This window comes from Moschus berezovskii, chromosome Y, assembly GCF_049115385.1.
Source record: "Moschus berezovskii isolate FMDL1 chromosome Y, NW_MosBer_1.0, whole genome shotgun sequence".
NCBI lineage: Eukaryota > Metazoa > Chordata > Mammalia > Artiodactyla > Moschidae > Moschus > Moschus berezovskii.
The window spans coordinates 11,835,174-12,123,531 of NC_142489.1; the positions used below are offsets into that span (position 1 = coordinate 11,835,174).

A 288,358-nucleotide genomic window follows, 5' to 3' on the forward strand; every position below is an offset into this window, starting at 1 on the left:
TGGGGAAGCTCTAGCAACAGCCCTCCTCTTCTTCCCATCGGATGCTACCAAGTGCCAAATCCTGCAATATGTGGATGACTTACTCCTCACGGCAGAATCTCATACTCAGTGCTGGGTAAGAACTAAGACTTTCCAGGACCAGTTAGAACAGGCCAGATATAAGGTGTCAAGAAAAAAGGCCCAAATCTGCCAGACTGAGGTAAAGTACTCAGGATTTATTATAAGGGAGGGGAGGCATGCTCTCAGCTTAGAACTAAAACAAGTAATCAATCGGATAAGCGAGAAAATACATGGGAGCCAAGGGGTTCTGCCAGATTTGGATACCTGGCTTTTTACAAATAGCTAAACCCTTATATGCTGCCACTATGGGCCCTGGAAATGACTCTCTAACTTGGAGACCAGAACAGAATCATGCTTTTGAACAATTAAAGAGAGCCATGACAGAGGCCCCTTCATTAGTTCTCCTTGCTTTGACCAAACCATTCACTCTGTATGTCCATAAGAAAGAGTAAGTAGCACTGGGGGTGCTGGGACAAAGAGTAGGCTCATGTGACCTGTGGCACATTACCCAAGAGGCTGGATCCTGTAGCCTCTGGATGGCCTCCATGTCTGACAGCAATGGCAGCTGTCACCATTTTAACAAGAGAGGCTGACAAACTATGGGACAGACTATTAGCGTAAAAGTACTATGTGCCATCATCACTCTTCTAATAGGGGTTGGGGCAAAATGGCTTTCCCCTTCTCAGATGTTAACAGTAGCAAGGACTTTTATGTGAAAATCCCTGAATAAAGGTGGGGTCCTGTCAGGCTCCCAGTGACTTATTTGCTGGTGAGTCAAGGCCCTCCCAGCCATGACTGTGAGGAGATGCAACTGCTGCTGCTGCTGCTAAATTGCTTCAGTTGTGTCCAACTCTGTGCGACTGCATAGGTGGCAGCCCACCAGGCTCCCCTGTCCCTGGAATCCTCCAGGCAAGAATACTGGAGTGGGTTGCCATTTCCTTCTCCAACGCATGAAAGTGAAAAGTGAAAGTGAAGTCGCTCGTGACCCCATGGACTGCAGCCCACCAGGCTCTTCCCTCCATGGGATTTTCCAGGCAAAAGTACTGGAGTGGGGTGCCTCTGGACCTTAGACATGTGTCCTTAAGTCACCCAGATAACACTTACTACACAGATGGGACTAGCTACCTGAAACAGAAAAACTGAATACACGATAACCACAATAGATACAACCGTCAAGGCAGGACAGCTCCCCACACATTGGTCAGATCAACATGCAGAGCTCTGGGAACTTATACAAGCCCTAAAATTGGCTAAAGGAAAGAGGGTAAATATACTGATTCATGGTATGTCTTTGCTACCTTACATGTACATGGGGCCATATATAAAGAAAGGGGGCTGTTAACTGCAAATGGCAAAGAAGTACAAAATAAAGAAGAAATTCTGCTGCTGTTGGAAGCAGCATGGGAACCTGCTGCAGTGGTGGTAATGCACTGTAGGGGCCACCAGAGGGTGGACACACCTCAGGCGAAAGGGAACTGTCTGGCTGACCAAGCAGCTGCCCAACATAATATAGCAACCAAACGTATGGTAACACCTGTGGTGTCTAGCCTACTAACCACCCAAGTGGCCCCAGTCTATGACAAAGAAGAACTTGAACTCAGCAAGGAACACTGTGGGAGGATGGATGATGTGAACTCTCAGATGGGAGACTTTGTCTCCTGTAGCTTGGCATTTCAGCTGGTTACATATTTCCATCAATCCACCCATTTAGGGAAAACAAAGACTTGTGGAGATTTTCACCCACTATTCTGTCACACCAGGTCTAACAGCCTTGTGTGCAGATGCAAGTCACCAATGTGTAACCTGTGCCAAGAATAACCAAGCCCCAAAGGAGACAGTACCTCCTGTAATACAATTTAAGGGTGCTGCTCCATTTGAACATCTAGAAGTGGACTCAGTGAGGTATGCTGAGGATACAAATACTTGCTGGTGATGGAATGTACTTTTACAGGATAGGTAGAAGCTTACCCCACCAAGACTAAAAAAGTGAAGGAAGTGGACTGATTCTTGCTGAGAGATGGTATTCCTAGGTTTGCGTTCCCTCTGAGTGTAGGATCACATAATGGGTCTGCATTTGTGGCTGAATCACTCCAACTGGCCTACTAAGCAGTAAATATTAAATGGAAACTACATACAGTGAATAGGCCACAAAGTTCAGGAATGGCTGAGAGAATGAACCAGACCATCAAAGTGACTTTGGCAAAATGGGTGTAAGAAACTGGCACCCCCTGGATGGACATGCTGTCATTAGTGTTAATCAGGATCAGAATGACCACCTTTCTATCCCCCTCACCCCTAGTTGCATGGGTATTCTCCCTCCCTATGAGATAATGTTCGAGAGGCCTCCCCCTCTTATTCAGGAAGTAAAGGATCCTGGGTGTTCATTGGAAGGACTGATGCTAAAGCTGAAACTCCAATATTTTGGCCACCTCATGTGAAGAGTTGACTCACTGGAAAAGACTCTGATGCTGGGAAGGATTGCGGGCGGGAGGAGAAGGGGATGACAAAGAATGAGATGGCTGGATGGCATCACCGACTCGATGGACATGAGTTTGAGTGAACTCCGGGTGTTGGTGATGGACAGGGAGGCCTGGCATGCTGTGATTCATGGGGTCACAAAGAGTTGGTCACGACTGAGGGACTGAACTGAACTGAACTGAACTGAAAGTTAAATATATTACAAAGAGGAGGGATGGAGGTGTTGCAGCAGCTGAAGAGTTGGAGAAGGTAATCCATGATATCACCACTTATGTTCAGGAATTCCCTTTTCTTTAGGTACTACTATACACCCATACTCCCCAGTAGATTTAGTATGAATAAAGGATTGGAAACAGCACATGTTACCCCCACCTGGGAAGGGCCACACACTATTGTACTAGCCACTACCACTGTCTTCAGCGTTCTCCGAGGTGTGTTTTGTGACTCCAGATTTCACAACAGTAGCAGTGCCACATGAGGGAGTACTTTGCTTAAATAATTAATTTTAACCAGAGATGTCTGGTTAAAAATCAACAGGAGAGTAGAGGATGCTTAAAACCCCATTATGATCAAAGGAAATTTGGAGGATGACTTGGACCTCTTCATGTTAAACATCTCTGGAATGTCAAAAACCATTTCTGGGAGAACTATTTTATTCTTAGTTGTAGGTTGGTCAACATGGAAGACTCCTCTTTTTAGCCAGAAAAAACAGAAAAACAAAAAGCTTCTGAAGTATATACTTAAAAACAGGAAATTTGAAAAAAAAAATAGATGGCCTGAAAAAGGAAGAAGTTAAATTTTATTGTAACATGGTCTGGCTGTTATATAACTTGGTGGTGGGATAACGAAAATGGCCTGAAAATGGATCCTTCTGACTGATCCCTAACTCCATCTCCCTGTGTCCACTTGTACCCTCTGATGTGCAAGAAAAGGCAGAGGATACAAGTACCTCATAGTGGAACTTCCTATCACCTAGGATCAGGAAAAATGTGCCCTGTTAGGGAAGCGCCAAAAGGTAAAGGGACAATCAGAGTACGTGTGCCCTTCACTTAAAACAGTTTAGCGCAGTGGAAACAGAGACTGGGCTTCCTTGGTGCCTCGGAGGCAAAAAATCTGTCAGCCATTGTAGGAGACGTGGGTTCAATCCTTGGGTCGGGAAGATACCCTGGAGAAGGGAGGGGCAACCCATTCCAGTATTCTTGCCTGGGAAATCCCATGGACAGAGGAACCTGGCAGGCGACAGTCCACGGGGTTTCAAAGAGTCAAACATAACTGAGCAACAGAACAGGCATACGGTCAGCTGAAAAACAGGACTTGCTCAAAAGCTAGGAAATGTTCCTTATCCTACAGACTGTTTTCCACTACTAGATTCTGGGACTCATAGGTCATCTTCCTGCCTACAGTCAATAGCTGCCACAGCTTTATTGGTAGAAGTTAAAAAACTTACCTTTGGGCAGCCACTGGAATTCCAGACCCTTCATCAAGTAGGAGATCAGAGGCTACCATTGGATAGCTCTGAAGTACCAAGCTTTGATCTTTGACTCCACAGAGCTTTCCATACCCTCAAAACTTACCTTATCCTCACCTTGACTATACTTTATTGTAGTTCAGTTTCTCAGTCCTGTCTGAGGCTTTGCGACCGCATAAACCGCAGCACTCCAGGCTTGCCTGTCCTCTACAACACTAAGTCCTTCTTTAAAATCTTCCAGCAATTTCAGTGCCTACAGAAGATAATTAAACCATGTTATTGTGACTTGACAGTTCCTCCTCTGCAATCCAGTGCAGCGAAAATCTATTACTATGTTACCTCACATTCTGCAATAACATTTTAATTGTAAGGGCAAAATCTGTGTGCTCAGTGCCACCTAATTCCTCAGGGGCCCATGCCGCCTCTGTCCACTGCGAGCCTCATCTGTCCAAGGGATTTCACAGGCAAGAATATAGGAGTGGGTTGCTGCTTCCTACTCCAGGGAACTGTCCCAACCCAGGGATGGAACCCTCATCTCCTGAACGTCCTGCATTGGCAGGCGGATTCTTTACGTCTATGTCACCTGGGAAAGGTGAACTGTACGTATTTCAGCCGTGCAGTGTCTTGGGTTATAATGACCTATGACTCTCAATCTTCTCTACCTGGATAACTCTTCTATTCCTCCAAAACTCAACTAGGAGATTTTTAAAAAGGTACTGTCAACAAGTAACAAATTAAAAAGTTCTAGAAATCTAGTTTACAGTATAATATGGACAGTTTTGTATTGGCAGTCATCAAAGTTCCCAAGGGAATATTTAATTAGAACGAATTACCTAAGCGAAGAGGTACTACTTGTTGCTACAACTACAATAATTTCACAATACTTAATTCAGTAAAATGTTGCACCGTTTAATTTTACACGTTATAGGTCAAAGTTATTAAAAATTTTTAAAAAGACCTTTATTTCTTTTTCTTTATTTTGTCTTTATTTTCTCAGACGAAAAAGTGTTCTACTCAGGCAGATACTCATACTACCTAAACATTTTTGTATGTATCAATATCTTATAACATTACGTAGATATTTTTCGTTCTGAAATCATAAACACAACCACAAGCCGAGTTTGCATTTCCTGAACAAAGAATTACGTTCCTTTTGTAACGGGTTGAACCGAATGAGACGGAATCTGAAGCTTTATATGATGCGCTGATAGGTGGAGCTGCGGAAGGGTGTTGAGGCTCAAGAAACAGTGGAGGCTGAAGTAATACTGCGTAGTAAGGGTGAACCGGCTCTCGACTGATCATTTTCGGATGGTGGCCACAAGATACCCATGATAGCATCAGAACAAGTCACCAGTGAAGTGCTTAGTAGAGACATATTAATTCCAGAGTGTGGAAACAGCCGCACAGTAAATTTCAGGGAATACTCGTTCCATAGTCCAGAAAGTGAACTGAGAGAAGAAAGCTTCAGACTTCCGCATTTGCCTGCGCTTGCGCATGGTCGTTTCCGCAGTTAGGCCCGCCTCTCGGTTTTAGTGGTGCGGACGGAGGGGCCGGGGTAAGGTGGTGCCCTCGGGAATGTTTCCCAGGATACAGGGGTAAACTGACTAGGAGAAGTGATTGACAAGAAAAAACCAACCAACCAACCAACCAGGAAGAGCCTAGGATGTTGCGCATACAGCCTGGGACAAACAAGCGGGCGCCTTCCTGGCACTATTACTGGCGTCTATGGGCTCAGGAAGGCGACAATCAAAACTGCGGAAACGGAGACTTAATAGCTAAGGGTAGAAAGGAGAGACGGTTTTGTTACCAAAATATAAAAACCCAGATTTCATTACCTAGTACTAGAGAGACTTTCCTACACTTAATGCAGTGGAAAGCCTGCCTCCAGACATTATTGCAGGTGTGACTAATAATGGTGTATATTTCGCTTTCCCAGCCACAAAAAATACAGAGCCGCCTTGAAGAAGGAAGAAGGAAAGAAACGTCGCCGGCAACTGGCTAGACTGAGAGACCCAGGTAATGGACTCATCTTATTTTCTTTGTGTAAACTTGTTGCCCGTACTGCGGCCAAAAATTGAGGCCCCAGCGTCAAAAAAAAAGGTGTGTATCTGACGAAGTGCAGGGTCTCGTTCTCTCGAAATTAAGTTATAACCATGTTATAATCATGTTGGGGAAAATACTGACGTTTTAAATAAGACAGAGAAAGGCATGGTGAATCACTACTATTTGTAAATATTCGTAAAGAACGTGATGTCAAGGGTGTAATTGTGAATTTCAGCAGCTACTAAGTACTCAGTCGATGTTTTCCCATGTACTGGTCGAGTATATTAATTAGACGTTCAAATTTTTCTCAAACTGGAATAGAATAAGGTGCCTGTATTCAGTCAAATGATAATTGAAACTTGTTTTTCTTTAACTATTTACAAGCATAAAACTAGTCGAACTTAACTGTAGACATACATACTTAAAACCAGATAAAATCACACAATGCGTTCACGTCTACATGAATGTAAGACTAGGGATTATATGGAACAAACTGTTAAAAAATATTTGCACTCACACCTGTTACTGGGTTATCTGGTGTTCTTACTGCCTTATTATTGTTGCCTTATAGTTGTTAAACACTTATTTTCTGTTGGGAAAAATAGTGGAACCTTAGGCTAAACCCTTTGACTGTGTTCAGTTCAGTTTAGTTCAGTTGTTCAGTCGTGTCCAACTCTCCGCAACCCCATGAATCACAGCACGCCAGGCCTCCCTGTCCATCACCAACTCCCGGAGTTCACTCAAACTCATGTCCACAGAGTCGGTGATGCCATCCAGCCATCTCATTCTCGGTCGTCCCCTTCTCCTCCCGCCCCCAACCTTTCCCAGCATCAGAGTCTTTTCCAGTGAGTCAGCTTGTCGCATGAGGTGGCCAAAGTATTGCACTTTCAGCTTTAGCATCAGTCCTTCCAATGAACACCCAGGATCGATCTCCTTTAGAATGGACTGGTTGAATCTCCTTCTGAAAGAAATGGGAATACCAGACCACCTGACCTGCCTCTTGAGAAACCTGTATGCAGGTCAGGAAGCAACAGTCAGAACTGTTCATGGAACAACAGACTGGTTCCAAATAGGAAAAGGAGTACATCAAGGCTGTATATTGTCACCTTGCTTATTTAACTTATATGCAGAGTATATCATGAGGATCGCTGGGCTGGAAGAAGCACAAGCTGGAATCAAGATTGCTGGGAGAAATATCAATAACCTCAGATATGCAGATGACACTACCCTTATGGCAGAAAGTGAAGAGGAACTCAAAAGCCTCTTGATGAAAGTGAAAGAGGAGAGTGAAAAGGCTGGCTTGAAGCTCAACATTCAGAAAACAAAGATCATGGCATCTGGTCCCATCACTTCATGGGAAATAGATGGAAAAACAGTGGAAACAGGGTCAGACTTTATTTTTGGGGGCTCCAAAATCACTGCTGATGCTGATTGCAGCCATGAATTTAAAAGACGCTTCCTTGGAAGGAAAGTTATGTCCAACCTTGATAGTATATTAAAAAGCAGAGACATTACTTTGCCAACAAAGGTTCGTCTAGTCAAGGCTATGGTTTTTCCCGTGATCATGTATGGATGTAAGAGTTGGACTGTGAAGAAGGCTGATCGCCGAAGAATTGATGCTTTTGAACTGTGATGTTGGAGAAGACTCTTGAGAGTCCCTTGGACTGCAAGGAGATCCAACCAGTCCATTCTAGAGGTGATCAATCCTGGGTATTCATTGGAAGGACTGATGCTAAAGCTGAAACTCCAATCCTTTGCCCAGCTTATGCGATGAGTTGACTCACTGGAAAAGACTCTGATGCTGAGAAATGTTGGGGGTGGGAGGAGAAGGGGATGACAGAGAATGAGATGGCTAGATGGCATCACTGACTCTGTTGACATGAGTTTGAGTGAACTCCGGGAGTTGGTGATGGACCAACCAGGGAGGCCTGGTGTGCTGTGATTCAGGGAGACGCTGAGAGTCGGACACAACTGAGTGACTGAACTGAACTGAACTGAATTTGTGCAATGATAATATGTATTTGCCTTAAAAATGGCAGAACCTAATATTTTCCCATAAACTTGTGTGTGTAATGCAGTAAACTTAGTATTGCTTAGCCAACATGCTTATAAATTCAGATGGATGCACTGCTATCACACAACAGTATCAGCTTTTAATATTTGTCATCTACATTTTCCAGAACTTGCTTATTAAGTTGTCCAAGACAGTTCTTGGACTGTAGAGACTGTGGCCTCAAGTAAACAGGAATTTTGGACTTGGGAAATGGCCATAGAGCTTTCGTTTACCATTGATGTTCCCAGGCAATGATTCTAGTAGCAATACGTGGCATATTTGGCATGGAAAAATCATTGTATTCACACATAACAGGTAATGAATCGTTTATATTATTAATTGGAAATTAGTCCATTAGAGGCAGAAGAAAATGTCAGGAAAAGTACCTAGGATAGAATGGAGTTACTTATTCCTTCTCACTTTACAAAATACACTCATAGGAAATCTTGGTAGGTAGTCATTTGAAATTTTCCTTGGTAGATTTACATGTTTATAGGTAGGTCATTGCTTTGCTTTCTATTATATAGCTAGTGTCATATCCCAGACTAAGTAGTTGTCTGTCAGTTAACAGCTTTGCTCCTAGTTCTGCCTATTTTGACTCACAGTTCTTTATTTAGAGAGACTTAACGACTGTATAGAATAAAAACTACTTCTGTTCATTCATTGTAGTACACACTGAATGAGCAAACATATTTTCTAAAATATAGGAAGTATTACTATATTTTGGCTAATGATTTGTAGAAATTTCTCGAACATTGATCTTGCTGTTGTAGGTAATCTTTTCGGCATCTAGTTTAATCCTGGATAGCATGAAATAAACTCTTTTGTCACAAATTAAGGTAAAATGTAAAAGCATGATTCTGTTGTTGTTTGAAAGAATTACATGTGTAATACAATTAAATATTTGCTACTTTAACGTATGCTGGCAAATATTTGATTATACTTACAGAGAAGATACCTCACTTGAATTGTTCACAATTATTTTTTTGGACTTTGTGAACTTGGTTTTGGAGGGGTTAGAGGTTTAAGTGAGTAAGCAGGTATTTTTGAGTATTAGTAGGTGCAGGCAATGTCTGCTTAGTGGAAATACCTCTATAAGTAATTCAGAATCATATCCTCTGCCAGGTAAGTCATTTATTTATCTGATAATTGTATCAGAATTTACCACCCTTTGGTGTGCATATGTGGACCTATTTTCTTTTAATTTAGAATTCTGAAATAATAAAGTTTACTTGGTTAGAAAGGCAGTTTAATATAGAACTGGGTAAGCCTTTGTTTAGACTTATAATACATATGTGACTATTAAAAATCTTTTTTTCTTTTAACTTTGAATGTTGGAAAGCTTCTGTTCCATTTCCTTAAGTGGCCTCAATTTTTCCTGTGTGTTCCCATCTCTTGTTGCATTTTTCTCTCAAATTTAAATTTTAAATTGAAGAGAATATAGTTTATATTATAGGAAAAAATATATTCTCATATTTTTAATTTGAAAAGTATTCCACTATACAGAAAATTGGAAAGAAATAGTACAGTAAGCATCTATGAACTCAGTACCTAATGAACATTTTTGTCTCCTCTTTCTTTTCGCTTTATATATGTATAGTTCTATGCGTATTAATGTATGAATGTATATATACTCTGGAGAAGGAAATGGCAACCCACTCCAGGACTCTTGCCTGGAGAATCCCATGGACAGAGGAGCCTGGTAGGCTACAGTCCATGGGGTCGTGAACAGTTGGACACTGCTGAGCAACTTCACTTTCACTTTTCACTTTTATACATTGGAAAAGAAAATGGCAACCCACTCCAGTATTCTAGCCTGGAGAATCCCAGGGATGGAAGAGCCTGGTGGGCTGCTGTCTCTGGGTTCATACAGAATCAGACATGACTGAAGCGACTTAGCAGCAGCATATATATATACACAGATAGATACACATTCATGTGTAGAATTTTTTTTACCCTGATAATTGATATATAAGTTGCAGATATCTGGTGCGTCACACCTAAATATTTCAGTTTGCATCTCTAAAGTATACGGACAGTTTTCTACAGAGCATATAGACTTTGTACTTTTGTAAATGAGAGGAATTCAGTTTTATGATACACAAATTGCTGTATATATTATCCAGGATTAAGTTTGTATATAATCAGATGTACATGTTAAATATACATAAGATCTATATATATATGTACTACAGCTAGTATTGATTGTTTTTTAAAAAATGAGATCTTGTGGAATGTTCTAAAATGCCATATCTATGGCTTAGTCTCATGTTAGTTTGCTTATTGCAAAATACTAGATAGAAAATATTATATGGTTTTACTGCACATATCAGGGCGTCTGTAGCATCAGGTTGCTACACTCTTTGTCATAGAAGTGTGCTTAGAGTTGCTGTGATCTGAATGTTTGATTGATTCCAGTTTGTACTTTATCCAGCCCAGCATTTTGCATGATGTGCTCAGCATAAAAGTTAAGTAAACAGGGTGACAGTATACAGCTTGATGTACTCTTTTCCCAACTTTGAATCAGTTTGTTGTTCCATGTCTGGTTCTAAATGTTGCTTCTTAACCTGCATACAGGTTTCTCAGGAAACAGGTAATGTCGTCTGGTATTTCCATCTCTTTTAAGAGTTTTCTACAGTTTGTTGTGATCCACACAGTCAAAGATTTTAGTGTGGGCACTAAAATCCATTTGTATGAGATCTCAGATGGAAATGAAGGATATGTTATTTTACAATAGAAGAAGGGCAGTCTTTGTTAAAAAATGTTTAAAGGCTTGTCTATTGTGTTTAGGTTCCAATGTTTACTTGTATGTAGAACTTCTGAACCATAAATTTGAAAGTTTGGGTGAAGAAATAGCTAAAGAAAATATTGAAGTAAGTAATTTTTCCTAAATAGGTGTGTCATTGTCAATGAAAAGTCAGTTAACAGCCGAGCTAAAGAGAAAAAATTTTATTCAAACCAGAATTAGGATATAAACTAGGAGACATGTTCTCAAAAGCTTTGAGGACTGTCCCACCTGTTAGAAGATGAAGACACAGTGATATTTTCATGATGAAAGACTGTACATCAAAATGACATACTGACATTTTACATAAAATTGACCAAGGATGCATAGTCCAAGTAAGCACATCCAAAGCAGCAAGTCACCATGACTGCTACAGAGTTGAGGAAGAATACTATTTAATAACTTCATTGCTGGTGTCACAGAAAAGGAAATTATGATTTTTGTGATGAAGCAAGCATTTCCATGTATAATGCATATGCATGGTGTACATTCCGGGGGAACGGGGTGCTAAGTGGACAAAGATTTTTATGTTTATGTTTCCTTTTTAAAAAAGTTTTTTAATTGGAAGAAATTTGCTTTACAATGTTGTATTGATTTCTACCATAAAATAACACAAATCAGCTATAAGTATACATATATTCCCTCACTGTTAAACATCCCTCCCCTCCTGCTGCCCCACCTAACTCCCTGTGCTATATATAGCAGCTTCCCTCTAGCTGTTTTACACAGAGTAGTGGATATATGTTGATGTTATTAATGATTTCTCTGTTCATCCCACTTTCTCCTTTCCCCACTGTGTCCACAAGTCCATTCTCATTTCTCTACGTCAGCATCTCCCTTCCGTCCCTGCAAATAGGTTCATGAGTACCATTTTCCTGGATTCCACATATATGTGTTCGTATACAATTATTTTTTTCAGACTTAGTTCACTCTGTGTAAGAGGCTGTAGGTTCATCTCCTCACTGGAACTGACTGAAATTCATTTTTCTTTATGTCTAAGTAATGATCCATTGTCTGTATGGACCACATGTTGTTTATTAATTCCTCGACTGATGGATGTTTAGGTTGCTTCCATGTCCTGGCTATTGTGGATAGTGCTGCAGTGAACATTGGGGTACCTATGTCTTTTAGAATTGTGGTTTTCTCAGAATATATGCCTAGTAGTGAGATTGCTGGGTCATGTGGCAGTTTTATTCCTAGTTTTTAAGGAATCTCCATACTGACTGTATCAGTTTACATTTTCACTAACAGTGCAAGAGGGTTCCCCTTTCTCCATGTCTTCTCCAACATTTGTTAGTAGACTTTTTGATGATGGTCATTCTGACCCGTGTAAGATGATACCTCATTGTAGTTTTTATTTGCATTTTTTCTGATAATTAGTGATGTTGAACACTTTTTCATGTGTTTGTTGGCCATCGCTGTTTTCTTTGGAGAGATGTCTGCTTAGGTCTTTTGACCAGTTTTTGATTGGGCTGTCTTGTTTTCCTGATACATGACCTACATGAGCTTCTTATATGTTTTGGAGATTAATCCTTTGTCAGTTGATTCATTTTCAGTTATTTTCTGTCATTCTCACAGTTGTCTTTTCACTTTGTTTATAGTATCCTCTATAAGGATACTATAGAGCTTTTGTGCAAAGCTTTAAGTTAGGCCCTACTTATGTTTTCTTGTTATTATTGTTTTTATTTCCTTTACACTGGGAAGTGGGTCATAGAGGATCTTGTTATAATTTATCTCAGGGAATATGCTGCCTATGTTTTCCTCTGAGCGTTTTATAGTGTCTGGCCTTAAATTTAGATCTTTAATCCATTTTGAGTTTATTTTTGTGTATGCTATTAGAAAGTGTTCTAGTTTCATTCTTTAACATGTAGCTATCCAGTTTTCCAGTAACAATTATTGAAATGGCTGTCTTTTTTCCATTATATATTCTTGCCTTCTTTCTCAAAGAGAAGGTGCTCATAGATGTGTGGGTTTACCTCTGAACTCTCTATCATGTTTTTGTGCCAGTATCAGACTGTCTTGGTAACCCTAGCTTTGTAGTCTGAAGTCTGGTACGTTGATTTCTCCAGCTCCATTCTTCTTTCTCAAGATAGCTTTGGCTATTTGGGATCTTTTATTTTTCTGTACGGATTGTGCAATTGTCTTGTTCTGGTTTTATGAGAACTACCATTGGTAGCTTGATATGAATTATGTTGAATCTGTAGGTTGTCTTGGATAGTAGAGTCATTTTCATAATACTGATTCTTTCAATCCAAGAACATGGTATATCTGTCCGTCTGTTTATATCATTTTTTATTTCCTTCATCAGTGTCTTACAGTTTTATGCATACAGGCTTTTTGACTCTTTAGTAGATTTATTACTAGGCATTGTATTATTTTTCATTTTTGTTGCAGTATTGAATGGGATGATTTCCTTAATTTCTCTTTCCAGTTTTCATTGTTGGTGTATTGCAAGGCAAGGCATTTCTGTGTGTTTTATATTGTGTGAATTTACTACATGCATTGATTAGCTCTAGTAATTTCCTGATGGCATCTTTAGGCTTTTCTGTGTATAGTATCATGTCATGTGCAAACAGTGAAAATTTTACTTCTTTTCCAATCTAGATTCCTTTTGTTTATTTTTCTTCTGATTGCTGTGACTAGGACTTTCAAAACAGTGTTGAATAATAGTGGTGAGATTGGGCACCCTTGTCTTTTTCTTGATGGATTTTTATCTTGGTTCTTCATCTATAACTTATTTTTTGTTATTTCTTGTTTTTTAGATGGGAGGGACTATGTTCAGTTTACTGAACAAACTTTCTTACTAGTTGTTTGGCCTGAGGTTTTCAGCAATGGAGTTTGTAGACTGTTGGTTAGACTGTTGGTGTTGAGATGTGGACCTCTGGGAGAGGTCACTTCAATTAATATTCCTTGAGGACTGAGGAATTTTTGTTATTCCAGCATTTCAGACTCAGCGCTTACACCTCAGGGGCTTGGGCCAGGTCCAAGGCATGTGAAGCTGGATCCTACAAGCCATGGGATGCAAAAAAAGAAAAAAAAGAGAGAAAAATGAAGAGATAGGAAAAAGAAAAAGCAGAACAATTATAATGAATAAAAGATAACAACTCTTGAAAGGTAACACCAGACTCAGTAGCAAAGAGAGAGAAAAAAAATGTAAAATAAAAATGAGTAAGAGTTGCTCAGTTGTGTCGGACCCTTTGTGACCCCATGAACTATACAGTCCATGGAATTCTCCAGGTCAGAACACTGGAATGGGTATTCTCTGGGGGATCTTCCCAACCCAGTGGTGGAACCCAGGGATCTCCCACATTGAATGTGGATTCTTTACCAGCTGAGCCACCAAGGAAGCCCAGGAATATTGGAATGCGTAGCCTATCCCTTCTCCAGGGATCTTCCCAACCCAGGGATTGAACTGGGGTCTCCTGCATTGCAGGCAGATTCTTTACCAGCTGAGCTATGAAGAAGCAGAATAATAATGAAGTTTAAAAAATAACAGAATAATTTTAGAAAACTAACAGAAATAGTACAAAAAGTAAGAATATGTATGAAACAACTTCTGGAGGGAAATGGAACTCCACTAGTAGTAAAAACTCTGAAAGGAAGCTGAAAAAATTAGGCTATGAAGGGCAGGGTTTAGGTGGGAAATGATTTAGGTGGTAGAGGTGTTTAGGTAGGGGTGGGTTTCTGACCCAGGACCCAAGCCTTCACAGAGGACCCTGGGTGGGGGTGGGGGCAAGCCAGGGTCCATCCAACTAAGAGGTTCTCTGCAGTGCCTCCGGCTTTGGGGTTTGAGGATAAGGCCAGACCCCCAGGAGGCTCCTCTGGTCTCTGGATGAAAGACACCAGAAGGATTCCCCACTCCTCCGCACCTGGAGGAACTCCTCCCTGAACAGCCCTGCTCTGTCTGCCCTCCCTCCTGCATTTACAGGACCTGCATGGGCTCTGGAGGGCAGGAGGAGTTGCTGGTGGGTAGAGAGGGTAGAGGGGGCTCCTGAATCCCAGAGAGCCAGGTCCAGAGGTCAGAGCCCATGGAAGTGTGAGGGGGCATGTATAAGATGTGGACCCTGGAGGGAGGAGGAAATGAGAGAGTGTAAGAGAACCCTGGAAGTTAGAAGGGGGCTCTGGGATGGCAGAGGCTTCAGCCTGGAGGGAGTAGCAGGGAGTGGGGCTTAGATTGGTGCCTTTGAGGGTGAAAGGGGTCCCAAAGGTAGAAGTGTTCCTTAAGGGTGGAGGGCTTAGCCTGAGCACCTTAGGAGGATCCCCAGAGCCGAGTGGGGATAAGAAGGGGACAGTAGGCAGTGCCTTGTTCTTGGAAGCCTGCTGCTGCTGCTGCTGCTAACTCACTTTAGTCGTGTCCGACTCTGTGTGACCCCATAGACAGAAGCCCGGAAGCCTACAGGTGCCTCCTAAAGCCCAGCTGGCTTCTTTCTTTCCCAGCAGGAGCCTTCCCTGCCTCTCTCATCTACAGGATCCTCTCAGAGGGATCCCTGAAGAGCTAGGGTGCCCCAGAGGGAGGAGAGACCCAGAGAGCAGAGGCCCAGGGGCCCTGGGGCCCAGAAGGCTCCCCAGGATCAAGTGAAGGCAGACCCCAGGGGATTCCCCAGTGGATCGTTCTATCTCCTCAGAGATCCCTCCTGTTACTGATGGAGCAAGTACTGCTGCTCCCAGCACAAAGGCTTCCAAACAGCTCTCTTTGTTCAGGAACCCTCAGATGATGGTCCCCAGGCTTTGAGCTTTCTCCACACCCCTCTGTCTGATACCTGGTCACCTCTGGGGCTCCTCCCATTAGCCTGTCCTCAGGAGGTCCCTGACCAGCACCTGGTAGGCATCCTAGGCATGGGGAGACATGGACTCTGTGTCTTCCCTCACTGTCATTTTGCATACACCTCTTATACCTGATCTTAGAGGAAATGCTTTCAGTTTTTCTCAGTTGAGAGTAATGTTTGCTGTGGGTTTGTTGTTCAGTTCAGTTCAGTCACTCAGTCATGTCCGACTCTTTGCGACCCCATGAATTACAGCATGCTAGGCCTCCCTGTCCATCACCAGCTCCCAGAGTTCACTCAAACTCATGTCCATCAAGTCGGTGATGCCATCCAGCCATCTCATTCTCTGTCATACCCTTCTTGTCCCGCCCCCAATCCTTCCCAGCATCAGTCTTTTCCAGTGAGTCAACTCGTCGCATGAGGTGGCCAGAGTATTGGTGTTTCAACTTTAGCATCAGTCCCTCCAATGAACACCCAGGACTGATCTCCTTTAGGATGGACTGTTTGGTTCTCCTTGCAGTCCAAGGGACTCTCAAGAGTCTTCTCCAACACCACAGTTCAAAAGCGTCAATTCTTCGATGATCAGCTTGCTTCACAGTCCAACTCTCACATCCATACATGACCACGGGAAAAACCATAGCCTTGACTAGACGGACCTTTGTTGGCAAAGTAATGTCTCTGCTTTTTAATATGCTATCTAGGTTGGTCATAACTTTCCTTCCAAGGAGTAAGCGTCTTTTAATTTCATGGCTGCAGTCAGCACTCGCAGTGGTTTTGGAGCCCCCCAAAATATAGTCTGACACTGTTTCCACTGTTTCCCCATTTATTTCCCATGAAGTGATGGGACCAGATGCCATGATCTTAGTTTTCTGAATGTTGAAGTCTAATGTGATTAAAACATATTCAAATGTCAGTTACCTAGAAATATATTAAAGTTTTGGAGAACTTACTTTCCCTTATCAAAAAGTTTGAAGTCTTTCATACATCTGCAATGCTACTTTTCATATAATAGTTTTAGCTTTTATCAAATGTTATGAGGTAGTGTTTAGCATTGTATTTTATAATACTCATTGGTCAGTCAGTCAGTCAGTTCAGTCGCTCAGTCATGTCCGACTCTCCGTGACCCCATGAATCACAGCACGCCAGGCCCCCCTGTCCATCACCAACTCCCGGAGTACACTCAAACTCATGTCCATCGAGTCGGTGATGCCATCCAGCCATCTCACTCTCTGTCATCCCCGTCTCCTCCCGCCCCCAATCCCTCCTACCTCATGTTAAAAACCAGTATGTGGTATGTATGAGTAAACATACTAACTATTGTTTCTGAAATTTATAGGGCTATTTTTTAAGTACTTCTCTAATTTTTTATTCCTTTTTCTATTTAAATAAAATTTTTCACCTATATTCTTTTGAAAGATATTCAGAAGTTCTATGCTGTAGAAGACAAATAAGAACCTGAAGCCTTGCATGCATAGGGTTGTTTAAATCTTAAACTGAGGTTTCTAACCACAAAAACTAGTTGTGACTTACTGGATTTTCAGATTTTTATTCATCCTATGTTTGCATTTGTAGGAAGCTGTGAAGAAGATGCTGAAACAGGCTGAAAATGAGGTATTTTTTTAAACTTTCATTAAAATTTTGAGACCAACGAACACTTCTCTAAAAACAATCCTGCCAGTAATGCTAATTTTGTGGTTAAGTTTCTTAGATCCTGTCTGAATGTGGGATTCACATCTGAGGCTCTGTCATTTATCCAACAGCAAAAATGAATTGATGAACAAAAGCAAAAATCACCCCCGTGGACTGGACTTGTTTATAGTCCTTAAAGTATGTGTAGCCAGCCTCATACATTTTTACACCCAGATGGATGCTTTAATCAGAGTAAATCAAAAGGGTGGTTCCCTAACAAATCCTTAGACCCTTTATGGAATAGATGGACAGAAGGGAAACCTAGGTGACAGCTCCAGGGCAGTGCCTGATGATGGACAGTGCCAAGGAGCCATGAGAGGCACACAGCCTCTGTCTCATGACAGTTTTGTAGAGTGTCAGTGTGTGGTATAACTTATATGTATATTCTTACAGAATTCTTTTTAAACAAAATATTTTAGATTTAATATTTTAAATCTTTAATTCTGATGGATTTTTAAAACCACCAGTAAAGTCATGATTATTTTCAACAGTTGGAAAGTGGTGCCACATGGCAAAATCCAGAACCACCCATGGAAATAAGAATAATGGAGAAAGATCAAGCTACTTGTCCATTCTACAGTAAAACGGGAGCTTACAGATTTTGAGATAGGTGAATAAATTTGTTTTATTGAGTCAAAACATTGAAATTCTTGAGTTCTCTTGGGAGAGCACATCTTTAAATTATAAATCACATGGCATCTATTTTTTTCTTGGTGCTTTTCCAGTTCACTGTACGCTACTGTTTGTTAGACTTAACGTACTTCTCAGTTGGTGCTTCCTTTACCTTCCTCTCATCCCTTAAAAAGATCTTTTTTTTTGTTTCCTACCCTGTGCTTCCATTTGTCCATATGGACACATAAAGGGCAAAATAGAACATTTGCACTCTTTCAAGGAACCGTAGAACCCTGGCTTTGTTTTTCCAGTGGAAATCACTTCTACACGGTGAGCTTTTAAAATCTGCTTTGCTTTAAATGAGTGTGCAGGACAAAATCACAGTAAATAAAGATAGAGTAGACTCATTAACAACTCTTATTATAGTCAGCCTTAGGAATAGAGCTCTGGGTTGAAAAACTGGCTTCAGTGGTTGACATTTTGGGGAAATTAAGCTTTCTATGCCTTAGCTTCCTTATCTATAAAATAGAGATTAAAAACAGTATCACTCTTATAAGGGGGTTGTGAGGCTGATGTGAGTGAATACATGGAAAGCACAAAGAAGAGTGCAGGCACAGGTCAAGTTGTCAGTGTCTGGTTATATTTTCATTGTGATCAATGTTCCCATTGTTCTCTGAGGCATTCTTGTTCCATATTTCTTTGGGGTCAGTGTTTCTGAGTCAAAGCATGTGGAAATCTAAGTGTTGATCTCTTCACCCAGTTAACAAATATTTGAACATTTGTATTCCATGCCCTTGTGATTTTTATGATTTGACTCATTTATCAATAAACAGCCCAAAGTAGATACGGTTATTCACTGCTGTCCATAGAGAATGTGTTTCAAGCACCTTCCATGCCTGAGCCACCAAATTCACTGTATACCATTTTGTCCTAAACATACATAACCTATAGCAGATAAATTTTAAAATAGGCACAGTAAGAGTATAGTGAATGGTTCATGGGTGGGGTATGTATGGCCAAATAAAATCCAGTGCATAAAGAATTTTGGTGGATTGTTCTCCTAAATACATACTAGGGATATTTTCTCACAGACCTACGAGGGGCCATGGAGAAGGATTTTTATCACAGTAGTGTCTTATTCTGGAGAAGGAAATGGCAACCCACTCCAGTGTTCTTACCTGGAGAATCCCAGGGATGGGGGAGCCTGGTGGGCTTCCGTCTAAGGGGTCACACAGAGTCGGACATGACTGAAGTGACTCAGCGGCAGCAGCAGCAGCAGTGTCTTATTCACTGTTATGTCTCATGTGCCTGAAATAGTCCCTGGTGCATTGTAGAGACCCATCACATTTGTGAATAAATACATTGCTTGAAACATATGGAGTTGGGGGCAGCCTGAATGTCTATCACCAAGAGAGCCAAGGGACAGATAATAGTTGTATGCTGTTTTATAGCAAATAGAATCAATGGATTCCATGTACAATAGTAACATAGTGAAGTTGTGAAGTTGTGTCCAATTCTTTGCGACCCCATGGACTGTTGCCTACCAGGCTCCCCTGTCCATGGGATTTTCCCGGCAAGAGTACTGGAGTGGGGTGCCATTTCCTTCTCCAGGGGATCTTCCTGACCCAGGGATCAAAGCCGGGTCTCCCGCATTATGGGCAGACACTTTACTGTCTGAGCCACCAAGGAAGCCACACAAATAGTAACATAATTGGAACCTAAAAACACTGCTTAGTGAAACAGTAGGATACATAACATCCATCTCATTATGTTAAAGTACAATTACACAAAATAAGAAACATTTTTCAAAAACACAGTAAGACAAAAAGACAATAAAGAAATTGTTTTCATAGGGAAAGCAAAATTGGATTGGCACATGGTGATAGAAATACATAGAAAAATACATAAACATATACTGAAAGCATGATATTTTGTAAGGACCTGTTGCAAGAAGATGTGTTATAAACTGAAAGAAAGCAATCCATTCAACTCTGGGCACCTGATTTAAGAAGGAAAATTGCTGGAAATTCTGAGAAAGTGATTCTACTTTTTGTTCTATATTGAATCCAGGTAAGATCAAGCCCTGGGAACTGTATGGAAAAAGAAAAACTGGAACCTGACTACATGATTAAAATTCTCTGGATCTAGCCTTGCCTGAACTTTGTCCACAAGCCAGATATAATCAATTACTACTCCTTACCCCACCTCCAATTTTTTCTTTTATTGTGGTCAGTTAACGTGTTTGACAATATACAGCCTTGACACACTCCTTTTCCTATTTGGAACCTGTCGGTTGTTCCATGTACAGTTCTGACTGTTGCTTCCTGACCTGCATACAGGTTTCTCAAGAGGCAGGTCAGGTGGTCTGGTATTCCCATCTCTTTCAGAATTTTCCACAGTTTATTGTGATCCACACAGTCAAAGGCTTTGGCATAGTCAATGAAGAAGAAATAGATGTTTTTCTGGAACTCTCTTGCTTTCTCCATGATGCTTGAAGCTCAACATTCAGAAAACAAAGATCATGGCATCTGGTCCCATCACTTCATGGGAAATAGATGGAAAAACAGTGGAAGCACTGTCAGACTTTATTTTTTTGGGCTCCAAAATCACTGCAGATGCTGATTGCAGCCGTGAAATTAAAAGACGCTTACTCCTTGGAAGGAAAGTTATGACCAACCTTGATAATATATTAAAAAGCAGAGACATTACTTTGCCAACAAAGGTCCATCTAGTCAAGGCTATGGTTTTTCCTGAGGTCATGTATGGATGTGAGATGCAGTGCAGCCAACAATACATACGTTTTTAAAATTAAAATTATCCTTGGGACTCCAGTGATGATTCACTTATTAGGACAGTGTGTTTTCCCTGCCAAGGACCCAGGTTCAGTTCCTGATCAGGGAACTCAGATCCCACAAGCTTTGAGGTACAGCAAAAAAGAAAAAGATTATTCTTTTATTTGGTTCGTGTGAGAAAAGGAGAGATTCAGAAAGTCGCTCGTGAGAGTTGTTCCACGAGATATCCACAGTGGTCAGAGTAGTTTGTCCTGTGCCTAGTCACTCAGTTATGTCCAACTCTTTGTGACTCCATGGACTGAATATAGTCTGCCAGGCTACTCTGTCCATGGGGTTTTCTAGGCAAAAATGCTGGGGTGGGTTGCCATGCCCTTTTGCAGGGGGTCTTCCGAACTCAGGGATCAAACCCAGGTCTCTCTCACTGCAGGCGAATCTTTTACCATCTGAGCCACTAGGGAAGCCCTAGTGAAAGTGAATTTAAAAGTCTACACAGTGTCATTAGGAACTGATTATTTGTATCACTTCTTAATACTCAGACAGGAATATGAAGTTCTCATTGAAAATGTCCAAACACTGTGTGTGTATTTCTGAGAGTGAGTCAGGAATTTTCATTTGTGAGATCATCGGAGAGATATGCCAATAACCTAAGCATTTCTTTGGTTGCTTGTTTTTATAAATAGTAAGTTTGAATCTTTCTGGAGTTAGCGTTTGTTGAAGTCACAGCTTTAACAGTTCTATCCACCAACTCTCCAAAGAAAGATAACTACTAGTGAAGAGTATGCAATATCAGTCGTGACTATTCTTTTATACCTTCAGTTCAGTTCAATCACTCAGTCGTGTCCGACTCTCTGCGACCCCATGAATCACAGCATACCAGGCCTCCCTGTCCATCACCAACTCCCGGAGTTCACTCAAACTCATGTCCACAGAGTCGGTGATGCCATCCAGCCATCTCATTCTCTGTCGTCCCCTTCTCCTCCTTCCCCAATCCCTCCGAGCATCAGAGTCTTTTCCAGTGAGTCAACTCCTCATGTGAGGTGGGCAAAGTATTGGAGTTTCAGCCTTAATCTCTAAATTTGGTGAAGAGATCTCTAGTCTTTCCTATTTTGTTGTTTTCCTCTATTTCTCTACTTCCAAAAGTGAATTTAAAAAGCTACAAACTAAGTTAAATAAAATGAAAATAGGAAGCAAGGTGGAAAGAAGAAAACAAATTGTTATGAATATGCAATATATTTGACTGCATTTTAATGCCTTCCAGTTCTTTTTTTTTTTTTTTCTTTTTTTCTTCCAGTTCTTTTGTAGTGTTTTTGGGAATCGCAGAGGATTGCCTTCTCTTAGCTAACTTCATTTTTTCCTACACTCAAGCTTGTATGGATGCTTCCCGGTTCAGTCCCTAAACCGAGTGACATGACTTGGTTCTAAAATTCATACATGCGTATTTGACACTCTGGGAACTAGAACTAAATTGCAGCCTGTGAACAGAATTTTAAATTCGTTAATTAAGGTCCTTGTTTACTGCTATATTTACTTAAAGCAATAATATTTCAGTTTAGAGTTAACAATGCCAGCTGAGGTGAATCGTTTGAATTCTATTAGTAGCTACTTCAGACTATACCAGACTGCAAGCTGAATAATCTAGGAGGTCATTTGGAAAGTAACATTCAACATCTCAGAGGTATGCATGATAAGTAAGGGCATTCTGTATGCATTGTATTGGTAGGTACATAAATGTATAATCTCTATATACTTTTTCATCTTCCAATACTGAATCCATGAAGCAACTTGCTATTCTCTCTCCTAGAACTGCTGGCACCTACTGCTGACCGGTTTTTAACTAGATTTGTTAATATTTAATTAGTTGGAACTTTGTGCTAAAAGAAGTTTTCCTCATTTTATCTTAGGACATGAAAGATTATATAATAAAGGTCATATTTTATTGACTATGGAAGTATATTTGAGTCCATTCAGCCTTGATCCAGTGTTAATTGCCGAAAGTATCCTTGTATGTGTGTGTTTGTATGTATGTATAATGCCATATAACAAACACATACTAGACTATAAGGTAGGTCGGATCTCCTTGATGATTTCTCAACTGAGCTTCTCTAGGTGTGTGGTCCTTTCTTTACAAAATGAAGGAAATACGGATATGATTGTCCTTGTGCATTAGAAGGATCAGGTGAAAAAATAAATGCCATGAAAACTATGAAGCTTTTTGCATACAATAAGACTGAAATATATCATTGTGGGGAAACTAACAAGATGGTGCAAGTCAAGCATACTTACCCACACTTCACTCCTTTTCCCCCCATGTACTGTAAGCAGTGACTTTGCAGAATCATGTTAACAGCTGAGCTCATTTGTAGCACTGTGCATGGACATTGGGAAGCTTATGTAACAGTTGAGGTCACTTGTAACATTGTGTATTTGAATTGGGAGATAGTCGCTTGGTCACAGGTTACTTTGTGCAGTATGCCTCTGAGCTTCACCATGAAAGCCCTTGCTCCTGCTGCATCAGGGCTACATTGGAAGAACATCATAGTTATGTTTTATGAGGTTAGGTTATAGCTACATTGTGTCTGCTATATCAACCAGGAGAGAGGTTCTGTTATGGCTACTTGAGTCTCTTTCCATCCTCTCAGTCACACTTTGACTGTGCTGGGTTGAGCCCACGGTGTGAACATCAAGATAGTTGGCACCATGAACATTATAAGCAATATACAGCCGTTAACTGGAAACTTGTTTTCGGTTATGCAGCATTCAGGGTGTTAGGTCCCCAGACAGGGATCAGAACTGCTCCACTCAGAATCCTAATCACTGGACCACTAGGATATTGGACCCTGGAAACGCTTAAATTACACTATTATGTAAGCATTGGTTTAATCGAAGATTGTATAAAACCCTTCTCAGCTTTCTCCTGAGCGTCTCATATGGTACATTTGTGTCACATTGTCACAGTGACCTGTCATGCAAGCAGACCATCTTTTTCTATATGCTTTTACATAACAGGCTTCCTGAACTTGAGTAAAAAGCAAGTGCATGGCATTTAAACTTGGAAATAATTCCCACCTTTACATTTCAGTGAGATTCAGTTTATTGGTCAGGCTTTAATAGTTTTGTTGTCTTGAAATTTAAAGTTTGAGTGACGTTTGTCATCTTACGGTTCCCTTGATACAGCTAAGTTGTCTGAGCCTTTAACTCATATTTTAAATCAAGTATCTCTATGTGTAATTTCTCACTACTGGACTACTGAACTTTTTCCTTCATGTGCAGGTGTTCACCTAAACATAATTTGCCAACATCAAGTCCCACACTGCTTGTTAAAAGCATGTTTACAACATTTGGGATGGAGCAGTGTGGAAGAGATGACTATGACCCTGACACAAACCTAGAATACAGTGAAGAAGAAGTCTACCAGCAGTTCCTGGACTTTTATGATGATGTGCTCCCTGAGTTCAAGAACCTGGGGAAAGTGATCCAGTTTAAGGTGGGCACAAGCAGTGTGTCTAGAGGAGGAACAGGTCTGCCTCCCTCTGAAGTGCCAGCTGGGATGGTAAAGTGAGAGCATAGGCTGTTTACATAGGTGGTATCTGTGCCGTGCTGTAGGTCCTGTCTCATGTTGCAAAGAAATGTTAATTCCTTCTCTCTCTCTCTCCACTGAGCTTTGTTGCCAATAAAGTAGAGGTACTACGTGCAATTGTAAATAAGTACTGGCATGGCGCTAGGTTCTAAGCTTTTGATGAAAAGAGATCTTTTCATCCATTCAGTAACTTTGTGGACCAACTCTTTTCCAGCTTTTGAGTTCTCTGCATAAGGTCTTCTGCACATAGGTGTCTTAAGAGTTTGCTTATGGACTACACATAATGGGGAATGCATCTCCGTACTTGTAACACAGCTTTCTGGTTGTTGAATTGTAGTGATGGTTCCAGCTTGCAATTTCTGCCCAAAGTATACATTATAGTGTTCTTTTTTGGAACTACCAAAGACCATAAGACAACTTTTTCAGGGACAGGAAAAGCTGTGCTGGTCTTCGTTACTGTGTGCAGGCTTTTCTCTAATTGTGGTGAGCAGGAACTTCCTTTCCAGTTGCAATGTGTGGCCTTCTCATTGCAGTGGCTTCTCCTTTTGAGCATGGGCTCCATAGTTGCAGCTTGTTATCTCAGTAGTTGTGGCACACAGCCTTAGTTACCCTGAAGCATGTGGGATTTTCCTGGATCAGGGATCGGGAACTTCCTGGATCAATGCCATGAGCCACCAGGGAAGTCCAGACTTTCACTTTTCTTTTGTTGTTGAGTCACTCAGTTGTATCTGATTCCTTGCTACCACATAGACTACAGCATTCCAGGCTTCCCTGTCCATCACCATCGCCTGAAGCTTGCTCATACTCAAGTCCATTGAGTTGGTGATGTGATTCAACATCTCATCCTCTGTCATTGTCTTCTCCTCCTGCCGTCATCTTTCTCAGCATCAGGGTCTTTTCAAATGAGTCAGCTCTTCTCATCAGGTGGCTGAAGTATTAGAGCTTCATATCAGTGCTTCCAGTGATCATTCACAGTTGATTTCCTTTCGCGTGGACTGGTTGGATGTCCTTGCAGTCCACAGGACTCTCACGAGTCTTCTCCAACACCACAGTTCAGAAGAGTCAGTTTTTTAGTGTTCAGCCTTCTTTATCATCCAACTCTTACATCCATTCATGACTACTGGAAAAACCTAGGTTTGACTACATGGACCTTTGGAACCCACGTCTCCTGCATTACAGGCAGGTTCTTTACCATTGAATCACCACAGAAGCCCTGACTACTTTATGCACATACTTGTATTGAAATTCATAGATAAAACTGAGGGTTTTGTACAAATTGAAGGTAAATAGCAGTTCTATATTGAGCAGATCTACTGGCATCATTTTTGCAGCTGCATTTTTGTAGTTCTTGCAGAATTTCAACGTTTTTTCATTTATTGTATTTCTTATGATTTCCCTGATCTGTGACCTTTGATGTTAACTAATCCAAAAACATTTTGACTTGCTGAAGGTGCAGATGATAGCACATGCTTTTAGCATGAAGTATTTTAAGGTATATACATTTGTTTTTTGTTTTTTTAGATACAATGCTTTTGCATCCACCCTTAATAAATTTCAGTATAGTGTAAACATTATTATTACATGTTTTGAGAAACCAAAAAATTTGGGTAACACATTTTTTTTGTGATATTTTACTGAAATTGTCTAGAAGCAAACCAAGATATCTCTTGAGATATGTGTATGTTATTTGCTGAGCTTATATTTATAAGGCTGGTAATTCATAAATGGAAAGCAATTAGTAAGTTTTTAGTATGAAAGACTTTTAAACATTTGTTATGAAAATTTTAAAAAGATTTTTGAGATAACTGGTTCAATTACCTTTGTGTTTTCATGGGAAATAGATGGGAAAACAATGGAAACAGTGTCAGACTATTTTTTTGGGCTCCAAAATCACTGCAGATGCTGATTGCAGCCATGAAATTAAAAGACGCTTACTCCTTGGAAGGAAAGTTATGACCAACCTAGATAGTATATTAAAAAGCAGAGACATTACTTTGCCAACCAAGGTCCATCTAGTCAAGGCTATGGTTTTTCCCGTGGTCATATATGGATGTGAGAGTTGGAATGTGAAGAAAGCTGATGGCCGAAGAATTGATGCTTTTGAACTGTGGTGCTGGAGAAGACTCTTGAGAGTCCCTTGGACTGCAAGGAGATCCAACCAGTCCATTCTAAAGGAGATGAGTCCTTGGTGTTCATTGGAAGGACTGATGCTAAAGCTGAAACTGCAATTCTTTGGCCACCTCATGCGACGAGTTGACTCACTGGAAAAGATTCTGATGCTGGGAAGGATTGGGGTTGGGAGGAGAAGGGGACGACAGAGAATGAGATGGCTGGATGGCATCACCGACTCGATGGACATGAGTTTGAGTGAACTCCAGGAGTTGGTGATGGATAGGGAGGCCTGGCATGCTGTGATTCATGGGGTTGCAAAGAGCCGGATACGACTGAGCGACTGAACTGAACTGAACTGATGTTTTCTTGATCAGTGTTTTAAGGCCTTTCACTCTTCCTCTAGGAGTACTAGTATATTTAGTGTAATTCATTACTGATGTTGCCCCCCCTTTTTGGGGAGGGGTGTGCCCTAATAAATGCTAAAAACTGGTTAAGTTTGAAAATTATTTAGGGGAAAAAATCTAAACTTTACTATGAGTGTTTGAAAATTTTTCTACTGTTATATAAATAAATGTATATATGCATCTGTGTCTGGAATTCCAAGATATGAGCAAGAGAGTAAAGAAAAGAAAGAAATGGCTTCAACATTTCAACAAAGTAAAACTAACATTCTACTTTATTTTACAGTGTTAGTCAAAATGAAAATTTGAATTTTATGGCTTACGTTACAACTGATTTACCTTTCCTATAGTCTCATGCATATGGAAATATTTTATATTTATTTACTAATGAATCTGATCTACAGAGATCTAATAATGGAGGCCTGCAGTGCTACTCTATGATGAAGATGCCTTTGGGACATTCTGGTGGTTGGGTTGTTAAGACTCGGAGTTTCCGCTGCAGGAGGTAGAAGTTCGATCCCTGGTTGTGGAAGTTTCACATGTTTGGATGGTGCAGCAAAAAAAAATTAATTTTTACGAAGCCTTTAATAAAACTAAGAGTATTATCTGAGTTTGGAAATGTTTTGTTGGTAAGCACATTGCGTAATACTAATGTATTTGTGTATTTGATAGCTGTTAGACAAAGTGTATTTGATAGCTGAATTTTTTTTCCTGATTTTCTATAATAGACTTTATAAGTTAGTTGCAACCTGGAACCTCATTTGAGGGGCACTGTATATGTTCAGTATCAATCGTAAGTATTCTGAACATAAATATATATGTATTTCCTGGTACATCTGTTTTGTTTATGTTGACTTCTGGGATTGTCCCACTGACTGTATCATTTTTATATACATTTAAACTGTACATATCAATAGCTGATACAGTAAATGTATTACATTCTTTGTATATGTATATGGTTTTCAATTTTTTTCAGTAGCTATATTATTATTTTTTTAATTTAGTAATTAAAACACAACACTTGGAAACAAGCATAACTAGAATGGAGAATTTAGAAGTATAAATTGCAATTAAAGCCAATACAGATCTTAAGTATATTTTACCAGCCAAGAAAAAATTAACGTATCATTGTTTTGACTTGATATTTGCTTTAGCCATTACATATCTAACTGGTTACATGAACCACTGTAGAGCAATAGAAATTCTAGCTGAAAAAGAACATTTTCTAACAATGAAAACACTTTGCATTTTTAATAGTCAGCTCTGTTGGATTAAGACATGGTTTGCATCCTTCTGAACATTTTGGAGGGATAGTAAAAAGGATTCCTAGTAAATGTTGAGTTTTAGAAGCTCTAATAAAGACTCTGTCAGTAGTAACTTTAGGGCTTCCCTGGTGACTCAGATGGTAAAGCGTCAGCCTACAGTCTGGGAGACCTGGGTTCGAACCCTTTTGTCAGGAAAATCCCCTGGAGAAGGAAATGTCAACCCACTCAGTACTCTTGCCTGGAAAATCCCATGGACGGAGTAGTGTTGTAGGTGACAGTCCGTGGGGGTCACAAAGAGTCAGACACGACTGAGTGACTTCACTTCATGGTAAATTAACAAAGGGTTTTTTAATAGATGATAGAGTTATATGTATATATTAGAACATTAAGGTGCATCTGTTAATTTGTGGTTTAAAGGGAAGAAGAATGCCAGGCAGCCCTTTCTCTGTTTAATGGACGATGGTATGCAGGACAAGAGTTTCAGTGTGAATTCTGCCTAGTGAGCCAATGGAAAATGGCAATTTGTGGTAAAAAACAACATCATGATATTTTTTCCCCTTGACTGTTCCAGTTATATAAAAGGAGATTCTTAGCAGGAAAAAAGAAGCAAGCTCTAAAGAGAGTTTTTAAAAAACTGAATCACAATTTCCACACTTTTTATCTTTCCACACATGAGAATTGTATAAAGGACATAACATTTTAGATCTGTAATAAGCCGTGTGGGTCATGTTATGCCATGAAAAATGAGTTCACAGTGCTTTGGTGGCAGAGTCAGGTTATCTAATCTTTGATTCTGCATATTTTGTACAATGTTAAGAAGTTGCATTTTACTTTCTACAGTTTTAGAGGTGTTTTCTGTTCTTTGGCTCTTCTCATTTGAGTGGTTTTTTTCTCCCAGTCTTTTATCCTTAATGAATTTTCTGTTGTTTTCTGTCTTGTCATCCTGTCATATTTTCTGCCTTCAATGAAACATAGTTTTGTAAATTAGAGATTGATAATAGCTGTGTGGAGTCTATAAGGGTCCAGTCAGACTAATTCATGGACACTTGAGACTAATTCATGGATACATGGACTTTGCTGAGACTATCTAGCAGTTCTTTGGCCTTATTTTAAAATTTCTTTCTGTCAAATGGGCTTAGCCAAAGTGTTAGTACCTCAGGATGAAAAAAGATGCTGTTAATGCCTTTGGTGAACACTTCGCTTTTCCATTACTCTTCTTTGTTTGCTTTGTATTCACTTCTTAAAATCTCTTATTTAAAAAATAATCTGAATCACAGTAGGGGTTTGTCAGCTTGCTCTTCATTGATGCTGCTAGTTTTAAAGCTTATTAAAGTGGGGTAGGGGTAGCATTTAGAAGGCAAACTAAAAGACCAAATTCAGCATAAGTTTAAGACTTGTAACATGAAAGGGTAAAAATTGTTTTCTCTCTAAAGTTCAGTAGTTTTCTCGTTCCTAGATACCCCATTTGACTTCCCATGAAACAGGAAGCTATTCTGCCTTTAAAAAAATAACAACAGTGTAGAGGAAAACAAAAAGTTTATCAAAATGTACCCTTTTAAAGTGCACAGTTCAGTGTTTTTTTTTATCATGTTCACAGCTTCATGATGATCACCTCTAATTCTGGAACATTTTCTTCACTTTCAAAGAAATCCAACCAGTCCATCCTAAAGGAGATCAGTCCTGGTTGTTCACTGGAAGGACTGATGCTAAAGCTGAAACTCCAATACTTCGGCCACCTCATGTGAAGAGTTGACTTACTGGAAAAGACTCTGATGCTGGGAGGGATTGGGGGCAGGAGGAGAAGGGGACAACAGAGAATGAGGTGGCTGGATGGCATCACTGACTTGATGTACAGAATTTGAGTTGCCTCTGGGAGTTGGTGATGGACAGGGAGGCCTGGCATGCTGTGATTCATGGGGTTGTAAAGAGTCGGACACGACTGAGCGATTGAATTGAACTGAACTGAAAGAAATCTGACATCTGTTAACAGCCACTTGTCATTCTCTGCTTCCCTATATCTTCTCTATAGATTTGCCTATTCTGGACATTTCACATAAATAGAATCATAGAACATTGACCTTTTGTGTCGTAACTTCTTTGGCTTAACACATTTGCAAGATACAGCCATATTGTATCAACAGAATGTATGAGAACTCCATCCTTTTTACATATGAATTATACTGCTTTCTATGGTGTACTGTTGATTTGTTATTCTTTTCAGTCACCAACTTGTGTCTTGACTCTTTTGACCCCATGGACTGTAGCATGCCAAGCTTCCCTGTCCTTCAGCATCTCCCAGAGTTTACTCAAACTCATGTCTGTTGTGTCAGTGATGTCATCCAACCATCTCATTCTCTGTCGTCCCCTTCTCTTTCCTTCAGTCGTTCCCAGCATCAATTTTTTTCAGTGGGTTGGCTCTACACATCAGGTGGCCAGAGTCTTGGAGCTAAACTTCAACATTAGTCCTACCAGTGAATATTCAGGATTGATTTTCTTTAAAATGAACTGGTTTGATCTCTTTCCTTTCCAAGGGACTGTCAAGAGTTTTCTCCAGTACTGCAGTTCAGAAGCAATAGTGTTGATAACATTTTATTTTTTTGTTAGTTGATCGACTCTTAGGTTGTTTCCACCTTTTGGCTATTATATATAATGCTACTGTGAAAGTTCACCCACAGATTTTTATGTATGTTTCTCTTGTGCACATGATTCATAGCATAATTGCAAGATCATATGGTAATTCTTTGGGAGAAGGAAATGGCAGCCCACTCCAGTACTCTTGCCTGGAGAATCCCATGGGTGGAGGAGCCTGGTAGGCTGCAGTCCATGGATTCGCTGGGAGTCAGACACAACTGAGTGACTTCACTTTCACTTTCATGGTAATTCTAGGTTTACTGTTTTGAATAACTGCTTAACAGTTTTCTAAAGCAACCGAATTATTGTATAATTACACCAGCAGGGTATGATTACTGGTTTTCCATATACCCATCAGTTCAGTTCAATCACTCAGTTGTGTCCGACTCTGCAACGCCATGAATCACAGCACGCCAGGCCTCCCTGTCCATCACCAACTCCTGGAGTTCACTCAAACTCATGTCTATCGAGTTGGTGATGCTATCCAGCCATCTTATTCTCTGTCGTCCCCTTCTCCTCCCACCCCCATTCTCTCCCATCATCAGAGTCTTTTCCAGTGAGTCAGCTCTTCACATGAGGTGGCCAAAGTATTGGAGTTTCAGTCTCAGCATCAGTCTTTCCAATGAACACCCAGGATTGATCTCCTTTAGAAGGGACTGTTTGGATCTCCTTGCAGTCCAAGGGACTCTCAAGAGTCTTCTCCAACACCACAGTTCAAAAGCATCAGTTCTTTGGCGATCAGCTAGTGCTTCACAGTCCAACTCTCACATCCATACATGACCACTGGAGAAACCATAGTGTTGATTAGACGGATCTTGGTTGGCAAGGTAATGTCTCTGCTTTTTAATATGCTGTCTAGGTTGATCATAACTTTCCTTCCAAGGTGTAAGCGTCTTTTAATTTCATGGCTGCAGTCAGCATCCGCAGTGATTTTGGAGCCCCCAAAAATAAAGTCTGACACTGTTTCCACTGTTTCCCCATCTACTTCCCATGAAGTGATGGGACCAGATGCCGTGATCTTTGTTTTCTGAATGTTGAGCTTCAAGCCAACCTTTTCACTCTCCTCTTTCACTTTCATCAAGAGGCTTTTGAGTTCCTCTTCACTTTCTGCCATAAGGGTAGTGTCATCTGCATATCTGAGGTCATTGATATTTCTCCCAGGAATCTTGATTCCAGCTTGTGCTTCTTCCAGCCCAGCGTTCCTCATGATATACTCTGCATATAAGTTAAATAAGCAGGGTGACAATATAAAACCTTGATGTACTCCTTTTCCTATTCGGAACAGTTAATTTTCTCAATATTTTACCCATCCTGTCAAGTGTGAAATACTATCTCATTGTGGTTTTCATTTGCATTTCTGTAATGGCCAGTTATGTTGAACATCTTTTTATGAACTTTCTGGTCATATTTATAATCTTCTGAAGGAATGAGAAAGCAGTTGTCTGTTTTTTACTGGGTTAATTGTTTTATTATTGAGTTTGTAAGTATTCCTTAGATAATGTAGATAGAGGCCCTGTATTACCCATGTATGCTGTGCAAATAAATTTTATAGTGCACTTTTTTGCTGGTGTACTTTGAGACACAGTTAATTTTGATGAAATTTACTTCATTTATTTTAAAAGAATTTTATAATTTAAGTCTAGGGTCTATCTTAACTGTCATATATAGTGTCCTGGAGGATGGTATCTGTTTCACTTTTAACTATTTTACATATTTGAGGAAGTTACTGCTATTTTACTAAGTTCAAAAGCCCTAGTGATATTATTAATATAGATTTCAGTTTGACAGGAATGTTTTGTATTAAGAGACCTTGGTAAATTTGAAATAGTATGCTGATATTTATCATCTTATTTTAAAATACAAGGAAAATATATGTTCTTGTACCTACAGAGAGTGCTGCCTTTTCATTAGTAATTGTCTTACTACCACTCTGCTCTCAAATCACACTGCCACCTAGACTCCAAGGAGTGTGTTCTTCCCTATTACCTTGGGATCTTCACTGTTACTATCTGGGATGGTGAAACCCTAGATAAGTGTGGTCACAATTTGTTTGGTTGTGTAGTCCGGTGGGGAAATGGGATGTTCTTACTTAGTTGTGAAACTTTACCTTTTGTAATGCCAATTTGTTAGAACATTTGAATGTTATTGAAATCTGTGAGTCTGAACTGTGAAATCAGTTTGCACAAGCTATTTTAAATATGTGGGAGAAAATAGCTTTATCACACTGGTACACCATCACTGTACCTTGTGAAAGGATGAAGTGCAAGCAGTAAATGCTGTTTCCTTACTGTGCCATTGCAGGTTTATTTGAATTAGAGCAATGTCCCAGAGGGAAACACTGCAACTTCCTTCACGTGTTCAGAAAGCCAAATGATGAGTTTTGTGAAGCAAATGGAGCCATCTAACTATCTCCAGTTTGGACTGGCTCCTCCTTTGGGAAGAGCTCAGTGAGGAGGGTGAGGCTGGACCACTGTGATGACTACTATAACCGGCAAAGGAGAAGGAGGAGCCCTGTGCGGGTGCACTCCTACAAGAGGAAAGAGGAGGCTGACAGGAAGAGGAGGAGTAGTCATGAGGTCAAGAAATCTCACAAACACAGGTTTAGGAGCTGCGGAAGTCACAGTTCCTGAAGCAGCAAAAGAAAAAGGGACCACAGCATCAGGAGTGGCAGCCAGAGCTCCTCCAGGTCCATAAGCCATGGTGGGAGGACATCAGGGAGCAGAGACTGAACTTTTCAGATCCCCAAATCCAAATAAACTTCATACTTTAACTTACTTCGTCACTGTGTTCTTCAGTGATTGTATACCTTATTATGTTGTTCAGTAGCTCAGTTGTGTCTGACTCTTTCTGACCCCCTGGACTGCAGCATGCCACGCTTCGCTGTCTGTCCTTCACTGTCTCCCGAAGCTTGCTCAAATTCTTGTCCATCGAGTCAGTGATGCCATCCAGCCATCTCATCCTCTGTTATCCCCTTCTCCTGCCCTCAGTGTTTCCCAGCATCAGGGTCTTTTCCAATGAGTCAGTTCTTTGCATCAGGTGGCCAAAGTAGGAGTTTCAGCTTCAGCATCAGTCCTTCCAATGAATATCCAGGACAGATCTCCTTTCGGATAGACTGGTTGGATCTCCTTGCTGTCCAAGGGACTCCCAAGAGTCTTCTCCAGCACCGCATTTTGAAAACGTCAATTCTTTGGTGCTCAGCCTTCTTTTTGTTTTTAATTACAATTTTTTTTTTGCTCAACGTTCTTTATAGTCCAGCTCTTTCATCCGTACATGATGCTGGGAAAACCATAGCTTTGACTATATGGATCTTTGTTGGCAAAGTGATGTCTTTGCTTTTAATACACTGTCTAGGTTTGTCCTAGCTTTCCTTTCTAAGAGCAGATGCTTTAGTGCTTTAATGAACTGCTTTAGTGAACTCTATTATTCTTTCATTCTGCATCCTTTCTGGTGGAGATTTGTTTTCCAACCCACACAGTGCCCACAACAGGGAGCATGCAGGTGCATCTTCCCCTCCCCTCCACTGTCTTCTCTAATTTCTTTTTCCTTGAACTGTAGTGAACAAGTAGCTGTAGAATCAGTTGATCTCTGGCCAAGGTTATGCTCTGCTGTGTTCCAGAGGCACCATAGTCCACAGCACTCTAGTAGTTGCCACCCAAACTGATGAGGCCTCTCCTTTCCTCTTTTTCCTCTTCTCCCTTCAGGTGGGGATTGGGCCAGTTTAAGTTGTGTGAGCACAGCTCATGCACTTAAAAAGCCATTAGAGCACCTGCCTCTTGAGGAATCCCATGAAAGGATAAGCAGATTGCAAAACAGAACATACTCCTAGAACATTCACACCCAGCAAGACAGTTCCGGTTATGTGAGGCACATATTGGTTCAAAGAAAACACTGAACCCACTCCTCTGTGGCCTCTGCCTTCCAGGCAAATCCTTGACTTGTCTTTTCTGCTACTTTTCATCTTTCTTGTCTCGGTCTAGATTGCTTTACAAGAGTCTAGGAGTTACTTCTGAACCATCCTAAAGAAAGCCTGCCTTATTGAGGGAGTTTTCAAAAGATAAGTCATTGGTTGGCCACAGGAATCTTTTTTTCTGTTTTTCCCTGCATAGGCCTCATGGTGCTTTAGTGATAGGCTGTCTTAATTACAGTGCATACCCTCAAATATAGGTGTTTATATAGGGCAGTGAATGGCCTTGAGGGAGTGTACTTGGAACTATATTTAAAAGAATAAATGGGCATGTTATCTTGGAAATACTTATTGTAAATCACCTCACTTATAATAACTATTTATAAGTTAGAAATTCCATTTGCAAATGGGACTAATGGCTGTTTTCAATGAACAGTTCATGGGCTCTGTAATCTTACAATTTTCAGTGGAATTTTAACTTAATATAATGGTCTTTCATCCTTACAAAACTCAGTATACAGTATTTTGTATTTGTAATACCTGTACTAATAGGTATCATGAATACCTAGGTTTTGGCTTTATATAAACGAGGCAGTAAGTTTTGCAAATACAGTTCATTTTAGTGATTGTGCCCGCACTTAAACTAGAAAAAATTGCAGAAGGTGGAAAAGTGGATAGAAGGAATCAATTTTTATATATATATATATATATATATTTCATATTCACTGTTTTAATTGTTTCAGCAGACAATGTACATACCTCTCCACCCCTTCCTTTAAGTTAGCGTTGACAACTTTCCCTAATAAACTACTTAAAGAGAAGCTTTTCTCAAGAATGGAATGAAATTGCAAAACAAAACAACCCCCAAAAGAAAACCCAAATCACTGCTGCTTTTAAAGAACCAACACTTTTCCCAATTATATTCAAACAAAATACACAGTGTGCATCTTCAGTTTCCAAGTACTGACTCTCCTTTGCATGCTGAGCGTGGACCTGCCCTGGCGCAGCCTGTCCCTGCTCACTCTGGGTTTGGAGCCTCGCTCAGCTTCACATTATCTGAAGACGCTGGATGGAAGACTCGAACATCTTGAAATCCCAAATGGTCACGCTTCTGTTGGTGTTAGTAGTGCAAAATTTGCTACAGTCTGCTTTGTCCACCTCATAGACACTTGAGATATGCTCTTCTGTTAGACCTCTCCACCATGACCCGTCCGTCTTGGGTGGCCCCACGCGGCACGGCTTAGTTTCATTGAGTTAGAAAGGGCTGTGGTCCATATGATCAGATCAACTAGTTTTATGGGATTATGATTTCAGTGTGTCTGCCCCCAAATGCCCCCTCACAATACCTACCGTCTTATTTGGGTTTCTCTTACCTCGGTCGTGGAATATCTCTTCACAGCTGCTCCACCAAAGCGCAGCCGCTCTACCTTACCTTGGATGTGGGGTAGCTCCTCTCAGCCACGCTTCTGCGTGTGGTCAGTTGTGCCACCGGAGCCGGTGTATCCCACGTCAGAATGTGGTCCACTGGAGAAGGGAATGGCAAACCACTTCAGTATGTTTGCCTTGAGAACCCCATGAACAGTATCAAAAGGAAAAATGATAGGATACGGAATGAGGAATTCCCCAGGTCGGTAGGTGCCCAGTATGCTACTGGAGATCAGTGGAGAAATAACTCTAGAAGGAATGAACGGAGGGAGCCAAAGCAAAACCAATACCCAGTTGTGGATGTGACCGATGATAGAAGCAAGGTCCGGTGCTGTAAAGAGCAATATTGCATAGGAACCTGGAATGTTAGGTCCATGAATCAGGACAAATTGGAAGTGGTCAAACAGGAGATGGCAAGAGTGAACGTAGACATTCTAGGAATCAGTGAATTAAAATGGACTGGAATGGGTGAATTTAACTCAGATGACCATTATATTTACTACTGTGGGCAGGAATCCCTTAGAAGAAATGGAGTAGCCATCATGGTCAACAAAAGAGTCCGAAATGCAGTTCTTGGATGCAATCTTATAAACGACAGAATGATTTCTGTTCGTTTCCAAAGCAAATCATTCAATATTACAGTAATCCAGGCCTATGCCCCAACCAGTAACGCTGAAGAAGCCAAACTTGAACGGTTCTATGAAGACCTACAAGACCTTTTAGAACTAACACCCAAAAAAGATGTCCCTTCCATTCTAGGGGACTGGAATGCAAAAGTAGGAAGTCAAGAAAGACCTGGAGTAACAGGCAAATTTGGCCTTGGAGCACGGAATGAAGCAGGGCAAAGGCTAATAGAGTTTTGCCAAGAGAATGCACTGGTCATAGCAAACACCCTTTTCCAACAACACAAGAGAAGACGCTACACATGGACGTCACCAGATGGTCAACACCAAAATCAGATTGATTATATTCTTTGCAGCCAAAGAAGGAGAAGCTCTATACAGTTAGCAAAAACAAGGTCAGGAGCTGACTGTGGCTCAGATCATGAACTCCTTATCGCCAAATTCAGACTTAAATTGAAGTAAGTAGGGAAAACCACTAGACCATTCAGATATGACCTAAACCAAATTCCTTATGATTATACAGTGGAATTAAGAAATAGATTTAAGGGTCTAGATCTGATAGAGTGCCTGATGAACACTGGACGGAGGTTCGTGACATTGTACAGGAGACAGGGCCCAAGACCATCCCCATGGAAAAGAAATGCAAAAAAGGAAAATGGCTGTCTGAGGAGGCCTTACAAATAGCTGTGAAAAGAAGAGAAGCGAAAAGCAAAGGAGAAAAGGAAAGATAGAAGCATCTGAATGCAGAGTTCCAAAGAATAGCAAGGAGAGATAAGAAAGCCTTCCTCAGTGATCAATGCAAAGAAATGGAGGAAAACAACAGAATAGGAAAAACAGATCTTTTCAAGAAAATTAGAGATAGCAAGGGAACATTTCGTGCAAAGAAGGGCTCGATAAAGGACAGAAATGGTATGGACCTAACAGAAGCAGAAGATATTAAGAAGAGGTGGCAAGAATACACAGAAGAACTGTACAAAAAAGATCTTCATGACGAAGATAATCACGATGGCGTGATCACTCACCTGGAGCCAGACATCTTGGAATGTGAAGTCAAGTGGGCCTTAGAGAGCATCACTACGAACAAAGCTAGTGGAGGTGATGGAATTCCAATAGAGCTATTTCAAATCCTGACAAATGATGCTGTGAAAGTGCTGCACTCAATATGCCAGCAAATTTGGACAACTCATCAGTGGCCACAGGACTGGAAAAGGTCAGTCTTCATTCCAATCCCAAAGAAAGGGAATGCCAAAGAATTCTCAAATGACCGCACAATTGCACTCATCTCACACACTAGTAAAGTAATGCTCAAAATTCTCCAAGCCAGGCTTCAGCAGTATGTGAACCATGAACTTCCAGATGTTCAGTCTCATTTTAGAAAAGGTAGAGGCACCAGAGATCAAATTTCCAACATCTGCAGGATCATGGACAAAAGAACAGAGTTCCAGAAAAACATCTATTTCTGCTTCATTGACTATTCCAAAACCTTTGACTGTGTGGATCACAATAAACTGTGGAAAATTCTGAAAGAGGTGGGAATAGCAGACCACCTGACTTGCCTCTTGAGAAACCTGTATGCAGTTCAGGAAGCAACAGTCAGAACTGGACATGGAACAACAAACTGGTTCCAAATAGGAAAAGGAGTACGTTAAGGTTGTATATTGTCACCCTGCTTATTTAACTGATATGCAGAGTACATCATGAGGAACGCTGGGCTGGATCTTGAGGAATGCTGGGCTAGAAGAAGCACAAGCTGGAATCAAGATTGCTGGGAGAAATATCAATAACCTCAGATATGCAGATGACACCACCCTTATGGCAGAAAGTGAAGAGGAACTCAAAAGCCTCTTGATGAAAGTGAAAGAGGAGAGTGAAAAGGTTGGCTTGAAGCTCAACATTCAGAAAACAAAGATCATGGCATCTGGTCCCATCACTTCATGGGAAATAGATGGAAAAACAGTGGAAACAGTGTCAGACTTTATTTTTTGGGGCTCCAAAATCACTGCAGATGCTGATTGCAGGCAGGAAATTAAAAGATGCTTACTCCTTGGAAGGAAAGTTATGACCAACCTAGACAGCATATTAAAAAGCAGAGATATTACTTTGCCAACAAAGGTGTGTCTAGTCAAGGCTATGGTTTTTCCCTTGGTCATGTATGGATGTGAGAGTTGGACTGTGAAGCAAGCTGATCGCTGATGAATTGATGCTTTTGAACTACGGTGCTGGCGAAGACTCTTGAGAGTCCCTTGGACTGCAAGGAGATCCAACCATTCCATTCTAAAGGAGATCAATCCTGGGTGTTCATTGGAAGGACTGATGCCTAACTGAAACTCCAATACTTTGGCCACCTCATACGACGAGTTGACTCACTGAAAAAGAGTCTGATGGTAGGAAGGATTGGGGGTGGGAGGAGACGGGGACGACAGAGAATGAGATGGCTGGATGGCATGACTCAATGGACATGAGTTTGAGTGAACTCCGGGAGTTGGTGATGGACAGCAGGCCTGGCAGGCTGTGATTCATGGGGTCGCGGAGAGTCAGACATGACTGAGCGACTGAACTGAACTGAACTGAATGCTGTTCTGTTGCAGCATTTTCAGGGCTGTGTTATAGTCCTCATTAGTGACCCACTTCTTCATGTCGTGGAAGCGCTCCATGGCCGACATGTTACTCTGGATGCTCTGATGGGGTGGTCTAGCTTGGAGACAAATGTGAAGCAGCCACATCATTGTAGTTAAAGAGCATAGGGCAGGAATTGTTACCGGAAGCCACGACGTTGTTCTCTGAGACGAGTGACACCATCTGGAGGGATTCAGAGTTGAGACCTGCATGCTTTTTGTTGTGGACCTTTGTGGTGGTAGCTGATCCAGGCCAGGCGGCTGCCACTGGCTAAGAAGCTGACTCTGTGTACCCAGCTGCTGGTGCCACTGCGAGTGATCTCTGACATCAGCTGACTGAAAGGCATCTTGCCACCCCAGAATGTACTGGCTGGCTTCTTATCCACTTCTTTAATATAGGCAGAAAACACCCTGCATTTGGATTCACAGGATCCCCTGCCAGCAAGACGTTGTTGGGATTTGAATCCAATTTGAGGACTGTGGAGTGAATCGGCTTTTCAACGTGCTTGATTAGCCACCAGTCATTTTCAGACTTGAAGCAACAAATGGAGATGAGTTGTGTTCCGCTGCCCATGGGAAATTTGTTCTCTAGCGAGGACCACTTGACGAAAGTGGCAGCCTGATTAATTCTCAGGATCACAATGATTAGCTTCTCGACATCATCCTTCTGACTGCAGACTTAGGCATTGCAGTCAGCCCGCAAGTGATGATGCGGTCACTCTTGGGAGCCCAGTTGAAACCTGTGATGTGTCCATTGTGTTCCTTGAGCTCATGAAGTTTCACCCGCTGTCTCCCATTCTTTTTATAGATGTGGACTTCATGATTATTGGTGCTAAGGGTGATCTGGGTATGATCCCTGTTCCAGGCATGACAGGTGATTAGCTCCAGTAAAAATTGATGCAGTGACATTGTTAGTGTTTTCAAAGGATAGAAAGCTGGGGTTGGGCTGTCTGGACTGACTCAAAGCATTGAAGTCACAGGCTCTGGTCAGTCAATGGAAACAGGCTCCCTTGGACATGGGCAGAGGGCCCTCAAGTTATATTTTTTAATACCTGTAATGTTAATTGTTCACTAGAAAATATTCAAGAGTCAACTGCAGCAAAGTTCTAAAAGTGGCATTTATTGAAAATAGATAAAAGTCTTGAGTAACACAGGATCCACTTTCTTTGTTTAATAAGTATATGAAAACTAAATCTCCATTTTTGTCCTTACAGCAAACAACTATATTTAAATGAAAATGAATATTTAACAATTTACTGAAAACGGAAAAATTTTCAGCAATTCTCCGTAGTTTGACTAAGCTTTTGGAAAGAAATAAAAACACTACATTTGTAGGGTAAAGGACTTAGAGAAGGCGAGATTCGGGAAAAGAATGAGACTGGCACTTTAAAGAAACAAATCACCTTTAATGAGGTGAGAATGGGCGGCAATCAGATTGGTGAACTGCTGCACTAACCGAAGAAGAGAGTTAGTATATATAGGCATATATGTGGAAATCTACCATCTTAAGGGGGTCAGTTCTTCCCCAAGGTTGTTCGAATTAGTTAAACGGCTGGTGCAAGGAACTCCGGAGATCAGCCAGAGGCTGGGACCGGCTGGAAGCTGGGCATAATCAACCTTAATGTCCATTTTTCTTTGGGTGAGAGAGTTCTTTGTTTTGCATAGAATGCTGGGGAGAACCTGGAGGGGAGTTTTAACTCCAGGCTGTTTTGAGCTGTGTAACTTTCCTTCATTCCAGACTCTAAGGAATATATATAAAAAGAGAAAACAGAGGTGGGTGTCTTAATGTTCAGGGCTTGTTTGTGCTGATAAATGAGGGTCAGGGGTTTGTGGTCTGGGAGGAAGGAAGTCTAAGGCCCGTAGTTGATTTTCTATTCTAGCCATCAGGGTCTTAAGCAAAAGAACAGTCTTGACTTGGTCTCAGGAAATGGCTTGGATTTGGTCTTGGAATCCCTGGAAAAGATTAAGCAGACAAGGCCCAAAGGTGAGTAGCAAGATGATAAAAATGCATGGTCTGAGAAGGGGTGAAACCCAAGGCAACCAGTTCCAGTCTGTTAACCATGACTGCCAGGTGTTGCTTCATCTCTGGAGGATTCATGAGGCTTGATCTGTAAGGTTTTTTGCGGCTCCTTGGATGATACCCGACTGGTTGGCATAGAAACAGCAGGATTCGTCTAGAAAAAGGCACAGACCACTTCTCTGCAGTGAGTAGATCTAATTCCCTTCTGTTTTGTAATACTATAGCTGCCAAGGAATCGAGTTAATTTTGGATAGTTATTAGGCTTTGAGCTATTTCATGGAGGCTGTCTGATAGGTCTTTAGATAGTGTCTGACAGTTTTGAATGGAGGTGGTTAAGCTGGTGGTGTCTGTTTCAATTCCAGCCACTATTCTTAGTCCTACTAAGAGGGGAATGAAATGAATGGCTCGTTTATTTGCTTGTGGTTGAGAGGAATAGACAAGGGTTGATCATTGAGGGCTGTTAAAATGTTTGGACTGGAGTGTATGAGGATACAGGTTCTGGTCCAGTTAGTAGGTAGACAGGTATGTAGATGTCCCACACAGGAAAAATAGGCCAGGTGTCCTAATACAACAGCTGAAGTCAATGGCGCAGAGGAATTGGTGCGGAGGGTTTTGATCATTTGTTCAAGGATGCTCAGAGACCCCACTAAGCTGGCTCCAACAATGGGAGAGGTGGAGAAATATGTTGAGTGAAACTGTCCTGTAAAGGTTAAAGAGTGTCTTGCAGAACCAGAAACATTATATATAGCCTTTTCAGTGGCAAAGAGTAAGGTGGAGGTATGGTTGCACCTAGAGTTAGGGATTGTGCCCACGGGTTGGTCATATGAACTGTTTTGGGAATTTCTGGATATGCAAAAAGGAGCTCTTTGTAACGGTGTTACTCTTGGGCGATAGGACCTCCTATTGGAGGCTTTTTGTTGAAGGAGGAAAGTTTGGTGAGTAAAGATTTTAAGAGTGTATATGACTTTCTGATTTGGTCACTAGTGTGAAGATATTTGGAGAAGGCAATGGCAACCCACTCCAGTGTTGTTGCCTGGAAAATCCAATGGACGGAGGAGCCTGGTGGGCTACAGTCCATGGGGTCACGAGGAGTTGGACACGACTGATGTGACTTAGCAACAGCAGCAGCAGCTATTTAAGACATGAGACAAATAAAGGCTCCCCACAGTATGAGGATGTAGGGACATGTTACCTGTGGTCCAGTTGAGGATGGATGTGGGGAGGGCTGAATCTCCCAGAAGAGTTATGGATAAACATATCTAGCAGTCTTAAGCCAATTATAGGCTAGAAGCATATAGAAGGGTATGGGTTAAATTAGGGGTGCAGAATAGATAGTTGAGGTAAGGAATTTGAAGGAGTTTATGGGTCAGAGGAAGAAGGGAGGATAAGAAGATCCTGACATTTGGGGATGTGAGTATAAGAGAGATACTATGGAACAGAATTGGATTTCAAAGGTGGAAGCAATTTGTGTTTTGGAGAGCGAGCCTCTGTAACCCCAGTTGCCTAGGGCATTTCATACTGTCTTAGTGTGGACTAGGCAGTTATGGTGAGAGGAACTACATAATAATAAATCACCTACATATTGGAGTAAGGTAGTAGAGCCTATGTCTAAAGTTTGCAGGTCCCTTTGGAGGACTTGACGAAAAAAATGAGGGCTATCTGTAAACCCTTGTGGTAAAATGGTCCAAGTTAATTGTTGAGATTGATATGTTTCTGGATCTATCCAGGTGAGGGCAAATAGGGGCTGTGAGGAGTGGTTTACAGGTATAGTAAAGAAAGCATCTTTGAGGTCTAATAGAATGTGTCAGGGGGAATATGTGAGAGAAGGGTGTAGGGATTACTGACCACAGGTTGTACAGGTATTATGGTCTCATTGATCTTGCAGAGATCTTGGACTGGACACCAGGAGTGCGGTCCCTTTTTGACTGGCAATATAGGGGTATTATAACGAGAACAGATAGGCCACACAAGGCTGGTTTTGAGCAGTCAGGAGATTATTGGTTTAAGTCCTTGTCTGGATTCTGTGGTCAGGGTATATTGAGTTTCGGTTATTACTTGCGAGGGGTTTTTAAGAAAGAACTGTACGGGAGAATGGTGTCGCTACTGATGGGGCTTCGGTGTCCCAGACCTGAGGATCTACTGGGGGAAGGTCGGGGAGCAGGTTTTGGGAGTGAGGGCTGGCCACGGGTTCAGGTGCCATTTGGATGCAAAGAATTGATATGGAATCTAAGAAGGGGAGGTTTATAGAAGTTTGTGGCTTAGCCAGATGATCACGTCCCATCAGTGCCATTGGGCATCAAGGAGCTACTATAAAAGAATGTATTACTGTTGTTTTGCAGAGGAACAAAGGAGAGGAGGGGTTATTTGGGGATAAAAAAGGATGTCTGAAGCCACTTCTAAAAGTTGGAGAGGGCCCTTAAAGGAGGTTAAAAGTGAAAACGCTGCTCCAGTTCTTATTAGGAACGGGACTTTGTGTCCAGCCACCATGCCAATTACCCGAAGCTCTGGGTCCGTCTGTATGGGGCAGACTTGGAGTCTGGAACTTGGGCTCCATCACTGGAATAACTCAGGCACAATTGGATCATCTTTCACCTCATCCGAGGAACCATGGTCTGGGGTGCCAGGGTGCGCCTGAGTCTGGTTTCCGGCCCATAGTTGTTGGGCCTGGGTTGGGCCCCAAGATTTGGTGGGTAGTGTCTGAGGACAGTCCATTTTACAGTGGCCCCATTGTTTGCAGGTGGGGCAGGGTTTGGTGGGTGGCCGGGGGTTTGGGCAGGACTTAGCTCAGTGTCCCCTTTTGTTACATCTTAAGGAGGGGCCAGAAGGGATAGCACCCATACAGGTGGGCTGAAGTTGATGGACCAAAGGGGTTGAATTTTTTCTTTGGATAGCTGCAGCGAATAAACCGGATTTCACCTTTCTTTCCTTTTCTTTTTCCACTTCTTGCTCCCTATTGTTGAAAACTTTAAAGGCTGTTTCTAGGAGATCTCGCTGAGAGGTTTCGGGGTCCTTCTCTAACTGGCGTAGTTTTTGGCAATTATCAGGGGCTGACTGGCTTATGAACTGGACGTGTAGGTACAGAAATCCAGCAGGGGATGGAAATATCTAGATTAGTGTATTTTTGGACTGCCTTAGTAAGCTGGGAAAGAAAAAGGGCAGGATTTTCATCTTTTTCTTGACTTACTTCCCTAATCTTATTGTAGTTAACATGAATGTGAGAGCTTTATAGCATTCCTTCTAGTAAACAGGTGATCATACGATGCAGGTCTAGGATGTCGCCATCTCCTGCTTGATATGTCCACTGTGGCTCAGTTAAAGGGACTGAATCATCAGCCACCAGATCAGACTTATCTTGGTTATGGAGCTGATGGGCATGAGTCCGGGCTGTCTGCCACATCCGTTCCTTTTCATCAGGGGTTAAATTGGCATTTAGGATGTAATAAAGATCATTTCAGGTTAAATGATATTGTGTAAGGTGGAGGAATTCTTTTCCGTATCTAGTAGAATTTTCTGAAAAGGATCCCAAATTTTCTTCAGTTTCTCTTATATCAGAAATTGACAAAGGCACATGAACCCATGTAGGGCCCTCCAGTCCCACTACCTCTCTGATAAGAAATGTGTTTGCTTCCGGTCCTGGCCGATGGGTGGTGGTGGGGGCGGGGGTTGGAAATCTCTTTAGGGGTTTCAGAGTCATCATTTCCTGTTTTGGAGGAAGAAGGGCTGAGGAAGGGGTCTCATCTCTGGAAGATTTGTCTCCAGGATGGTAGGGAGGAGGCTTATCTGCTGGGTCAGAATTGGGGGCTGAGGGTTTAGGGGGCCTTTTAGGGGCTTTAGATTTGGATTCTTTTGTCATGGAGGTGGAGAGGGAGCAGAGGAATGTTTTATAGGTAGAACAGTCCTTGCAGAGAGGAGGACAGCTTCTAAGGTCCCAGAAGGCTTGAATGTAGGGGACCTGCAACCATTTACCATTCCGTTTGAGGAAATTAGTGAGATCTGATAAAATACTGAATGTTGAGCATCTTTGAATTTTCTGTTTGATGTTAGTTTATTTAATTCAGACTTAAGTTTAAAGTCTAGACATAAACATGGATTATATAGTACTTTTCCATTCATAATAAAATATGATTCATGCTTCATTATAAAGTGCACATACAACTTTTGGACTTCCCTGGTGGATAAGAATCTGCCTGCTGATGCAGGAGACAGGTTTGATCCCTGATCTGAGATGATCCCACGTGCCTCAGGGCAACTAAGCCTGTGTGCCCCAGCTACTGAGCCCCTATGATGAAACCACTGAAAGCCTGTGAGCCCTAGAGATGGAGCTCCACACAAGAAATGCCACCACAATAGAAGCCTGTGTACTGCAGTGAAGAGTAACCTCTGGCTACTAGAGAAAGCCCATGCACAGTAACCAAGAATCAGCACAACAAAAAGTAAATGCTGAAAAAATTTTTTTAAGTATATACTTTGAAAAACTTCAATATTTTATGAACCAAAATTGAACTGTGGTGTTGGAGAAGACTCTTGAGAGTCCCTGTATTGCAAGGAGATCCAACCAGTCCATTCTAAAGGAGAGCAATCCTGGGTGTTCATTGAAAGGACTGATGCTAAGCTGAAACTCCAATACTTTGGCCACCTCATGCGATGAGTTGACTCACTGGAAAAGACTCTGATGCTGGGAAAGGTTGGGGGCGGGAGGAGAAGGGGACGACCGAGAATGAAATGGCTGGATGGCATCACTGACTCTGTGGACATGAGTTTGAGTGAACTCTGGGAGTTGGTGATGGACAGGGAGGCCTGGCGTGCTGTGATTCATGGGGTCGTGGATAGTCGGACACGACTGAGTGACTGAACTGAACTGAAAATACAATAAGCTGAAATATACTGAAAGCATATTACCAAACCGTAACACATTGCCAAACCAAGACAAAATATTTAGGTATAAACCAATGAAGTTTTTTAATATTTAAAATGAGCATTAACACCTCTAAAGGGTTACTTACTGAACAACAAGTAATGTACAAAGTATTTTTCTCACATAGTTTTCACATCTTAAAGAGACATTGATACTAGATACATAGCACAACATGACTCAATAACAAGACATAATTCTTCAATTCCTTAATTCTCATAATTCTTCAATTCCTTAACTGTTCAACCTGAAAGGTTATGTAATGGCACAAATTAATTTTACATATATATTATTTCCACATACACTTTAGTGACAAAAGTAGGTTATTCATTATAACACATATATAAAACATAATCATACTATGTTTTAATTTTCTTGAATGTATCAGCATTTGTAGACAAAACCAGTTGGCTGATAACAACACTGCTTCCACTAAGGCCTTATTTCAGCTTTATTTTCTTTAGTAATCATTTTAACAACTGCAGGTTTTATGCTTGATAAGATTCATCACACTTCATTGATGATGAAACTAATCCTTCTGCTTCTTAAAGGTACATGTACTTAAGATGAACTATTTCTCAAAAGTTCATAGGTCTAATTTTTTTTAAGTGGGAGGATTAAGCTATATCATCATGTATAGGACTCCCTTGATGGTCAACTGCAGGGAAGCAGATTCTGTCTTTGCTCTTGGAAGTTTGTCATGCCACAGGGATGGCCAAAAATAATCACATACAGAACAAAAATTGTTTAATGGGATTAAAGCTGCAGACTGGAAAATAAACAACTGTAAGAGTCCTGGTTTTTCACCAAGCTGAGAAGGTTTTTGTGTGTTTTTTCTAATTAATGTATCAGGTCTTTATTTTTTCTGTTATGCGAGTTTCATAGTACTCAAGGATATTAAAGTATTCATAACATGGAAATAATATAAACAGATGCAAAGATTTCTACATTTTGTTGACAGTGAAATAAAAACTTAAATTTTCAGGTTTCTTACAAGATTAAATACTACTCACCTTTAAAAATGGAGAAGGAAATGGCAACCCACTCCAGTGTTCTTGCCTGGAGAATCCCAGGGATGGGGGAGCCTGGTGGGCTGCCGTTTATAGGGTCACACAGAGTCGGACATGACTGAAGTGACTTAGCAGCAGCAGCAGCAGCACCTTTAAAAGAATGCCCAGGAGTTGAGAGTCACCTCTTATAATTCTACTTTATTGTGTGTAATGGTAACAATCATTATTCTAAATGATAATTCTACATCTTATAAAATCCTAAAGACAGTATTTATTAATACTCTGAAAGATTTTCAGTATACATTACCTGGTGAATACTGAGTTTCACAGAAACTTAAATGGAATAGTACATCCTGCCCATTCAGAAGGATTAAACTCATGACAATCTTATTACAAGAATTAAAGAAATTCAGTCCCTTCATGAAAATTATTATAGCCTGAAGTAAATTAAAATCTTCCATTTACAAATCACAGAGGAAATCTCTCCCAAGAAAAAGTGGAAAAATAAACCCCTCCCAAAAAAGAAAAAGTGTTAAAAGAAAAAAAAATTTTTAATGGGGGAAAAAATGCCAAATAATGTCATGTGGCATTTTATATAGATAAAAAATTATGAATTATTTGTTGTTGCTGTTCAAACACTAAGTTGTGTCTGACTCTGTGACACCATGGACTGCAGATGCCAGGCTTTCCTGTCCTTCACTGTCTCCTGAAGTTTGCTCAAACTCACATTCTTTGTCGGTGATGCCATCCAACCATCTCACCCTCTGTTGATCCCTGCTTTCAGTCTTTCCCAACATCAGGGTCTTTTCTAATGAGTTGTCTCTTCATATCAGGTGGCCAAAATGATTGCTACTTCAACTTCACCATCTGTCCTTTCAATCAGTGGAAACTAAACTGAAGTCGCTCAATCGTGCCTGACTCTTTGTGACCTATGGACTATAGTCTACCAGGGTCCTCTGTCCATGGGATTCTCCAGGCAAGAATACTGGAGTGGGTTGCCATTGCCTTCGCAGTCTATCTTCCCAACCCAGGGATCAAACCCAGGTCTCCCACATTGCAGGCAGATGCTTTACCATCTGAGTCACCAGGGAAGCCCTCAGTATTCAGATATTCAGTATTCCAAACAGAATGTGGGGTTAGTTTCTTTTAGGAGTGACTGGTTTGATTTCCTTGCTGTCCAGAGGACTCCCAAGAGTCTTCTCCAACACCACAGTTCAAAAGCATCAATTCTGCACTCAGCCTTTATTGTCCAATTCTCACATCCATATATGACTACTGGAAAAACCGTACATTTGAAGATACGGACATTTGTTGCTGAGGTGATATCTCTGCTTTTTCATATGATGTCTAGGTTTGTCATAGCTTTTCTCTCAAGGAGCAAACTTCTTTTAATTTCAGGACTGCAGTCACCATCCACAGTAATTTTGGAGCCCAAAAATATAAAATCTGTCACTGTTTCACTTTTTTCCCAACTATTTGCCATGAATTGATGGGACTGGCTGCCGTGATCTAAATTTTTTAAATATTGAACTTGAAGCCAGCTTTTTCATTGTCCTCTTTCACCTTCACCAAGAGGCTCTTTGGTTCCTCTTTGCTTTCTGCCATTATGGTGGTGTCACCTGCACATCTGAGGTTATTGGTATTCTCCGGCAATCTTGATTCCAGCTGCTATTTATCCACCCTGACGTTTCCCACGATATACTCTACATATAAGTTAAATAAGCAGGGTGACAATACACAGCCTTGAAATTCTCTTTTTCCAATTCTGAACCAGTCTTTTCTTCTATGTCCAGTTTTAAGTATTGCTTCTTGACCTGCATACAGGTTTCTCAGGAGGCAGATTAGGTGTCTGGTATTCCCATCTCTCTAAGAATTTCCCATAGTTTGTTGGAATTCACATAATCAAATGCTTTAGTGTAGTCAATGAAGCAGATATTTTTCTGGAATTCCCTTGTTTTTTTTTTGATTATACAGTGGATGTTGGAAATTTGATCTCTGGTTCTTCTTCTTTTTCTAAATTCAACTTGACATCTGGAAGTTCTAAGTTCACATACTGTCAAAGCCTAGCTTGAAAGATTTTCAGCATTATCTTGCTAACATAAAAATGAGAACAACTGTACTATAGTTTGAGCATTCTTTCAGTTCAGTTACTTAGTCATGTCTGACTGTTTGCGACCCCATGGACTGCAGCATGTCAGGCCTCCCTGTCTATCACCAACTCCCGGAGTTTACCCAAACTCATGTCCATGGAGTTGGTGATACCATCCAAACATGTCATCCTCTGTCATCCCCTTCTCCTCCCGCCTTCAATCTTTCCCAGCATCAGCATCTTCTCCAATGAGTCAGCTTTTCCCATCAGGTGGCCAAAGTATTGGAGTTTCAACTTCAACATCAGTCCTTCCAATGAACTCCCAGGACTGATCTCCTTTAGAATGGACTGGTTGGATCTCCTTGTAGTCCAAGGGACTCTCAAGAGTCTTCTCCAGCACCACAGTTCAAAAGCATCAATTCTTTGGCAATGAGCTTGCTTTATACACTCTCACATCCATACATGACCACTGGAAAAACCATAGCCTTGACGAGATGGACCTTGGTTGGCAAAGTAATGTCTATGCTTTTTAATATGCTATCTAGGTTGGTCATAACTTTCCTTCCAAGGAGTAAGCGACTTTTAATTTATGGCTGCAGTCACCATCTGCAGTGATTTTGGAGCCCCCAAAAGTAAAGTCAGCCACTATTTCCACTGTTTCCCCATCTATTGCTGTGAAGTGATCGGACCGGATGCCATGATCTTAGTTTTCTGAATGTTGAGCTTTAAGCCAATTTTTTCACTCTCCTCCTTCACTTTCATCAAGAGGCTCTTTAGTTCTTTTTCACTTTCTGCCATAAGGGTGGTGTCATCTGCATATCTGAGGTTATTGATATTTCTCCCGGCAATCTTGATTCCAGCTTGTGCTTCATCCAGCACAGCTTTCCTCATGATGTACTCTACATATAAGTTAAATAAGCAGGGTGACAATATATAGCCTTGACTTACTCCTTTTCCTATTTGGAACTAGTCTGTCCCATATCCAGTTCTAACTGTTGCTTCCTGACCTGCGTACAAATTTCTGAAGAGGCAGGTCAGGTGGTCTGGTATTCCCATCTCTTTCAGAATTTTCCATAGTTTATTGTGATCCACAGAGTCAAAGACTTTGGCATAGTCAATAAAGCAGAAATAGATGTTTATCTGGAACTCTCTTGCTTTTTACATGATCCACTGGATGTTGGCAATTTGATCTCTGGTTTCTCTGCCTTTTATAAAACCAGCTTGAACGTATGGAAGTTCACGGGTCATGTATCACTGAAGCCTGGCGTGGAGAATTTTGAGCATGACTTTACTTCACATGCTAGTGTGAGATGAGTGCAATTGTGTGGTAGTTTGAACATTCTTTGGATTCCCTTTCTTTGATATTGGAATGAAAATGCATTTTTTCCAATCTGGCCACTGCTTAATTTTCCAAATTTGCTAGTATATTGAGTACAGTACATTAACAGCAGTATCTTTTAGGATTTGAAATAGGTAAGCTGGAATTTCACTAGCTTTTTTCATAGTAATGCTTCCTAAGGCCCACATGACTTCACACTCCAGAGGATCTGGCTGTAGGGTAGTAACGTGCCATACTAGTTATCAAATCATTAATACTTTTCTTGTATAGTTATTCTATGTATTCTTGCCACCTCTAGGAATCTCCTGCTTCTGTTAGGCCCTTGTTGTTTCTGTACTTCATTGTGCATGAAATATTTCCTTGCTATCTCTGAAGCTTCTTGAATAGACCTCTAATCTTTCCTGTTCCATGGTTTTCGTCTATTTCTTTGTAGTGTTCATTTAAAAAAGGCTTTCTTATCTGTCCTTGCTATTTTCTTGAACTGTAATCAGTTATGTGTATCTTTCTCTTTCTTCCTTGCCTTTTGATTCTCTTCTTTCCAAAGCTATTTGTAAGGCCTCCTCAGACAACCATGTTTTCTTCTTGCATTTTTTTTTCTTTGGCATGGTTTTTTTCACTGCCTTTTGTACAATGTTTTGAATGTCTTTCCATAGTTCTTCAGGTGCTCTGTTTACCAGATCTAATACTTCAAATGTATTTGTCACCTCTACTGTAGAATCTTAAGGGATTTGATTTAGTTTGTATCTGAAGCTCCAGGTCTTGTTTTTGTACATCTTTGGCTGCCAAGAGTATAATCAATCTGATTTCAGTTTTAATTTTAGGAAAGATTTATATCCAGTAATCTATCTTACTGTATTTAAACAAGAAATTGACATTAATCAATTCTGAAGATCACTCTTAGAGAAAATCCCTCGTCATTGGACTGTTGTTGCCAAGTCCTGTCTTTGTGACCCCATGGACTGCAGCACTCCAGGCTTCTCTGTTCCTCATCATCTCATGTCCACTGAAACAGTGATGCCATCCAACCATCTCATCTTCTGTCCCACCCTTCTTCTTCTACCTTCAGTCTTTCCCAGCATCAGGGTCTTTTCCAGTGAGTTAGCTGTTTGCATCACATGGCCAAATGATTGGAGCTTAAGCTTCAGCATCAGTCCTTGCAAACATTATTCGGGTCTGTTTCCTTTAAGATGACTGGTTTGATCTCCTTGCTATGCAAGGGACTTTTAAGAGTCCAACACTGCAGTTAGAAAGCATCAGTTCTTTGGTGCTCTGCCTTCTTTATTTTCCAACTCTCAAATCTTCTGGAAAGACTGTAGCCTTGATTGTATGCACTGTTGCTGACAAAGTGATGTCTTTGCTTTTTTAACACACTGTCTAGGTTTGTCATAGCTTTTCTTTCTAGAAGCAGTTGTCTTCTAATGCCTTGGCTGTAGTCACTGTCTTAGTCTTTCCAAGAAGAAGAAATCTATCACAGCTTCCACTTTTTCCCCGTCTATTTGCCATGAAGTGATGGGACCGGATACTGGATACTATGATCTTAGTTTTCTGAATGTTGAATTTTAAGCCAGCTTTTTTACTCTCCCCCTTCACCCTTATCAAGATACTGTTTAGTTCATCTTTGCTTTCTATCATTAGAGTGGTTTCATCTTCATATCTGAAGCAGTTGATATTTCTCCAAGCAATCTTATTTCCAGTTTATAACTCATTGAGCCCCACATTTCACATGATGTACTCTGCGTGTAATTTAAATTAACAGGGTGACAATAAACAGCCTTCTCATAGTTATTTCTCAGTAAGAAATAACTCAGTCTATTATGCCATGTTAGGTTTGAACCTTTGTGTCTTGACCCACATACAGGTTTCTCATTAGACAGGTAAGATGGTCTGGTATTTCCATCTCTAAGAATTTTCCACTGTTATGACCCACACAGATAAAGGCTTTAGCATAGTCAATGAAACAGAGGTACGTATTTTTCAGTAATTCCCTTGCTTTCTCTGTGATCCAGAAAATGTTGGAAATTTGATCTTTGGTTCCTTTACCTTTTCTAAACCCAGTTTGTACATCTGGACGTTCTTGGTTAACATAATGCTGAAGCCTAACTTGGAGGATTTTGAGCATTATCTTACTAGTATAGGAAATTAGTACAATAGTCCTGTGGTTTGAACATTCTTTCAAATGCCCCTTTTGGGAATTGGGATGAAAACTGATCTTTTCCATTCCTCTGGCCACTGCTAGGTCTTCCAGATTTGCTGACATATTGCGTTCAGCACTTTAATAGCATCATCTTTTAGGATTTTAAATAGCTCTGCTGGATTCTATCACCTCCACTAGATTTATTGATAGGAACACTTTCTAAGGCCCACTTAACTTCACACTCCAGAATGTCTGGCTCTGAGTGAGAGACTATACCATCATAGTTATCCAGGTCATTAACATCTTTTTTGTAGAATTGTTCTGTGTATTCTTGCCATCTCTTCTTGATCTCTTCTGCTTGTTCTAACATTCCTATGTTTTCTTCTCTGTCTTTGCATTGTTCACTTAAAAAGGCTTTCTTAACTCTCCTTGCTATTCTTTGGAACTCTGCATTCAGATAGGTATATCTTTCCTTTCCTCCTTTGCCTTTCACTTTTCTTCTTTTCTCAGCTATTTGTAAGGCCTCCTCAGCAACCATGTTGCCTATTTGCATTTCTTTTAATTGGAGTCGCTTTTGATCCCCACCTCCTGCACAGTGTTATGAACCTCCATCCATAGTTCTTCAGGCACTCTGTCTGTCAGATCTAACCCCTTGAATCTGTTTGTCACTCCCTGTATAATCTTAAGGGATTTAATTTAGGTCATACCTGAATGGCCGAGTGTTATTCCCTATTTTCTTCAATTTAAGTCTGAATTTGGCAGTAAGGAGTTCATCATCTGAGCCACAGTCAGCTCCCATTGTTGTTTTTGCTGACAGTATAGAACTTCTCCATCTTTGGCTGCAAAGAATATAATCAATCTGGTTTTGGTGTTGGCATCTGGTGACGTCCATGTATAGAGTGTTGTGTTGTTGGAAGAAGGTGTTTGCTATGACCAGTGCGTTCTCTTGAGAAAACTCTGTTAGTCTTTGCCCTGCCTCAGTTTGTACTCCAAGGCCAAACTTGCCTGCTAACTCCTGATTTGGGTGTCTCCTAACTTTGTACTTCTGCATTCCAGTCCCCTGTGATGAAAAGGACATCTTTTTTTTGGTGTTAGTTCTTGAAGGTCTTCATAGAACTGGTCAGTTTCAGCTTTTTTGGCATTAGTGTTTGGGTGTAGACTTGGATTACTATGATTTTGAATTGTTTGCCTTGGAAACGGACAAAGATCATTCTGTCATTTTTGAGATTGCATCCAAGTACTGCATTTAGGACTCTTGTTGACTGTGAGTGTTACTCCATTTTTTCTAAGAAATTTTTGCCCACAGTAGATCTGAATTAAATTCACCCATTCCCAACCATTTTAGTTCACTGATTCCTAAAATATCAGTGTTTACTCTTGCCATTTCCTGCTTGTATACAGCTAATATACTGGAGTGGCTTGCCATTTCCTTTGGAGGACCATGTTTTGTCAGAACTTTCCACTATGACGCCTCCAGGCAATCCTAGACAACCATGGCTCATAGCATGATTGAGTTATATAGCCCCTTCTTCATGACAAGGCAGTGATCCACAAAGGGACTTTATTGGGGAGAAACCTTAAAAAAGAGATCTGGAAATCTACTAAAATAAATGTATTCTTTCACCAATTTTAAGCTGCTTCCAAGGTTTTAAATAATTAGATGACTCTAGTATGAAAGAGTTAGGCTATGCATATATAGCTTAATGATATTTTATATTTAAGACTAATGTTTGAAAGTTTCAGACTGATGTTAATTATAGAAGCCCATACTAAATGATCTTACTTTGTTCTTTCAGAATTATAACAAATTATATATGTATTCAGTATTCACAAAATCAGTACAGCTTGTAAATTACAAAGAATCAGGAAGTGATACACGCAAAATGGCAGAGTATACATCATCAAAATCTCATTTATCCACAAACACAAAATGCAGAATTGTCAAAATCAATTCTGTCAGGACTCTAGAAACCTGTTATGCTCAGGAATTAAGAAAAATGTATGAAGAGACAACTTGAATATACTACAGAAGCTTTGTAGTATCTTACATGCTCTTTACCCACCCATTCGATGGCACACAGCTGAGTTCTTAGTGTAGGATGCTGATCTGATTCTGGAAGGAGGAAAGCAGAACTTGTTTGTAAATTATTGTGTATATTTGTTGTAAACTGCAGGTTATCTGAGGAACTGATGGAGGGCAATTATCTTTGTTTCATGTGGGTTAATGGGGGAGGGCCCTGGGCAAAAATAATATAAAGCAAGTGTAGGTTACTTAGGAGAAAGTTTGACCTATAGGTCACTGCTGCTGCTGCTAAGTCACTTCAGTCGTGTCCGACTCTGTGTGAGCCCCATAGACGGAAGCCCACCAGGCTCCCCCGTCCCTGGGATTCTCCAGGCAAGAACACTGGAGTGGGTTGCCATTTCCTTCTCCAATGTGTGAAAGTGAAAAGTGAAAGTGAAGGCGGTCAGTCGTGTCCGACCCTTAGCGACTAGGAAGTAAAACCTACAGAAGATTTCTTTGGAAATTAGGACTTTTGCAAAAATGGAAGAGAATAGAACATTTCTTCACTCGTATTATGAAGCCAGCATTATTCTGATCCAAACTAGATAAAGACATCACAAGAGAAGGTCAAAGAAAGATAAAAACAACAAATCTCCAAGTACTTGTTCTCCCATGAATATGTCAATTACTACAGACCAGGTTAGCACTGAAACCTATTAAAAACAGCAATTAGGAAGATGCAACAACTAACTAAACAAGAAAAACCTGGATTCAAATAGTAGGAATAGGAAATTCCACGGTATCTTTGCTTACCCTTCCCAAGCAAAACTAGTAACAGTAGGATGGAAGCCAACCAATTGCTGGCTCCTGCCCTGGAGAGAGAGAGAGAAAAAAGGATGGAACTTTCCTGCAACATCCTGACTTCTCTAGGGCTGCCCAAGGCAATGGTATCTATTTATACAAATATACAGAACTTGGAATGCTGATGATAATAAAATTTGGATATCAGGCTGGAAGTTGCTGAAAGTAGTGCCAGGTGCCAGAGTTTGTGAAGGCGCTTCAGGGGGCACTGCAAACTCCATGAATGCCTGGAGACCATAGATTACATGCAAAAACAAACAAAAGACCAGAATAGAATAGCTAACTTCAATACAGAACTGCAGGTAAAACTTCCTGAGGAAACTAAAACATTTAAAATCAGCAATGCATATGTGGTTTCAAGTTACTGTCTGTACTATTTATTTTGTTTGTTGTTCCAACTTGTATACCTCTCTGTAGTATTTTACAGGGTGAGGTGTAGCTAATGCACTCCCTTGCTTTTGGTGTTCTGTGTTAATTATTCCCTCATTTACAAAAACTGTGTTGTTAGATATAGGCTGGATCCTGAGCCATTACACCAATTAACTGGTAGAGTCAGTTCATGAAAAGTAGGAGAGAAGGCTTTTTATCAGATGCCAAGTTTTGAACAAAAGATTGTCAACAGACAGGAAAACATGACAAAGTCAAAGCAACAAAATACATTTCTAGAAACTGGCCAAAAGAAACAGTGCTCTATCTTAAATGTAGACTTTAAAACAACTGTTTTAAATATGCTTGGAGACCTAAATGAGAACACAGACGAGTAAAAAACTCAAGAAATGATCTGTAACAAAATGAGAATATCAACAGACACATAAAATTGATATAAGAAAATAATAACTATGGGATCTGAAAATACAAGTGAATTGAAAAATTTACTTCTGTGTTCAAGTGCAAATTAAACAGCTAAAGAGCGAGGCAAATCATAATGGCTGGCCAAAGGAAAAACCAAAAGAAATGCCACTTTTAAATGATTTAACCTGCCATGCTGATGCAAATCAGGGACTTACCATCTGAATCTGCCCATATGCTGCTTGTGTGCATGTACTATACTCTTTTTCCTCCTAATAAATACTTTACTTGCTTCTTTACAGTCTGTCTTAATGGAAATTCTTTTCTGCAAAGTGAAAGGGCTGGGACCCTTGTCATTGACCACTGATATAGTGCTTAGGATCTAGTGCTTTCACTGCTATGACCTAACCTCAGTCTCTGGCTAGGAACCAAGCCCCACTCAAGCCTTTGCTGGCCAAGGCCACCAGAGATCAGTCATAAGTAGCCCAGTAACTAGGTCCATTTGTGTTTGGTTTATTGTACTGCAGCCTTCTTTCTGAAATTATAATAAATTACAAGGACTGGCTGCAAAGGCAACTTAGTAAAGTTGAATGCCAGGTACAGGAAGTAACTAGCATAGAGTTAAAGGATAGTAGGTGTAGAGTGTAGCTCATACAGAGTTAGAAGGTAAAAGATGCTGGATGTAAATTATCTAGTGTCAGATTAGTTTTGAGAAAAGTAAACTTAAAGATGTGTTGTTTAATTGCTAAGTTGTGTCTATCTCTGCAATCCCATGGCCTGCAGCATTCTAAATCTCTATTTTCTACTGTGTTCTGGAGTTTGCTCAAATTCATGTCCTTTGAGTCAGTGATGGTATCTGTTTTATCCTCTGCCACCCTTTTCTACCCCTAAAAAAATATATAAGCTTTATAAACATTTTTATATGTTAAATTTTAAAATTGATTTTAATTGGAAGATAATTGCTTTTCAAAGTATGTTGGTTTGTGTCATATGTCCATATTAATCTGCCATGTTGATTGAATAAATCAGGCAGGAGTTATACATGCATCCTCTCCTCTTTGAATCTCCCTCCTTCCTTTCACCTCTCTGCCCATCCCACTCTTTACTTTGTGACAGAGCATCAGGTTTGAGCTCCCTGCGTCATATAGCACATTCCCACTAGCTATCTGTTTTACACATGATACTGTATATTTCTATATTTTTCTCTCCATTTATCCCACTCTCTGCTTCTCCTGTGTCCACAAGTGTGTTCTGTATGTCTGCATTTCCATTGCTGCCCTGTAGACAGGTTCATAAGTACCATCTTTTTAGATTTCACACATATGTGCTAATATACGATATTTGTTTTTCTCCTTCTGACTTCTGTGTAATAGGCTCTAGGTTTGTCCATCTTTTTAGAACTGAGTCAAATGTGTCCATTTTATATATGTACCACAACTTCTATATCCATTCATTTGTCAGTGGACATCTAGGTTGCTTCCTTGTCCTGGCTGTTGTAAATAGTGCTGCAGTGAACGTTGGGGTACATGTATCTTTTTCAATTTATGGTTTCCTTAGGTATATGGCCAGTAGTGGGACAACCCTCAGAATGGGAGAAAAGAATAGCAAACAAAATAACTGATTAAGGATTAATCTCCAAAATATACAAGCAGCTCATTGAGCTCAATACCAGAAAAACAACAACCCAATGAAAAATTGGACAGAAGACCCAAACATACATTTTTCCAAAGAAGATGTACAAATGTATAATAAACACATGAAAAGATGCTTTCCATTGTTCATTATTCAGTTCAGTTCAGTTCAGTCGCTCAGTCGTGTCCGACTCTCTGCGACCCCATGAATCACAGCACACCAGGCCTCCCTGTCCATCACCAACTCCCGGAGTTCACTCAGACTCATGAGTTGGTGATGCCATCCAGCCATCTCATCCTCTGTCGTCTCCTTCTCCTCCTGCCCCCAATCCCTGCCACCATCAGGGTCTTTTCCAGTGAGTCAACTCTTTGCATGAGGTGGCCGAAGTATTGAAGTTTCATCTTCAGCATCAGTCCTTCCAATGAACACCCAGGACTGATCTGCTTTATGATGGGCTTAAGGCTCAACATTCAGAAAACTAAGATCGTGGCATCTGGTCCCATCACTTCATGGGAAATAGATGGGGAAGCAGTGGAAACAGTGTCAGACTTTATTTTTTGGGGCTCCAAAATTACTGCAGATGCTGACTGCAGCCATGAAATTCAAAGATGCTTACTCCTTGGAAGGAAAATTTTGACCAACCTAGATAGCATATTAAAAAGCAGAGACATTACTTTGCCAACAAAGGTCCGTCTAGTCAAGGCTATGGTTTTCCAGTGGTCATGTATGGATGTGAGAGTTGGACTGTGAAGAAGGCTGATCGCCGAAGAATCGATGCTTTTGAACTGTGGTGCTGGAGAAGACTCTTGAGAGTCCCTTGGACTGCAAGGAGATCCAACAAGTACTCCAATACCAAATAAAAAGTTTAAAATTTGAAAAAAAAGAAAAGCTATAATAAAAAAAGCACTTCAAAATAATGATTATGAAGATGTTCAGTGAACTTAGGAGAAGGGTGGGAAGACACAATGAGAACTGTAGTAGAGAGACAGAAACTACAAGAAAGGAAAGTACCAACAGAGCTTCCCTGGTAGCTCAGTGAGAAAGAGTCTGTCTGCTGATGCAGGAGACACAGGATCTATCCCTGGTCCAGGAAGATTCAACATTCCTCAGGGAGCAACTAAACAAGTATACCACAGCTGTCAAACCAGTGCACCCAGAGCCCATCTCGGCAAAAGGAGAAGCCCAGTGGCATTAGGAAAAAGAATTATGTAGTTCCTTCACTATTTCACCTTTTATAAAAGTCTCCTAGAGTCCTGTGAGTCTGCTTTATGAAAAAGATGTTTATTGCAGCTTTTCATATAGTTGTCGAAAGTGCCTTGTTTCGTTTTATAGTATGAAGTTACTCATCTTATTTTTTATTACTATTGTTATGCATATTGCTGTCAATAAGCATTGTAATCATTCTAGCATTCTGAAGTCCCAGATGGTATATTGAACTGCATATGCTTTCTAAAAACCGAAGGAAACTTATTGGGGAATTAGAATAACAATCTCCATTTTTTCCCTTCTCTATCTAAAAGTTTATCAGCATATTAAGATATGGTTGTTTAAAATTATACTTACATAGATAAATAGATACAATGGCTGTTAATCTTTGACCTAAAAAGGAGACTGCCTTTTACCAGAGTGCCAAAACTTTTTTAAAGTTTTCATCAGATGTAAATCATAGCAGGATCATCCATGACTCACCTCCCAGAATATTGGAAATAAAAGCAAAAATAAACAAATCAGGCCTAATTAAAATTAAAATCTTCTGCACAGCAAAGGAAACTATAAGCAAGATGAAAAGATATCTTTCAGAATGGGAGAAAGTAATAGCAAATGAAGCAAATGACAAAGAATAAATCTCAAAAATATACAAGCAACTCCTGCAGCTCAATTCCAGAAAAAAGAAATGACCCAATGAAAAAATAGGTCAAAGAACTAAACAGACATTTCTCCAAAGAAGACATACAGATGGCTAACAAACACATGAAAAGATGCTCAACATCGCTCATAATCAGAGAAATGCAAATCAAAACCACAATGAGGTACCCTTTCACACCAGCCAAAATGGCTGATATCCAAGTCTACAAGCAATAAATGCTGGAGAGGGTGTGGAGAAAAGGGAACCCTCTTACACTGTTGATGGGAATGCAAACTAGTACAGCCACTATGGAGAACAGTGTGGAGATTCCTTGAAAAACTGGAAATAAAACTGCCATACGACCCAGCAATCCCACTCCTGGGCATTTACACTGAGGAAACCAGAATTGAAAGAGACACATGTACTCCAGTGTTCATCGCAGCACTGTTTATAATAGCCAGGACATGGAAGCAACCTAGATGTCCATGTGCAGACGAATGGATAAGAAAGTTTTGGTACATATACACAATGGAGTATTACTCAACAATTAAAAAGAATACATTTGAATCAGTTCTGATGAGGTGGATGAAACTGGAGCCTATCATACAGAGTGAAGTAAACCAGAAAGAAAAACACCAATACAGTGTACTAACACGTATATATGGAATTTAAAAAGACGGTAATGCTAACCCTGTATACGAGAAAACTAATCTTTGAATGTATAAGCATAAAGTTGTTTCTGTTTATATTCTTAATGCTTTTATGAGTAATTCCCATTTTGAGTATTGTTTATTTGCAAGATTTTTCTTGTTGATTATTGTTACCTGATGTTTCTCTTTTTAGAGAAGCTTTTTAAGGCAGCTTTGACTCTGTTGAGCCTCTCAATTTTATGTTTAGTTTTATTGCATTAATACTTGGTATGTATTAGTTGCTTTCTTTTCTTTATGATTATTCTGTTTATTTTGCTAACTTCTTAATCTGACTTGTATACTCATTGCTTTTCCTTTTTATGTAAAGTCTACTACGTTTAAGGCCTCAGTGGATAATGTTTTCCATATTCCACAGGTTTTAAGACTTTGTATTTTTTTATCTTTCTGTTATGATGTTGGTTTTAAATGCCATGTACTCAGTGAGTGATATAAACACATTGTAACTTTCAGTTTTCTAATAAAAATTTTTGAAAATTAAAAAAGTTTTCATCAAAATAGACAGGTAAGCTTTATCCTAGAATATTTCCACAAATTGTATTAGAAATATGCTTGCTATCCTGGGAAACTGAAAGAGTATAATAAAATGGTCTATTTATTCATTTCAAAATGTTTAAAAAGGCTTAAAGAAAACAATCATTTAAATTAATATCATATTTAGGCTAATAAAACACGATAATTAAAAAAAAGAATCCCACACACCACGACTTGAGAGTAGACCCCACCACTGCAGCTAGAATTGCATTGCAATGAATACCCAGCATAGCCAAAAATAAATAAATAAAAATTTATATAAAAAACAGAAATCACTGAGTTGAAGAATGTAAGAATTGAACTAAAAAATACACTTGACAGATTCAAAGCAGATAAGTGGAAGAAATAATCAATACCTCGAAGACAGTGTTACAGGAAAAAAATGCAAAGAATGAGTTAGCTTATGGACTGACGGCACAATATCAATCAAGTACACCAATATTCAAATCACAGGAGACTCATAGTAGAAGAAAAGAAGCATGGAACAGAAAGATTATTCGAAGAAATAGTGGTTAAAAACCTGGGGAGGAAGAAAATCACCCGGACTCAGGAGGCCCAGAGTTGCAAATGAAGTAAATCCTTTTTATTTTAATTTCTTCAGTAACTTGTTTCTATTTAGAAACATATTGTTTCAGCTCCATATGTTTGAATTTGTTACATTTTTTCCCCTGTAATTGATATCTACTCTCATAGCATTCTGGTCAAAAAAGATGCTTGATATGATTTCAGTGTTCTTAAATTTACTAAGACTTGATTTGTAACCCAAGATATGTCTGTTGTGCAGAATGTTGCACATGTACCTGGGAAGAAAGTATATTCTTTTGTATTTGGACAGATTGTCCTAAAAATATCAGTTAGGTTCATTGGCCTAATGTGTCACTTTACACATTAAAGCTTTTATTTTTTTTGGCTGTGCTTGGTGTTTGTTGTTGTGATTGATTTTCTGTAGTTTCAGCAAGTAGGGACTACTCGTTTCAGTGTGTGGGCTTCTCATTGTGGTGGCTTCTCTTGTTGTGGAGCATAGGCTCTAGGTATGACAGCTTCTGTAGTTGTGATTTCTGGACCCTAGATCACAGAGTCAATTGTTGTGGTGCATGGGCTTAATTGCCCCCAAGTCATTAGGATCCTGGGTTCCCTGCATTGGCAGACAGAATCTTAACTACTGGATCAGCAGGGAAGACGACTAGTCCATTGCGGGGCGGGTGTGTGTGTGTGTGTGTGTGTGTGTGTGTGTGTGTGTGTGTGTGTGTGTGTGTGTGTGTGTGTGTGTGTGTGTGTGTGTGTGTGTGTGTGTGTCGGGTGTGTGTGTGTGTGTGTGTCAATTGTTGTGGTGCATGGGCTTAATTGTGTGTGTGTGTGTGTGTGTGTGTCGGGTGTGTGTGTGTGTGTCAATTGTTGTGGTGCATGGGCTTAATTGTGTGTGTGTGTGTGTGTGTGTCGGGTGTGTGTGTGTGTGTGTGTCGGGTGTGTGTGTGTGTGTCAATTGTTGTGGTGCATGGGCTTAATTGCCCCCAAGTCATTAGGATCCTGGGTTCCCTGCATTGGCAGACAGAATCTTAACTACTGGATCAGCAGGGAAGACGACTAGTCCATTGCGGGGCGTGTGTGTGTGTGTGTGTGTGTGTGTGTGTGTGTGTGTGTTGCGCAGTCGTGTCCAATTGTTTGTGTGTGTGTGTGTGTGTTGCGCAGTCGTGTGTGTGTGTGTTGCGCAGTCGTGTGTGTGTGTGTTGCGCAGTCGTGTCCAATTGTTTGTGTGTGTGTGTGTGTGTGTGTGTTGCGCAGTCGTGTGTGTGTGTGTTGCGCAGTCGTGTCCAATTGTTTGTGTGTGTGTGTGTGTGTGTTGCGCAGTCGTGTGTGTGTGTGTGTGTGTGTTGCGCAGTCGTGTCCAATTGTTTGTGTGTGTGTGTGTTGCGCAGTCGTGTGTGTGTGTGTGTGTGTGTGTGTGTTGCGCAGTCGTGTCCAATTGTTTGTGACCGTATGGTGGTGTGTGTGTTTGTGTGTGTGTTGCGCAGTCATGTCCAATTATTCGTGACAGTATGGGCTGTATTGTGTGTGTGTGTGTGTGTGTTGCGCAGTCGTGTCCAGTTGTTTGTGACCGTATGGGCTGTAGCCCACCAGGCTCCTCTGCTTATGGGATTCTCCAGGCAAGATTATTGGAGTGGGTAGCCATTCCTTGCTCCAGGGGATTTTCTTGACCCAGGAATCGAGCCGGGTCTCCTGCATTGCAGACAGATTGTTTAACTTCTGAGCCACCACAGAAGTCTCGTAGTGTTTTTGTTTTGCTTTTTTTAATGTTTGCCTGCTGACAATTTATAGACTTATCTCTCCTTTGTGTGTCTTCTGGCTACAGCCATTTACTCCAGCAATTTACTATCTCCTTTGATATCAGCAAATCCCTACCATTCAAATCCCATCAGCCTCACTACCTAAACATAGTAAAACCCCATCCAGTGTCCTTTCCTTGGGTCCTGGACATATTTTTTAACCAAATTCAGAAGACTCTACCCCCAAAATTTCATTATGCAAGTGTAAATCTTGGGTACTTTTGTGGTAACATCAGTATCAATATGTACTGCATTTTGGAGTTCTGCCTCTTTCAGCATGAAAAAACACAACAACCTTTTGAAAAGCTAATAAATCCTCTGGTGATAACACTTTTGAAGGATGCTCCACTTTAATATCCATGAGACTTGGAAAATAAGAGGAAATACAAAGATTTTCTTGCCTGTCTGATGTGAGTAGGCAAAAAAATCTTTTTGAATAGTTAAGTGCTCCATGTGTGTCCCGGAAGTCTCATCTCTTTATCTGAGATTCATGCAACAGTACTAAGTGAATTTCTTGGGTTGCAGAAAGCATAAAATTTCAGTCTTGAGAGTTTTTGATAATGATGATAGAACAAGGTTTCTGCTCTCATGGAGTTTACGCTGTAGTACTGGTGTAGGTGGAATCACTGGTGTAGATGGTACAGGTGTACACTGTAGGTTGTACAGTTATGAAAAGGGATTGTGATTATGGGGCACTTTAGATTTTATTGTTAGAAATAAATCTCTTGAAACAGTGATGAATGAACAGATAATTCAGTTATAATAAGGATAGTACCACCAATGGAAATATTGGTGGAAATACATCCAGTATTGAGAGTACTTGAATCAAAAGGCCTAAAATAGAACTGGTGATCTTTGAGAAACGTAATGGAAGCAAACAAAGGTTGATATAACTTGAGTCTGGTAACATGATCTTAAATGAGATAATAGATCATATGAGACACTGTAGGCCTCATTTGAGAGTTTGGGTTTTATTATGGTGACAATAGAAATTTCCTGGAGAGTGCAGCTGTTCATGAGTATAACATTATCTGATTTACATTTTAAAAGTTAACAGAGTTTGCTTCATGAAGGATAAGTACATAAAGTACTTCGAAAAACAAATAAACCTGTAATGCACTTTGATGTAGATGCAAACTAAGGTGAAGTTTTAGAATTTAAGAGGACAGACACAGCTCAAACATGAAATTTACAATACAGTTTCTGCAATGGAGTGGGAACAGGACAGAAAATAACTCTGAAGTATTACAAGCTTCATGCATGTTGCTTGACTGAAAAAAAACTTAAAGAAGATAAAGCAGAATTAATATGTAATCTTTATATTTCAACAATATAATTTATTTGCTTGGGAGAGGATTTATGAAACTCCTCTTGCTATCAAGTCCTGCTTGCATTGATTTTATAAGGTTAGTTTCATAATTGTACTTATGAGTGTTTCTGGGGAAAATAGTGCAATGGGAAGTTCTGATTAGAAATACAATGTAGTACCACTTTTTCTCTAATAAGGGAGAGCAAAGTAATAAGACTGTGTTGCTGCTGATGCTGCTAAGTTGCTTCAGTCATTTGCGACTCTCTGTGACCCCATAGATGGCAGCCCACCAGGTTCCTTTGTCCCTGGGATTCTCCAGGCAAGAACACTGGAGTGGGTTGCCATTTCCTTCTCCAATAAGACTGTACTATTTAATATTATAGCTAAAGACAGAGAAACCAAAACAAGGGAACTGGGAAGAAGTCCTTGTGCTTATAAACTTTAATTGATGAAATTTAATATAGTTTCAGTTATTACTTTAATCTAGAACTATTATTTCCCTGTGGCATTAAGTGTATAGAAAATGTGAAAATTGGAAAGCTATATTTTCCAGACTCATTCTGGAGCCAAGGTGCTTAAAGGTGCCCTGGAGCATAGGAAGAATGTTGTTTGTGATCTCAATTTGATTTGATACAGGTGTAGGGGACTGCTAGTGGGAATATCGTTTATAGATTCCACCACAGAAACTGTCAACATGTGACATTATTTGGTTCCTTTTGACATTCAAAAATGGCAAGTTTATATTTGAATAAACACAATTACTTAGATAAATTTTTGGCACTTTTCATTAAAGATAAACACAAAAATACTCAAAAAAGCCAAGCATCCCACTTATAGATCTGTACCTAAGTAAAGCAATGAAACACATACCCCAAAAGATAGGGCTTAAAACTTACTCATTCATAGCAAGTTTATCTATAAAAGTTCCAACCTGGAGATGACTAACATACATTGTTAACACTAATAAGAGATATTTGTGTAATGTTATAACACTGCAACACAAATTAAGCTCTTAGACACAATGTTGACCAAAAAAGCCAAAAATAAAAGTTTACGTTTTGTATGATTCCATTTATATAAAGCTCTGAATCAGGTAAAACAAGTAGGCCAATGCAAGTCAGAATAGTTACTTTAGAGGATGGAGGGTGCACAATGATGTGAAAAGTACTATTTGTTGGGACAGATGCTCTATCATCCATTTTGCACTATATGCCAAAAATGCATCTATGTCGTTTACCTATGCCCATGACCTAAGTAATTTCTGTTAGGAATCCTGAGATAGGAATCTCCAAATCACAAGTGTTAACAATCACCATAATTGGCACAGCTGCAATTGTACATGGATGGATGCTTGCAGACAGATTCAGAAGAGGAACAAATAAACTGAATTCAGTACTACATTTAAAAATATTCTATATCAAAACTAAGTGGGAGTTATCCCATGAAAACTGTTTTTAACATACAAAAATCGATTAACAAAATACATACTGTTAATAAAGGACACATTTTACAGGGTCACCTTAATATATTTCTCAAGAGGTAACCAACAGGCTTTCATATCAGTCGCTCAAAGAGGTATTTCGCTCAGGGGATCCTGCCAAATTGACAATTCTTTCTGCCTCTGTGACACCGACTCTATAGTGGGCTTAGTTTCGCAGAGCTAGGAGGTCGAAACAAGTGGCCAAAATGAAGCCCCGGAGACTGTGTAGGCAAGGAACGTAAATCATTGAGCATTCTCAGTATTTCATTTAAGTCCACCAACTCTCTCGCATTTCGAGTCTGAGAAAAAAAAAGTGAGACTTAATAATGCATTCATCCGGGTTTGTTGGAAGAGGAGAAATTCACGATGCAACAAAACCTAGCGATAGAAGTGTGAATGTTATGGGTCACCACAGGCGGTAAATCTCTGGAATTAACACCTTCTTCGAATTCTTTCGGAGTCATTGCCTTTCCTGTTCAGGCTACACACCTTGGGGTTTGACTCCTAGTGTCAATACTGTATTTTTTTAATTCTGGCCGCTTACCGATTCCGCTTTTCTGTTAAGACGCTCCAGAACCCAAAGGTTTGGGATACGTGAGACCAATCGCGATCCCTGGAAGGGTAGGTCGCACAGTCAATAACCAGGCAGACCGTGTTTAATGAGTGAGTTTTACCATCACTATTAAGTTCAGCACAGGACTAGGATGTCCTGTGATCAAACTGATTGACTTCCTGCTCGGGGTAGCACTTCTTTCCAGTTCCAGTGGAATAAAGCCGTTGCTGGAGTTCAGTTAGTTGAGTTGCTCAGTCGTGTCCGACTCTCCGCGACCCCATGAATCGCAGCACGCCAGGCCTCCCTGTCCATCACCAACTCCCGGAGTTCACTCAAACTCATGTCCACAGAGTCGGTGATGGACAGGGAGGCCTGGCGTGCTGTGATTCATAGGGTCGCGGAGAGTCGCACACGACTGAGCGACTGAACTGAACTGAACTGACCTGAAGCAAACATAGGGGGCGGGGTTGAGTAGGGGGACTCGAGGGGGCGGGGCGACGCGGCGTGGCGTCATCCTGGAGGCTCCGACTGGCGCTGAGGCTGGTGGGAGTTTGCGCCGCCGCGGTTGCCGCTGGTTCGGCTTTTTTTTTTTGGCTTGCCGTATCCGCCATATTGAAAAGGGCCGGGGCAGGGGACTTCTGCAGCTCCAGCGGCCCCGTATCCCGCCCTTAAGCGGTTCTTTAGAGCCCAGCCCCTTCAAGCGTCACTCAGCTCCCCGGCCTTTCAAGAGCTTGACTGCTTGTGTTGCCCTCTCCTTTACGGGAGACTGTCGCCTTAACGGCTCGTTTTAGTGTTGGCGTTGGCAGCTAGGACTGAGTCGGAGTGAAGAGACCAGGCCCTAAAAGGTGAAACCGCAGCTGCGGGAGCACTAAGCGGAAGTTAAACAGGACAAACGGTCCAGCTGGAGCCCATCTAAGGACAGAGAAACGCTACCGCGAGGAAAAAAGAGGTAAGAGGGCCTCAAAGTGTGGAGTAGGGAGTACGGCCTTTTTCCTCAGGCTACGATCAGGAGCTCGGCCATGGCAGTTTTTTCTTTCCGCTGTCCCGAGGTTTGTTTTTGAGGTAAAAGGCCCTGCATTAAACACTGGGTAGCCACTCCTCCGCACCTCCTCGGGGATTCGGCGGCTGGAGCTTGTTAAGTATTTCTTCTTTCTCTTGTTGGGGTGGGGGCTGTTAGGCCCTTTTTTGTCCGCCCCCACCCGCGTAGAGTGTCCCTAACCACGCTAATGGGTGCGGATCCGGCGCTCTGGAAGAGTGCCTGTGTTTTGAATTGCAAGGGAATATGGCTGTTGGCTCTGTCTCCCCTCGCCCTCAGCCGCCTTTTTTTCCCTCCGTTAAGCCTTTTTTTCTGTGCCAGTGGCTAACCGCCCCACCTTCGGGACTTGTGGAACAATCTTCAGAAGAGACTGGTCTTCTCGTTGCACTTAACGGCAAACGCCATCACTGAGACAGAGCGATTTGAAGTGGAGTTGGGCTCCAGCTCCGCCTGTCAGCTTTTGACGTTTGTCCACTTCCCCAGATAGCCTGAGAAACCATTAGCGGAAAATACTACACCAAAGTGATGATGGCTGAGGGATGATGGAAGATGTGGTGATGAAGATTATCTATTTCACATTTGCTTTTATCTTTTTCTCTCTTTGATACAGAAATATTAGCTTCACTCAGTTTCTTTAGTAAATTTTCATTTTTGTTACGTAACGCATTATGTTTCAAATATATTTTTTCGTTATTATGAAATATTACAGTTCTGTAGCACATGCTTATGAAATTCTGCTAAAATGACTTGAATATGCCACTGCACATTCTCCTACAAGTTTTTTTAAATAATGTAAGAGCTTTTTTACCCTTTCTGAGCTTTAGCTTTTAGATGTGGGTTAAATTTGCATCCTGTATTTCTTAAATGGTATATGCCTTGTAACATTTTCTTACCAGGGAAGGCAGGCATTCGTTCGTTAAAGCTGCATAACATTTGGGTACATAAAAAACAGTTTTGTATGCTCTTCTTAGGAAATATTTTTTTTTCTAGTCTTATTAAAGATTACATCCAATAAGTAAGATTGTATCCTGACAGTAACCTTCGGTGCCTAGCTTAAACATAAATTTTAGTTCTGCTCTTTCAGAAATTAAACCTTGCAGCTCTAAGTGTCTTTTAATATTTAGGAGCTATTTGCAATTATTATTTCAAAGAACACCTTTTTATAAATCATGTTTCATAGATGTCAAGGTACAATACGTAGATTGTAACTATTTTTCTTACATTTTCCCCATATATAAAAGTTGAACCTATGTCATCTTGATAGTTTAAATGTTATTCCTTTTTTTCGTTGCAGTTAATAATATTGAATGTTTCTTATGAATTTGGAGAGAATTTCTGTGGCGACTACATAACAGCAAAACATTGATTACATTTAAGTTCCAAAGTAGTTTTTAAGAGCAGATTTTTACTGTAAATCATATTAGTGGGTAGAAGTGGGTCTTTTTCCTGGTTACCTTAAAATGCATTTTCAACATTAAAGTAAGATAAAGCAGTTCCCATGGATAATTTTTCTTTGATGCAGCTTACTGTGTTTGAAATTGGGTATTTCTCAAGTGTTGGTGTGGGAACAATATGGTTTTGGGTTGGCTGGTACCTAGGAGCAGAATTACTCGATTGTATTTTCAATTTAAGATTACTTTAAACTGTACAATCTTGTTCTCCACAAGATTCCCCCATTTTACATTCCTACTAAACAGTTTATGAGATTTCCCATCCATTTTGACTAATTTTGATTTTCTGATTATACTGATTCTAGTTGATTTGTAGTGCTATCTTCCTGTGGTTAATTTCATTTCTCTACTGACTAGTCATATTGAGCATATTCTTGTCTGCTAATTGGCTGTTTGTAGGTCTCCACTGGGAGAAATACCTATTAAACTCTCATTTCTTGTTTTTGTATTTTTAAAAAACTTTTGTTTATATTGTATCTTTTCTCTGGTATATGACTTGCAGTATTATTCTTAATCTATATTTTCTCCTTTCACTTTCTTTTTGGTGTCTTTGGAAATGCAGTAGTTTCTAATTTTCATTAAGTTCAGTTTATTAGTGTTTTTCTTTTTATCACTTTTCATGTTTAGCCACGAAATCTTGGCCTAGTTGAAGGTCATAAAGATTCATATTTCTTATGGATTTTATGAAGTACTTATGTCTTGGTCTGCCGTCCTTGTTAACTTTTGTGTATTCTGTAGTTTGGGAATCCAGATTCATCTTTTGCAGGTGGATATCCAGTTGGTTCAGGGAAGGTTGTTCAGAATGTTTTTCTTTCACCCTACAGTAGTCTTGGCATCTTTGTTGAAAATGATTTGACGTGTTTAAAAAGATTTTTATAAATAAAGGCTTATTTCTGAACTACACTTGATGTGTTGATGTGTCTTGTGTATCCTCACAGTAGCATTGCATAAGTTATATTCTAATGACAATGACAGTTAAATTGTTAAAAAAAAAATTCTGGTGGTGATGGCAGTTTAGTTGCCGTCATGTCTGACTCTTTTGTGACCCCATTGACTGTATCCCACCAGGCTCTTCTGTCTATGGGATTCCCCAGGTTTCCTTCTCCAGGGGTTCTTCCCAGCCCAGGAATTGAAGCTGCATTTCCTGCTTGACAGGCAGATTTTTACTCCTGGGTCATCTGAAAACCTCCAGTGGTATTAAGTACAGTTATTGGGCAGCTATCGTGAGAGTGACACTTTTATGTTGCCTTTGCATTTTTACTTTTATCTTATTTTCCCTGAAACTTGTTGTATTACCTTACTTCAGTACTCAAGAAATAAATTTTTAGTTTCCATTTTGCTCTGTTAGAAGTTATGTCCTTAACAACATTGATTATCATTAAGTAGTCTTATTTGAATGTAGAATCTGATAATATTTGGGAAAGCGTTAGCAGAGTTTTTTTTGCTCTACCCTGATACGTTAAAGCAAAACCAATACCCAGTTGTGGATGTGACCGATGATAGAAGCAAGGTCTTGTGCTGTAAAGAGCAATATTGCATAGGAACCTGGAATGTTAGGTCGACGAATCAAGGCAAATTGGAAGTGGTCAGACAGGAGATGGCAAGAGTGAACATTGACATTCTAGGAATCAGTGAACTAAAATGGACTGGAATGGGTGAATTTAACTCAGATGACCATTACATCTACTACTGTGGGCAGGAATCCCTTAGAAGAAATGGAGTAGCCATCATGGTCAACAAAAGAGTCCGAAATGGAGTACTTGGATGCAGTCTTAAAAACGACAGAATGATTTCTGTTTGTTTCCAAGGCAAACCATTCAATATTACATAATCCAGGCCTATGCCCCAACCAGTAATGCTGAAGAAGCCGAAGTTGAATGGTTCTATGAAGACCTACAAGACCTTTTAGAACTAACACCCAAAAAAGATGTCCTTTTCATTATAGGGGACTGGAATGCAAAAGTAGGAAGTCAAGAAACACCTGGAGTAACAGGCAAATTTGGCCTTGGAACACGGAATGAAGCAGGGCAAAGGCTAATAGAGTTTCGTCAAGAAAACGCACTGGTCATAGCAAACACCCTCTTCCAGCAACACAAGAGAAGACTCTACACATGGACATAACCAGATGGTCAACACTGAAATCATATTGATTATATTCTTTGCAGCCAAAGATGGAGAAGCTGTATACAGTTAGCAAAAACAAGACCAGGAGCTGACTGTGGCTCAGATCATGAACTCCTTATTGCCAAATTCAGACTTAAATTGAAGAAAGTAGGGAAAACCACTAGACCATTCAGATATGACCTAAATCAAATCCCTTATGATTATACAGTGGAAGAAAGAAATAGATTTAAGGGACTAGATCTGATTGATAGAGTGCCTGATGAACTCTGGACGGAGGTTCGTGACGTTGTACAGGAGACAGGGCCCAAGACCATCCCCATGGAAAAGAAATGCAAAAAAGGAAAATGACTGTCTGAGGAGGCCTTACAAATAGCTGTGAAAAGAAGAGAAGCGAAAAGGAAAGATAGAAGCATCTGAATGCAGAGTTCCAAAGAATAGCAAGGAGAGATAAGAAAGCCTTTCTCAGTGATCAATGCAAAGAAATAGAGGAAAACAACAGAATAGGAAAGACAAGAGATCTCTTCAAGGAAATTAGAGATTCCAAGGGAACATTTCATGCAAAGATGGGCTTGATAAAGGACAGAAGTGGTATGGACCTAACAGAAGCAGAAGATACTAAGAAGAGGTGGCAAGAATACACAGAAGAACTGTACAAAAAAGATCTTCACGAGCAAGATAGTCACGATAACGTGATCACTGACCTAGAGCCAGACATCTTGGAATGTGAAGTCAAGTGTGCCTTTCACTACGAAGAAAGCTAGTGGAGGTGATGGAATTCCAGTTGAGCTATTTCAAATCTTGAAAGATGATGCTGTGAAAGTGCTGCAGTCAATATGCCAGCAAATTTGGACAACTCAGCAGTGGCCACAGGAATGGAAAAGGTCAGTCTTCATTCCAGTCTCAAAGAAAGGCAATGCCAAAGAATGCTCAAACGACTGCACAGTTGCACTCATCTCACACGCTAGTAAAGTCATGCTCAAAATCCTCCAAGCCAGGCTTCAGCAATATGTGAACCGTGAACTCCCAGATGTTCAAGCAGGTTTTAGAAAAGGCAGAGGCACCAGACATCAAATTGCCAACATCCACTGGATCATGGAGAAAGCAAGAGAGTTCCAGAAGAGCATCTATTTCTGCTTCATTGACTAGGCCAAAGCCTTTGACTGTGTGGATCACAATAAACTGTGGAAAATTCTGAAAGAGATTGGAATACCAGACCACCTGACCTGCCTCTTGAGAAACCTGTATGCAGGTCAGGAAGCAACAGAACTGGACATGGAACAACAGACTGGTTCCAGATAGGAAAAGGAGTGCATCAAGGCTGTATATTGTCACCTTGCTTATTTAACTTGTATGCAGAGTACATCATGAGGAATGCTGGGCTGGAAGAAGCACAAGCTGGAATCAAGATTACTGGGAGAAATATCAATAATCTCAGATATGCAGATGACACTACCCTTATGGCAGAAAGTGAAGAGGAACTCAAAAGCCTCTTGATGAAAGTGAAAGAGGAGAGTGAAAAGGTTGGCTTGAAGCTCAACATTCAGAAAACAAAGATCGTGGCATCTGGTCCCATCACTTCATGGGAAATAGATGGAAAAACAGTGGAAACAGTGTCAGACTTTATTTTTGGGGGCTCCAAAATCACTGCAGATGCTGATTGCAGCCATGAAATTAAAAGACGCTTACTCCTTGGAAGGAAAGTTATGACCTACCTTGATAATATATTAAAAAGCAGAGACATTACTTTGCCAACCAAGGTCCGTCTAGTCAAGGCAATGGTTTTTCCCATGGTCATGTATGGATGTGAGAGTTGGACTGTGAAGAAAGCTGAGTGCTGAAGAATTGATGCTTTTGAACTGTGGTGTTGAAGAAGACTTGAGAGTCCCTGTACTTCAAGGAGATCCAACCAGTCCATTCTAAGGGAGAATCGATCCTGGGTGTTCACTGGAAGGACTGATGCTTAAGCTGAAACTGCAATACTTTGGCCACCTCATGCGACGAGTTGACTCACTGGAAAAGACTCTGATGCTGGGAAAGGTTGGTGGAGGGAGGAGAAGGGGACGATAGAGAATGAGATGGCTGGATGGCATCACCGACTCTGTGGACATGAGTTTGAGTGAACTCCGGGAGTTGGTGATGGACAGGGAGGCCTGGCGTTCTTTGATTCATGGGGTCGCGGAGAGTCGGACATGACTGAGCGACTGAAGTCAACTGATACGTTAAAAGCACTTGCGGAGCTTTTAAAATATCCTGGGAATTATTTTTACACTCTCCTACCAACTCCCCAGCACCTCCTCCCACTTAATTTGTTTAATATGAAGCCCTTAAGTGACCTTTGAGAATACTATGGGCAATAATCACTTAGTTACTGTTTCTAAGCATGTACTTTTTTAGTGTGTTAGGTACTCAATGTCTGGCTCTTAGGTTCCTCTGTCCATCGGTTTTCAAGGCAAGAATACTGAAATGGAGTGCCATTTTCTTCTCTTCTGATCCAGGGATTGAACCTGGCTCTTGTGCATTGCAATCAGATTCTTTACCATTGAGGCACAAACCGTCATTTTTAAAGTTGTGTTTTGCATTGTAGGGCTTTCTTTGAGACTCAGCTGGTAAAGAATCCGCCTGCAGTGCTGGAGACCTGGGTTAGATTTCTGGGTTGGGAAGATTCCCTGGGGAAGGAAATGGCTACCCACTTCAGTATTCTGGCTTGGTGAATTCCATGGATTGTAGTTGGTCCATGGAGTCGAAAAGAGACAGGACTGATTGTCTTTCACTTTTGCATTTTAATTATGTTAGTGCTGTTTAGCACTTAGCAAGATTATTAAATTATTTCAGTACTGAGAACTAGTCACAGAAATGTATATTCAACAGAGTTAAAGTTCTCTTTTTCTGTGGCTTCCAACATATACAGAATATTTTAATTGGTGAGTTTATTTTTTAAAAAGTTTGCGTAACTTTATTTGTAAAGTCGCTCAGTTGTGTCCGACTTTTTGTGACCCCGTGGACTGTAGCCTACCAGACTCCTCCATCCATGGGATATTTCAGGCAAGAATATTGGAGTGGGTTGCCATTTCCTTCTCCAGGAGATCTTCCCGACCCTGGGATTGAACCCGGGTCTCCTGCATTGTAGGCAGACGCTTTACCGTCTGAGCCACCAGGGAAGTCCCAATACATATATATATTTTAGTATTTTATTTGTATGGCTGTGACAAGCCCTAGTTATGGGGTCTAGTTCTCTGACCAGGGATCAAGCCCAGGCTTCCTGTATTGAGAGCACAGTCTTAGTCACTGGATCATCAGGGAAGTCCAGAGTATGTTTTTATTGTTAAGAAATTTTGCCATTTTTGACGTAGTTCTTCAGGAATTTAAAATAGTAGTCCTTTGTGTTCCAGGAAATATGTAGAAAAATTTATCTGTAAAAATACACAGTTGTACTCTGTCCTTAGATTTTTAGATGACAGCTCAGTTGTAAAGAATCTGCAGAAGACCCTGGTTTGATTCCTGAGTTGGGAAGATCCTCTGGAGAATGGATAGGCTCCCCACTAGTGTTCTTGGGCTCCCCTTGTGGCTTAGCTGGTAGAGAATCCCCTTGCAATGTGGAAAATTGGGTTGGAAGGATACCTTGGAGAAGGGAAAGGCTACCCATTTCAGTGTTCTGGCCTGGAGAATTCCATGGACTGTATGAATTCCATGGAGTCTCAAAGAGTTGGACTTGACTCAGTGACTCATTTTAGCCTAGAGTGGTACTTGAGATTCTGCATTTCTGATAAGTTCTCAGGTGGCGCTGAAGCTTCTGGTCTTAAAGGGTATGCAGAGAGCCCTTGACTTTATTTCCAGTGTAGCCTACATTTTATTCTAAGCACTTACTTACAACGTGTATATTTGGGGTGTATGTGTCTTGAAAGTTATGTTTATTGTTGACGGGTGAAAAGTTTTGGGCCCCATAAAAGAGAAATAGAAGACAAAAACAGTTGTGTGCAAATATTTTATCTCTGATAGCACCATGTAGAAACGATCATATAGTTAAGTATTTTTTCAAGTTCACTTTTTAATTTTAAAAATAAGTGAAAATACTGTAGGTACAAGTTAGTACTTATTTTGTCATTTAGAAAGTTATCTGTAAGTAGGGTTATTTAGGCCTGTTAATACTCCATCTTATAAATGTATTGTGATGTAGTTAATCTTCCACTTGATGCCCTTTTTAGATTGTCTGCAGATTTTGTTGTATATGCTGTGATCATCATATTTGTTTTGAAATACTTGAATATTACCTTGAATCAAAGTTTTTGTTAGTTGCTGTGTATTTCAGTTTAATAAAAATTTCCCATTTGCCTCTATTTCCTTAAGGTTTTAGTGTTTAGATATGTACTATCTGTTCATTCCACCTGGAAGATTCATAATCCTTGTCTCTATGTCATAATGCTGCTGCTTCCTCCCCCAGACTTCTCACTGTACTGCTTAAAACACCCATGATGAAGTTAGTTTTAACAGAACTTTGTTTCCAGCTCTTAAAAGCCTCACACATAACCAAAATATTTTTTCCTATATTCGATTTACTTTAACTCAGGTGTTTCCATGTAAACTTGAGGTTTATAGTTTTACAACTTCATTCTGTTCTTTTGGGGAGGATTTTTCTTGTTCTTAGTGCTAGTTATTTTTTATCTTCTGTGGCTGAGGTTTATAGAATGGTTCACATATAACTAAAATAGCCTTCGATTCTCTTTTTTTCAATATTTGCTTATTTGAGTCTGTTAGTTCTTTGTTGCAGCATGTGGAATCTTCAGTTGTGCCATGCCAACTCTTTATTTTATTTTTTTATTTTATTGGAGGCAGATTACCTTATATCAATATATTGGTTGGTTTTGCCATACATTGACACAAATCCGCCCCGGGTGTACATGTGTTCCCTTTCTTGAACCCCCCTCCCACCTCCCTCTTCCCCATATCCTCCCTCCAGGTCATCCTCGTGCACCAGCCCCAAGCATCCTGTATCATGCGTTGAACCTGGACTGGTGATTCATTTCACATATGATAATATACATGCTACAGTGCCATTCTCCCAAATCATCTCACCTTCACCCTCTCCCACAGAGTCCCAAAGACTGTTCTATATACCTGTGTCTCTTTTGCAGTCTCATATACAGCGTTAAGGTTACCATCTTTCTAAATTCCATATATATGCGTTAGTATACTGTATTGATGTTTTTCTTTCTGGCTTACTTCACTCTGGATAATAGGCTCCAATTTCATCCACCTCATTAGAACTGATTCAAATGCATTTTTTTTGATGGCTGAAAAATACTCCATTGTGTATATGTACCAAAGCTTTCTTATCCATTCATCTGCAGATGGACATCTAGGTTGCTTCCATGTCCTGGCTATTATAAACAGTGCTGCAATGAACATTGGCGTACATGTGTCTCTTTCAGTTCAGGTTTCCTTGGTGTGTATGCCCTGGAGTGCGATTGCTGGATCATATAGCAGTTCTATTTCCAGTTTTTTGAGGCATCTCCACACTGTTCTCCATAGTGGCTGTACTAGTTTGCATTCCCACCAACAGTGTAAGAGGGTTCCCTTTTCTTATGACAGCTCTTAGTTGCAACATGTAAGATCTATTTCCCTGACTAGGAATCAAACCAAAGAATTCGTTGGGACCAACGAATCTTAGCCCCTAAACCACCAGGGAAGTGCTCATCTCAGTTTTTTTAAAATAGCTCTCTCTCTTCTTAATATTTTATTTCTCTGTCAGAGAGGTTTTCCCACTGTGAGTTTAGTATCTGTTTCCACCTTTGACATGACATTGATTTATTTTATTTGAATGTAGTGTTCTCTTTTTACTTGAGGTAGTTGCCCAGACCTTTCTGTAACTAATTATAATCTCTTATATGCGATTGATATGTTTGTTATTCATAGCATATATAAGAATTGATTGAAACAGGATAAAAATAACTGATTATCTAAATCCTTTATGTAATTGAGGACTTCCCTGGTGGCTCAGACAGTAAAGTGTCTGCTTACAATATGGGAGACCCAGGGACTGAACCTGGGTCTCGACAATCTCCTGAGGAAGGAAATGGCAACCCACTCCAGTATTCTTGCCTGGAAGATCCCATGGATGGAGAAGCCTGGTAGGCTACAGTCCATGGGGTCCCAAGAGTGGGACACAACTGAGCGACTTCACTTTCGCTTTTCACTTTTAAGTAATTTAGTACAGCAGTAGTTTTCACTTTGGGCTAATTTTGGCTTTTTGTTAGGAAAAAGAAATTGTCTAGAAATACTTGAAAAAAATTATTTCATCGTTTTTGACTGTCCTGGGTCTTTGTTGCATGTGGGTGTTCTCTGGTTGTGGTGAGCAGGGGACTACTCTCTGGTTGTGGTGCATAGGCTTTTCATTAAGGTGGCTTCTCTAGTGGCACTCGGGCTTAGTTGCTTTGCAGCTTGTGGGATCTTCCCAGACCAGGGATAGAACTACTGTCCCCTGCATTACAAAGTGGATTCTTAACCCCTAGACCAACAGGGAGGCCATGGTAGTACTAGCTCTTGATTTTTAAGCTTTGGGTGGTGGGAGGAATTTGCTTGGACTGGTTGGCAAGTTCAGTGGTTAGAGAACAGAAATGTTGCTAAGCATCTTGCAGTTCACAAATTATTCCCCCACCCCCAGAATTATTTGGTATTTATAGTGCCGAGATGCCTTGGTCTGCAGAGTTGTTTGGAATCATAATTCTATTAAGTTTGCATCCCCATAGCTTGAGGGCTGTTAGAGTTGTTGACTTGTACCTTGTGAGGTGGAGGTAGAGGGGCTGAGAGTTAGAGGAGACTAATGTAGTAGTGTCCACAGGTTTATCCATTCTTTGTTAGGAGACAGTGTTATCTGAGCCATAGAAACTGCTTTAAATTGAATTATTGTTGGTAAAGGATTAGTTTAGCAATCCTCAGTGCTGGCTCTGTGGAAATTATGTTAGCAGAAAGAGAATCATGGGAGGCTTTCCTGGCTTCCTTTCAGCTAATGGTGATACAGATAGCACCATTCGATAGAACCCTGTTTTATCTTCGTTTTCTCCCCTGCCCCCAATCCCTCCCAGCATCAGAGTCTTTTCCAGTGAGTCAGCTCTTTGCATGAGGGGGCCAAAATATTGGAGTTTCAGTTTCAGCATCAGTCCTTCCAGTGAACACCCAGGACTGATCTCCTTTAGAATGGACTGGTTGGATCTCCTTGCCGTCCAAGGGACTCTCAAGAGTCTTCTCCAACACCACAGTTCAAAAGCATCAGTTCTTCGGCACTCATCTTTCTTCACAGTCCAACTCTCACATCCATACATGACCACTGGAAAACCCATAGCCTTGACTAGATGGACCTTTGTTGGGAAAGTAATGTCTCTGCTTTTTAATATGCTATCTAGATTGGTCGTAACTTTCCTTTCAAGGAGTAAGCGTCTTTTAATTTCATTGCTGCAATCACCATCTGTAGTGATTTTGGAGCCCAAAAGAATAAAGTCTGACACTGTTTCCACTGTTTCTCCATTTATTTGCCATGAGGTGATGGGACCAGATGCCATGATCTTAGTTTTCTGAATGTTCAGCTTTAAGCCAACTTTATCACTCTTCTTTCACTTTCATCAAGAGGCTTTTGAGTTCCTCTTCACTTTCTGCCATAAGGGTAGTGTCATCTGCATATCTGAGGTTATTGATATTTCTCCCGGCAATCTTGATTCAAGCTTGTGCTTCATCCAGCCCAGCTTTCCTCATGATGTACTCTGCATATAAGTTAAATGAGCAGGGTGACAATATACAGCCTTGATGTACTCCTTTTCCTATTTGGAACCAGTCTGTTGTTCCATGTCCAGTTCTAACTGTTGCTTCCTGACCTGTATGTAGGTTTCTCAACAGGCAGGTCAGGTGGTCTGGTATTCCCATCTCTTTCAGAATGTTCCACGGTTTATTGTGATCTACACAGTCAAAGGCTTTGGCATAGTCAATGAAGCAGAAATAGATGTTTTTCTAGAACTCTGTTGGTTTTTTCATGATACAATGAATGTTGGCAATTTGATCTCTGGTTCGTCTGCCTTTTCTAAAATCGGCTTGAAGATCTGGAAGTTCACAGTTCACGTATTGCTGAAGCCTGGCTTGGAGAATTTTGAGCATGACTTTACCAGCGTGTGAGATGAGTGCAATTGTGTGGTCGTTTGAGCATTCTTTGGCATTCCCTTTCTTTGGGATTGGAATGAAGACTGACCTTTTCCATTCCTGTGGCCACTGCTGAGTTTTCCAAATTTGCTGGCATATTGAGTGCAGCCCTTTTACAGCATCATCTTTCAGGCTTTGAAATAGCTCAACTGGAATTCCATCACCTCCACTAGCTTTATTCGTAGTGATGCATTCTAAGGCCCACTTGACTTCACATTCCAAGATGTCTGGCTCTAGGTCAGTGATCACACCATCGTGTGTCTTGGTCATGAAGATCTTGTTTGTACAGTTCTGTGTATTCGTGCCACCTCCTCTTAATATCTCCTGCTTCTGTTAGGTCAATACCATTTCTGTCCTTTATCGAGCCCATTTTTGCATGAAGCGTTCCCTTGGTATCTCTAATTTTATTGAAGAGATCTCTAGTCTTTCCTATTCTGTTGTTTTTTTTTTTTTTTACTGGTTATTAAAGAATCTAAAGAAACAGTGCTGTAGTATATGCCATTAAGAAATTTTTCTGTAGTGTCTCTTGAGCAAAGTTCTTGGTTTCTGAAGTGAAATTATCCATTTTGAGATCAGCATATGTGACTAGTTGAGGGGGAGTTTGGTAGTTAATGTAAGTATCCTTTTTTCTGTTAAGAGTAGCAGTAATAGGGCTTCAACCAGTTTATGAGTTATTTAACCTTAAAATGAGACTTGAGACTTCTCTGGTGATCTAGTGTTTAAGTCTCTGAGCTTCCACTGCAGGAACATGGGTTTTCGGTTCCTTATCTGGAAACTAAGATCCCAAATGCTTTGAGGTATGGCTAAGTACAATAGAGAGATTTAGACTCACTGTTTGCTATCTTGAAAGTGAAGTGTCAGTAAATCAGTTGTTTCTGACTCTTTGTGACCTCATGGAGTATCCATTCCTGGAATTCTCCAGGCCAGAATACTGGAGTGGGATCTCCAGTAGATCTCCCAGGAGATCTTCCCAACCCAGGGATTGAACCCAGGTCTCCTGTATTCCTAGCAGATTCTTTACCAGCTGAGCTATGATGGTTTGCTATCTTAACTCTTGAGTTATATTTATTCCTTTAACACCATTGATATTTCTGGTTCAGGCTCTCTCTAGACATTCTACTCAGGGTGTCAGCTGTGTCAGTCTTCTACCTGAAGGCTTGACAGTTGGACTGATGACTTACTCATAGGACTGACTATTGGTAGGGGCCATCAAATTCTTGCCTTGAGGATCTCTCTAGTGCTACTTCCTGTTCTGGAGCAAATGAAATGTTGGCTGCCTTGCTGAGAATAAGTTACGTGTGAAGAATATTAATGGTGCTAAAAAGTAATCTGTCCAGGAAAGTAACATTAAGAGAAATCTTAGTTTTTTCTCATAAAAAGAGTAGAGACATGCAGTGATTAGATTTTGGTGTAGATAGCTGCATGTAAAATTTTATGTTGATTGTTTTTTATCACTAAAAGAGAATTAGCAGAAGCAGGAAATGGCAACCCACTCTAGTGTTCTTGCCTGGAGAATCCCAGGGACGGGGGAGCCTGGTGGGCTTCCGTCTATGGGGTCACACAGAGTCGGACACGACTGAAGTGACTTAGCAGCAGCAGCAGCTTATTTTGTATGCTGGATTTCTTAACAGGTTAGCAGTTACCACTTTTTTGGTTTCATGCCCTTAACATTGTAAGAGGTTTTGAGAACCTTATGAAGTTTTAGTTTCTCTGTGTTATCTGCTAATATTTACCATGTTTTAAAATTTAAGTTGTAGATTAAATTTTTTTCAGCGTTCCATTTGAAACCCAGTTACTTGCTGCTGCTGCTGCTAAGTCACTTCAGTCGTGTTCGACTCTGTGTGACCCCATAGACGGCAGCCCACCTAGTGAACATGATTTTGAAAGTGGAAATATATTATTTTTAAAGTGGAAAAAAATTTTAATAGCTATTTTGTAAGGGAGTTTTAGGTTTGCAGGAAAATTACATAGAAAATAGTTCCTATTCCCCCTCTTCTGTTGTTTACAACTTACTGTAGTATGTTTGTTGCAATGAATAAATCTATACTGATACATCAGTATTAACAAGGGGCCAGAGTTTACGTTAGGGTTCACTCTGTATTGTACAGCTCTATGGGTTAGGACAAATATATGATGTCATGCCTTCATCATTATGTCATACGGGAAAATTCCAGTTCCTTAAAATGTGCTGTGCTCTACTCATTCATCTCTTCTTCCCTCTCTCTGAATACTTAGCAGCTGCTGTCAATTTTGCTGTCTCTGTAGTATTTCGTTTTCCAGAATGTTACTTAGAATGTTCCAGAATGTTATCTTTTCAAACTGATTAAAGAAACCACTTTACAACAGCATGGATTTGAGATTTCGCCATGTCTTTTTGTTGCTTAGTGTACCATTTCTTCACTGACTTGATGGAGGTGAGTTTGAGTGAACTCCAGGAATTGGTGATGGACAGGGAGGCTTGGTGTGCTGTGATTCATGGGGTCACAAAGAGTTGGACACAACTGAGTGACTGAACGGAACTGAACGTTCTACTGTTTTTTGGTGCTGCAGTAGTTAACTTTTTGAACGACATTTTTTTGCTTCCAGTTTTTGACAAATGGGAATAGAACTGCTTGAAATATTTATGTGCAGGTTTTTGTTAGGAGGTAAGTTTTTGTTTGGCTGAATAACCAAGAGTATAATTGCTGGGTTGTATGGCAAACCTATTTTTACTTTAGTAAGAAACTGTGAAATTGTCTTAATGATAGACTACCATTTTTTCATTCTCACCAGTAGTGTGTGATAAGTAGTAAGGAGAATAAAGCTATCATTTTGGTATTCTGTGTATGGGGACTAAATAAATAAGGGTTCTGTTTTGGTAGCCATTACAGATCCCAAAGTTTCTAGATTTTGAGGGAAGAAATGAGTGAAAACTGATCAGAGGTGGTTTTTAATTAATATATGAGAATAAGATTCTGGATTTGTGGTGAGGAATTTCTTAGCATCAGTTAGTGGATACAGTTGCAAAGGACATATAAAGATTGGGAGTCAGTGATTTTCAGCGTTTCTTTGTGAAATTTTGATAGTGGTTGCTAGATTGGTGGAACATTTGACATAGCTTACAGGCTTCTTGGGGTTCACGCTGAACAAAATAAAGCCACTGTCATCATTATGTAGTTTGTCCTATCATCTTACAGAGTGATAGTCATATAGATGCCAAAACAGGAAGTGCAACGCAACCGGCTTTGAGAGTTGAATATAAAGGGACTTGATGAGACTTGTGAAGGATACCTCTCACAAAGCACCCATTTGAGTTTAAAGATGGAGAAAGAGAGTGAGACAAATTGAGAGAGTAGCATTGCAATATATACAGTGTATATATTTGTAAAATAGATAACTATTTGTAAAATAGATAACTAGTGGGAAGCTACTGTAAACAGGGAGCTCAACCAGTTGCACTGTGGTGACCTAGAGAAGTAGTATGGTGGGAGGGGAGGAAGATTCATGAGGGAGGGGATATATGTATAAAATCACTGACTCAATGGATATGAATTTAAGCAAACTCCAGAGATAGTGAAGGACAAGGAAGCCTGGCATACTACAGTCCATGAGGTTCCAGAGAGTCAGGCATGACTTAGTGGCTGAACAGCAACATGGCTGATTCACATTGTTGTAACCAGCACAACATTGTAAAAAATGAATTAAAGGGGTTAAAAAAGAATGAGTACAGATTAAAAGTTCCAGAAATAACATCAGGAGTGAAACTTAAAGAAACATGATGAGAAAAATGTTATGTAAAAGTTACATTCAAATCCTTTCTACTGGAAATAGGATTCTCATTTATATTTTTGTTTTTATGAGAGGAGGAGAAACTCTTAAATTCACTTCTGTGTGGTTAATTAATTGTCCACTGTTAGCAGCTAGCCTTATAACCATCTTGAGAAACCATTTATTTGTATGTAATGTTCAATATAAACTGCACTTCTTTTTCTTTGTAAAGGTTTGCATTTTAGCATTGCATGTCTATCACTATAGCCATGGTAGTAATCCTGTACATTGTATATGAGGCTTATCATACATGGCAGGAGAAAAAAAAACAGTTAAGGAATTGGTACTTTGTTAAAGATCTTCTTCCAGACTACATGTCTTACAGATACGCCTTTAATCTTACTGAATATGCTGTAACCATTCATTTTAATTTTAAATACCTTTATTAAAATTTATATAGTAATTTAGAAATAAGTGTTATTGTACTTTCTTTTAATTGGCATAGGGTTTACAATGCTACTATAGCACAGAGTAAACTAATTTTTTATATGCGCTTAAACATTTAACTCACTAATGTTTTATATTAGTTCAAGATAGTTGATATTAATGCTTATGGTTGCAAAATGATGTGCAAGAGGAGTAAGATTTAGGTAGCATTATGAAGGATAAATATAGCTTGAGCTTTTCTGTTTCATACTGCTTGCATCTGGTAAATCCAGATTATGTGTCTATTATTTAAATTAAAATAAAACATGCAGAAGAAAATTAACCATTTTCCTGTTTCATTTATGCAGTTTAGTAACATTATTCCACAAAGCTACAGTAATCAAGACAGTATGGTTCAGTTCAGTTAAGTTCAGTTCAGTCGCTCAGTCGTGTCCGACTCTCCGCGACCCGATGAATCACAGCACGCCAGGCCTCCCTGTCCATCACCAACTCCCGGAGTTCACTCAAACTCATGTCCACAGAGTCGGTGATGCCATCCAGCCATCTCATTCTCCGTCGTCCCCTTCTGCTCCCGCCCCCAACCTTTCCCAGCATCAGAGTCTTTTCCAGTGAGTCAACCGTCGCATGAGGTGGCCAAAGTATTGCAGTTTCAGCTTCAGCATCAGTCCCTCCAATGAACATCCAGGATTGATCTCCTCTAGAATGGACTGGTTGGATCTCCTTGCAGTATAAGGGACTCTCAAGAGTCTTCTCCAACACCACAGTTGAAAAGCATCGATTCTTCGGCGGTCAGCCTTCTTCACAGTCCAACTCTCACATCCATACATGACCATGGGAAAAACCATTGCCTTGACTAGACGGACCTTGGTTGGCAAAGTAATGTCTCTGCTTTTTAATATACTATCAAGGTTGGTCATAACTTTCCTTCCAAGGAGCTAGCGTCTTTTAATTTCATGGCTGCAATCAGCATCTGCAGTGATTTTGGAGCCCAAAAAAACAAAGTCTGACACTGTTTCCACTGTTTTTCCATCTATTTCCCATGAAGTGATGGGACCAGATGCCATGATCTTTGTTTTCTGAATGTTGAGCTTCAAGCCAACCTTTTCACTCTCCTCTTTCACTTTCATCAAGAGGCTTTTGAGTTCCTCTTCACTTTCTGCCGTAAGGGTAGTGTCATCTGCATATCTGAGGTTATTGATATTTCTCCCGGCAATCTTGATTCCAGCTTGTGCTTCTTCCAGCCCAGCGTTCCTCATGATGTACTCTGCATATAAGTTAAATAAGCAAGGTGACAATATACAACCTTGACGTACACCTTTTCCTATTTGGAACCAGTCTGTTGTTCCATGTCCAGTTCTAACAGTTGCTTCCTGACCTGCATACAGGTTTCTCAAGAGGCAGGTCAGGTGGTCTGGGATTCCCATCTCTTTCAGAATGTTCCACAGTTTATTGTGATCGACACAACTGGCACCAAAATAGAAATACAGATGAATGGTACTGGATAGAAAGCCCAGAGATAAATCCTCGCACCATTGCTTACCTAATCTATAGCAAGGAGACAAGAATATACAATGAAGACAAGACAGTCTCTTCAGTAAGTGGTGCTTAGAAAACTGGACAGCTACATGTAAAATAATGAAATTAGAACACTCGCCAGCCACACAAAAATAAACTGGATTAAAGACCTAAATGTAAGGCTGGTGTAAAATTCTTAGAGGCAAACATAGGAAAAACACTATGACTCAAACCTCAGCCAGATCTTTTTTGACCCACCTCCTAGAGTAATGAAGATAAAAACATAAACAAATGGGACCTAATTAAACTTAAAAGCTTCTACACAGAAAAGAAACCATAAACAATATGAAAAGACAACCCTCAGAATGGGAAAAAGACCCATTTACAAATACTTGAAAATATGTGCAAACAAAGCAACTGACAAAGATTTCTCTCCAAAATACAAGCAGCTCATGCAGCTCAATATTAAACAACCTATTCAAAAAGTAGGTGGAAGATCTAAATAGACATTTCTCCTGAGAAGACATTCAGACAGCCAAGAGGCACATGGAAAGATACTCAGCATCACTTATTTTCAGGGAAATGCAAATGTTAAGTGCAATGAAGTGTCACATCACAGAGGTCAGAATAAGTCCGTTTACATTGTTATGCAACTAACACCATTCATTTCCAGAACTTTATTCATCCTTTAAAACTGAAATAAAACTCATTAAACAGTATTCATTGCCCTCTTCTCCCAGCTGCTTGCAACTAATTTTCTACTTTCTGTCTCTATGAATTTGATTATATACTTCAAGTGGAATCCTACATTATTCATCCTTTTGTGATTGGCTTATTCCATTTGACATATGTCCTCAGGGCTTATCTGTGTTGCCACATATGCCAGAATTTACTTTTTCTCAGGCTGAATAGAATTCCACTGTGTAAATCAGTTCAGTTGCTCAGTCATATTCAGCTCTTTGTGACCCCATGGATTGCAACATGCCAGGCTTCCCTGTCTGTCATCAATTCCTGGAACTTGCTCAAACTCAGGTTCATTGAGTTGGTGATGCCATACAACCATCTTATCCTCTGTTGTCTGCATCTCCTCCTGTCTTCAGTCTTTCACAGCATTCAGGGTCCTTTCTGTTGAGTCAGTTCTTCCCATCAGGTGACCAAAGTTGGAGTTTCAGCTTTAGCATCCATCTTTCCAATGAATATCCAGGACTGATTTCCTTTAGGATGGACAGGTTTGATCTCCTTGCAGTCCAAGGGACTCTCAAGAATCTTTTCCAACACCACAGTTCAAAAGCATCAATTCTTCTGCTCTTCGCTTTTCTGTAGTCCAGCTCTCACATCTGTGCTTGACTACTGGAAAGACCATAGCTTTGTCTAGATGGACCTTTGTTGGCAAAGTAATGTCTCTGCTTTTTAAAATGCTGTCTCGGTTGGTCATAGCTTTTCTTCTAAGGAGCAGGTGTCTTTTAATTTCATGGCTGCAGTCACCATCTGCAGTGATTTTAGAGCCCAAGAAAATAAAGTCTCTTACTGTTTCCATTGTTTCTCTATCTGTTTGCCATGAAATGATGAGACTCGATGCCATGATCTTCGTTTTTTCAGTGTTGAGTTTTAACTCAACTTTTTCACTCTCCTCTTTCCCTTTCATCAAGAGGCTCTTTAGGTCATCTTTGCTTTCTGCCATACGGGTGGTGTCATCTGTGTGTATGAGGTTATTGACATTTCTCCTATCAGTCTTAATTTCAGCTTGTGTTTCATCCAGCCTGGCATTTCACATGATGTACTGTGCATATAAGTTACATAAGCAGGATGAGAATACAGCCTTGATGTACTCCTTTTCCAGTTTCAAACCAGTCCGTTGTTCCATGTCTGGTTCTAACTGTTGCTTCTTCACCTGCATACAGATTTCTCAGGAGGTAGGTAAGCTGGTCTAGTATTTCAATTTCTTTAAAAATGTTCCACAGTTTGTTGTGATCCACATAGTCAGAGGCTTTGGTGTAGCCAATAAAGGAGAAGTAGATGTTTTTCTGGAACTCTCTTGCTTTTTCGATGATCCAGAGGATGTTGGCAATTTGATCTTTGATCCCTCTACCTTTTCTAAATCCAGCTTGAACATCTGGAATTTCTCGACTCATGTACTGTTGAAGCCTGGCTTGGAGAGTTTGGAGCATTACTTTGCTAGCGTGAGAGATGAATCCAGTTGTGCCATAGTTTGAACATTCTTTGGCCTTGCCGTTCTTTGGAATTGGAACGAAAACTGACCTTTTCCAGTCCTTTGGCCCTGCTGAGTTTTCAAATTTGTTGGTATGCTGAGTGCAGCACTTTAACAGCATCATCTTTTAGGACCTGAAATAGGTCAACTGGAATTCCATCACCTTCACTAGCTCTATTTGTAGTGATGCTTCCTATGGCCCACTTGACTTTACATTCCAGGATGTCTGGCTCTAAGTGAGTGATCATACATACCATTATGGTTATCTGGGTTGTTAAGATATTTTTTGTATAGTTCTGTGTATTTTTGCTACCTCTTTTTAATATCTTCTGCTTCTGTTTAGGTCCATGCTGTTTCTGTCTTTTATTGTGCCCATCTTTGCATGAAATGTTCCTTTGGTATCTCTCAGTTTCTTGGAGAAGTCTTCTCTTATTTTCCTCAATTTCTTTGCATTGATCACTGAAGAAGGCTTTCTGATCTCTCCTTGCTGTTCTCTGGAACTCTGCATTCAGATGGGTATATCTTTCCTTTTCTTCTTTGGCGTTAACTTTTCTTCTTCTCTTAGCTATTTGTTAAGGCCTTCTCAGACAAGCATTTTGCATTGTTCCTTTTCTTTTCCTTGGGGATGGTCTTGATCATTGCCTCTTCTACAGTGTCACGAACCTCTGTCTGTAGTGCTTCATACACTCTTAATCTGTCAGATCTAATCTATTGAATCTATTTGTCCCTTCTACTGTATAGGTCATACCTGATTGGTCTACTGAATTTAGTAGTAAGGAGTTGATGATCTGAGCCACAGTCAGCTCCTGGTCTTGTTTTTGCTGACTGTATACAGCTTCTTCATCTTTGGCTGCAAAGAATATAATCAGTATGATTTTGGTATTGACCATATGGTGATGTCCATGTGTAGAGTTTTCTCTTGGTATGTTGGAAGAGGGTATCAGTGTGTTCTCTTGGCTAACTCTGTTAACCTTTGCCCTATTTCATTTTGTACTGCAAGGCTAAACTTGCCTGTTACTCCAGATAGCTCTTGACTTCCTACTTTTGTGTTCCAGTCTCCAGTGATGAAAAGGACAGGACAGTTTTGGGGGGTGTTAGTTCTAGAAGGTCTTGTAGGAGTTTCCTAGAACTGTTCACCTTCAGCTTCTTCAGCATTAATGCTTGGTGCATAGACTTGGATTACTGTACTATTGAATGTGAGTTGAATTACATTTAATTTAGAAATGAATAGTGATCATTGTTTCATTTTGAGATTTCACCCTAGTACTGCTTTTCGAACTCATTTGTTGGCTATGAAGACTGCCATTTCTTCTAAGGGATTCCTGCCCACATAATAGATGTAATGGTCATCTGAATTACATTTTCCCATTCTGGTCCATTTTAGTTCACTGATTCCTAAATGAGAGGGACTGGTGGTGTGAAAATCTGGGTCTTGGTCTTGTGGGAGGGCCTTGCTCACTAAAGCCTCAGTCCCGTTATCTACTGATGGGTGAGGTTGCACTCCCTCCCTGCTAGTTGTTTGGGCTGAGGTGACCCAGCCCTGGGTACTGGGAGCTCTGTGGTAGGGTTAGTGATGAACTCCAAGTGGGTTTATGCCAAGGGGTAGCTTCCTTCCTTGCCGTCCCGGTGTGAGCCCCTGCTGATCCTTGCCTTCTCCGGAGTTTTTGCAACAATTTTGGTTCAGTCTCCTGTGGAGTCACTGCTCCTTTTCTCTGGGTCTTGGTGCACTCAAGATTTTGTTTGTATCCTCCAAGATTGGAGTCTATGGTTGCCCCAGTCTTGTGGAAATCTTTTAATCAAATCCCACTGGCCTTAAAGGTCAGATTCCCTGGGAATTGCAAGTCCTTTTGTCAGGTCCCAGGCTGGGAAGCCTGATGTGGAGTTCAGAACTTTCATGACACTGGGAGAACTTTTTTTGGTATTATTGCTCTCCAGTTTTTGAGTCACCCACCTGGTGGGATGGTATTTGAATTTACCATAAATGTGCCTCTCCTGCTGTCTCACTGTGGCTTCTTTGTCTTTGGACATTGGGTATCTTTTTTGGTGGGTTCCAGTGTCCTTCTGTCCATGTTGTTAAACAATTGATTGTGATATTCTTGTTCCTGCAGGAGGAGATGTGTGCCCTTGCTTCTGTTCCACCATCTTGAACCATAAGCCCTGTAGTTTGCTTTGAATCAGGAAGTTTGACACCTTCAGCTTTGTTCTTTTTCAAAATTATTTTAACTGAGTTGACTTGAAATTACATTTGAGTTTTATGATGAATGTTTACGTACAAAAAATGTTGGTATATTAATTTGGATTGCATTGATTCTACAGATTGACATCTTCTAAATTTTTTAAACAATTTAAAATAATTTTGTTGGCTGATATGGCTCTTAGTTGCAGCATATTGGTAGCTTTTTTTAGTTGTAGCCTGCAAACTCTTAGTTGGCGCATGGGGGATCTAGCACCCTGACCAGGGAAAGAACCTGGGACCCTGCATTGGGAACACAGAGTCTTGCCACTGGACCACCAAGGAAGTCCCTAGATTGACATTGTTTTTTATTATTTACTTATATTTGGCTGCATTGAGTCTTTGTTGCTGTGCTCAAGCTTTCTCTAGTTGACTCAAGACAGGGGCTGCTCTTCACTGTGGTTGTGGACATATCATTGTGGTGGCTTATCTGTTTTGGAGCATGGGCTCTGGGTGCACAGACTTCAGTAGTTGGAGCACGAAGACTGTAAAACACGGACTCAGAATATGTGCACAGGCTTAGTAGCTCCGTAACTGACATGTGAAATCTTCCTAGGCCAGGGATCAAACCCATGTCCAGTGAGGTGGTAGTCAAATTCTTATCTGCTGTACCTAGATTTGATATTTTATTAATAAGTCCTCTAATCTGTGATATGGGTTATCTTTCCATTTATTATAGTTTCTTTGATTTCTTTCAGAAATGTAGTTTTTCAGGGTACGTGGAACCTTTTTTCTTAAGTTTGTTCTTAAGTATTTTGTTCTTTTTTAATGTTCAAATATAACTATTTTCTTAAATTTCCTTTTTGGATTTTTTTACTGTTAGTGAACTGGTTTTTAGGGTGTTGACTTTTGTACCTTGAAACTTTAGTGAAACTATTAATGCTAATAGTTTTTATATTATGGAAGCTTTAGTGTTATGCATATGGTTCAGTAGTAGCAATGTTTATGCATGAGATTATGTAATTTCCTGCCGGCATAATTTATCTTCCTTTTTTGATTGTGATGCCTTTTGTTTTTTCTTACCTAAATGCCCTGACTCCGTTACAAACCTATACTAAATAGGAGTGGTGAAATAGCATTGCCTATTACTAATCTTAGAAAGCTTTCAGTATTATGATTTTTGCTGTGGATTTTTCATATTTGGCTTCTTATGGTGGGTTTCCTTCTCTGTATTATTTATCATAAGAGGATCTTTCAGTTCAGTTCAGTTCAGTCGCTCAGTCGTGTCCGACTCTCTGCGACCCCGTGAATCACAGCACGCCAGGCCTCCCTGTCCATCACCAACTCCCGGAGTACACTCAAACTCATGTCCACAGAATCGGTGATGCCATCTAGCCATCTCATTCTCCGTCGTCCCCTTCTTCTCCCGCCCCCAACCTTTCCCAGCATCAGAGTCTTTTCCAGTGAGTCAACTCGTCTCATGAGGTGGCCAAAGTATTGGAGTTTCAGCTTTAGCATCAGTCCCTCCAATGAACATCCAGGATTGATCTCCTTTAGAATGGACTGGTTGGATCTCCTTGCAGTATAAGGGACTCTCAAGAGTCTTCTCCAACACCACAGTTCAAAAGCATCGATTCTTCGGCGATCAGCTTTCTTCACAGTCCAACTCTCACATCCATACATGACCACGGGAAAAACCATTGCCTTGACTAGACGGACCTTGGTCGGCAAAGTAATGTCTCTGCTTTTCAATATACCTTTAGTTTTGTCTAATCCTTTTTCTCCATCAGTTGAGATAATCATTGGTATTTCTCCCTTTATTGTGTTAGCATGGAGTATTACGTTGTTTGATTTGAAAATCCCCCTTGGTTGTAGTGTTTAAATCATAATGTGTTGTTGAATTTGATTTGATAGTAGAGCATTTTGGTGTGGATTTTTGTATCAATATTCATCAGGAATTTTTGCATCAATATTCTCCTTCCTTGTTGCTAAAGTATATTAAAAAAAAGATCTTAAATAACAGCCTTACTTGATGAGTTAAGGTACTAGAAAAAGAACTTACCCCACAGTTAGCAAGAGGAAGGAAATAATAAAGATTAGTATAGAGATAAAGAATATAACTAAAGTAGAGAAAATTAGTGAAACCAAACTGTTCTTTGAAGAAGTCAATAAAATTGACAAATGGGAGTGATAATAAAGAGAAGACTGAAATTACTGAAAGTAGAAATGAAACTGGAGATATAACACTTACAACACATATGCCAAAATATGTTGAGTTCTAAGAAAATAGTATGTAACTATTATATGCATCACTAAGTAAACTGGAAGATGCAGAGAAATAGCTAGAAATATTAAAACCTGTCAGGATCAAATCATCACATAGACATAAAACTACTAAGAAGACTTCATCAGTAATCAAAAATCTTCCAACAAAGAAAAACACTGAACCCGATGATTCAACTTGGGAATTCTTTCAAACATTCAAGTGATTTGTATTTGAACGTTAAATATTTAAATAATATCTTTATAGCAACATTCTGAAATACTTAGAAAAATTGAAGAGGAGGAAATGTTTGTTATTTGAGTCCAGCATTAGGCTGCTGCTTCAGCCAAAGACTGAAGAAACCTACAGGCTAAAAGACACTTAACAGACCAGTATCCCTTGTACACAGTGGTGCAAAGCAAACAACAAAATACTAACAAACTGAATTCAGCAGATTATTAGAAGGATTATACACAGTGATTAAGTGAGAGGTATTCCTGGAGTATAGGTATGGTTCAGTGTACAATAATTAATCAATGTAAACTAATAGCATAAGGAGAAAAAGTACATCATAATAATCTCAGTTTTGGGAGATAAACATTTAATAAAATTCTTCTCAGCATTTTGAGTGTGCCATCATTCTTGTAGCCTACAAATTTTTGCTAGGGAAATTTCTAATAATCATATATAGGTGACCTTGTATGTGACAAGTGATTTTTCTCTTATTCCTTTTGAGGTTCTCTTTTAGTCTTGACTTCTGGTTTTTAGGTATCTAGGCATGAGTGTCTAGTGTGTGTTTTGGAGTTCTTTGTTGAGATTCTCTTTTTGTGTATTTTCTGTTTTTTTTAATCTGTGTTCTCTTTCAGGTCATTCTGCAGTTTTAAGACATTTGAAAAACATTCTGCAGGGTTGGTTGTCTATTCTTTTGATCAGGCCGTATTTCCCTAATTTTTTGTGTGCTTTATGATTTTTGTTTTTGAGTTAGGGTTCATTGGCGAAAACAGCCAGAGTTGCAGCCTTTACTGATTTCGTTTGTGTAGAAGTAAACCTTCAACAGTCACTAGGCCACCTAGATGAAGGATCTCTCAGACCTTCTTAGACATTCATGTTATTGACTTTGTGTGCTTTTCTCTTATGCGTCTGTCAGGGTACTTGGAAATCCCTAGGAAAGCCAGAAATCTGGACCTAAGTTCCACTTCATTACTTCTGTCATGGAAGAGGCATTAGTTGGAGCCAAGAATTAGGTATTATTTCTCTTTTGTACTTTGAGCTACACTGGGTTGGGAAATGAGCCAGTGTAAGTAAAACTCAGTGAACTCTTAAGGTCCTCACAGTTCTCTGTTCTATTATTTAATAACTCTCGTGAGTCTGGAAGCTCTATATTAACCAGTTTCTAGCTGTATCAGAATTGTATTTTGTTCCACATATTGCTGTTAACTTTACTATTTATGTGGGAGAACCAGAGCCTGTAGTTGCCCTCTTGCTGATGTCAGTCATCTAGTATTAACTTTTAACTAAAGGAAAGTGATACTTTTCTAGTCCTGAAAATATGTTGAAATCCTAAAGTTTGAATATGAGGGAAAATGCTGTGATCTAAAGAAACTCTGCCTGGAGAATCCCACGGATGGAGAAGCCTGGTGTAGGCTACAGTCCATGGGGTCGCAAAGAGTCGAACACGACTGAGCAACGAAATGGAATGGAAAGGCACTCTAACATTTCTGTTTTGAATTCAGTTCATTTTAAGTGATTTGAATAATTTCTAAATTGCTCTTTAATGTTTTAGGATATAGTGTCTTAGTAGTGCTGAATTGCTACCTGGACAAAACATTGAGAGTTTGCAAGAAATAATAGTTATGATCTGGGAGAAAGGTATTTTATTTGAGGGGAGGGAGATTACATTGCCAGTTTGTTTCCCTTTTCACTAATTGATACTCTTTTGTTGACTTATTCCTTTTACTAGGTTACTTAAGATGTATCTCTAGATAGAGAGATATGGGCAGATATAAAATGACACAGTAATACAGTTTTAAGATGCTTTAGTTCAAGTAACCTCAAATGTCAAAATACAAAACAAGGGAAAAGTGTGTGAAGAAAAATTTTAAGTAGGACCCCTCTCCCATGTCAGGAAATAATATTGTTTTAAAGAGAAATAGGATTAATTCTAGGCTTGTATACTTTCTTATCTGTGCTTTACCTGTGCTCTGTCCTTTTCCACAAACTTCTTAGCTGTTCTTTGGTTAAATTACTTAATTTCTTAGACCTTTGGGTTTCTTTGGTATCACAACATCTGTGTAACCTGAAAAGAGTTATGGAAAGCTAAGTGGGGTCTTGGTCCTGGAACAGGTGTCATCTCTATTGTCCTCCCTCAAACACATAAAATTTTGATTGCAGTTGTAGACAAACTGGTTTCTTTTCAGAGTCAGTCATGACACTTCATTAAGTGCATAGGATTAAAAATAATTTGAACATAGACCACATGATGAGAAACCAGAATGACACATTTTTGCAAGAAATTTGTGCAAAAGGACAGATATTTGTGATTTTTAGTAGGGGAGATTTAAGCATATTTTTGACCAAGAAAAATGGATCCAGAAAGAAATGGAGCAGCTGAATCTAAGATCAACGCCCTTTTACATGTGGCACATACACAGTGGGATCAGAAGTCCATGTGAAGAAGGCTAGAAGAAAGAGAACGTTATAATTAAACAGATGTTTAAATGAGAATTCATTTTTTTTTAATGTAAGAAAAAATGATAGAATTTTTATTAGCAATAGTTCTCAAAAGATGATAGATTTCTCCAAGTTTTAAAAATGATCTATATAAAATTAGAATGAGAATGTCTGAGTATTGAAAGACATTAGGTGAAAGATTCTGATCTTCCAGTGACCTTGTGGAAATATGTATGTATATGTTTATGTAATCTGTATGAGTACTTCAGGTGTTTTTTAAATGAATTTTCTTGCTCTTAGAAATCCCATTCTCTGTTAACTTGGCTTTTCATTTTATTTACTTAAGAGCAGTATACCTTTAAGTGTTTATATTTTTGCAGTATTTTTAAGGCAAAAACTGATCATTCTCTAGATTCTTTTGTAAGTAAAAAATGTTCACTAAGAACTTTGCATTTTTTTCTGGAATATTTCATATAAAGAGTTTATGTAAATTTATTGAACAATAATACTTATAAAAGTTTACCTTTTACTTCTGTCTCTCATTTTTACAGCTATCTGTTATTGATTGTAGAGCTTGGCGATGTTTACAATATATACATTAAAATTAGAATCATTAAAATTGGAATATCTTTTAATGTTTTAAACAAGTATGCCCTTTGTTCCCTCTACTTTTAGGTAATGAAATGATCTCTACAAGAATGGTCTGTCCTTGAACTGGAGATATTTAAGGCTGATATATCCTGGTGCTTCGTCTCCTATAATTGAACTGTAATTTCTTCTCTTACAACAACTAAACAAACAGACAAAATAGCAAAACTCTTTTCTGTTTTGAGTATGACAGCCACTACTCGTGGCTCTCCAGTAGGAGGGAATGACATCCAGGGCCAGGCTCCTGATGGACAGTCTCAGCCCCCCTTCCAGAATCAGGTAGGACATGAAGGCTGTATTGTTTTGGGTGCTTTGAATTAGTAAACAATGACAGATATCCTGAGTAATTTGTTAAGTAATCATAAAAAACTATTTTCATTTTAAGTTACACTTATAAAATAAGTCACTGATGCTTTTAGTAACAGGAAACCTACTGTCTCTTTGCTTGAGAATGTACCTTTTTTTTTTTTTAACATAAGGCTCTGTATGAATGTGAGGGCAAAAGTGTTAAATCAGTTGTTTCTCATTTAGTTGTCAACATTGACTCAAGTCAGTTGTTGATGTTCATGTCTCATTTTTGTACTCACGTTTACCTTATACCTCACTAGGTAATAGAATGTTTAATCTTCAGATTCCATATTTTTAAAATAACCATGGAGGAAATAATACTAGTAAAGAGTTTAATACAGATTTTAGTATCAGAGTTTTGTGCGGGCTGACAAAATATTTTTTTCCCCTTTTCTCTGAAAGAATATGCATATGATTAATATATTAAAACCTTTATTAACAGTAAGTCTTTGATTCTGATATTTAATATTGGTAACTTGTATTTATTGTCTTAAGAGGTTAATGCATTTCATTGAATTTTGCAAAAGAGTTTTGCAAAAGTATTGGCTTTCATTTTTCTCCTCCCATATATCTAGTTTTAAAGTTTCATAGTCATTCCTTTTGGTTTCTTAGGGTTTAATTTGTTCATTTTCTAGTTTAGGTGAGTGAACTTTCTAGTTTAGATAAGGTGATTGTTGCACTTTTATTTCAGGTTTTCTGTTTTCCAAGACATGTATTTTATACTGTAAATTTTTTGCTATACCATATCCCATGACTGTTGATGTATGTTTGCATTTACTGTTATTTAGTTAATATTTAAAAATTTGTGTGGTGATTTTTGTAAAGAATACTTTATAAACATGATTCTTCATTTGCAAGCAGTTAGAGATTTTCTGGGTAACTTTTTGTCTTGGTTTGTAAATTAATTCCTTTGTGAGTAGAGACATGGAAATTTATTGAGGTTGTTGAAATGTTGCTAAAGATCCCCTGGAGTAAGAAATAGCACCCATTCCATTATTCTTGCCTGGAAAATCGTATGGACAGAGGAGCCTGACAGGCTACAGTCTGTGAGGTCACAGAGGGTCAGATAGAACAGAGAGAGAGACAGTGAGAGTGAGTGATACATCCCTGTGCCCTCCTCCCCAACATGTGTTCAATTTCAATTTCTGCTTCTTAAAAAAAGCTGTATGTTATGTTATAGCATTCATTGTACATGTCAGTTAAATGCAGTTTCCTCAGTATTCGTTTCATATATTCTGTTCAGTATATAATCTTATTTATTTACATATATATAATTTTATTTTTGGCCATGTTGGATTTTCATTGGAGTATGGGCTTTTCTTTACTTGGAGCAAGTGAATGCTATCATCAAGTTGTAGTGGGTGGGTTTCTCATTGTGGTGGCTTTTCTTGTTTCAGATCATAGGCTCCAGAGTGCTTCAGTAGTTGCAGCACATGGGCTCAGTAGTTGCAGATTCTGGGTCTAAAAAGCAAAGGCTCAGTAGCTGTGATACACAAGCTTAGTTGCTGTGCTGCATGTGGGATCTTTCTGGATCAGGGATCAAACCCTTGTCTCTTGCATTGACAGGACTCTTCACCACTGAGCCACCAGGGAAGCCCTAACCTTGTTTTATTTAGTTTGAAATCTGCTGGTTTTTTTTTTTTTTTTTACTAGTTGAGACCTCTGTTTGTCTATACCTGGGATTGTGGATTTGATTGTTGTACTCTTCTGTGTTATATCAAATTTAGCCAGATGTATTTTGAACCAATAAGATGCATTCACATTGAAAATAGTGACTGGGGAAGATAGGGGGTAATTGAGTTATTAATCTTTACGTTCAGATCTCTTATATGTATAGAGATTTCCTTTTATCTCGAATAATTCTTCTGCCTCTGGCTCTCACATATTAATATAGGTGTACCACTTTTCCAGGAAGATTATCATAAGGAAGGATATTGTATCCTTTTTTAAACAGCATTCATTGTTTTTGTTATTGTTTTTCATTATTCCGCTGAGTACTACCATTTAAAATTATTCCCGATTGCACTTTTTAATGGGCTTTTAGAGTCAGAGCAGACTTGAGCAGAAAGTACAGATTTTTATATCCTGCTTATACTACCTTCCCACTCCTTGCCTCTATCTATGTTTGCCAAAAGTGGTACATTTTTTATTATAATCAGTGAAACTGTATTGATGAATCATTATCACAAACTCCATGGTTTACATTATGGTTCACTTGGTCTTTTCTGTATTCTGTCAGTTTTGACAAAGATATCCTAGTATAGTATAATGAAACAGTTTCACTGCGCTAAAATCTGCTTGGCCTTTTCATCCCTTCCTTCTCTGAATCCCTGGTGACTAGCTGGTCTTTTGATGGTGTTTATTTAATGGTTTTTCCCGTGGTCATGTATGGATGTGCGAGTTGGACTGTGAAGAAGGCTGATCACCGAAGAATTGATGCTTTTGAACTGTGGTGTTGGAGAAGACTCTTGAGAGTCCCTTGGACTGCAAGGAGATCCAACCAGTCCATTCTAAAGGAGATCAATCCTGGATGTTCATTGGAGGGACTGATGCTGAAGCTGAAACTGCAATACTTTGGCCACCTCATGCGACGAGTTGACTCACTGGAAAAGACTGATGCTGGGAAAGGTTGGGGGCGGGAGGAGAAGGGGACGACGGAGAATGAGATGGCTGGATGGCATCACCGACTCTGTGGACATGAGTTTGAGTGAACTCCGGGAGTTGGTGATGGACAGGGAGGCCTGGCGTGCTGTGATTCATGGGGTCGCGGAGAGTCAGACACGACTGAGCGACTGAACTGAACTGAACTGACTGATTTAATTGCTAAGTTGTGTCCAACTCTTTGTGACCCCATGAACTGTAGCCCACCAGGTTCTCTGTGGGATTTTCCAGGCAAGAATACAGGAGTGGGTAGCCATTCCCTTCTCCAGGGAATCTTCCCAACCCAGGGACTGAATCCAAGTCTCCTTACGTTTCCTTTATTGGCAGGAGGATTTTTTTTTTTTTTAAATCACTGCGCCTCAAGGGGAGCCCACTTAGTCTTTCACTTTCCTCTGTCAGTTCAGTTCAGTTGCTCAGTTGTGTCCGACTCTTTGCGATCCCATGAATCACAGTACGCCAGGCCTCCCTGTCCATCACCAACTCCCGGAGTTCACTCAAACTCATGCTCATCGAGTCGGCGATGCCATCCGTGATGCCATCCAGCCATCTCATCCTCTGTCGTCCCCTTCTCCTCCTGCCCCCAATCCCTCCCAGCATCAGGGTCTTTTCCAATGAGTCAGCTCTTCACATGAAGTGGCCAAAGTGTTGGAGTTTCAGCTTTAGCATCGGTCCTTCCAATGAACACCCAGGACTGATCTCCTTTAGAATGGACTGGTTGGATCTCCTTGCAGTCCAAGGGACTCTCAAGAGTCTTCTCCAACACCACAGTTTAAAAACATCAATTCTTTGGCACTCAGCGTTCTTCATAGTCCAACTCTGACATCCATACATGACCACTGGAAAAACCATATTCTTGACTAGATGGACCTTTGTTGGGAAAGTAATGTCTCTGCTTTTTAATATCCTATCTAGGTTGGTCATAACTTTCCTTCCAAGGAGTAAGCGTCTTTTAATTTCATGGCTGCAGTCACCATCTGCAATGATTTTGGAGCCCCCCAAAATAAAGTCTGACACTGTTTCCCTATGAATTTGACATGAAGTGATGGGACCGGATGCCATGATCTTAGTTTTCTGAATGTTGAGCTTTAAGTCAACTTTTTTCACTCTCCTCTTTCACTTTCATCAAGAAGCTTTTGAATTCCTCTTCACTTTCTGCCATAAGGGTGGTGTCATCTGCATATCTGAGGTTATTGATATTAGTTTTGCCTTTTATAGAATGTGATGTAGTTGCAATCGTCAAGTGTGTAATCTTTTCAGATTAACTTTTTTCACTTTAATATTCATTTAAAGTTCTTGTTTTCTCATACCTTAGTAGCTCTCTTTTTAAAAAAATCACTGTGAAACATTCCATTGTCTAGATGTTCCACAGATTTTATCTGTTCACTTACTGAGGGGCAGCTTGGTTGCTTCCAAGTTTTGGCAGTTACGAATAAAATTATGACTAAACTACAGTGGGATTTTTGTATGGACATACATTTTTCAGGTTGTTTGAATAAATTGTATAATAAAAATATGCCTAGTTTTGTAAAAAGCAAAACAGAGCTGCCAGATTGTTTTATAAGAGGTTGTACTAGTATTTTGTTTCGTCAACATTGTAGATTTTGGCCATTCAAATGTGTATGTTTTGTTATTTCGTTGTTTTAGTGTATAATTCCTTAGTGACTTGTGATGTTAAACCATGTTTTCTAGTGGTTAATTACTTGTTAGTCCTCTTTGATAAGGTGTTTCTGACGGAGGAGCCTGCTGCACTGCAGTCCATGGGGTTGCTAAGAGTCGGACATGACTGAGCGAATTCACTTTCACTTTTCACTTTCATGCACTGGAGAAGGAAATGGCAATCCACTCCAGTCTTCTTGCCTGGAGAATCCCAGGAGAATCCCAGGGACGGGGGAGCCTGGTGGGTTGCCGTCTGTGGGGTCGAACAGAGTTGGACATGACTGAAGTGACTTAGCAGCAGCAGCAGCAGCAGGTCTTTTGCCTATTTTTGTGTCACTTACTGTTTTCTTACTGTTGAATTTGAGTAGTCCTAGGTGGCTCAGATGATAAAGTGTTTGCCTACATTGTGGGAGACCTGGATTCGATCCCTGGGTTGGTAAGATCCTCTGGAGAAAGTAATGGCAACCCACTCCATACTCTTCCATGAAAAATCCCATGGACAGAGAAGCCTAGTATGCTACAGTCCACGTGGCGGCCAAGAGTTGGACACAACCAAGCAACTTCACTTTCACTTTCTTTCACTTTTATGCTTTGGATAGCTGTGCTTTATTTGGAAATATTTTCTCCCAATCTCTGTCCTGGTAACTTAACCTTCTCATTCTCTTGACAGTTTCTTTCATGGAACAGAAATAATTAATTTTAGTGAAGTCCAGTTTGTTTTACTGCCTTTGGTGTTATATCTGAAGTTAGCATCAAACCCGAGGTCACCTAGATTTTCTGTTATTTTATCTTCTGAGAGGTTTACAGTTTTGTGTTTTACATTTAAGTCTGATTCATTTTGAGTTAATTGTGAGGGTTACAGTCTAGACTGTGAATTCTTTTCTGTTTTTGCATGTGGCTGTTCATTTGCTACAACATTATACGTTGTAAGCCTTTCTTTTCACCATTGTTATCATCTTAGGATCTTTGTCCCTTTGCCAAAGATCAGTTGATTCTCTTGCTATGGGTCTGTTTCTGTATCTTTCTTTTTCCCTTGAACTTTATGTTTGTCTTTATCAAATGCAGTGTAAATTTGAATTTTTCTTTTTTAAGTATTTATTTAGCTGCATTAGGTCTTAGTTACAGCACCTGGATTGATTGTTACATTCTGTGGGATCTTTCATTGCAGTGCACAGACTCAGTAGTTTTTGGCTTACAGGCTTAATTGCCATGCAGCATGTGGGATCTTCGTTCCCTGACCAGGCGTTGAACCTGAGTTCCATACTTAGCAAGGCAGATTCTTAACCACAGGACCACCACGGAAGTTCCTGAATTTTGCTTTTTGATCCACTCAATCTTTGCCTTTTATTTAGTGTATTTAGACCATTGATGTTTAATGTGATGATAGATATAGTTGGATAAATACCTTCCATATTTGTTACTATTTTCTGTTCATTGCTCTTGTCCTTATGTTTGTGTTCCACGTTCCTTCCACCTTTTGTAGTTTTAATAATTCCCATTTCTCTCCTGTTTTAGCATACCACTCATATCTTTTTTTAAAACTTTTATAGTGGTTGCCTTAGTGTTTGCAGTATACATTTGTAACTAATCTGTACATTCACTGTTATATGGGTAGTTTTAAGTTCCTTGTAATAAATTATTCATAACTCCTCCTCCTGGTCCTTTATATCATTGATGCTTTTTTTCATTTTCCCAAATCTGTAATTTTTAAATATGTTATTGTTTATATTGAATAAATTATGAGTTAGTGCAAATAACAGCTAAGATAGTTCTTCAGCACTCAGGCCTACTTTATGGTCTCACATCCATATGTAACTGCTGCTGCAGCTGCTGCTAAGTTGCTTCAGTTGTGTCGAACTCTGTGCGACCCCAGAGATGGCAGCCCAGCAGGCTTCCCCATCCCTGGGATTCTCCAGGCAAGAACACTGGAGTGGGTTACCATTTCTTTCTCCAATGCGTGAAACTGAAGTTGCTCAGTTGTGTCCAGCTCTTAGTGACCCCATGGATTGTAGCCTACTAAGCTCTTCCATCCATGGGATTTTCCAGACAAGAGTACTGTAGTGGGTTGTCATTGCCTTCTCCACCATATGTAGCTACTGGAGGAAGTTAAGTTGCTTCAGGGGATCTTCTCTCTCACGTTGCAGGTGTGTTCTTTATCTTCTGAGCCACCAGGGAAGCCCAAGAATACTGGAGTGGGTATCTTTTCCCTTCTCCAGGGGATCTTTCCAACCCAGGAATTGAACCAGGGTCTCCTGCATTGCAGCTGGATTCTTCGCCAGATGAGCCACCAGGGAAGCTGCGAGTTGGTTATGTTCTAATAAACGTAATGGGTTAGGGAATGGTTCCTAAGGATCAGCCCTATTAAGAATAGAATGCTTGAAGAACATATTTCATAATGGCTACCTTGTCTATCCTAGTGGAACACCAGGGAATTTTTTTCCAGTCTTCATTTTGAAAGCTTGATAGGACTTTCTGGAAGTAAAGCTTAGAAATGTACTGAGTCCCCTTAAGTTTTGACCCCTTAAAGTTTTTAACTCTCAGCCTTAACCATATTCAGCTTCTAGCAGTTAATCAATTACAGTTTAGGACCTCAATGCAGTAGTACCTCCTCCTGCTCCAAGCCACTGTATTCCCAATGAAAAGATTCCAGGACCCTCAGTGAATGCTTGAAACTTGAAGGTAGCATTTCTATGTATATTTATATTTTTTCTTAAACATTGACACCTGTGATGGAGTTTAATTTATAAGTTAGACACACTAAGAGATTAACAGTAATTAATAATAAAATAGAACTTTGCTGTAAGTCATACAAATGTGTTCTCAAAATATCTTGAACAGTGTGATGCCTTTTCCATCTAAATACTCCTGTACTGTGGATTTAACCTTCAGTTTGAGGTGCAGCAGCAGACTTCAGCTGAACGTCTTTTTCCTTCTTCACAATTGCACATAAATAGAAAATTTATTCATACCATAGGTCCTTACGTAATCTCAGAATATGAGTTTTCTTTTCCTTGTTAATTCCCTTAAAACCTTTCACCTAAAGGAAGTACTTTGCAGCTTTCTTTCACATTTCTGAATTTTGCCAGAATCACTTATCTTGTGCTTGGTTGTCATAATTAAGTAAAATAAGGGTTGCTTGAACAGAAGCACTGCATTACAAAAGCAATCTCATAATTGGGACAAACTCATGCTGCACTCAATATGCCAGCAAATTTGGAAAACTCAGCAGTGGCCATAGGACTGGAAAAGGTCAGTCTTCATTCCAATCCCAAAGAAAATCAATGCCAAAGAAAGCTCAAACTATTGCACAATTGCACTCATCTCACACGCTAGTAAAGTCATGCTCAAAATCCTCCAAGCCAGGCTCCAGCAATATGTGAACCATGAACTCCCAGATGTTCAAGCAGGTTTTAGAAAAGGCAGAGGCACCAGACATCAAATTGCCAACATCCACTGGATCATGGAGAAAGCAAGAGAGTTCCAGAAGAGCATCTATTTCTGCTTCATTGACTAGGCCAAAGCCTTTGACTGTGTGGATCACAATAAACTGTGGAAAATTCTGAAAGAGATGGGAACACCAGACCACCTGACCTGCCTCTTGAGAAACCTGTATGCAGGTCAGGAAGCAACAGTGAGAACTGGACATGGAACAACAGACTGCTTCCAAATAGGAAAAGGAGTACGTCAAGGCTGTATATTGTCACCTTGCTTATTTAACTTGTATGCAGAGTACATCATGAGGAACGCTGGGCTGGAAGAAGCACAAGCTGGAATCAAGATTGCCGGAAGAAATATCAGTAATCTCAGATATGCAGATGACACTACCCTTATGGCAGAAAGTGAAGAGGAACTCAAAAGCCTCTTGATGAAAGTGAAAGAGGAGAATGAAAAGGTTGGCTTGAAGCTCAACATTCAGAAAACAAAGATCAGGGCATCTGGTCCCATCACTTCATGGGAAATAGATGGAAGAACAGTGGAAATAGTGTCAGACTTTATTTTTGGGGGCTCCAAAATCACTGCAGATGCTGATTGCAGCCATGAAATTAAAAGACGCTTGCTCCTTGGAAGGAAAGTTATGACCAACCTTGATAGTATATTAAAAAGCAGAGACATTACTTTGCCAACCAAGGTCCATCTAGTGAAGGCAATGGTTTTTCCCGTGGCCACGTATGGATGTGAGAGTTGGACTGTGAAGAAAGCTGATCGCCGAAGAATTGATGCTTTTGAACTGTGGTGTTGGAGAAGACTCTTGAGAGTCCCTTGTACTGCAAGGAGATCCAACCAGTCCATTCTAAAGGAGATCGATCCTGGGTGTTCATTGGAAGGACTGATGCTAAAGCTGAAACTCCAACACTTTGGCCACCTCATGCGACGAGTTGACTCACTGGAAAAGAGTCTGATGCTGGGAAAGGTTGGGGGCGGGAGGAGAAGGGGATGACGGAGAATGAGATGGCTGGATGGCATCACCGACTCTGTGGACATGAGTTTTAGTCAACTCCGGGAGTTGGTGATGGACAGGGAGGCCTGGCGTGCTGTGATTCATGGGGTCGCGGAGAGTCTGACGCGACTCAGCTGAACATGATACTTTTGTTGAGGGCACAGGCAGGTGGGGCAAGGTCAGCACGGCTTGAGATTTCATCTGTTTACTCAGAGTGGCTCACAGTCTAAAACTTCCTGATTACTTTTCTTTTGAATTTTCGATTTTATAGATTTAATCTGCAATTGACTACGGCTAACTGAAACTTGGAAAACGAAACTGCAGCTAAGGCTATAGCTGCTGGTTTGGTTTCCATGGAGGTTTATGCTTGTGATTGTCTGCTCTGGCAGTTTTGATTCCCTGTGTTCCCCTAACTCTTCTCATTTTGTGTTTGGCTTTGACCTTAATTCTTTGCTCAATCTGAGAACGGTTGTAGATTTTCATTGTATTCAGCTTTTTTATTTTTAAAATATTTTTACCCCCTTTTTGAAGTATAGTAAATCTACAATGTTGTGTTAGTTTCAAGTGTATAGCAGTGTTCAGCTCTTTTAGTTGTTAAGGAGTAACAACTTACAAGCTCCTTACTAGTTGTATTGTAAAGCAAAAGTCTCTTCCTATACTTCTTTCTTTTTGGGTTCTTGTTTTTAAGCATCTATATTTTATGTAGCCTTTTGGCTAAGTTCTATCCTTTTCTTGTTTTTTTGTAACAGGCACCCATTTTGTCATAGTTTTGGTGCATGAAGATTTTGGGAATGAATTAGCTAAATGGTTCTGTCTTAGTATCTTGTGGTTTTGGTCAGCTTGTCACCTTGGATTATGTTATTCTGAAGATTTGACGGGTTTGGGGACTTCCCTTTCACATGGCTCTCTCAGATGTCTGTTGGCTGGAGGTCTCAGTTTCTTACCACACAGTCCTTTGTACCTGTGCACAGTGTCTTCAAGATGTGTGATTAAGAATCTTTAGGACCTAGTATGTAACTTTTAACAGAAAGTGCCCTAAGAGAAGAGGAGGAAGAAGTCATGATGACTTCTGTGATGTAGCCTCAGAAGTTTCTGTCTCTTTTCCAGTTTTTTATAAAGGTTTGTGATTAAGAAGGCTCAGTGTGATTATATTGTTTGGCAGCAAATATTGCAGAACTTATGTTCTGTTAATTCTCATCTAGTTAATTCATGTAGTATTATATAGCCATTAATTCACTCTTATTTTAAGATTCTTAATTATGTGGAAAAATTCTCATAGATTGACAGGAAAAGAGAAACAATGTGATCTCCATTTTATCAAGTATTTACACATATATATTGACAATTAAAAATATGTATTTTTCATCTAACCTGTGTTGGCATCAGAACTGCTAAATATTGTGCACATACTATAAAAATTTAAATCTATAATATTTCATTTTAAGACCTCATCACCGGATTCTTCCAGTGAGAATTCCCCAGGAACTCCTCCAGATGAACAAGGTCAAGGTGATGCTCCACCACAACATGAAGATGAGGAACCTGCATTTCCTCATGCTGACCTGGCGAAGTTGGATGATATGATCAACCGGTAGGTCATTGTTTTGTGGGGGGATGTTGCTTTTTGTTTTTTTGAGGGTTTTTTGTTTGTTTAGGGTTTTTAAATTTATTTTGTTGAGGCATAATTGATTTATGTTGTTGTGTTAATTTCTTCTTTACCAGAAAGCAAGTCCATTGTACATATATATTTTTCAACTTCTTTTCCTTTATAGTCTGTCACAGGATACTGAATACAGTTTCCTTGAAAATAGGATCTTGTTGTTGAGATGATTCAAGCACATTGCATTTATTGGCACTTCTATTATTACATTGTAATATATAATGAAATAATTATATAGCTTACTGTAATGCGGTATCAGTGGGAACCCTGAGCTTGTTTTCCTGTAATTACACAGTCCCATCTGGGGATGATGGGAGACAGTGACACCTGAAGTGTCTTGCTTATGTCCAGTTTACTCCATACTCTGTTTCGGTTGCTCTCACTGTAGAGAAAATAAAGGATGTTGGAACTGGAGGCAGGCCTTTTGGTACTTTTGTGACAATCTCAGGGTATTCCACCTTGACTTTAATCCAGAATGTATGGAGATTTGAAGTTGTCTCAAAAATACTATAAAGGCTGCTGTCATTTGTGATCTCAAGCTGTTGATCTGCCTCTGGCATGGACAAAATGATTCACCTGGCTTCCTCACAGATGGGTCTTGGGTCCATTCCTTCCCAGATTGTGGGTTTTTTTTGTTTAGAAAGTAGTACTCCTTTGAAAGCTGAGATAGCCGGGATAAAGAAATCCCTGTATCTCAATCTCTTTCAAAATCTCTGCTAATGTTAGAAATGTGTCAAAACTTCCAGTGTTCGCTTGTCGCCATAATTCTAGTCTGTTTTTAACACAGCTACTTGTTCTGCTGACTTGAGCACAGCTGAAGTGACAGAATGAGTTCATTGAGCAGATTGAACATGTCACACAAGTGAACAAGTTTTGTGACCCATTCTGTGTCATAAAAAGGTGCTGCCAGTGGTGACAGTTTTCTAAAAGAAATCACTGGAGTGGCGCTCATAACTGAAAAACTCTAACTAATGACCTGCCTTTAGAAAGCAATATCATGTCTGTGTATAAGAGAAGATATGTGCTTTGCATTGATCTGCTCACAGAGCTGTGTCAGTAGGCTTGAGTTAAGGGCATGTTGTTTAGTGCAGTTGATCATTTTAATCACATCCTGTGTAACTTTGTGTTCAAGTGAGATTTTTCAGGTACCGAACATTTCTCTAGGGATAACACTGTGTAGACACACTCAGAAGCATCCTCTTTGACACAAGTAGTGAAACTAGAAAGCAGACCAGTCATGGCAGCTGCTCTGTGCATATTCTAATACAAAATGACCCATTCCGTTTTCCTGATAGTAGTCAAAAACTTGAATAGTTCTGCAGCTCCACTGTTGACTGGCAGCAAAAGTGCATACAACATATCCTCTTGTCTTGTTGTCAACAAAGGAAGACTTGTCAACCTGGATTGTGTACCACAGTGACTCATTAATCCTCTCTTAACTCTATTTTTAATCCTCTGCTATTTCATCAATTTGTCTAGTTATGGTGCTAGCCAAAATAGGAATATGTGTCACATTTTGAACTGCAGCTTCTCCTAAAAGTTCAAGGCCCGTGCCTTTAGCAGCAGGTGGGATCAACCGCTCACCAACAGTAAAGGGCTTCTAAGCTTTAGCAATGCAGTTTGCCAATAAGAATGATGCTCTCAGTGCAGACACATTCAGTGAAGTGGTGGCCTTCAGTAGTTGCTTTTGTTCTTTGTTCACCTTTTTTTACTTTTCAAAAATTCTAGCAGCTTGTTCTAATTCAGGGTGCTTGGTCTCCATGTAGTGAAGCAGTTTTGAAGATCTCATTACTTTGATGGATAACTGGTTGCCATGTATTATACATAGTAGGCTTGGAGAATCTGAAGCTTCTGTTCCAATGAACATGTAATTTCAGTAGGACTTTTGCTGTTTCCCCTGTGTTGGCAGTCTTAGAGTCTTATGCTGTCGCATCATTGGGTCTTCACCCCTTTCAAAGAAGCTCTCCAGAGACATTTATTTTTTACTCACTGTGGCTAGGTTAGCTTGTGGTCTTATGAAAAGTGCAACTGAGACAGGTCCCTCGTGCACAGGTGCCTCCTGAGAAAGAGACAGGGCTGGAAGTGGTAGCTAAAGTAATGGGAGACCACATGTGGACTAAAACAAGTGTGGGATTCTAACTTAAAGCCTGCCACCCCATGTGGCTTAATTGTCATTGCCACTCGCTGATGGGGTTTTGATATGAGTCTGCAAGCAGTTGATGTATTATGGTCTCTGTGCAGCAAATCTGTCTGCTAATGATAATTAGTATTTGCAGCCACTTCCCAGCCCACTTCAGCTCAGCCTCAGATCATCAGGCATTCAGTTCAGTTCAGTCGCTCAGTTGTGTCCGACTCTCCGCGACCCCATGAATCACAGCATGCCAGGCCTCCCTGTCCATCACCAACTCCCGGAGTACACTCAAACTCATGTCCACAGAGTCGGTGATGCCATCCAGCCATCTCATTCTCGGTCGTCCCCTTCTCCTCCCTCCCCTAACCTTTCCCAGCGTCAGAGTCTTTTCCACTGAGTCAACTTGTCGCATGAGGTGGCCAAAGTATTGCAGTTTCAGCTTTAGCATTAGGTTCTCATAAAGAGCGTGCAACCCTGATCCCTTGAATGTGCAGTTCACAGTAGAGTTCAAGTTCCTATGAGAATCTCCTGCCAGTGCTGATCTAACAGGAAGTGGAGCTCAGGCAGCAATGTGAGCTATAAAGAGGGGCTGTAAGTATGAATGAAGCTTCACTCTCACCCACTGCTCACCTCTGTATGCAGCAGAGGGACCCCTGTTTTAGGAGAATTGATGACTTAGTAGTAGATACATTCCTGGATGACTGAGCTGTTTTGATAGTTGAGAAACTGGATGTGATGGTATCTGCATAATTGCTTTGATGTTGAAGTATAAAGTCTTGGAGAACATATAATTCACATAATCCTCAGGAAGTATTGATAAATTGTCTGTCGAGGTGAATGGAGAAACCAGCCATATTTCTTTCTCCTCATTTCTTTTGTTGTGGAAAAGACACAAGAGAAAAAGGTTATCAGACTGTTTCTTCTTACTAGTAAACCTGAACCACAAAGCAGCACTTTCTCTTACTTACTATAATAATGATTATATAATTAATTAGTAAGTATTTTTAGTTTTTGTCATCTGTGAAAGTTATTAAATGAATTCTCCCTTAATGTTACGTCTGAATTTTGATAGTACTTTAAATAATTGTATTTGTAATGTGGCAGCACTGAGTATTGGAGAAGGCAATGGCAAGCCACTCCAGTACTCTTGCCTGGAAAATTCCATGGATGGAGTAGCTTGGTAGGCTGCAGTCCATGGGGTCGCTAAGGGTCGGACATGACTGAGCGACTTCACTTTCACTTTCTACTTTAACACATTGGAGAAGGAAATGGCAACCCACTCCAGTGTTCTTGCCTGGAGAATCACAGGGAATGGAGCCTGGTGGGCTACCATCTATGGGGTCACACAGAGTCGGACACGACTGAAGTGACTCAGCAGCAGCAGCACTAAGTATATAATTTGCCAAACTCTTTTAAATTGTATGGTGAATATATAATACAGGCAGAGTGTTTAAACTTTTTCTTAGTAAAGCAGTTATGGCAGGTAAATTAAAGTTATTTATGATATTTGTGTTCAACAACTGCAGCATTTTAAAGTTCTGTAATAATTTTTAGGCCTCGTTGGGTGGTTCCAGTTTTGCCAAAAGGGGAATTAGAAGTGCTTTTAGAAGCTGCTATTGATCTTAGTAAAAAAGGTGAGTTTGTATTTTATGGTATTTTTCATTACGCATGCTATTATACATATTTTCACATTGTTCTCGATGGCTTTGCTTTTCTCAGTTATAAAATTATAGATTACACTATATATAACTAAACTTTCTAGTGGAATTTATAGATATTAAACTTAGAGCAGTCATTCATGGAAACGTTTGGACAAGCTTTAAGGACCTTAAGACCTTTAAAATTGAATGCAGAATTTTGTGATTATTTATAGTTCTCAGGACAGGATCTTTTTTTTCCCCTTTATTTTTAAAGAGGTTGTCACTCGAAAGTCAGAAGCATTCTCTAGCACGTGTGTGTGCTTAGTTGCTCAGTCATGTCCAACTGTTTGCAACCCTACGGACTGTAGCCCTCCAGGCTCCTTTGTCCATGGGGATTCTCCAGGAAAGAATACTGGAGTGGATTGGATTGCCATGCCGTCTTCCAGGGAGTCTTCCCAACCCAGGGATTGAACCCAGGTCTCCCACATTGCAGGTGGATTTTTTACCATCTGAGCCACCAGGGAATCCCAGGAATACTGGATTGGGTAGTCTGTCCCTTTTTCAGGGGATCTTTCTGATCCAGGAATTGAAGCAGGGTCTCCTGCACTGCAGGCGGATTCTTTACCAACTGAGCAACCAGGGAAGCCTGTGAAAGAGCATATGTTATAGTATATTTTATAATTTAAAAGTACCATGTGACTTCAGTTATTTTTGTGGACTTTGTTTTGTACCTAAGCTGTTAATATTTGAGAAATACGTTAAATTTGGACATAAATTCAGTAAAGTTTATTTTACTTTCCTTTTTGAGTGACTTAGTAAAAAAGCCTCTGAAAGCAAAGGAGATGCTAATGGAAACCCCATCTGTTATTATCTTTGTAATAAACTGTCAATATAGTATATTTGACTTTTTTATAAACACAAAGGGTTTTTCTGAGAAAGAAAAAAAGTTGAGAAATAGAGATTGCCAAAGAGTGTTTGTTTGTTTTAAAGCAATTAACAAAATCTCTGAAGCTAGATATAAAAATTTTCTGTTGCAATTCATTATTTTTCAGTGACTTTGCTCAAAACAATAGCTGAGTTCTTGTCAGTCAGTCAGTCAGTCAGTTCAGTTGCTCAGTCACGTCTGACTGTTTGCGACCCCATGAATCACAGCACGCCAGGCCTCCCTGTCCATCACCAACTCCCGGAGTTTACTCAGACTCATGTCCATTGAATCGGTGATGCCATCCAGCCATCTCATTCTCTGTCGTCCCCTTCTCCTCCCGCCCCCAATCCTTCCCAGCATCAGAGTCTTTTCCAGTGAGTCAACTCGTCGCATGAGGTGGCCAAAGTATTGGAGTTTCAGCTTTAGCATCAGTCCTTCCAATGAACACCCAGGATTGATCTCCTTTAGAATGGACTGGTTGGATCTCCTTGCGGTACAAGGGACTCTCAAGAGTCTTCTCCAGCACCACAGTTCAAAAGCATCAATTCTTCTCTTTACAGCATAGGACCTTGCTTCTGTCACTAGTCACATCCACAACTGGGTATTGTTTTTACTTTGGCTCCATGCCTTCATTCTTTCTGGAGTTATTTCTCCACTGATCTCCAGTAGCCTACTGGATACCTACCAACCTGGGGGAATTCCTCATTCAGTATCTTATCATTTTGCCTTTTGATAATGTTCATGGGGTTCTCAAAGCAAGTAGTTTTTGTACCAGATGACTAATTTTTGTTGTATATTCTTAGTTACAGTCTTTAAAGCTAAAACAAAGTATCATATCATTATGTTTTCTGGGTCATCCAATGAAGATTTGAAATCAACTGTTCAGAGATGTATTTACTAAGTATAATGTTTTTAGACTCATTTTTAACAACGGTTGTACCTTGGGAAATCTTTCTGACTCCATGGCAAAAGTGATAATTTTATCTTCACAGCAGCTAACCTAAACATTTAATATATGTTTTTCTGTTTTTGTTTTTTTTAAGATTTTACAAACATACTCTAATGTCTATGAAGATATCTTACCATGTAAAGATGTTTCTCATTTTTCTTAACCTATGGTTAGTTTGCATTGTTTTATTTATTGAAGGGCTTATTTGTTCTAGGTCCTACCAATATTAGATGAATAAAAACTGGAAATGCTATTTTAATAGCATTCAGAAGTGTATATCATTTTTTTCTTCTCTTTTTTCTGGGATCATGGTTACTGTGAAGTGAAGTTTACATTTTTGTGGGAAATCCTGGGTTTAGCTGACATTAATTTGTCAATAAGTAATCAAAACCACAATATACTTTATTGTGTTAATTAAATATTTCTGGGTTGTGAAGAATTACAAGGCTTATTTTGGTGATGGAAGCATGTAAGTTTGTTCTATTAAATCACATGAAGTTAAAAAAGATGCTTTAGATTTCAAAATGCGAAAGAACTAAATTAGAAGTATAAGACAGGATTCATCTTTTCAATTTGATTATAAACAGTTTACAGCCAAATGAAAATGTTAAATGATTATTATTTAAAAGTTCTGAGCTATATTTTTAGTAAGTGAATGGAGTGGTTTGTATATCTTATCTACCTAGTAGCTGTTCTTTTTTGTAACAAAGTGTAGTATTATATTTCAGAACACTTTGATTAATTTGATATAGTTTTTACATTTATTAATTTGATGTAGTTTAATACAGCTCAGTGTTTCTGAAGTTTGTTGAGTTTATTAATACTTTATTTTTCAGTTGCATGTGTTTAGTGTAAATAAGTTATCTTTTAATCTCTTTCAATAATTCAGTGTCTTATTTCAAAATCTACAATACTATTTTTCAGTTGAAACTAAAATAGTTTATAACAGTTTATTTTTAATGATGTATTGGCCAGAGAAATTTTTACTTTCTGTCATTCTTAGTTTAATTTTTCACCTTTTCTTAGGTCTCGATGTTAAAAGTGAGGCATGTCAACGTTTTTTCCGAGATGGGCTAACAGTATCTTTCACTAAAATCCTTATGGATGAAGCAGTGAGTGGCTGGAAATTTGAAATTCATGTGAGTCTTATCCTTTACATTGGAGACTGAGGTTTTGTTCACATGGTGGTCCCTGTGGGTTTTTCTGTGGAAAACATTACTGTGAGTGATGTATCAGGTATGCTGATACATTTAATATCCTTAAAGGTGTTTACAAATGATCTTGACATTTTGAGTTATGAAAACTTGGTTTCATCTGTTACATTGAACCCCTGTGTCTGTGACTTTATGCAAGAGACTGTATTTCATCAAATGTTTGTTGGTTGATGAGAAGAGTCCTTCTAATTTATGTACTAGTAAGAAAGAAAAATACTCCAGATGGGGAATGTAATAAGAGACCCCCAGTATAGTTAGATAGCAAAAGGTTTATGAGATTTCATTGCATATGTAGCTGATAAACTAAAGCAGACGTGACAGTCATAGTGTCTTGCACAATTTGACCTTTGCAGTTAGTAGAGCGAAAGAAAGTCTTCACTGGAAATTTGAATAACTAGTACTCCTGTCAGTGATTTGAATTCAAATTCACTTTTAATAAAACAATTCAAAAGGAATTTGAAGTATTTTCAGATTGGTCATGTATTGAAGTGACTGGCATCAGGAAACGCAAGTACTCTTAAGGCAGTATTTTCAGTCTAGAACAAACGTAATTCTTGCTACTGTTAATTATAAGATACCTTTGTATTCCAGAGATTTTGAGTGTTAAAGGTTTGCATCTTAGAAGCATTGAAGCAGTGTAATTAGTCCAAACCTTTGTTCATTTTTGAAATGGAATTAATCAAAAGTTGTGAAGTAAGCATAGTTTTTGTGAACATCAACCTAGAAAGCAGATCTTGGACATTTTGCACAAATGATTGTGGCATAATTATAAATCCTTACATTTTCTGATTTGACATGTGAATTTTTAGTTAGAGAAGTATACATTCTGGAAACGATCTCTGACTTTTTAATTGAGACGTAGATTACATGTCTTTATATATGTTAATTTACATGACTTAAAATATTTGGATTTTGGAATTACTGTTTATAGAGGATGAACTCCAAAAAAAGAAAAGTATAAATTGTTTCCTGTGCACATGGAGCAGAAATTGACAACCTCTGGGGCATTTGTAACCCTTCTGAAATAGCTTCTGAAATGGGTAAAATACAGTTATGGAGTAAATAACTATGAATTTATTTTACTGATATGTCAGTTAGATCTCAGTATTTGTAAGTTGACTAAAATTCATATCAGTATAGAAAATGTTGTGAGATCATTAACAAGATTTTAATCTTTCTATGTTTGAAATTTCTGTTTTCTCTTTCTAAATCAATCCCTCCACCCACAATATAAACAGAGGTGCATTATTAACAATACTCATCGCCTAGTGGAACTTTGTGTGGCCAAGTTGTCCCAAGACTGGTTTCCACTTCTAGAACTTCTCGCCATGGCCTTAAATCCTCATTGCAAATTTCATATCTACAATGGTACACGTCCTTGTGAATTAGTTTCCACAAGTGCTCAGTCACCTGAAGATGAATTATTTGCTCGTTCCTCAGATCCTCGATCACCAAAAGTGTGTTGGTTTGTTAATTTCAAAATTAAATATTAAAATTGTTCTGTTTTATCTTAGAACTCCAGTGGCATTAATCTCCTTAGTTTTGTTTTGTAATATGTAGGTTTCTGATTAAAGACAAATTATTTAATGTGAATTATTGAGTTATTACTGTTGAACTCATGACCAGCTATACTAAATGTAATTTTATGCTTGAACAAAGCTTAATTTTTAGTTATTTGTTGATGAAGATACTCATAGGAATGTAATCTGTGTTTTCCCTGGTAGCAGTGATTCAGTGCTTTCTACTTTAGAGAACATAAATAACTACTATAAATAATGAACATTAACCATACCTTGTTTGTACTTACATATATATATTTTGTACTTACTATATATTTAACAGTAGAAAACATTTATGTAAAAACTGTGTTAACACTGATTTTCTGAGTTCTGTTATTTTGCTTTCATACTTTTTTTTTTTCCTTAGAAAATGTTAGCATTGATGAGCATCTGACTTTTGAGTCAAGTAAATAATCTTTTAATTTGTCCTTGTTTTATAGGAAATATATGATTTCCTTTATATTAACCCAAATTATAACCAGTTTCAAGGAGACAGGGTGGGGATAAAACAGGAGTTAATTATATGTCAGGAGGTAAGAAAAACAGGCAAAAGCACAGAACCACTAGACCTGGTTAGGAAAGTAGGCTCTTAGGGACTTTCTTATATGTCGTATGATCATGTCTTAGTGACTTAAGCATTACCTTAATGGCCTTTTAATGTCTCAAAGGCTATTTGAATATATTTATTTTAATTACTGTTTAAATATATGGAAGACATTAGCATTAGAAATTGCAAGACATATCTTTAGTGTGCATATGTATGCGGTCATGCTCATTAAAATAGAGTATAAAATTAATGCAAAACAGTACAGACTCCCTATAAAATGACATGCAGTCTCTATGTAGAGTTAGTTTCAGTGTTTTCTTAGCAATTTTGGATGTCCCTCATTTCTTTTTCTTGCTTAACGTCTGCGGCTAGGACTTCAGTGATATGTTGAACAGATTTAATGAAAACAAACATCCCTCTTTGTTCCTGAACTTGGAGGAAAAGCTTTCAGTATTTGACCATTGAGTTTCATCTTTGCTTTGGGTTTTTATGTGGCCCTTATGCTGAGGCGGTTTCCTTGCGTTTTTACTTTGTTGAGTGTTTTTGTCATGATAAGGTGTTGAATTTTGTCTAATTAACTTTCTTCATGATTGTGGATTTTTTGTTTGCATTGACCTGGTTTGTGTATGTCATATATTTAATATGTTGATAAATTTGATTGCTAGTGTATCATTGAGGGCAGTTTCCTTACAGTCTTTGGTTAGCTTTGGTGTCACACTAATCTTGGCCTCATAATTTAATTTCCTTACTAATTGTAGATTTCATTCTGTTGAGCAAGCATCTGATGATAGGATTTCTTAAAGCAGTGAGGATCTCTTGTGTGTGAAGAGTTACTGTTTTCTTTTCTATCTCCTTGTCTTTGGCTTCAGACAGTTTCATTAGTGTGTTCTGGCAGTGTTAATTTCTCTTTACCAGACCTATGGGATGTGAACAAATACTTGAATTAGGAATTACTTTGTAAATTAAACCTGTGCTGCTTTTGGCTCAAGCTATACAGAGAACAGATCTCTGAAACATATCTGTGACCATTTCATAGAAATGTCACAGTGTTCTTTTAAAATACGACTATGTATTTATTTTATTGAAATTTGTTGTTTATTTCAAATAAGCTATTTCTAATAGTAACTTTTAACATTTTTCTTAAATAATTCATCATTTGTGTTGCAGGGTTGGCTAGTGGATCTCATCAATAAATTTGGCATATTAAATGGGTTCCAGATTTTGCATGATCGTTTTATTAATGGATCAGCATTAAATGTTCAAATAATTTCAGCTCTTATTAAGTAAGTTATTTTGAAAAATTAATATTCATTGTACTATAGAAATGTAGTTTAATACCTTGAAAATAATTGTTTCTATTATCTACTCTGGTTTTTTCTCATTTTAAACTGTTAAAAAAATTTAAGTTGAAATTTGTTCAGGATTTAAGTTTTTGTAAAAGTGTGTGATATTTCAAAAATAATGTTTTTTTCTTATTTCAGACCATTTGGACAATGCTATGAGTTTCTCAGTCAACATACAGTGAAAAAGTACTTTATTCCAATTATAGAAATAGTTCCACAATTTTTAGAAAATTTAACTGATGAAGAGCTGAAAAAAGAAGCAAAGAATGAAACCAAAAATGATGCCCTTTCAATGATTATTAAGTCTCTGAAGAATTTAGCTTCAAGGATTCCAGACCAAGAAGAAACTGTAAAAAATTTAGAAATTTTTAGGTTGAAAATGATACTCAGGTAAGATACCTCCCTCTGTAAATAATTACTTGCTTAGTTTCTTACAGTGATACTCAGTCCAAATTTTTCTTGTAGATTGTTGCAAATTTCTTCTTTTAATGGGAAGATGAATGCCCTGAATGAAATTAACAAGGTGATTTCTAGTGTATCATATTATACTCATCGGCATGGTAATCCTGAGGAGGAAGAATGGCTGACAGCTGAGAGAATGGCAGTAAGCCCCTTTGCTTCATTTGTGAATAAAAATCTGGTTGTGGAAAATTAGCACCTGTTAATGTTAGAAGTAGCAACAACAAAATTAACTCTGATATTAAGAGATTGACTTAATTATGTACTATTAAACACTAAAACTTGTTTCTAGTAGTAATAGCAAATGATTCATTGTTAGGAGTGGTAGGCTAACTTATGATGCAAGTATAGTTTGATGTGTCAGTTGAAATGAAGTGGATAAAGGTGATCTTTAGAAGGATTGATAGATCTGAAATCTAGATCTACTAATGAATTGGTGTGGTGATAATTTGCCAGTTCAGTTTAGAAGTTTTAAAAAGCAGATGATAATTAAAAGAATACAGTTTTGACAAGTAACATTATTTTGATGAACTTTGTTTTTAAAATATCTAGTTCAGCATCATTTTGACATTGATACAGCATAGATATTTTTATACATTTTTAGGGTTAAATGAATAGCATCTAGTAAGTTGTAATGATAAACTACTCAGTAATATTTTTTGAATGTGTATTCTGTGCCAGCATTGAATGTGTATATCTGTAAAGAATAACCTCTACCTTAAATCTTCATTTTTCTTGTGGAAATAACCAAAGTGTGATAATAGGTAATTTGAAGGCATTTGGTTGATATTGAGAAGTGTATTTAACCTAGAGCCAGGTTCAAATTCAGTGTTGGGGGTCAGCATTCCTATATGCAATTTGCTTGCCTTGGGATGTTGAGTATTGACTACTCAAAATATTGTTTGGTAGTCTTGTTCCCAGGTTTTGAGAGATGAAGAAACTAAGTGTTCAAACACTTTGAAGCAATTTGTCATTGCTGTGTAGCCTTTTTGATTTTTTTGTTAAAGAATCTAAGGCAGATTGTAAATAGAACATTACTGCTCTCCAAAGATAGATGAGAAGTGTTTTCTGTCTCGTATTTTTAGGAACATTTTCTGCATATGAAAAAAGTAGATTTTCTGCTTTTATGTAATACAGTTTTTAATAAATTTATATTAAAATAACAATAAACACATTACATTAGTGAGATATAATTGTGTATTTAGCACATCTCTGGGAATGCTGATGTTTAAAATTGGGTCCAGTAGAGTTATTGTAAAATTATTGCTGTTGTTTAGTCACTAAGTCGTGTCTGACTCTTGCGACCGTGTGGACTGCAGCACCCCAGGCTCCCTGTCCTTCTCTGTTTTCCTGAGTTTGCTCAAATTCCTGTCCATTGAATTGATGATGCCGTCCAGCCATCTTATCTTCTGTTGTCCCCTTCTCCTTTTGCCTTCAATCTTTTCCAGCATCAGTGTTTTTTCTAGTGAGTCAGCTGTTTGCATCAGGTGGCCAGGGTATTGGAGCTTCAGGTTCAGCATCAGTCCTTCCAATGAGTATTCAGCGTTGATTTATTTTAGGATTGACTGGTTTAATCTTTTTGCTGTTCCTAGGGACTCTCAAACTCTTCAACACCGTAGTTTGAAATCATCATTTCTTCAGCACTCAGGCTTCTGTATGGTCCAACTCTCACATCTGTACATGACCTGCTGGAAAACCCATGGTTTTCTATGGACCTTTGTTGGCAAAGTGATGTTTCTGCTTTTTCATATCTTGTGTAGGTTTGTCATAGCTTTTGTCATAGCTTTTCTTCCAAGGAGCAAGTGTCTTTTAGTTTTGCAGCTGTGGTCTCCATCCGCAGTGATTTTGGAGCTCAAGAAAATAAAATCTGTCACTGTTTCCATTTTTTCCCCATCTATTTGCTATGAAGTGGGACTGGATATTATGATTGTAGGTTTTTGAATGTTGTTTTAAGACAGCTTTTTCCCTTTCTATTTCACCTTCATCAAGAGTCTTTTGAGTTAACTCTTCACTTTTTGCCACTAGGGTGATGTCATCTGCGTATCTGAGGTTGTTGATATTTTTTCCAGCAGTCTTGATTTCAACTTGTGTTTCATCCAGACCGGCATTTCTTATGATGTACTCTGCATATAAGTTAAGTAAACAGGGTGACAGTATACAGCCTTGACATATTTCTTTCCCAGTTTTGAATCAGTCTTTTGTTTCATGCCTGGTTGTAACTGTTACTTCTTGCCCTGCATGCAGGTTTCTCAGGAGATATGTAAGCTGTTCTGGTATTCCCATCTCTAAGAACTTTCCAGTTTGTAGTGTTTAACACAATCAAAAGATTTAGCAAAGTCAGTGAAGCAAAAGTAGATATTTTCTTGGAATTCCCTTGTGTTTTCTGGGATTCAGTGGATGTTAGCAGTTTGATACATGATTCTTCTTCCTTTTCGAAATCCAGCTTGTACACTTCGAAGTTCTCAGTTCATGTACTGATGAAGTGTAGCTTGTTGGATTTTGCGCATTACCTTGGCAGTGTTGAATTGAGCGCAGTTGTGTGGTAGTGTGAACATTCTTTGGCATTGCCCTTTGGGAATGGAAACTGACCTTTTCCAGTCCTGTGATCACTGCTGAGTTTTCCAAACTTGCTGGCATATTGCGTGCAGCACTTTAACAGCATCATCTTACAGGATTTGAAATAGGTCAGCTGATATTCCATCAACTCCAGTAGCTTTGTTGATAGTAATGTTTCCTGAGGTCCACTTGACTTCACTCTCTAGGAAGTCCGACTCTAGGGGAATGACCACGTTATTGTGGTTATCTAGGTTGTGACGATCTGTTTTGTGTAGTTCTGTGTATTCTTGCCACCTCTTTTTCTTTTTTTTAACAGATAACTTTATTTGTCTACTCCAGAATCAAGTTACTTAATAGACACAGGGTGGTGGGAGGCTGGCATACACAGCCCCAATTACACTGGGGGCTTCAGGGTGCAGAGCATCACTCCAGAAGGGTACCATACCTCTTCTTAATCTCTTCTGCTTCTGTTAGGTCCTTACTGTTTCTGTCCTTTAATTATGAACACATCCTTCTGAAACATGACACTGTATGTAAGTTTACTGTATACAGTATAATGACTTTCTAAACATATTATCTAATGGTTATAACAAATTTAGTTGGCATCAGCTGTTGCTTAAAGAAAATTTTTTTGTCCTTGTGATGAGACACATGATCTGATTTCTTAACTTTCAAGTAAACTCTACAGTGGTGTTAACTCTAGTCATCATCACTGTTGTCCATTATATCGCCAGTAGTTATTTATCTAACAACTGGAAGTTTATTCCTTTTAATCACCTTTTCTAATTCCGTTTCCCTATTTCGCTTTTTAAAAAATGCTTCTTCCTGCTTTGAAATAAAATTTTGTATTATATTTAGGAATGGATACAGCAGAATAATATCTTATCCATAGTCTTGCGAGATAGTCTTCATCAACCTCAGTATGTAGAAAAGCTAGAGAAGATTCTTCGTTTTGTGATTAAAGAAAAAGCTCTTACATTACAAGATCTTGATAATATCTGGGCAGCACAGGTAAGGAACTTAAGATGCTGTTTTATAAGCAGGATACTAAAAATTAAGTATTTTGTGGTACTCATTATGTAATGGTTTGTGAGTTTCTTGATACAAACAGAAATCTTGCCAGGATTATTTTTATTGAAAATTAAAAGAATTTTTTTTAGCCAAGAATATTTTAAAAATAAATTTCTCCCATTATGACACCCTCTCATAAAGGGTGTAATTGTACATTATTTAACAGTTATATATAATGCGTAGATTTACAACAATTATGTCTTCTGGGAGGTTTATAAGTTACAGATTTCATAGCTTCTTTGAATTATGTAAAGAAACAAGTGTTACAAGAGTGGTATTACTGTGTTACTTACAAACACTTATGATTATAATAGAACATTAAAACTTTTTTCTTTTTTTGGCTGCACTGGGTCTTTGCTGTGCACACTTTCTCTAGTTTCTGAGAGTGGAGGCTCTTCTCTCGTTGCTGTGTGTGGGTTTCTTATTGCAGTGGCTTCTCTTGTTGTGGAGCACAGACTCTAGGCAAACAGGCTTCAGTAGTTGCAGCATGTGGTGGCAGTAATTGTGGCCCCACATGCTTAACTGCCCCATGGCATTGGGATCTTCCTGAATCAGGAATTGAATCTAAATTGGTTGGTGGATTCTTAACCACTGGACCATGAGGGAAATCCTAGAACATTTAAACTTTCCATGAGGATAAATACCTTTTTGGTTTCTGAATTATTTCCATGAGGATAAATACATTTTTGGTTTCTGAATTATTAATGTATAATTTAGTTACCTCATGGCACTTGTTTTTGATTGGTCATGTGGTAAGTACAAGTAAGCTCTGGATTACAAAGCTTATTTTAAAGAGAACCCAATGAAATGTTCATTTGCCATTGCTGAGCCCCTAAGTTTCAATTTTGAAAGACTCCATTATTTTGCTGTATTTTTCTTAATTTTATTTTAAAAAATTCTGTCATAAACTTTCTTATTCCTGGGGCTTATTACTACCTATATCAAGAAATTGAGGATAAAATTTATTTGTACAAATGGCAGCTTTAAATCATTTAAAGTATTTGGAATTTATATCTCTAGATTAAGCAGGTAGAAATACTTTACTGACTAATAGAGGTTGACACAGTAGAGGTTATTTCCTGTTTCTGTTCAGATTTGTGTGATATGACTTTGATATTTTCTGTCATAAATAAATACTATTATTTTGTTTTTTTCATCAGGCAGGGAAACATGAAGCCATTGTAAAGAATGTACATGACCTTCTGGCAAAGTTGGCTTGGGATTTTTCTCCTGAACAACTTGATCATCTTTTTGATTGCTTTAAGGTAGAAATTCAAATAGTAAAGTTGTACCATTTCATTTTCAGTAGATTTAATTAGTTAGATGTCTTTTATGTTGACCAGTATACTTACTAACAAATGTCATTAATAAATCTCTGAGAATTAGTTTGTTATGTGTTCCAGTCAGAATTTAACACTTTTTATTATAATAATTTTCTTCACAAGTACAGAAATCGCTGTTTTTCTTTTAGATTTAGTTTCCTCTGCCAATTTTTGATTTTGCCTTTTTTCTTTCAAAATTTTTTAATCTTCATCCAGTGTGGGTTTATTTGTTGGCTGCATTGGGTCTTTGTTGCTTCGCATGGGGTTTTCATTGATGACTTCTGTTGTTGTGGAGCATGGGCTCCAGATCCACAGCCTTCAGGCTTGTAGTTTCTAGAGTGTGTATTTGGGTAGTTGCAGCTTTTGGGTGTAGGGATTTTTCCCAGACCAAGGATTGAACCCATGTTCCCTCTGTTGGCAGGTGGATTCCCATTCGTTAGCCTCGAAGAAAGTCCTGATTTTATTCTAGGTTAATATAAAGTACAGAAATGTAAGGAAATATTATCTGTTATAGTGCAAAGTGAGACATGAACCAAGTGTGGAGACAAGTAAGACACTAATGTATACAGGGAAATAGGAATGAGATTTAGAAATAAGTTCAAGAGACTCATATATCTGCATTGGGATATTTGGGCACTTGAAAACAATGTTTCTTTATAGTTGTTAAAATTGAGGATTTATGGATCAAGAGCTTAAAATCATATTTTATTGTTCCTGAATGAATATTCTAGTAACCATATTCCTCAGAATTACAGGATTTCTTACTGAAAATAACTGTTGCAGTTAGGTGACACCTTAAATTTCTACAATGTCTTGAGAAGACAGTTTGGCATTATCTGTTAAAAATGTAGGTTCTTGTGTCCTACAACACAGCTTTTATATTCCTGAATGGATTCTCTGGAGAAACTAATCATACATATACCAGAATACATGTTTGATAATGTCTTTATTATAATTATTTCTGTTTATTCCAACTGGGAAGACTCACATGTTATGAATAGTAAAAGGATAAATCAGATGTGGTCTAACCTAATAGTGGAATGCTACATATCAGTGAAATTAATACATTCAGATCTGTGAACAAATGGATGAATCCACTAATGTGAAGAAATCTCTTGTACATATTTTTAAAAAACCCGTTGAACTGATTCACCATTGAACAAGAAAATAAACATAGGGAAGTTGTAAATACTCTAAAACTTAATTTCAGAGAAATCTTCTCAAATATTTATGTCGGAAATACTAGCCATGGTGACATAAACATGGAATGGCATCAGGTCTCCTTTGAATTCAAAGATTTTCAAGATGGTTTGACTATAATTGTAGTAATTGCATTATGTATTATTCCATTAGTGCACAGTTCCAAAGTGCATTGCTACTTTGCCTTTCCAAGTGTTAATTTAACGTCTGTTATTCAGTAAGAAGCATTAGTTTTTGAGGGGTTGATAAACAAACTGATAATTATGTAATGTTTCATCATCTTTTTTTCTTTTCTTCAATATAAATTTATTTATTTAAATTGGAGGCTAATTACAATATTGTATTGGTTTTGCCATACATTGATGTGAATCTGCCACAGGTGTACATGTGTTCCCCATCTGGAACCTCCCTCCCACCTCCCTCCCCATCCCATTCCTCTGGGTCGTCCCAGTGCACCAGTCCTGAGCATCCTGTATTGTGCATCCAACCTGGACTGCCGATTTGTTTCACATATGATAATATACATGTTTCAATGCTATTCTCCCAAATCATGCCACCCTTGCCCTCTCCCAGAGTCCAAAAGACTGATCTATACATCGGTGTCTTTTTTGCTGTCTCACATACAGGCTCTTTAAAAATGCCTTAAAGGAAGCATGGAGTATGGGTCTGTTAGCAGTTCTTTATCCTCTGTTAAAATAGTTACTCCTTACTGGAATTGTTAGTTTTGTCTTCTGTGTGTTTGTACTCATTTACAAATTCTGTAGTAACAGAATTGGTGCTTTTTCACAGTCTCATAAGTTTTAAATTCTTCCCATTAAAGCACTAGTCTTCATAGTTGATAATAAGACTGAAGATATTTTACATGACCTGTTTGCTTTTCCTGTTTGATTGTGTCCTTTTTTGTTTTGACTCCTGAGTTTCTTTGTATATATGATGCTGGATTGTTGTCAGTGTTTTAAAAGTATTTCTCAGTTTTATTAGCATTTTTTTTCCTAACTCAGTAGCCAAACTTATGAACTGTATGGTTAGCTCATATGTCTTTATTATCTTTATCATACTAGTAGAGGTAAAGTAATATTCCAGTGGTTCTGATTTGCATGTTTCTTGATGTCTAATGTTAGACGTCTTATATATTTAGTGGTCATTTGTGTATCATCTTTAAGAAATGCCCTTTTTTTTTTTTGGCTGAGACATGCAGAGAATTTTTGTTTATCTCATTTGTTATTACTTAAGTTTTACTTGTAGAACAGAGTCACAGATAGAATAGTAGGCCGTTAGCAGGTATTAGTAGGGTTCAGTCTGGGATCTAGCATAGCATCTAGGGTATAGGAAGTGGTTCAATAGGGAGGTGGTTCAATAGAGAGGGGTCATAGCTCTCAAACACCAACTTTTGGTACAGTAAGCTGTCAGTCACTGTTTATATAGATGCTTTGGGTGGTTGTTACACTCAGTTCAGTTCAGTTGCTCAGTCGTGTCCGACTCTTTGCGACCCCATGAATCACAGCACGCCAGGCCTCCCTGTCCATCACCAACTCCCGGAGTTCACTCAAACTCATGTCCATCGAGTCGGTGATGCCATCCAGCCATCTCATTCTCTATTGTCCCCGTCTCCTCCCACCCCCAATCCCTCTTAGCATCAGACTCTTTTCCAGTGAGTCAACTCGTCGCATGAGGTGGCCACAATATTGGAGTTTCAGCTTTACCATCAGTCCTTCCAATGAACACCCAGGATTGATCTCCTTTAGAATGGACTGGCTGGATGTCCCTGTGGTCCAAGGGACTCTCAAGAGTCTTCTCCAGCACCACAGTTCAAAAGCATCAATTCTTTGATGATCAGCTTTCTTCACAGTCCAACTCTCACATCCATATATGACCACGGGAAAAACCATACCCTTGACTAGACGGACGTTGGTTGGCAAAGTAATGTCTCTGCTGCTGCTGCTGCTAAGTCACTTCAGTCTTGTCCGACTCTGTGTGATCCCATAGACGGAAGCCCACCAGGCTCCCCCGTCCCTGGGATTCTCCAGGCAAGAACAGTGGAGTGGGTTGCCATTTCCTTCTCCAGTGTGTGAAAGTGGAAAGTGAAAGTTAAGTCACTCAGTCGTGTCCGACCCTCAGCGACCCCACGGACTGGTAATGTCTCTAGTATTTGTCAATTAGGGATTACTTTTTTTGTTTGTTTGTTTTTTTGATTTTTTTTTTCCAGTTATCTTTAGAGGTTAGGTGTTGGGGCCCCATCCCTCCACCCCCCACGACAGAATAGTATTCTTATTAGAAGTTCCTAAGTTGGGCAATTCCAGCATGCAAAGTGTGATAGGACATAGCCGGGAAGATGAGAAATTGAAGCCATTACCTAGGGGTTATATAGTCCATCTCTGTTGCTCCTTGCAGCCTGTGGGACTTCTTCGCCGCCCTCTCCATTAAACCCATTAACATGCAGGATCCTCATTTGCTTCACAGTGGTGCTTTTACCAGATTCTCCAGCACCCAGCAGCAGCAGAGGTGCGTGGCCCGGTAGACCTGCTTGTCCTTCTGCAGCTGCTTCTCTATCTTGTTGGCCTCGCGCTGCGCGAAGTATTCTGGTATTCCCATCTCTTTCAGAATTTTCCACAGTTTATTGTGATCCACACAGTCAAAGGCTTTGACATAGTCAATAAGGCAGAAATAGATGTTTTTCTGGAACTCTCTTGCATCTTTAACCCTATTAAATTCACTGCTTTAATGTTTTTAAATTAATTATGTATCATTTCCTCCCCCCCAAAAAAAGATAGTTTTCTTTTTCCTTTTCAATCTGAATATCTTTTCTGCCTCTCTACAATAGTTTCCCTATTCAACTTAAACCATGATGTTAAAAAGAACTTGCGAAAGTGGGCATTCCTGATCTTAAGTAGAAAGCTGTTCAGTTCAGTTCAGTCGCTCAGTTGTGTCTGACTCTTTGCGATCCCATGAATCACAGCACGGCAGGCCTCCCTGTCTATCACCAACTCCCGGAGTTCACCCAAACTCATGTCCATCGAGCCGGTGATACCATCCAGCCATCTCATCCTCCTTCATCCCCTTCTCCTCCCGCCCCCAATCCCTCCCAGCATCAGAGTCTTTTCCAGTGAGTCAACTCGTCGCATGAGGTGGCCAAAGTATTGGAGTTTCAGCTTTAGCATCAGTCCTTCCAACGAACACCCAGGATTGATCTCCTTTAGAATGGACTGGTTGGATCTCCTTGCAGTCCAAGGGACTCTCAAGAGTCTTCTCCAGCACCACAGTTCATAAGCATCAATTCTTCGGCGATCAGCCTTAGTCTTTCACTTATATATCACACTGTTGTATATCACATTGTATATACATTGTATATCATTGTAATGATATTACACTTTTATACAAATTAGCTATGGCATTTTGTAAATACCCTTTGTCAGGTTTAGAAATTTACCTCTTAGTTTTAGTTTTTTGAATATTTGAATCTTGAAAAAGGGCATTGGATGTTGATTGCCTTTTCTTTGTAAATTAGAGATGTTATTGACTTCTGGTCATTTTTGCCTTAATTGATATTTGTATGTTCAAATAATCTTGCACTTTTGTAATAAATTCCACTTGTCATGATGTATAATGTTTATGCATGTTGCTGGATTTAATTTGTGACTGTTGACATTTTTAGGCTTCTTGGTGTCAAACTTTTTCTAGGGTGACTGTACTGTCTTACACTGTTAGCCACAATTATGAGTAATCCATTTTCTCTAGATCACTGTCAGATTTTAATATATTTACTATTTTCTTCTGTGATAGATGTGCAGCAGAATCTTACGGTTTTGTTTTGTATTAATGGCAAATATGTTGAACATCGTTGATGCATTTATTTGATGTATGTGTTTGTTGAAGTATTCATCCCTTTTACCTGTTTTATTGTTGGGTTGTTTTCTTTAGTTTACAGAGTTCTTCATGTGTTCCACATGCTAATTATTATTTAGATATGTAGAAGCATTTGCTCCCAGGCTTAAGTTGTTTTGTCCTTTGACTAGGATATTTTGATAGCAGAGTTTGTTCTAATGAGGTTCTATTGATTTCCTTTTAATGGGTCACACTGTCAGTGTTATCCAGGGCATTATTTACTAGATATAAATCCCAAAGAATTTTTACTGCATTGTTTTCTGAAATTTTTATAATTTTATAGTTAAGTCTGATTCATTTGATTTAAATTCTGTGAGAGTTAGACTGTAGTGATTTTGATAGTTGTGTAGGTTTTTATGTGTGTTTTGGTTTTTGGTTCCCTATATATGTTCAGATCTTCTACCATTTGCGAAAAGCCATCTTCTTTCCTGCATTAGATTACTTTTCATCTTTGTCAAATATCAAAGGTATATTTGTAGGGTACAATTTCTAGGTTCTCTGTTTTGTGTCATTTTCTGTCTCTCAATATTATAGCTTTGCTTAGTGTTTGCATATCAATTTCGCGGTCAGGCACAGAGATTCCTTTATGTTTGTCTTTATTCAGAATTATGTATTTTAGTTCCTTTGTCTTTACATGTAAAATTTAAGCACAGTCTTGTCTGATACAGTGAAAATATTGCTGGGATTTGTCAAATATATTAAACCTGTGTATTGATTTAGGGAGACTTAACATTTTTGCTATCTTCAGTCTTCTGTTGCATGAATACCATATTGCTTTTTGTTAGAATGTTGAGTTCCTTCTTCTGCTTCTGAACCCTGTAACAATGTTTGTTTTATACTTAGGAATATAAATATATTTTCTGAAACAATTATAGATGTTCCCAGTATCTCTGATCTTCATAAGTTGATCACTACTATATAGAAATAATCTGTTGTATATACGTATATCCTGTGATCTTAAATACAGTAGTCTTTAAATTTCTTCCTCTGAACTCCTTGAGATTTTTTTACATATAAAATTGTATGATCTTCGTGTTTTTTCTTCTTTCTTCCTAATGGATGTCTTTTTTATTCTTCCCTTATATCTAGAATTTCTTATACACCGTTGTCTTAGATATTAAAGAGAAAATCATTTGTGTTTCACTAATAATGATAGCTGTGTGTTTTTCATAGATGTCTTTCATCAGAGTTGAGAAAGTTCTACTCCTTTTCTGTTTTCTGTTTCTGTCATAAATAGATGTTAAATTTTGTCAGAATTTTTCTACATTCATTAATATGATTGTTTTTTCTTTTTTACTGTTAATGTAGTGGGTTACAGTAATTATTTTTCCTGTATTGAATCAGCACTCCATCCCTCCCTTGGTGATGGTCATATCCTACTACTCTGTTGTTGCTGAGTTCCAGTTTCTAGTATTATGTTGAGGAAGTACAATCTGTATTCATGAGGGGTTGGTCTGTAGTGTGGTGTATGTATACAGCAAGGCATTCTTTTGTGAAATAAATGGGAAATTGTGTTCTCCTGTTTTCTGGAAGAAATTATGTGCAATAGGTGATAAAAGTGCTAGGTAGAAATCTTCCATGAAACTATCTTGGTCTGTTGGTTTTGTTTCTGGAAATTTGTAAGTTATGAATTTAATTTTTCATAAGCTCCTGTGTTATTGTTTTATGTCATATGAATTGTCGTAATTTGTGTTTTTTCAGTGGTGTATTTCATATCATATAAATTGTCAAGTTTATGTTTGTTGAGTTGTTTCTGTTATTCCCTATTATCCTTTAACGTCTGCAGTCTGGATAGTGATATATTTGTTTCATTTTTTATTTTAGTAATCTGTGTATTTTTCTTTTCACCTTGCTTAAATACTGGAAGTTTGTTAGATTCTTCAGACCACCAAGTTTTAATTTCTGTTTTATTGTGTTCTCTGTTGTTTTTCTGATAAACTGTACCCAGACTAAATAAGAACCACCCATTTTCACTCATGCCAGAGCTGGAAACTACCCTGCTAATTTCATCTGTATGATATTTACTGCCCTAGGTACTTCATTCAAGTGGAATTATAGAATACTTAACTTGTAGTATCTGGTGTATTTTGCTGACTGTCATGTCCTCAAGATTCATGCATATTGTAATATATATCAGTTTTTTTACTTTTTAAGTGAATCATATTTCATAGGATGGATATGCCACGTTTGCTTATGCATTTTTCCATAGATGGACACTTGGATTGTTTCCACATTTTTCTGTTGTGAATTAAAATGGTGCTGTGACTGAGGGTATAGAAATGTCGGTTTGAGACCTTGCTTTTAGTTCTTTTGCATACATGCCCAGAAGTGAAGTCCTGGATCATGTGATAATTTTAGTTTTAATTTTTTGAGAAACTGGTGTACTGTTTTCTGTAGCAGCTGTACCATTTTACATTTACACCAGCAATACACAAATGTTCCACATTCTTACTGACAGTTGTTATTTTTTTGTTTTTCTGAAAGCAGCCATGCTTATGCATATTAAGTAGTTCCCCATTGTAATTTTTATTTGCATTTCTCTAATCAGTGATGTTGAGCATCTTTTGTGTGCAGGTGGTGCATTTGTGTCTTCTTTGAAGAAATCTGTCTTAAGTTTGCCCATTTTTGAACTAACATGTTTTGTTGTTGACTTTTAGAATCTCTTAATGTATTTTGTATTAGGTACCTTTTTTCATTTTTTAAAGTCTGCAGTGGTAGAAGTAAAGTATAAATAGAAATTTTGCTTCTTCTGCTAAATATTTAGTCTTCTTTTGAATACTGCTTCCTCAAATGGAAAGTAAATTGTGCTCTTGGTGTGTATACGTGGGTGTAGTGCATTAACTGTAATTTATCAAAGTCATGTAATTTAAAGCAGTGATGACCTAATAATACATGTCTAAACTGATATTGATGTGATTTTTTTTTTTCTAGGTAAGTTGGACAAATGCAAGTAAAAAGCAACGTGAAAAGCTGCTAGAGCTGATACGACGTCTTGCAGAAGATGATAAAGATGGTGTGATGGCACACAAAGTGTTGAACCTTCTTTGGAATCTGGCTCATAGTGATGATGTGCCTGTAGACATCATGGACCTAGCTCTCAGTGCCCACATAAAAATACTGGATTATAGTTGTTCCCAGGTATGTGAGTGTTTCTTTGCTCTTTTTTTCTGACTTTTCCCCACAAATAGGATGACTTTGTTACAGAATAATTCCATTATTTAATCATTCCAAGAGTAATATTTAAGGATTGTCTTATACAGATAAAACAACTCATTATAATAATATTGAGTTATTATATTCTTAATATAATATGAATTATTGTATAATAATATATAATGAAATTGTGATGCACTAAAACCAATTATTACTTCAGAAATAAGGACAATTAGATTTTTTTGCTCAAGACAAATTTTGCTTGTTTTTACAAGTTTGCTCAAGAACAGAGGTTTTTGTTATTAGCAAGTCTTAACAGCTTCCCTGCATTTATCTTATGAATGTAAGTTTACTGTAAGCATAGATAAAAGAACTGAACAGTAAATTATACCAGATTTTTAGAAACAAACTTGCCGTATTACATTATTCAACATTTAAATTTTCCTTTCTGTTGAAAACATGTGCCTGTTTTCTCTTCCATTCTGTTTGTGTCTTGATTTCTTTTTATTGTTATGAAAAAGTGGTGTTTGTTGATCTTTTTGTAAAAAAAAAATACACCAGCATTACACGCACATATAGTAATATTTGGGATTGTATGTTTTGCCTTTTATATAATTAAGAACCTTATAAAACAGTTAAAATTCAGTGCTTCCATAAAAGTGTGTGTTTTAAAAGTCAAATTTTCTGTTAATATTCATGAACTTGGAATTTATACTATATTGCAGATATATATGGATCCATGAAACACTGATTCCATAGTAAATCTTTACACTTTAGAGTTCACATGATAATTTCAAGTGAAAAACATACTGAAAGTGTTTTATTTCATTATATTATTATAATTACATCATCATTTTTATAAGGCTTAGCTTACAAGTTTTATATTTTGTATTCTCAAAGTAATTTGGAGGTAGATTTATATTGAACATTGGTCCTTAAACCGTAGTTTTGTGTGTGTGTTTGTAAGGATCGAGACACACAAAAGATCCAGTGGATAGATCGCTTTATTGAAGAACTTCGCACAAATGACAAATGGGTAATTCCTGCGCTGAAACAAATAAGAGAAATTTGTAGTTTGTTTGGGGAAGCACCTCAGAATTTAAGGTAAGGTTTTTACTTCAGAAAATTATTTTATTTTTATTTATCTTATGTTGAAAACAGTAATAGCAGATTTTAACAAAAATGAGAGTGGGAAAACAGGGAGCTTAATGAAGTTAAGATTTCTTGATTGTATTTTCCTTTATATTCAGTGACAATTTATCCAGCTTTATGTAGCAATTACGGAGAAGGCAATGGCAAGCCACTCCAGTTCTCTTGCCTAGAAAATCCCATGGATGGAGGAGCCTGGTAGGCTGCAGTCTGTGGGGTTGCTAAGGGTCGGACACGACTGAGCGACTTCACTTTCACTTTTCACTTTCACACATTGGAGAAGGAAATGGCAACCTACTCCAGTGTTCTTGCCTGGAGAATCCCAGGAGCGGGGGAGCCTGGTGGGCTTCCGTCTATGGGGTCATACAGAGTCGGACACAACTGAAGTTACTTAGCAGCAGCAGCATGTAGCAATTAAGTATGTATGATTTAAGATATTGCCTTCCGCACTTAGTTCAGAATTCTCCCAATTCCAGCAGATATTCCATATCATAGGCTGGGCTTTCTTTATCTGACTTATTTCATCTTAACATTTTCTGCCAATTCCCCCTTCCTTGGTTTTATACACATTCTTAGTTCCATGTAATAGTATTTCATGCAATCTTTAATATATTCTTAACTGGTCTACTCATATATATTCTCAGGTTTTTTTTTTAATTAGTTTTAAATTTCATACTAGTGAATAGCATTTTACAAATTAGGGTGGCAGGGTTTTACATTTTCTTGAATTTTTGATAGTTAATTCTCAAAGATAAAACTAAATTAATACAAATTATAAAAGATGATCAGTCTTTATTCGAAGATATTTTTTACTCTATTTTGACTGGATTTTCTTATATTCCTAATTTTGCATTGTACTTGATGCTAAATTATTATATGATGCTAAGTTATCATACTTGGTGCTTGATACTAAATTACTTGATACTTGGCCACCTCATGCGAAGAGTTGACTCACTGGAAAAGACTCTGATGCTGGGAAAGGTTGGGGGCGGGAGGAGAAGGGGACGACGGAGAATGAGATGGCTGGATGACATCACCGACTCTGTGGACATGAGTTTGAGTGTACTCCGGGAGTTGGTGATGGACAGGGAGGCCTGGCGTGCTGTGATTCATGGGGTCGCGGAGAGTTGGACACGACTGAGCGACTGAACTGAACTGAAGTGAACTGAATTGAACTGAAGTTACTATAGTAATTTATCCTTTTATATTCTTGCAGTATATGTTGAGTTAATGACAGGAGAGAAGTAGTAGCATGTAGAAAGCTCAGTGCAGTGGCAGGAATACTCACAGTACAATCAGGACTCCTGATAGTGAACTCCAGTGTTGACTGAGTTGTGTGATAACTTTAGCTGTGTAATCTAAGAATGCTTCTCCAGCATTTAAAAATATTTTTCCTGTATATATGTCAGTTATGTGACTGCCAATATCCTTTATAACTTAAAACTTGTTATGATTATGTATATAAACAGGATTTCTGTTTAAAAGACTTATTTGGTGCTGCTTTTGTATTTTTCAAGTTATATTTTTAATCTTTTTTGTCTCCCTAATGGTAGAATAATTACATGAAATTAGGAAATTCTATTGAGATAAATAACTGCAGGAAATACTGAAATAGTGTAATAATACTTATTTGTGAGGCTATATCTTTTTATGTTTGATTGCACATTCATGCATACCTTTTGTCTTTTATCAGACATATTCTTTTTTATATTGCTTACACATGCAGTACTATGCTGACTTGTCATTTGATCAGTAGATTTATAATGATGTGACAGTTGATTGATTTTGTTGAAAATGCAAAACAAGAAGGGAAATAGGTATCTTTCTGGTGGTATCCATAGGCATATCTGGCTACAAATTCAGTGTACTAGAGTTAGCCTCTGTGGCTAATATCCTTGATAATGTAAATTTGCACCTAATTACACAGTAGTTGTGCTTTGACATCAGTATCATGTAAGATTAGTATCTTGGGTGAAATTGGAGAATACTGATAGTTTTCAAGTAAAAGCAATAGAATAAATAATTATGTTTTGAGGCCATAGTTACTCTCAGATTCCTTAATGTTTTGTACTTCTAAAGGAGACTATTGACCAAGTTTATAACAAATATAAAATATTTTAACATTTTTAAAGTACTAGTTAGAATTTAATATCTATAAACTTAGTTGTAGCAGTGTTGATTTTCCTGATTAAACTGTTCTTCTCGTTTTAGTCAGCCTCAGCGAAGTCCCCATGTATTTTATCGTCATGATTTAATCAATCAGCTTCAGCACAATCACGCCTTAGTTACTTTGGTGGCAGAAAACCTTGCCACTTACATGAATAACATGCGACTATATGCTCGAGGTAGGTATTATACACTGAAATTAGTTTTTGGGGTCAACCTGGCCTTCTTTCTCTATATTTTGTTTGTCCTCATGTTAATTAGACATGACAAATAAAAAGATGAAGAAATGGAAGTGAATAGGTTTACAAGCTTTACAGGGCTCTTTAACAGTTGCTTGTCTGTCTTCCTACTCATCTTTGTAAAATTGATTTCTTTCCTTTTGTGCTTTGGAACTTTATCTTGTACTTATAGATAAAGTTGTTAATTTTATAAGTTGTTACCTGTAAGTTGTTGTGGTTATTACATTCTGGGGTGTACTCCTTTTAAACCTTTTCTAACTACTGTCACTTTTAATTGCTTTCCAAGAAAAACTAATTTTCCAATTGCCCATTTTATCCTATTGTTTATATGTATTAGAGTTGTTTTTAGTTAAATTGATGTTTTTAGTTAAAGAACTTGATTTCAGTGTTACTAGATTGGTGATCTCTATGTTTCATTGGTTCTCATAATATGAAATTGTTTAAACATGGGGATTAAAATTTTCTGTGGTTTTCACAGAAAACTTTTCAGTGTCTGCTGTATGTGAGGCTGCATTTTTAATGCTTTAGATACTAATTCCACTGTTAATTTGTTATGTAACAATTTATCAGAAACACTCAGCTGGAGCACAGAATACTTTGTTAACTTCTCCTTCTATAGTATAGTACCAAATTTTTAGGATAAATAAAACCTCAGCTACCTTGTAGGCGCAGTTTTTTATATTTGAGTATGAAAGAGAAAAAGTTTCCTTCCTTCATTGTTGAAGATAGGATTAAGCTTAGTGTTGAAGTGAAAGTGCTGCTTAGTTAACAGGATGCATTAGGATGTGTAAAATTCAGTCACACATTCAGGTTTTCACAGAAAAGTGTGGATGTTTGTAATAACTCATCATTGGAGTACAACCATAGACTGAGTATGTCTCTACCTTTAATGCTTGTGGAGTGGAGTGTAGTTGAGTAATACAGTGTGTGTAGACGTACCTTAGTGTTTGCTAATACATACTCATCCGTTTAAGTTACATAAACCTGTTGGAAAAATTCAGTCACTCTTGAAATAACCTGAATGATCACACCAAATTATCTCATATTTTACTCATTCTGTCCATTCTAGCCTTAGTGCTAGAAAAGCAATCAAAGAATCAGGTACTAAAATGGTCCCACTCAATATATTTATCAGATACCAAACTTAATTCTTATCAGAATGTTAGGATGGGAAAGACACTGTAGGCATAAAATTATGTAGTTCATTTTCTCTAGCAAAAGTAGCCCAAATCAGCAACATACATGAGAAAGTTCAATGTAGTTCTCTTCAGCTTTTCTTGAGTTAGAGTCCTCCTACATGCTAGTTAAGACCTTTTCTAAAAGTCCAGTCAGCTACACATTTAACTGGAATTTTTATTCATTTTTTTGTGTGAATTACTGTGTTATTTTAATGTCAGTGACATTAATTGAAGCCAGAATTGCTAGTATAGTGAGGTGGAGCAGGTGTGCATTTCAGCCTCACTAGGATTATATATTCTGTTTAGTCACATTACACTTGTGCTCTTGAGTTAACTCACTTTGGTGATCTCAAGAATGTCAACATTTTCCTTAAATCATGTTTATGTTGCTTCTTTACAAGTTTTATCAACTGCCTAGATTTAAAACCTAACATCACTTCATAGCTGTATGTAAGTTAAGTTGTAAGGATTTATCATATCTGTAAAATGAGGATAACAGTAGTTATAACTTAATGGCTACTCTAGAAGTAAGAGTTAATGCTTGTTACTAGATTCAGTTCAGTTTAGTTCAGTTGCTCAGTCGTGTCCGACTCTTTGCGACCCCATGAATCACAGCACGCCAGGCCTCCCTGTCCATCACCTACTTCCAGAATTCACTCAAACTCATGTCCATCGAGTTGGTGATGCCATCCAGCCATCTCATTCTCTATCGTCCCCATCTCCTCCTGCCCCCAATCCCTCCCAGCATCAGACTCTTTTGCAGTGAGTCAACTCTTCGCATGAGGTGGCCAAAGTATTGGAGTTTCAGCTTTAGCATCAGTCCTTCCAGCGAACACCCAGAACTGATCTCCTTTAGAATGGACAGGTTGGATCTCCTTGCAGTCCCAGGGACTCTCAGGAGTCTTCTCCAACACCACAGTTCAAAAGCATCAATTCTTCGGCGATCAGCTTTCTTCACAGTCCAGCTCTCACATCCATACATGTTACTAGATTGGTGCAAATGTAATTTCAGTTTCAGACCATGAATTTTAAGTCATTATAACTAGGCTCAAACACATCTTTATTAATCAGAATAGTAGCCATTATCGTCAACACATTTTGCCAACAAGAAATAAGTTTTTTTCTATAGCTTAAAAATTTGTGCTTCAGGATTTGATACACACTTGAAAAGCATTTTCTGCCTGCTGCTGTTTGTGGAAGCATTTTCCGTTTATAAAGTTGTCAAGATGCTTGAAGAATTGGTGGTTGGCAGGAGGTCAGGTGAATATGGCAGATGAAGCAAAACTTTGTAGCCTACTTCTTCTGAAGTACTGGTTGTGTGATGTGCTGTTGGATGCTGTGGAGAAGAATTGGGTGCTTTCTGTTGACCATTGCCAGCTGCAGGCTTTGCAGCTATTGGTGCATCTCATCAATTTGATGAGCATACTTCTCAGATATGATGGTCCGATTCAGGAAGCTGTAGCAGATCAGACTGACAGTAGACCACCGAACATTGACCATGACCTTTTTTTTTTTATTGTGCAAGTTTGGCTTTGGAAAGTGCTTTGGAGCTTCTTGGTCCAACTACTGAGCTGGTTGTCATATAAAATCCACTTTTCATCTCATGTCACAATCCAGTTGAAATATGGTTCTTTGTTCTTGCCTGGGAAAAAGATGACACTTCAAAACTGATTTTTTTTGATTTGTGGTCAGCTCAGAGACATGCTTATGGAGCTTTTTCACCTTTCCAGCTTGCCTCAGTTGCTGAATGACCATACAGTGGTTGATGTTGAGTTCTTTGGCACTTTCCTCTGTAGTTGTAAGAGGATCAGCTTTGGTGATGACTGTCACTTTGTCATTGTTAACTTCCAGTAGCCAGCCATTGTGTTCCTCGTCTTTAAGGCTCTACGCTCCTTTGCAAAACTTCTTGAATCACCTCTGCACTGTATGTTTATTAGCATTTCCTGGGCCAAATGTGTTGTTGACATTACAAGTTTTCTCCACTGTTCTATGCCCTATTGTGAATTCCAGTAAGAAAATCACTCATTTGCTTTTTTTGTCTGACATCATTTCCATAGTCTAAAATAAATATAAAATGAACAGCAAGTAATGTCACTAGCAAAAAACCATAAAGTGAGAAGTATGCATTTTAAGGATGTATAACATAATTCATGTTTACTTGTCAATGGATTCCAGTATTAAATGACAAAGTTGAGCAGTGCAAAACTGTAATTACTTTTGCACCAATCTACTGGAATTTTGGCTGGCACATAGCAAGCTCCTGAAACTTTGTTGTATTAATGAGTTTCTCTGAGGTAATTGATTATGTATCAGCTGCTTCTAACCTTTTCCACCTTAATATATTGTTTGTCTTTCTTACTAGTGCTCTTTAGCAGTTGATCTTTAACTGTAGGGACAAAATTATTTATTAAGTTCTGTGATTATGATGTACAACCAAAAACATGACAAACCTTTGTGATATCTTCTAAGAAGCCTGTTGCATGGATCTGAAGCATATGACAAGATATGCAACAAGATATTGTGAGATTCTTTGCAGTTCATAGATGTTTTCTGAGTTTCATTCCAAGAGTGTTTTGCATTTGCCATGACTACTGAAGGACTGATGCTAAAGCTGAAACTCCAATACTTTGGCCACCTCATGAGACTAGTTGACTCACTGGAAAAGACTCTGATGCTGGGAGGGATTGGGGACAGGAGGAGAAGGGGACGACAGAGAATGAGATGACTGGATGGCATCACCGACTTGATGGACATGGGTTTGAGTGAACTCCGGGAGTTGGTGATGGACAGGGAGGCGTGGCGTGCTGTGATTCATGGGATCGCAAAGAGTCGGACACGACTGAGCGACAGAACTGAGCTGAACTGCATCTACTAGGGATTTTTGGCTTTGGAAAAATCATTTCTGTGATGGTATGATCTTATGACTTTTACATGTGAAAGGTAAAAATGAGCTGTCTTTTAGGTGACGTTATGCACCAGTACTTCATGAATCACAGTTCAAGAAAAATTTCTAATGTTCATCCGCAAAATATAATATCTCATGTAGTTCATTAGAAGAAATATCCTTTGTGTTGATTTGAACTTAATGAGAATTTTAAGTGTCATTTTTCCCATTTCTGAGCAAAGTTTATAGGATTTGCATTTAATCATAAGACCAGTGGAATTCAGTTATGCTTTTGTTTTCTAAGGATTACCTCTTTTTTTTCTCTTTGTTTTTATTGTGATTGACTATTTTTAAGATCACTTACCATCAGAAAAGCAGCCTCTTTACAAGTCATTTCATAACCATGCTGTGATAAAATATATATCCTGTGGATTTTGCTCATTAATGATTCTTACTTGTTTCTATCTGTGGGCCATTAAGTACTGTTAAATATTTGTGTGTTCTTATGAAGCTATTTCTTTGGAGAAATAACTGTTTCTAGGACTACCACAGAAAAGAATGGATAAGTCTTCAACAGGATGTTTTTAGAGAATCATACTGCAGTGTCAAAAAGGTGTCACTTCTCAAATTAAAATGACACTGTGGATGATTGTCTGAATTTTCAGTGTATGAGTCCATTGGTTCACAGTGATATAAATAAATGTCAGCTTATAAATATAGGAGAACATAGTTGATCATTAAATGAGTAAGTGAAAGTTTATTGAGGATTAGAATACTGACACAGTATCAAAATGTTCTCCCACAAAGTATTCATTACAGAGAAGGAAGTTGTAACTGTTTACTGGAGCAACTTGGTAGAAACACCTTAACTAAGCAATTTAAGTTAAATTAATATTATTAATGGTATAAATTGACATCTTGACTTATGTTTAAGGAGATACAGGAAAAGATACAGTGTTGTTTCTGTGGTATTTCTTGGCAGATAATGTGTGGTATTTCTTGGCAAATATAAATAATCCATATCCAACTAGAGGAAGCATGGAGCAAGCAGAAACTGAATAGCTTTAGACAAATGACTTTATTCTGGAAAATGGTCTAGGTGGAAAAAAATAACAGACCATAAAGAACAAAGGAAACTAAGAAAACAGCCACATTACGTATGTGAGCCTAGCTTTAATTTTGGACTGGGAAAAGGAAAACAATAGAGAATGTTACTGAGACAGTTAATGAAATTTGAATATATGCAATAGTTAGATAATAGTCTAATTAATCTTAAAATCAGGTAAGTACTATGACTTTGTGTTTGTTATCAGGAAATAAACCTCATTTTAGGGAGTCCCTTTAGATAGTTCAAAAAAATGATTCAAAAGTATAAAAAAAGGAGGTTATGTGGGCAAAAAATAGTTGTATTATTTGACATTTGGAATTATATTTAAAAAAAAGCAAAGTTACACTATGCTTTCTACTCCTGTGTGTATTTGTTTGACCCCCTCTGCCCCCTTCCACCCCCAGTCCTGCCTAGTAAGCATGCACAGAGAAGGTTTTAGCCAGAAGTCTCTAAAAGATGAAAAGCTGCTGAAGTGGTGGTATAGAGTTTAGTCATGTACTTCAGGATCAGTGCTGTTTAAATACCAAATAAAACCCCCCAAAATGTATGCAATAGAGAATAATTTTCTACAGTTTTGAAGGCTGGACCCTTTATTTCCCAGCAATTGATGAGTTGATGGGGCTACTAAGATTTTATAACTGTTGGTAGGTGTTCATGTATCTAGAAGTGCAAAGCAGTCGTTATATATGGCCGCCTTTCGCAGATCTGGGCTTCCCTGATAGCTTAGTTCGTAAAGAATCCTCCTGCAATGCAGGAGACCCTGGTTCAGTTCCTGGGTAGGGAAGATCCACTGAAGAAGTGATAGGCTACCCACTCCAGTATTCTTGGGCTTCCCTGGTGGCTCAGCTGGTAAAGAATCCACCTGCAAAGTGGGAGACCTGGGTTCGATCCCTGGGTTGTGAGGATCCCCTGGAGGAGAAAGGAAAGCCTACCCACTGGAGTGGTCCAGTGTTCTGACCTGGACTGTATAGCCCATTGGGTTGAATAGAGTCAGACACAACTGAGTGACTTTCACTTCAGTTCCCAAATCTAGTCCTACATATACCTCAAAACATTCTCTTTGTTCTTCTATAACAAGTCACCATTTTACTTCTGAATCAGGTTTTTCTGATACGTAAAAAGTTGATGTTTTGGTGATCTTGGTTGTTTTTTTCAACACCAAAGTTAGGTCAAACAATTAGAATTCATTGCCATTATTACTGACCATCAGACTTTCCTGGTCCAGTGGTTGTGCCCATTCCTGTCAGTGAGGAGACGTGGGTTTGATCCCTGGTGAGGGAAGATCCCAAATGCCATGGAGCAACAAAGCTGGAATGCCACAACTACTGAAGCCTATGTACCCTTGATTTCAAGGTTTGCAACAGGAGAAGACACCACAATGAGAAACCCACTTACTGCAACTAGAGAGTAGCCCCCACTTACCACAACTAGAGAAAGCTTGCAGACAGCAATGAAGACCCAGTATAGCTAAAAATAAATACAATTTTTGAAGTAATAAATATAAGTTCCAAGAGATGCATAATTGAAAAATACCAGTACTTAAAAATTTTTAAATAAGTTCCTTTGATTCCTTAGTGGTTGACAGCACTGTCTGGGGCATTTATTATTTCCACTGTCTTCTGTTCCATTCAGATCAGTTAGGTCATTTTCAGGCAGAGGGTTTATCCAGTCTTACTTGATTTGTGATTTTTACTTTGCTTAATACTGGGGTAAACAACCTGATGAGTAGCTCTTAAGACAGGCTTATAAAACTCATGGTTTAGTCCTACCCCCTTTCTTGAGGAAGCATCTTACGCACAAAAACACTATAGTATTTTTAGAAAAGTATGTGTTTTGGGTTTTTTCCTTTGATTTCTTCCGGACAAATACTGAGAATTTTTCCCAGAGTATACAGTGTTGATAGTACTTACCAGTTCTGTATTTAAGAAGCCAAGAATTTTCAGCTTGCACTAAACCTTCTTGTTGTTGCTAAGTCACTTCAGTCGTGTCCGACTCTGTGTGACCTCATAGATGGACATACATATTCATGGTCAGAATGAGAGACTAGATTTATTTTGACTTTATTTTATCCAATGTTCTAGGCATTCATAGTCTGATGATTAAAGTAATTGTTAACTTTATCAGATGCAGTTACAACTGTTTCTTTGTTTGGTTAATGCTCTTATTGATGCTGTGTATGCTAAAATAAGAAGAAGGAAATGGCAACCCACTCCAGTACTCTTGCCTGGAAAAGTCCATGGATGTGGGAGCCTGGTAGGTTACAGTCCATGGGGTTGCAAAGAATTGGACATGACTGAGTGACTTCACTTTCTTTCTTTAGTTCCTTTTGGAGAAGGAGTTGGCAACCCACTCTAGTGTTCTTGCCTGGAGAATCCCATGAATGGGAGGGCCTGGTGGACTGTGGCCTGTGGGGTTGCAGAGAGTCGGATATGAGCAACTGGCACATACACACACACACTAAAATATGACAATTAGAGGTGTTATATAACAAAAGGGAGCGTTAAAGGGATAAAGTCATAGAATTTTCTCACAGAATTGCTTTAATATGTATGAAAAGTAGAGGACTACTGTGCTGGAAAATTATTTTTGATATCACATTGAACAGATCACATTTTCCTTTTGACTGTGTAAAAAGCAGCAGTTTATTTCTGTGGGGAAAACAGATGTATTTAAATATATCTGAAACCTATTGCCTATTAATAAGTAATTACTGGATTCTTAACTCTTTTGATTAAAGTCAACATTGATATGGATATGTATGTATAATACAAAATTTTTGTTAAATTGCAGACTATGAAGACTATGACCCACAAACTGTGAGGCTTGGAAGTAGATACAGTCATGTTCAAGAAGTTCAAGAACGGCTTAACTTCCTTAGGTTAGTTTTATATGATTAGTATTGTTTTCTTATAAGGCACATATGAGGAATGCAATGATAATATTCTTCACAGCTGAGTCTTTTTTTTTAGGTAGCTATTTCACTCTCTGAGTATTTTCCCAGATAAGAACCATGGCCAATAATAGGTAATGTAATGTTTCCTATGTGTTCATTACTAAATACCTGTTAATTATTGGCTTAGCTTTAACTTTATCCTTTTATTGGATTTTGAAGAAAATACATTTTAAATTTCACAGTGGTGCTTATTTATGTTATTAACTAGATTTTATTCTTCACACATTTTCATATTTTGACCTATTGGACAGGAAAACAATCAGCCAGGGAATATTTTCATTAATGCTGTCATGGGCAGTATGGAATAGGGCGGTTGGTATATCTGTGTGCTTTGTTTATACTAATTGTAACTGATAAAGGTGAAGTAAGCCTGTATATAATAACATTATTTAAGATGGGAGTAAGGAGAAAGAGCATATTTTTAAAGCCAAACCTAATATTAAATTTGCTCAGTAATGTTTGGCTGTTAATGCTATGTATGCACAGGTTCTCAGTTTTTCATAAAAGCTTGTATGTTTTATTTTACTATTTACTCTTGGTAGTTTTCTCTTTAGATTTGTAATGTGATATGCAATATTCCTTTTGCTAAACCATGTAGTTATTTATGGGAAAATATTTCTATTTGCATACCGACTTTCTAGGTCAGTCTATAGCTACTGAAAAATTAGTCACAATCGGAAAGTAGTTACTTAATTTGGTGGGAAGGTTAAGGACTTTCTAGCTTTAAGTAGCCCTGACAAAACGCCTCTGAGGAAGCCTGAGATGGGGTCAGGCTGTATATGTTTGCAGTAAAGCGTGTGGGCAGTCTGAACATCAGTGCTTATTGCTAAGTAGTAAGGAAAACCAGATATCAACCTGTGCAAGCCTCTGCACTCATTTAATTCATTCCTTTCATACACACCTCAGCTATCTGGTGCCAAATCCTACTTCTTGTCACAATAAGGGGTGGCAGGTATGGCACATTGCTGCTTCTGCCATATTGTAGACGTTGTGTTTCCTTTTGGGAACCCTCATTCAAATTTGTTGTTCATTCACTCAGTCATGTCCAAATCTTTGCAACCCCGTGGACTGCAGCACACTGGACTTCCTTGTCCTTCACCATCTGCCAGAAGTTGTTCAAATTCACGTCTGTTGGAGTTAGTGATGCCTTCGAACCAGGTCATCTTCTGTTGTCCCTTTCACATTCTGCCTTTACTCTTTCCCAGCATCAAGGTCTTCTCTAGGAAGTCAGCTCTTGACATCAGGTACCCAAAATATTGGTTTCAGCTTCAGTTGTCAGTTCTTGCAAGGAACACTAAGGGTGGATTCTCTTAGGATGGACCTTCTTGCAGTCCTAGGGACTCTCGAGAGTCTTCAGAACCACAGTTCAAAAGCATCAATTCTGCAGCCTCATTTAGGGTGCAGCACTCACTCACATCCATACATCACTGCTGGAAAAGCCATAACTTTGACTATATGGACTTCTTTTGGCAAAGTGATGTCTTTGCTTTTTAATATGTTCAGTCTCTAGGTTTGTCATAGCTTTTCTTCCAAGGAGCAAGTGTCTTTTAATTTCATGGCTTCAGTCACCATCTGCAGTGATTTTGGAGCCCAAGAAGATGAAGTCTATCACTGTTTCCAGTTTTTTCTTACCTGTTTGCTATGAAGTGATAGGCCGAGGGGCCATGGTCTGACTAGTTTTTTAAATGTTGAGTTTTAAGCCAGCCTCTTCACATTCCTCTTCCACATTCATCAGGAGACTCTTTAGTTCCTCTTTGCTTTCTGCCATTAGTATGACGCTGTTGATGTTTCTGTCAGCAATCTTGATTCCAACTTCTGCTTCATCCAACCCAGTATTTCACATGATATACTCTGTATATAATTTAAATAAACATGGTGATAAAATACAGCCTTGTCATAGTCCTTTCCCAATTTTGAACCAATCCTTTGTTTCTTATCTGGTTCTGCGTGTTGCTTCTTAACCTGCATATAGGTTTCTCAGGATGCAGGTAAGGTGATCTGGTATTCCCATCTATAAGAATTCTCCACAACTTGTTGCGATTCACAGAGTTAAAGGCTTTAGCGTAGTAGTTTTTCTGGAGTTCCTTTGTTTTTCCTGTCATCCAACAGATGTTAGTAATTGATCTCTAGTTCCTCTGTCTTTTCTAAATCAATCTTGTGCATTTGGAAGTTCTTGGTTCATGTACTGTTGAAGCCTAGCTTGAAGGATTTTGAGATATCCTTCAAGTTTTTTATCTCTCCTTACTGTTCTCTGAACTCTGAATTCAGTTGGGTATATCTTTCCCTTTTTCCTTTGCCTTTCACTTCTCTTCTTTTCTCAGCTGTTTGTAAGGCCTCCTCAAACAACTGCTTTGCCTTGTTGCGTTTCTCTTTTCGGGGGATGATATGATCACCAACTCCTATGTGATATTATGAACCTCTGTCAATAGTTGTTCAGGCACTCTGTCTACCAGACCTAACCTCTTGAATCTATTTGTCACCCATACTGTATAATCATAAGAGATTTGATTTCAGTTCAGTTCAGTTCAGTCGCTCAGTCATGTCCGACTCTCCGCGACCCCATGAGATTTGATTTAGGTTGTACCTAAATGGCCTAGTGGTTTTCCTTGCTTTCTTCAATTTGAACCTGAATTTTGCAGTAAGGAGCTGATGATCTGAGCCATAGTCCACTCCAGCTTTTGTTTTTGCTGATTGTGTACAACTTCCCCATCTTTGACTGCAAAGAATAGAATCAGTCTGATTTTGAAATTGACCATCTGGTGGTGCCCAATATTTACTATGAGCAGTGCATTCTCTTGACAAAACTGTTAGCCTTTTCCCAGCTTCATTTTGTACTCCAAGGCCAAACTTGCTTGTTAACTCCAGGTGTCACTTGACTTCCTGCTGTTGCATTCCAATCCCATATGATGAAAAGAACATCTTTTTTTGTGTGTTAGTTCTAGGAGATCATGTAGGTCTTAATAGAGCTGATCAACTTCAGCTTCATCAGCATTGGTAGCTGGGGCATAGACTTGGATTACTGTGATGTTGAATGGTTTGCCTTGCAAACAAAGCAAGATCATTCTGTCAGTTTTGAGATTGCACTCAAGTACTACATTTCAGACTCTTGATTGTCAGGGCTTAAGGGATTCTTGCCCACAGTAGTAAACATATGGTTATCTGGATTAAATTCACCTGTTCCTATCCATTTTAATTCACTGTTTCCTAAAATGTCAGTCTTCACCATTGCCATCTCCTTTTTTCACTGCATCAAATTCAACTTGATTCATGGAGCTAACAATCCAGGTTCCTATGCAATATTGTTTTCTAGAGTATTGGACTTTACTTTCACCACCAGGTGTACCCACAAGTGGGTGTCATATCCTGCTTTGGCCCAGTCTCTTCATTTTCTCTGAAGCCCTCCTCAACTCTTGTCCAGTAGCATATTGGAGACCTTCATTCTTTCTGGAGCTGTTTTGCTGGTCTTGTCCAATACCATATTGGAGACCTATCAACTTGGGGAGTGCTCATCTTCCCATTTCATCTTTTTGCCTTTTCATACTGTTCTTGGGTTCTTAGGGAAAGAGTACTGAAGTGGTTTGCCCTTGTTTTCTCCAGTGGACCACAGTTTTTCAGAACTCTCCATCATGACCCATCTGTCTTGAGTGGTCCTGAATTTGATGAGTCATAGTTACATTGAGTTACACAAGACTTTTCCTGATAGCTGGTAGAGCACTCACCTAGAGCAAGACGTACTACCTAGAATGCAAAGTGAAGTGGACCTTAGGAAGTGTCACTATGAACAAAGCTAATGGAGATGATGAAATTCCAGTTGAGCTATTTCAAATTCTAAAAGATGATGCTGTGAAAATGCTGTACTCAGAATGTCAGCAAATTTGGATAACTCAGCAGTGGCCACAGGACTGGAAAAGGTCAGTCTTCATTCCAATCGCAAAGAAAGACAATGCCAAAGAATGCTCAAACTACTGCACAGTTGCATTCATCTCACATACCTGTAAAGTCATGCTCAAAATTCTCCAAGCTGGGCTCCAACAGTACGTGAAACGTGAGCTTCCAGATGTTCAAGCTGGTTTTAAAAAGACAGAGGAACCAGTTATCAAATTGCCAACATCCACTGGATCATCAAAACGAGAGAGTTCCAGAAAAACATCTGTTTCTGCTGTATTGACTATGCCTAAGCCTTTGACTGTGTGGACAATAAACTGTGGAAAATTCAAGAGATGGGAATACCAGACCACCTGACCTGCCTCTTGAGAAATCTGTGTACAGGTCAGGAAGCAACAGTTATAACTGGACATGGAACAATAGACTGGTTCCAAATAGGAACAGGAGTACATCAAGGCTGTATATTGTCACCCTGCTTATTTAACTTCTATGCAGAGTACATCATGAGAAATGCTGGGGTGGATGAAGCACAAGCTGGAATCAAGATTGCCGGGAGGAATATCAATAACCTCAGATATGCAGATGACACCACCTTTATGGCAGAAAGTGAAGAACTAAAAAGCCTCTTGATGAGAGTGAAAGAGGAGAGTGAAAAAGTTGGCTTAAAGCTCAATATCAAAGATCAGGGCATCCAGTCCCATCATTTCATGGCAAATAGATGGAGAAACAGTGGTAGACTTTACTTTTTGGGCTCCAGAGTCACTGCAGATGGTGACTGTACCCTTGAAATTAAAAGATACTTACTCCTTGGAAGAAAAGTTATGACCAACCTAGATAGCATATTAAAAAGCAAAAACATTCCTTTGTCAACAGAGGTCCATCTCGTCAAGGCCATGGTTTTTCCAGTGGTCATGTATGAATATGAGAGTTGGACTGTGAAGAAAGCTGAACACCAAAGAGTTGATGCTTTTGAACTGTGGTGTTGGAGAAGACTTTTGAGAGTCCCTTGGACTGTGCCAGTCTATCCTAAAGGAAATCAGTCCTGAGTGTTCATTGGAAGGACTGATGTTGAAGCTGAAACTCCAATACTTTGACCACCTGATGCGAACAGCTGACTCATTTGAAAAGACCCTGATGCTGGAAAGATTGAGAGCAGGAGAAGAAGGGGACAGCAGAGGATGACATAGTTGGATGTCCACCAACTCGATGGACATGAGTTTGAGTAAGCTCCGGGAGTTGGTGATGGACAGGGGGGCCTGGTGTGCTGTGGTCCATGGGATTGCAAATAGTCAGACTCGACAGTGACTGAACTGAAGTGAACAGCTGGTAAGAGACTGGTTGCAATGTGGAAGGGCTTCCCTGGTGGCTCAGCTGGTAAAGAAACTGCCTGCAATGTGGGAGACCTGGATTCGATCCCTGGGTTGGGAAGATCCCTTGGTTCAGGGAAAGGCTACCCACTCCATTATTCTGGCCTGGAGAATTCCATGGACTGTATAGTCCATGGGGTTGTAAAGAGTCCGGCATGACTGAGCGTCTTGCACTTTCTTTCACATAGGACTTTGATCTGTGTGATCCTTTTGATTAACTTTCTGTTATTATTGTGTTTGTTCTGGAAATTGAGATTTTTATTCTTGCTTCTTTTGTCTGCCTTCTGATATATGAAGATAAAATGCTTGTGTAAGCTTCCTGATGGGAGGGACTGGTTGTGGGGAATACTAAGTCTTGCTCTGGTGGCCAGGGCCCTACTCAGTAAAATGTAATCCAATTTTCTGCTATTGGGTGGGGCTCTACTTTAGTTTGGCCTGAGACAGTCCAGTCCTGGAGTTTGCAGTATCTGTATTAGGCTGTAGGCTCTATGGTAGTTGTAAAGGAGGCCTTCTCCCCAGGGACTTAGGCCCACATGCTGCATCTCTGAGGACTGTTGCCTGCTAGTGCCCTTGACCCTGGAGCAGTCCATTGTTGAGCTACGCCTCTGCAGGAGACTCCCTTACGCCACAGGCAAGTCTGGCTCAGTCTCTTGTGGGGCCACTGTTCCTTTACCCTGGACCACAAAGTTTTGTTTGTGCCTTCCAAGAGTTTCCTTCCACTCAATCCTATGGAAGTTCTGCTGACCTTCATATTTAGAGACCAAAAATCACTGCTGACTCTGATATTTGTTGCCTACCAACGTGGCCAGAAGTACTTCATTTCACACTACCTTTAAGAATATTATAATCTGTTGGATTGAGCTCATGTCCTCAGGTGTGAGTGATTACATATTCCATCTTAGGAAAAAATTGTAGTCGTCAGATCTGATAGCATTTACTTAAAGTGATTCTCAACCCACTGTCACCCCCATCCCCCCAGCAACATCCAAGGAAAAAAATTGCCAGTTCATCGAGATTGTCTCCTGTATTGGGCTAAAATTATTGATGTTTGTGTACTATATCCCTTACGTTTATTGGAATAGAAAGGTGTTTTAGAATTTATCTGTCCTGAATAAATTAGAACAGGCCTTTTATAGTTCCTATTGTATATACCTAGTAATGTGTGTGTGTGTCATCGCTCTGTGTCGTGTCCGACCCTTTGCCACCCCATGGACTGCAGCCAAACAGGCTCCTCCATCCATGGGGTCCTCCAGGCAAGAGCCATTTCCTTCTCCATACCTAGTAATACTGTTCACTAAAGGAAAGCTATTATTACTGGACTTCATGTTGCTCCTTTGTTAATAAGAGGGATTAGGTAGCATTAAACATTTAAGGATACCTACATACTCAGACCTAGAATTACTGATATATTGAAGACCTGATGAAGACACGAAAGAAGAAACCCACCAACATTAAAATGAATACCATATTGTGTTGAATATGAAGGCCATCATAGCCATCCTTTGTTAACTAAGAATGAAATGTAAATTATTCAGATTAAATTCAGATTCTGTTTTCTTTCACTGTCATTTAGGGAAGTAAGCCATAGTAAGTAGAGAAGTTCTAAAAGAGATTAAGAGTCTCAAATGACAAAAGACAATACCTGAGAATTATCAGCTTCATTGTATTTTAATGGAAACTAACAGTCACGCAACCGAAAAGCATCAGAGGACATCTTGAATCGTCACAAACACATTAATGATTACTGACTTAGAAGTAAGGTTGAATTATGTAGGTAGTTTTGTTTATTGTGTGCAGGTATTAAGTGTAATATTTTAAGAAGTTTAAAAGCTCTGAGTTTTCTTTTTTACTAACATTTAGGGGTCGCTAAGAGTCGGACACGACTGAGCGACTTCACTTGCACTTTTCACTTTCATGCATTGGAGAAGGAAATGGCAACCCACTCCAGTGTTCTTGCCTGGAGAATCCCAAGGACGGGGGACCCTGGTGGGCTGCCGTCTATGGGGTCGCACAGAGTCGGACACAACTGAAGCGACTTAGCAGCAGCAGTTAGCTGAAAGTCCTTAATATGTAGTATCTCCTTTTGCACTGAAACCATATAAGCTACATTAGGATGTGGCTTCAAAGTCTAAACTTCTTGATAACAAGGAATAAGCTTCTATATTTAGATGAAATCATATAACATAGCTCCTGGAGCTTTGTAGTTGGCCGATAAATAGATGTTTGTTAAATAATTAATAACTGCCAGAGATGTGGTTAAAAAATACGTGTTTTTGAAAAGATGCCTTTTAAAGCTATAATTAAAATGTGATTATGCCAAATGAATTATTTCAAATACTTTGCAATAAACTGTATTTGAGGGTATAGTTTTATAAACTTAATTACTGATTTCTTAAATTTTTTCCAAGGTTTTTATTAAAGGATGGTCAGCTGTGGCTTTGTGCTCCTCAGGCAAAACAGATATGGAAATGCTTAGCAGAGAATGCAGTTTATGTTTGTGATCGTGAAGCCTGTTTTAAGTGGTATTCCAAGTTAATGGGGGATGAACCAGACTTAGATCCTGATATTAATAAGGAATTCTTTGAAAGTAATGTGCTTCAGCTTGATCCTTTCCTGTTAACTGAAAATGGAATGAAATGTTTTGAACGATTCTTCAAAGCTGTTAATTGTCGAGAAGGGAAACTGGTAACAAAAAGAAGAGCCTATATGATGGATGATTTGGAACTAATAGGATTGGACTACCTTTGGAGAGTAAGTAAAGAAGTAGGAACCTATGTTTACAAACATTGTTTGTGAAGTGGCTCCTATGAAATGTAACTGGGGAGTCATAATTTTGCTTTTAATTTACACATATTTATCTTCTTTGGTGTTTGTGCTAGGAATTAAGGGGTAGCAGGGAGGGGCTTGGGGGAAGCTGTTCACCCTTAAGTTATTGTTATGCCATTTTTATTTGCCAATATTTTTGAGTTCATATTCCCTCCCCCTTACCTCTCACCGCACTGGCCCCCCCATCACTGTCACCACCAATGCATCTTTGTGTTTAGAATTATTTGAGATGTGTGCAGGTAGAGTAACAATTTCCTACCTGCACGTCTTTCACATTCCCTTTGAAAAGGTCATTGGCTACGTTTTTTATAAGTTATATTTTGGGGCTTATTGTACATTTAATGCAAAAACAAATGAAAGACTGAGAAGAGGACTGTCAGTTGAAAGAAGTCATTAGTACCTTTATGATATTGTTTGATTTATGATACATTTAAATACCTAGGAGTAAAATGCTGTATTGTACTTAAGGTTTTTCCATCTTGATAATTAAATCTTAATTACCATTTCAAAATCTAAGCTATTATACTTGTGCTTATATTGTGTTTTGTATGTGGCATTTTTTCTTTCATTTCTCATCCTTGTGGAAACTAAGGTCTTTGGTCATTCGTTAATATTAGTGGTTGTTTGACTTAGTCTCCCCTTGTTCCTTACCTTTTGCCTCCCCGAACCTCTCAAAGCGTCAGCCCTGAAACACCCAAATAACCATAGAATTCTAAACATGTTGTGAAAATCTCTGATACAATTAGATAAGTGACAGAGATGTTCAAAAGTTTCTGGAGTTGGCAGAATTGTTTTCTGTGATGAATGATTTTTCATGGAAAATTTTTAACTTCTTTGAATTACTCCTTGAAAATCTCATAGCCTGGCTGCCAAATTGCAGAATTATATAATATTGATTAAAGTATATACTTTTCATTTTAAAGCAAATTACTTGAGAAACTTTGTCTATATTAATTATTAGTGATCTATTTAATTTTGTCACTTAATTTTATTTGGCTTGCATATCAAAAACTGTGTAGTCTCAGATTATTCATTTTTAAAAAATTGATAGCATTTGAATTTAAGTACCAAATGAAAATGTATCTTGAATGTTACTAATTACTCTAATTTTTGGATATAGGTCGTAATTCAGAGTAATGATGATATTGCCAGCAGAGCTATAGATCTTCTTAAAGAAATATATACAAATCTTGGCCCCAGATTACAGGTCAATCAGGTGAGGATTGAGATGCATGAAAGCTTCCATTACAGTTAAATGAAAAGTAACTTTGTGTTAAGTAGAGTCTTTTAAATAAATGTAAGTACTTAATGCAAATTTGTCCCTTACAAAATGCCAACTCTTGATAATTATCTTCAGGTGGCTAGAATAATTTTGACTATAATGATTTATTATTGTTTGCTGATGCAATCAAAATACTTGCTTTGACATTCAATCCAAATTTTTTTTTCATAGTTGGTCTATACTTATTTATTATGAACTTGCTTTTGTGTTTTATTGCTGATTAATATATGATGTGATTAGGAATTACCTAAAGATTGCAATTTTACTGTCTTTAATTGGATTAATGTCAGTTGGTTTTAAATTTTGAAGCAGTTTAACATCTTTATTTGGCTCATTATTTGTAGGTAGTTATCCATGAAGACTTTATTCAGTCTTGCTTTGATCGTTTGAAAGCTTCATATGATACATTGTGTGTTTTGGATGGTGACAAAGACAGCATTAACTGTGCAAGACAGGAAGCTGTTCGAATGGTTCGAGTATTGACTGTTTTAAGGGAGTACATAAATGAATGTGATAGTGATTATCATGAGGAAAGAACAATTCTACCTATGTCAAGGTTTGTAAGAAAGTGATCTTTTGGTGTTAATTTGAAATTATTTGTATTTATTAGCCAGCTAATTGGGAAAGTTATGACATATAGATTGAAAAGACTATAAAAAATTTATTTCTGGTGATCAGTGTCCTGCCTTTTAAAAACATTTTTTGGATCTTATAGACAGTTTATTTAATAAAGTAGAAAATTTTAAGTTATATTTTAGAGAGGTGCTGCTTTCCAGGCTATTATCATCTGTTAAGTGTGGCCTTGGTTTTGGCAGTTGATGTTTTTATTTTGATATTATTTGTTTATAGTGTTAATAGTAAAGTTTTTTTAGAAACATCACGATTCAGTGGTTCGCCTGCATCCAGGTAATCCAATGGTTAAGCCTCTACTTTCAGTGCACAGAGCTCTGTTTTACTCCATTGTTGGGAAACTAAGATTCCATATTCTGCACGGCCAGACCAAAAAGAAAAATCTTCAAAGCTGCTTATAAATGTAATGAAGAATATTTTTAAATCGTCTTTACCAAACTTCCCTAAATTTAGAAACTCATAAAATAATTCACTAAATCATTTCATTATAATTATGAATTAATATATTACAAACTACAGGACATAAATGATATGTTATAAATTAAACATACTAAATTATTTAATAATGTTTTAAATGGCATTTCTAGTTTTGGGGAAGTTTGTAGGAGAAGTATGGTTAGATTTTTTAAAACTGAACAATTTTCAAGTGAAAAATGTAAAATAGCTACTTTAATGTGATGTTTAGTTTGTATCTTACCTGTGGGAATAGAATATACTAAGAAATATTTTGGAGTGAATTTTTAACAAAATTTTTTGGGGGGGAAACATCGTTTTTAATGTTTTTGTTTACACTCTCAAGCTGAAGTGTATTTCTTCCATATTTAAAAATATTCCTGGTGAAGTGAACTTTTATAGCTTAAAATTAACTGTTGTGTTATTTGTGTCTGTATTATAGTTTAAGTAGATATTTCTACAGCCATAGAGAGAGAGGTTAATAGCAATGGAGGATAGTCACATTGTGCTTTCAAGATTAGTTACAGTGTTAATAAAGAAACATAAAATTGTTGTTTTCTGTATTCTAAAAGCAAAATCAGTCTACCTTCCTGTTAGTAAGGAAATGTTAAATTCTCAAATTTTTGTCTTGACCATCGCCTAAATGTTACTGTGTTTTTTCTCTGGCAGAGCATTCCGTGGTAAACATCTCTCTCTCATAGTTCGGTTTCCAAACCATGGCAGACAGGTTGATGATTTGGATATATGGTCTCATACAAATGATACTGTTGGTTCAGTACGACGATGTATTCTCAATCGTATTAAGGCAAACGTAGCCCATACAAAAATTGAACTCTTTGTGGGTGGTGAGTTAATAGATTCTGAAGATGACAGAAAGCTAATTGGACAGCTAAACTTAAAAGACAAATCAGTAAGTACATTTAATTTTCAAATACTCTCCCAAAATTAAACATGGAGGCTGTTTTTCACTTGTTCGTAAATATTTGTTTAGCATCTAATTGTTGTGTGCAGTCTTCTCTGTTAGGTGTTTGGGTTATAATCTTAAGTAAGTCTTGACAATAGTGTTGTGGAGGAGGTAACTACTAAGTGTTTATTTTAACTTTTTAATTGTCTAAAGTTGAAGCAGGAAATATGTTTTAACTTCATGATATATAGTTTATATTTTGTGCAAGTATTTTTCGTTTTCTTTTGTACTTGTATGTGCTGTCATTTTTCAGATAATTACAGCCAAACTTACGCAAGTAAGTTGCAATATGCCTTCCAGCCCTGATAGTTCTTCTGATTCCTCAACTGGATCTCCTGGGAACCATTGTAATCGTTACAGTGATGGCCGTAAGCAAGAAGTGGAAAGTTGTTTGCCTGGGGTGGTGAGTAGATATTGTATGCAAAGCATTACACTCTTCTTTAATAATACAGAGAAATGTGTAGTATGGCTGCTTTCTTAACATGTTGACATATTTTTTAGATTGGGCAAATGTCTAATAAATAGTTAAATATTAACTTCTTGGTGAATTTTTTGGCATTGGATTTTAAAATAAAATTTCCCCATGGATTTTAAAATAAAATTTCCCCATGGATATAGAAAAATATTAGCCTTTTCTTTGAATAATTTTTACAGAGACATATAATTTGCTGTTGTTTTTCAGATTCTTAGTAATATTACATCTGAAGGAACAGCCCTTTCTCACTCTTTGTCTGCCCCTCTTTCATAAGAATTATTCCTGGGATAGTACCACTTCTGTGTAAGAGAATTTGACTCCTTTCAACAGTTAAATTAGGAATTTAGTCTGTAGTAGTTACCCCAGAAGGAAGTGTCTTTTCTATAAATAGCTTTGAGAACTGTATATAAGTAGAAATCTTATTTAGGGAAAGTGTGTAGGTTAATTTTGAATAATAACATTTTTTGACCTAATTTATAGGTATATAATTTTTGTATTCTGTTTTCCAGATAATGTCACAACATCCCAGATACATCTCTTTCCTTTGGCAAGTTGCTGACTTAGGTAGCAATCTGAGTATACCACCTCTTAGAGATGGAGCCAGAATACTTATGAAACTTATGCCAATGGGTAAGAAAAATACTTCCCTACTTCTCTTTGCACCCTGTTGGTAATGCTGACAAGTAATTAATAAACAATACTGTTTTTTTAATATATATCTTGTGGTATAGTCTATAGTGTTGATCATGTATCATTCATACCATTGCTGATGAGAAATTTTCTGTGAACCATTTAAAAATATTTAAGGACATAAAGTTAAAAAAAATTTCTTTTTAAATCACTGCCTATTATTTGCTTGATTTTCTCTGCTGTTTATTATTAAATTTTCCACATTCCCTTCAGTAATTTTTTACAACAATTTTCAACATGGTTCAGTTCAGTTCAGTTCAGTCGCTCAGTCGTGTCCGACTCTCCGCGACCCCATGAATCATAGCACGCCAGGTCTCCCTGTCCATCACCAACCCCCGGAGTACACTCAAATTCATGTCCACAGAGTCGGTGATGCCATCCAGCCATCTCATTCTCCGTCGTCCCCTTCTCCTCCCGCCCCCAACCTTTCCCAGGATCAGAGTCTTTTCCAGGGAGTCAACTCGTCGCATGAGGTGGCCAAAGTATTGCAGTTTCAGCTTTAGCATCAGTCCCTCCAATGAACATCCAGGGTTGATCTCCTTTAGAATGGACTGGTTGGATCTCCTTGCAGTATAAGAGACTCTCAAGAGTCTTCTCCAACACCACAGTTCAAAAGCATCGATTCTTCGGCGATCAGCCTTCTTCACAGTCCAACTCTCACATCCATACATGACCACGGGAAAAACCATTGCCTTGACTAGACGGACCTTGGTTGGCAAAGTAATGTCTCTGCTTTTTAATATACGATCAAGGTTGGTCATAACTTTCCTTCCAAGGAGCAAGCGTCTTTTAATTTCATGGCTGCAATCAGCATCTGCAGTGATTTTGGAGCCCCAAAAAATAAAGTCTGACACTGTTTCCACTGTTTTTCCATCTATTTCCCATGAAATGATGGGACCAGATGCCCTGATCTTTGTTTTCTGAATGTTGAGCTTCAAGCCAACCTTTTCACTCTCCTCTTTCACTTTTATCAAGAGGCTTTTGAGTTCCTCTTCACTTTCTGCCATAAGGGTAGTGTCATCTGCATATCTGAGGTTATTGATATTTCTCCCAGCAATCTTGATTCCAGCTTGTGCCTCTTCCAGCCCAGCGTTCCTCATGATGTACTCTGCATATAAGTTAAATAAGCAAGGTGACAATATACAACCTTGACGTACACCTTTTCCTATTTGGAACCAGTCTGTTGTTCCATGTACAGTTCTAACAGTTGCTTCCTGACCTGCATACAGGTTTCTCAAGAGGCAGGTCAGGTGGTCTGGGATTCCCATCTCTTTCAGAATGTTCCACAGTTTATTGTGATCGACACAGTCAAAGGCTTTGGCATAGTCAATGAAGCAGAAATAGATGTTTTTCTGGAACTCTCTTGCTTTCTCCATGATCCAGCGGATGTTGGCAGTTTGATCTCTGGTTCCTCTGCCTTTTCTAAAACCTGCTTGGTTAGATGTATTGTTTCTTAGTTTTTCTTTTGCTCCAGTCTATTTCTCTTGGATATCATTATTGTTCTCAGACTTCTTTATGCAAGTTTTTTATGATAGACCCTCTGGTACACCTTTGTCTTCACACTTAGTCCTCATTTTGCTGAAGCATAACCTTCTGAAACAAAACAAAGGTGTATGGGAAGCAATTTTTTTAACACAAAAAATTATTTTTCTCAATGCAACTGAACTCATCTATTATAACATTTTTGTTCATTTTACTTGTAATAGTTTAAGCATAGAAAAGGTTGAAACTTTGTTCCACAGTAGTTTCATGCATTGTTGACCACTGGGATGACTGAAGGCAGTATTATATCAGTTTTTTTCCTGTGGAGAAGCTTTTTTTTCTTTTGCCCTTTAATTGAGATCTGATGGCTTGTCTTTATATGAATTTTTTTATATTCTGATATTTAATATACTTATATTCATATTTTTTATATTCTGATATTTTGTTATTCTCCAAAATGATATTGTGATTTCTTACAAATAAGGACAGTCTCTTGTCTAATAGAAAATTAAAAATATAAAGCATAAAATTAACAGCCAGATTTTCATCATGTAATTGATTGTATCCATTGAAGATGCACCAGTTATTCCAGTAACATTTTTAGCAAAGATTAGAAAATTTTTCATGTCGAAGACTGGATAGCAAATGTGTTAGGTTTTGTGGACCAGTAGATCAAATCAAGGATCCAATGTAGGTACTTAAATAAATGAAAACAAATTATCACAGAAGTTTTTATTAGGACAATTCAAGCTAAAAATCATATAGTGCAGTTTTTATATATGGGTGTACTGAGAGTCATAGAATTTTTTAGGGCATTATAATATTTTGTTGAAGTTCAAAGTCTGTGTTGCATTTTATCAAATTGCTTTCAAAGAGTGTCTCTAAAATAGAGACATAGTAATGCTTGTCTGTAAAATACAGATTATTTTATCTATGGCATGGTTTTCACATAAACAGGTATGGTCATTGTTCTCTAAGCATATATAAGATGCATTTATATGTCCTTAATTTTTCTCTTAATAGTCAATTTTTATTATGTCGTTGCACTGCAGTTTAATCACTTTGAATTTTAGGCTAGATTGGAAGCTTTTCAATTGTGTTGTTCATTGCACTTTGAAATAATGGAGTTTCCTTTGCACTTATTTCAAGGTTTGAAATGCAGCTGGAAGTGTAATTTGAGTTTGGAAAATATATCTGTTGTAATTTAAATCATCTCTACCTTACTTATAACACCTAACAAGCTGTACATGGTTGTTACCTTGTTTTGTTTAGTGAATAATGACAAGAAAAGTTTGTGATTGTTCAGTACAGTTAGTAGGTCTAACTGCATAATAAACAGAGGCAGTAACATAACTAACTGTTAGGTAAGCTCAGAGAAAAAGAGTGAGCTGGTCCTTCAGGCAAAGAAAGATTTATTATAGGAAGAGAGAAAGTGACTAGCTTTAGTTAGAAACCAGTGCTTACCCTACAGCCAACTTTTACACCGTGTGTGTGTCATCCTTTACAGCCAACCCTTCTTATACTCTGTGTGTGTTTATGTGTGTTTGTGTTTTCCATTGCTTCAGTCATCTCTGACTCTTTGTGATCCCATGGGCCGTAACCTGCCAGTCTTCTCTGTCCATGGGGTTTTCCTGGGAAGAATACTGAAATGGGTTGCCATTTCCTTCTCTGTCTTATACCCTATCAATGGGAAATTGTGCCCTGAAAGCCTTAGTTTATCCTTCACCCATTGGAGGTATCTCACAGTTGTTTGCTCATATAGTGTTGATAAACTGGCACCAGCAGAGAAAAACAGGCTACTGCTTAAAGGAAAAACAGGATGCTCACCAGGGCACTGTGGCCACTGTGACTTCATCCATTTTTTGTCAGGTTACCACAATGTGCCATTTAAAAATAATACACTGTGAGCTCCTTTTGTGCCCTTTCTTACACTTACAAATTGCTTTCTGTTAGTGAGCTGAAAGAAAATTAACTGAATAAAACAGTATGTAAATCAAAAGTATATACAGAAAATTTAAGAATAAGATAATTACAAGCTTGCACCATCTACCACCATTACAGTACAAACATATGTTATGCTAACTTTCTCCAAAATTTTTTCTTTTTTACATCTCTTGTAATGATGACAGTGTTCATGATAATACATGCCTCACACCTTGTGAGGACTAAGATATGTGACACTATACTTAAGGTGTTCAACACCAGGGTAACTCCAATCACTGATATATGTTAAAGGATCATATATTGCAATGACTGGCTTCAGATTCTAGACTATGAGAATTTGAAGAAGATTAGATACACTATTGTCAGGATCAGCGACAGTTAAAGGCTAAGAATCTTTAAGAGTAGAAGATTGAGGCTTCATAACCATAGGTGCTTTAGTTACAAACATTGACATCAAAGCTGTTTCTTCTTTATTTGAATCATCAAACAAATTAACAGTAGTTGTAAGTCATATTGTTATACTTTGGGTGACAGACACTTCTTAAGCTGTAGGGAAGGATAGTATTTGACGACTGTATTTTTTTAAACAGTCGCTGCCTGGGATTTCCCTTGTGGTCTGGTGCTTAAGACTTTGAACTGTGCAGCAAGTAAAATAAACCAAGGTAGGGTAAACTATTGTTGCCTGGTGAAAACCTGCTACATTTTTCAACTGTCCAGATTGATGCTTCTGTTTCTGCTAAATCTTCTGCCTCATTATCATGATCATCTGTAGAACATATTAGCAGATTTTTGAATTCCTTTTTGGTAGAAACTGGAGATCTCCAACTAGAATATTAGAGATACCAAGGGACATTTCATGAAGAGATGAGCATAATAAAGGAGAGTAATGAAATGGACCTAACAGAAGCAGAAGATATTAAAAAGAGGTGGCAAGAATACACAGAAGAACCGAACAAAAAAGATCTTCACAACCCAGTTAATCAGGACGGTGTGATCACTCACCTAGAGCCAGACATCTTGGAATGTGAAGTCAAGTGGGCCTTAGAAAACATCACTACAAACAAAGCTAGTGAAGGTGATGGAATTCCAGTTGAGCTGTTTCAAATCGTGAAAAATGATGCTATGAAAGTGTTGCACTCAATAGGCCAGCAAATTTGGAAAACTCAGCAGTGGCCACAGGACTGGAAAAGGTCCGTTTTCATTCCAATCCCAAAGAAAGGCAATGCCAAAGAATGTTGACTGTTGCACAATTGCTCTCATCTAACACGCTAGTAGAGTCGGACACGACTGAGCGACTGAACTGAACTGAACTGAACACGCTAGTAAAGTCATGCTCAAAATTCTCCAAGCCAGACTTCAACAGTTCGTGAACCAAGAACTTACAGGTGTTCAAGCTGGATTCAGAAGACACTGAAGAACCAGAGGTAAATTGCTGACATCCTCTGGATCCTCAAAAAAGAGAGTTCCAGAAAAGCATCTGCTTATTTATTGACTATGCCAAAGCTTTTGACTGTGTGATCACGATAAACTATAGAAATGGAAATACCAGATCACCTCACCTACCTTCTGAGAAATCTGTATGCAGGTCAAGAAGCAACAGCTAGAACCAGACATGGAACAATAGACTGGTTCCAAATTGGGAAAGAAGTACGTTAAGGCTGTGTATTGTCACACTGCTTCTTTAACTGATATGCAGAGTACATTATGAGAAATGCTGGACTGAGTGAAGCACAAGCTGGAATCAAGATTGCTGTGAGAAATATCAGTAACCTCAGATATATCCTTATGGCAGAAAGCGAAGAACAGTTTAAGAGGCTCTTAATGAAAGTGAAAGAGGAGAGTGAAAATGTTGACTTAAAATTCAACATTCAGACAGTGAAGATCCTGGCATCCGGTCCAATCACGTCATGGCAAGTAGATGGAGAAACAATGGAAACAGTGACAGACTTTTGTTTTGTTGGGTTCCAAAATCACTGCAGGTGGTGGCTGCAGCCATGAAATTAAAAGATGCTTGCTCCTAAGAAAAGTTAGGACCAACCTAGATAGCATATTAAAAAGCAGAGAGATTACTTTGCCATCAACGTTCATCTAGTCAAAGCTATGGTTTTTCCAGTGGTCGCTTATGGATGTGAGAGTTGGACTTTAAAGAGAGCTGAGTGCTGAAGAATTTGATACTTTTGAACTGTGGTGTTGGAGAAAACCGTTGAGAGTCCCTTGGACTATGAGATCAATCCAGTCAGTATTAAAGGAAATCAGTCCTGAATATTCATTGGAAGGACTGAAGCTGAAACTCCAATACTTTGGACTCCTGATGGGAAGAACCTGGTTGGAAAAGCCCCTGACACTGGCAGAAATTGAAGGTGGGGTGAGATGTTTGAATGACCATCACTGACTTGATGGACATGACTTTTGAGTAAGCTCCCAAGAGTTGGTGATGGACAGAGAACCCTACCTGGAGTGCTATAGTCCATGGGGTAGCAAGGAGTTGGACAGGACTGAGCGATTGAACTTATATTGGTAGAAATTTGTCTGTGCTCTTTAATCTGTTCCTCAGCGTTATCCTGTGTCATTCTGGGAAGAACCTTCCAACTTACTGATACATTGGAACATTCAAGGTATTCTTTTTTATTATTGTTATTGTTTATCACAGGATATTGAATTAAAGCCCCATGCTATATAGTAGGACTTTATTGTTGGAAGAGGTTCTTCACTTCTGCATTAAGAGTGAGGAAGCCCCTAAAATAATTGACTTTCTTCACCCCATAATGATTTCCAAGGTCCACTCATTGTCTTGGGCTGTAAAGCATCAATAGTCTGCAACTTAGTAAGCACAACTGCATCTGCAGTTGAAACTTTTTATATTCATGATGTTGCAGGAAAATTTAGCCTGAAAGGTGGCATGAAGCTCCCGAAGATGAAGTATAAATCACCTTGATACATATGATGAATTGTTTAATCTCTTGGTTGCAGCATTGACGTAGAGTTAGGAGTCAGGAACACCATTTCCACATGATGCAGAGAGATTAGATTAGGGGTGGTTGTAAACATTGTCTGTTAGGAGGACTATGAAGGACGGCTCCTCCTCATGATCTATTTCTTCACCTCGCTAATCTTGCTAATGAAGTACTTGTGAAGCCATTTTGAGGACAAGATAGCTAAGCCCCAGACACTGTTTTTTTTAAAAAATTAATTAAAAAATACTAATTGGAGGCTAATTACTTTACAATATTGTGATGGTTTTTGCCATACATTGACATGAATCAGTCATGGGTGTACATGGGTTCCCCATCCCTCTTCCCTCCCCATCCCATCCTTCAGGGTCATCCCAGTGCACCAGCCCTGAGTACCCTGTCTCATGCATCGAACCTGGACTGGCGATCTGTTTCACATATGATAATATAAATGTTTCAATGCTATTCTCTCAAATCATCCCACCCTTGCCTTCTTCCAGAGTCCAAAAGTCTATTCTTTACATCTGGGTCTCTTTTGCTGTCTCGCATATAGGGTCAATGTTAACCATCTTTCCAGAGTCCATCTATATCTGTTAATATACTGTATTGGCGTTTTTCTTTCTGACTTACTTGATTCTGTGTAATTTCATGCACCTCATTAGAACTGATTCAAATGCGTACTTTTTAGTAACTGAGTAATATTTCATTGTGTATATATACCACTGCTTTCTTGTTTATTTGTCTGCTGATGGACATCTAGGTTGCTTCCATGTCCTAGCTATTCTAAACAGTGCTTTGGTGAACATTGTGGTACAGTGTCTCTCTTTCAATTCTTGTTTCCTCAGTGTGTATGCCCAACAGTGGGATTGCTAGCCCCAGACATTATTGAATTTGTTTTTGAGTGCTGGGTATTGTCTCCTCAGCAAAGGAAACTTGGCTTGATCATACAACCCCTGGATTGCCACACAAAAACAAGTAATGTGGTCTTTCCAGGCTTTGAATTTTACCTCGGTATTCTGATGAATACAGATTTAGTTGAACATGCTTTTGTGGAACAAAGTTGTTTCATCACAATGGAAGACTTGCTCTGAATATAGCCATTTTCTTCCATGAATTCCTTAACCCCTTCTGCAAATGATGATACTCTGTCAGCATTTGCCATGCCTGTTATCACATGATGTTTAAGTTCTTGAGGCTGTAATGCTTTGCATAGATGACTTAGTGTCCCTTACTCGCCTTGAACTCTTTCCTCTTATTCCTCTGAAACCACTCAGTTCTTGTGAGTGCTAATTTGTGTATAGTTTTCCTTTGGTCAGGATATGCTTTCTAACATATCTAGCCACATGCTTAATGTTCTCTAGTGGTTGCAGTAAGATAACCATGAAATATACTAGATTAGCCACTGTAGGGGCAGTGCTAACACAGATTTCAGCTTCTTTCTACTTTATTGTGTGAATGCTCAGTTTGTTTGTAACAACTTTATAGCCCTTAGATCACAAGAGCTAAAATTTTTATTTTCTTGTTGACAGCACTTTGTGCTGGAGAAGGCAATGGCAAGCCACTCCAGTTCTCTTGCCTAGAAAATCCCATGGATGGAGGAACCTGGTGGGCTGCAGTCCGTGGGGTCGCTGGGGGTCGGACACTTTTCACTTTCACACATTGGAGAAGGAAATGGCAACCCACTCCAGTGTTCTTGCCTGGAGAATCCCAGGGACGGGGGAGCCTGGTGGGCTCCCGTCTATGGGGTCACACAGAGTCAGACACGACTGAAGTGACTTAGCAGCAGCAGCAGCGGCACTTTGTGCTTCTTGGCCTCTGACAGTTAACTTGATCAGTTAATTACTTGAAAACCATTTTTTCACAGAAACAAACTATGCACAACACAAAACAGCGAACAAAGATGTGAGGTGAGATTTGAGACAGTGTTCAAATAATAGAGACTGAGGGTCTTTGACATAGTGGTAGACCATGAAAGAGTATGCATACACAGCACTTAATTTGCTTGGCTTTAGTGTTTTTTTTTTTTTTGGTAATTAATTTATTTTTTATTGGGGGCAAATTATTTTACAATATTATATTGGTTGGTTTTGCCATACATTGACATGAATTCGCCCCGGGTTTACATAAGTTCCCCCTCCTGAACCCCCCTCCCACCTCCCTCCTCCCTTTATCCTCCCTCTGGGTCATCCCTGCATGCAAGCCCCGAGCATCCTATAACATGCATTGACCCTGAACTAGTGATTCGTTTTACATATGACAACATACGTGTTTCAGTGCCATTCTCCCAAATCATCCCACCCTCACCCTCTCCCACAGAGTCCCAAAGACTGTTCTATACATCTGTGTCTCTTTTGCTGTCTCGTATACAGGGTTATCATTTGCATCTTTCTAAATTCCATATATATGCGTTAGAATACTGTATTGGTGTTTTTCTTTCTGGCTTACTTCACTCTGTATAATAGGCTCCAGTTTCATCCACTTCATTAGAACTGATTCAAATGTATTCTTTTTAATGGCTGAATAATACTCCATTGTGTATATGTACCAAAGCTTTCTTATCAATTCGTCTGCAGATGGACATCTAGGTTGCTTCCATGTCCTGGCTATTATAAACAGTGCTGCAATGAACATTGGAGTACATGTGTCTCTTTCAAATCTGGTTTCCTCGGTGTGTATGCCCAGGAGTGCGATTGCTGGATCATATGGCAGTTCTATTTCCAGTTTTTTTGAGGAATCTCCACACTGTTCTCCATAGTGGCTGTACTAGTTTGCATTCCCACCAACAGTGTAAGAGGGTTCCTTTCTCTCCACATCCTCTCCAGCATTTATTGCATGTAGACTTTTGGATAGCAGCCATTCTGACTGGTGTGAAATGGTATCTCATTGTGGTTTTGATTTGCATCTCTCTGATTATGAGGGATGTTGAGCATCTTTTCATGTGTTTGTTAGCCATCTTTATGTCTTCTTTGGAGAAATGTCTGTTTAGTTCTTTGGCCCATTTTTTGATTGGGTCATTTATTTTCCTGGAATTGAGCTGCAGGAGCTGCTTGTATATTTTGGAGATTAATCCTTTATCCGTTGCTTCATTTGCTATTATTTTCTCCCATTCTGAAGGCTGTCTTTTCATCTTGCTTATAGTTTCCTTTGCTGTGCAGAAGCGTTTGATTTTAATTAGGTCCCATTTGTTTATTTTTGCTTTTATTTCCGATATTCTGGGAGGTGGGTCATGGAGGATCCTGCTGTGATTTATGTCGGAGAGTGTTTTGCCTACGTTCTCCTCTAGGAGTTTTATAGTTTCTGGTCTTACATTTAGCTCTCTAATCCATTTTGAATTTATTTTTGTGTATGGTGTTAGGAAGTGTTCTAGTTTCATTCTTTTACAGGTGGCTGACCAGTTTTCCCAGCACCACTTGTTAAAGAGACTGTCTTTTCTCCATTTTATATTCTTGCCTCCTTTGTCAAAGATGAGGTGTCCATAGGTGCGTGGGCTTTCTATTTTGTTCCATTGATCTATATTTCTGTCTTTATGCCAGTACCATACTGTCTTGATGATTGTGGCTTTGTAGTAGAGCCTGAAGTCCGGCAGGTTAATTCCCCCAGTTCCATTTTTCTTCCTCAAGATTGCTTTGGCTATTCGAGGTTTTCTGTATTTCCATATAAATTGTGAGATTATTTGTTCTAGTTCTGTGAAAAATATCGTTGGTAGCTTGATAGGGATTGCATTAAATGTATAAATTACTTTGGGTAGTATACTCATTTTTACAATATTTATTCTTCCAATCCATGAACATGGTATATTTCTCCATCTATTAGTGTCCTCTTTGATTGCTTTCAGTAGTGTTTTATAGTTGTCTATGTACAAGTCTTTTGTTTCCTTAGGTAGATATATTCCTAAGTATTTAATTCTTTTCGTTGCAGCAGTGAATGTAATAGTTTCCTTAATTTCTCTTTCTATTTTCTCATTATTAGTGTATAGGAATGCAAGGGATTTCTGTGTGTTGATTTTGTATCCTGCAACGTTACTGTAATCATTGATTAGCTCTAGTAGTTTTCTGGTAGAGTCTCTAGGGTTTTCTGTGTAGAGGATCATGTCATCAGCGAACAGTGAAAGTTTTACTTCTTCTTTTCCAATTTGTATTCCTTTTATGTCTTTTTCTGCTCTGATTGCTGTAGCCAAAACTTCCAGAACTATGTTGAATAGTAGTGGTGAGAGTGGGCACCCTTGTCTTGTTCCTGACTTTAGGGGAAATGCTTTCAGTTTTTCACCATTGAGGATAATGTTTGCTGTGGGTTTGTCATATATAGCTTTTATTATGTTGAGGTATGTCCCTTCTATTCCCACTTTCTGGAGGGTTTTTATCATAAATGGATGTTGAATTTTGTCGAAGGCTTTCTCTGCATCTATTGAGATAATCATATGATTTTTATTTTTCAGTTTGTTAATGTGGTGTATTACGTTGATTGATTAGCGGATATTGAAGAATCCTTGCATTCCTGGGATAGAGCCCACTTGGTCATGATGTATGATCTTTTTAATATGTTGTTGGATTCTGATTGCTAGAATTTTGTTAAGGATTTTTGCATCTATGTTCATCAGTGATACTGGCCTGTAGTTTTCTTTTTTTGTGGGGTCTCTACCAGGTTTTGAGATTAGGGTGATGGTGGCCTCATAGAATGAGTTTGGGAGTTTCCCTTCTTCAGCAATTTTCTGGAAGAGTTTGAGTAGAATAGGTGTTAGCTCTTCTCTAAATTTTTGGTAGAATTCGGCTGTGAAGCCGTCTGGACCTGGGCTTTTGTTTGCTGGAAGATTCTTGATTACAGCCTCTAGTTCCGTGCTTGTGATGGGTCTGTTCAGATTTTCTATTTCTTCCTGGTTCAGTTTTGGAAAGTTGTACTTTTCTAGGAATTTATCCTTTTCTTCCAGGTTATTCATTTTATCGCCATATAATTGCTGATAGTATTCTCTAATAATCCTTTGTATTTCTGTGTTGTCAGTTGTGATCTCTCCATTTTCATTTCTAATTTTATTGATCTGGTTCTTCTCCCTTTGTTTCTTGATGAGTTTGGCTAGTGGTTTGTCAATTTTAATTACCTTCTCAAAGAACCAGCTTTTGGCTTTGTTGATTTTTGCTATGGTCTCTTTTGTTTCTTTTGCATTTATCTCTGCCCTAATTTTTACGATTTCTTTCCTTCTACTGACCCTGGGCTTCTTCATTTCTTCCTTTTCTAGTTGCTTTAGATGTAGAGTTAGGTTATTTAGTTGACTTTTTTCTTGTTTCTTGAGGTGTGCCTGTATTGCTATGAACTTCCCCCTTAGCACTGCTTTTACAGTGTCCCAGAGGTTTTGAGTTGTTGTGTTTTCATTTTCTTTCATTTCTATGCATATTTGGATTTCTCTTTTGATTTCTTCTATGACTTGTTCATTATTCAGCAGCGTGTTGTTCAGCCTCCATATGTTGGCATTTTAAATAGTTTTTCTCCCATAATTGAGATCTAATCTTACTGCATTGTGGTCAGAAAAGATGCATGGAATGATTTCAACTTTTTTGAATTTACCAAGGGTAGATTTATGGCCCAGGATGTGATCTATCCTGGAAAAGGTTCCGTGTGCACTGGAGAAAAAGGTGAAATTCATTGTTTTGGGGTGAAATGTCCTATAGATATCTATTAGGTCTAACTGGTCTATTGTATCGTTTAAAGATTGTGTTTCCTTGTTAATTTTATGTTTAGTTGACCTATCCATAGATGTATGTGGGGTATTAAAATCTCCCACTATTATTGCATTATTGTTAATTTCCCCTTTCATACCTGTTAGTAATTGTCTTACATATTGCGGTGCTCCTATGTTGGGTGCATAAATATTTATAATTGTTATATCTTCTCCTTGGATTGATCCTTTGATCATTACGTAGTTTCCTTCTTTGTCTCTTTTCACAACCTCTGTTTTAAAGTCTATTTTATCTGATATGAGTATTGCTACTTCTGCTTTCTTTTGGTCTCTATTTGTGTGGAATATCTTTTTCCAGCCCTTCACTTTCTGTTTCCAGTGGATGAAGGAGGAGATGTTCATTTTAGGTCTCTCAATAGCAGCTGTTCACATCATATATTGAGGTGACAAAGAGCCCTCTGGTTGATCATTAACCAGTCCAGATCTGGTTATGTCTTGTAACATTTGAACTTATAGTTCAGCTTTGTTGAATTTATAGGTGTTTCAGTTTAATACTCCAGTATATTGAATATGAAATATTAACAGCATAATTATATTTAACTTTATGTCTATTTTCTTTACAGATAGCACAACAGTAGAAAAACTAAGAGCTGTTTGTTTGGACCAGGCAAAACTTGGAGAAAATAACCTTGGACCATCTCTTGATTCACTTTTCTTTGGTCCTTCTGCTTCCCAAGTCCTATATCTAACAGAGGTTGGTTTTTTTTACTTTTCAAAATTAGAATTTTTCATCATGTGGTGATACTGTCATTTGTAATTTTTTGGAATCGTTACGAATTTCTTAGCAATAATAAGGGAAATAGAAGTTACAAATTATTTTAAACTTACTTAATTCAGTTTCTGTCCCTCCCCACCCCTTCTTTTTTACAGGTCGTTTATGCCTTGTTAATGCCTGCTGATGCACCTCTGGCAGATGATTCTTGTGACTTTCAGTTTCGCTTCTTGAAATGTGGTGGCTTATCCCTTGTACTGAGTATGCTAACAAAAAATAACTTCCTGCCACATACAGATACAGAAACACGAAGGGGTGCATACTTCAGTGGTCTTAAAATAGCCAAACTCTTGTTAACTGCAGTAGGCTATGGCCATGTTAGAGCTGTAGCAGAAGCTTGTCAACCAGTTGTAGATGGTGCAGATCCCATAACACCGGTAATAATTTTTTGAAATGCTTTGTGTTTAGGATTTAATTTTTAAAATTAGCCCCTTCAGTGACTCTTAAGTACAGAATGCAAGTTCAGTTCAATCTGTTGTTTTATTTATACTGAAATGTTAATTTATTTTGGCTGTGAGGTACAACATTTGGGATCTTAGTTCCCAGACCAGGGATCAAACCTGTGCCTCCTGCATTGGAGGCATAGTATCCTGACCACTGGTCTGCCAGGAAAGTCCCAAAATGCGAATGATATGTACCAATTACACTAACTTCAGAGGATATTACATTACCCTTAAGTATTATTTTGACTTTTCCTTTAAGTCTTACAAAAACTTCACACTAATCTTTTGTTACCTTGTACCTGAAAGCCATATACAGACAAGTGGTTATAAAAGAAAAGATTTATTTTGCAAATTGCCCACCTCTCTTCCCACCAACCAGCGTAACCACAATGACTGCCAAAGACTCTTTATGCTGGTGGCATCCTTAAAGCAAATCAAAACACGAGATTTGGTGCAGAGGTTGAAAGTGTCATCCCTTCTTATTCAGTTTATTCACATTACAGGTGATGACTTGATTAAATTGCTCAAGAAAAAGTGGCTTAGAGATACAGATTTTTTTCTTTAGAAATGAGTAAGTTCTTAACCAGGGAAATTTAAATAATCACTAGATTTTTTATGTTAAAGTTGTTTTTTATTATTTAGGTGGGGTATTAGTATTTTGGGTGTTCTTTGAAAGAGTTATTAGGAATTACCTGGTTGTCCAGTGATAAGGACTCAGCATTTTCACTTCAGGGCTCAGGTTCAGCCCCACGTTAGGGAATTAAGATTTTTCGAGCTGCACAGAGCAGCTAAAAAAATAAATAGTAATTAAAATAAGCACAAGGTTTTAAAAAAATAGGAGTCATATGCTAAGTCATTGCTTTTGAAATAGAATGTCTAGAATTTTCTCAGATAATTCTGGGGTGATGTGGGCAGCAAGATTGCTTTTTGTTTATAATTATTGAAGCTGGATAGTTGGCACTTGAAGGTTATTTATATTCTTTCTGGTTTTTATAATTTTGAAAAGTTGATTTAAAACGTTAAAATTTGTAAAATTGTAAAAAGTTATAGTACTGTGTTTTCACTGTAAGTTAGATTGCTTTATACTGTTCCTTTTGTGTATATTTACATAAAAACTGATAAGTTTTGGTCATGATCCTTCCTGTGCGGGCTTACTGAAGTAGATCCAAGACAATTTTATGTATTCTTGTCTTTTTGCCTGAGACTTACTGTTTAGAAAATGTTATACAGATCCAAAGGTACATGTATGCTGCTAAGTCACTTAAGTCATCTCCAACACTTTGTGGCCCTATGAACTGTAGCCCACCAGGCTCCTCTGTCCGTGGGATTCTCCAAGCAGGAATACTGGAGTGGGTTGCCATGCCCTTCTACAGTGGATCTTCCTGACACAGGAGATCCAGCCCGTATCTCATATGTCTAGGCAGGACATAGGTAGGCAGGTTCTCTACCACTAGTGCCACTTGGGAAGGTGCCTTTCAAGTTTCTCATGTTCAAATAAGGAGCTAAGTGAAAAATTAGTATTTAAAAAATGTTTATTACAGGACCACATATAATATAGAAGTGGGTTACAATTTGATGAATACTGTAAGTGAATTCCAGGTATTTTTTTCATGGATTTAAGAATTTATACTCTTAAGTAAAACTTCATAGTTTTATTTTCACATTTATACTTTTCAAATTTTTTGTTTACCTTAATTCCTTTTCAGTGAACAATTTGAGACCTTGTTTTTTTAAAGAGAATATTTAGTTCTGTCAACATGATAAGTGAAAGGAAATAGTTATTTTTGTCTTGCAAAACTTGCTTAATCCACATCTCAGTTTAATGAGTTGAACTAGAAACCAGCATATCAGTGGTGACCTTAATTAACAAGAACAATTTCAGTGTAAAAGTGCTGTAAGACTTTGATTTAAAAATAAACCCTAACAATTAGTAAGATTGAATTAACAGTTTGATAACATGGTTTTATTCATTGAGTAAACTTATGCATCTGTTATTATGCCTTATATTGCTTAAGGTGCAGTATGGCGAAAGTTAACAGAAGCTTACATGATTCATGTATGTGTTCAGGCTAGTTTATTCAAAATTTGTAATCATCTAAATACATTGAGTCCTTTAATGCTGATCATTATACTTCATCTCATTTAATCAATATATTTGTTCAGTCTGTTTTATTTCTCTCTTATTGTTAAGTGACAGTCTAAGCAGATAAAGTAACTTGACTCTAATATTCAAAATGACCCAAGAGTTTAACTGATTGAAGATGCAGTGGATTCTGAAATTGTGGATTCTGAAATTGTATTAAAACTCTGCTTCATGTGATTTTTATTTGAAATCTCATTTAGTAGCACTTAGCAAGTAGATCTTTAAGTAATATGTGCATGATAATTATAATAATAAATAACAGTAGGTTAAACATAAGGTTAAACTTCTTTGATTTGCAATTAACAGAGAAGAGCTGGAAGCCTTAAAGAGCTGTAAATGTTTGTTGTCTACCTAGAGACTGTGGCAACACCTCCACAAACTCTTGAATTTCTTAAAATATCTGTTTTTGGAAAGATTTGCGTACCAAAACTTAACTGTAGAAGGTTGATACAGACAACAGGGAAGATTAAGTTGTGGGGACTTAGTCATGTTTTTTGGGTGCTGAAGTTTAAAACATGGGTAGAGAAAATACTTTTGAACAAAACATAAAAAACATTTTAAAGACTGAAAGGAAATGAAGTGAGAGAAATGAATTTAGAGTTTAGCTGGTAAGAAATCAAAAGTCTCTTTATTTGGTACCCCCACTTTTCTTAGTCATATCATGGCAAGTATGGGTCATTTGCTGAGTAGGAGGGGTAGCAGACAATTTAACTGGAGACATGTAGATTTGTTCAGAATCCTGTCAGTATCTTAAGCAAGTGAAAGTGAATGCAGTTGTAGAAACATTATTGAATTCATGCGAAATTGGAGTTTGCAGAGGAACATTGTGATTTTTAAAAAGCAGCCAACAGCAGAAGTCTACTCGTTGACAATCTGAAATACTTTTTATGCTGAAGACCATACACTCTAGTGTAGATAAGTGAAACGATGATAGAGATAATGTATAAGGAGTGTATGGATGAATTTTTTTGTGTACAAATGTTTGAAGTTTAGTTATATACAAGTTTTTACTCCAAGTAAAAAGGTTAATTTTTTTTTTTCAGATTAACCAAGTTACTCATGATCAAGCAGTGGTGCTGCAAAACGCTCTTCAAAGCATTCCTAACCCATCATCTGAGTGTATTCTTAGAAATGTATCAATACGTCTTGCTCAACAAATATCTGACGAGGTTATTATCAGACTTTGAAAGTTCTGGGATCTTGGATGACTTACTTTTTTATTGTTCCTGACACAGTTTCTACTTAATTCATAAATATTACCACAATTTGAGGTTGAATACTCTGAGAGTTTTCACATTAGATTCTCTTACGTTAGCCAAAATTTAGTAAAATGTAATATGTATTAATATTAATACTTTAGAAAGTACTTTAAAAAACCTTTGAATAGGCTTTTATGAGCTATAATTTATATTGAATAAACTAGATCAAAATAAAACATATACTGAGTTTTGACTTAATGTTTAAAGTAATGATGCAGTCAAACAGAATATTTCCATTAGTCGCAACAGTTCTTTCTTACTGCTGCTGCTGCTGAGTCACTTCAGTCTTAGACATTTATTGTTGCTTTTTGTCACTGTAAAATTGTCATGTTTTAAAAGTTTACATGAATCATATTATATTCTCTTGTGTCTGGTTTATTTTAATCAATGATTGTGAAATTATGTGTCAGTAGTGAATTCATTTTGAGTAAAACTACATTTTTTTGTCATTATATGTGTTCTGCTAATGAACATTTGTGTTATTCCTAGTTTTTTTTACTGTTGAAATGATGAGTTTTAAAAACTCATCAGTATGTCACAAGTGCTTCTTGCATGTATAGTTTCTCATTTCTGGGTAAATAAGGATTGGAATGGCTGAATAATTTGGTTTCTGTATTTGTAAAAGTCTGGTGAACAATGTTTCAGCTAGATTAGATCTTAACCTGAAGCCTATATTGTCGCTATAGCTGAGAAGCATATTTTTGATTCATCAACATGCATACTCAGACTTTATTTGAAGATACAGAAAAATGAGACCAAAACTTAGTTTTTATTTTATTCATTTTTTAAATTTCTTAAACATTATTGAAGTATAGTTGATCTACAATGTTGTGTTAATTTTTGCCATACAGCAAAGTAATTCAGTTATGCATGTGTGTGTGTATTCTTTTTCACATTTTTTTTCCATTATGGTGATAACAGGATATTAAACATAATCCTTGTGAATGTTTATTCATCTTATATTTAATAATTTGCATCTGCCATACTTTACCTACTTTGGACCTTAAAGAAAACATAGACTGTCAGAAGAAGGAGGCATAGTTACTTTATATATAGCTTTTTATCCTACTACTTTCACAAGAATGAAACTTTTGTTTTCTGATTATTTCACTCTACTGGTGTCAGCTCTACTGATTATTTGGTTTCTTTCAGTCTTCAAGATACATGCCTGATATTTGTGTTATTAGAGCTATACAGAAAATCACCTGGGCATCAGGATGTGGGACATTAGAGCTAGTATTTAGCCCAAATGAAGAAATCAGTAAAATTTACGAGATGGTAAGAGTCATTATGGAAATGTATTACTTTATGTAAATGTTAATTTTGCATATGACTAAATTTTCGTCTTGTCTGCCCTCTTTGAAGACGAAGTCAGTTGTGTATCTAATGGTTTAAAATTCTCTAATTAGGATGAGAATATGAAAACTATTACTTTGAAAAGAAGCTACTTATGGATCTCACTGTAAGGCAGCTTTCTTCTAAAAATTTTTTTTCCTAACGTCTCATTGAGTTGAATATAGTTAAGCCATAAAGAATTTGCTTTTCCCAGTTTCCTTTAATTATTGTACTTTCTGTGTCTATGTGGAATCATAACATTCAGATATTTTACTTCTTTATTTTATAGCATTCAGGTGTAGCAACAATTTTTACTGTTTCAGTATTATCCCTCTTCCTCATTTGATAAAGCAAATTATTTGCAGAGATGAGACTATTTTGCTCCTAGAGTTTCTGTTAACTTGTCTGAAGTAGTCACTTATGTATAGTTGAAAGGAGAGAGTGGATGTTGCAATTGTAAGGCTCCTCTTTTTGGATTTTTTAAATGACTGGTCCATTCTAGGCATATATTATATTGATTTTAATTTTTGATAAGTGGAAACATAAAATTATTGACTACAGGCAAATATATTTTACATTGGGAAAGTCTTCTATAACCTTCCTCAACATTTGTGTAAGCTGATTGCTATTTTAATAAAATGTTATTGTAGATAAAGCAATAAAATAAAACTAATCAACATTCCAAGTGCAGTGCCAGAGTTAACTCTTTAGAAAGACATCATAAGTGCAGAAATATACCACTCATACCCAGAAGGACAAGGAAGCAATACTTAGCTTTTATTAAACATGTTCGTTTATTTCATTTTGGGATATATTTAAAGAATCTCAAAAAGCTACAGGTAAAGAGACTGAAGACAAATGGTCTTTAGTGGGTACAGGTAGGTTTTAAATGCTAACTAGAAGATTTTGAAAGTTTTCTTCAGTGTATCACCAGTAGTTTACTCCTCATGATTTTACAGACCAGCAGTTCAAGCCATGAGCCAGACGTGGAAGATGAACAGGTTTGCTGTGAAGCTTTGGAAGTGATGACTTTATGTTTTGCTCTAGTTCCAACAGCCCTGGATGCACTTAATAAAGAAAAAGCTTGGCAGACATTTATCATTGACTTATTATTGCATTGTCCCAGCAAGTAAGTGATTGTTTTGTTGATTTGAAAGAAGACTGACCTTATTCTTTAAGCAGACATTAGTTAATTTTGATCAAATCTCAGAAGTCAAATAAGGAAGCATTTTTCTTGTCTTTGTAGCATTGTAATATTTTGGAAACTTTTTTTTATGTATTTCATGTAAGCTGAATGTGTTTTCATCTCTGGAAAATGCCCATGTTGATTTTTTTCTTTCATAGTTTTGTTGCAGTAAAGTATTAACATACAGTTACATCTCTGGTAGCTCAGTGGTGATGATTCTGTGGGCAGTGTAGGAGATAAAGGAGATGCGGGTTTGATCCCTGGATTGGGAAGATCCCTTGGAAGAGGAAATGGCTACCTATTCCAGTATTATTAACTCCCATTTCCAAATCTCTCTACCCCTGTTTATTGCATTCTGTGTCTTTGTATTGACCTATTGTCAGTACCTCATATAAATAGAATTACATATTATTGGTTCTTTTGGGTTTTCACCTGTTTGACTTAGCATAATCTCAAGGTTCAAACATGTACCATGTTAAGGAATTTTCTTTATTTTTAATGCTGAGTAATATTTCTTTCTATATATATATGTATCGTATTTTTGTTTTTGCATTCACCTTTTGGTGAACACTTCAGTTGTTTACATTTTTTGCTGTTGTATAGTGCTCCTATGACTGTTGTGAAGTAGAAACTGGTTTGAGTTCCCATTTTCAGTTCTTTTGAGTTTGTAATTTGGAGTGGATCTCTTAGGTCATGTAGTAATCCTTTAACTTCGTCAGGCTCTACCAGGAGTTACAGTGTAGGCTTACCAGCAATGTACAGAGTTTTCAATTTTTCCATGTCCTCTTCTGTACCTGTTTTTTTAGTGAGCTTGAGCAATGCATTGTGAAACAGCTTTGAAAATATGTTAAAAATATTTAGTCACCTGTGCAGAAAATTGTGAAGAAATCTATACATGTGCAACATTTTAAGTACTATTTGGAGGTTTTTTAACTCCTGTTTCTGTTTTTTGTAAATCAAAGGGACTTTTAAAAGTTCAGAAATTGCCTAAGCTTATATTGAGGCAACTTTATGTGAATTGAAGTCAGGCCAGTAACCTGACTTCAGATACACTTAATTTGAACCATTTATTATTTTTCTTATTCCTCCTCCTCCATGACTTGTTTATACTCCTGTGAGAGTGTCAGTGAATGAAACATCATACAACTTTCTAGAGTAATGAAGAGAGGAACAGGAAAACTGGACTTTTGGCACTGCTTCTCCTAACACAACTCTTCTCCAGACACAATCCAGAGAGGGTTTCTTCAGGATTATGGTCGGTGTTTGCAGAAGTTTTGCACTTAAATTGTTAAGTAGGATTAGTAGGCAGTTGTATTCCCTGGTGGTTTGGTGGTAAAGCACCCACCCACCTATAGTAGGAAATAAATTTATATCAGAGCTTTCAGTTCAGTTCAGTAGCTCAGTCATGTCTCACTCTTTGCGACCCCATGAATCGCAGCATGCCAAGGTCCCTGTCCATCACCAACTCTGGAGTTCACCCAAACTCATGTGCATTGAGATCTCATCCTGTGTCGTCCCCTTCTCCTCCTGCCCCAGTCCCTCCCTGCATCAGGGTCTTTTCCAATGAGTCAGCTCTTCGCGTGAGGTAGCCGAAGTATTGGAGTTTCAGCTTTATCATCAGAGCTTTAGCAGCTAGCAATTAGACAGAAATATGGTTATTTATCCACATTATAATGTTCACGCACTATTTAACATCCAACATGTGTTTGACTCTGTTCTGGTGTCAGGATTCTTATCAGCAAAGCTTGAAAGAACATGCTTTGGTCAAAATTTAGAGATTACTATTCTATGAAATAAAAAAACATAATTGAGTTTATCATTTATGCTAGTAAGGGAAGGCTGTGTCATTTGAACACATTCTTAGAGCAAAACAGACTGTAGTTTTAAGCATTACCAGTTTTACATAACTGTCTGAATTGACATTGTTTGTAGATCCAGATTATTCAGGTAAGTTTGAGTTGTTACGATGTTTTAATGGTCCTCAAACTTCTGTCAGAATCTTTGGGATTGGTAATTAAAGTGTAAGTTACTGCGCCTCTCTCCCTGAGTTTGTCATTTAGTAAAACATGGAGTGAAGGTGAAAGTCACTCACTTGTGTCCAACACTCAGTTGTGTCTACCTCATGGACTGTAGCCTGCTAGGCTCTTTTGTCCATGGGATTCTCCAGGCAAAAATACTGGAGTGGTTAGCTGTTCCCTTCTCCAGGGGATCTTCCCAGCCCAGGAATTGAACCCTGCTCTCTTGCATTGCAGGTGGAAAGGCATGGGGTAGGCCCTCATGTTGTGTTTCTCCACAGTTTGACGATGCTTGTAGTCTCACAGTTACCAGGTTGATTGCCTGAAATCACTGTTCTTTGAAAAGATGTCCATGGTGTCACACAGAGTCAGACATGACTTAGTGACTAAGCAACAACAATATAGCTTACTACGTGGCATCTTGTATCTGTTAGGGTATATGTGTTGTTCCAAGAGAGGTTTGAAAGATATCCTACAAATTTAGACATATGTTGTTCCATCTGTTTTTTCTTTACAAAGATTCTGAAAGTCACCTATTAAGAGATATTATTTATCCATTGTGCAGTATAGCAGAAACTGATAACATTGAAATCAACTGTAGTCTGATAAAAATTAATTTAAAAATGTAAAACATGAGATTAATAAAAAATAAAAGTGAAAAAGAGAAACTAACTCAATAATTTCCAGCCTGTTTGGGTGTAATGTGAGGTTTTACTTCATGAAAAATAACTTTGATTTTTCTTTGTGTGTGCTAATGGTGAATTATCTTGTACTTTTACTATTAATTTATTTTCCTTGTTAAAGATAAACCAATATTGAAATAATTAGTGTCAATTTTATTCATGAGAGCAACACATAAATAAACTTTTTATTTCAGAATTGTTCGTCAGTTGGCACAGGAACAGTTTTTTTTAATGTGCACCAGATGTTGCATGGGACACAGACCTCTGCTTTTCCTCATTACTTTGCTCTTTACCATTTTGGGGGTAAGACATTTTTTAATAGACGTATCAGTATGATTTATTCTTTAAGGAAATTAAGGAAGTTGTGGTTTTAGATTTTTTTTAATTAGTTATGTTTAATAAATAATGAGTCTTCCTTGTTATTTCCTTTATTGGTTTTACGTTGGTTTTTATTTGCTCTTTATAAATACTTAAGGGAAAAATACTCGATCTTACTTGAAAAATAGAAATCAGAGATCTTTTATGCTGTTAATACTAGATTTTGCCCCTTAACTTATAAGTTCTCTGGGCTTTTTTAAAAAGTTAAAATTAATTTTAACATTATTTTAATGTTTTTTTATTTTAATTTTAATTAACAAACAAGCATGAACTTTTTAATTTTAATTAACAAACAAGCATGAACTTGTTAATTCATGTTGCTTCAACTACTGTATTTCAGAGCACAGCAAGAGAGAGAGGTAAACATTCAGGTGACTATTTCACTCTTCTTCGGCACCTTCTTAATTATGCTTTCAACAATAATATTAATGTCCCCAATGCTGAAGTTCTTCTCAACAATGAAATTGACTGGCTCAAAAGAATTAGGGTAAGTTGTTCCGTTTACTGTTGTTGTTGTTTAATTGCTAAGTTGTGTCTGACTCTAGGGACCCCATGGACTGTGTAGCCTACCAAGCTCCTCTGTCCTTGGGATTTCTCAGCCAGAGTACTGGAGTGGGTTGCCATTTCTTCCTCCAAGGGATCTTCCCAAACCAGGGACCCAGTGCACGGGTCATGCATTGCAGGCAGGTTCTTTACCATGAGCCACCTGGGAAGCCTGTTCAGTTTATTACTTCACTATTAAATCTTTTTTCTTTTTAAAAAAGTAAATTGAGTAATGTTAAGCCAAAAAAAAGAAAAACCCTGCAAGGTAATAAAATATATAGTTTTCATTGATAAACTAATAACTCATGACTGATAGAAGCAACATACAGATATATTTGTATAAATGTTTTACTGCATAGTTGGAACTTAGGGTGCTGATATTCACTTTCCTGATGCTAAAGCTGAAACTGCAATACTTTGGCCACCTCATGCGATGAGTTGACTCACTGGAAAAGACTCTGATGCTGGGAAAGGTTGGGGGTGGGAGGAGAAGGGGACGACGGAGAATGAGATGGCTGGATGGCATCACCGACTCTGTGGACATGAGTTTGAGTGTACTCCGGGAGTTGGTGATGGACAGGGAGGCCTGGTGTGCTGTAATCCATGGGGTCGCGGAGAGTCGGACACGACTGAGCGACTGAACTGAACTGAATATGTTATTTAAAATTTTTTTTTCCTCCAAATTATCATCATCATAAAAGTTCTGTAAATTTTTTAAAATAAAAATGTCTGGTTAATATTTCATCATTTGCTACTTTTTTATCATCATAATTAATAGAAGTTCTTTATAATTTTTTAAATAGAAATGTCTGATTAATACTTACATTTCATCATTTGCTACTTTTTATATGTACAGAGTTCTATGAGAATATATTTCTGAAATTTGTTAAGCGTTTTTCCTCTCAATTAGCATTCTCTGAAAACTTTTCTGGCTTCTTCACCTTGATACCATTAAAATTTTGGATGAAATATTGTTGTTTTGAGGAGCTGTGTTATGTATTGTAATATAATGAGCAGTATTCCTGGCTTCTAATCAGTAGATAGTGCTTTAGTAATTCCTCTTTCATCCCAGGAAACCAGAAATATCTCAAGACCATGTCTGTCCTCTTGGGGAAAAATTGCTTTCATTTACCATTTAAGATACAGTTGTATAGAACAAATAAGAAATTCCTTGAATGAACAGGTTTGGCAGCATTATTATCTGAGATACCACTCTCATCCAATTCTCTTTTATACTGATCTTTTCTGTCCTTTTTTCCTTTAAGTCAGATCTATTATATTTTTCCTTTAACAGGATAATGTTAAAAGTAGAGGTGAAACAGGTGTTGAAGAGCCTATCTTGGAAGGCCACCTTGGGGTAACAAAAGAGTTACTAGCCTTTCAAACACCTGAGAAAAAGTATCATATTGGTTGTGAAAAAGGAGGTGCTAATCTTGTTAAAGTAAGTTCAACATTTTAGTAGTAAGTAGTTATCTTGAACTTTTTGAATGCTTGTTAGCAGACCTATGTGATTTCTATACTGTTTCGTCTCTAAGGTATCTTGACCTTTTTTGTTAATTATTTATGTTAGAAAAAACTAGAAAAACTTTTATCTCTGTGATGGTTACAGTAATTTTTAAGTGTTGAGTCAGCCAAAATATTCTCTTTTTTAAAAGTAAAAATAAGATACATTTTTCATTTTCATGAAGAACTTTATCAAATATTGTATCCACCATTCTGTTCCACTAACTTCTGCCATTTTTCAGGCAACTCCATAAATCTACCTTCCCCAAACTGTTTTTTTTCTTTTTGAGCAAAGAACTCTTCCAGCGGCCTTTTCCAGTCTTCCAGGGAATTGAAATTTTCCCTATTAAGAGATTTGTAAAGATCAAAATAAATGGAAATCCAAAGATGCAGTATCTGGGGATTACAGTGGATGAATCAGACCTTCCCAGTGAAACTGTAAAAGTTTTTGCCTGATGATCAAAGAAGCATGCAGTCTTACATTATCCTGATGGAAGATTATACATTTTCTGTTCATTAATCCAGGACACTTTTCATTAAGTGCTGCTTCCAGTTGGTCTGATTGGGAGCAGTACTTGTTGGAATTAATCATTTGATTTTTTTCTGAAAGGAGCTTGTAATAGAGGACTCCTTTCCAATCCCATCATATACACAACGTCACTTTTGGTTGAAGACCAGCCTTTGGTTTGATTGCTGGTAATTAATTTCACTTGCCACACAATCTCTTCAGTTCCATGTTATTGTACAGTGTATCCCCTTTTCATCACTATCACAGTTTGTTTAAAAAACAAAATGTTTTCCTTTAAGAAACAAATGGAAATAGATCAAGAAGGGATTTTTTTTTTTCTTATGTGAAATAAAAATGTCAAAGTAGTTAACTATGCTGGTGTAAATGATTTTCAGCACTTGATTTGGACATTTAAGTATGTCAGCCATCTATTGGGTGGTAGGATGTTGTTCCCAGTGTCTTGATTTGATCACTGTTAACTTCACCTGGTCTGCTGGATGGTGGAGCATCATCCAGTGAGAAATCTCCACAAAACTTAACCACTTTTTAAGTTGTTTGATCAGTCACAGCATCTTCTCTATACACTGCATGAATCATTTTTTGCATTTCAGTTGTGTTTTTACCTTTCTTGAAAGATAAGGCACAATACGATGAAAATATTTTCCTCCATCTTCAGCATTAATATGACTACATTAAAAATAGCTAATTTTGATTTTTTTCCAATACACGCTCATATGATAGCTGTCACAGTATAGTCTAACAATTGTTTCAAATGAAGTTAAGGACAGCTGAGAGCGCTATTAGAGCCAGTTTATGGGAAGCAGTGAACCAACTATTTTGTCATCCCAGTAATCTTGAGTTCAGATAAAGTGTTTTAGAAGGTTAGCAAGCAGTATTAATTGACTTTGCTATTTAGTAAATCTGAATTTTTATTTGATCAACTTTGAAAACTTTGATCTTACAAGACTATTTTTTACATTATATTTATTCCATGAGTTTTTTCATTTATCCCTTACAATTTAAGGAAAAGAGTATCATTTGATACATTTCATTTTTATTCAAAGTGCTTTAATTTCAGTTCATATTTAATTAAAATAGATTTATTTAGAATATATTTTTCTTAATAGTCAAGGTTTTAAAAAGGTAATATCAAAAAAGTGAGTTTATTAATTATACTCAGTATGTTTTTAAAATAGAATTTTATTTTATTTGAAACTCCAAAATGGTATTTGAGATGATACGTTTGATTATATCAAATAATTAGAAGATTCTTTTCCTTCCAAGGGATACTTTTTCATAAAGTAGATGTTACAAATAATTTATGATCTGTTTTCTTTCAACTCTTTAGGAATTAATAGATGATTTCATCTTTCCTGCCTCCAAAGTTTACCTGCAGTGTATGAGAAATGGAGAACTACCAGCTGAACAGGCTATCCCAGTCTGTAGTTCACCAGCTACCATCAGTGCTGGGTTTGAACTACTTGTAGCATTAGCTGTTGGCTGTGTAAAGAATCTCAAACAGATAGTAGACTGTTTGACTGAAATGTATTACATAGGAACAGCAATAACTAGTAAGTGTTTTAACTTCAAAAACTGTTCGTTTTGGTTCATAATATTTCCATTTTTAAAATACTGGGCTTTTTTTTTTTTTAGGAAACATTTAACTTATGTTTATATGTTTAACAACTTTTAGATTGTTTTTAGCTATCATTTTAGTATAATGATTTCAATAATCATACACAAAGACCATTATGAGCACAGAGCCTTATACAGAAAAATTTCCAAATGTACTTTAGATATCTTCTGGTAATTGATCAGGTAACTTGAAAGAATGCTTTCTTGCATCATATATGAAATTAAATCCAAAGGCCAGACTAATAAGCCAGATTTGTACAAGTCCCAGACTTGTACTTAAAACCTAAAATACATTCACTGGAAAGATTTTTTTTCAAGCTTCAGTTATATTGATCTGAGTTTTAAGGAAGTTATCAGATGTAAGAAGATTTTATTTTAGTGTATATTATTTGTTCTCAGTTAATGTGGATATCTGTCTCATAAAGGAGGACATTTTCTTTAGACCTATTAAGAACTGAAACTCAAAAAGTGGAGAGTAAGTTAAAGTAATAGAAAATACGGTCATAAAATCTAATGTTAAGAAAATCAGTTCATTTTAGCTGTATCTGACTCTTTGCGACCCCATGAACTGCAGCACGCCAGTCCTCACTGTCACTTAGCAACTCCTAGAGCCTACTGATGGAGAAGGAATGGCAACTCACTCCAGTGTTCTTGCCTGGAGAATCCCAGGGACAGGGGAGCCTGGTGGGCTTCCGTCTATGGGGTCACACAGAGTCAGACACAACTGAAGTGACTTAGCAGCAGCAGAGCCTACTCAAACTTATACCCGTCGAGTCAGTGATGCCATCCAACCATTTCATCTTCTGTTGTCCTTTTCTTCTCCTGCCTTCAGTATTTAATAGCATCAGGGAGTCAGTTTGTTACATCCGATGGCCAGAGTATTGGACCTTCAGCTTTAACATCAGTCCTTCCAGTGAATATTAAGGACTGATTTCCTTTAGGATTGAGCAGTTTGAGTTCCTTGCAGTCCAAGGGACTCTCACTAACTAGTCTTCTCCAATGCCACAGTTCAAAATCATCAATTCTTTGGTGTTCAGCTTTCTTTATGGTCCAGCTCTCACATCCATACATGACTACTGGAAAATCATAGCTTTGACTATATGGACCTTTGTCAGCAAAGTAATGTCTCTGCTTTTTAATATGCTGTCTCGGTTGGTCATAGGTTTTCTTCCAAGGAGCAAGTGTCTTTTAATTTCACGGCTGCAGTTACCATCTGCAGTGATTTTGGAGTCCAAGAAAATAAAGTCTCTCACTGTTCCCACCTTTTCCCCATCCATTTGCCATAATCTTGGTTTTTTGAATGTTGAGTTTTAAGCCAGTGTTTTCACTTTCCTCTTTCACTTTCATCAGAAGTTTAGTTCTTGAATTAGAGAAAGTCAAGACATGGCACAGTAATACACAGCATCTCTTAACTGCATCTGAAATTATCTTTCTTATACTTTCTTCCAGGATGTAAATAAGTTTTCACTTACATTGTGGGAGTTTCTTACTGAACTTACGTTTACTGTAGAATCTACGTAAAGAGGTGATTCAAGAAAACTTACTTAGCTTAAAAATTTAATGACTATATTATTCTCTATATGCAGTAAACATATTAACTTCATACACAATCCTGGTTTAGACATTGTCCCTGCATATGTAGGTTGTAACTGTGGATAACCTTTTTGTTAATTTGTTTCATTTTGTCATAAAAGGCAATAAATATACTGTACACACATCCTTTGTTTTATTTAAATTTTGCACTTAGTATAATAATATGCCTGTAAGCATAATGAAGGTGTATGTAATTCAGTTATTGGTCATATAATTTGCAGTTCAGAGTAAATTATGTATAACTGCGAGAAAAAGTAGATTGAAAGACAAAGGGGAAAAAAAAAAGATACACCTGTCTGAATGCTGCGTTCCAAAAAATAGCAATAAGGTAGGAAAGCCTATTTAAGTGAACAATGTGAAGAAATAAAGGAAAATGATAGAGTGAGAAAGACTAGAGATTTCAAGACAATTAGAGATAATTTTCTCTAAATGGCAAAAAGCAAAGAGGAACTAAAGAAACTCTTGATGGTGAAAGAGGAGGGTGGAAAAACTGGCTCAAAACTCAGTATTCAAAAAACTAACATCATAGTGTCTGGTCTCCCATCGCTTTATGGCAAATAGACAGGGGAAAAATAAAAAATGACAGACTTTATTTTCTGAAATCACTGCAGTTGGTATGAAATTAAAAGACCCACCTGATACAAAGAGCAGACTCATTTGGAAAAGACCCTGTTGCTGGGGAAGATTGAGGGCAGGAGGAGAAAGGTGTGACAGAGGATGAGATAGTTAGGTAGCGTCACTGAGTCAGTGGTGATGAAACTCACATGATCTTAAGTTACTAACATGTAATTAATTACTTTACAATTAAATTATAAAATAGGAAATTAAAATTTAAACATATGTATGTAAAGTCACATGGTTTTTTTTTGTTTTGAATGACTTTATTGGGATATAATTTCAGTTGCATTGATTTTCTTGGTCTATTTTTAGTGTTTTGCAGCCATCACCTCATCTAATTTCAAGACATTCTCCATTATCCCCAGAAGAATTTTTACGCTCTTTTGTAGTTATTCATCATCTTCAGCTTCTCTGTCCCTCCCACCACAGCCTTCAGTTCAGTCGCTCAGTTGTGTCCGACTCTTTGCGACCCCATGAATCACAGCACACCAGGCCTCCCTGCCCATCACCAACTCCCGGAGTTCATTCAAACTCATGCCCATCGAGTCGGTGATGCCATCCAGCCATCTCATTCTCTGTCGTCCCCGTCTCCTCCCACCCCCAATCCTACTGAGCATCAGACTCTTTTCCAGTGAGTCAACTCTTCACATGAGCTGGCCAAAGTATTGGAGTGTCAGCTTTAGCATCAGTCCTTCCAAATTGTTCTTATAAACAAGCTTATTCTGAATATGTCGTAAAATATATAACTACTTATGACTTGCTTCCTTCTTGAGCACAGTGTTCTTGGTGTTCCTCCATATTGTAGTATATGTCAGCATTGTGTTCCTTTTTGTTGCTGTATACATGTGGTAAGTTATCCATTTATCAGTTGGTGACATGTAGATACTTTTAATCCAGTTTTTGGCGGTTAAGAATAATGCTGGTGTGAACATCCATGTGCACATTTTATGTGGATATGTATTTTCAGTTCTTTTGAATAGGCATCTTAGAGTAAAATTGCAGAATCATTTGTAATTCCATAGAGAGCTGCCAAACTTTTTGCATGGTGGCTGTCTCATTTTCATTTTAAAGTCCCACCAAGAGGAATGAAAATTGGAGTACTTTTTATTGCCTGTTGTTTTTTTAATTTTTAAAATTGTTATTCTTGGTATGAAATTGTAATGTTTCTCAATTTAAGATCTTGAAAGCAACTCAGCACTGTATAGTGGCACGTATTACTAAAATCATGCAGTCTCTTAATGTACTTTTGTTACAATGGTAATGGAATTCTTGCTAATTTTAATGTGTAGCGCAGCAAAGCTACCGGTGTACAGAATCATTATTTACATATTATGAGCATCTTTTTTTTTTTTTTCTTTTAGCTTGTGAAGCACTTACGGAGTGGGAATATCTACCACCAGTTGGACCCCGCCCACCAAAAGGATTTGTGGGACTCAAAAATGCTGGTGCTACTTGTTATATGAATTCTGTGATCCAACAGTTATACATGATTCCTTCCATCAGGAATAGTATTCTTGCAATTGAAGGCACAGGTAGTGATATAGATGATGATATGTTTGGTGATGAGAAACAGGACAGTGAAGTAAGTTTTAATTACAGTTTTTTTCCTTTGTTGTTAACATCTTCATACTAGATACTGTTTTTCTCTCTTAGAATGTTGTACACAGGACTATTTTAAACTGCATTTGATAGAACAAGAATATCTGATATACTGTCTTTGGCACATTATAGTGCTCATTTATGTAACAGACTTTGAGCTGCAGTTGATAATCTTTATTACACATTTTCTGTTTGTTTTCTTAAAGCAGCAGTTAATGTAATCATGTCTTGTGGGCCTTGGTAAGTATAAATTGTAAAGTTATCAATATCTTTATTTAAAATCATGAGATTATGTTTTCATTCTTTAACTTTTAAAAGCACATTATTTCATTTAATTGATTTCACTTCAATTTTATAATCTGATTATTCTTAAGATAGTTTAACTATTTTTGTCAGATAATGGCTTTTTCTCATAAGAAAACAAATTGGTCTGCTATTTTAAATCAAGCTAAGTATTAGGTAACAGAAATAGATAATCAGGCTACATATCAAGAGTATCCAATACAGAATGGAGTAATAGAAAAGTTAGGTTTTAGTGACTGATCAGAGTAAATGAAACTAAGATACAGCTCATAAGAACATAAGTAAAGGAGTTTTGGTGATACTTATGTACAAACTGGGTTTTTTGTTTTTTAAGTCTTTCACTTTTTCCTTTAAGTTTCTAGAAATAGAATGTTCTTAATGTCGTGAATGCTGTTTTCCTCATTCCTGTGTTGCTAGCTTTTTCTTGCCAAGATGGTTTGGTTCTCAAGTAGTGGTCTATCACTTAGAGATATTCTGAAACATATACCTTACTTTACTCTTCTCAGATTTGGTTAATCGTTAGGATCTGATTCGGTTTACATTTCTTAGAATCACCATATGGGGTGCACAGACCAATACTTACTTAATAACCACTCTTTGAAAGAAAATTGGAATTTTAAATATCTGGTTCTGTAGCCCATGTTACTGCTAGGATGCCAAGTTAAGCATAAGAGATAGCTAGTCATAGACCCAAGAAGAAAATAAGGCAGTAAAAATAGTAGACTCTCAAATGAGGTATCTACCTTTTCTACTTGATCCCTGTACTTTATGTGTCTCAGCCTTGCAGAATGGTTAGCTACCTAAAGTTTCTTTTCCTAGGCTGTGAGCTTTTCAAGGGCAGAAACTGGTTATTTATTTCTATATCATAAGCCTCAAACTTGGAGCAAAGAGTATAAAAAAATACTCAGCTCTCTATAAAACAACTGAATTCTTTGTAGAATGATAAAGACCTTGAGAACTCTGTCTCTGTTTTGGCCAAAAGTAGTCTTAATTACTGTATTAAGTATTAATAATTCCAGCCATATCACATAATTTATCTCATATAATCTGTGAAGAACATATTATCTCACAGGAAAAAACTGAATCTTAGAAAGACTAAGTGATGTATATCCCCAAAGGTTTTTTTATAAAGCACTCACCTATCGCCAGTCCGTTATACTCAAATCTTTTTCTCTTATACTATCTCTAGTGGATATTATGGTTTTTAAGGTTTTTTTTTTTTTTATGTTAGTCCATCTATGAATTTGGGGGACAAGCACTAAATATTACAAGATGAATGTTACGTGCTTTAGATACTCAATATAAAATAATACAGATCATTATTCATTTATTTGTATTTGTCTCAACTTATTTCACTATACTTTTAAAGTTAAATTAGGTCATCAGTGATATTTTTTGACCTTCAGAGTAATGTTGATCCCCGAGATGATGTATTTGGATACCCTCATCAATTTGAAGACAAACCAGCATTAAATAAAACAGAAGATAGGAAAGAGTACAATATTGGTGTTCTGAGACACCTTCAGGTTATCTTTGGTCATTTAGCTGCTTCCCGGCTACAATACTATGTCCCCAGAGGATTTTGGAAACAGTTCAGGTAAATTATGGGTGAATGATGATTTTAGTTTTATTAAAATCTCAGTATACTAAGAGTAGGGGTGGGGGTTACTTTGTGTTGTTTTTGTGTTTGTTTGCAGTTAAGAATAAAGAATCTAGGGACTTTGCCCAGTGTGAATTTTATTAATTGTATTTTGGTGCTGACTTTGGTTTGTTGTTTTCTTTTCTTTTAGGTTTTTTTTTTGCCCCTGTATTTTTTAGGTTTCCAGGTCATATGGTCTGTCACACTTACTCAACTCTACTGTTATAACAAGAAAGCACTATAAACAATACATAAATGAGTGAGGTGTAGCTTTCTTAAACTCCTTTTCTTATGGACACTGCAGTCTTAAATTCATATTATTTTCAGTTGTTATGAAATACTATTGATTTTTTTTCCTCCAGCCATTTAGTATATATAAAACCATTCTTAGGTCAGCAATGGTATGTAGGCACTAGAGTTGACTTCACTTATGAGCTATTCTTAACTAGGATTAGAAGGCTTTAGCAGATTTCAATGCCTGGAGAATCTCAGGGACGGGGGAGCCTGATGGGCTGCCGTCTATGGGGTCACACAGAGTCGGACACGACTTAAGTGACTTAGCAGCAGCAGCAGCAGCAGATTTCAAGTATATAATTCTCTGTTTGTGAATGGACAGTCCTACTTCATACATGATTTTATTTTCCTGGTGAAGATATAGACTGTGTATCTTTACATTTAGGATATGAAAGAGTCACTCAGCATAAAGAAAAGTATATTTCATCAGTTAAATAACCTTAAAATAATATCTACATCAGAACTGGGACAGATATGGTTTCACTTTTTTCTTATGTTTATAAAGTAATCATGTAGTTTCTTAACATCCTACTCAAGTGACCAGTAAAATGTATTCCACTTTTTTATTTTAAAAGCTCAGTTACATTTTGATCCGGTTTCTTTTTCACTAATTTTATCAAGACTTTGTATCACGCCCAGCTATGGCTGTAACTGCTGCTGCTGCTGCTGCTAAGTCACTTCAGTCGTGTCCGACTCTGTGTGACCCCATAGACGGAAGCCCACCAGGCTCCCCCGTCCCTGGGATTCTCCAGGCAAGAACACTGGAGTGGGTTGCCATTTCCTTCTCCAATGTGTGAAAGTGGAAAGTGAAAAGTGAAAGTGAAGTCGCTCAGTCGTGTCCGACCCTTAGCGACCCCACAGACTGCAGCCTACCAGGCTCCTCCATCCATGGGATTTTCCAGGCAAGAGTACTGGAGTGGCCTGCCATTGCCTTCTCCAACAGCACTAATCTCTGTTAGAGGAAGGCTACAGTTCTTTATGTGTTAAGACTTATTTCACCACGGGACCTCCTAAGTGGTTGGAGGTGGGTGAGCAGAGGACTCATGTAAGCTTCTGGGTCACCTTGTGTTTCAGTCAGGACAGTATTTTTTATATATATGTTAGGATATAGATTTTTTTTTAAACTCATGAATTTGTAGTACTCCCATTATCTTTCAGTATAACTTTTATGTATTCTCTAAAGGGAAATCCTCATGCCTGTTAAAGAGTCAGATTACGAGTGTATTCTCCAGATTAAAAGTTTCAACCTAGGTCAAAAAAATTATTTGCCTTTATAATATTTCCTACCAAATATGCACATTTCTTCTTTCAGTTCTCTCACCTGGCAAATACGTTTATCTTCTCTTTACATGTTACTGTATAAATTTTTATTAAAGTCTTATTCTCTCTGTGACTGAAGATTTTTTTAGTATTCTGGTCAACATTTCTGTTCTTATTCTTCCAGATTACTATATGATGAGCTTTCATGTTAAAATGTTTCATTAAGTTATTTGTATATGTGCAGGTATATGTAATTCTAGTTAGGTAGCAAAACTGTATTACATGGATGTATGTATCTGTGTATTTCTACCTATAGGTATAGCTAGATACATAGATAAGCAAAGTTTTTTCATTGTAATACAAAATTAAAATGTTTGTACTTTAATGTTCTAAATTGTAATGTGTACTTAAATATGATGTTTCTGATTTTTGCCTTTACAGTTATTCCCACCGTATAATGGTGTGAGGCTTACAATTTAAAAAACACTTTGGTCCTACCTACAAGTCTAGACACACACTATGTTCTCAATGTGTTTGTTCCTTTTTGGCAAAGTTTGATTAACATAAAATTAACCTTTGTAACAACCATTTGAAAGTTCAGCGGCACTTAACACATTGAAAATGTACTATCACTAGTGTTATTATTGAGCTGTCTTGTTCCACAATATTCTTATCACCCAAAAGGAAATCCTCATGCCTGTTAAAGAATCATTCCTCATTTCCCCTTCTTAAAACCCACCATTCTTTATATGAATTTGCCTGTTTTGAATGTAATATATTCAGTCACAGTATGGCATTTGGGGACTAGTTTCTTTGTAAGCATATTTTAAAGTGTACCACTGTTTTAGCATGTATTGGAACTTCATTTCATAGCTAAGTGATAATCATTTTTTATGAATAATCCACATTCTTTGTTATTCACTCATCAGTGGATGGATCTTTGGATGGTTTCTATCTTTTATGTGTTGTGGATAGTACTTTTGTGAACAGTCATATCCTATAAGTTTTTGTGTTTATATAAGTTTTTATTTCTTTTAGTATATATCTTAGAGGTGTATTTGGTGAATCATGTGGTAATTCTCTGTTTAACCTTTTGAGGAACCATCAGTTGATTCCAATATATGTAGGGAGTTTGTGTGGTTTTGGTTTTTTTGTTTTTAATGATTGCTTTTCTGTGCATGTGAAGTGATATATCATTTATGTTTCAATTTGCATTTCTCTGATTAATAACATTGAGCATCTTTTTATTTCTTTTTAGGGTACTTTGTATTCTGGTACACACTGTCTTTTTGTTGTTCTTTTACAAGAGTTCTTTATATAGTCATGATACTAGGTTTTTAGATAAATTACCTATAAACATTTTCTCCCCACATTGTCTTTTTCCTTTTTTAGTAGTGTTTTGTTGCACAAACAGTTTTAGTGAGATTCTTTTGACTCTAGTTTACTGTTTATTGTGGTAAAATTTGTAAACCATAAGTATTTACCGTTTTAAATGTGTTCAAGTATATAGTTCAGTGACACCAGTTATGTCCATTCACATTTGTATACCGCTTTCTTTTTTCACCTTCCTAAAGTTGAAATTCTGTATGCATTAATAATAATTCTCCGTCCTGATTTTTAGGTACTGATTTTAAGGATTTACTTACTTATGGCTATGTCAGATCTTAGTTGTGTCATATGGGGTCTTTCATTGTGGTACACAGGCTTCAGTCTAGTAATGGCATGCAAGCTTGTGTAGCTGTAGCACATAGAGTTTGTTGCCCCATGGCACCTGTTGCCTTAGTTTTCCCACCAGGGTTTGAATTCTCATCCCCTACATTGCAAGGTGGAATCTTAACCACTGGACCACCCAGGAAGTCCCAGTGTTGATTTTATAATCCTGCAACTTTGCTAAATTAACTAAATTCTAACAGTTGTTTGGTTGAATCTTATGAATTTTCCAGTTTGGATGTTTTATTTCTTACACTTGCCTAATTGGTCTGACTAGAACTTCTAGTGCTGTGCACCACAACTGCAGTTACTTAAGCACCCTAGAGCCTGGGCTTCAGTGAGAGAAGCCAGCATTCTGCAACTGGAGAGTATCCCCTGCTCTTGGCAACTCAAGAAAGCCTGTGTGCAGCAATGAAGACCCAGTACAGCAAGAAATAAATATTTCAAAATAAAGTTAATGCTGTAAATTAAAAGTAAAGGAATGGGAAGGAATTCCCAGGCCATCTAATGGTTAGGCTTTGACCTCTAACTGTCAAGGACCTGGGTTCAGTCCCTGTTTAAGGGACTGAAATCCCCCAAACTGCATGGCACAGCCAAGAAAAGTAAGAGAATTAAGGCATACCTTGCTGGCTAGGATGCAGAGAGTCTGGGTCACCTGTTGCTGGTATGAATGTAAAATAGTCAAATAGATAATTCTCCAGTTTTCTCAAAGTAAAGTTAATTTTTAAAAAGCTTAAATGGTAGGAAAAGGTAAACCATAATTACTAATATGAAGAAAGTTAAAAGAACAAATTCAAGTAACTTCAAAAAACAGTGATTTCATTGGGTTCTTGTAGAACTTTAAAAAGTTGATTTCAAAGGAAAAAGAGTCCAGAAGTCTGACTACTGAAATGGTAGCATTGACAGATTTGGTGTGAGAATTGGAATGGTTTAGTTGGAGAACTCTCTTGAGAATCCCTTGAACTGCAAGGAGATCCAACCAGTCCATTCTAAAGGAGACCAGTCCAGGGTGTTAATTGGAAGTACTAATGCTGAGGCTGAAACTCTAATACTTTGGCCACCTCATGCCAAAGAGTTGACTCACTGGAAAAGAGTCTGATGCTGGGAGGGATTGGGGGCTGGAAGAGAAGGGGATGACAGAGGATGAGATGACTGGATGGCATCACCGACTCGATGCACATGACTTTGGGTGAACTCCGGGAGTTGGTGGTACATGGAGGCCTGGCGTGCTGTTAGTCGTGGGGTCACAGAGAGTTGGACATGACTGAGCGGCTGAACTGAGTGACTGACTGACTATCTTGGTGGTGGTATTAATAATTGTTACTAGATTGCCTGTGTTTGCTAAAGATCATATAGTTTGCTCCTAAAAGATTGAATGTTACTGTACATAAATTTAAAATTATTTTAAAATTAGCAGCCAGTTTTTTTAATTGCAAAAGCACACCACACACATAAAATAAACCTCCTTTGCAGGTTTAAATTTTTGCCTTGTCTTTTGGTAAAAATAAGTATGTTTCTATTCTTTTACGTTTGTGTGTGTGAGTACTAGCTGGTAAAAATTAGTATGTTTCTCTTTTTATATGTGTGTGTGTGCATTCAAGCTAAGTCACTTTGGTCATGTCTAGCTCTTTGAGACCCTATGGACTATAGCTGACCAGGCTCCTCTGTCTATGTGATTTTTCCAGGCAAGAATATTGGGGTGGGTTGCCATGCCCTCCTCTAGGGAATCTTCCCAACCCAGGTGTTGAACCTGCTTTTCTTACGACTCTCTTACAACTCCTTTCCACTAATGTTGGCAGGCAGGCCTTTACCACAGCCACCACCTGGGAAGCCCTTTCTCTTATGTAGGTTATTCTTTAATTGTTAAATTAGATGTTTTAGGTTTTCCTGTATGACTTGGCTTTTCATAGCAGTAGTTCTCATTTTGTGTACACACAATTGATACTTTGTTTTCTCAGAATTGGTTTGCTTAGGTTTTAAATCCATTCACCTTACAGAAAATGCATTCACTCTAGAACAGAGTAAGTCTTTGTCTTTTCATTTAGAACAATCACTTTAGGAATAAATGGCTATGGACTTTGCTGTATAGCACCCAAAATTTAAGCAGATTTAAATAAAGCAGTCATTACAAATTCCATATAACTTATATTCCACATAAATTCCATATAACATGAAACTTTTCCTTTTCATATTAATGGTCTCCTGAATTCAGAATGCGTGGTTATACTGTTTCATAAAGCAGACACCATTCTAAGTGTTTGCTGCTATAGTAACATTTATAGTATGAGATTCTTTTATATTGCCACCCAATACATAATATGTACTAGTTTATTCCCACTTCCTATATAAAGGGATAAAGCCTCAACTCACATTTCTAATGTCATTGTCATTTTTTGCTGTTTAGAAAAAGAAAATAACAGTCTGGGAATAGAGAATACCTTTTGTTTTATTCTATTTTTCTCTTAGACTTTGGGGTGAGCCTGTTAATCTCCGTGAACAACATGATGCCTTAGAGTTTTTTAATTCTTTGGTGGATAGTTTAGATGAAGCTTTAAAAGCTTTAGGACATCCAGCTATGCTAAGTCAAGTCCTGGGAGGTTCCTTTGCTGATCAGAAGATTTGCCAGGGCTGCCCACATAGGTAAGTACTAGTTAACATTTTTAACATGTTATATTGGTCTTTCTTTTTTTAGTAGTATCAATATAAATAAAATTTCCACCAGTGTTTATGTATGGAAGCAGAGAGTACCAACTATTAAATGCTTATGGTATACCCAACTGTTGGGTGGGTGTTTTGTTTTCAGTGTTACTCAGTATTATCTTTCTCTTACATTGTTCTGTCACATCTGAGGAAATAAAATGCCATTTTTTCATAAACCTGTAGTTATTGTAAGGATACTTACTTGGTTGTTCTAGTGAAAATAATAATTGAAATACAGTAACTTTAGGGAATTCCCTAGTGGCCTAGTGTAGTGAAGACTTGGCTCCCACTACAGGGGGTTACAGGATGAGTCCCTGTCAGGGAGCTAAGATCCCTCAAGCCTCATAGCACAGCAAAAAAAAGAAAAAAAATGAATTTTTGCAAATGGCACCTGGCATATAGTAAACACTCATTAACTGTTATTAGTTAATCTCCAGCATGCATCGTGGTTATTTGGAGTTTGGTTAGTTACCCAACAAAACTTTTTAAATAAGTAAGTAAAAATACAGTAAATTTAGAAGGTTAGTGGTAGGTCTAGAGTAAAGTGAAAGTCGTGTCCAACTCTGCAACCCTGTGGACTGTAGCCCACCAGGCTCCTCTGTCCATGGGATTCTCCAGGCAAGAATACTGGAGCGGCTTGCCATTTCCTTCTCCAGTAGTTCCTGTAGCAATTTTAAATTATTGTTGATTCTTAACCATTCTTAAGATATGTTAGATATATTTGCACATCACATCAGTAGCAGAAATTGACAGGGTATTTTTCTGTGTTTTTTTAGCAGTTTAGGAGAGATCAACTTATTACAGGTTCCTGATGAAAATAAATAACTTTTGTTAATAATAATTCAGAAGGTTTGATGATGAACACTCATTTATGCCTGTTGTGGGAGCTTTATTACACATTCACATGATACAGATATGAAATCCTTTTTCACACAAACAAAATGACAGTATTTCTAAAATTGTTCTGTTCTATAATTAGTTTGGTGTGAGTGAATAAAGCAGATATTTTTGAAACTAAGAAAATAAAGGTAAAATCACATAAATGAGAAATTCTTTCTACAGTGCCATTCATTTGGAATATGGAGAGATACTTATTCACTTAGCATGGCCAATTTGGATTCTTAAGAAAGATACTTTACATTAGGGGACCAATCAAATCTAGCTCTTTGTCACCTGTCAGTCCTCAATTTTTTACACATTTTTCAGAATACTTGTAAATTCTTTTTCTCTGACACATGTATCGTGCAAATGAAGTACACATTTCCAGCAAGACTAGTTTTTATATTTTAGATGTTTTAAGAGTATGTAAGCATCCTGAGTGTTTCTAGTATTAGAGAACATTGGTGTTTTTAAGAGTGTACCAAACTGTAGAGGAAGCCTATTTATCCCCTAAGACCATTTTTCTCCTCCGTGGACAGGTTTCTGTCATGCTGTGAACAAGTGTAATAAATACTTCTGTAGTGTACTTAGATTGTTTTGCCTTTCTGTATTGTAAGCTTCTAAATATGAAGGACTGTCTAAATCGTAGTATCCTTTATGCTTTACACATAGTGGGCTTTTTTTTTTTTTTTTTTTGCCATGCCCATGGCTGGTGGAATCTGTTTCCTGAGCAGGGATTAAACCCAGGCCCTTGACAGTGAAAGCACAGTGTCTTAACCCCTGGACCAATAGGGAATTCCCAGGCACTCTTTGATAGATGGGTTGGATCAGTTGATTTACTGGTTGAGAATATAGTTTCAGAATTTATTAATGTATCATTAGAAGTTTCTGAAAGCTGCTTTTGTAGAAAATCTTCACACTGTGGGTTGCTGACTCTTACGACATTACTTAACCCATACTGTAAATTATTTTACAGTTCTGTAGTTGTAAAAGGATGTTGGATAGTTGAACTTGTATCATACCTTAGGCTGGAACTTGGCCTCTAAGTGCTTTAAACATTAGTTGCTATTTTACATTCCATAAATAGAGGAACAATTCAGTTCATACATAGCCTTTTTTTCTAAACCCGATGAATATTTACCTTTTCCTTCCTATAAATGAGTACTACTTAACACAGGTAGCCGTATAAAAAAATTGTAAAGAAGTTAAGCAGTGAGGTCAGAAAAACCTGGCTTTAAATCATATTCTACCTAGTAAACTGAACTATATTCATCTCTTCAGTCTCCTACTTCACCATCACTACCACCCCCGCCCATTTCTGTATCTGTAAAACAGTGACAGATATGTGTCTTTAGCAGGGTTTTTTCCTGAAAATAAGCAACAGAATAAATCCTTTTAATGTTTCTTAAATGATTTCTTCAGATATGAGTGTGAAGAATCTTTTACAACTCTGAATATAGATATTAGAAATCACCAAAACCTTCTTGATTCTTTGGAACAGTATATCAAAGGAGATTTATTGGAAGGTGCAAATGCTTATCGTTGTGAAAAATGTGATAAAAAGGTATGTTTTGCTTATTTTTAAGTAAATATAATTGCATTTAACATATGGGAGATGGGAGACATCCAAGCTGTTTTCAACCTCAAAGTTTACCTGTGCTGTACAGTAATAGTAATCAACATGATAACTGATTAAGAAAGATTTGTTAGGGTAATGATATTGGAAGAAAGCAATAATAAATTGAGAAAAGTTCTTTAAATTGGGTGAATAATTTTAGAAGTCATGACATGTTAATATCACTGTTTTTATGGATTAGGAAAGTGATTTTTTTCTTGTAGTTTACAAAAGTCAGTAACTTTTCATTTCTTTCCTGAATCCCATAAGCATTGAATTCCTCAAACCTGAAGAGTTGCTAACAGAAAATGTTTTTCCCCTTTCATACTCAGGCTTATTATTCAACTTTAGAACAACTGTGTTAATTTTATTTGGTTATATCAGATTTTTAGAACAGCTTGCAGTTTTAAAGATCAGGTCTGATTGTAAAATCCCACCAGCTAATTTTATTTGTGGCCACCTAAACAGCCTGTAGGATGGAATTATCACTTGTTTTTGAAAATATGTACAATTTTAAAAATTGTTAATTTTTTCTGGACTCACTGTACCCTCTCATTACCAAGTTACTTTCATTGTTTGAATTTTAGCAGTATTAAAATTGTGGCCTCTAAAGCCATCCCCATATCTTTGATTTTTGCTAGGGCAGTTTCTTCTTCCATAAACTGCTCTTAATCCATGTATTTTAAAGAAAGGAATTTGTTAGAAGTTTTCCAGAAGATGGTGTGAATTAAATGCAGCATGGTAGTGTGTTATCTGGCACTGCATTCTGTATATATTAGTATATTATTATTTATATTATTTCTCCTATTTGCTTATAGCAGATTCTACTCATTAACATAAAAGTAAAGTTAAGAAGTGTAACACGATCAGTTAGCAGTGACAGGGGGAGCCAGGTAGTCATTAGTTTTGTCTGTCACTATTTTTTTTTTTGGTATCACTTTGCAACAGATGAGTGATTATACGTTTTTTGGGTTGCTGTAAATAGTTTGAAAAAGTCAGTGATGGTGAATAATTATGTTTATTATCGTTTGTAAATTTAGCTGATCGTAAAGTTTTAAATTATACTATTATAAAGTTTTTTGTTTTATTATTTGTTTTGTAGAAGAACATTCAATTATATTTAATATTTATTGTAGGTTGATACAGTAAAACGGTTGCTAATTAAAAAATTGCCTCCCATTCTTGCTATTCAATTGAAACGTTTTGACTATGACTGGGAAAGAGAATGTGCAATTAAATTCAATGATTATTTTGAATTTCCACGAGAGCTGGACATGGAACCTTACACAGTACCAGGTGTTGCAAAGCTGGAAGGAGATAATGTAAACCCAGAGAGTCTGTTGATGGAACAGAATGAAGCGTCTGGAAGTGATACAACTGGAAGCACGAAATACAGACTTGTGGGGGTGCTTGTACACAGTGGTCAAGCAAGTGGTGGACATTATTACTCCTACATCATTCAGAGGAATGGCAAAGATGGTAACAGAAATCGCTGGTATAAATTTGATGATGGAGATGTAACAGAGTGTAAAATGGATGATGATGAAGAGATGAAAAATCAGTGTTTCGGTGGAGAGTACATGGGAGAAGTATTTGATCATATGATGAAACGCATGTCATACAGAAGGCAGAAAAGGTGGTGGAATGCTTATATACTGTTTTATGAACGAATGGACACAGTAGACCAAGAAGAGGAAATGATAAGATACATATCAGAGCTAACTATCACAAAACCCCATCAGATTATGTCACCAGCCATTGAGAGAAGTGTGCGAAAACAAAATGTGCAATTCATGCATAACCGAATGCAGTACAGTTTAGAATATTTTCAGTTTGTGAAAAAATTGCTTACCTGTAATGGTATTTACTTAAGCCCTGCTCCAGGTAAGTTTGTTTCATAAAATTATTTAGACTCATTTTAGTTTAAATGTGTCAGCATATTCAGTGCCAGTTAATTACTAAGTTACCCATACTTTTGAATACTGGCAGTCAATATCTGGAGACAGAAAAACTTGAACTTAGGACCTGAGTTTTGACTAAACATTACTTTGAAACGTAGATTGGTTAAGTGCCGATAAAATTAAAAAAAAAAATACAGCATTTATTTAAGCACTTTTAGGCAAAGATTGTGTTTGATTGTTAATGTGCTTTTTATTGAAGGACAAGATCACTTATTGCCTGAAGCCGAAGAAATTACTATGATTAGCATTCAGCTTGCAGCTAGGTTCCTCTTTACCACTGGATTTCACACCAAGAAAATAGTCCGTGGCCCTGCCAGTGATTGGTACATAGCTTTCATTTTATTTACTTTGTACTTACGGTTGGTAAAGTTCATGATTAGAGTGCTTTATTTTCTCCTGATTGTGGGAATCAGTTCAAATTTTAAAGATAAAAGTCGTGATAGTAGTGTTGAGAGAAATTGTAGATTGAAAATGCTTGTTAAGTCTTGGCTTATGTTTAAAAAGGTAGAGGAATTTTAAATGATTGTATGTTAAGTTTGGGCTTTCCTAGTGGCTCAGTGGTAAAGACTCTGCCTGCCACTCTGCCTGCTGATGCAGAGTCAAACCCACTCAGATGGGGGTTTGATCCTTGGGTGGGGAAGATCACTGGAGAAGAAAATGGCAACCTACTTCAGGATTCTTGTTGAAAAATTCTTTGGACACAGGAGCCTGGCGGTCTGCAGTCCATGGGGTTGCAAGGAGTCGAACACAACTGAGCAGCTAAATAACAATAATAGTTTAAGTTTATATTTATAAAGGTATTGAAGACACTATACCTTGATATGATAACTGTTCATAGCATCTCAGATTAGAAAATGTTAAGGAGATATCACTAGGTCAAAAAGACATTATTAAATAGATTTGTATTCCCCTGCATACACAGTTCTCATTAAATTCATTTTGTGACTGTGGGAGTGGAAAAGTGAGAGGGCTGGTATTTGTATTAAAACCAACTGTGACTGGGTATCCTGACAGTCCAGTGATTAGGACTTCTGTGTTTGCACTGCAGAGTGCCAGGATTCAATTTCTAGTCAGAGAACTAAGATTCCACAAGGTGAATGGCATGCCCCCCTCTCTCTTCTCACCCCAAAACCCCTAAGATTATTAATTATAGTGATCTTTCCTCTTTATTTGGTTCATAGAAACCTGTTCACTATAGTAATCAAAATGGGGCCCCATGTTGAAAATTCATTTATTTTCCTTTTTCAGGTATGATGCATTGTGCATTCTACTCCGTCACAGCAAGAATGTACGTTTTTGGTTTGCTCATAATGTGCTTTTCAGTGTTTCAAATCGTTTCTCTGAATACCTTCTGGAGTGCCCCAGTGCTGAAGTGAGGGGTGCATTTGCAAAACTTATAGTATTTGTTGCACATTTTTCTTTGCAAGATGGGCCTTGTCCTTCATCTTTCACATCTCCAGGACCTTCTGGTCAGGTAATTGAAAGGTTTGCTTTAATTATGAAATACTTAAGTGTAAATTATATTTTCTTCCAGTTGAAATTAATAAACATGTATTGTCTGAGATATGTACTGTATGTGAAGTATATGCACATTACTGGGTTCATTAAAATTGTTTCCCAGTAAGGTATGGTTATTGGACACTTTAAAATATAAGGAAAATGTCTTTTATTCAGTTATTTGAGGCTCTCTACTAAGTTTTCAGTTAATGTTAATTTTATAAAGACTGAGTTTTTTTGTTGACTACATTTTAAGCATAAAGCTACATATGGTTTTTATTTTATTATTCTCTAACACTTAAAACAGCATATAAAACATCTGATACGAAATTTGTCCAGCTCCTGCTCTCTCAAAAAGCAAATGTATTTAATAAATTTCTGTGTGATACTTCTGTGAATATACCCTTTTAATCATCTGTGAACATACCCTTTTAATGCAAATAGAAGTATACTATTCTGTATCTTGTTGCTGATAAAACAGTAAATTATGCTTCACAGGCATGTGACAATTTAAGTTTGAGTGATCATCTACTAAGAGCAGTGTTAAATCTCCTGAGAAGGGAAGTGTCTGAACATGGTCGTCATTTACAGCAGTATTTCAATCTGTTTGTCATGTACGCCAATTTAGGTAAGAATCTGTGTTATTTTGTATTTACATAGTAAATGATGAAATGATTTATTGCAGTGTTTAAAGCTAATCTTATCTAAAATACAAGCAGTATTCTAGGTTTATCCTTGAAATCCTTTGCAGATTTTCTTGTATAATATTTTTTTCCTTAAGATTTAGTTTTCTATTTTTTGCTGTACTGGGTTTTCTTTGCTGCCTGCACTTTCTGTAGTTTCTGTGAGCAGAGGCTATTACCTAGTTGTGGTATGTAGGCTTCTCGTTGTGGTGGTTTCTATTGTTGTGAAACAGGGGATCCAGGGTGCACAGGCTTCAGTAGTTTCAGCATATGGGCTCATTAGTTGTAGTTCCTGGGCTCTGGACTCTAAAGCACAGGCTCAATAATTGTGGTGTATGGGCTTAGTTGCTTTGTGGTATGTGGGATTCTTCCAGAGCAGAAATTGAACCTTTATCTCCTGCATTACCAGGAGGACTCTTTACCACTGAGCAATTTGGGAAGCCCAAGTATAACTGTTTAATGGCATTTCTCAGGTTGTGTTCTAATGTAATTTATGCACTTACTATTTCAGTAGTCTTTAAGGTCATAGATTATGTTCATGTTTTATCTTAAATCTGGGTTTTAAAAAACTACTAATTCCTTGGCTGCTATCCAAAAGTCTAAATGCAATAAATGCTGGAGAGGGTGTGGAGAGAAGGGAACCCTCTTACACTGTTGGTGGGAATGCAAACTAGTACAGCCACTATGGAGAACAGTGTGGAGATTCCTCAAAAAACTGGAAATAGAACTGCCATATGATCCAGCAATCGAACTCCTGGGCATACACACCAAGGAAACCAGAATTGAAAGAGACACATGTACTCCAATGTTCATCGCAGCACCATTTATAATAGCCAGGACATGGAAGCAACCTAGATGTCCTTCTGCAGATGAATGGATAAGAAAGCTTTGGTACATAAACACAATGGAGTATTACTCAGCCATTAAAAAGAGTGCATTTGAACCAGTTCTAATGAGGTGGATGAAACTAGAACCTATTATACAGAGTGAAGTAAGCCGGAAAGAAAAACACCAATACAATATACTAACGCATATATGGAATTTAGAAAGATGGAAATGATAACCCTGTATTCGAGACAGCAAAAGAGACACAGATGTATAGAACAGTCTTTGAGACTCTGTGGGAGAGGGTGAGAGTGGGATAGTTTGGGAGAATGGCATTGAAACATGTATATTATCATATGTGAAATGAATCGCCAGTTCAGGGTCAATGCATGTTACAGGATGCTTGGGGCTGGTATGCGGGGATGACCCAAAGGGAGCGGGGAGGTGGGAGGGGGGTTCGGGAGGGGGAACTCATGTACACCCGGGGTGGATTCATGTCGATGTATGACAAAACCAACCAATATAATATTGTAAAATAATTAGCCTCCAATAAAAATAAAGATTAAAAAAAATAAAAAAGAAAAAAAAGAAAAAACTCCTCATTGCCAAACCACATCTCATGCTATCTGAATCAGAATTCCTAGGACTAGGAAAAGAAATCTGTGTTTTCTGAAGGACTGCAAGTAGTTGTACCTTTCAGGTTTAAGAATCACTTCCCAAAGAAATTGGTCTATTGTGCATATATTTTGGTTAAAATAAATTGAAATCCATGAAAGTGTATGGAGTTGTTTACTTAAAAGTTTTTCTGTTTAAGTCAATACCAGTTAGTTACTATCATTTTCAGTATGTCCTTTTTAGAGTAGCCTACTTTTTTCCTGAATGGTCTAGTGGTTTTCCCTACTTTCTTCAGTTTAAGTCTGAATTTGGCAATAAGGAGTTCATGATCTGAACCACAGTCAGCTCCTGGTCTTGTTTCTGTTGACTGTATAGAGCTTCTCCATCTTTGGCTGCAAAGAATATAGTCAGTCTGATTTCTGTGTTGACCATCTGGTGATGTCCATATGTAGAATCTTCTCTTGTGTTGTTGGAAGAGGGTGTTTGCTACGACCAGTGCATTCTCTTGGCAGAACTCTGTTAGCTTTTGCCCTGCTTTATTCTGTACTCCAACACCAAACATGACTGTTACTCCAGGTGTTTCTTGACTTCCTACTTTTGAATTCCAGTTCCCTATAATGAAAAGGACATCTTTTTGGGGTGTTAATTCTAGAAGGTCTTGTAGGTCTTCATAGAACCGTTCAGCTTCATATTCTTCAGCATTACTGGTCAGGGCATAGACTTGGATAACCGTGGTATTGAATGGTTTGCCTTGGAAATGAACAGAGATCATTCTGTCATTTTTGAGACTTCATCCAAGTACTGTATTTCGGAAACTTTTGTTGACTATGATGGCTACTCCATTTCTTCTAAGGGATTCTAGCCCACAGTAGTAGGTACAATGGTCATCTGAGTTAAATTCACCCTTTCCAGTCCATTTTATTTTGCTGATTATTAAATTATTGATGTTCACTCTTGCCATCTCCAGTTTGACCACTTCCAGTTTGCCTTGATTCATGGACCTAACATTCTAGGTTCCTATGCAGTATTTCTCTTTACAGCATCGAACCTTGCTTCTATCACCAGTCACATCCACACCTGTGTGTTGTTTTTGCTTTGACTTCATCTCTTCATTCTTTCTGGAATTATTTCTCCACTGATCTCCAGTAGTATATTGGGCACCTACCCACCTGGGGAGTTCATCTTTCAGTGTCCTATCTTTTTGCCTTTTCATACGGTTCATAGGATTCTCAAGGCAAGACTACTGAAGTGATTTGCCACCTGATACGAAGAGCTGATACATTTGAAAAGACCCTGATGCTGGGAAAGATTGAAAGTCAGGGGGAGAAGGGAATGACAGAAGATGAGATGGTTGGATGGCATAACCGACTCAGTGGACGTGAGTTTGAGTAAAAGTGTGGGAGTTGGTGATGGGCAGGGATGCCTGGTGAGCTGCAGTCAATGGAGTCACAAACAGTCGGATATGACTGAGTGACTGAACTGAATTTAACTTTTTTCCTAACACTGATTCACTTGTTTTTGGTGGTTACAGAATGCTTACTTAATGAGTGTGTGGGAGAGAGAGGATATAGGTATACATAACAGCTGATTCACATTGTTGTATAGCAGAAATAAACACAATGTTATAATCTATTATATTCCAATAGATTTTTTTATCTACCTGTCTAGAAGACTGGAAAATTTTTGATGGGGACTTTGCACAGTAGCAGTGAATCAGTTTTGAGGATATCTTGAGCCAAGAATACATAAATATTTTGTGTGACATTTGCAGTATTATTTTAGGTTATTGTTTATTAAGAGAGGAAATAGAACCAATTTTTATTGAAGTATAATTGTGTATAAGTTACAGGCGTAAGGATAGTAATTCACAATTTTTAAAAAAAATTTTACAATATTGTATTGGTTTTGCCATACATTGCCATGAATCCGCCATGGGTGTACATGTGTTCCCCATCCTAAACCCCCTTCTCACCTCCCTCCTCATCCCGTCCCTCTGGGTCATCCCAGTGCATCAGCCCGGAGCACCCTGTATCATGCTTCAAACCTGGATCTGTTTCACATACATGTTTCAATGCCATTCTCCCAAATCATCCTGCCCTCACCCTCTCCCACGAGTCCAAAAGACTGTTCTGTATGTCTGTGTCTGTTTTGCTGCTTTGCATACAGGGTTATCATTACCATTTCTCTAAACTCCATATATATGCATTAGTATACTGTTTTGGTATTTTTCTTTCTGACTTACTTCACTCTCTATAATAGCCTCCATTTTCATCCACCTTATTACAACTGATTCAGATGTATTCTTTTTAATGGCTGTGTAATATCCCATAGTGTGTATGTACCACAGCTTTCTTATCCATTCATCTGCTGATGGACATCTAGGTTGCTTCCACATTCTGGCTATTATAAACAGTGCTGAGATGAACACTGGGGTACACATGTCTCTCAATGCTGGTTTCCTCGGTGTGTATACCCAGCAGTGGGATTGCTGGGTTGTATGGCAGTTCTATTTCCAGTTTTTTAAGGAATCTCCACACTGTTCTCCACAGTGGCTGTACTAGTTTGCATTCCCACCAACAGTGTAAGAGGGTTCCCTTTTCTCCACACCCTCTCCAGCATTTGTTGCTTGTAGACTTTTGGATAGCAGCAATTCTGACTGGCATGAAATGGTACCTCATTATGGTTTTGATTTGTATTTCTCTCATTATGAGTGATGTTGAGCATCTTTTTATGTGTTCGTTAGCCATTTGTATGTCTCTTTGGAGAAATGTCTGTTTAGTTCTTTTTGATTGGGTCATTTATTTTCCTGGAATTGTGCTGCTAGAGTTGCTTGTATACTTTTGAGATTAATTCTTTGTCCATTGCTTCATTTGCTATTATTTTGTCCCATTCTGAACGCTGTCTTTTCACCTTGCTTATAGTTTCCTTTGTTGTGCAGAAGTTTTTAATTTTAATTAGGCCCCATTTGTTTATTTTTGCTTTTATTTCCAATATTGTGGGAGGTGGGTCATAGAGGATCCTGCTGTGGTTTATGTCAGAGAGTGTTTTGCCTATGTTTTCCTCAAGGAGTTTTATAGTTTTTGGTCTTACATTTAGATCTTTAATCCATTTTTAGTTTATTTTTGTGTATGGTGTTACAAAAGTGTTGTAGTGTCATTCTTTTACAAGTGGTTGACCAGATTTCCCAGCACCACTTGTTAAAGAGATTGTCTTTTCTCCATTGTGTATTCTTGCCTCTTTTGTCAAAGATAGGTATCCATAGGTGTGTGGATTATCTCTGGACTTTCTGTTTTGTTCCATTGATATATATTTCTGTCTTTGTGCTGGTACCATACTGTCTTTATGACAGTAGCTTTGTAGTAGAGCCTGAAGTCAGGCAGCTTGATTCCTCTAGTTCCATTCTTATTTCTCAAGATTGCTTTGGCTATTCGAGTTTTTTTGTATTTACACACAAATTGTGAAGTTATTTGTTTTAGTAGTCTGAAAAATACTGTTGGTATCTTGATAGGGATTGCATTGACTCTATAGATTGCTTTGGGTAGTATACTCATTTTCACTATATTGATTCTTCCGATCCATGAACACGGTATATTTCTCCATCTATTAGTGTCCTCTCTGATTTCTTTCACCAGTGTTTTATAGTTTTCTATATATAGGTCTTTTGTTTCTTTGGGTAGATATATTCTTAAGTATTTTATTTTTTTTGTTGCAGTGGTGAATGGAATTGTTTCCTTAATTTCTCTTTCTGTTTTCTCATTGTTAGTGTATAGGAATGCAAGGGATTTCTGTATGTTGATTTTATATCCTGCAACTTTACTATATTCATTGATTAGCTCTAGTAATTTTCTGATGGAGTCTTTACGGTTTTCTGTGTAGTGGATCATGTCATCTGCAAACAGTGAGAGTTTTACTTCTTTTCCAATCTGGATTCCTTTTATTTCTTTCTGTGCTCTGATTACTGTGGCCAAAACTTCCAAAACTATGTTGAATAATAGTGATGAGAGTGGGCACCCTTGTCTTGTTCCTGACTTTAGGGAAAATGCTTTCAATTTTTCACCATTGAGGAGATTGTTTGCTGTGGGTTTTTCATATATAGCTTTTATTATGTAGAAGTATGTTCCTTCTATTCCTGTTTTCTGGAGGGTTTTTAATCATAAATGGATGTTGAATTTTGTCAAAGACTTTCTCTGCATCTATTGAGATAATCATATGGTTTTTATTTTTCAATTTGTTAATGTGGTGTAAATAATTCGCAATTTTTAAAGGTTATACTCCATTTATAGTTAAAATAAAATATTGGCTATGTTCCCTGAGTTGTACAATATATCCTTATACAGTAGGTTAGCCCTCTTACTTGTCTAAATCTGTATTGCCTCTCCTTCTTTCCCTCTCTGCAGTGATAAGCACTAGTTTATTCTTTAAATCTGTGAACCAGATTATTTTTGTTATAGTCACTGGTTTCTTTTGAATTCCAGTATGAATGAGATCATACACTATTTGTCTTTCTCTGGCTTATTTCACTTAGCATAATCCTGTCCAAGTTGATATATATTGTTGTAGAAGGCATTATTTTATTTCATTCTCTTTATAGCTGAGAAGTGTGTCATTGAGATATACCACATCTTCTTTATCCATCTATCCACGGACATTTTGGTTGTTTCCATGTCCTGGCTAGTGTAAATATTGCTTCAATGAACTTGACACGTCTTTTTCAATTACGGTTTTCTCTCTGTAGATGCCCAGGAGTGGGATTGCTGAATAATATGGTCATTCTGTTTTTCAAAGTTTTTAAGAACCTCCATGGTGTTCTCCTTAGTGGCTACATCACATTACATTCCCAGTAATAGTACAGGAGGGTCTTATTTATTTATTCTATTTTGTTTAGTTGATTCTTAATTGTGGTATCCTAATTGTGTCAAATGGGACCTTTCATTGTAGCACACACGGTCTGTAGTTGTAGTGAACAGACTCAGTAGTTGTGTTTCACAGGTTTAGTTGCTCCACAGCATGTGGGAGTTTTAGTTCCCTTTTGGAAGGACTGATGCTAAAGCTGAAGCTCCAGTACTTTGGCCACCTCAAGTGACGAGTTGACTCACTGAGAAAGAGTCTGATGCTGGGAGGTATTGGGGGTGGGAGGAGATGGGGACGACAGAGAATGAGATGGCTGGATGGCATCACCGACTCAATGGACATGAGTTTGAGTGAACTCCGGGAGTTGGTGATGGTCAGGGAGGCCTGGCGTGCTGTGATTCATGGGGTCGCAAAGAGTCGGACACGACTGGGCAACTGAACTGAACTGAACTGAACCAGGGATGGAGCCTGCATTCCCTGCAAAAAGATACAGATCCGTAACCTCTGAATCACCAGGGTCATCCCAGCGCATTTTTAAATTGAGTTGTATTTTTTGATGTTGGATTGTATGAACTATATTTGGAACCCCTTACGGGTCATGCTTGCTCCTTGGAAGGAAAGTTTTGACCAATCTTGATAGTATATTGAAAAGCAGAGACATTACTTTGCTAACCAAGGTCCGTCTAGTCAAGGCTATGGTTTTTCCCATGGTCATGTTTGGATGTGAGAGTTGGACTGTGAAGAAAGCTGATCGCTGAAGAATTGATGCTTTTGAACTGTGGTGTTGGAGAAGACTCTTGAGAGTCCCTTGTACCGCAAGGAGATCCAACCAGTCCATTCTAAAGGAGATGAATCCTGGCTGTTCATTGGAAGGACTGATGGTAAAACTGAAACTGCAATACTTTGGCCACCTCATGAGATGAGTTGACTCACTGGAAAAGACTCTGATGCTAGGAAAGGTTGGGGGCAGAAGGAGAAGGGGACGACAGAGAATGAGATGGCTGGATGGCATCACCGACTCTGTGGACATGAGTTTGAGTGAACTCCAGGAGTTGGTGATGTCCGACTCATGTGGACATGAGTTTGAGTGAACTCCGGGAGTTGGGAGGCCTGATGTGCTGTGATTCATTGGGATCGTGGAGAGCCGGACACGACTAAGCGACTGAACTGAACTGAACTGACTGATGGGTCATAGCATTTGTAAGTTTTCTCCCATTCAGTAGGTTGTCTTTTTGTTTTATGGATGATTTCCTTTGTTGTGTATTAAACTTTAATTAGGTCCCCTCATTCGTTTTTGCTTTTGTTTCATTTCTTTTTGGAGATGGCTCCAAAAACATGTTGGTATGATTTATATCAGTGTTCTATCTTTGTATTCCTTTGGTTTTGTAGTATTTGCTCTTATATCTAGGCCTTAAATCATTTTGAGTTTATTTTTGCATAATGGTTTTAGAGAATGTTCTGCTATCATTCTTCTACATGTAACTGTCCAGTTTTCCCAGCACCTCTATTGAACAGACTGTTTTAAAGAAAGTAAATTTGTTATCATTCCAGTTACAAAACTTTAATGATTTAGACATTGGTGCACCAGCAGCTTAGAATTGAGATACAGTATAGTTAAACATTTTACAGTGTTAATATATATTGCTTGTATGTGTTGTTTATGACGAATTGATTCAAGTAATTAGGAGAGCATTTTGAATAACTTCTTTTTAATCTCAGTTAACCTTCTTTCCAGAAAGTAAGTTTTGTAACCAAGCTTTCTTCTTTCAGGTGTAAGTTTGGATTTGTTACTCAGCTCTTAATTTGTGATCCTTTAATAGGAAGAATATTATTCTTTTAATTCTTTCTCTTACTGTCTTACATAGTTTATTTTAATTTTCAGTGTCTATCAGTAACTAAGATTCTTAGATCTTATAGTTGAGAAGGAAGGAAATTACAACACAAACAAGCATAAGTTAAGTTCCATTTTCTAGTCTTGTTTTTTGGAGAAGGAAATGGCAGCCCACTCCAGTGTTCTTGCCTGGCAAATCCTGGGAATGGGGAAACCTGGTGGGCGGCCATCTATGGGGTCACACAGAGTTGGACACGAGTGAAGCGACTTAGCAGCAGCAGCAGCAGTCCTGTTTTTTAAATGTGAAATACCAGATTTAAGAACTCACTAAAAGTCCATTTTGTTTCCATTTTAGATATTGCTTGTTCAGAAACCACTCATCATTGTTCCAATAGTTGCCGTTTTCATTGCCGCAAATAAGTATATAGAGTGATAGTTTCATCTTGATTCAAATCAAATTTTACCAAAAAGATGTCATCAGTTCAGTTCAGTCGCTCAGTCGTGTCCAACTCTGCGACCCCATGAATCACAGCACGCCAGGCCTCCCTGTCCATCTCCAACTCCCGGAGTTCACTCAAACTCATGCCCATCGAGTTGGTGATGCCATCCAGCCATCTCATTCTCTGTCGTCCCCGTCTCCTCCCACCCCCAATCCCTCCCAGCATCAGAGTCTTTTCCAGTGAGTCAACTCGTCGCATGAGGTGGCCAAAGTATTGGAGTTACAGCTTTAGCATCAGTCCTTCCAATGAACACCCAAGATTGATCTCCTTTAGAATGGACTGGTTGGATCTCCTTGCAGTCCAAAGGACTCTCAAGAGGTGTCTCCAGCACCACAGTTCAAAAGCATCAATTCTTCGGCACTCAGCTTTCTTCATAGTCCAACTCTCAGATCCATACATGACCATGGGAAAAACCATAGCCTTGACTAGGGGACATTGGTTGTCAAAGTAATGTCTCTGCTTTTTAATATGCTATCTAGGTTGGTCATAACTTTCCTTCCAAGGAGTAAGCATCTTTTAATTTCCTGGCTGCCGTCAGCATCTGCAGTGATTTTGGAGCCCCCAAAAATAAAGTCTGACACTGTTTCCACTGTTTCCCCATCTATTTCCCATGAAGTGATGGGACCAGATGCCATGATCTTAGTTTTCTGAATGTAGAGCTTCAAGCCAAACTTTTCACTCACCTCTTTCACTTTCATCAAGAGGCTTTTGAGTTCCTCTTCAGTTTCCTCCATAATGGTGGTGTCATCTGCATATCTGAAGTTATTGATATTTCTCCTGGAAATCTTGATTCCAGCTTGTGCTTCTTCCAGCCCAGTGTTCCTCTTGATGTACTCTGCATATAAGTTAAATAAGTAGGGTCACAATATACAACCTTGACGTACTCCTTTTCCTATTTGGAACCAGTCTGTGCTCCATGGCCATTTCTAACGGTTGCTTCCTGACCTGCATACAGGTTTCTCAAGAGGCCGGTCAGGTGGTCTGGTATTCCCATCTCTTTCAGAATTTTCCACAGTTTATTGTGATCCACACAGTCAAAGGCTTTGGCATAGTCAGTGAAATAGATGTTTTTTTGCAACTCTTTTGCTTTCTCCATGATCCAGCAGATGTTGGCAATTTAATCTCTGGTTCCTCTGCCTTTTCTGAAACCTGCTTGAACATCTGGAAGTTCACGGTTCACGTATTGCTGAAGCCTGGCTTGGAGAATTTTGAGCATGACTTTACTAGCGTGTGAGATGAGTGCAATTGTGCGGTCGTTTGAGCATTCTTTGGCATTGCCTTTCTTTGGGATTGGAATGAAGACTGACCTTTTCCATTCCTGTGGCCACTGCTGAGTTGTCCACATTTGCTGGCATATTGAGTGCAGCACTTTCACAGCATCATCTTTCAGGATTTGAAATAGCTCAGTTGTATTTCCATCACCTCCACTAGCTTTGTTCTTAGAGATGCTCTCTAAGGCCCACTTGACTTCGCACGCCATGATTTCTGGTTCCAGGTGACTGATCCCACCATCGTGATTATCTTCGTCATGAAGATCTTTTTTGTACAGTTCTTCTATGTATTCTTGCCACCTCTTCTTAATATCTTCTGCTTCTGTTAGGTCCATACCATTTCTGTCCTTTATCGAGCCCTTCTTTGCACGAAATGTTCCCTTCGTATCTCTAATTTTCTTGAAAAGTTCTCTTGTTTTTCCTATTCTGTTGTTTTCCTCTATTTCTTTGCATTGATCGCTGAGGAAGGCTTTCTTATCTCTCCTTGCTATTCTTTGGAACTCTGCATTCAGATGCTTCTATCTTTCCTTTTCTCCTTTGCTTTTCCCTTCTCTTCTTTTCACAGCTATTTGTAAGGCCTCCTCAGACAGCCATTTTGCTTTTTTGCATTTCTTTTCCACGGGGATGGTCATGGTTCCTGTCTGCTGTACAATGTCATGAACCTCCTTCCAGAGTTCATCAGGCACTCTCTTAGATCTAGACCCTTAAATCTACTTCTTTCTTCCACTGTATAATCATAAGAGATTTGATTTAGTTCATAATACCCAACTTATGAAAAAGTTGTTTGTTTTTTTTTTTTTTTTACAGTTTTTTGGTTTTCTGATAAAACACTGTAAACCTGTCCTCACTGTGGTTTAGTCCAGCAATATATAAAGAATGTTAATGGGATACAAAGTATTATGATACAGAAAGAAAATATAAGGTCCACATTTGAGCAGGTATCTAATCTACATTTATAGAGTAAGGAATGAGTTGCTGGAGAACATGATAGAGGAAATTTGTAAACAGTGTGCAGAGTAAATTTTGTGTGACATTGTGGCTCATTAGACAGTATGAAGTGTTTTCTCAGGTGTCTTGATACAGTGAAAGACATGGGATAAATACCAGACCTCTACTCTTTTGGCAGGTCTTTTAAAAAAAGTTTATTTACTTTTTTACATTGTAAAAAAGGCTTACTTTACAATGTTGTAGTGGTTTTTGCTATACATTGACATGATCATCTATGGGTGTACTTGTGTCCCACATCCTGAACCTGTCTCCCACCTCCCTCCTCATCCCATCCCTCTGGGTTGTCTCAGTGAACTGGCTTTGAGTGCCCTGTTTAATGAATCAAACTGTCTGGACTGCTCATCTGTTTCACATATGGCAATACACAGGTTTCAATGTTGTTCTCTCACATCATAACCCCCTTGCCTTCCCTCACAGAGTCCAAAAGTTTGTTTTTTATATCTTTGTCTTTTTTGCTGTCCACGCATACAGGGTTGTTACTGTCTTTCTAAATTCCACATATATGTATTAATATACTGTATTGGTGTTTTTCTTTCTCACTTACTTCACTCTGTATTAACTCCAGTTTCATCCACCTCATTAGAACTGATTCAAATGTATTCTTTTTAATTGCTGAGTAATACTCCATTGTGTATATGTATCACAACTTTCTTATCCATTCATCTGCTGATATACATCTAGGTTGCTTCATGTCCTAGCTGTTGTAAACAGTGCTGCAGTGAACATTGGAGTACACATGTATCTTTCAATTCTGGTTTCCTTAGTGTGTATGCCCAGCGGTAGGATTGCTGGGTCATATGGCAGATTTGTTTACAGTTTTTTAAAGAATCTCCACACTGTTCTCCATTGCATTCCATCAACAGTGTAAGAGGGTTCCTTTTTGTCTACCCCTTCTCCAGCATTTGTTGCTTGTAGACTTTTGGATAGCAGCCATTCTGACTGGCGTGAAATGATACCTCATTTTGGTTTTGATTTTCATTTTTCTGATAATGAGTGATGTTGAACATCTTCTCATGTGTTTGTTAGCCATCTCTGTGTCTTTGGAGAAATGTCTATTGAGTTCTTTGGACCGGTTTTTGATTGGGTCATTTATTTTTCTGGTATTGAACTGAATGAGGTGTTTGTATACTTTTGAGATTAATTCTTTGTCAATTGATTTGTTTGCTATTATTTTCTCCTACTCTGAAGTCTGTCTTTTCATCTTGCTTATAGTTTCCTTTGTTGTGTGGAAGCTTTTTACTTTAATTAGATCCCATTTGTTTATTTTTTCTTTTATTTCCATTACTCTGGGAGGTGGGTCATAGAGGACCTTGCTGTGATTTATGTCAGTGTTTTACCTATGTTTTCCTCTAGGAGTTTTATAGTTTCTGGTCTTACATTTATATCTTTAATCCATTTTGAGTTTATTTTTGTGTATGGTGTTATAAAGTGTTCTAGTTTCATTCTTTTAGAGGTAGTTGACCAGTTTTCCCAGTACCACTTATTAAAGAGATTGTTTGTCCGTTGTATATTTTGTTTTGGCAGGTCTTGTAACAGAGTCTGCAGGTTACTGTGAGGGCACTGAGAGTCATCATAACATTGTTAATGAGGTTTACCTTAGAAAGATTGTGCTGGCTGTAGGCCAGAATGGATTGTAATGTTACAAGCCTAGAGATTGTAATATAATGATGTGTAGCTAGAGATCATTATTGCCCTTATATTATGGAATTGGCAATAGGAAAGGTATACTTGGAATATTCAGGAGTTTTTAATGAAAGCATCAGCAGATCTTGGTGATTACATATTTGAGTGAATGGAGCAGGGAAAAGACGTAAGTTCAAAATGTGTTTTCAGGAACTGAGAGAACACTGTGGCCCTTTACTGAGAGGAAACCTCGATGGAGGAACCTATCTGAGCTGAGAAATTTTAAAGGCGTGTTACACACCTTACTGAAGAAGCCCAATAAACATTGAGATACATACATCCAAAATTTGGAATCATCTTTTTGTATGTAAAGTTACAGATTTAGCTACAAAAAATAAGTAGTATTAGAAGATAGTGTAGAATGAGAACTTTGGAGAAAACCAACTTCTAAACCTGGAGGCGGGGGAAAGAATCCACGATTAATAGTAAGAATTAGAAAGGGGAGAAAATAAGAAAAAACCATGGAAGGTGAGAGGAAATAAAAAATGAAGGTGAGAGAATCCAGGTAAAAGATTCAAGTACAAAGAAACAGTTGATTTTGAGAACTATTTTTTACCTTCAAACCTGAGTGAGATTCAAACCTGAATTAGGAGAGAAACTGAATGGAAGAATTAGGGGAAAAAGCAATAGGAAATAGGCCTTTTTTCCAAAAAAGATCTTTCTAGAATGGGAAAAAATAGATTACAAAGAGATGTTATTTCTCACTTAGCAGTTTCTGTCTTTGTCATCCTACCTTATTGTCATGAGAAATACTATTTAGTCTCTTCTGATCACTTTAGGTCCTATGAAGTGTACTTTTCTTTCAGTTCAGTTCAGTCGCTCAGTCGTGTCCGACTCTTTGCGACCCCATGAATCGTAGCATGCCAGGCCTCCCTGTCCATCACCAACTCCCGGAGTTCACTCAAACTCATGTCCATCGAGTCGGTGATGCCATCCAGCCGTTTGATTCTCTGTTGTCCCCGTCTCCTCCCGTCCCCAGTCCCTCCCAGCATCAGAGTCTTTTCCAGTGAGTCAGCTCTTCGCATGAGGTGGCCACAGTATTGGAGTTTCAGCTTTAGCATCTGTCCTTCCAGTGAACACCCAGGATTGATCTCCTTTAAGAATGAATGGACTGGTTGGATCTCCTTGCAGTCGAAGGGACTCTCAAGAGTTTTCTACAGCACCACAGTTCAAAAGCATCAATTCTTTGGCGATCAGCTTTCTTCACAGTCCAACTCTCACATCCATACATGACCACGGGAAAAACCATAGCCTTGACTAGACGGACCTTGGTTGGCAAAGTAATGTCTCTGCTTTTTAATAATTATAATACCAGAGACGAAGAGTTGACTCATTGGAAAAGACTCTGATGCTGGGAGGGACTGGGGACGGGAGGAGAAGCAGATGACAGAGAATGAGATGGCTGGATGGCATCACTGACTCGATGGACATGAGTTTGAGTGAACTCCAGGAGTTGGTGATGGACAGGGAGGCCTGGCGTGCTACGATTCATGGGGTCGCAAAGAGTCGGACTCGACTGAGCGACTGAACTGAATGCCAGAGACATGTCACTGTATCATAGTAGGGATAGTTAAATTTAACTTAAGTAAATCAATGTATTTTCTGTTCCATCTGTATTCTGTATGTATTTCTGCACTCTAATCAAAAGAGATGAACTTTAGTCCCAGAAATTATCGGCAACCATATTACATGTTTAAAGCTATTCTTTACTATTTTTGCTTTCGTTTTGATAAACATTCGTCTCCCTTTTTAATAGGTATGGCAGAAAAGACACAGCTTCTGAAATTGAGTGTACCTGCTACCTTTATGCTTGTGTCTTTAGATGAAGGACCAGGTCCTCCAATCAGATATCAGTATGCTGAATTAGGCAAGTTATACTCAGTAGTGTCTCAGCTGATCCGCTGTTGCAATGTGTCATCGAGAATGCAATCTTCAATCAATGGTAAAGTAATATGTCCTGTTATTTATAATAGTTTAATAATAATTGTAGACTTCTGTCATATTTAATTAAAATTCTGAAATTATAAAATGAGATTATATGCTTTAGTATATTTACTTATAACTAGCTTTTTTAAGAGTGAGACTTTTTATAAAATTCACCACCTGCTCTGTTAAAATTAGTAGGCTTGAAATGATTTAAGAATTTTAACTTTAATGTTTTTTTGACTTCAGTATCAGCATTTATATTGTTGCATCTTATCATCTTAGTTTACCCAACATTATGAGTGTTAGTATTTAGAACACTTAATTAATATTTTTTAAATAAAAAATTTGGTATTACAGTTTTGCAAAGGCAACTGTTGGCTGTTCATTGATGACAAATCTCTTCTAGGTAATCCCCCTCTTCCCAATCCTTTCGGTGACCCTAACTTATCACAGCCTATAATGCCAATTCAGCAGAGTGTAGCAGACATTTTATTTGTGAGAACAAGTTATGTGAAGAAAATTATTGAAGACTGCAGTAACTCAGAGGAAACCATCAAATTACTTCGTTTTTGCTGCTGGGAGAATCCTCAGTTCTCATCTACAGTCCTCAGTGAACTACTCTGGCAGGTTAAATAAAAATAAACATTCATATGTCTATAATTTGACTAGTCTTTTAAATAAGAAATCAGTTATGTCCCTTCTGTTTTTAGGTTGCATATTCATACACCTATGAACTTCGGCCATATTTGGATCTACTTCTGCAGATTTTACTGATAGAGGATTCCTGGCAAGCTCACAGGTGGATACACTTTTTGCTACCAAAATAATGATATTTTTGTAGGTTCTTAAAAAACAACTGAAATTGATATTTTTACTTCTTGAATCTCTTAAAAATACATAGTAGCTCAATGCATGAAGTGTTTCCCCATCATAGTTTTCGTTGTTATTTTCTCTTAAAACCACAGTTTTATGCAATTACTAGTTTTTTTTCTTCCACTTAATGCTTTTTACTTTTTTTAACAAAGAGTAATTAATATAAGCTTTTCATGAATTTTAAAATTCTGTCATTAATGTAGAAAAATAATCATTTAGAATTACATATGTTTTAAAATTTATTACACTAAGTTATATTTAGTTATCTAACAATAACCCTTGCCTGTTGGAAGTTTTATCACTATATTTGGGATCAAGAGTAATGTTTGGAACTAATGTTTCCCAAAATTTGAATTAGTTGTTTTAGAAACAAGCGTGTGTAATGTTGCCAGCTATTAGTCATTCTAATTACCAAATAATTTTTGTGCACTCTGTAACATCTTTGGTCCTTGTAATGGGATTTTCTGAAAGTGAAGAGGAGCTAAAAAGCCTCTTGATGAAAGTGAAAGTGGAGAGTGAAAAAGTTGGCTAAAGCTCAACATTCAGAAAACTAAGATCATGGCATCCAGTCCCATCACTTAATGGGAAATAAAAACAGTGGAAACAGTGTCAGACTTTATTTTTTGGGGCTCCAAAATCAGATCAGCTGTGGGTGCTGATTACTGCCATGAAATTAAAATACGCTTACTCCTTGGAAGGAAAGTTATGACCAACCTACACAGCATATTAAAAAGCAGAGACATTACTTTGCCAACCAAGGTCCATCTAGTCAAGGCTATGGTTTTTCCCGTGGTCATGTATGGATGTGAAAGTTGGATTATAAAGAAAGCTGAGCAACCAAGAATTGATGCTATTGAACTGTGGTGGTGGAGAAGACTCTTGAGAGTTCCTTGAACTGCAAGTAGGTCCACCCAGTTCGTCCTAAAGGAGATCAGTCCTGGGTATTCGTTGGAAGGACTGATGCTAAAGCTGAAACTCCAATACTTTGGCCACCTCATGCAAAGAATTGACTCATTGGAAAAGACCCTGATGCTGGGAAAGATTGAGGGCAGGAGGAGAAGGGAACAACAGAGGATGAGATGGCTGGATGGCATCACTGACTCATTGGACATGAATTTGGGTTAACTCTGAGAGTTAGTGATGGACAGGAAGTCCTGGCGTGCTGCGATTCATGGGGTTGCAGAGTTGGACAAGACTGAGTGACTGAACTGATCTGAATATTCCATTGTGTATATATACCACAACTTTCTTATCCATTCGTCTGATAATGGATATCTAGGTTGCTTCCATGTCCTGTCAGTTATAAATAATGCTGCGATGAACATTGGGTTACACATATATCTTTTACTTCCTCTATGTGTATGCCCAGCAGTGAGATTGCAGGGTCATATGGCAGTTCTGTTTCCAGGGTCTTTTCCAGTGAGTCAGTGCGTAACATCAGGTTGCCAAAGTTACTAGGTTGTTCCTCATATGATGGTGTTTCAGACCATGGATTTTAAATGATTATAAGTTTACTCAAGCATATCTTTATTAATCAAAATAAGAACCATTAAAATGGCACATTTTTTGCCAACAGAAAAATAAGTTTGTTTATTCTTATTTCATAAAATTCCATGCTGTGGGATTCAGTATAGTCTTAAAAAGCATTTTCTGCCTCCTGTTGGTTGTGGAAGTGTTTTCCTTGCAAGAAATTGTTGAGACTCCTTCAGAAGTGGTTGTCGGTTGGCAAGGGGTCAGGTGAATGAAGCAAAATGAAGCAAAACTTTCTAGCCCAATTCATTCAACTTTTGAAGCATTGATGTGTGACATGTGGTTGGGCATTGTTGACTGTTGTTACAAGAAGAATTGATCCCTTTCTGGTGACCAGTGCTAGTTTTAGGCACTGCAGTTTTTCATTGCTTCTCATCAGTGTCCTGAGCATACTTTTCAGATGTCATTGTTTTGCCAAGATTTAGAAACCTATATAGTTGATCAGATGGGCAGCAGACCACCAGCGACTATGACCTGTTTTTGGTGCAGTTTTGTCTTTTGGAAGAGCTTTGGAGCATCTTCTCAGTTGAGCCACTGAGCTGGTCATTGCTCATTGTCATATAAAACCCACTTTTTGTCTCATGTTAAAATCTCATCGAGAAATGATCTATTGTTGTTGCCTAGATTAAGAGAATATGACACCTCAAAATGATAGCCTTTTTTGATTTTTGGTAAGCTCCTGAGGCACCCGTGTATTGAGTTTTTTTTCACATTTCCAGTTTTAAATATCGGATGACCATAGAATGGTCAAGTTGAGTTCTTTGACACCTTCTCATATAGTTGTATGAAGGTAAGCTTCAATGATGCTCTCAGTTGGTTGTTGTCAACTTCCAGTAGCCAGCCCCTATACTCCTCATCTTCGAGTCTCTCATCTCTTTTGCAGAACTTCTTGAACCACTACTGCACTGTACAGTCATTAGCAGTTCCTGGGCCAAATGCGTTGTTGATGATGTGAGCTATCTCTGCTGCTTTATGGTCCATTTTGACCCATTTGGAACCCAAATAAGAAAATCGCCTGAGTTTACTTTTTGTCTGACATCATTTCCCTAGTCCCTTAGTTCAGTTCAGTCGCTCAGTCGTGTCCGACTCTTTGCGACCCCATGAATCACAGCACACCAGGCCTCCCTGTCCATCACCAACTCCTGGAGTTCACTCAAACTCATGTCCATCGAGTTGGTGATGCCATCCATCCATCTCATTCTCTGTCGTCCCTGTCTCCTCCTGCCCCCAATCCCTCCCAGCATCAGTCCCTAGTCTGAAATAAATATAAAATCTAGTAATAAATCATTAGAAGAAAACATAAGGTGAGAAAAGGGCATTTTTTAAAAGGATGTGTAACATAACCATATTTAGTTTTTTTAAATTTAACTGGAGGCTAATTACTTCACAGTATTGTGATGATTTTTGCCATCCGTCAACATGAATTAGCCACAGATGCACATGTGTCCCCCCATCCTGAAACATTCTCTCTCACCTCCCACTCCACCTCATCCCTCTGGGTTGTCCCAGAGTACATTGCTTCATGTATTGAACTCACACAGGTCATCTGTTTTACATATGGTATTATACATGTTTCAGTGCTACTCTGTCAAATCATCTGACCCTTGCCTTCTCCCAGAGTCCAAAAGTCTGTTCTTTACATCTGTGTCTCTTTTGCTGCTTTGTTTATAAGATTGTCATTCAGTTCAGTTCAGTTCAGTCGCTCAGTTGTGTCCAACTCTCCGCAACCCCATGAATCACAGCACGCCAGGCTTCCCAGTCCATCACCAGCTCCTGGAGTTCACTCAAACTCATGTCCACAGAGTCGGTGATGCCATCCAGCCATCTCATTCTCTGTCGTCCCCTTCTCCTCCCGCCCCCAGCCTTTCCCAGCATCAGTCTTTTCCAGTGAGTCAACTCATCACATGAGGTGGCCAAAGTATTGCAGTTTCAGCTTCAGCATCAGACCTTCCAAGAACACTCAGGATTGATCTCCTTTAGAATGGACTGGTTGGATCTCCTTGCAGTCCAAGGGACTCTCAAGTGTCTTCTCCAGCACCACAGTTCAAAAGCATCAATTCTTCAGCGACCAGCTTTCTAAATCCCATGTATATGCATTAATGTACTACAGATTGGTGTTTGTTTATGACTTAACTTTGCTCTGTATAGTAGGCTTCAGTTTTATCCACCTCATGAAAACGGACTCAAATGTGTTCCTTTTTATAGCCACGTCATATTCCAGTCTGTATGTGTACCACAGCTTCCTCATACATTTATCTGCCAGTGGACATCTAGGTTGCTTCCAGGTCCTAGCTATTGTAAACAGTGCTGCCATGAACTTTGGGGTACCTGTTTCTCTTTCAATTCTAGTTTCCTTGGTGTATGCCTGAACCAAGTGGGATTGATGGGTCATGTGCCAGTTCTATTCCCAGTTTTTTAGGGGAGCTCCACACTTCTCCATCGTGGCTGTACTAGGTTGCATTCCCACCAGCAGTGTAAGAGGGTTGTTTCCCTTTTTTCCACATCCTCTCCAGGATTCATTGAAGAGTTTTTGATGGTGGCCATTCTGACTGACGTGAGATGATACCTCATTGTGGTTTTGATTTGCATTTCTCTAATAATGAGTGATGCTGAGCATCTTTTTATGTGTTTAGCCATCTGTCTTCTTTGGAGAGATGTCTGTTTCATTCTTTTGCCCATTTTTTGATTGGGTTGTTTGTTTTTCTAATACGGAACTTTGTGATCTGCTTATATATTATGGAGATTAATTCTTTGTCAGTCATTTCATTTGCTGTTATTTTCTCCCATTCTAAAGGCTGCCTTTTCACCTTACTTATTATTTCATTCTTTGTGCAAAAACTTTTAAGTTTAATTAGGTCCCATTTGTTTATTTTTGTTTTTATTTCCATTACTGTGGGAGGTGGGTCATAGATGATCTTGCTATGATTTATGCCAGAGAGTGTTCTGCCTGCGTTTTCCTCTTAAGAGTTTTATAGTTTCTTGTCTTATGTTTAGACCTTTAATTTTGAGATTATTTTTGTGTATCATATTAGAAAGTGTTCCAGTTTTATTCTTTTACACATCATAACCACATTTATTTATAAACGTATTCCAGTATCAAACAGCAAAATTCAACAGTGTAAAATAGAGCCGCAATAATTTTTGCACCAAACTAATAGCATAGTTTTGACCCACCATGTGTGTTGTAATGATTAGTATTCAGGTTAATTTTGTAGTGCTGGATTGTGTCACTGCCTGGAAACTAGAGTTTACACTCTGAAAAGTTATCTTCAAGTGGTGATCTAAGTAAGTCTGTTCTCAGCTGAAGCAGTCATGAAGACATACTTCATGGTAATTTTAATGAGAACAGTTTAGTATTGGTATCTTTAATTGTTTTAGTAATTCATGTAAATTACTGTAAAGCAAAGTAATTTTGGATTAATAATAATTTGGTGGAACTTCAAACTCTTTGAGTCAGACTTAGTCAACTCCCTGTATTGCTATCTATGTGACTGACAGTAGTTTGACTTCTATATTTATTTTCTCATCAGTGAGTTGACTTTACTAATGGGACCGACTTAGTAGTTAACACTAGACTTAAAAAATACATTGAATATATCGGCAGTGGACTTCAAAATGTTAGCTAAGAGACACAATAAATGTATATATCTGGTTCTTTTTTAGAATTCATAATGCACTTAAAGGAATCCCAGATGATCGAGATGGATTGTTTGATACCATCCAGCGCTCTAAGAATCATTATCAAAAAAGAGCATACCAGTGTATAAAATGTATGGTGGCTCTCTTTAGCAGTTGTCCTGTTGCTTACCAAATATTACAGGTGAAAATTTTTTTTTAATTTTGTAATCTGGATCATAATTAACGGATACTTTCCAAGAAAATAATCATGAAAATTTAGAGTCAGCATTTTAAATTAACATTTAGAATTTTTATGTATTCTTTTACATAATTATTTTATTTTCTCTTGAAGGGCAATGGAGATCTTAAAAGAAAGTGGACCTGGGCAGTAGAATGGCTTGGAGATGAACTTGAAAGAAGACCATACACTGGCAATCCACAATACACTTATAATAATTGGTCTCCTCCAGTTCAGAGCAATGAAACATCAAATGGTTATTTCTTAGAGAGATCACATAGTGCTAGGATGACACTGGCAAAAGCTTGTGAACTCTGTCCAGAGGAGGTAAAAAAAGTCACCCATGGGCAGCAAATAGAAATGGAAGAAAGAAAAGTAATTTTTTTCTTTATAGGCCAGTGTCCAGTGTTTATTTTATAAAAAAACTTGTAATGCAGTTTTATTGGCTTTAATGTCTAGTATTAATTTTTCTTAAGTAATCAAGGGAACTTCCTGACACCTTTGTTGAAGTTAGTTTGGAGAAATTTCAGTGAAATTGTTCTAAACATGTTTAGGAGAATCAAAAATTTTTTCTGTGAATTATTTTATTGGCTGTAAATGAAAAAATGTTTAAAAAAAGATGAGCTTTGTGGATTTAAATTTTTTAAAAAGATTAAAAGTGAATTTAAAGTTGCTTTATAATCACATTATTAATCTCTTTTAACATCTTAATAATAGGAGCCAGATGACCAGGAAGCTCCAGATGAGCATGAATCATCTCCACCAGAAGATATCCCGTTGTATCCTCATTCATCTGGATCTCACTATCAACAGGTAAACATGAGTTTATCTTCATTTTAACCCCCTGATTTTTGTGATTGTTTGCTTATTTTTCTTAAATATTTTTTAGCTTTTAGTTGTGACTATAAAGTAGTAAACTATTTAGAATATCCTTGACAAGATGATCAGAAGAGTGGATGGAGTGGAATGGTATTACAGCATATTTTGACCACCCTTACAGTCTTTTCTTTGCCCACCTCTCTTATACCAAAAACTGTACTTAATCAAGATGTGTATTTCACATAACCAATATAAAAGTGTCTTGGTTACTTTGGTGCAATGTTTAGTTGCAGTAGGAATGTCTTTTAAATGGTAATCTGAGTTTAAACCTCAGTTCTGTCAAATTACTCTCCAGTGAACAGGAAGGATCTGGGAATATGATCACAGTACTAGTCAAATGACATCCAGATAACACAGCACATTTTAGTCCATAGTTCATTCTCAAAGAACCACCAGGACTAGAGATTAAAAATTTCTTATGTTCTTCATAGGATAAAATAGTCAGTATTCTCCACTGGAAAAATATTCAACAGTGCTATGTTTCCTGATGGGATAATACAGGCCAGTCTGATATACGTGATTGCTGATGTGGGAAAGTAAAAATAAATGTAAATGTCTTCCAAGTTTAAAAAAAGATTACAATAATATTGACAGTTTTGAACACTTAAATATGTCTTCTCTGAAACATAAGTGAAAAGACTACAAGAAGACTGAAAATGGCAGAGATCCCAGTTGTTAAGATTCTTGAAACTATAGACTAATAAGTTTGATCTAATAAGTCATTGGTCTTTAATGTTCCTTAAATTATCTAAAGGTCCTTGTTAAAATCAGAGATTGCTGAGGACCACCGCAAGAAAAATGGACTCATGGCTACTTTTAGACTTGGTAGGCTCAGTTTGCTTAGTCATGGCCAATTATTTTACAACATGCAGGACTGTAGTTTGTCAGGCTCCTCTGTCTATGGGATTTTCCAGGCAAGAATACTGGAATGGGTTGTCGTTTCCTCCTCTAGGAGACCTTCTTGACCCAGGATTCAATCCCTCGTGTGTTGTGTGTCCTGCTTTGCAGGCAGATTCTTTATCATTAAGCCACCAGGGATGCCCTTAGACATACTTTACCATGTGAGTTTTTAATTTTCATTTGAAAAGTCTGACATGCCAATCTGTTTCACCTCAGAATAATCACATACATGGACAGCCATATACAGGACCAGCAGCACATCACTTGAACAACCATCAGAAAACTGCCCAGCAGCAACAAGAAAACTGTGAAGGCAATGAAGAAGTATCCTCGTCTGAAATGAAGGATCAGTGAAATGTCCATAATTAACTGGTTCTTTAAGACCAGGTTGTTAGGCCTTACAGTCCAAACTTTTGTATACTTGGCTAGTATTTAACAAAATAGAGAAATTGTTCAACGTGGAGTAGAGAGTTGATTGATTGTCTCATTTGCAAAAGTTTGGTGTCAACAGGTGAGCCACCTGCAGAAGTATATAGTGTTTTGTAATAAATGGGTGATACCGATATGTAAATGGAAAAGTTGTATATAATGTATTGTCTGACAGTTAATTCTTAAGGAACAAAAAAATTTTGGGTGACTATGAGAGATCTACAAAAAAAGTTGTTTTTTTGATTTTTTGGGTTTCTTTTTTGTTATGTCTGCTGCACTTGGCAACTAGTATTGTCAGCTTCATGGCAATTGGATCAAAGCCTTTATAAAAAAAAAAAGATGGGGAGAAGAAAGTTAACATTGATAGAAGCCATTCATATCAGTCACACAAGTAGCTGCTTACTAACTCTTAGTTACTGGAGCCAGTGTAAGACTTTGAAGTACATGGGTGATGTTGGAAATTGGTGTTGTAATAACACTGTTTATGCATATTTTTCATTACCTTTTTATTCTGGTAGTACATGATCACTTTAAAGTTATAGTATGCTGTATTGCATTTAGCTTGGCTTCACACTGTGTTGGTGTAGCCAGCGAGAACACACACAAAGTTTGTATAGCCAGTGAGAACAAAGTTAAATGAATGATAACAGTTTCCTCAAAGTGACAGATGTGTTGCCCAGAGCTTTTATTTCTTATACCAGGAATATATATAAAATGAGAAATGTGACAAATAAGCAGTTTTTGGTTATATGTGTGTTCCTCATATTTAATATTTGACAGTTGAGTCTCTTTGATGGGACACAGAAATGTGAAAGTATTGATGATAGAAATATTAAAATATTAAATACGCAGAATTTTGCTTTGCCACAATGTGCAGCACATAAGAGAAGACTGTACTTGGTGTCTTTGGTTTTTTTTTTAATAGTTTAGTAGGTGAAGGTTCTAAAATTTTGCTTCAGCTGGAGGCCAATGAAATGGACATCAGCAGAGTCCCATAGTACTTTGAAATACCATTGCACCAAGATATCTGTCTGGCTGATAGTCTAGTCAGTCAGAATTTTGCTTGGTAGCAAAATCCTCCCAGGTTCTTTTCCATTCTAAAACTTACTCTGGTGGGGTTTAATTAAAACATAAATTTATGGTTCAGTTCAGTCGCTCAGTTGTGTCTTACTCTCTGCGACCCCATGAATCCCAGCACGCCAGGCCTCCCTCTCCATCACCAACTCCCAGAATTCACTCAAACTCAAGTCCATCAAAATTTATGGTTAGTTATTATAATTCTGAAGTACTATTTTAGAATAAGCATTTGTTTCAGGATTTCAGGAAACGGGAGTAAATACTATATTTAAAAAAGCATTGGTAACTTTTAAATGTGTGTAATATTTTGGAGCCTGTCTAAAAACCAAATATCCCTGCAAACAAATACAACCCATCTTATACTATTTAAATATTTTGCTGTTTTGTTTTATAGAAATTATTTTGCTGAATTCACAAATAGAATTTGATTTAAGAAGATTTTGTCCTGTGTTGTTTTTGTTTCCTGTCGTTTTTATTTTTTCTTAAAAACTGCATATACATTGTAATTTATTCTTTGCATAGCATACCTTAACGTGACACTGAATTCAGCATTTCAGACACTTGGGATTTTATGTTTAAAATGATTTGCCTTTTGTTCTTTACTATGAGAGAATTACAGAAATGAAAAAGAATTTAAAATTTTCCTAACATAACTGATCTTGTGCTTGTTTTTTTTAGGAGAAGTCTGTAACTGTAATTGTACTTTATAAAAGTATTGTGATTAACAGAGCAGATACTTATTTCCACTACTTCATATAGCTACTATATATATATATAATGAATCTGTTCTAGGCTTTCTGTAACACTAAGAAATTTAAAATCAAAGCCAAAGAGATTCTACTTTTCAACTTTTAATTATAATATGTTTTTTATTTTATGATTACATTCCTCAACAGTAATGAACTTAGTAGGTTATAAGGCTACCTAAGAGACATTGCAGGTTTAGTTTCCGACCACTGCAGTCAAGCAGGTTTCACAGTAAAGTGAGTCGCATGAATTTTTGGTATTCTGTTACACAAAAAAGTTACATGGTGTGCAATAACACATTGTATGTCAAAAAAATAAAGTTTTGTTTTTATTTTGGCCATACCATGCAGCATATGGGATCTCCCTCTCCACTGGAAATGTGCAGTCTGGACCACAAGGGAAGTCCCTGTCTTGATGTTTGAATGTTTTATTCCTACAGGAAAAAAAAATGCTAACCATCATCTGAGTCTTCAGTGAGTTCTTATCTCTGCTGGCAGAAGATGTTGATTAGGATTATATTTGCTGAAAGTTAGAGTGGCTGTGGCTGTTAACACTGGCATTTGCTACCTTGATTCTTCCTTTCACAAATTCTTTCTGTAGACTGCTTTGCCATTTAATAATGTTTTAGTCACAACTTCTTTCAAATTGGAGTTAATCCTCCCAAACCATGCTGCTGCTTTTTGAACTACATTTATGCAGTACCCTAAATCCTTTCTTGTTTTTTTTTATTTTTTTAATGTATTTACTTAGTTTAATTGGAGACTAATTACTTTATTGTAGTGGTTTTGACATGAATCAGCCATGGTTGTACATGGGTTCCCCATCCTGAATCCCCCTCCCTCCTCCCTCCCCATCCCATCCTTCTGTGTCATCCCAGTGCACCAGCCCCAAGCACCCTGTCTCATGCAGAGAACTTGGACTGGCAATCAGTTTCACATATGATAACATACATGTTTCAATGCCATTCTCCCAAATCATCCAACCCTCACCCTCACCTGCCGAGTCCAAAAGGCTGTTCTACGTGTATGTGTCTCTTTTGCTGTCTCACATATAGGATTATCGTTACCATCTTTCTAAATTCCACGTATATGCTTTAGTATACTGTATTGGTGTTTTTGTTTCTGGCTTACTTCATTGTGTATAATAGGCTTCATTGTGTATAACAGGCTTTCATCCACCTCATTAGAACTGATTCAAATGCATTCTTTTTAATGGCTGAGTAATATTCCATTGAAACTCCAATACTTTGGCCACCTCATGCGACGAGTTGACTCACTGGAAAAGACTCTGATGCTGGGAGGGGTTGGGGGCAGGAGGAGACGGGGTCGACAGAGAATGAGATGGCTGGATGGCATCACCGACGCGATGGACGTAAGTTTGAGTGAACTCCGGGAGTTGGTGATAGACAGGGAGGCCTGGCATGCTGTAATTCATGGAGTTGCAAAGAGTTGGACACGACTGAGCAACTGAACTGAACTGAACTGAACTGAATATTCCATTGTGTATATGTACCACAGCTTTCTTATCCATTTTTCTGCACATGGACATCTAGGTTGCTTCCATGTCCTAGGTATTGTAAATAGTGCTGCAGTGAACATTGGGGTACACGTGTCTCTTTCAGTTCTGGTTTGCTTGGTATGTATATCCAACAGTGGGATTGCTGGGTCATATTGCAGTTCTATTTCCATTTTTTTAAGGAATCTCCACACTGTTCTCCATAGAGGCTGTACTAATTTGCATTCTCACCAACATTGTAAGAGGGTTCCTTTTCTCCATACCCTCTCCGGCATTTATTGTTTCTTGCCTGGAGAATCCCAGGGACGGGGGAGCCTGGTGGGCTTCCGTCTGTGGGGTCACACAGAGTCGGACACGACTGAAGTGACTCAGCAGCAGGAGCAGCAGCAGCAGCAGACTTGGATAGCAGCCATTCTGACTGGCATGAAATGGTACCTCATTGTGGTTTTGATTTGCATTTCTCTGATAATGAGTGATATTGAGCATCTTTTCATGTGTTTGTTAGCCATTTGTATGTCTTCTGTGGAGAAATGTCTGTTTAGTTCTTTGGCCCACTTTTTGATTGGGTCATTTATTTTTCTGGAATTGAGCTTCAGAAGTTGCTTGTATATTTTTGAGATTAATTGTCAGTTGCTTCATTTGCTATTATTTTCTCCCATTCTGAAGTGTGTCTTTTCACCTTCCCTATAGTTTCCTTCGTTGTACAAAAGCTTTTAAGTTTAATTAGGTCCCATTTGTTTATTTTTGCTTTTATTTCCATTACTCTGAGGTGGGTCATGGAGGATCATGCTGTGATTTGTCAGAGAGTGTTTTGCCTATGTTTTCCTCTAGGAATTTTATAGTTTTTGGTCTTTCGTTTAGATCTTTGATCCATTTTGAGTTTATTTTTGTGTATGGTGTTACAAAGTGTTGTAGTTTCATTCTTTGATAAGTGGTTGACCAGTTTTCCCAGCACCACCTGTTGAAGAGATTGTTTTTTCTCCATTGTGTATTTTTGCCTCCTTTGTCAAAGATAAGTTGTCCATTCAGTTCAGTTCAGTTCAGTCGCTCAGTCGGGTCCGACTCTCTGCGACCCCATGAATCACAGCACGCCAGGCCTCCCTGTCCATCACCAACTCCCGGAGTACACTCAAACTCATGTCCACAGAGTCGGTGATGCCATCCAGCCATCTCATTCTTGGTCGTCCCCTTCTCCTCCCGCCCCCAACCTTTCCCAGCATCAGAGTCTTTTCCAGTGAGTCAACTCGTCGCATGAGGTGGCCAGAGTATTGCAGTTTCAGGTGGATTTATCTCTGGACTTCCTGTTTTGTTCCATTGATCTATATTTCAGTCTTTGTGCCAGTACCATACTGTCTTGATGACAGTAGCTTTGTAGTAGAGCCTGAAGTCAGGCAGCTTGATTCCCCCTGTTCCATTCTTCTTTCTCAAGATTGCTTTGCTTATTTGAGGTTTTTTGTATTTACACACAGATTGTGAAATTATTTTAGTTCTGTAAAAAATACTTTTGGTATCTTGATATGGATTGCATTGACTCTATAGATTGCTTTGGGTAGTATACTCATTTTCATTAGAACATGGTATATTTCTCCATCTATTAGTGTCCTCTCTGATTTCTTTCACCAGTGTTTTATAGTTTTCTATATATGGGTCCTTTTTTTTCTTTAGGGAGATATATTCTAAGTATTTTATTCTTTTTGTTGCTATGGTGAATGGAATTGTTTCCTTAATTTCTCTTTCTGTTTTCTCATTGTTAGTGTATAGGAATGCAAGGGATTTCTCTATGTTAATTTTATATCCTGCAACTTTACTATATTCAGTGATTAACTCTAGTAATTTTCTGGTGGAGTCGTTAGGTTTTTCTGTGTAGAGGAGCATTTCATCTGCAGTTTTACTTCTTCTTTTCCAATCTGGATTCCTTTTATTTCTCTTTGTGTTCTCATTGCTGTGGCCAAATTTTCCAAAACTAGGTTGAATAGTAGTAGTGAGAGTGGGCATCCTTGTCTTGTTCCTGACTTTAGGGGAAATGGTTTCAGTTTTTCACTGTTGAGGATAATGTTTGCTGTGGGTTTGTCATATATACCTTTTATTATATTGAGGTATGTTCCTTCTATTCCTACTTTCTGTAGGATTTTTATCATAAATGGATGTTAAATTTGGCAAAGGCTTTCTCTGCATCTATTGAGATAATCATATATTTATGATTAAAAATAATCACATGATTAGAAAGTTACCTTTCAATCTTTAAATATTGTGTATTATGTTGATTGATTTGTGGATATTGAAGAATCCTTACATCCCTGGGATAAAGCCCACTTGGTCATGATGTATGATCTTTTTAATATGTTGTTAGATTCTGTTGCTACAATTGTTAAGGATTTTTGCATCTGTGTTCATCAGTGATACTGAGCTGTAGTTTTCTTTTTTTGTGGCATCTTTGTCTGGTTTTGTTATTAGGGTGATGGCCTCATGGAATGAGTTTGGAAGTTTACCTTCCTCTGCAATTTTCTGGAGCAGCTTGAGTAGGATAGGTGTTAGCTCTTCTCTAAATTTTTGGTAGAATTCAACTGTGAAGCCATCTGGACCTCGGCTTTTGTTTGCTGGAAGATATCTTATTATAGTGTCAATTTACGTGCTTGTGATGGGTCTATTAAGATTTTCTATTTCTTCCTGGTTCAGATTTGGAAAGTTGTACTTATCTAAGAATTTGTCTGTTTCTTCAGAGTTGTCCATTTTATTGGCATACAGTTGCTGATAGTAGTCTCATGGTCCTTTGTTCTTCAGTGTTGTCAGTTATTATTTCTTCATTTTCATTTCTAATTTTGTTGATTTGATTCTTCATTTGTTTCTAGATGAATCTGGCTAATGGTTTGTCAATTTGATTTATCTTCTCAAAGATTCAACTTTTAGCTTTGTTGAGTTTTGCTATGGTCTCTTTTGTTTCTTTTGCATTTATTTCTGCGCTAGTTTTTGTGATTTCTTTCTTTCTGCTAACCCTGGGGTTCTTCATTTCTTCCTTTCCTATTGCTTTAGGTGAGGAGTTAGGTTATTTGTTTGATTTCACTACTATTTCTTGAGGTAAGCGTGTATTGCTATGAATCTTCTCCTTAGCACTGCTTTTAGTGAATTCCATAGGTTTTGGGTTATTGTGTTTTCATTCGTTTCTATGCATATTTTGATTTTTTTAAAAATTTCTTCTGTGATTTGTCATTTATTCAGAAACATGTTGTTTAGCCTCCATATGCTTGTATTTTTCACAGTTTTTTTCTTGTAGTTGTAATGTGTATGTAATCTTACCACATTGAGGTCAGAAAAGGTGTTTGAGATGATTTCAATTTTTTTTGAATTTACCAAGGCTAGATTTATGGCCCAGGATGTAATCTGTCCTGGAGAAGGTTCTGTGTACACTTGAGAAAAAGGTGAAATTCATTGTTTTGGAGTGAAATGTCCTATAGATATCAGTTAGGTGTAACTGATCCATTGTATCATTTGAAATTTGTGTTTCCTTGTTAGCTTTCTGTTTAGTTGATCTGTCCATAGGTGTGAGTGGGGTATGAAAGTCTCCCACTATTATTGTGTTACTGATAATTTCCTCTTTTATATTTGTTAGCAGTTGCCCTACATATTGTGGTGCTCCTGTGTTGGGTGCATATATGTTTATAATTGTTATATCTTCTTCTTGGATTGATCCTTTGATCATTATGTAGTGTCCTTCATTGTGTCTTTTCACAGCTTTTATTCGAAGTGTATATTATCTGATAACAAGTATTGTTACTCCTGCTTTTTTTTTGGTCTCCATTTACGTGAAATATCTTTTTCCACCTCACTTTCAATCTGTATGTGTCCCTAGGTTTGAGGTGAGTCTCTTGTAGACAGCATATATAGGAGTCTTGTTTTTGTATCCATTCAGCCAGTCTTAGTCTTTTGGTTGGGGAATTCAACACATTTACACTTAATTATTAATAAGTATGATCCCATTGCCATTCATTTTCTTGTTTTGCATTCAAGTTTATAAACCTTTTGTGTGTTTCCTGTCTAGAGAAGATCCTTTAGCATTTGTTGGAGAGCTGGCTTCTTGGTGCTTAATTCTCTCAGCTTTTGCTTGTCTTGTAAAGCTTTTGATTTCTCCTTCATATTTGAATGCTATCCTTGCTGGGTACGGTAATCTGGGTTGTAGGTTTTTCTCTTTCATCACTTTAAGTATGCCCTGCCATTCCCTTCTGGCTTGAAGAGTTTCTATTGAAAGATCAGCTGTTATCCTTATGGGGATACCCCTGTGTGTTATTTGTTGCTTTTCCCTTGCTGTTTTTAATATTTGCTCTTTTGTTTGATCTTCATTGATTTGATTAATATGTGTCTTGGGATGTTTTGCCTTGTTTGGTACTCTCTGGGCTACTTGGACTAGGGTGACTATTTCCTTCCCCATTTTAGGGAAGCTTTCAACTGTTATCTCCTCAAGTATTTTATCATGGCCTTTCTTTCTGTCTTTTTCTGGGACCCCTATGATGGGTGTTGGGGTGTTTAACATTGTCTTGGAGGTCTCTGAGTTTGTACTCTTTTAATTCTTTTTTCCTCCCTGCTTCATTTCCACCATTCCATCTTCCACCTCATTTATCCTGTCTTTCCCCTCAGTTATTCTACTGTTGATTCCCTCCAGAATGGTTTTCATCTCATTTATTGCATTATTCATTATTGATTGACTCTATTTTGTTTCTTCTAGGTCCTTGCTAAACATTGCTTGCATCTTCTCATTCCCTGTTTCCAGACTATCTGCAACTCCATTTTGTTTTCAGAATTTGTATCATTTTTACTGTCATTATTCTGAATTATTTTTCAGGTAGACTCCATATCTCCTCCTCTTTTGTTTGATTTGGTTGGCTTTTGTCATGTTCCTTTACCAGCTGAATATTTTTCTCTGCCTTTTCATTTTCTTTAGGTTGCATTGTTTGGGGTGGCCTCTGTATGCTGGATCTTTATGGTTCCTTTTTATTGTTGAGATTCCTCCTTTTTGAGGGTGTTAGACGAATGGCTTGTGAAGGTCCCCTGTTTAGGGAAATTGCATTGATGTTCTGGTGGTTGGACCTAGATCTCTTCTCTCTGGAGTGCAATGAAGTGTCCAGTAGTGAGTTTTGAGGTGTCTTGGTTTTGTGTGACTTTTGGCTGCCTTATATTTTTGTGCTCAGGGTTATGTTCCTGCTTTGTTGGAGAATTAGCTTGGTTTGGCTTTCTCTTAAACTTATTGGCTCTTGGGTGGATCTTGGTTTCAGTGTAGGTATGGAGGCTTTTGGATGAGATTTTGTCAATTAATGTTTCCTGGAGTCAGGAGTTTTCTGGTGTTCTCAAGTTTTGGATTTAGGCCTTCTGACTGTGGCTTTCAGCCTCAAGACTTCTCCATCCATACAACACCAATGATAAAACATCTAGGTTAATGGTGAAAAGATTCTCCACAGTGAGGGACACCCAGAGAGGTTAACATGAAGTTACATTAATTTACATGAAGAAGAGGAAATTAAGAAGGGATACAGAGGTAACCAGGAAGGGAAGAGGGGGAATGAAAAAGAGACAGATCTATCCTGTGATCAGTTCCCTAAGTTTTCTTCACAGCCCAGAACACCAAAAGAGATTCACAGAGTTAAGTAGAGAAGAGATGGGGGATGGAGGAGATAGAGGTTTTCTGGGGGAAAAAAAGGAGAGTCAAAAGAGGAGGGAGCAGTCAAGCCAGTAATCACACACCTAAGTAAAGTGGATAGTGAATATTGCAATCTTAAAGGTATAGATTTGATATCCGACTCACTGGAAAAGACTGATGCTGGGAGATAATTGGTGGCAGGAGGAGACGGGGACGACAGAGAATGAGATGGCTGAATGGCATCACTGACTCCATGGACGTGAGTTTGAGTGAATTCCGGGAATTGGTGATGGACTGGGAGTCCTGGTGTGTTGTGATTCATGGGGTTGCAAAGAGTTGGACACGACTGAGCAACTGAACTGAACTGACTGAGCAAAAAGCAAAGATTAAAAATCTAGAGTAGATGGTAGACTCTCAAAAGTACAATCTTAAAAAAATCGCAAAAGTTGTATTTAAGAAATGTGAAATTTGCTTTAACAGGGTCTTTTGTTTCCAAGGTTATAGTAGGTTTTAAAAATGGAAAAGGATTAATAAATTTAAAAATGATAATAGTAAAATAGGAATTTCTCTGGAGCTGTTGAGGGCAGTGTGTGGTCAGTTCAGTTTCAGATAGTTCTTTGTTCCACCTTATATTTCTTCTCAAGGTCTATAGGTCCCTCCAATATAGCCAGTGCTAACTACAGGGTTTTAATCTGTTGTACCTGTCAGTTCCAAAGCTGTTCCCTCTTCTTGGTTTATTTTGGCTTCCTCTGTTTGCAAGTCTCTTCAGTATCTAACTTCTGCCCTGACACAAGGGGTTGAAGGTGGTCATTTGTTCAGGCTCACTTGTTCAGCTGTGCTGCAGGAGGGATGAACATTGCAAACAAATATCGCTGGCATGTGTGGGGAGTGCTAGCAGTGTCTCAGCCACACTGGGTTTGCCCCCGATCATGCTGTGTGTGCTTTCTCAGTCTACACTCCTCAGGTCCCAGCTTGCTCAGCTGGGGAACTGTCTATGGCTGGCCCTGGGTTGACTGTACTCTCCATATCTACGCCGCTCAGGTTCAGGTTCCTGGGTACTCCACAAAGGCACAGACTCAGTTGGGCCTGCGTTTTGTGCCCTTCCAGGCCCGAGCAGATCAGGTGACCAGATGCTTGGTGAGCACAGTCTCCCCTGGTACAGTATGTCTTATCACCTCCCCACTCCCAGCCATTTGGTTTCTGGGGTGCGCAGGGCCATCTCAGGGGTGCCATGTGTTTCCTCTGGAGAGCTTATCTCTGGCTGTGACCCTCTGGGTGGATGTCTGCTGGCCAGGATCCCAGGAAGACTTGGTTAGCAACTGAAAGCCTGCTTGCAGTTTGGTAGGGGATGCTATCTCTGGGCCCAAGTTTGCCCCTTACCAGCTCTGGCTGGCACCACCTGCTTCCACAGCTAGCTAACTGTCCTTTGGTGTTTGCTCAGTCCTTTGTTCTGTGAGTGGGTTGGCAATGCCATAGGTTAGAGTTTTTCGCGCGAAATTTCTCTCTTTCCTCTTTATTATTTCCCCTCTCTGGCTTTGGGTTGCTATCTCACATTAGCTCCCTCAGATTGCCCTCAGGGCATTCAGTCCTGGTCCTTACTCTAAGCAATGCAGCCTGTGCCTCCCTGTTCAGCCTCTGCTTGCTGGTGGCAGACACGAGTGTCTGGGATACTTCTCCGCTGGGAGTTGCCTTAACGCGCGTTATCTGTGGGTTTTATTTTTTGCTCCTGGTTATATTGCCCTATGAGAGTCCAGCACTTTCTACAGACCCACTGGTGAGAGGGTTTCCTAGTGTTTGGAAATTTCTCCTCTTTTAAGACTCCCTCCCCAGGAAGGGTCAGTTCAGTTCAATTCAGTCGCCCAGTCGTGTCCGACTCTTTGCGACCCCATGAATCACAGCATGCCAGGCCTCCCTGTCCATCACCAACTCCCAGAGTTGACTCAAACTCATGTCCGTCGAGTGGGTGATGCCATCCAGCCATCTCATTCTTTGTCGTCCCCTTCTCTGCCTGCCCCCAGTTCCTCCCAGCATCAGTCTTTTCCAGTGAGTCAACTCTTCACATGAGGTGGCCAAACTATTGGAGTTTCAGCTTCAGCATCAGTCCTTCAAATGAACACCCACGACTGATCTCCTTTAGAATGGACTGTTTGGATCTCCTTGCAGTCCAAGGGACTCTCAAGCGTCAATTCTTCAGCGATCAGCTTTCTTCACAGTCTAACTCTCACATCCATACATGACCAGTGGAAAAACCATAGCCTTGACTAGAAGGAACTTTGTTGGCAAAGTAATGTCTCTGCTTTGTAATATGCTGTCTAGGTTGGTCATAACTTTCCTTCCAAGGAGTAAGCGTGTTTTAATTTCATGGCTGCAGTCAGCATCTGCAGTGATCTTGGAGCCCAAAGAAACAAAGTCTGACAGTTTCCACTGCTTCCCCATCCATTTCCCATGAAGTGATGGGACTGGATGCTATGATCTTAGTTTTCTGAATGTTGAGCTTCAAGTCAACTTTTTCACTCTCCTCTTTCACTTTCATCAAAAGACTTTTCAAGGGTATCTGTCCCTAATTCTTTTATCTCTGTATCTTTGTATTTTGTCCTTTTGAAGACAATGGGCTGCTTTTGTGGGTGCCTGGTGTCCTCCACCAGCGTTGAGAAGTTGTTTTGTGGTATTCAGCATTCAAATGATCTTTCAATGAATTTGTGGGGGAGAAAGTGGTCTTCCAGTCCTTCACCTCTGCCATCTTAAGACTGCTGCCTAGTTTCATTCTTTTAGAAGTGGTTGACCGGTTTTCTCAGCACTACTTGTTAAAGGGATTGTCTTTTCTCCATTGCCTATTCTTGCCTCCTTTGTCAAATATAAGGTGCCCATAGGTGCGTGGATTTATCTCTGGGCTTTCTATTTTATTCCTCTGACCGAATTTTCTGTTTGGTTAATCTACCCATAACTGTGATCGGGGTATTAAAGTGTCCCACTATTATTGTGATACTGTTAATTTCCCCTTTCATATTTGTTAGCATTTTTCTTACATATTGTGGTGCTCCTATTTTGGGTGCATATATATTTGTAATTGTTATATTTTCTTCTTGGATTGACCCTTTGATTATTATGTAGCTCCTTTGTCTCTTTTCACAGCCTTTATTTCAAAGTCTGTTTTATCTGATATGAGTATCGCTACTCCTGCTTTCTTTTGGATTCCATTTGTGTGAAATATCTTTTTCCAGCCCTTCACTTTCATTCTATATGTGTCCCTTGGCTTGAGGTGGGTCTCTTGTAGACGTCATATATGGGTTCTTGGTTTTGTATACATTCAGCCAGTCTTAGTCTTTTGGTTGGGGCATTCAACCCATTTACATTTAAGGTAATGATTGGTAAGTATGACCCCATTGCCATTTACTTTATTGTTTTGGGTTCGAGTTTATATACCTTTTCTGTTTCCTGTCTAGAGAATATCCTTTAGCATTTGTTGAAAAGCTGGTTTGGTGATGCTGAATTCCCTCAGCTTTTGCTTGTATGTAAAGTTTGAGTGAACTCCGGGAGTTGGTGATGGACAGGGAGGTCTGGTGTGCTGTGATTCATGGGGTCACAGAGAGTCGGACATGACTGAGCGACTGAACTGAACTGAAAGTTTTTTATTTCACCTTCATATCTGAATGCTATCCTTGTTGAGTAGAGTGATCTTGGGGTTGTGGGTTTTTCTCTTTCATCACTTTATGTCTTGCCATTCCCTCTGGCCTGAGAGGTTTCCATTGAAAAATAAGCTGTTATCCTTATGGGAATCCCCTTGTGTGTGTTTTGTTGCTTTTCGCTTGCTGCTTTTAATATTTGCTCATTATGTTTGATCGTCATTATTTTAATTAACATGTGTCTTGGATTTAGCCTGTTTGGGACTCTAGGTTTCTTGGAGTTGGGTGGGTATTTCATTGTCCATTTTAGGGAAGTTTTAAACTATTATCTCCTCAAGTATTTTCTCGTGGCCTTTCTTTTTGTCTTCTTCTTCTGGGACACCTATGATTTGACTGTTGGGGTGTTTAACATTGGATTTCGTAGAGTTCTCTGAAGATGTCCTCATTTAATTCTCTTTCCCCCTCTGCTTCATTTATATCCACCATTCTGTCTTCCATTTCACTTTATCCTCTCTTCTGCCTCCATTTTTCTAGTGTTGGTTCCCTCCAGAGTGCTTTTGATATCAGTTACTGCATTGTGCATTATTGATTGATTCTTCTTTGTTTCTTCTAGGTCCTTGTTAAACATTTCTTGCATCTTCTTCTTTCTACTGTATTTATCTGTAACTCCATTTTGGTTCCAAGATTTGGGATCATGTTCACTATCATTATTCTGAATTCTTTTTCAGGCATACCTCCTATCTCCTCTTTTTGGTGGGTATATGTCATGTCCCTTTACATACTTAATATTTCTCTGCCTTTTATATTTAGATTGCTGTGTTAAGAATGCCCTTTTTGTATGCTTGAAATTTGTGGTTCCTCTTTATTGTGGAGCTTGCTCTCTATGGGTGCGGTTGGACTAGTGACTTGTCAAGATTTCCTGGATGCAAGGGGAACTTGCCTCTCTGTTCTTGTGGGTGGAGCTGGATTTCTTTTCTTTGGAGTGCAGTGAAGTGTATAGTAGTGAGTTTCGGCATGTCATGGCTTTGGGCAGCATATATATTAATGCTCAGGGCTGTATTCCTGCTTTCGTGGAGAATTAGCATGGTAGTCTTGCTCTGGAACTTTTTAGCTCTTGGGTGGAGCTTGCTCTCATTGTAGATACGGAGGCTTTTGGATGAGCTTTTATCTATTAATGTTCCCTGGAATCAGGAGTTTTCTGGTGTTCTAAAGTTTGGATGTAAACCTCCTGCCTCTGGTTTTCCATCTTATTCTTAAGAGTAACCTCAAGACTTCTCCATCCATATAGCACAGATGACAAAGCAACTAGGTTACTGGTGAAGAAATTCTCCACAGTGAGGGACAACCCGAGAGGTTCTCAGAGTTACATGGAGAAGAGAAGATGGAGGAGAGAGAGAGAGCTGACAAGGAGGTGGTGGGTTTGGGGAGGGGGTGCATCAAAGTGGAGAGAGCCGTCTAGTCAGTAACCAGTTCCCAAAGTGTTCTCCACAGCCTGGAATACCCAGAGAGATTCACAGAGTTGAGAAGAGAAGGGGAAGGAGTAGAGATGACCTGGAGGAAAAAAGGGAGAGTCAAAAGTGGAGAGAGTAAAGAAGCCAGTAGTCAAATGCTAAGTGAAAATGCATACTGAAGATTAGATTCTTAGGTCCAAATTGACAACAAATACCAAAAAGCAAAGTTTAAAAATCTAGAATAGAGTTTCAACTCCCAAAAATACAATATGAAAAAATGCAAAACAAGATCAGTCACAATTATATATATATATAATTTGCTTTTAAAATAAGGTCCCTTTTGCAAGGTAATAGTAGGTTATAGAAGTGAAAATGAAAGGAATAATAAATTTTAAAAAGTGATAATAGTAAAAATTATCTAGGAATTTCTCTGGAGCTATTATGGGCAGTGTGGGGTCAGTTCAGTGTCAGATATTCGTTGTTCTAGCTTGTACTTGTTCTCAAGTTCTGCAGATCTTCCTCCAAAGTACAGCCAGTGTTATCTGCAGGGTTTTGTCTGTTGCACCTGTCGCTTCCAGGGCAGTTCTGTCTTCTTTAGTTCAGTTCAGTTCAGTTCAGCCGCTCAGTCATGTCCGACTCTCCGCGACCCCATGAATCATAGCACGCCAGGCCTCCCTGTCCATCACCAACTCCCGGAGTTCACTCAAACTCATGTCCACAGAGTTGGTGATGCCATCCAGCCATCTCATTCTCGGTCGTCCCCTTCTCCTCCCGCCCCCAACCTTTCCCAGCATCAGAGTCTTTTCCAGTGAGTCAACTCGTCGCATGAGGTGGCCAAAGTATTGCAGTTTCAGCTTTAGCATCAGTCCCTCCAATGAACATCCAGGATTGATCTCCTTTAGAATGGACTGGTTGGATCTCCTTGCAGTATAAGGGACTCTCAAGAGTCTTCTCCAACACCACAGTTCAAAAGCGTCAATTCTTCAGCGATCAACTTTCTTCATAGTCCCACTATCACATCCACACATGACCACTGGAAAAACCATAGCCTTGACTAGACGGACCTTTGTTGGCAAAGTAATGTCTCTGCTTTTTAATATGCTGTCTAGGTTGGTCATAACTTTCCTTCCAAGGAGTAAGTGTCTTAATTTCATGGTTGCAATCAGCATCTGCAGTGATTATGGAACCCCCAAAAGAAAGTCTGACACTGTTTTCACTGTTTCCCCATCTATTTCCCATGAAGTGATGGGACCAGATGCCATGATCTTAGTTTTCTGAATGTTGAGCTTCAAGCCAACTTTTTCACTTTCCTCCTTCACTTTCATCAAGAGGCTTTTGAGTTCCTCTTCACTTTCTGCCATACGGGTGGTGTCATCTGCATATCTGAGGTTATTGATATTTCTCCTGGCAATCTTGATTCCAGCTTGTGCTGGAATCTTGGGAGTGGAAATAATAAGACACAAGCTCCTAGGAGTTCGCTTAAGCCCATACCACTTGAATGTGCAGGCCAGGAAGCTGACTTTTCCTAAGTATTTAGTTGCCAAGAAACAAAAAGTAGGCATGAAAAAGAGCTTCTGAAAAGGGGACACCTCCTGTAACTGATTACTTACAGTGAACCGTGTTAAATTCTTGATCTCTGAAGTAGAAAATTTTACTTCGGACCAAAGAGGCAGCTTCAGTCACTCAAAGCTTTGTACAGCAAAAAATTTTTTTAAAGTGAAAATGGATAAAGAAAGCTTCTGACATAGACATCAGAAGGGGGCAGAAAGAGTGCTTTTACTAGTGTTAGGAAGACACTCATATACTTTTTCAATTGGCTACTAACAATGGATTAAAAGAATGTCTTAATGTTGCAAAGATTTTACCAGACCCACTGCCACAACACACATTTTAAGAGAACAGGATTAACCAGAAGGAAGGTGTTCCTGTTAAGAAAGAAACATGTCCTTGAGCAAGATACATTGTTATTATATAATCATTAGCATGCAGTTTAAGGAAAAATATAAGCCTGAGCAAGATGTTTTATTGTGTAATCATTCAGTTCAGTCGCTCAGTCGTGTCCGACTCTTTGCAACCCCATGAATCACAGCATGCCAGGCCTCCCTGTCCATCACCAACTCCCGGAATTCACTCAAACTCATGTCCATCAAGTCGGTGATGCTATCCAGCCATCTCATTCTCTGTCATCGCCTTCTCCTCCTGCCCCAAATCCCTCCCAGCATCAGAGTCTTTTCCAGTGATTCAACTCTTCACATGAGGTGGCCAAAGTATTGGGGTTTCAGCTTTAGCATCAGTCCTTCCAATAAACACCCAGGACTGATCTCCTTTAGAATGGACTGGTTGGATCTCCTTGCAGTCCAAGAGACCAAGCTTAGGATCTGATATTCCCACCACTGGGCCTGGATCCCAAGAAATCCATTGTTCAAAGAGCACCCCATCACTAACTACAATAATCAAGACAAAGAAATAGTTAAATCCTCATGGAGAGATTAAAGCTTAAATAAGATATGCTACATCCATAAGATAGATTATTACCCAGCCTTAAAGCAGCACTGAAATCAGGAAATTATGCCATTGACAGCCACGAGGATGAACATTGGGGGATCATACCATAAGGGAACTCAGCCAGACAGAGGAAGACACTAGCATATGATGTCTCTTCTAGGCCAAATAAAAAGACAAAGGAATAAATTTCAGAGACACACTGAAAATTCAAATTCAAAGAAAGGGTTCAAAAAAAAAGGGTCAGGAATCAGTTGTGAGGTTGGGACAAGCATACACATAGAAACCTGTATGTGTAACAGAAAATCCACAATGATTATCAGTTTTCTTCCTTTATTTCTTGATTTCTTCTTTCCACATACACATAGAATATCTGTCTCTCATTTATATACAGAAATCTGTTTAAGAGATAATCTACAAAGTCATCTCTTTCCTTTCTTCCATCCTCATTTGCAGAGGAAACTGCTTATGAGGTAGATAATCCACAAAGACTTGATTCTCAGAACATTGATCAACCTTTTGGAATGCACTCAAAGGCGAAAGAATCCAAAAAAGAATAGAAACACACCATGAATGTATCATACCTGAAACTTGGGTCACTACACTGACAACAAGCAGAGTTTAGCCAAGTGACTTTAAAGGGCGGAAAAAAAAAAAATACCTACTTAATTTCCTCAGATCTCCCTGACATTAGGTTCTATCCCAATCCTGGAGCCTGAGCAGGGTTGGGTCCCTGAGAAGGACTGAGGTGGGGTTGAGACAGTCTAGCAGGGTGCTTAATTGAGCCCCTTTAAAAATCTCTACTGTCAACTTGACTCTGGCTAAGACCAGAGTCTGGGTAGGATCAAGACCTGGAGAACCTCCACCTTGGCTGGCACTGAGTTTCAAGCTTCAGTCTCCTTCCTGAGAGTGAAGCCTCCTAAGCACCTTAGTATCTACAGTGGGGTGCTTTGGCCCTAGATTAGTTAATCCAACTCTGGCCCTGGGATTGGTTAAGGATTGGGGAAGTAAAGGTTTAGGAAGAGGAAATAGTGGGACATGAGACCCTAGGTGTTTGCTCAGACATTGCACTTGAATGCACAGCACAGGAAGTTAACTTCCTTAAGGCTCTGGTTGCCTGGAAAAACTTGGTATTCTTGCCTCCTTTGTCAAGGATAAGGTATCCATAGGTGTGTGGATTTATCTCTGGGCTTTCTGTTTTGTTCCTTTGATCTATATTTTTCTGTCTTTGTGTCAGTACCATACTGTCTTGATGACTGTAGATTTGTGGGATAGTCTCAATAACCTCAGATATGCAGATGACACCACTCTTATGGCACAAAGTGAAGAGGAACTAAAAAGTCTCTTGGTGAAAGTGAAAGAAGAGAGTGAAAAAGTTGGCTTGAAGATCAACATTCGGAAAACTAAGGTCATGGCATCTGGTCCCATCACTTCATGGGAAATAGATGGGGAAACAGTGGAAACAGTGTCAGACTTTATTTTGGGGGGCTCGAAAATCACTGCGGATGCTGACTGCAGCCATGAAATTAAAGACACTTACTCCTTGGAAAGAAAGTTATGACCAACCTAGATAGCATATTAAAAAGCAGAGACATTAGTTTGCGAACCAAGGTCCGTCTAGCCAAGGCTATGGTTTTTCCAGTGGTCATGTATGGATATGAGAGTTGGATTGTGAAGAAAGCTGATCGCCAAAGAACTGATGCTTTTGAATTGTGTTGGAGAAGACTCTTGAGAGTCCCTAGGACTGCAAGGAGTTCGAACCAGTCCATTCTAAAGGAGATCAGTCCTGGGTGTTCATTGGAAGGACTGATGCTGAAGCTGAAACTCCAATACTTAGGCCACCTCATGCGAAGAGTTGACTCACTGGAAAAGACTCTAATGCTGGGAGGGATTGGGGGCATGAGGAGAAGGGGACGACAGCGAATGAGATGGCTGAATGGCATCACCAACTCGATGGACATGAGTTTGAATGAACTCCGGGAGTTAGTGATGGACAGGGAGGCCTGGTGTGCTGTGATTAGTGGGATCACAAAGAGTTCAACATGACAGAGTGACTGAACTGAACTGAACTGATTCCTAACTATTTTATTCTTTTCATTGCAATGGTGATTGAAATTGTTTCCTAAATTTCTTTCTGTTTTCTCATTGTTAGTGTATAGGAATGCAAGGGATTTCTGTTTGTTAATTTTATATCCTGAAACTTTTCTGTATTCATTGATTAGCACTAGCAATTTTCTGGTGGTGTCTTTAGGGTTTTCTATATAGAGGATCATGTAATCTGTGAACAGTGAGAGTTTTACTCCTTTTCTGAACACAAAAGTAAACTCAAAATAGATCAAAAATCTGATCCAGAAATGATAAAACTCCTAGAAGAAAACATAGGCAAAACACTCTCTGACATGTATCACAGCAAGATCTTCTATGACCCACCTCCAAGAGTAATGGAAATGAAAGCCAAAATAAGCAAATTGGACCTAGGTAAACATAAAAGTCTTTGCACAATGAAGGAAACTAAGCAAGGTGAAAAGACAGACTTCAGAATGGGAGAAAATAATAGCAAATGAAGCAATGGACAAAGAATTAATCTCAAAAATATACAAGCAGCTCCTGCAGCTCAATACCAGGAAAATAACGACCCAATCAAAAAATGGGCCAAAGAACTAAACAGACATTTCTCCAAAGAAGACATAGAAATGGCTATCAAACATATGAAAAGATGCTCAACATCACTCATAATCAGAGAAATTCAAATCAAAACTACAACAAGGTACCATCTTACACCGGTCAGAATGGCTATCAAAAAGTCTACAAGCAATAAATGCTGGAGAGGGTGTGGAGAAAAGGGAACCCTCTTACACTGTTGGTGGGAATGCAAACTAGTACAGCCACATGGAGAACAGTGTGGAGATTCCTTTAAAAACTGAAAATAGAACTGCCATATGACCCAGCCATCCCACTGCTGGACATATACAGTGAACAAACCAGAATTGAAAGAGACATGTGTACCCCAATGTTCATTGCATCACTGTTTACAATAGCCAGGACATGGATGTAACCTAGATGTCCGTCAGCGGACGAATGGATAAGAAAGCTGTGGTCCATATGCACAATGGAATATTACTCAGCTATTAAAAAGAACACATTTGAATCAGTTCTAATGAGGTGGATGAAACAGGAGCCTATTATAGAGAGCAAAGTAAGTCAGAAAGAAAAGCACCAACACAGTATAATAATGCATATATATGGAATTTAGAAAGATGGTAAATGATGACCCTGTATGCAAGATCACAAAAGAGACACAGATGTAAAGAACAGACTTTTGGACTCTGTAGGAGAAGGCAAGAGGGGATGATTTGTAAGAATAGCATTGAAACAAATTTAGTACTGGATGTGAAATAGATCAGCAGTCCAGGTTGCTCAGGGCTGGTGCACTGGGATGACCCTGAGGGATGGGGTGGGGAGGGAGGTGGCAGGGGGTTTCAGGATGGTGAACACATGTACACCCATGGTTGATTCATGTCACTGTATGGCAAAAACCACTACAATATTGTAAAGTGTTTAGCCTCCAATTAAATAAATTAATTAAAAACTTGATGTTTGCAGAAAAAATTGCTGCCACCTTTTGGGCACTTCCTCTAACTATAACAGCATCATGATGCTTACTGGCACCTCTAATTCACAAGGTCTTGTAGTCTGTTAATGATAATTGTTGTCCTTAGGGCATGTCTTAGGGCTGGTATTAGAGAAGTGAAACCAAACATCATGGACTTTCAGGAAACCAGTTGCAGCAAGTAAGTTTTCCTCATACTCTTTGATGAAAAGAAAACAAAAAACAAATCCTCTACCACAGAACAAGATCCTCATCATTTATAATTTCCGCAGGTATGTCCATTAGAAAGAAAATGAGAAATCAAATCCCACCAGTCAGGTCTGGCACCCTCATGAGGAGACACACAATAAATGTGGGAGACATTTAGAGGAAAGGGACCCCCCTACACTGCTGGTAGGTATACACAGTGGAAACAACCACTGTAATGACCAGTTATGGAAGGCCTGTCAAAAGAATATCAAGAAAGGTGAAGCCTCTGACCTGAAATTCCCACAAAACATGTCCTAGATCCTGACAAATCCATCATTCACAAAGACACACACACTCAAAGTACATTGCAGCACTACTCACAATAGCCAAGACAGAGAAACAGCAAAATCTCCACTGACAAATTAAAGCTTAAACAAGATGTCTTACATATAGAAATGTACTATTGCTCAGCCATTAAGGACCACCTTAATGGAGGATCTTGGATGCAATGGCACTGGGGTTAAGCCTCCTTACTGATAGTATGGCCTCCTAGACACCTTTGCATCTACAGTTGGAAACTGTGGTCCCCTAGGATTAGACAGGGGTCAGGCTTTTGAAGATATAGTGAGAGAAAGTAGTGGGAAACAAGCTCATAGGTGCATGCTTGGGCGTTCAGTTGGATGCATAGCTCAATAAGCCAACTTTCTCTTAGCCTCTGAGTGTCTAAGGAACCAATGGTGGGCAGGAAAAAGTGTTGTTGCCTTGCAGACACTTCCAATAAATACTGGATTGCCAGTTTGTACTGGCACCTGGAATTCACAAGTTTGAGAATCTCAATAGATTGCCCTTAGAACATGTCCTCGAGTGAGTATTTCAAAAAGAAATTCCAAACACAACAGATGTTCAGGAATTCAGTGGACACAAGGAAATGTTTCTCACACACTTTTGGGGGAAAAAACAGAAATTCAAACCTATACCACAGAACAAAATCCTCTCCATTACAAATTACTTCAGCAATGACAATCAAACGGATGAGAAATCATATCCCATTAGTCAGTTTAGGCATCCTCAGAGGCTACAATCAATACATGTGGGAGAGGGGCAAGAAAAGGGAACTTCCTACACAGTCAGTGTGAATATATGCTGGAAACACCCAGTAAAATGGACAGTCTCCCAATCCTGCCAAAAAACTTTCAAGAGAGCTAAACCTAGGAACTGACATTCCCATACCTGGGCCTAGATCCCTAGAAATTAATCATTCAATAACACACCTGTACCCCAGCATTCACTGTAGCACTAACTACAATGGCCAAGACAGAGAAACAGGTAAATTTTAACTGACTGAATAAGTTTAAACAGATGCACTACATATACAGAATGGATTTAGTTCAGTTCAGTTCAGTCACTCAGTCATGTCCGACTCTTTGTGACCCATGAACTGCAGTGCGTCAGGCCTCCCTGTTCATCACAAACTCGAAGAGTTCACTCAAACTCATGTCCATCGAGTCGGTGATGCCATCCAGCCATCTCATTCTCTGTCGTCCCCTTCTCCTCCTGCCCCCAATCCTTCCCAGCATCAGAGTCTTTTCAAATGAGTCAGCTCTTCAAGGCATCAGGTGGCCAAAATATTGGAGTTTCAGCTTCAGCATCAGTCCTTCCAATAAACACTCAGGACTGATCATGCTCATTGCTCAGCATAAGAAACCACCACTGAAATTAGAAAATTATGTCACTGATTGAAACAGGGATGATGATGGAGGATCGTACAATAAGGGAGCTCAGCCAGACAGAGAAAGATAAAAGCAATCATGTCCCTTCTTAGCAAAATAAAAAAGAGAAACATCGGATCAAATTTGCAGTGCAGAGACCCTGAGAATTCAAACTGATGCCCAGGTGAAGTAGAAATTGTTAGTCAGTTAGTGTAGGACTCTGAGCCCTCAGTCCTTTTTTTAAAATTTAGTTTTCCTTCTGAAGTAAAATTTTGTGCCATTAACCACTGAAGAATTGATGCTTTTGTACTGTGGTGTTGGAGAAGACTCTTGAGAGTCCCTTGTACCGCAAGGAGATCCAACCAGTCCATTCTAAAGGAGATCAACCCTGGGTGTTCACTGGAAGGACTGATGCTAAAGCTGAAACTCCAATACTTTGGCCACCTCATGCGATGAGTTGACTCACTGGAAAAGAGTCTGATGCTGAGAGGGATTGGGGGTGGGCGGAGATGGGGACGACAGAGAATGAGATGGCTGGATGACATCACCCACTCGATGGACATGAGTTTGAGTGAACTCCGGGAGTTGGTGATGGACAGGGAGGCCTGGCGTGCTGTAATTCATGGGGTCGCAGAGAGTCGGACACGACTGAGTGACTGAACTGAACTGAACTTATAAAAACAAAGTACCAAATGTGCCATCAATTCTTAGCCCATTTTCATCTGGTTCTTAAACAATAGCCTAAAATCATGAGAAAGGGTCACAGGATGGTGAGTCAATGTCTATGTCTACAAAAAATTTAAAATTGGGGATCAAAGGAAACCATAAAGATGTCAAACTGGACATGGCGGCCTTTAAGCTAATTGGTTAAAAATTACACATGTTAACATGGGAGGCAATAAAAAATGTACACATCAATAGTAGTAAAGATACAACTTGCTGTAATTCCCACCTTTTGGGGCACCCTCTCTTGGTGTTGGTGTGGACAGCTTTACTTCACTCTTCTTTAAAATAAATTCTACATGCTTGCTATGGTGAGTGTTTGCATGTTTGTGAAGTTCATTCTTTGGCTCTGCACACTAGAACTCAGATTCCCTTTCACAGGGATCCAGAAAAAATTAAGGACCAGGGATGAATTGGGTTGTTGGGGACTAACATACAGACAGAAATCTGTATCTGTAATTGAGATTTCACAGGGTTTATCACCTTTGTCCTTTTCTTTCTTGTTTCCTTCCATATACGCACACATAAATCTCTGTCCCGCCTACTCACAGAAATGTGTACCTCTAAGAGATAATCCTCTCTATGTGGTCCACTGCAGAAGGGAATGGCAAACCACTTCAGTATACTTGCCTTGAGAACCCCATGAACAGTATCAAAATGCAAAATGATAGGATACTGAATGAGGAATTCCCCAGGTCGGTAGGTGCCCAGTATGCTACTGGAGATCAGTGGAGAAATAACTCTAGAAGGAATGAACGCAGGGAGCCAAAGCAAAACCAGTACCCAGTTGTGGATGTGACTGGTGATAGAAGCAAGGTCTGATGCTGTAAAGAGCAACATTGCATAGGAACCTGGAAAGTTAGGTCCACGAATCAAGCAAATTGAAAGTGGTCAAACAGGAGATGGCAAGAGTGAACATAGACATTGTAAAAATCAGTGAACTAAAATGGACTGGAATGGGTGAATTTAACTCAGATGACCATTATATCTACTACTGTGGGCAGGAATCCCTTAGAAGAAATGGAGTAGCCATCATGGTCAACAAAAGAGTCTGAAATGCAGTACTTGGACGCAATCTCAAAAATGACAGAATGATCTCTGTTGGTTTCCAAGGCAAACCATTCAATATTACGGTAATCCAAGTCTATGCCCCAACCAGTAATGCTGAAGAAACTGCAGTTGAACGGTTCTATGGAGACCTACAAGACCTTTTAGAACAAACACCCAAAGAAGATGTCCTTATCATTATAGGGGACTGAAATGCAAAAATAGGAAGTCAAGAAACACGTGGAGTAACAGGCAAATTTGACCTTGGAGCACGGAATGAAGCAGGGCGAAGGCTAATAGAACTTTGCCAAGAGAACTCACTGGTCATAGCAAACACCCTCTTCCAACAATACAAGAGAAGACTCTACACATGGACATCACCAGATGGTCAACACCGAAATCGGATTGATTATATTCTTTGCAGCCAAAGATGGAGAAGCTCTATACAGACAGCAAAAACAAGGTCAGGAGCTGACTGTGGCTCAGATCATGAACTCTTTATTGACAAACTCAGACTTAAATTGAAGAAAGTGGGAAAACCACTAGACTTTTCAGATATGACCAAATCAAATCCCTTATGATTATACACTGGAAGTGAGAAACAGATTTAAGGGTCTAGATCTGATAGATAGAGTGCCTGATGAACTATGGACAGAGTTTCGTGACATTGTACAGGAGACAGGAACCAAGACCATCCCCATGGAAAAGAAATGCAAAAAAGCAAAATGGCTGTCTGAGGAGGCCTTACAAATAGCTGTGAAAAGAAGAGGAGCAAAAAGCAAAGGAGAAAAGGAAAGATATAAGCATCTGAATGCAGAGTTCCAAAGAATAGCAAGGAGAGATGAGAAAGCCTTCCTCAGCGATCAATGCAAAGAAATAGAGGAAAACAACAGAATAGGAAAAACAAGAGATCTCTTCAAGAAAATTAGAGATTCCAAGGGAACATTCCATGCAAAGACGGGCTCGACAAAGGACAGAAATGGTATGGACCTAACAGAAGCAGAAGATATTAAGAAGAGGTGGCAAGAATACACAGAAGAACTGTCCAAAAAAGATCTTCACGACCAAGATAATCACGATAATGTGACCACTGACCTAGTGCCAGACATCTTGGAATGTGAAGTCAAGTGGGTCTTAGAAAGCATCACTATGAACAAAGCTAGTGGAGGTGGTGGAATTCCAGTTGAGCTATTTCAAATCTTGAAAGATGATGCTGTGAAAGTGCTGCACTCAATATGCCAGCAAATTTGGACAACTCAGCAGTGGCCACAGGACTGGAAAAGATCAGTCTTCATTCCAATCCCAAAGAAAGGCAATGCCAACGAATGCTCAAACTACCGCACAATTGCACTCATCTCACATGCTAGTAAAGTCATGCTCAAAATTCTCCAAGCCAGGCTTCAGTAATATGTGAACCATGAACTTCCAGATGTTCAAGCCGGTTTTAGAAAAGGCAGAGGCACCAGACATCAGCCGGTTTTAGAAAAGGCAGAGGCACCAGACATCAAATTGCCAACATCCACTGGATCGTGGAGAAAGCAAGAGACTTCCAGAAAAACATCTATTTATGCTTCATTGACTGTGTGGATCACAATAAACTGTGGAACATTCTGAAAGAGATGGGAATACCAGATCATTTGACCTGCCTCTTGAGAAACCTGTATGCAGGTCAGGAAGCAACAGTCAGAACTGTACATGGGACAACAGACTTGTTCCAAATAGGTAAAGGAGTACGTCAAGGCTCTATATTGTCACCTTGCTTATTTAACTTATATTCAGAGTACATCATGAGGAACGCTGGGTTGGAAGAAGCACAAGCTGGAATCAAGATTGCTGGGAGAAATATCAATAACCTCAGATATGCAGATGACACTACCCTTATGGCAGAAAGTGAAGAGGAACTCAAAAGCCTCTTGATGAAAGTGAAAGAGGAGAGTGAAAAGGTTGTCTTGAAGCTCAACATTCAGAAAACAAAGATCATGGCATCTGGTCCCATCACTTCATGGGAAATAGATGGAAAAACAGTGGAAACAGTGTCAGACTTTATATTTTTGGGCTCCAAAATCACTGCAGATGCTGATTGCAGCCATGAAATTAAAAGACGCTTATGGTTTTTCCCATGGAGGCCTGGCGTGCTGTGATTCATGGGGTCGTGGAGAGTGGGACACGACTGAGAGACTGAACTAACTAACTAGCTCCTTGGAAAGAAAGTTATGACCAACCTTGATAGTATATTAAAAAACAGAGACATTACTTTGCCAACCAAGGTCCGTCTAGTCAAGGCTATGGTTTTTCCCGTGGTCATGTATGGATGTGGGAGTTGGACTGTGAAGAAAGCTGATCGCCGAAGAATTGATGCTTTTGAACTGTGGTGCTGGAGAAGACTCTTGAGAGTCCCTTGGACTGCAAGGAGATCCAGCCAGTCCATTCTAAAGAAGATCAATCCTGGGTGTTCATTGGAAGGACTGATGCTAAAGTTGAAACTGCAGTACTTTGGCCACCTCAGGCGACGAGTTGACTCACTGGAAAAGAGTCTGATGCTGGGAAAGATTGGGGGCGGGAGGAGAAGGGGACGACAGAGAATGAGATGGCTGGATGGCACCACGACTCTGTGGACATGAGTTTGAGTGAACTCTGGGAGTTGGTGATGGACAGGGAGGCCTGGCGTGCTGTGATTCATGGGGTCGCAAAGAGTCGGACAGGATTGAGTGACTGAACTGAACTGAATCCTGGTTTTCCCCATTCCTTTTGCAGTTGTTATTGTTGTTAGAATTTATCTCTTGAGGAACCTGGGTTATTGGAGCTGTTGAGCTTCCCAAAGACTGGACTTTGCTGATGGCTTACTTATGGTGAAGATCAGTGTTTTCCTCTGTTACTTGCATTTTGTTCAGCTGTATGTACAGGCTTGATCAGACTCATGTTCAGTCTCTTTGGCAAGACTGTATATAAATGGTGTTGAGTTCTTTCCTTAGGAACCACAGTAATACCTGAGTTTCACTTTTTTGTGTGTGTGTGATGTCAGCAGCAAATAACATGTTGGGTACATTGGAGGTTGGAAAATGATGATATTCAATTCCATCATTGTATAACTAAGATCACGGCATCTGGTCCCATTACTTCTTGGCAAATAGATGGGGAAACAGTGACAGACTTTATTTTCTTTTGGCTTCAAAGTCACTGCAGATGGTGCCTGCAGCCAGGAAATTAAAAAAACTCCCTTCTTGGAAGAAAAGCTACGACCAACCTAGACAGCATGTTAAAAAGCAGAGACATTACTTTGCCAACAAAGGTCCATCTAGTCAAAGCTATGGTTTTTCCAGTAGTCATGTATGGATGTGAGAGTTGGTCTGTTAAGAAAGCTGAATGCTGAAAAATTGATGCTTTTGAACCATGGTATTGGAGAAGACACTTGAGAGTTCCTTGGACTGCAAGGAGATCAAACCAGTCCATCCTAAAGGAGATCAGTCCTGAATATTCATTGGAAGGACTGATGTTGAAGCTGAAATTCCAATACTTCGGCCACCTGATGCAGAGAGTGGAGTCCTTGGAAAAGATCCTGATGGTGGGAAAGATTGAAGGTGGGAGGAGAAGGGGATGAATGAGGATGAGATGGTTGGATGGCATCACTGTCTCGATAAACATGAGTTTGAGTAAACTCCGGGAGTTGGTGATGGAAAGGGAGGCCTGGCAACCTGCAGTCCATGGGGTCCTAAAACATCAGACAATACTGAGTGACTGAACTGAACTGAATGACATTTTAAGGAGTCACTTCTTCTCATTTACTCTTGTGTTGCCTCGTGGTATAATTCAGATAGTAAAGGCACGATAAATGGCTGATTCTTTTTTTAAAAATATATATTTATTTATCTATATTTGGCTGCACCAGGTTTTTGTGGCAGCATGAGACATCTGGATCTTTATTGCTGCATGTAGATCCATAGTTACGGCACGTGGGCTCTAGTTCCCTGACCAGGAATTGAACTTGGGTCCCCTTGCATTGGGAGCTAGGAGCCTTGGCCACTGGACCACCAGGGATGTTCCAAATGGCTGATTCTTTACCAGTTTCCAAGATCATGGGTTCGTTTATTCTAAATCTCAGATAATGACCTGTTAGCTTTTAACTTTTTAATTGTGAACTCCTGGTTTTAAATTTCAATTTTCATCTTCATCTGAAGTTCAAGTTGTCCTATCTGTGGTGGGTGACACCCTTTTCACATTGACTCCTGACTCATTTTGACTCATCCCTCATGGTCATGGATGGGTTTCTTTTTATTTTTTTTTTTTTAATTGAAATATAGTTCATTTGTAATGTGATCAGTTTCTGGTGAATAGAAAAGTGATTCAATTATACATCTATGTTTCTTCTTTTCTATTCTTATTTTTTTTTCTCCCTGCCAGGATTCCTGTTCTGTAGTCTATGGAATTCTGGCCAGAATACTGCAGTGGGTTGCCATGCCCTCCTCCAGGGGATTTCCCCAACCCAGGGATCGCACCCAGGTCTCCTACTTTGCAGGTGGACTCTTTACCATCTGACTCACCAGGGAAGCCCAACAAGACCAGAGTGGGTAGCCTATCCTTTCTCCAGCAGATCTTCCCAAACTAGGAATTGAATGAGAGTCTTCTACATTGCACGCGAATTCTTTACCAGCTGAGCTACCAGAGAAGTCCTTCTGTTATGATTTATTATAAGATATTGAATCTAGTCCCTGTGGTATATTAGGCCCTTACTGTTTACGCATTCCATATACAATAGTTTGCTAGTCCCATTTCTTTAAATCATCTTCAGTTTAATTTATCAGTGTTTTATAGTTCTTAGGGTGTAACTCTTTTTACCTATTTGGGCAGGTTTATTCCTATCTATTTTTTTGATGTGACTTTCAAAGGGATTTTTTTTTTTAACTTTACCATTCTGATATTTCATGGTTAATGTAAAGAAACCCCACAGATTTCTGTACCTTAATCCTGCCATCTTGCTGAATTTGTTTCTCAGTTCTGGTAGCTTTTGAGTGGAGTCTTTAGGTGTATGAGTTTCTCGATATTGGTGATATATTAGAGGTCATCTTGTGTCCTAGGACAAAATGTGTCCTAGGACATTTTGTGTACTAGGCTAGGGGCTGGCTATTTCTGCAAAATTCTTTGGGATCATTTCACTGGGAAATGATATTATAAGAATACAATCTTGTGACTTAACTTGGTGGTCCAGTGGCTAAGACTTTTGCTGTAGGCGGTGTAAGTTCAATACCTGGCCAAGATCTCACATGCCTCACAGCCAAAAAACCCAAAACATAAATCGGAGTGCTGTAACAAGTTCAATAAAGACTTTTAAAGCAATCTGTAAAAAAAAAAATCTTAAAAAAAATCCCACAATCTTGGTGCTAGAAACATGCATTACTATTGGTTTAGTTGTAGTTTCCAGGACATTATAGTGGACAGAACTGGAATTTTTGTTTGAAAAGATAAATTACTGTATGAGTTTATAGTGAGACCTTAGCATTTTTCTATGAAAATGTTTCCTCCTGTTTTTTTTTTCACACCAATGATCTACGGTCTCAAGAACACTGGGCAGGATAGAGTTAGAATATACAGATGGCTGTTGTTCAGTCTGTCAGTCATGTCTGACTCTTTGTGACCCCATGGACTGTAGTATGCCAGGCTTCCCTGTCCTTCAGCAACTCCCCAAGCTTGCTCACACTCATGTCCATTGAATCAGTGATGCCATCCAACCATCTCATCCTCTGTCATCCCCTTCTCCTCCAGCCCTCAATCTTTCCCAGCATCAGGGTCTTTTCCAGTGAGTCAGCTCTTCACATCAGGTGGCCAAAGTATTGGAGCCTCAGCTTGCTCAAACTCATGTCCCTCAAGTAGGTGATGCCATCCAACCATCTCATCCTCTGTCGTCCACTTCTCCTCCAGCCCTCAATCTTTCCCAGCATCAGGGTCTTTTCCAGTGAGTCAGCTCTTCGCATCAGGACTCCAAAGTATTGGAGTTTTAGCTTCAGCATCAGTCCTTCCAATGAATATGCAGGACTGATTTCCTTTAGAATGGACTGGTTTGATCTCCTTGCAGTCCAAGGGACTCTAAAGAGTATTCTCCAATACCACAGATCCAATCTACTATATATAAAATAAATAAACAAAAATATCCTACTGTATAGAATGAGGAACTATATTTATTAGCTTGTAATAATCTATAATGAAAAAGAATATGAAAAGAATATATGCATGTATGGATGACTGAGTCACTTTGTTATATACCAGAAACTAACACATATTATTCAAAATCAACTATATTTTAATTAAAAAAAATATACATAAATTACCCATTTGCTTTATCTTACATCACACACACACAACAATCTCGATATAATATTTTGCTTACCACCACCACCAATATGTTTACTAACAAAGTTAAGTTTTTATGCATGATGACAAAGTTTGTGGGATCTTACGTCTTCAACCAGGTATTGAACTTAACATCCTCTGCATCGATCTTTAACCACTGGACCCATCAGGGAAGTTCCTGCTGACCTCACTCTTCCTTCATTTTTAAAATAGTTGTAGTGTATTTACATTGTCTGAGGGTACAGCCATTACTTGCTATACTCTCTGCCTTTTAACTGTCAGTTGGTTTTTGAGAACCGTTCACGATGCAGCAATATTGAACGCTCACCAGTAGCTTTATGTTCGTTTCAGCTTGCTGCATATAAAGACCTTGGGTCCTGTTTACCTTCCCTGAGTATTTTACATACATTACTCCATTTATATTGAACTAAAGCCTTGATGTCAAAGTCAGATCATGATCTAATTTTATTTCCATTATCTGTCGCTCTCTAGTTTTGCCTGTAAATGCTCCTGATTCTTTTTCTGTAATGATTCAGAAGTTTTACTGGGCTATATCTTCATGTTGTTGTTCGGTTGCTGAGTCATGTCTGACTCTTTGCGACCCCATGGACTGCAGCTTGCCAGGCTCCTCTATCCTCCAGTGTCTGCTGGAGAGTTTGTTCAAACTCAGGTCCACTGATTCAGTGACGCCATCCAACCATCTCATCCTCTGTCACCTTCTTCTGCTTCCCTCAGTCTTTCTCTGAATCAGGGTCTTTTCCAAGGAGTTGGTTCTTCTCCCCAGGTGGCCAGGATATTGGATCCTCAGCTTCAGCATCAGTCCTTCCAGTGAATATTCAGGATTGATTTCCTTTAGGATGGACTGGTTTCATCTCCTTGCAGTCTGAGGGTCTCTCAACAATCTTCTCCAGCACTATAGTTCAAAAGTATCAGTTCCGCAGTGCTCAGTCTTCTGTATGGTCCAACTCTTATATCCGTACATGACTACTGGAAAAACCATAGCTTTGAATAAGCGAACCTTTGTAGACAAAGTGATATCTTTACTTTTAAATACGCTGTTTAGGTTTATCATAGATTTTCTTCCATGTGGGCTGTTCTAAATCAATACACTTAGAGATTTTGCTCCTCTTTAAATGTGAGTGTTAGTTGCTAAGTCATGTCCAACTCTTTGCGACCCCATGGACTGAGGCCCACCGGGATTCTTTGTCCTTGGGATTCTCTAGGCAAGAATACTGGAGTGGGTTGCCATTTCCTATGTCACGTCAAACCTTTATTTTGAAAATTTTTTTCTTTAATTATCATTTTAATTATTTTTTTTGTTCTTGTTTCAGTTTCCTTCTTCAGGGATTTCTGTTGTCAGCATGTTAGGTCTTCTCTGCTAATGTAACTACTTGTCACTTTGTCTCAAATCCTTGTATCTCTTCAAATTTTTTTTTAAATTTGAAAATTTCCTTTTATTTCTCATAAGCCATTATTGCTTTGTTATTCTCATATTTTTTCCTAGTTTTTTTTTAATTTTAAAAATTTTATTTGTTTTTTAATGGGTGGATAATTGCTTTTCAAGTATGTGCTGGTTTCTGCCATACCACAACATGAATCAGTGATGATTATATATACCCCTTCCCCTAGTTTTTTCTTTTTTCCCCCTTATTTATAGTTGTCTTGAGGTGTTGGAAAAGACTCTTGAGAGTCCCTTGTACTGCAAGGAGATCCAACCAGTCCATTCTAAAGGAGATCAATCCTGGGTGTTCTGTCATCTGATTTCTGAGACTTTCTGTTTCTGATTTATGTTGTAGTTTTATGTGTCATTTTGATTAGTGTCTTTTAGCTCTTTTTGAAATATCAAATTGTCATTTGCAAGTGATTTATAAGGATGCATTTTCTGGCATGTTTTTTTTTTTATCTGTTGGGATGGTACTCCGCTTCACATTCTTTCTTTTCTTAAAGTAAATTTGAATCAGATTCAGCTGTGATCCCTGTTCTATTATTCAGTTTCACATGAAAGTTAGTTTCCCTAAACTTTCAGAAACAGCTGTTGTGCAGTTGCTTTGTAGCTTCCCCTGTCTCCCTGTTCCATTGTTTTCATGTTAAAAATAGCGATTAATTTGTTCGCTATTCTTTTTGCCTCTCTTCTCGGAGTCCCGCTCAGTTTGAGCTGAACTTCACCATGGGGACCCTCTCCCTGAAGGGAAATTGGTGGGCTGGTTCCAAGAGTTTGGGGGTCAGACTGCATGGATGTCTTGTGCCCATTTGCTGCTGAGTTGAACAACATCTGTCTCAATTCTCACTGCTGACCTCAGATTGGCTCATTACACTCACCAGTGCAAACCTGCTGGCTCTTTGTAGGGGTTCTTCTCCTCCCGGGTCTGTGGGGACCCCAGGCTTCCCCTCAGCTTCCTCTCACACAGCTGCTGGTTCCTACGTCTTGTGGTTTAGGGACTGTGGCTACTTGGTGTCACCGGAATTTGTCATCAATGTGATGCACGCACTTTTGGTTTTGCCCTCGGGTTGTTCAATCCATTTTCTTTTTAAATGTGGCTATTTCCTGATACTGCCGTCATTCACCATGCCACCGCTGTTTTGGTCATAAGTTCGGTAAATTCAGGGAGAAATGACCCAAGGGCAGAAGGAATGAGGCAGAGAAAGGGAAGCAGCATGACTGATGGTGTTGGGGGAGAGAAAACCTTGGCAGACTCATCTTTATGGCTGGTTAACTGATTTGTAAAAGGTTTAATCAAAGGATAGCTCTATTTTCGGAATGAGATTCTTTCCGTGTTACCTAATTAGCCGGGTCATACACCATCTGCTTTTGTAAAGTTGGTCACATTAAAAATAAGCCAGTTTTTTTTTTTTTTTTAACTCTTTAACCTGTTTCAGGGGAACAAACATCAGAGTTGGATATTTGTGGAGAACATAGCTTTTCTGAAAATTTAATGCTTTGTGTGTGTGTGTGTGTGTGTTAGTCGCTCAGTTGTGTCCGACTCTTTGAGACCCTATGGACTATAGCCCACCAGGCTCCTCTGTCCATGGAATTATCCAGGCAAGAATACTGGAGTGGGTTGCCATTCCCTTCTCCAAGGGATCATCCAAACCCAGGGATCAAACCCAGGTCTCCTTAGCAGGCAGGTGCTTTACCGTCTGAACTACTAGGGAAGCCCAATGCTTTAGGGGCTGGCAAACTTGAGTGTGATTTATAGAAGTAGCATGAATGTAGCAACACAAAATAAAAAATACAGGAAAAAAAACCCCGCTCACTGAGGTATTTATAGGCTTACTTGCTTATTAACAAATTTGCAAACTGTCCCCTCATTCTATTCCAGCAGGGCAAAAGATATAGTTTGGTGGTATTTAGCTGTGGATAGAGTATAAGTTAAGTACCCCTTTATATGATTCAATACATTGACGACAAGTATAGACACTTTGTTGAGGAAGGAAATGGCAACCCACTCCAGTATTCTTGCCTGAGAAATCCCACGGACAGAGGAGCCTGGCGGGCTGCGGTCTATAGGGTTGAAAAGACTTGGACACTGAGCAACTAACACACCCACACACATAGACACTTAGTAAGGTTGTTCTGGATCTTTATGTTTATTACATTGGGTGTGTGTTTGTGTGTGTCTATTACTCCAGCATTGTGCATTCTACAGGAATGGAGGCATAGGAGAAGTATTTGGGAAGACTCGTTCTGATAGACCTCATACTTTGGTTTTTATAATAATCAAGTTTTATAATTGGTTTTATAATAATCAAGTTTTTTGGGTTTTAATAATCAAGTTTTCTATTTAGGTGGAAACTGTCATTCAAGTTGTTGTCCAGCTACAAAGTCATATTCGACTCTTTCTGCATGGACCCCAGCGCACCAGGCTCCCCTGTCCTTCACTGTCTCCCGGAGTTTGCTCAAATTTGCGTCCATTTGTCAGGGATGCTATCTGACCATCTCATCCTCTGTCACTGCTTTCAAGTATCTAGGGATATGTTTTAGGAACACATGGTTGTGGAGCACCTGGGGCAGCAGGAAGCATCTATTTTACACACAGGAAGGATGGAGAGAGCGGGTGGGTGAGATTCAAAGTGTGTATGTCTTCTCTTGTCAGTAAGTGTTCCGAGGAACTAGTTTTCAGGCAGCATTTTATTGGGCAGCTATTCCGGCAGGGACTGTGCTATCTCCTTGACTTCCTTCGCTTTGATGGGCGCTTCTCGAGTCATTGTTCGATTCCTTGCATGAAGCAAAAAAAAAAAAAAAAAAAGCCTTATGTTCTTTTGAGCCTGTTTTCTTTTCTTGGGGAAAGTTTACCTGCAGTTTTCTTAACACTGATCCCTTTGACACAGCGTGGGCCAGGCTCACTTTGAAGGTCGTGGAGCCCTGTGCATGACGGGGATTAACCGATCAGGGAAAGACTTTGGCCCCCATGTGATTCTTTCTCCATAGCTTTGATCTCTCTCTCTCTTCTTGTCTTGCTGATTTCTCTGCCTTGGTTTCTCTCTCTTCTTTTCATCCCTCTCTTCCTTGATTTTAGATTTTTTTTTCTTTTGGCATTAAAAAAAAATCCCAATCAAAAACTTCAAAAAAGTACAGGCATCCATGACCATGTTGTTAGTAGGTTGAAGAATATTATCCTGTAACAGAAGACAGCTGACAGATTAAAACCAGGTTAGGCAAGAGCTCATGACACCATCCAGTAAGTTGGCCTTTGAGGGTACAGGCAGCTCTGTGGGACACTGGTTCCATTTTTCGAGCAGTAGAAGTTATAACCAATCTGCCTGCAATGCAGGAGACTTCCGGGTTTGACTCCTGGGTTGGGAAGATCCCCTGGAGAAGGAAATGGCATCCCACTCCAGTATTCTTGCCTGGAGAATCCCATGGGCAGAGGAGGAGTCTGGTGGACTACAGTCCATAGGGTCCCAAAGAGTCGGACCCGACTGGGTGACTATCACTTTAGAAGTTATAATGTTTGCTCAAGAACAGCGTTGGGACTTCCCTGATAGCTCAGTTGGTAAAGAATCTGCCTGCAATGCAGGAGACCCCAGTTCGGTTCCTGGGTCAGGAAGATCTGCTGAAGAAGGGATAGGCTACCTACTCCAGTATTCTTGGGCTTCCCTGGTGGCTCAGCAGTAAAGAGTCTACCTGCAATGCAGGAGACCTGGGTTCAATCCCTGGGTTGGGAAGATCCCCTGGAGGAGGGAACAGCTACCCACTCCAGTATTCTGGCCTGGAGAATTCCATGGACTGTATAGTCCATGGGGTCGCAAAGAGTGGGACATGACTGGGTGACCTTCACTTCACTAAGAACAGTGTTCTGGGGCAAATCACAGTCCTTAAAATGTGGTTTTCATTAAAAAAAAAATCAAACAGTCCACGTGAGTTAGGAGGATGAGTGCTGTTAGCGCTGTCCGCAGCCATGGAGTAGCCTGTGTGTCCAGCAGCTGCTCATCACAGTGTTGAATAGTGATGGACCCAGCATCCTGGGGTCCTGGAGGATCTGGAGTACCCAAGGGAGAGCCACTGGACTCGTGTCCTCACTGTGTGTACAGCTTCTTAACGGTCCTGTGAGGTGAGGGGGGAGCTGGGTTTGGTGTTCAGCAACGTGTCCATGGAGGCTGTGTAGGCTCTTGCTAGTTAAACCCCACCTCTTGGCTCTTCCTGTTTTCAGAAGTCTTGTTTTCATGTGTAAAGCCATTCCCAGTGGCAAACATCTGGGGGAGAAGATGCTCCTCTGGCAAATTAAGAAGGGGCCAAGGTCAACTCCAGCACTGGTACCCTTCCTCCTCTGGCATGAGGATGGCCTGGAGCTGGGGTACTTTGAGAGAGACGGCGAGGACCCAGAGGGTAGGCTTGTCATTAGAAGGAGTCGCATGGTCATACCTCTGGGTCCTAGAGGGCACGTACTTGACAGTGGTGTTTGGAGAAGGTCAGGGAGGAAGGAGAATAGGAGAAGGGGACAACAGAGGATGAGATGGCTGGATGGCATCACTGACTCGATGGACATGAGTTTGAGCAAGCTCCGGGAGATGGTGAAGGACAGGGAAGCCTGGTGTGCCACAGTCCATGGGGTCGCAGAATCATACACAACTGAGCGATTGAACAATAACAACAACAGCAATTGGTAAAGAAGGGGCAGTGACAAGTTTGACTCTCTCTGAAAGTCCTAGGAAGTGCCCAGCCATTTTCCCGCTTGGCTTCTTCTGCTTCCCTGAGAGAAGTGGACTTTGTTCTCTCCCAGGATTAAAACAGCAGCATTCTGTGTATCCAATGGAGAAGGAAATGGCAACCCACTCCAGTACTCTTGCCTGGAAAATTCCATGGACGGAGGAGCCTGGTGGGCTACAGTCCACAGGGTCGCAAAGAGTTGGACACAACTGAGCAACTTCACTTCACTTATTCTGTGGATCAGGGAACAGACTGGTCAGCAGTGTCTCTGCAAAGGTTTAAGTAGGAGGTGTTTTGTGGCTTCCTAGGTGGTGCTAGGGGTAAAGAACCCACTTGTCAATACAGAAGATGTAAGTGATGTGGCTTCTATCCCTGGATCAGGAAGATCCCTTGGAGGAGGGCATGGCAACTCACTCCAGTATTCTTGCCTGGAGAATCCCCATGGACAGAGGAGCCTGTCAGACTACAATCCATGGAGTTGCATAGTCAGACATGACTTAGCGACTAAAGAACACCAACAGCAAACTTCAGAAAGCAACAACCATGACCAATTTTTAGTGGAAACTGAAAGTCACATAATAAGCAAGAGCTCCTTGGAAGGAAAGTTATGACCAACCTAGATAGCATATTAAAAAGCAGAGACATTACTTTGCCAACAAAAGTCTGTCTAGTCAAGGCTATGGTTTTTCCCGTGGTCATGTATGGATGTGGGAGTTGGACTGTGAAGAAAGCTGATCACCGAAGAATTGATGCTTTTGAACTGTGGTGCTGGAGAAGACTCTTGAGAGTCCCTTGGACTGCAAGGAGTTCCAACCAGTCCATTCTAGAGGAGATCACTCCTGGGTGTTCATTGGAAGGACTGATGCTAAAACTGAAACTGCAATACTTTGGCCACCTCAGGCAATGAGTTGACTCACTGGAAAAGACTCTGATGCTGGGAGGGATTGGGGGCGGGAGGAGACGGGGACGACAGAATGAGATGGCTGGATGACATCACCAACTTGATGGAGATGAGTTTGAGTGAACTCCGGGAGCTGGTGATGGACAGGGAGGTGTGGCTTGCTGTGATTCTTGGAGTCGCAAAGTGTCGGACACGACTGAGCGACTGAACTGAACTGAAGGGAAAAAAAATCAGTAGTCAGGAGAGTTGGATTCTGCCTGCAGCTCTGCCTTTAAAACTATATAAATCTGGGTAAGTGGGTGGTTTTACTGTGTCTAAATGGGGTCCCAGGCTCTTCTGTTTCTTCCCTCACAAGAGCTGTTGGGAAAGAGTTGGGAAGAGGTTTGGGAAAGGTGCAGGAGTGTGGCTGTGTGTGAAGTGTCCCCCTGGAGTTGAATTCCTAGTAGAGCGAACCACAGCCATTTCTGAGTTTATGCATGCCGTCTAACCACCCACCGTTTTCTCCTCTTCCATGCTGACGCTTCTCTTGTTCCATTGGGGCCTTTGGATGCAGCCACATGCAAAAGGCTAGTGTCCCCAGAAAAAAAGATGAAATAGCTTTAGGAGAGATGCACACAGTGGGAGGCTTGAAGCAGCTGGCTAGGAAGTGTCCTGCCCCACCAGGTCACAGAGCAGCTTGCCTCTAACAGTTGTTGAGTGCAGGACAGAGAGTGAATGAGTGTTGGGCAAAGGGCTGGTCTGGGCTGACTGATGCTGAAACTCAAAATCCCATCATCTGGCCACCTGATGCAAAGAGCTGACTCATTGGAAAACACCCTGCTGCTGGGAAAGATTGAAGGCAGGAGGAGAAGGGGATGACAGAGGATGAGATGGTTGGATGGCATCATTGACTCGATGGACATGAGTTTGAGTAAGCTCCGGGAGTTGGTGATAGACAGGAAGGCCTGGCATGCTGTGGTCCATGGGGTCGCAAAGGGTTGGACACGACTGAGTGACTGAACTGAACTGAGCTGCCTGAGGACTGCTGGAGGCTGTCAGCGTCACTGTGGGCAGGAGGGAGTGGACAGAAAGCTTCCACCTCAGGCAGGAAGCTGTGGCTGGCTTTGCTTGAGTCTACAGCTCTCTCCACCCATCACCACTCTGCACTCGCACCTACTGGCGGGAGGACCAGGGCAGGGAAGTCAAGATGCATGAGACTGGGTGTGAGGTCTCCCAACTGTTGGATGGAGACTTGTCTGCCTCTGGGGCATGTTCTGTTGGCACAGGATATTTTCTTTCCTGTTGGAGGCATGGAAATGTTCCCCTGAGATTGGGGGAGATATTTTTCCCCCCTTAATTGAGTCATGCTGAGATTTAATTACCCTTTTCCTTTCACATCCCTTAAAATAGGAATGATTTGCAAGGCACACCCACATTGTCTTAAATGCACTAATGATTTTCTCTCACAAGTCTGAAAACCCAGCACGGTCTCTTTCTAGTTAACTTTCATGTGTCCTGCTCCTTTCCACCCTTCACTATCTCTGGGCCTCTTGCGATGCTCTGGAGCAATCTGGGTCTGGCCCAGTACCTATCGTGTGAAGGGTTTTGGTTTTGCACAGTGTGGACTCGGATCCATGGGTCACGCTTAAGCCGGCCTCTTCTTCAACTTCAAATTCTTCTCCTTACCAGTTGTAGTGTGCCTGGTGCTCTGGTTTATTTCCCTGCTGCTCTTTATGCCTTTCTGGGCTACCTGACACTACGTACACAGTTTTTACAGGTGAACTTGAAAGGTGTCAGTACTTACAGGAAAGAAAACATTTAGAGCTGTCAGTACTCAGATAAAGCACGTGTGTGCCTCTGTGTGTGTGTAGTGTTCTGTTTGTGCCTGCATGTGGTGTGTGTGTCATGTGGGTGGTGTATGTGTAGTGTGTGTGGGTTGTGTCATGTGTGGGCTGTGTGTGTCATGTGTGTGTGGTGTGTGTGGGTTGTGTGTGTTGTATGTGGGGTGTGTGTGCGCCATGTGTTGGGTGTGAGTGCCATATGTGGGGTGTGTGTTTTGTGTGTGTGTTGTATGTCATGTGTGGGGTGTGTGTCATGTGTGTGGTGTGTGTGTCATGTGTGGGGTGTGTGTCATGTGTGGTGTGTATGTCATGTGTGTGGTGTGTGTGTCATGTGTGGGGTGTGTGTGTTGTGTGTGGGCTGTGTTTGTCATGTGTGGGCTGTGTGTGTGGTGTGTGTGTCATGTGTGTGGTGTGTGTGTCATGTGTGGGCTGTGTGTGTGATGTGTGTGTCATGTGTGTGGTGTGTGTGTCATGTGTGGGCTGTGTGTGTGGTGTGTGTGTTATGTGTGTGGTGTGTGTCATGTGTGGGGTGTGTTGTCATGTGTGGAGTGTGTGGGATGTGTGTGTTGTGTGTGTCATGTGTGGGGTGTGTGTGTCATGTGTGGGGTGTGTGTGTTGTGTGTGGCATGTGTGTGTCATGTGTGGGGTGTGTGTGCATGTATTTTGCAGGAGCAACTTATTAACAGAACAAGACATGAAGAAAACCAAGTCCTGTTTGGAGGAGCAGAGTTGGCTGTATCTATTGTGCAGTCAGGGCTTCCCTGGTGGCTCAGATGGCAAAGAATCTGCCTGTGATGCTGGAGACCCAGGTTCAATCCCCTGAAGAAGGTCTGGCCACCCACTCCAGTGTTCTTGCCTGGAGAATCCCATGGACAGAGGAGCCTGGTGGGGCTACAGTCCATGGGGTGACAAAACGTCGGACACAACTGGAGGGACTGGACACACACCCAGGTACTCCCTTGGAGCCAAAAGCGTTAAATGCTTAATAAAGTTTGACAGCTGCATATTGAAGGAGATAACTTTCTCAAAGGATGAGAAACAGTGTGACAAACACACACAGTTCAAGTCTAGTGTTAAGTGATTATTTTCCATATTTATAAACACAAACGAAAAGAGAAGTTTAAACACAGTCAGCAATAATGCTTCCAAAGGTCTGATTTATGTTAAATCAAAACACATAGAGAAGTGTAATTTTCTATTTAAATATCACATAGTTAAGGGATTTTTCTGAAGTCAAATGTGTATTGTTGGTATAAATGTAGATACAGATGGGAAACGTGTCTAAGGGCTATTTACACAAGTTAATGGCATGTCATTGATGTTTTTAGGCCATTTGTTCACACTTATACTTACTGATAATCATTATGTCTTAAGCATGTCTTGTGTGATAAGGCATTTAATGACTTTTATTCAAACATGTCTTGATTAATTGCTGCCCAGTGACCCGAAGTCACAGATTTTTGTCAGCCAGTTTGTCTTCTTTACAAAAAAAAAATGAAAAAAGAAATAAGAAATATCTTCCAAATACTGTTTAAAGCTATTTAAAATTTGATTCAAATCTAAAAGCCAGCCAAGTAATACATGGAGTTTCTCAAGTGGTTCAAGCAGTATTATTAATTTGCATCTATAGAATTATCAATTACATTCTTAAAAATTGGGAATTTAAAGCTGACACAGTAGCAGGTTTAATTTTTTTGCCAGTAGTTGCATATTTTTTTTGAAACAATAGCAAATTATTACTGAAAATAATGGATTCCCAAAATGTTGCATCAATTAATCCTTTGTGCCTGTGCTAAGTCGCTTCAGTTGTGTCCGACTCTTTGCGACCCTTTGGACTGTAGCCCTCCAGGCCCCTCTGTCCATGAGATTCTCCAGGCAAGAACACTGCAGTGGATTACCACGTACTCCTCCAGGGGTCTCCCAAACCAAGGACTAAACTGGTGTCTCTTGTGTCTCCTGCATTGGTAGGCGGGTTCTTTACCACCGGTGCCACCTGGGAAGCCCTATTAATCCTTTTCCTATTTTATATAGCTTCTCTTCAACATTTTTAGTTCTCAGAATCTTGGCTCTTATTGTGAAGTACATACTCAGTTCAGTTCAGTTCAGTTCAGTCGCTTAGTTGTGTCCGACTCTTTGCGACCCCATGAATCACAGCATGCCAGGCCTCCCTGTCCATCACCAACTCCCGGAGTTCACTCAAACTCATGTCCATCGAGCTGGTGATGCCATCCAGCCATCTCATTCTCTGTCGTCCCTGTCTCGTCCCACCCTCAATCCCTCCCAGTATCAGAGTCTTTTCCAGTGAGTCAGCTGGGTGCGTGAGGTGGCCAAAGTATTGGAGTTTCAGTTTTAGTATCAGTCCTTCCAATGAACACCCAGGATTGATTTCTTTTAGAATGGACTGGTTGAATCTCCTTGCAGTCCAAGGGACTCTCAAGAGTCTTCTCCAGCACCATAGTTCAAAAGCATCGATTCTTTGGCGATCAGCTTTCTTCAGTCCATTTCTAACATCCATACATGACCATGGGAAAAATCATAGCCTTGACTAGGTGGACCTTAGTTGGCAAAATAATGTCTCTGCTTTTCAATATGCTATCTAGGTTGGTCATAAGTTTCTTTCCAAGGAGTAAGCGTCTTTTAATTTCATGGCTGCAGTCAGCATCCGCAGTGATTTTGGAGCCCAAAAAAATAAAGTCTGACACTGATTCCAGTTTCCCCATCTATTTTCCATGAAGTAACGGGACCAGATGCCATGATCTTTGTTTTCTGAATGTTGAGCTTCAAGACAACCTTTTCACTCTCCTCTTTCACTTTCATCAAGAGGCTTTTGAGTTCCTCTTCACTTTCTGCCATAAGGGTAGTGTCATCTGCATATCTGAGGTTATTGATATTTCTTCCGGTAATCTTGATTCCAGCTTGTGCTTCTTCCAGTCCAGTGTTCCTCATGATGTACTCTGCATAAAAGTTAAATAAGTAGGGTGACAATATACAACCTTGACACACTCCTTTTCCTATTTGGAACCAGTCTGTTGTTCCATGTCCAGTTCTAACTGTTGCTTCCTGACCTGCATACAGGTTTCTCAAGAGGCAGGTCAGGTGGTCTGGTATTCCCATCTCTTTCAGAATGTTCCACAGTTTATTGTGATCCACACAGTCAAAAGCTTTGGCATAGTCAATGAAGCAGAAATAGATGTTTTTCTGGAACTCTCTTGCTTTCTCCATGATCCAGTGTATGTTGGCAATTTGGTCTCTAGTTCCTCTGCCTTTTCTAAAACCTGCTTGAACATCTGGAAGTTCATGGTTCACGTATTGCTGAAGCCTGGCTTGGAGAATTTTGAGCATGACTTTGCTAGCGTGTGAGATGAGTGCAATTGTGTGGTAGTTTTTAGCATTCTTTGACATTGCCTTTCTTTGGGATTGGAATGAAGACTGACCTTTTCCAGTCCTGTGGCCACTGCTGAGTTGTCCAAATTTGCTGGCATATTGAGTGCAGCACTTTCACAGCATCATATTTCAGGATTTGAAATAGCTCAACTGGAATTCCATCACCTCCACTAGCTTTGTTCGTAGTGATGCTCTCTAAGGCCCACTTGACTTCACATTCCAAGATGTCTGGCTCCAGGTGAGTGATCACGCCATTGTGATTATCTTGGTCATGAAGATCTTTTTTGGACAGTTCTTCTATGTATTCTTGCCACCTCTTCTTAATATCTTCTGCTTCTGTTAGGTCCATACTCTTTCTGTCCTTTATCGAGCCCATCTTTGCATGAAACATTTCCTTGATATCTCTAATTTTCTTGAAGAGATCTCTTGTTTTTCCTATTCTGTTGTTTTCTTCTATTTCTTTGCATTGATCGCTGAGGAAGGATTTCTTATCTCTCCTTACTATTCTTTGGAATTCTGCCTTCAGATGCTTATATCTTTCCTTTTCTCCTTTGCTTTTTGCTCCTCTTCTTTTCACAGCTATTTGTAAGGCCTCCTCAGACAGCCATTTTGCTTTTTCCATTTTTTTTCCTTGGGGATGGTCTTGGTTCCTGTCTCCTGTACAATGTCACGAACCTCTGTCCAGAGTTCATCAGGCACTCTATCAATCAGATCTAGTCCCTTAAATCTATTTCTTAGTTCCACTGTATAATCATAAGGGATTTGATTTAGGTCATATCTGAATGGTCTAGTGGTTTTCCCTACTTTCTTCAATTTAAGTCTGAATTTGGCAATCAGATCAGATCAGATCAGTTGCTCAGTTGTGTCCGATTCTCCGCAACCCCATGAATCACAGCACGCCAGGCCTCCCTGTCCATCACCAACTCCCGGAGTACACTCAAACTCATGTCCACAGAGTTGGTGATGCCATCCAGCCGTCTCATTCTCCGTCGTCCCCTTCTCCTCCTGCCCCCAACCTTTCCCAGCATCAGAGTCTTTTCCAGTGAGTCAACTCGTCGCATGAGATGGCCAAAGTATTGCAGCTTCAGCTTTAACATCAGTCCCTCCAATGAACATCCAGGATTAATCTCCTCTAGAATGGACTGGTTGGATCTCCTTGCAGTATAAGGGACTCTCAAGAGCCTTCTCCAACACCACAGTTCAAAAGCATCGATTCTTCATAAGGAGTTCATGATCTGAGCCACAGTCAGCTCTGGTCTTTTTTTTGCTGTCTGTATAGAGCTTCTCCATCTTTGGCTGCAAAGAATATAATCAATCTGTTTGGTGTTGACCATCTGGTGACGTCCATGTGTAGTGTCTTCTCTTGTGTTGTTGGAAGAGGGTGTTTGCTATGACCAGTACATTCTCTTGACAAAACTCTATTAGCCTATGCCCTGCTTCATTCTGTGCTCCAAGGTCAAATTTGCCTGTTACTCCAGGTGTTTCTTGACTTCCTACTTTTGCATTCCAGTCCCCTATAATGAAAAGGACATCTTCTTTGGGTGTTAGTTCTAAAAGGTCTTGTAGGTCTTCATAGAACCGTTCAACATTCAGCATTACTGGTTGGGGCATAGACTTGGATTACTATAATATTGAATGGTTTGCCTTGGAAACGAACAGAAATCATTGTGTCTTTTTTAAGATTGCATTCAAGTACTGCATTTCGGACTCTTTTGTTGACCATGATGGCTACTCCATTTCTTCTAAGGGATTCCTGCCCACAGTAGTAGATATAATGGTCATCCGAGTTAAATTCACCCATTCCAGTCCATTTTAGTTCACTGAATTCTAGAATGTCGACTTTCACTCTTGTCATCTCCTGTATGACCACTCCCAATTTGCCTTGATTCATGGACCTAACATTCCAGGTTCCTATGCTTTATTGCTCTTTACAGCATGGGACCTTGCTCTTATCACCAGTCACATCCACAACTGGTTATTTGTTTCGCTTTGGCTCCATCCCTTCATTCTTTCTGGAGTTATTTCTCCACTGATCTCCAGTAGCATACCGGGCACCTACCGACCTGGGGAATTCCTCATTCAGTATCCTATCATTTTGCCCTTTGATACTGTTCATGGGGTTCTCAAGACAAGTATACTGAAGTGGTTTGCCATTCCCTTCTCCAGTGGACCACATTCTGTCAGACCTCTCCACCATGACCCGTCTGTCTTGGGTGGCCAAGTACACACTAGTTGATTTTATTACATTAACAGATTTAATTTGAACCAACACAAGCAACTAGCAGATTTTGTCATACTTCTGCCCCCCTACTTGCTGATGTCTCAGCCAATTGACACACACTAATCATTTTTGTTTAACTGTTGACATACATTAACTGATTTAGAAATTGCATGGCAGAAACTAATTTTTGAGGATTAAATGACAATTGAAGTACAAATAATGCATTGATACTTTTGTTTACCCTTGTAATTTTGTCATAAGAATTAAGACTTTGACTTTACAATTATTTGTGAAATGGGAAGTGTTTTATTTTTTAATTTTAATTTAACTTTTATAAGGGAGTTTAGTTGGAAACAGCAACCCACCTCAGTACTCTTCCCTGGAGAATTCCACGGATGGAGGAGCCTGGTAGGCTACAGTCCATGGGGTCGCAAACAGTCGGACACGACTGAGCAACTTCACTTTCACTTAGTTGATTTATAATGTTTTGTTAATTTCAGGTGTACAGGAAGTGATTCAATTATACATGTAGCCATTTGTTTTCAGATTCTTTTCCCATGCAGGTCATTACAGAGTCTTGAGTAGAGTTTCCTGTGCTATATGGTGGGTCCTTGTTGGTAATCTATTTTATACACGTTAGTCACACTAATCGGGCTTCGCAGTTGGAGCCAGTGCTAAAGAACCCACCTGCCAATGCAGGATACATGAGAGACACAGGTCTGATCCCTGGGTCAGGCAGAACCCCCGGAGAAGGGCATGGCGACCCACTCCAGTATTCTTGCCTGGAGAATCCCAGTGACAGAGGAGCCTGGGGGGCTACAGTCCATGGGGTCGCACAGAGTCCGACATAACAAGAAGCAGGCAGATGCAGACAACCGGTCATGGTAATCATTTTGTTGTTGTTGGTTTTTTTTTTTTCTGGACACGACTGAGCAGCTGAGCACGTACCCTTGGGTGAGGGTCTCAGAGCCTCCTGTTCAGTGTCTCCGATGGTAGCGAAGTGCAGCAGACAGAATGTGCGCTCTGCTTCTAGTCTGAATCTGGCTCAGCAACTTGGGACCGGACCTGACCCTGGGCCAGTTGCCAAAATTCTGAGCCCTGGTGCTGTGAAGACCATGGCGCACCATGGAAACTGCTCTTGTTGCACGGAGGAAGCCAATTCTGACTCCATGTTGGAAATGTTCCTTTGACTTGCTTTTAATATTATCATCATACTCAATGGCTTGCCTGGAAGCCCCTCCCATGGTTTTTCCAGTAGTCATGTATGGATGTAAGAGCTGGACTATAAAGAAAGCTGAGCTCCAAAGAATGGATGCTTTTGAACTGTGGTGTTGGAGAAGACTCTTGAGAGTCCCTTGGACTGCAAGGAGATCCAATGAGTCCATCTTAAAGGAGATCAGTCCTAGGTGTTCAATGGAAGGACTGATGCTGAAGCTGAAACTCCTATTCTTCGGCCTCCTGATGTGAAGAACTGACTCAATGGAAAAGACCCTGATGCTGGGAAAGACTGAAGGCAGGAGGAGAAGGGGATGACAGAGGATGAGATGGCTGGATGGCATCACCGACTCGATGGACATGAGTTTGAGTAAACTCTGGGAGGTGGTGATGGACAGGGAGGCCTGTTGTGCTGCAGTCCATGGGGTCGCAAAGAGTCAGACACGACTGAGCAACTGAACTGACCTGATCTGAACTGGAAGACCCTGCCCATCTACTTGACTGTAAACGAAGTGCCTTCATTTAGCCGAAGGAGAGATAAGTCTGTCCCCATGCAGCTGTGAATGGGAGAGATGAACACAGCCCTTACGAAGGCGGGACATTCCCTTGGAGATGTTTTGCAAGACTGAAGACCCTTTCACTTTACCTCCCCACTGCCTCTCCTTCTCTGTTCCACCTTTTAATTTTAGTTCATCATTGCTTCTTTCTCTCTAACCTATAAATGAACCTGGCATCCAGACTCCAATAAGATGGTTATTTTGAGGCGCTAGCATGTCGTCTTCTCGGTCTGCTGGATCCCTGATTTAAAGTCTCTTCCTTGCCTCGACACCTTGTCTCTCGGATTCACTGGCCTGTTGTGTGGTGAGCAGAGTGAGCTTGGACTCGGTAATGTTGTGACCAGCTCGGAAGAGCAAGAGGGTGGCAGAATCAAGGCAGAAAACCGGCAGTGGTTCCAGGCAATTAGAAAGCTCTTCAGAGATGCCTAACATGACTCCTAAAGTCCCATGACCACTGCCAGGAGGGACAGTGATCTGATCAGGTGTTCAGTTCAGTTCAGTCACACAGTCCTGTCTGACTCTTTGCAACCCCATGGATTGCAGCACGCCAGGGTTCCCTGTCCATCACCAACTCCCGGAGTTTACTCAAACTCATGTCCATTGAGTCGGTGATGCCATTCAACCATCTCATTCTCTGTCATCCCCTTCTGTTCCCACCTTCAATCTTTCCCAGCATTGGGGGCTTTTCCAAAGAGTCAGTTCTTTGCATCAGGTGGCAAGTATTGGAGGTTAGACTTCAGCATCAGTCCTTCCAATGAATATTCAGGACTGATTTCCTTTAGGATGAACTGATTTCCTTTAGGTTGGATCTCATTGCAGCCCAAGGGACTCTCAAGAGTCTTTTCCATCACCCCAGTTCAAAACCCTCAATTCTCTGGCACTCAGCTTTCTTTATAGTCCAGCTCTCACATCCACACATGACTACTGGAAAAATCATAGGTTTGATTAGACAGACCTTTGTTGGCAAAGTAATATCTCTGGTTTTTAATATACTGTCTAGGTTGGTCATAACTTTTCTTCCAAGGAGTAAGTATCTTTTAATTTCATGGCTGCAGTCACCATCTGTGGTGATTTTGGAGCCCACAAAAATAAAGTCTGACACTGTTTCCATTGTTTCAGATCAGGTGTGTACTCTCTGCATTTAAAGCTCAAGCACTCATGGTGGCTAAGAAAGAAAAAGTTAAAGTTTACCTCTGCGTTTATGCACGTGAATAAGTGTGTAAGTGTGTGTGTCTGTGTGTGTACACCATGTAAGGCAGTTTCAATTTTTTTTCCCATTTTACAGCTGGGAATACTGAATCTGAGGTCAGAAACTTACATCTAAGTCACAGTGTGTAGTCCAAGTACGTTTTCTCCATAGCAGAGACAGCGTTCGACGCAGCCTTGATTCTCAGTACTGAAGTCTGGGTCACAGGACGCATAGAAGCTGTGGACTTCAGCTCTGCTCATCTGACAGAGAGTATTTTCAAGTTTGATCAGAGGACACTTTACACAAATAACCCCTTCAGTGGAGTCCTGCGAGATTACAGAGGTTGAGTCGTGATCGGGAGAAAGAACTCCTGTGTATTCTCTCTGCCTTTCTCTCTCTTTGCGTTTTCATTTCATTGCCTCATCAGGCCGAAAGAATCAAATCACCTTCCAGAGATTAGCTGACTAAATTGCTTGGAAAATAGCTTTAACGACAGCTGCTGGTTAGGAAGTAGGTGCTTCTCCTTCTTTGCAGACTAACCGTCTTCCTCCTACCTCTGTGCCGTGGTGGAGGGAGGTGCATTCAAGGCTGTGGGTTCCCTGCACATTCCCAGGACGCCTGTCTCCTCCAGCGGTCCCCTCCCTGAAGAGGGGTGGGAGGTTGGTAAATGAATGGATGGGAGAGGGTCGCAATCTTCTTCAGACAGATGGGAAACATAACGTTTTACAACCGGTAGGTAAAAATGGTAATAGCTGGCCTGAAAAGAGGCATGTGGCCTATTCAGAGGAAGTCATTTTTAAAAAGCTTGAAATAATATAAACAAATGCCTTTCTATGTTTTCCTTCTAGCATTATTATTATTTTTTTAATATCTCCACAATAAAAAGGTTTGGCTTATTGCTGGGGACATGGTGTAATGGTGTGGAAATGATGCCTTCCATTTGAACAGTGGGCTGAGGTTTCCAGGGCTCACTGAGTGATGGAGAGATTTCTGACAGGCGGGGGAACCAGAGGCTACTCCGGGTGCTTCCACCCCCTTCCTGGCCATGCACCCTGTTAGTCTCAGGGGAGCTTGCCTTCATCAGTTGTACAATCAGCTCTGTACTCTTCACTTTGCCTCCTGTTTGCTGAGAGGATCATCAAGACCTTCCCTGGCCTCCTCCTAGCTCATATCCTGGGAGGCTTATCCAGGGGCCAGGCGCAGTGGAATCCTGGAGGCACTGCTGACTTGCACTTGACAGATGAGCAGACTGAGGCAGAGTGGGGATAACTGTGTCTATGCAGTGTCAGGCAGTTTCAACTTTCCCCCCCATTTTACAGATGAGGAGACTGAGGTCAGAAACGTACGTCTCAAGTCACAGTGTATAGTCCAAGCATGTTTGCAAGGAGCAAGCATCAGGATTTGAACCCGGGGCTCCTCTCAGGAGTCTACCCTCTTCACACCTGGAATCCTGGCTCCCTGACACCCACGGGACTCGGGGAACCCTGTGGATTCTGTGCTTGAAACCGGAATTGTGTCTGTGGGGTTTATTTATGGACTTCACTTATTTATTTATAGTCCTGGCTGGGCTGGGTTTTTGTTGCAGTATGCAGTGTTCTGTAGTGGTGGCTCACAGTTTTACTTGTCCCTCCATAGGCTGGGAAGTATTGAGGGCGGGAGGAGAAGGCAGTGACAGAGGATGAGATGGTTGGGTGGCATCACCAACTTAATGGACATGAGTTTGAGCAAGCTCCGGGAGATGGTGAAGGATAGGGAAACCTGGCGTGCTGCAGTTCATGAGGTTGCAAAGAGGCGGACACAACTGACCCACCGAACAATAACAACTTCACGCGCAATCTTAGTTCCCAGACCAGGGATCGAACCTACGTCCCCTGCATTGGACGGCAGATTCTCAATCACAGGACCACCAAATCCCTAGGTGCCTCTGTGTTGCTGCAAATACCATTATTTCATTCTTTTTTAATGAGAAATTGGTACTCCATTGTATATGCATGTTCAGAGGAGTCTCTGCACATGATTTTTTTTTTAATCCTCGTAAATATGATTATAGCTTTCCTCAAATTCTCAAAGGGATACATAACCCTTCAAGGGTAAGAAACACCGAGTAAAGTGTATTTTCCCTTACGTTTATGGAACCAAGGAGACTAAAACTAAATAAGGAATGGTTTGAAGGATGTTGTTCCTCTGGACAGTCCAAACGATGCAAACACATGCTTTGACAGAAACAAGAATACATAGGTGGAGATCCACACTTGATGCAACCAATGATCCCATCTTTAAATAAAAAGGAATTTGAAAACATGGTGTGTGTGTGTGTGCATGAGTGTTAGTCACTCAATCGCATCTGACTCTCTGCGACCCCATGGACTGGAGCCCGGCAGGATCCTCTGTCCATGGCATTCTCCAGGCAAGAATACTGAAGTGGGTCACCATGCCCTCCTCCAGGGGAATCTTCTTGACCCAGGGATCAAACGTAAGTCTCCTGCATTGCAGGTGGATTCTTTACCATCTGAACCACCAGGGAAGCCCTTAAACACATGATCAGTTCAGTTCAGTTCAGTCGCTTAGTCGTGTCAGACTCTTTGCAACCCCATGAACCATAGCACGCCAGGCCTCCCTGTCCATCACCAACTCCCGGAGTTCACTCAAACTCATGTCCATCGAGTCGGTGATGCCATCCAGCCATCTCATTCTCTGTCGTCCCCTTCTCCTCCCACCCCCAATCCCTCCTACCATCAGACTCTTTTCCAGTGAGTCAACTCTTCGCATGAGGTGGCCAAAGTATTGGAGTTTCACCTTTAGCATCAGTCCCTCCAAAGAACACCAGGATTGATCTCCTCTAGAATGGACTGGTTGGATCTCCTTGCAGTCCAAGGGACTCTCAAGAGTCTTCTCCAGTACCACAATTCAAAAACATCAATTCTTCGGCGATCAGCTTTCTTCACAGTCCAACTCTCACATCCATACGTGACCACGGGAAAAACCATAGCCTTGACTAGAAGGACCTTAGCCAACTTTAAACAGTAGAATCTGAGACTGGCTACATCTTGCTGTTTGTTAAGCACTTCCAACTGAGAAGAAATCCTGAGCCATTATTTTCACACCCTTTCCTGGGCCTCCTATTTCTCCATATTGTCATTTCATTGTGAATTTCATAGTTCTTCAAGCTTTTTCTTCTCAAAAGAAAGTGAGAAAAGTCTTCTGGCTAGTTGCCTCCAGTATGGTGTTCCAGCGCTTCCTGGAGCTTGGCAGGATGGCCTGTGCCTCCTTTTGGCCTCGTGCTGGGAAGCTGGTCATGATTGTAGATGGTTCTGATCAGAACAGAGCTTTGATGGATGAACCTTGCACTCAAGTGAGGAGACCGGCTGTGCCTTTCTAATGCATGTTGTGCCCTGACTTCAACCTCAAGTTCCCACACGGTGCCTGCCAGAAGTATGTCTGAAAAGCCTGAGAGAAGGCAGTGTGAAAGTGTTGGTTGTTCAGTCGTATCCGACTGTTGGCAACCTCATGGATTGTAGCCTGCCAGGCTCCTCTGTCCATGGGATTCTCCAGATAAGAACACTGGAGTGGGTTGCCTTTCCTTTATCCAGGGGAACATTCTGACCCAGGGATGGAACCGACATTTCTCACATCTCCTGCATTGGCAGACGGGTTCTTTACCACTAGCGTCACCTGGAAAGCCCCCCAAAGCTTAGAAGGGTCAGAAAGCTCCAACCCAGAAAACACCTGCTCCAAAGGCATCTGGTAAGAAAGCATGAGGGCATCAGAGGCTAGTATAAACAGAAGGAAGTTTATTTTAGACATGCTGAGCAAAAAAGATGAAAGAATTTCCCACGTGTAATGCAAATCTGTGCTAGTCTGCTGCAGTGAAACTGTCAGCCTTTTAAAAAGTAAGAAAGCTTTATCGAAATGGAAAGTGTCACAGACATTATTTGATTCAAGACTCCATTTAAGAAATCATTTTTTTCAATTCACACACGGTTCACAAAGCTACTCTTTGTGAGGCACAATTGTATGGTTTTGGACAAACACACAGAGCTGTGCCTCCTGGATCACAATCATGACATAGAACCATCCTCTCATGTCCCCTGTATTTCTTCATGGCCCCCCTTTTGGTCAGCCTCTTTTGCTATATGAGCTCCTAGCAATTCTGATCTACGTTAGCATGCCTCCAGTTTTGCAGCTGCCAGGGGTCATATAAACGGAATTGTTGACTTAAAAAAATTCACAATGTGAGAGTTGCAAATCAAGTTTCACGTGAGACAGAATGAGAGCTGTAGCCCAGGAGACAGCACCTCAGATAGCTCTGAGAAACTGTTCCAAAGAGATGCCGAGTGGGTTGGGTCGGGAAGGTCATCATATAAGTGATTTTGGTGAACGGGGACTGCATGTCACCAAACACATATTTTTGCAGAAGGTTTCACTAGTCTCGAGGAATAGTCATCATCACGAAGGAAGTTAGCGCTTTTCTAGACACGAAGAGATGCAAAGAATTGAGCTCATAAAATCATCTTATCTGATTAAATATTGAAATATCTTACTGTCTGAAGACCTGTCCTGCCAGTTTTCTCCCCAGGTCATAGATGTCTCATTCTGCTCTCTACTTTGAACTCCTTTCAGGGTGGATTGAAGGTCAGCAGCTGCAACAGCACAGGATTGAATCCTTGTAGAGGTAGATGACCCCTAGAGATGAAAATGGCAACCCACTCCAGTATTCTTGCCCGGAGAATCCCATGGACAGTTGATGGGGTCATAAAGAGTCAGACATGACTTACCAGCTGAACAACAACAGCAGCAGTGTCCCGTTGTATGGACATTTTTCTTGTTTCTGTAGATTTTTTGGGGAGGTGTCAAAATAAAACTGCTCTAAACATTTGTGTGCAGATTTTTAAGATATACAGTAAGCATCTTTTTAAAGTGTTTTCTGCACCCTTCTGCATTTTGTATACAAGCAGTGTGTGAGAATTCTAGTTGCTTCATGGTCTTCCCACCATTTGGGAGTGTTGCTTAGAAGTCTTAGCCATTCTAAGACGGCTATTGGTATCTTAGATGCCTATTGATATCTTACCATGGTTTTAATTTGCCTTTCCCTGATAGATAAGGATGGTGGGTATCTTTTCAGGTGCTAATTTGTTTTCTTTCTTCACACTGAGTTGTGAGAGTTCTTTCTACATTCTGGATCTGAGTTCTTTGCGATTTCTGTGGTTGACAAGTATTTTCTCCCTGTCTCTGTGGCTTGTCTTTTCATCTCTTAATTATGCTACTCGATCTTAAATGAGAAGGAATTGACAATCGACAGCTTTGGTTGGCTCTGCCATAAACTGAGTGCCTGTGATGGGTGCTAAGCCATTTAATATATTCTGTGTTTTGTTTTCTGTTCTGTGGAACCAGAGTGAGGGGTGAGAATATTGCTGAGGTGCTTTGTAGCCAGAGTAGTCAGTGATTCTGAGGCTGGCCCAAGTTCACATAGTTAGTTAACAGAGTTGGGGTAGGACTGGGGCTGCCTCCCAATCTCTGCTGCTTTTGTTTGCAGTAGAATTCTTTTCACATTTCTGCATCTAAGTTTTTTCTTTTTTTCCTCTGGTTGTGCTCAGTCGTATCTGACTCTCTGCGACTGCATGGATTGTAGCCTTCCAGGTTCCTCTATCCATGGGATTGTCCAGGCAAGAATACTGGAGTGGGTAGCCATCTCCATCTCCAGGGGATCTTCCCGACCCAGAGATTGAACCTGGGTCTCCTGAATTGCAGGCAGATTCTTTTCCGCTGATCCACAAGGGAAGTCCCATTTTTTATTAGCTACTACATTTATGGGATTAAAAACTCAAAACGTATAGAAGATTGTACTGTGAAAGAAATCTCTGTCACTGAACAAACAATGTGTGTTATTTTTTCTTGTGTTCCTCTCTGGTGCTTTGAAAAATATGTACAAGCACATTTTTACGTGTGTTATGTATATGTGGGTTTTCTTTCTCTCCTTTTTAAAGTGAATTATTGGCACAATAGCTTTCTTTTTTTCCCCGTCTGCTGATGCTGCTAAGTCGCTTCAGTAGTGTCCGACTCTGTGCGACCACATAGATGGCAGCCCAGGAGGCTCCCCCATCCCAATGCAAATTAAAACCTCACAGATATGTATATTTTTTTCCAGTTACATATTTGAGGGCTGAGGATATTTTCAAAGGACTTAAAACCATCTGTCTTTTCTGTGAATTCTCTGTTGATATAGTTCTCCCTTTTATTCCTACTGTGTTGCTGACGTTGTATCTGTGAGTTGCTTATGTATTAGAGAAACTAACTTTGTGATCTATTACAATTTTGCCCCTATTTATCATCTGTCTTTGAGTTTGCTTATGGCAGTTTTGTCCTGAGGAGTTCTGAATTTGACGTGGTTGAATTCATCAGTATTTTTATTACTTGTAGTGTTTGGTTATAGTGTGAAAAGACTTCTCTCCTCTAGTGCTGAAAGATTTATCCTGTGGTTTCTTTGGATTACTAGTTCATTCTTCACTTTATGTGATGTCTAAATATTTGATCTGTCTTGGAGTTATCCTGGCATAAAGTATGAGGCATAGATCCAATTACATGACTCCAGAAGGTTGCCCATTTGTCTCAACACTATTAAGTGATCCGTCTTTCCCCTTCTGATCATAGTTGCAACCTGTCACATGCACTCACTTCAGATCAGTTGCTCAGTCGTGTCTGACTCTTTTCGACCCCATGGACTGCAGCACGCCAGACTTCCCGGTCCATCACAAACTCCAGGAGCTTGCTCAAACTCATATCCATAGAGTCGGTGATGCCATCTAACCATCTCATCCTCTGTCATCCCCTTCTCCTCCCGCCCTTCAATCTTTTCCAGCATCAGGGTCTTTTCCAATGAGTCAGTTCTTTGTATCAGGTGACCAGATTGGAGTTTCAGCTTCAGCATCAGTCCTTCCAAGAATATTCAGGACTGATCTCCTTTAGGATGGACTGGTTTGATCTCCTTGCAGTCCAAGGGACTCTCGAGAGTCTTCTCCAATATCACAGTTCAAAAGCATCAATTCTTTGGTGCTCAGCCTTCTCTATAGTCCAACTCTCACATCCATATATAACCACTGGAAAAACCACAACCTTGACTAGACAGACCTTTGTCAGCAAAGTAATTTCTCTTGCTTTTTAATGTGCTGTGTAGGTTGGTCATAGTTTTTCTTCCAAGGAGCAAGTGTCTTTTAATTTCATGGCTGCAGTCACCATGGCCGCATGCACTGATTTTGGAGCCCAGCAAAATAAAATCTGTCATTGGTCCCATTGTTTCCCCATCTATTTGCCACGAATTGATGGGACTGGATTACTTTGCCAACCAAGGTCCGTCTAGTCAAGGCTATGTTTTTCCCGTGGTCATGTATGGATGTGAGAGTTGGACTGTGAAGAAAGTTGATCGCCGAAGAATTGATGCTTTTGAATTGTGGTGCTGGAAAAGACTCTTGAGAGTCCCTTGGACTGCAAGGAGATCCAATGATTCCATTCTAAAGGAGATCAATCCTGGGTGTTCATTGGAAGGACCGATGCTAAAGGTGAAACTCCAATACTTTGGCCACCTCATGCGAAGAGTTGACTCACTGGAAAAGACTCTGATCCTGGGAAAGTTTGGGGGCGGGAGGAGAAGGGGACGACAGAGAATGAGATGGCTGAATGGCATCACCGACTCTATGGACATGAGTTTGAGTGAACTCCGGGAATTGGTGTTGGACAGGGAGGCCTGGCGTGCTGTGATTCATGGGGTCGCGGAGAATCAGACATGACTGAGCGACTGAACTGAACTAAACTGATGGGACTGGATGCCATGATCTTTATTTTCTGAATGTTGAGTTTTAAGCCAGCTTTTTCAATCTCATTTTCATCAAGAGGCTATTTAGTTCCTCTTCACTTTCTGCCATAAGGGTGGTATCATCTGCATATCTGAGGTTACTGATATTTCTCTTGACAATCTTGATTTCAGCTTGTGCTTCATCCAAGCTGGTATTTTGCATGATGTAGGATGGCATCACCGACTCTGTGGACATGAGTTTGAGTGAAATCCGGGAGTTGGTGATGGACAGGGAGGCCTGGTGTGCTGTGATTCATGGGGTCGTGGAGAGTCGGACACAACTGAGCGACTGAACTGAACTGAACTGAACTCTGGATTTGAGTTAAATAAGCAGGGTGACAATATACAGCCTTGACATTCTCCTTTTCCTATTTGGAACCAGTCCATTGTTCCATGTCCGGTTCTAGTTGTTGCTTCTTGACCTGCAAACAGATTTCTCAGGAGGAAGGTCAGCTGGTCTGGTATTCCCATCTCTTTCAGAATTTTCCATAGTTTGTTGTGATTGGTGGGCTGCTGTCTATGGGGTTGCACAGAGTTGGACACGACTGATGCGACTTAGCAGCAGCAGCAGCACACAGTCAAAGGCTTTGGAATAATCAATAAAGCAGAAATAGATGTTTTTTATGGAATTCTCTTGCTTTTTCTATGGTCCAGCGGATATTGGCAATTTGATCTCTGTTTCCTCTGCCTTTTCTAAATCCAGCTTGAACATCTGGAATTTCATAGTTCATGTGTTGTTGAAGCCTGGCTTGGAGAATTTTGAGCATTACTTTGCTAGTGTGTGAGATGAGTGCAATTACTCAGTAGTTTCAACATTCTTTGGCATTGCTCTTCTTCGGGATTGAAATGAAAACTGACATTTTCCAGTCCTGTGGCCACTGCTGAGTTTTCCAAATTTGCTGGCATATTGAGTGAAGCACTTTAATAGCATCATCTTCTAGGATTTGAAATAGTTCAACTGGAATTCCATCACCTCCATTAACTTTATTTGTAGTGATCCTTCCTAAGGCCCACTTGACTTCAAATTCCATGAGAACGCTAAGCACAGTAACAGATACTATATTTCCATATTTTTTTAAATTGTGGTAAGAATGCTGAACATGAGATCCACCCTCAACTTTTTAAGTGCATACTAAGTATTGTTTACTGTACAGCAAATCTCTAGAACTTATCTCAAATAAATGAAATTTTGTACTCATCAATAGCACTCAATTTCCATATTTTGGGGAGTTCTATTTATGAATTTTATACTCTTTTCCATTCATCTTTTCTTATTTATGTTTAATACGTTAGATAAGTAAGTTTTAGCATCCTATAAGACTAGTGTTCATTACTCTTTTAATTTGTTCAGACTTTTCTCAGCATTTTATTTTAAAAATTAGGTCAACCATATGGAAATATTGAAAGAATTTTACAGTGAACATTCATTTTACCCACCACATAGACTTTACTATTAACATTTCACTGACATTGCTTTACACACATCTATTCTCTATACACTGGATTCATCTTCCTTTTTTTTTTTTTCCCCCAACTCATATCCAGGTAAATTGAATCAGTGATGTGATCCAACCATCTCATCTTCTGTCGTCCTCTTCTCCTTCTGCTTTCAGTCTTTCCCAGCATCAGGGTCAGCATCACCGATTCAATGGACATGAACTTGGGCAAACTCTGAGAGATGGTGAGGGAGAAGGAGGCCTGATGTGCTGCAGACCATGGGGTCGCATAGAGTCGGACACAACTTGGCGGCTGAAAAACAACCACCACCGAATAAATTGGAGATAGCGGTAGACTTCCTCCTAAATAGCTTAGCATTCATTATCATTACCTAGAGTTTAGTAACTGTTTATGATATTTTCTTGTTTTGAGCTAAAACTTACACACAGTGACTTTCTCAAATCATAAATGCATAGTCAATGGGTTTTGTTGAATGCATGTGCTTGAATGGGTTTCCCTGATAGCTCAGTTGGTAAAGAATGCCTGCAATACAGGAGATGCCGATTCAATTCCTGGGTCGGGAAGATCCCCTGGAGAAGGGATAGGCTACTCATTCCAGTCTTCTTGGGCTTCCCTGGTGGCTCAGCTGGTAAATAATTTGCCTGCAATGTAGAAGGCCCGGGTTCGATCCCTAAGTTGGGAAGATCCCCTGGAGAAGAAAGGAAAGGCTACCCACTCCAGTATCTTGACCTGGAAAATTCCATGGACTATACAGTCCATTTACAGAGTAAAACTACCACCCAGAAAATTCCCTCATGCCTCTTGCCAGTCAATCCTGATACCCTACCCCAGAGGTACTGCTGTTCTGATTTCACACAGTGTGGATGTTTTCATGGAAGGTTTCTGTCCCTAAGTGTAAGTAAGACTTAACCATGTACTTACATATATCTGTAGCTTCTTTCTTTTTACTGATGAGCAATATTCCATTTATGAATGTTCCACATTTGGTTTCTTTGTCTTCCTATTAAATAGCAGCTGGACTCTGCACTTTCTGGCTATTCTGCCATGAAGGTTCTGTCATCATCTAATTTATGGCCCAAGTGTTTCCTTTTTAGAGCGGGGGGGCTGGGGGGTAGGGGGGCGGAACGGGAACACAGATTGAGTGAAATGGCTGTGTCTGAGGGTAGGTTTTTAGCTTTTAAAGAAACCTCCAGTCTTTCTCCAAGGTGACTGAACTATTTTATGCTCCCACTAGCATGTATTATAGCATGTATAACTGAAGCTGAAACTCCAGTACTTTGGCCACCTGGTGTGAAGAACTGACTCATTGCAAAAGACATGATTCTGGGAAAGACTGAAGGCAGGAAGAGAAGGGGATGACAGAGGAAGAGACAGTTGGGTGGCATCACCGACTCAATGGACTTGAGTTTGAGCAAGCTCCAGGAGTTGGCGATGGACAGGGAAGCCTTGCGTGCTGCAGTCCATGGGTTCACAAACAGTCAGACATGACTGAACGACTGAACTGAGACTGAGCATGTATAAGAGTTCCAGTTGTGTTCGTTCCTCAGTGTCATTTGATGTCAGTCTTTTATATTTTCCTCATACTGGGTGGGTACATGGTGGTTTCCCATTGTGGTCTTCTTTTGCATTTGACTGATGAGTGGATTTTTTGCATTTGAGTGATGAGGTTCAGCATTTTTACCATGCTTATTGTCTTTTGGAACACTTACCTTTAAGAATTGTCTGTTAACATCTTTACCTGTGTTTAACTGAGTGGTTTTCATTTCATAATTGAGCTCCTTTAGATTTCTGTTGGCCATTCTTGCTTAAGGCTTCTCAGGTGGTGCTAATGGTAAAGAACCCGGCTGCCAATGCAGGAGATACAAGAGATACAGGTTCTATCCTTGTGTCAGGAAGATCCCCTGGAGGAGGGCATGGCAACCCACTCCAGTATTCTTGCCTGGAGAATCCCCGTGGACAGAGGAGACTGGCGAGCTATAGTCTATGGTCACAAAAAGTGGAACATGACTGAAGTGGCTTAGCACACGTGCATTCTTATGTATCTATGATTTCCTATGAAATTTAGGACCAGCATAAATAATTCCTGAAACAAATCCTTTGGGTTCTATTTTAAATAGGTTTAGAGAGAGTCATGTTGATTCTTCATACTTTGTAACTTGAAATGCCTTTCATGTATTTAAATTTTTACTCCCCCACATCAGAATAACATAAAAATTATCTTCCTGAAGTCTTACATGCTTCTTAGGTTTATTTCTAAGCATTTTGTCTTTATTATTGCTATTTTGAATGGTACCTTGTCTTCAATTTTATCTTCTAATATGTGTAGCTCAGATGGTTAAGAATTTGCCTGCAATGCTGCTGCTGCTGCTAAGTCGCTTCAGTCGTGTCCGACTCTGTGCGACCCCATAGACGGCAACCCACCAGGCTCTGCCGTCCCTGGGATTCTCCAGGCAAGAACACTGGAGTAGGTTGCCATTTCCCCAATTCGATTTCTGGGTTAGGAAGATCCACTGGAGAAGGGATAGGCTACCCACTCCAGTATTCTTGGGCTTCCCTGGTGGTTCAGATGGTAAAGAGTCTGCCTGCAATGTGGGAGACCTGGGTTCGATCCTTGGGTTGGGAAGATCCACTGGAGAAGGGAAAGGCAACCCACTGCAGTATTCTTGCCTGGGAAATCCGATGGACACAAAAGCCTGGGAGACTACAGTCCATGGGGTCTCAAAGAGTCAGAAAGGACAGAGCAACTTTCACTTTTCACATAAAAGAAAACTACTGAATTTGAGACATACTAAAAAATTATTTGATGTTGACCCGAAATTAAAAAAAGGAAAGCTGTTGATTTCTGCACATAGAAGTGTTTTATTTCTGGATTTTTTTTTTTTTTTTGTGGAAAAGGAGTACCATGTACCAGGAAAGTTGGCCTTTCCTCTTGACCCAAGTTTTGACATATGAATTTATTTATCCTTTATTTCTTAGAAAATAAGGCTTTCCAGGTGGCTCAGTGGTAAAGAACCCACCAGGCAAGGCAGAGATGTGAATTTGATCTCTGTGTTGGGAAGATCCCTTGCAGGAGGGCATGGCAATCCAGTTCAGTATTCTTGCCTGGAGAATCCCAGGGACAGAGGAGCCTCGTGGGTGATAGTCCATGGAGTCGCAGAGTCAGACAAGACTGAGGGATTAACACTCAGTTCAGTTCAATTCAGTCGCTCAGTCGCGTCCAACTCTTTGCGACCCCATGAACTGCAGCACTCTCCCTCCTAGTTAAATCGGCTTCATGGTTGGCCTCAATGTCTTTGGAGATTAGATGATAGGATGTTTTAAAACAATATTTAAAAGTCGTTCTCAGTTACCATCTTGGTGCTTAATAATGGTCAGGCATCATGGTGTTCTCACGGCCAACGCAGTTAACTTTAAAATGCCGAGTTTAGCTTTGCTTGGCATTTTGTTGATGATCAATACTGGACGATTAATGCCATCCCCTTATATTCCTCATTATGTCCATGCAGTTCCCTCTCCCAGATGCTCAGGCTGAAAATCAGAGTCATCTTTCTTCTCCCTTACGGACGCCTTCACCCCCAGATGGGCTGCCATCACCCTGGCTTCCTCACTGCGTGTTCTGGGCTGATGACTCCTCTCCCACCATTTCTTCCCTGTCTTTAATCTCACTTGCGGGTAGACAACACCGTCTTCCTGACAACCCCCTCTCTATTTCTGTAGCTCTCTCTGGCTCCCTACTGCCGATAGAATAAAGTTCCAGATTCTCAGCCTGGTGAGAATGAAGAACTCGGTTCTATTGTTCAGCTTTTCCCCGGAATGAATGCAGTGCCTTGTTCAGTAGACTGAGCGTCTCTGTTGCAAACCTCAGACTGACTCCAACTCTGATTGCAGGCTAACTTACTAGGCTACCTCTTTCTAGACTTCTGTCTTCAGTACGTATCTTCATCAGTCTAAATTCCACCTTTATTTCCAGGCCTGAATCCCATGCCTAGGCGTTTGAGATTTTAACCGTGAACTCTCATTTGGAACATCACCAGTCATTGTCATCACTTGTTACTTAGTGTTTCTGTTCTGTCCTTTCCTGTCAAGTGAATCATTGAAAAAGGAGCCATGGAATTTACGTTCCATTACTTGCTCCATGGTACTATGAATAGTGGGGGTTTTGAGTCATGAATGGCCAGTTTGTTGTTTTTGTTCAGTTTTGCTCAGTCATGTACTTATGACTTTTTGTGACCCCCATGGACTGCAGCCCACCAGGCTTCTTTGTCCTTCACCATGTTCCGGAGTTTGCTCAAACTCATGTCCATCGAGTTGGTGATGTCATCCAACCATCTCATCCTCTGTTGTCCCCTTCTCCTCCTGCCTTCAATCTTTCCCAACATCAGGGTCTTTTCTAATGGGTCAGCTCTTTGCAATAGGTGGCCAAAGTATTTGAGCTTCAGCTTCAACATCAGTCCTTCCAATGAATATTCACAGTTAATTTCCTTGAAGACTGACCGATTTATCTCCTTACTATCTCGAGAGTCTTTCCCAGCACAATTAGATAGCATCAGTTCTTTGCTGCTCCTCCTTCTTTATGGTCCACCTCTCACATCTGTACATGACTACTGGAAAAATCATAGCTTTAACTATACAGACCTTTGCTGGCAAAGTGATGTCTCTGCTTTTTAATATGCTAGGTTAGTCATAGCTTTTCTTTCAAGGAGCAAGCATCTTTTAATTTCGTGGCTGCAGTCACCGTCTGCATTGATTTTGGAGCCCGGCAAAATAAAGTCTGTCACTGTTTCTATTGTTTCCCCATCTGTTTGCCATGAAGTGATGGGACTGGATACCATGATCTTCATTTTTTGAATGCTGAGTTTGAAGCCAGCTTTTTCACTCTCCTCTTTCAGTTTCATCAGCAGGCTCTTTCACGGTTTGTCTAGTTTCTCTGCTGTTCTCAGGGTCATTCTTCCTAATGAGCTAGATTTTGTACTTGCCTCTTGGAAATATTTACCTGTTGTTGAAACCCCCCATTTGTTTGTCTTCTAGGTTTTTAATCTGTTTACCTGTGGGACATTTTGCTAATGAATTAATTCCTAATCATTTGCACATAAAGAAAAACACAAATCTGTGCCTCTGCTTTCTTAACCTCAGCCCAGTTATGTAAATGACTATAAATAGGGAAGCTTCATCTTGCAGCTCAAATATCTTTCATCTGATTAAATAGCTTGGCACTTATATTCACCTTATATGGACATAGACTGGGGCTTTATGAACTTAAATTTCCTTTGAGAGAATGTCTAATTAAAATGCAGGTTTTATGGGTAGAGACAGGTTGTCATCAAAGGAACAAAAAGAACATTAACTGAGTGCTGTCCATAAAGGTGTACAACCTGAAACATACCATTTTATACTTTCTAGTAGATATATTTTTTAAAAGTATAAAGAGATGAAATTAAATAGTATGTTTTCCTTAGTGCAATATCCAAAACATCATTTCTATATCTAATCATAAAAGCATTAAGATATTTTGCATTCTTCTTTCATGCTAATTCTTTGAAATCTAGAGTGTATTTTTCACTTACAGGGCCTCTCAATTTGGACTTGCCACATTTGAGAAGCTCATTAACTCCATGTGCTTACCAGTGACCAGTGAAGTCACTCAGTCATCTCCGACTCTTTGTGATCCAGTGGACTATAGCCTACCAGGCTCCTCTGTCCATCAGACAAGAGTACTGGAGTGGGTTGCCATTTTCTTCTCCAGGGGATCTTGCTGCTTAGTGGCTGCCATATCAGGCAGTTCTAGGTATTCCATCTGTGAACTTTCTCTAGGGCGGGGTTTCTCATTCTTGGCACTATTGACATTGAGAACTGGATAATCCTGTTACTGTGCAGTGGGAGGGAAGGCTATCTTCTGCACCATAGGATGTTTATGGCAAACCCACTCCAGTATTCTTTCCTGGAAAACCCCATGGACAGTGATCCATGGCGGTCACAGAGACTCAAGTCATGAAGTCACAGAGACAAGACTGAGCGACTAAGCACACACATACTGGCCTTTGCCTATTAGATGCCAGTACCACTGCCCTTCTAGGATGCCACCGCCGAAAATATCTTCCAGACACCATCCAGTGATACCACGACTGTAAGAAACACTCACAGACACCCCAATGTGTTATCTTTAGTTGCACGTATGAAAAGTCATTGACGAGTTCTGCCAGCCTCTTGCAGTTTCCTAAAGAGAGTGTGTGGAGCTGCTACAATAGACATTCCATTTCATTGATCCTCTCGTGTGTCTGCGCTCTGAAGAAGCCATTTAGTAGCGATGGATTAGCTATTGATTGGAGGGCACAGTGGATTGTTGAAATCCTCTTACCAGCCGCTTTCAGTGCGTTCTGGATCATCATGTTGTAAGCCTAAGGTAAATACTTTAGAGAATATGCTGCTGAATGCTCTTTCTGAGAATCTCTGTCACCATGAATTTAGTGTTTGTGGAGCTCATTGCAGTGCATTGGGAAAAGAGAATAAGTCTGTTGGAGAGGAGTGGGTTCAGCGGTTTAGTTCTGATGAATGGATGTATGATGAAGTGCTTATGTGATGAAGTTTTCAGTGATGATGATAAATAGACAAGTCCTTCAGATATCATCAAAAAGCCTGTAAATCCTCCTGAGAAGCCCGTATATTTTTTCAAGGACCAGTGAAAGACAAATGTAAACTGCATTTAGATGAACAGGCAGCCATGGATCTTCTTCAAGCAATTTTTTAAGGAATGAGCATTCAGTATTCGGGGACCTTTTGTCCTACATATTTTGTTAGGGATCAGCTAGAGAAAGGGATGTTAGTAGCTTCAATAAAACCGGCAATTCCACTTTGTAGTGGTCAGTGTCCCCATGTCACGAAAGTATGTTTTAAATGTCAGAAGTATATCCTGACTGACAAACAGTTCACACTGCAACTTCTGGTTTAGTTTTGGTCCAAAGAGTTCATTTGTGTGTGTGTGTGTGTGCTTTGAAAATTCTAGTAAACATCAGATTATCTCCTGAGGAATGGGGAGGATTGCTTAGTTTGAGTCTGAGCTCATGTGTTTGTTTTGAGTTTATAGCTCTGCATAGGCAGAGTTTTACATTCGTTTTATTCTTAACAGTAATAAGAAAAAAAATTTGGAGAGAGAAATTGTCAGTAGGTAGGCTATTTAAATGGCAACCCCACTCTAGTGTTCTTGCCTGGAGATTCCAAGTGACGGGGGAGCCTGGTGGGCTGCTGTCTTTGGGGTCGCAGAGAGTAGGACACGACTGAAGCGACTTAGCAGCAGCAGCAGGCTATTTATAGCCAAATCAGTGTGCACCGCTCACAGAGGATGAATATTTATATCCAAATTAGTCATCCAACAAACACTTTTTGAATATTTGGTGTATACCAGATACCAATCTACAGACTGGGGGCCCAAAGGTTAGTAAGAAGGATGCAGTCTGTACTCACAGAGATTATGAGAAGAGAAAGAAATGGGCAATTTTCAAGCATAGAGCACAGTGGGAGACCCTGAGCTTGGGAATAATATTGGATTCTGGGTTCTAAAGAAGATGCTTCTGCGATATAACAGTCTGAAAGAATGGGCAAGAGTTAACCTGTCAAGTCGTAGAGATGGATGTATGGCATAAGAAGGGAGGAAGGTGTGGGAGATTACTCTAGGCAGAGGGACAGCATGCGTAAAGGCCCAGAGGCTAGAGACAGCCAGATATTTGCGAAAATCCATGTTTATTCTTATAGTTCTTGAGTGAGAGCTGGGATTTAGTTTGTGTGTTGTGAGGGTGTTTTAGTTTAGGTTGCTTTCCACATATATTCAATCTCTTTGCTTTCATTGGGGGAATGTTCCTGTCCGTGCTCTTAGCCGTGTGACTTGCTTTAGCCAGTGGGATACAAGCGGACATGATGTAGCGAGACTTGAAAGAACCAGCTCAAGCCAACTGACTCCCAGAACTTGTGAACAAGTCCAGCCAAAATCAGCAGAGCCAGTTATCTGAATGCAACCTAAGTCAACCAACCCTAAGCCAATCTAGAGCCCTGTGAGTGAGTTAATGTTTTTTGATTTGTTTGTTTACCACTAAAATTGTGGGGATGCCTGTTATACAGCAGGAGCAAACTGATACACTAGAATACCAGAATGCCTATCTCTAATTCAACCAGTCACCCTTGCAGATAGCATGTTTAATATTATCGATGTATTGCCCAAATTTAATTGTAGAATGAATCATGTATTGACAAAAGCAAAAATGAGTATTTTAATGCACCATAACAAAGTTACAATTTGAGTGACCATACATTCAAAAGAAGACATATTCATTTGTGCATTCATAGAACAATCTTTACTGATAAAAAGTATGATGTATCCAACACTGTAAGCAAATTGGAAGACAGTCATCTTGAAGATCATGGGAGGATCCAGAGGCTTGTAGTGAGAGTTTTGTAAGACTAAAGAAGAATTTTCTACATAAAAACTCAGTGAATTAGAAATCCCCCTCCAGCCTCTTGCTCACTCCCTTACTGGGTGTTCCCACACACAACTGATTCTTCAATCTGTCCGTTCAGTTCAGTTGATCAGTTATGTCCAACTTTTTGCGACCCAAGCTTGACTGCAGCATGCCAAGCTTCCTTGTCCATCACCCGCTCTTGGAGCTTGCTCAAACTCACATCCATCGAGTCAGTGATGCCATCCAACCATCTCATCCTCTGTCGTCCCCTTCTCCTCCCTCCTTCAATCTTTCCAGGCATCATGTCTTTTTTCTTTTTTTTTTTTTGCAGAATAGTGATTATTATTATTTTTTATTGGAGGCCAATTATTTTACAATATTATATTGGTTGGTTTTTCCATACATTGACATGAATCCGCCCCGGGTGTACGTGAGTTCCCCTTCCTGAAGCCCCCTCCCACCTATTTACCCTCTCAGAGAACCAACTTTTGGCTTTGTTGATTTTTGCTATTGTCTCTTTTGTTTCTTTTGCATTTATTTCTGCCCTAATTTTTAAGATTTCTTTCCTTCTACTAACCTTGGGGTTCTTCATTTCTTCCTTTTCTAGTTGCTTCAGGTGTAGAGTTAGGTTATTTGACTTTTTTCTTGTTTCTTGAGGTGTGCCTGTATTGCTATGCACCTTCCCCTTAGCACTGCTTTTACAGTGTCCCACAGGTTTTGGGTTGTTGTGTTTTCATTTTCATTCGTTTCTATGCACATTTTGATTTCTTTTTTGATTTCTTCTGTGATTTGTTGGTTATTCAGCAGCGTGTTGTTCAGCTTCCATGTGTTGTAATTTTTAATAGTTTTTCTCCTGTAATTGAGATCTAATCTTACTGCATTGTGGTCAGAAAAGATGCTTGGAATAATTT

The 288,358-nt window shown here is 39.1% G+C and overlaps 2 protein-coding genes and 3 pseudogenes across 9 annotated transcripts; 4 read left to right on the forward strand and 1 right to left on the reverse strand.

The window, feature by feature from the left end:
* The first annotated feature begins 5,334 nt into the window (after window positions 1–5,334).
* On the forward strand, window positions 5,335–33,134 carry LOC129557926 (U2 small nuclear ribonucleoprotein auxiliary factor 35 kDa subunit-related protein 2-like). Its single transcript, XM_088834391.1, has 9 exons — window positions 5,335–5,412; window positions 5,517–5,566; window positions 5,943–6,022; window positions 10,893–10,975; window positions 17,223–17,261; window positions 17,568–17,698; window positions 24,014–24,298; window positions 25,842–25,927; window positions 33,031–33,134. The coding sequence occupies exons 1-9, from the start codon at window positions 5,335–5,337 to the stop codon at window positions 33,132–33,134; spliced, it is 936 nt and encodes a 311-aa protein (XP_088690517.1).
* Window positions 5,685–224,266, forward strand: LOC129557943 (ubiquitin carboxyl-terminal hydrolase 9X-like). 7 transcript variants are annotated; one of them, XM_088834356.1, is made up of 45 exons: window positions 5,685–6,022; window positions 95,329–95,580; window positions 105,850–105,995; window positions 109,750–109,829; window positions 112,736–112,848; window positions 114,162–114,380; window positions 116,197–116,312; window positions 116,511–116,762; window positions 116,838–116,976; window positions 120,246–120,398; window positions 121,619–121,723; window positions 129,794–130,000; window positions 130,983–131,119; window positions 133,376–133,509; window positions 141,530–141,617; window positions 149,353–149,695; window positions 150,891–150,986; window positions 151,397–151,608; window positions 152,805–153,045; window positions 153,353–153,502; window positions 154,084–154,204; window positions 166,933–167,063; window positions 167,240–167,518; window positions 170,771–170,896; window positions 172,139–172,264; window positions 173,281–173,450; window positions 176,400–176,508; window positions 176,924–177,070; window positions 178,421–178,567; window positions 180,486–180,708; window positions 184,345–184,565; window positions 186,292–186,482; window positions 192,255–192,428; window positions 194,790–194,931; window positions 196,119–196,866; window positions 197,143–197,266; window positions 198,192–198,417; window positions 198,939–199,068; window positions 213,464–213,649; window positions 214,040–214,260; window positions 214,344–214,432; window positions 219,700–219,856; window positions 220,007–220,267; window positions 220,610–220,705; window positions 221,888–224,266. In XM_088834356.1, the coding sequence occupies exons 2-45, from the start codon at window positions 95,488–95,490 to the stop codon at window positions 222,023–222,025; spliced, it is 7,707 nt and encodes a 2,568-aa protein (XP_088690482.1). In that variant the 5' UTR covers window positions 5,685–6,022; window positions 95,329–95,487; the 3' UTR covers window positions 222,026–224,266. The 7 variants fall into 7 exon arrangements, with proteins under 7 accessions (XP_088690482.1, XP_088690486.1, XP_055284573.2 ...); XM_055428598.2 differs by having other exon boundaries at window positions 5,686–6,022; window positions 220,007–220,219; XM_088834357.1 differs by lacking the exon at window positions 5,685–6,022 and adding an exon at window positions 67,424–67,786.
* LOC148773059 (protein CFDP2 pseudogene) lies at window positions 6,090–38,220 on the forward strand (annotated as a pseudogene). The gene is made up of 4 exons (XR_016037005.1): window positions 6,090–6,106; window positions 24,014–24,227; window positions 33,031–37,203; window positions 38,209–38,220. The product of XR_016037005.1 is annotated as a protein CFDP2 pseudogene (transcript).
* LOC129557944 (actin-related protein 2/3 complex subunit 1A-like) lies at window positions 35,681–40,235 on the reverse strand (annotated as a pseudogene).
* LOC148773060 (protein CFDP2 pseudogene) lies at window positions 68,416–74,029 on the forward strand (annotated as a pseudogene).
* Window positions 224,267–288,358: the final 64,092 nt, after the last annotated feature.

Coding starts and splice junctions, on each gene's coding strand:
- LOC129557926 (XM_088834391.1), top strand. CDS start 5,335: ATGATAGCATCAGAACAAGTCACCAGTGAAGTGCTTAGTAGAGACATA. Junction 5,567..5,942: donor GACGGAGGGGCCGGGGTAAG/GTGGTGCCCTCG, acceptor TCGCTTTCCCAG/CCACAAAAAATACAGAGCCG. Junction 17,262..17,567: donor TGAAACAGGCTGAAAATGAG/GTATTTTTTTAA, acceptor ACAAATCCTTAG/ACCCTTTATGGAATAGATGG.
- LOC129557943 (XM_088834356.1), top strand. CDS start 95,488: ATGACAGCCACTACTCGTGGCTCTCCAGTAGGAGGGAATGACATCCAG. Junction 153,503..154,083: donor AAAGTTGTTTGCCTGGGGTG/GTGAGTAGATAT, acceptor TCTGTTTTCCAG/ATAATGTCACAACATCCCAG. Junction 178,568..180,485: donor GAGGTGCTAATCTTGTTAAA/GTAAGTTCAACA, acceptor TCAACTCTTTAG/GAATTAATAGATGATTTCAT.